The sequence below is a fragment of the Aristolochia californica genome, unplaced genomic scaffold (genome assembly GCF_029961685.1).
Source record: "Aristolochia californica isolate CCGP_79_NKW_82.1479 unplaced genomic scaffold, dmAriCali1.0.hap1 SCAF_1, whole genome shotgun sequence".
NCBI lineage: Eukaryota > Viridiplantae > Streptophyta > Magnoliopsida > Piperales > Aristolochiaceae > Aristolochia > Aristolochia californica.
The window spans coordinates 59,155,349-59,382,044 of NW_027181770.1; the positions used below are offsets into that span (position 1 = coordinate 59,155,349).

The 226,696-nt window shown below is 38.2% G+C and overlaps 29 protein-coding genes, 1 long non-coding RNA gene, 1 other non-coding gene and 3 pseudogenes across 47 annotated transcripts in view; 10 read left to right on the forward strand and 24 right to left on the reverse strand.

Annotated features, from left to right (window-relative positions):
- Window positions 1-525, reverse strand: part of LOC137963794 (GSH-induced LITAF domain protein-like) — a 2,297-nt gene extending 1,772 nt beyond the window's left edge. The window contains exon 1 of the mRNA XM_068811000.1: window positions 78-525. Coding sequence (XP_068667101.1) covers window positions 78-310 — 233 coding nt within the window. The 5' untranslated portion in view covers window positions 311-525. The remainder of the gene's footprint in view (window positions 1-77) is intronic.
- Window positions 526-1,512: 987 nt separating this feature from the next.
- On the reverse strand, window positions 1,513-3,026 carry LOC137963804 (GEM-like protein 5). The gene is made up of 3 exons (XM_068811010.1): window positions 2,445-3,026; window positions 2,077-2,351; window positions 1,513-1,953 (listed from the first exon to the last, which is right to left on the reverse strand). The coding sequence occupies exons 1-3, from the start codon at window positions 2,740-2,742 to the stop codon at window positions 1,759-1,761; spliced, it is 768 nt and encodes a 255-aa protein (XP_068667111.1). The 5' UTR covers window positions 2,743-3,026; the 3' UTR covers window positions 1,513-1,758.
- A 6,646-nt stretch (window positions 3,027-9,672) lies between these two features.
- LOC137963814 (uncharacterized protein At2g33490-like) lies at window positions 9,673-26,591 on the reverse strand. 2 transcript variants are annotated; one of them, XM_068811023.1, is made up of 11 exons: window positions 26,293-26,591; window positions 25,886-25,958; window positions 17,087-17,161; window positions 14,504-14,565; window positions 14,331-14,399; window positions 12,658-12,686; window positions 12,343-12,547; window positions 11,998-12,231; window positions 11,159-11,206; window positions 10,055-11,019; window positions 9,673-9,871 (listed from the first exon to the last, which is right to left on the reverse strand). In XM_068811023.1, exons 1-11 carry the CDS (start codon window positions 26,404-26,406, stop codon window positions 9,817-9,819), a joined length of 1,929 nt encoding a protein of 642 aa, XP_068667124.1. In that variant the 5' UTR covers window positions 26,407-26,591; the 3' UTR covers window positions 9,673-9,816. The 2 variants fall into 2 exon arrangements, with proteins under 2 accessions (XP_068667124.1, XP_068667131.1); XM_068811030.1 differs by lacking the exon at window positions 11,998-12,231.
- Window positions 26,592-27,602: 1,011 nt separating this feature from the next.
- LOC137963831 (cytochrome b-c1 complex subunit 8-like) lies at window positions 27,603-30,099 on the forward strand. Its single transcript, XM_068811042.1, has 3 exons — window positions 27,603-27,685; window positions 29,026-29,220; window positions 29,676-30,099. Exons 2-3 carry the CDS (start codon window positions 29,051-29,053, stop codon window positions 29,722-29,724), a joined length of 219 nt encoding a protein of 72 aa, XP_068667143.1. The 5' UTR covers window positions 27,603-27,685; window positions 29,026-29,050; the 3' UTR covers window positions 29,725-30,099.
- A 794-nt stretch (window positions 30,100-30,893) lies between these two features.
- Window positions 30,894-37,249, reverse strand: LOC137963837 (pyruvate dehydrogenase E1 component subunit beta-1, mitochondrial-like). Of its 2 annotated transcripts, none has more exons than XM_068811054.1 (15): window positions 36,993-37,249; window positions 36,539-36,598; window positions 36,353-36,430; window positions 36,023-36,103; window positions 35,919-35,945; window positions 35,763-35,825; window positions 35,485-35,571; window positions 34,065-34,190; window positions 33,765-33,898; window positions 33,424-33,496; window positions 33,249-33,314; window positions 31,838-31,876; window positions 31,615-31,739; window positions 31,183-31,297; window positions 30,894-31,090 (listed from the first exon to the last, which is right to left on the reverse strand). In XM_068811054.1, the coding sequence occupies exons 2-15, from the start codon at window positions 36,587-36,589 to the stop codon at window positions 31,019-31,021; spliced, it is 1,137 nt and encodes a 378-aa protein (XP_068667155.1). In that variant the 5' UTR covers window positions 36,590-36,598; window positions 36,993-37,249; the 3' UTR covers window positions 30,894-31,018. The 2 variants fall into 2 exon arrangements, with proteins under 2 accessions (XP_068667155.1, XP_068667163.1); XM_068811062.1 differs by having other exon boundaries at window positions 36,545-36,598; window positions 36,993-37,245.
- A 1,886-nt stretch (window positions 37,250-39,135) lies between these two features.
- Window positions 39,136-43,514, reverse strand: LOC137953289 (dihydrolipoyllysine-residue succinyltransferase component of 2-oxoglutarate dehydrogenase complex 1, mitochondrial-like). The gene is made up of 13 exons (XM_068800617.1): window positions 43,308-43,514; window positions 42,446-42,506; window positions 42,333-42,360; window positions 41,918-41,988; window positions 41,758-41,832; window positions 41,583-41,638; window positions 41,448-41,492; window positions 41,063-41,332; window positions 40,844-40,938; window positions 40,364-40,454; window positions 40,173-40,283; window positions 39,698-39,892; window positions 39,136-39,609 (listed from the first exon to the last, which is right to left on the reverse strand). Exons 1-13 carry the CDS (start codon window positions 43,347-43,349, stop codon window positions 39,418-39,420), a joined length of 1,332 nt encoding a protein of 443 aa, XP_068656718.1. The 5' UTR covers window positions 43,350-43,514; the 3' UTR covers window positions 39,136-39,417.
- A 1,364-nt stretch (window positions 43,515-44,878) lies between these two features.
- LOC137963862 (uncharacterized) lies at window positions 44,879-46,383 on the reverse strand. Its single transcript, XM_068811083.1, has 3 exons — window positions 45,649-46,383; window positions 45,439-45,470; window positions 44,879-45,335 (listed from the first exon to the last, which is right to left on the reverse strand). Exons 1-3 carry the CDS (start codon window positions 46,082-46,084, stop codon window positions 45,153-45,155), a joined length of 651 nt encoding a protein of 216 aa, XP_068667184.1. The 5' UTR covers window positions 46,085-46,383; the 3' UTR covers window positions 44,879-45,152.
- A 921-nt stretch (window positions 46,384-47,304) lies between these two features.
- On the reverse strand, window positions 47,305-53,133 carry LOC137953297 (putative pentatricopeptide repeat-containing protein At1g12700, mitochondrial). 3 transcript variants are annotated; one of them, XM_068800643.1, is made up of 5 exons: window positions 53,053-53,133; window positions 48,387-51,511; window positions 48,143-48,225; window positions 47,856-47,899; window positions 47,305-47,621 (listed from the first exon to the last, which is right to left on the reverse strand). In XM_068800643.1, the coding sequence occupies exon 2, from the start codon at window positions 51,493-51,495 to the stop codon at window positions 48,466-48,468; it is 3,030 nt and encodes a 1,009-aa protein (XP_068656744.1). In that variant the 5' UTR covers window positions 51,496-51,511; window positions 53,053-53,133; the 3' UTR covers window positions 47,305-47,621; window positions 47,856-47,899; window positions 48,143-48,225; window positions 48,387-48,465. The 3 variants fall into 3 exon arrangements, with proteins under 3 accessions (XP_068656744.1, XP_068656737.1, XP_068656728.1); XM_068800636.1 differs by lacking the exon at window positions 47,856-47,899; XM_068800627.1 differs by having other exon boundaries at window positions 47,856-48,225.
- Window positions 53,134-54,105: 972 nt separating this feature from the next.
- On the reverse strand, window positions 54,106-56,889 carry LOC137953312 (pentatricopeptide repeat-containing protein At5g64320, mitochondrial). The gene has a single exon (XM_068800656.1). It carries the CDS (start codon window positions 56,420-56,422, stop codon window positions 54,269-54,271), a length of 2,154 nt encoding a protein of 717 aa, XP_068656757.1. The 5' UTR covers window positions 56,423-56,889; the 3' UTR covers window positions 54,106-54,268.
- A 286-nt stretch (window positions 56,890-57,175) lies between these two features.
- LOC137963873 (protein LOW PHOTOSYNTHETIC EFFICIENCY 1, chloroplastic-like) lies at window positions 57,176-60,223 on the forward strand. The gene is made up of 2 exons (XM_068811093.1): window positions 57,176-57,246; window positions 57,680-60,223. The coding sequence occupies exon 2, from the start codon at window positions 57,957-57,959 to the stop codon at window positions 59,871-59,873; it is 1,917 nt and encodes a 638-aa protein (XP_068667194.1). The 5' UTR covers window positions 57,176-57,246; window positions 57,680-57,956; the 3' UTR covers window positions 59,874-60,223.
- Window positions 60,224-61,266: 1,043 nt separating this feature from the next.
- On the forward strand, window positions 61,267-65,821 carry LOC137953328 (uncharacterized membrane protein At3g27390-like). Of its 4 annotated transcripts, none has more exons than XM_068800687.1 (11): window positions 61,267-61,585; window positions 62,001-62,237; window positions 63,061-63,169; window positions 63,260-63,452; window positions 63,628-63,764; window positions 63,963-64,251; window positions 64,333-64,439; window positions 64,522-64,669; window positions 64,771-64,969; window positions 65,049-65,289; window positions 65,367-65,821. In XM_068800687.1, the coding sequence occupies exons 2-11, from the start codon at window positions 62,144-62,146 to the stop codon at window positions 65,593-65,595; spliced, it is 1,746 nt and encodes a 581-aa protein (XP_068656788.1). In that variant the 5' UTR covers window positions 61,267-61,585; window positions 62,001-62,143; the 3' UTR covers window positions 65,596-65,821. The 4 variants fall into 4 exon arrangements, with proteins under 4 accessions (XP_068656788.1, XP_068656797.1, XP_068656806.1 ...); XM_068800696.1 differs by lacking the exon at window positions 61,267-61,585 and adding an exon at window positions 61,649-61,780; XM_068800705.1 differs by lacking the exon at window positions 61,267-61,585 and having other exon boundaries at window positions 61,816-62,237; window positions 65,374-65,437.
- On the reverse strand, window positions 65,796-73,893 carry LOC137953322 (uncharacterized). The gene is made up of 5 exons (XM_068800667.1): window positions 73,741-73,893; window positions 72,377-72,444; window positions 68,821-72,133; window positions 67,913-67,970; window positions 65,796-66,642 (listed from the first exon to the last, which is right to left on the reverse strand). Exons 1-5 carry the CDS (start codon window positions 73,856-73,858, stop codon window positions 66,468-66,470), a joined length of 3,732 nt encoding a protein of 1,243 aa, XP_068656768.1. The 5' UTR covers window positions 73,859-73,893; the 3' UTR covers window positions 65,796-66,467.
- Window positions 73,894-74,435: 542 nt separating this feature from the next.
- Window positions 74,436-81,145, forward strand: LOC137953358 (26S proteasome non-ATPase regulatory subunit 7 homolog A-like). Its single transcript, XM_068800727.1, has 10 exons — window positions 74,436-74,680; window positions 75,424-75,516; window positions 75,634-75,715; window positions 76,461-76,557; window positions 77,654-77,729; window positions 77,861-77,919; window positions 78,007-78,129; window positions 80,396-80,453; window positions 80,529-80,614; window positions 80,809-81,145. The coding sequence occupies exons 1-10, from the start codon at window positions 74,494-74,496 to the stop codon at window positions 80,878-80,880; spliced, it is 933 nt and encodes a 310-aa protein (XP_068656828.1). The 5' UTR covers window positions 74,436-74,493; the 3' UTR covers window positions 80,881-81,145.
- A 673-nt stretch (window positions 81,146-81,818) lies between these two features.
- On the reverse strand, window positions 81,819-85,168 carry LOC137953347 (very-long-chain 3-oxoacyl-CoA reductase 1-like). The gene is made up of 3 exons (XM_068800715.1): window positions 84,193-85,168; window positions 83,402-83,471; window positions 81,819-82,292 (listed from the first exon to the last, which is right to left on the reverse strand). The coding sequence occupies exons 1-3, from the start codon at window positions 84,828-84,830 to the stop codon at window positions 82,038-82,040; spliced, it is 963 nt and encodes a 320-aa protein (XP_068656816.1). The 5' UTR covers window positions 84,831-85,168; the 3' UTR covers window positions 81,819-82,037.
- Window positions 85,169-85,819: 651 nt separating this feature from the next.
- On the reverse strand, window positions 85,820-86,810 carry LOC137949549 (very-long-chain 3-oxoacyl-CoA reductase 1-like; annotated as a pseudogene).
- LOC137963880 (CBBY-like protein) lies at window positions 86,781-91,740 on the reverse strand. Its single transcript, XM_068811108.1, has 8 exons — window positions 91,351-91,740; window positions 90,732-90,802; window positions 90,421-90,579; window positions 89,695-89,761; window positions 88,954-89,049; window positions 87,624-87,670; window positions 87,371-87,451; window positions 86,781-87,268 (listed from the first exon to the last, which is right to left on the reverse strand). Exons 1-8 carry the CDS (start codon window positions 91,669-91,671, stop codon window positions 87,145-87,147), a joined length of 966 nt encoding a protein of 321 aa, XP_068667209.1. The 5' UTR covers window positions 91,672-91,740; the 3' UTR covers window positions 86,781-87,144.
- Window positions 91,741-92,843: 1,103 nt separating this feature from the next.
- On the reverse strand, window positions 92,844-99,223 carry LOC137963889 (regulator of G-protein signaling 1). 4 transcript variants are annotated; one of them, XM_068811128.1, is made up of 12 exons: window positions 99,146-99,182; window positions 98,962-99,050; window positions 98,161-98,281; window positions 98,005-98,068; window positions 97,839-97,923; window positions 97,558-97,631; window positions 96,466-96,660; window positions 95,681-95,769; window positions 94,179-94,417; window positions 93,771-93,895; window positions 93,353-93,474; window positions 92,844-93,260 (listed from the first exon to the last, which is right to left on the reverse strand). In XM_068811128.1, the coding sequence occupies exons 2-12, from the start codon at window positions 99,036-99,038 to the stop codon at window positions 93,078-93,080; spliced, it is 1,374 nt and encodes a 457-aa protein (XP_068667229.1). In that variant the 5' UTR covers window positions 99,039-99,050; window positions 99,146-99,182; the 3' UTR covers window positions 92,844-93,077. The 4 variants fall into 4 exon arrangements, with proteins under 4 accessions (XP_068667229.1, XP_068667242.1, XP_068667235.1 ...); XM_068811141.1 differs by having other exon boundaries at window positions 98,227-98,281; window positions 98,962-99,223; XM_068811134.1 differs by having other exon boundaries at window positions 95,681-95,754; window positions 98,962-99,223.
- A 1,772-nt stretch (window positions 99,224-100,995) lies between these two features.
- Window positions 100,996-115,348, forward strand: LOC137953366 (lysine-specific demethylase REF6-like). Its single transcript, XM_068800738.1, has 7 exons — window positions 100,996-102,055; window positions 103,555-103,633; window positions 103,776-103,843; window positions 104,657-104,807; window positions 111,206-111,912; window positions 112,350-113,060; window positions 113,647-115,348. Exons 1-7 carry the CDS (start codon window positions 101,221-101,223, stop codon window positions 114,903-114,905), a joined length of 3,810 nt encoding a protein of 1,269 aa, XP_068656839.1. The 5' UTR covers window positions 100,996-101,220; the 3' UTR covers window positions 114,906-115,348.
- A 795-nt stretch (window positions 115,349-116,143) lies between these two features.
- LOC137963914 (zinc finger CCCH domain-containing protein 43-like) lies at window positions 116,144-119,560 on the forward strand. Its single transcript, XM_068811150.1, has 6 exons — window positions 116,144-116,569; window positions 116,964-117,044; window positions 117,598-117,708; window positions 118,338-118,616; window positions 118,871-119,158; window positions 119,264-119,560. The coding sequence occupies exons 1-6, from the start codon at window positions 116,267-116,269 to the stop codon at window positions 119,438-119,440; spliced, it is 1,239 nt and encodes a 412-aa protein (XP_068667251.1). The 5' UTR covers window positions 116,144-116,266; the 3' UTR covers window positions 119,441-119,560.
- A 965-nt stretch (window positions 119,561-120,525) lies between these two features.
- LOC137949556 (uncharacterized) lies at window positions 120,526-127,224 on the reverse strand. Its single transcript, XM_068795633.1, has 9 exons — window positions 127,134-127,224; window positions 126,355-126,410; window positions 125,975-126,265; window positions 125,704-125,764; window positions 125,313-125,437; window positions 124,784-124,846; window positions 124,502-124,626; window positions 123,265-123,917; window positions 120,526-120,616 (listed from the first exon to the last, which is right to left on the reverse strand). Exons 1-8 carry the CDS (start codon window positions 127,222-127,224, stop codon window positions 123,773-123,775), a joined length of 957 nt encoding a protein of 318 aa, XP_068651734.1. The 3' UTR covers window positions 120,526-120,616; window positions 123,265-123,772.
- A 70-nt stretch (window positions 127,225-127,294) lies between these two features.
- TRNAT-UGU (transfer RNA threonine (anticodon UGU)) lies at window positions 127,295-127,366 on the reverse strand. Its single transcript has one exon. It is a non-coding gene; the product is annotated as a tRNA-Thr (tRNA).
- Window positions 127,367-127,952: 586 nt separating this feature from the next.
- LOC137953378 (trans-Golgi network-localized SYP41-interacting protein 1-like) lies at window positions 127,953-139,359 on the reverse strand. Of its 2 annotated transcripts, none has more exons than XM_068800758.1 (8): window positions 138,530-139,359; window positions 137,986-138,390; window positions 134,618-137,902; window positions 132,106-132,925; window positions 131,284-131,933; window positions 128,668-128,818; window positions 128,507-128,588; window positions 127,953-128,273 (listed from the first exon to the last, which is right to left on the reverse strand). In XM_068800758.1, exons 1-8 carry the CDS (start codon window positions 138,911-138,913, stop codon window positions 128,171-128,173), a joined length of 5,880 nt encoding a protein of 1,959 aa, XP_068656859.1. In that variant the 5' UTR covers window positions 138,914-139,359; the 3' UTR covers window positions 127,953-128,170. The 2 variants fall into 2 exon arrangements, with proteins under 2 accessions (XP_068656859.1, XP_068656850.1); XM_068800749.1 differs by having other exon boundaries at window positions 137,986-138,399.
- Window positions 139,360-140,665: 1,306 nt separating this feature from the next.
- Window positions 140,666-144,422, forward strand: LOC137953391 (phosphopantothenoylcysteine decarboxylase-like). Of its 2 annotated transcripts, none has more exons than XM_068800770.1 (3): window positions 140,666-140,901; window positions 142,873-143,241; window positions 143,791-144,422. In XM_068800770.1, exons 2-3 carry the CDS (start codon window positions 142,936-142,938, stop codon window positions 144,076-144,078), a joined length of 594 nt encoding a protein of 197 aa, XP_068656871.1. In that variant the 5' UTR covers window positions 140,666-140,901; window positions 142,873-142,935; the 3' UTR covers window positions 144,079-144,422. The 2 variants fall into 2 exon arrangements, with proteins under 2 accessions (XP_068656871.1, XP_068656881.1); XM_068800780.1 differs by having other exon boundaries at window positions 140,666-140,897.
- A 227-nt stretch (window positions 144,423-144,649) lies between these two features.
- Window positions 144,650-145,782, reverse strand: LOC137949564 (GDP-L-fucose synthase 1-like; annotated as a pseudogene).
- Window positions 145,783-146,563: 781 nt separating this feature from the next.
- Window positions 146,564-147,008, reverse strand: LOC137963924 (uncharacterized). Its single transcript, XR_011115259.1, has 3 exons — window positions 146,958-147,008; window positions 146,821-146,874; window positions 146,564-146,699 (listed from the first exon to the last, which is right to left on the reverse strand). It is a non-coding gene; the product is annotated as an uncharacterized lncRNA (long non-coding RNA).
- A 3,149-nt stretch (window positions 147,009-150,157) lies between these two features.
- On the reverse strand, window positions 150,158-152,567 carry LOC137963943 (E3 ubiquitin-protein ligase AIRP2-like). Its single transcript, XM_068811176.1, has 5 exons — window positions 152,371-152,567; window positions 151,560-151,722; window positions 151,389-151,455; window positions 151,003-151,237; window positions 150,158-150,646 (listed from the first exon to the last, which is right to left on the reverse strand). The coding sequence occupies exons 1-5, from the start codon at window positions 152,454-152,456 to the stop codon at window positions 150,436-150,438; spliced, it is 762 nt and encodes a 253-aa protein (XP_068667277.1). The 5' UTR covers window positions 152,457-152,567; the 3' UTR covers window positions 150,158-150,435.
- A 2,293-nt stretch (window positions 152,568-154,860) lies between these two features.
- On the reverse strand, window positions 154,861-165,798 carry LOC137963953 (cation-chloride cotransporter 1-like). Its single transcript, XM_068811187.1, has 14 exons — window positions 165,395-165,798; window positions 164,846-164,976; window positions 163,001-163,155; window positions 162,679-162,760; window positions 161,436-161,527; window positions 161,206-161,320; window positions 161,019-161,119; window positions 158,237-158,298; window positions 157,904-158,143; window positions 157,582-157,696; window positions 157,287-157,481; window positions 156,790-157,190; window positions 156,526-156,687; window positions 154,861-156,243 (listed from the first exon to the last, which is right to left on the reverse strand). The coding sequence occupies exons 3-14, from the start codon at window positions 163,144-163,146 to the stop codon at window positions 155,153-155,155; spliced, it is 2,802 nt and encodes a 933-aa protein (XP_068667288.1). The 5' UTR covers window positions 163,147-163,155; window positions 164,846-164,976; window positions 165,395-165,798; the 3' UTR covers window positions 154,861-155,152.
- Window positions 165,799-173,995: 8,197 nt separating this feature from the next.
- Window positions 173,996-174,559, forward strand: LOC137949573 (uncharacterized). The gene has a single exon (XM_068795654.1). It carries the CDS (start codon window positions 173,996-173,998, stop codon window positions 174,557-174,559), a length of 564 nt encoding a protein of 187 aa, XP_068651755.1.
- Window positions 174,560-175,132: 573 nt separating this feature from the next.
- Window positions 175,133-185,716, reverse strand: LOC137953402 (probable LRR receptor-like serine/threonine-protein kinase At1g67720). 2 transcript variants are annotated; one of them, XM_068800792.1, is made up of 16 exons: window positions 185,638-185,695; window positions 184,932-185,162; window positions 184,045-184,582; window positions 183,430-183,953; window positions 182,921-183,053; window positions 182,632-182,703; window positions 182,475-182,543; window positions 182,277-182,348; window positions 181,599-181,667; window positions 177,232-177,395; window positions 176,886-177,145; window positions 176,574-176,700; window positions 176,391-176,456; window positions 176,109-176,295; window positions 175,893-176,025; window positions 175,133-175,573 (listed from the first exon to the last, which is right to left on the reverse strand). In XM_068800792.1, the coding sequence occupies exons 2-16, from the start codon at window positions 184,999-185,001 to the stop codon at window positions 175,256-175,258; spliced, it is 2,802 nt and encodes a 933-aa protein (XP_068656893.1). In that variant the 5' UTR covers window positions 185,002-185,162; window positions 185,638-185,695; the 3' UTR covers window positions 175,133-175,255. The 2 variants fall into 2 exon arrangements, with proteins under 2 accessions (XP_068656893.1, XP_068656902.1); XM_068800801.1 differs by lacking the exons at window positions 175,133-175,573; window positions 175,893-176,025 and having other exon boundaries at window positions 176,208-176,295; window positions 176,391-176,442; window positions 184,932-185,716.
- A 2,248-nt stretch (window positions 185,717-187,964) lies between these two features.
- Window positions 187,965-194,630, forward strand: LOC137953415 (pentatricopeptide repeat-containing protein At2g16880). Of its 4 annotated transcripts, none has more exons than XM_068800840.1 (6): window positions 187,965-188,101; window positions 189,329-191,774; window positions 192,594-192,642; window positions 192,793-192,882; window positions 193,368-193,484; window positions 193,602-194,630. In XM_068800840.1, the coding sequence occupies exon 2, from the start codon at window positions 189,361-189,363 to the stop codon at window positions 191,710-191,712; it is 2,352 nt and encodes a 783-aa protein (XP_068656941.1). In that variant the 5' UTR covers window positions 187,965-188,101; window positions 189,329-189,360; the 3' UTR covers window positions 191,713-191,774; window positions 192,594-192,642; window positions 192,793-192,882; window positions 193,368-193,484; window positions 193,602-194,630. The 4 variants fall into 4 exon arrangements, with proteins under 4 accessions (XP_068656941.1, XP_068656924.1, XP_068656932.1 ...); XM_068800823.1 differs by lacking the exon at window positions 192,793-192,882 and having other exon boundaries at window positions 193,602-193,804; window positions 193,922-194,630; XM_068800831.1 differs by lacking the exon at window positions 192,793-192,882 and having other exon boundaries at window positions 193,368-193,504.
- A 604-nt stretch (window positions 194,631-195,234) lies between these two features.
- Window positions 195,235-195,906, reverse strand: LOC137949580 (probable CCR4-associated factor 1 homolog 11). Its single transcript, XM_068795666.1, has one exon. The coding sequence runs from the start codon at window positions 195,904-195,906 to the stop codon at window positions 195,235-195,237; it is 672 nt and encodes a 223-aa protein (XP_068651767.1).
- Window positions 195,907-196,965: 1,059 nt separating this feature from the next.
- LOC137949586 (heat shock protein 21, chloroplastic-like) lies at window positions 196,966-210,196 on the reverse strand (annotated as a pseudogene).
- A 3,928-nt stretch (window positions 210,197-214,124) lies between these two features.
- Window positions 214,125-214,817, reverse strand: LOC137949595 (probable CCR4-associated factor 1 homolog 11). Its single transcript, XM_068795686.1, has one exon. It carries the CDS (start codon window positions 214,755-214,757, stop codon window positions 214,125-214,127), a length of 633 nt encoding a protein of 210 aa, XP_068651787.1. The 5' UTR covers window positions 214,758-214,817.
- A 7,367-nt stretch (window positions 214,818-222,184) lies between these two features.
- On the forward strand, window positions 222,185-226,303 carry LOC137963964 (two-component response regulator ORR26-like). Its single transcript, XM_068811195.1, has 5 exons — window positions 222,185-222,311; window positions 222,424-222,576; window positions 222,699-223,088; window positions 223,751-223,827; window positions 225,176-226,303. Exons 1-5 carry the CDS (start codon window positions 222,185-222,187, stop codon window positions 226,133-226,135), a joined length of 1,707 nt encoding a protein of 568 aa, XP_068667296.1. The 3' UTR covers window positions 226,136-226,303.
- The last annotated feature ends 393 nt before the right edge of the window (window positions 226,304-226,696 follow it).

Below are 226,696 nucleotides of genomic sequence, written 5' to 3' on the forward strand. Positions count from 1 at the left end.
AGAACCAAAAGAAAGACTAAACCAATCAAATGAATTAAAAAAAAAAAAAAGGGAAATGCTATTGAGAAAGAGCATACTTGACGGTCGTAACACCGGAATTCCCACAGTAGATGCACTGAAACGGAGCAGGGGTATCCTTGTACATCGTCTGCCGCAGTGGAATCCCTCTGGGATCACCAAAAACAACGTTGGGAGGAATCATTCCGGCCTGGTAAGGGTTCTGATCTATGTAAAATTGCTGCGGCGCTGACGGCTGGTAATTTGCCGGGTAGGGGTATGGAACACCAATAGCAGGGTCTTCATGCGCCATTTAGTTTGCTTCCCCTTTCCTTCAATGCCCTGGCTGGCCTGACAAACGAACGAAACAGTTGTGGAAGCCGTAGAGGCTCAATTCTTGTTGTCTATCCTTTATATTTTTCAGTTCAGACATGGGACGCGGTTTCAGTTTTGGACTGATGAGGGATTCAAAGCTAGCCTTTTCTTGAACTTGTGTGTCCTCCTTTTCTTGAACAGGAAGTTCTCGACCGAAACTATGTTCATTTCTAAAATAAAAACAAATGTCGGCTCAGTTTTTAGGTAATCAATCCTGAAGTACGGGAAAACGCCTTCAAACATTCAGTTTCTACGACTGTTTCTGCCATCGTAAGAAAATAAAATAACAGATCAATTTTCATTACTTTTCTCACTAAAATTAAATCTTTAACTATGTCCCTTTTATCTTCTTTCAACAAACTCTTGGTCTCTTTCTTTATGGTAAAAGATTTCTAGAAGTACAAAATAGTCTAATTTGATCGAATCAAGTATGTTCGAATGGAAGATCGAAAGGTTTACTGAAACCAGGAGACGCTTGAAAACTAGCTGCTTTGGAAAATTCAACTATATTAAACCACCAATTGAACTCTAAGAAACAAAAATCAGTTGGCCTTACCTTCCGTCTGAACTCTGAAGCCCTCAAAGTCAATTTCTCTGTGTCTACTTTTCTTAGGAAGAGACGTTTCTAGACATTTCTATTGGTTTCTTCCACGAATTTGGCCTGTGTTGAATGGAGAAACGAGATTGAATAATTCAATTCCTTATCTTCAATAAGATTCATCTGACCCAAGACCAACCATTTTCAAGATTTCCCCTCCCTTCTGCAATAAATGAGAGGCGACGAAGGACTGCGGAACCGGGGAGCAGAAGCGAACTGTTGTGGTCTGTAATTGATGATTTAGACAAAGATTATGTATTTGATCTTTTGTGTGTCTGTAAGTTATTGATCTTCTCTAGTTTTCTTTTTCTTTTCTTTTGCTTAATTAGAAAATTAGTAATTTTCCAATGTTTCAGATGTATGCCAATTTCGATGAACCCTGCACATTTTTCAGCTCTAAAAGAAACATGCATCTTCTTCCCACAATTACTGCGACTCTGTGCTTGAAGTCGTTCCCAAAGAACAGTTTTTATGGGAAAAATTTACGTTTTAGTTCATCCATTTTCGGTTCGGAAATGAGACGGAAGCTGTGTCTATAACGATTGAAATTTCCCTCGGCAAGTCAGACAAATCATTACAGAACCGCAGAAATTTCTCCAACAATTTTCCACTACTCACCGTACCTGTACAAAGCGACATTCATAACGCAGTCAAAAGCAAGTATGTACAAAAGGAACTCTGAGCGAAAGAAATAACAAAAAGACAACACTCTATCAACAAAAGCAACAGATATGTCAAGAACAAGATCAGACTCGTCTGAGAAAGTCCACGATTTTTCCGCTACCCTATCATCCAGTAATGCGCGATGCAATGAATTCCGATAGAGATGCGGAAAGGTTAGCAGAGGCCTTGTCGTAATTAACGAAACCCATAAACCAGAAATCGTGCCCGTCGATCGTGAGGATTTGAATATATTTCTCGTCCGGGTTCTCTCTCATGATCACCGGATTAATGGTGCTTATCTTCGCCAGCGGTATCAGAACCTGTTTGATTACATCGAAAATGACGTTCAGTTAATCAAAAGCAGATGAAATAAATTACCCAATCGGGTGTCATCACTCACTGATCCAATCGAAGCAATTCCAAGAACCAAGGTGCATATATACCTTGTAGTAACTCCAAGTCTGCTGGCCTGAAGGAGCATTAAAACGGAGGGGAAGATCGCTGCAGAAAGCAACATTAACGTTGGACAAATACAGTGTACCCGCGACGGGGCCAGTCGAGGTGGACAGATAGCAAGCGAAAGTCTTCTTCAGCTTTTCCCATGGATGCGTCTGAAAGGACTGCTTGTAAAGCGATTCGAACCCACCTTCCGTCAGCGCCTTCGCCGTCAAGCTGAGCTTCCCCCACGCCGTCCCCGACACCGAAGGCCCCGTCTTCACTGTAAGGACATCAATCACAAAACCTGATTAGAACCACAAATCACCAAAATTCACGGGCATGGTCTACTTCTCAAAGGGGAAAAGAATCCTACGGTGCTGCCAGATGTTGGAAGCGACGGTCTCCGTCTTCCTTCCCCAGGAATTAAAGGTGTCGAGTATAGACTCCATGGGGCTCCCTCCGTGAGGCTTCTCAACGGGGGTGCAGTAGAGGTAAGGGTGGTGTTCATAAAGCTGCTCCGGCGCTCTCAACTGGGCGGCTTGCTGGTTATGAGGGTGGGCAGACGGCGGAGCGGGCGCCCCCATTTGCTGAGTACCCCACTTCTCCATCGGCACAGATGATGACGGTGAAGAGGAATCATGGGGCTGCTTATCTTCTCCGGCGTTGCTCATGGCGTAATTTGATGAGACCAGACGGAATCGCGGAACGAGAATCAGAAAAGCAGTTGGCGACGACGATGAAAAGGAAACGAACGAATTGCAGAATATTAATAAGCCGAAGTTTCTTGAAGATTACAGTGACGAGAGTACCCTCGTTTGATTGTGTATTAACGAATCTTCAGAACGAAGTTTAAAGATGCGTTTGGTCGGAGAGGCGACGCCACGTAGGAAGAAACTTCGGCGCGGCGACAACGCGTCTTCTCCCTCCTTAAGGAGAAGAATCCAGAGCGCATTTGCGGATTTGCCCAGATCGCTTATAAATGGATAGAACTGAGAAGTAAAAAAATTCTTCTCTGTTAAGAAAAAAGATAAACTAGTAATGTAATAGTCTGCGGTATTCTGAGTTAGTTCTGTTAACCCAACTCAGAATTCCTGCATACTTCATAATATGCCCTCATTCAATCCACATTACTCACTAATTTGAGGTGTCTTACCCGTTACTTAGGTCTAATTATATCTGTATTTATAACCTATGTCAACTTCTATTCTTCGTTCCTAGTTAACATTTTTCTCATGTACTTGTATCTTTTACTGTCTTGTTGATTGTTCAACAAGATTTTTACCCCTCATGAGACACAACATTTCCTACTTACACACATATCCTTGTCGATTTCCCTTCCCAACAAGGTCTTTACTCCTCAATATAGGTGAAGCACAACAATTTGAGAGTTTATATAATAGTTATTCTACTCACACACTTACCCCCATTAATTTTCCAACAAAGTCTTTATGGTTGTCTTAAACATATACATACCCTTGTTAGTCATCCAACTAGGTCCTTACTAATGCCTTACACACACACATACCCCAACAAGGGACTAACAAAGTCCTTATTTCTCATTGAAGATTAGACACAATATTTCCCAAGATAAATTTATTAAGTCCATAATTATAATATTGGACAATCGATTATAACCTTCAATCAACGTCCCAAGTGAAATCTACATCATCTAATCAGTATTCTGACAAGGTTTATATAGTCCTCCTCCAAACAACCAAGTGAAGCCCAAACTCTTCTATACATATAGAGCACAATATTTTTCCTCTTGGTTATCTAGCTGAGGCCAAGTTCCCCATTACAGTTGGGGCACACATTCACTTGTAAACATATGCTTAACCCATATGCTAAGGGTCCAAATCTTAAGGTTTTATTTATTTATTTATTATTATTATTATAAAAGGAATCCACAATCCCCATTCTAATAACTAAAGCTAATTATGACAATTCACTCAAATCTATTATAAGACTCTTAGTCCATGTCCCAAATACTTTATTCACTAATATTGCATATACTAAATGAGTGCATTATATTTATACACATAATTTTCAAGATTGCATATAGTAATTTTGAGACATATATTCAAAGACCTACAATTTACTACTAATCCATAACTCTCAATTCTTGTTATAAAACGTTAGTCAAAGGTCACATCCAATACAAAGAATAACAACCTAGTCATTCCATATTTCCAATTTCCTTTATACACTATCATTAGCACATATGGGTATACTTGCATATTCTCCTAACATGGAGATTATAAACTTGTAAAACCAAGGCACGATTATCTTTCTTAATAAAGGTATAGTATATAAAGAAACTCATAAGTGCAATAGATAACAACTGATTCAACAACAGCCAATTGGAAGAGTATCAACCTTTGTCTAATTACTCATTCTCATCCTAATTTAAAATCCAACCATTCTTAACCAAACCTACTAAAGAAGGAACTCATAATAATAATTATAACACATGCCAATGACCTCAATGATGGCAACTCATCAATTTAGCCATGTAGTAGCCCATACATTTAACATTGAAGGCACTAACTTATTTGTCTAATGATCATAAATGCAAAAATCTCAACATAAGACTAAAAGTTTTACTATGTCACATTTAACCCCTCTGAAGAAGTAGCCTACCACAAGGCATGTAACATGATTTTAGCAGCGTAAAATAAATCATTTTATCAATTTCCAAAATAATATCTAACTCAATAAAATAAATTACAGTAGCATCATTCACTATAGTTCTATTTCAAAATCTTATCCATTTTCATTGCATGAACATGAAACTAAGGACAATACTGAAAACACCTATATCACATGATTCACAAACAACCAGTGTACGACTTAAATTTCCATCTCCATTGTGAGGCCTCTCCTAATAGTGTATGGCATAGGCTATTTCCGAAATTTATCCATCCACCAAAATTTCTCGCTCTATCTTTTGTCGACTCACATTAACAGTAACCTAATACAAACATCTAGGAGGCTGATATGCAAGATTTTCAATAGCCTATCAGAACAAGCTAATAAGTTTAATATAACCATGTTGCGATCCACATAACCATAAAACTCCCTATCGGATGAGCATTATTTCTACCAGGCAAGGTCTCATATACTAGAGAAGGCATAAAAGTTAATTCTCTAGGACTTCATATACATACATTCTTTCTTGAGGTTTTTGCCGAGATCTCTCAACAAAAGAAAACTCTGAGATTTCATCAACACCCTTGTATAGTGATACAAGACCTAGGAAGCAAGACTCATGTAGGATGTAAGCTTGCCTTTTAGACTTGCCCACGTTAATACAAGATAAATTAGCATAATAATGTATCTACATCGTACACTACTCACTATCCCTATTTCTCTCTTTTAAAGTAAATATGTAGTCATCAACGTGAATAACCAAATACTTAGATTTGCAAATTGTACACAAGTAATAATTTCCCACAATAGAACAACCAACTCCCAAACATGCTTATATATGAACGAGGAAGGTAGCCAACCGAAAAAGGTAAACCATAATGTTAAAATGAGAGAACAAGAAACTCATAATTGCTAGAGTCTTTCCATCAATCCCACAATCTTACACTTTGGTACTCATATGAAAAATATTCACCCTATGATTTTTCAGCATTCGTTTGGCCTTTTGTTTAGTCCATAGGATTAAGATGATCTGTTTTCTGGTTGTCAATAAGAAAGTCCACAATAGGCCTGGTTTGACTTTCATTATGGTTGAGACATCGATTTTAAGTGATAAACCTCCCCTCTCCCTCCCTCCTCCACCTCCCCATGGGAAAATCTAAAACTGGAATGGGACCCTTGCACTCTGACACACCACTGCCTATGTCAGCGAAATTTCTGGACCCATCCTAAAAAGGTTATTTCACAAGAAGGTAGCTTTGCTTTGCAACATACTGCCTTAGTATGATATCAAACCCTCGGAATGTTCCTAGTGGATTCTCCAACTCATTATCCTATAAAACATTTTCAAAACCCTGAACTACTACTACTACTCACCAAAAATTAAACACGGATTTACAAAGCTCAACTGTTCCTAATTTAAATCAGAACTATCAATTTCAGGAATCAAATTCAATATACTTCTAAACATGCTTGGAACAAAATGAAACATGAGTTTTAGAACTTATTAACCCTACTCTAAAATTAGACCATTGATTTTAGTTTCAAACTCAATATACACCCAATCATGCCTAAAATGAACAAGATGTGAGATTTTATAACCTAGGCAATCCCAAACCAATTTCAAACTCTAGATCTTCAGCAACCCAAACTTGGCATCCATCTAACCAAGCATAAATTAAATAGAACCTGAAATTTCACAACTTAACCAATCATAATTTATTGCAAGCCCTCCATGTCAATAGTCCTGCTCAATACCCAATAAATCCAGCATAAATTAAACAGAAACTGGAATTTCAGAAAGCCTAACCATGCATAAATTATTTCAGGCCCTCAATTTTAATAATCCTGTTGTATACCCAATAATTCCAGCATAAACTAAACAGAACCTGGAATTTCAGAAACTTAAACCACTCCAACCTAAATCAGAATCTTCAATTTCAATATCCCATGTTCACCCTCAACTAATCATACATAAATTGTGAGAAACCATGCAATTTCAGAACTTGAAATACTTCTAATTTAATTCAAATCTCAATTCACATCTGCATACCAAATAGCTGTAGGATTCTCATAAAGAGGGAGACATTCTCGTTGGTTCATGACAAATTAAAAGATGCACTTATCAAAAATCCCAAATAAGATTAAGCATTAACAAGAAATTCCCACAATTTCAAATTCACCCATAGACTAACAATGTCGGAAAAGTTAAGTCTAACCATGTGTACAGATAAATTTGCTTACAGAAGGTTATGAACATCAGCAAGTATATAAAAGTGGAACAATCAGAAATTTAACCTCTTTAAGAGTCTTTCCATCACTCATAGAGAAAATCCTATCACTCTTCTAGCCAATTTGGAATGATATAGAGCTCTAGTTTTAATAAATGAAGTTTCTAATTCTTAACATCTTAAAATCCAAATCACACACTCAATTTCAAAACCTAAATTCCAACATTCCTACAAGCATGCTTAATTGGGACAAGCTATGGAACTTCAGAGCCTTATTAGCCTAAATCCAGATTTAAGACATTAAAATTCGGGCCCTACTCTAATTGTATCTCTATCATGCTACCTAGAATAAATTACGAAAATTCCAAAAAGACAATTTAGCCTTAATTCAAATCAGAGATATCAGTTTCAGGAATCTAAACTCAATACACTTCCAGTCATACTTATAATAAAATAAGACATGAAATTTCAAGAGTCTATTAATCCAATTCCAAATTAGGACTTCAATTTCAGATCATAAACCAATTATACTTCTTGTCATGCTTGAACCAAAATATAAGACGAAAGTTCAGAACCCAATCAACCCTCAATCCAAATTAAAAAACATTAATTTCAGATTCCAGAATCAATATTCCTCTAATCAAAGTTAATCATGAAACCTCACAACCCAATTACCCCTAATCCACTTCAGGAACATCAATTTCAAAATTCTAAACCTAACATATCTCTCATCATACTTGAATAAAAACAGAGCACGATATTTTAGAACTAATTTAACCTTTGATCCAATTTAAAAACTTCTATTTCATAGTTCTAAACTCAATCTATTTCTAACCATGTTTAAACCCAACCTATTTCTAATCATGCTTCAATCAAACTAAACATGACATTTTGGAACCAATTTTAACCCTAAACAAATTCAGGAACTTCAATTTTGAGATTCTAAACTCAATCTATTTCTAATCAAGCTTAAATCGAGACAGCATGAAATTTCAGAACTCAATTATCCTGAATCTGAATTGAAAACAACAACTTCAAACGCTTAGGTCAATTTACCCTTCTATTCACGCTTAATCAAACCCAAAATAAGAAATCTGAGATCCCACTTAGTTTTAATCCAAATCAGAACCATCAATTCTAAATTTTGGAACTCAATACACCACTCAACAAACTCAAACCAAACAAAACACATCTTTTTAAACCCTAACGTTTTAAATTCGAACCAAGGACACTTAGGCTCAAGCTAAAACTCAAAACGATTATATAGCAAATTACAAGAAGAGAAAGTAGAATAGAAATTAGGAAAATCAGCGAGAGGAGTGAAGAAATGGGGAGAGGAACTCGGATACGAACTTGCTAGATACAAAAATTCAAACTCTTAAATCCAATGAAAGAACAAACGTCATTTAACCTAAGAAAAGCTAGGACTTTTCATTCCGAAAATCAAAAGATGAACACGAAATTAGAAAGGGTTGCAGAGGACGGAAAAAGGGAAAGATGTAGTTTTGAACGTACTCGTTTTCTCTTCTTCTTTCTCCCCTACAATCTCAGCTTCTCCTCTTCTCTTCTTCACTATCCCTTCCCTTCGCTGCTCCTTTTTCTCTCTCTTATTTCCCCTTTCTCTCTGTTGCTTCTCCCTTTTCACTACTTTGTCTCACTCTCTTTTCCTCAAGACTCCCAAAACTCCTCTTCCCTTCTTATCTCTTCGTTTTCTTGTTCATGCAATTATCAAAATGCCCTTACCTTTTCATCTTATTCCATTCATGTCCCTGCAAGATATGACAGGTAACGTCCAAACTAGTTTCCCTCTCAAAGGAAACTCTCAAAAACCACCATCTCTCCCTTGTGTATTATTCGCATATAAAATCAAAACAATTTTTTTCTAAAGAGTCCGAATATTGTCCTATACGAACAAAATTGATTTCTAACCAAAATCAGCTCTTAAGATAAGCAGAGAAATCAAAAGAAGAAAAAATTTTAAAAGCATGTTGGATCAGGTTTTATTATTTGACACACTTTCACAGGTTCGTATCAGTTGATTCGGTCTTTATTTTTATTTTTTACAGTTGTATTGACAGTTGTATTGACAGTTGTATTGTACTGTTAGTATTGGATGAATCTTGCAAAGTAGAAGAAATCATATTTCGGTCACAAATTGCTTCGGATATTTCAGATAACAAACTGAGTTTTTGAAAAAATTCTGTTCACATCCTCTAGTACCCATACTCACAAGAAGTCGTATACATTAGAAAGGTACAATAGCCTCACAATTACTCAAAACGGATTCAAAACTACTTGAAACAAGAAACAAATATATTAGTAGGTTGAACAATAATTTCCTTTCTCTACGGATTGCACACCAATGTAACAGGTTTAGGGGTACTGATGTAGTTTTATCGGGCACCGTTCTGTTGATTCAAGAAATGTTTTTTGTTTGGATGGTACTGTCAAAAACAACCCTCTTCATATTTCAGTCCAGAGTTATTTCATGGTATTTCAGACAGCAAGGAGAATATCTAAAGGACAAGCATTCATTTCTACTAGTTACATATTTTTATATTCTTTCGCCACCATAATATTTCTTTTACCGCAATATCTTCTTTGAATGTAAATTGTTCACTTCTCAACAATGACCTTTACTCAAATTGTGCATGTAGAACCAACCTTGAAAGAAAACTTACATATATGGGAAAATGACACTAATTAAGCTAATACAAAAAAATATTATTAAATGCAATGCTGTTTTCATTATAATCAACTGCTGACCAAAAAAGGAAGATACAAAGAAACCTAAGCATACAAAGATTTTTTACAAAAAGACTGTTCACACAGGGAGTCAGAGAGAGTGCTCACATGTGCTGGAAAGGCCTACGAAGAATTACATGTTGACGAGTACAACAGAAATGAGTCAGTCAATCTGGCCCTGGAATAAACAAAAAAGATCGTGTAAATTCTGATGGGGAAAACTGAAATAGAGAATTATACAGAATTAGACACATAAAACAACAAAACAAGAACAGCTAAAGCTTGCTTGATTCATTTGATGCTACCCTAACCCCATGCAATAAAGTGACATATTTTTTAATGAGTAGGATTTTTTACTCACCTCTGTTTTTCCTTACTGTGGAACTGATTCGGGTGCAACTGCTGACTGGTAAAAGAAATGGGTGTAAGAGGAGGAGATGCAACTTCATCTGTCACAACGTTCATAGCCATTGCTCTCTGCCCACTTGATGGTATAGAAAAACTGCGTGGCACAGGCCCAGGTGGTGTTGGTAATGGAGATGCTGCATGTGACACAATCATAGGCACTTTAACTGCTGCATAGAACTCTTGGCTACGAGATACCAAAGGAGCTGAATGGCCTATCAAACTGGTTGGTCTTGTCGGCCTCCCTGAACTGACTGGGGGTCTTGGAAGCTCATGAAGCTTACTTATTTTTGGAGAAGACATGAGAGAAGGTGAAGCAGTAGGAGATCCTTTTGGAGACGGAGATGCCTGAGACACGGGAACCCGCTGTAACATTGTTGCACTAAGTGGTGGATGATCTGTGGAGGATATGGGCCCACTAGAAGACATAACGGGCTTTGTCGACCATGCTTTACTTGTTAATGGACCTGAGAAAGCATTTCTTTTTATCTTTTTTGGATCAGAACGAACATGTGGGTCCAATTGTTGTGCTGAAAGCCCCTCAGCTAGAGGACGTGGAACTTTGAGAGAGACACTGTTAATGTTGCTCTCTTTGAGAACTGAAAGCAGCTGTTCTGACATGTTGCCATACTTGGAATCTTTATCAAGTTTCTTTGATTCCAGGGGAGATGAGTGCCACAGGTGTCCCCCAATGCACGTCTGCCCTATGACAGAGCTGAAATTGTTTGAGGCTCCAGAAATAGAAGAGTTCATTGCATCAATTGGAGTGGGGAGCACGTAAGTGTAAAATTTCCTGGTTGATGATGGATGCATGTCCACTGTATCCAACTTTTTATCAGGAAATATAGGAGCTGATTGGCTGCTAATGCCAGGTCTTTTGCCAAAAATAGGCATATCTCCCTCACTTTTTACAAGATTTTCCTGCAAATGCACAGAATATATGGACTCAATATTTAGATTTACACCTTGATGTATTCCTAAATCCACCATTAGCAGAGATAAGAAATGACTGATATACAAATAAAGACACAATCTCAAACATCATGGTAGTGTGAAGAACCTTTCCAATTTCTGTGGCGGGCACTGGAGCAAGGTCCAACTGATCTAGCTGCAGAATCAAGAGTTAACAAGAGTTACCCTTGAAAAAACTCTGTACTTCAGAATCATGTAGAAAAGTGTCCTTATGAGTTATTTTACCAAATAGTCACTGATCCTTCACATATTTCACACAAAAAATTACAGTATTTCTAAAAACTATTTAGGCCAAAAATAGAACATGGACGCAATCTTTTCTAAAATCACAAGACTTGTATTCCCTGAAACATTAAAATTTCTATAAATAGGCAAAAAAATATAAAATGGGATTTTTTTAATGGGCAAAGAAAAATGAGTACGTCATTGCCCTTTTGTTATTACCCACATAAATAAAACTAACACGAGATCACCCAAACGACAGATGACAAGCACATGTTCAAGAAGTTAAATATTGAAAGAAAATCATTTAAGAAGTTCTAATTTTCGTCGTGGAAGCAGTGTGTTTTGGAGATCCATACAGATGGGTTGAAATATGTCTGATTCAGCATGAGATCATCAGAAAGTATTCCTGAAATAAAGAGTTGCAAATAATGCTGACAAGTGTTTGCAATTACCATGTCTTCACTTATGATCAGGAAAATATTTCATAAATATTTTTTGCCATTCTTTTTTTTTTTTGCTACAGGAAATCTTTCGTCAGTGCACTTTAAAAAAATTATCACACAGAATTCTAATCTACATTTTAGTAGTAGAAAATTGTCTACTAAAGATGTTTTTTCAGTAAAGTTACCAAAAAAGAATCAAAACTGAATCAAATAGATTCTACTTTTGAATATCAAAGAAATTTTAGCCTAGAATCCTTACATCCATAGAATTTCTAGATGTTGAAACAACTTCTTGGCCACAGTCATTTTGTCCATAATCAAAACTCAACTCCCCATCATCATTAGCATCATCACCCTCCTCATAATCACCATCATCAGGCTCATCATCTTCAAGCCCACTAAATTGGTAATCTATATGTTGTTGCTCTGTGACCAGTTTCACATGGGGCTCGACTGCCTCTAGTGATTTTAGCCCTTTTCTAAAGAAATTCAACTGTTCTCAAGCAAGCAAGAGAGAGAGAGAAAGAAAGAAAAAAACAATACATAAGTTTTTAAGTTTCAATAAAGAAAACAAATCACCTTAACATTTGAGTCAGGGGAAAACCTGAGCCACATGATGCCGAGCTGCCTGTGTTAAAAGACTTCGAGACTGTCCTTGCTTTAATGACTTTAATCTAAAAACAAATAAAGTGGCTTCCTCATCATATTCCTCATGAGCTGTTTGCAGCTGTTGAAAAGAAATATGTTTTTTGGCATGTTTTGACCTTCCTTTTTCTCTCAGTGCAGCCATCATATCTTCATAAATGTTTCTACAAATGCAGCCACCCATAATTGAAGAGATAATAGACTTATTTTGCAAATAACTACTTATGAAAGAAAAGGATGCATAAAGATGACAAGACCATGTAGTGGTTCTCACCTCTTCTCATCACATTGCTGTTTCATCTCCTACAATAAATAAATGATTCAATGAAAAGATATGTTGTAATAATTGTCAGTGACACATGCACCACACATACGTCACTGCATCTATATAGAACTAATCTTGATATAAAACCACCAAAATACAAATAAAAAAGAAGTTGAAGGCGTCTGGGAACAATTTTTAACTTTTCATAAAGGTTTAATGCTTTGCCAGGATCTTGAAAGTAGCTGGTGTTTCTAGAAGAATAAATAAAAGTAAAGAGTATTATGTCAGTATAACATGGAAATTACAAGTATTCTAAACAAAATTGTGCAAGAAGTTGAATTTAACTTCTGGATAAAGTCAAAATGTTTCAATTGTTGTTGATGCAGCTCTTGTAACTTTGTAAATCAGCATAATTAGCTGGCGATATCAGCCAGAGCAGGAAATAAATGACATAGGTAGAACCATGCCAGATGAATTAGAGAACACGGAAAGATAATGAGATCTTTAAATCAACATTTAATCTCTGGGTCATTAAAGAAACTAATATCATCCCATTTTCTTTTGTATTAATCTCACTACATGCCTACAGCGGTGCAGTCTACACCACAAGAAACCCACGCCAGCAAGTCAGCTCTATTTTGAATCAAGAAGCAGAAAACGTTAATGAAAGATCAAATAGGCACCCAACGTTCAAAGGAGATCAAACATAGCATAGTATCCAAAGATAGTAGGCTCTAGTCAATTCCCATTGCAGTAAAAGGCTTCTCAAATAGTTTGACTTCATGTAACTGTTGGGAGAAACCAGAACAAAGTAGACACCAAATGCACCTTAATGAAAGACAAGTAGTATTCCACTAAATGGTGATAACGAAAATGGTGATGCACCTTTTTGGATCAAGGAAACATGATAAAACAGTGGCAACAGCTCTAAGAATAAGCCAACTCAAACATTACTGGACCTCACTAAATAGGTAACTTTTATGATTAATTACTTACAGTACCCCAGAATCATTGCATAAATACTTACAGGTTTCAAATTAATAGTTTTGCTTTTTTCTTTTTTTGTCAAGTTATGTAAAATGACCAAAATTGCCCACATGCCCCTGATGGATTGAAATTAATGTAAGATTGAAATTACTAATACTACACCTCATGACTATGAGCCTACGTATCACTCATTTTATATGAGCCCACACAAATGATGTGAGATCCATGTAGAAACAAACACTAAAATAGTTATTAATATTTTGAAACACATAATTTCTATGTAGGTTCCACATCATTTGTGTGGGAGTATGTTGAATGAACATATCTGTGTATCATAATAGAACTTTATATGAGGTGCTACAGTTTTTTATACAGTAATTAGAATTAACTGACAGAAGAACATGGCAGGGCAAGAAAGCAAACGAAATAAAGAAAATAGATGATGTGCAACATGTATAAAACAGCTGAGATCATAAATCAGCAAAAAAAATAAAAAGATAGCACCATGACCGCGAATTAAAATCTATGACAGGAAAAACTAATAAAGCATGTCTACAAACACAAAATAATAATCTTGAACATTTCAATATGTTTTCTTTTTAAAATGGAATCCTTTCAATTTTTCACTGACAGAAAATTACTAAAAATGAAGTTTTTCAGGTACAAGAGAAAACTGAATGCAAAATGTAGCCTACCTCGACCGTCCGGAGCTCATTAAGAAGAGACTCTGATGGGGTTGTAATTGTCTGAACAATATGAGTGCGCTGAAGTAACCAAAATTGTATGCCATTAGGGCAGCTCAGTTCAGCTCATGACAAAAGAATTTGCATTCGATAAACAAGTAGAGGAACTGTGATTCAGAACTTACATAGCAATCAACAAGTTTCTGAAGTTCAAATTGTAATTTCCCTATCATCAATAGAACCCTACCTACAAGGAACACAATTGCAATTTGCTTGTAAACTATGAATACTTTTCAAAGGGTTTGGATAAACCAACCCAGCCAAAAGAAACATATTATGTGAATCTTTTCAGAGAGACCCCTTAATAATGAATAAAGAAACAAAGGATTATCTGTTCAACTTCTACTACATTCTTTAAGAAGACCACAGAGGAGCACATCACAAAAGGAGGACAGTATCCATTATGCCAATTTCATATCATCATTGCAAACTACTGACAGGTGCAAATTATCCACCTAAAATAGGGTCATTGTGCCTCTTGGTTCACTAAGATATAGACATTTGCAGGGAGTCCATCGCCAAAAAAGTACTCTCTAGAATAAGATTACTTTAGCAATCTTATATGCATAAATAATGTCCCTATGTGGCAGGCAGTGAGACTCATTGCAAAGAAAAAGTAGGGATAGCCAAGGGAGAAACACAGAGAGAGAAAGAGTAAAAAAGAAAGAAAAATGTGAATGTTCAACTAAAATTCAACTGTACAAGACGAATAATATAAAGCTACTGCATTTGATAATCATTTTTCTTCTGGAAATAAAAACACCATTGCATGAAAAGCAAACAAACAACTAATAAAAAAATATTTACTAGTCATTGTGGTTCCGTCCACCACTGATGGGTTAGGTATTTGACTTTCCGCACTTAACAGACCGGTCTTTTGGGTTGTATTGGCTAGGCGTTTGACATGGTATCAGAACTGGGCACCACGTTCCGCGTTTGAATCCCGGGTGAAGTGGTAGGGAACGGGAACGGTGGGTGTCAAAGCTAGGTGGTTCCGTCCACCACTGATGGGTTAGGTACTTAACTTTCCGCACTTAACAGACCGATCTTTTGGGTTGTATTGGCTAGGCGTTTGACATCCTTGCCCATTGACTCAAAGCTGCTCTCCCATTTATCATTCATCCTAATCAAAGTGCCTCTTCAAAAGACCCAATCTGGACTCTCCAATGGGATGCATGAGATTACTGATCAGTTCAAGAGAGTGGTGATCAAATTAGGCATAGCGAAAGCGTTCAATAAAGTATGTCAGAGATGGATTGGTTGTTGGAGAAGATGGTTGGGGGAACAGTGAAGGTTTTGGATTTGGAGTTGCATCTTCTCAGCCCATTGAACAACTTTAATCATCGGTACAGTTTGCGGCTACTTGAAGAAAATATGGATTAAGACAGGAGGACCCTCTTTCACCATTCCTCTTCAATAATGTTGACAAGAGCCTCTCTTCCTTATGTCATTTGGCTGAAACCTCTCACTGGTCTCATCGTTATCCATTAGCCCCAAACCTTCACCCACCCCCCCCCCCCCCCCCCCCACCCACACACACACACACACACACACACACACACACTTTCTCTAATTCACTAACGACTCAATTACATCAGTGAGGTATCTGTAGACCAAATCCTTAATCTCGAAGCACTAAAGTCTCCATTTAAATTTGCCTCCAGTCAAAATCCATCATTAATTGGTTCAACTTGAACTCGTCGACAATTGACTCAATGTCCAGCACACTTGCTTGTACTTCCTCCAAACTTCACTCAGATTACCTTGTCTTACCATTATTTTCTTGCAGACCTGATAAAAACCCTTTTGGACCCCTGCCCTTGAAGAGCTTGAATGTCGTCTTTCTTCATGGAAAGGGAAGACTCACCCTTATATTACACCTTCCTCTCCTGTTGTTAAATATAATGTAAAATGGTAGTTTGGTCATTTTACATAGTCTGATTATATCAGGGAGAGTACTAGTAACTTCAGGAAGTCTGTAATTATCTATGGTCCAATTTTCAGAACTTTTGGACATGTACCTATGAGGATATAAGGTGTACTTGTATGAGGGCTAGAGAAATGACCCCTTCAAACCATCACGAGGGTGTGCACTTAACGATTTAATGGACATTTCAGGTGCCTAATTAGGAGCAATTGAAGGTTGGTGGGCTCCCTTACAAATCATAAACAGCATGAAATTGCTGAAAGGATCCCCTCCCCATGGTTTCGTCAAGCTCAAGTTTGATGTGGCAGCCCAGGCCCAGAGGATGGTGGTAGGGTTTTCCAATCTCATGATGGCCACACTATTACTTCGTATGGACTTGTTCGCAACTACTGCTGAGTTCCTTGCTCTCCTTCAAGGCCTCAAAATTTTCCATTCAAACACGGGCAGTTCCCTCATCATTGGAGGAGACGCAAAAATTGTCATTAGTTGGTGCAAGACAGCTTTGGATCGCCTTGGCATCAATGGCATGCTTTCTATAAGCATCAAGACCTAGCTCTAGATCATGTATCAAATTGGATTCGTGTACGTTGCACGGCAAATCTTACACCTAAGTCTTTAGCTAAGGAAGGGATGAGCGTCCAATCTCTCGTTGTAAGAACCCCCTCCCCTCCCTCTTTGTTTGGTTATATCTCTTGCCTCCAGGCTTAACAAAATCACCTCTTATATGTAATAAAAAGTATATAAAATGCATTCTTAGTCAGAAGATTGTTGATGTACTAACCACTGTCTTCATCATCATCTAATGCAGTCTTTTGTAGAAGACAAGCACCCATTTCTCCCAGTGACTCTGAGAACTCTGCAGGACCAATAGTTTGCATTCATAACAGAGATGAAGGAAAACACAAGATATAGGATTCTGATTTAACTCCAAAAAGCTCAAGAATTACATTGAAGCTGGAAAGAAAGATTACAAGTATCAAAAGGAATTACAGATGGAACCAGAGAAGTCCAAATGAAATATTACCATTTTAGCTTAACATGTCATTGGTATGAAATTTACAAAGCATTACATACGATGAATTTATGCCATCCCTCAGTTCATGTAGCACAGTACAAAAATTAATGTTTTTGGAACATAGTTCAACTGAGCAGATATGTAGATTAATTTGTTCGAATCTCCAATTTGACCAAAAACAAAGAAAAAGAAAGAAAGAAAGAAGAAGAAGAAGAAAGTTAAAGCCAATAAGCAGATTGAGCCTTTCTTTTCTTTTTTTTAATAATAGGACTCTTATTTAAGCATATATAAATTGCACATCAGCATAGACCCAAAGACTATATTTCAGTTCTATTTTTGCCAAATTAAAATTTGATTGGTTTTTAGGAATACTAAATTTGATAGGTTGTATCTCATTTTTTAACAATATATGCACATAAAGCTTAGAAAAGTCTTGCCCTTGTACAAGAGTCGTTCAGTGCCTCCAATGGATGCAGGTGATCACAGACCTCAATCCTTGCATTCAGATTAATGTGTGTGGAAGAAATTAAACTTTTTGAGAATACTCTTTAGGTCCCAGAGAGAATATTGGAGTGCGAACCGAGCTAGAGAGTACAATAAGCTGTTTTTCTCCCTTCATAAATATGTAAAAAGCTATCGAGGCAAGTGTTATAAAGCTGCTGATATTCACTTACACTGTGATGTCCTTTCTATTTCCCATAGTTCCAAAGAAATTCTTCACTTATACAGTAAAGGTCTTTGTAATTCCAATTTACCCTAATGGATTGACAAAATTCTATTTGGGATCCATTACTGAAGCCTAGGGTAGCCTGTTAAATGGATTTTCCCACCCCTTAAATGAGCACAAAACTCTGCCCACCATATATCTTAACTAGACTTTTCAAGCATCCAGCCACCGATGCCACAACATTCAAAGTCATTGTACTGTTCTTTACGGCAGAATGATTTTAGTTTTTTTTTTAAATGATGCTGAATTTTATTATGAGAGCTCAAACAAGCAGATTACAAGAGGGGAAGCCTTCCCAAACAATGAGAGATTGCTGGGAGTTCCGAATTTTGCCAATTTATCAGCCAAAAAATTGGTTGATCTAGGAACGAGGTTCCAATTACAATGAATAGATGACACAATGTCAGCAATACAATCAGTGATTGGCCAATGGCGCCAAGGAGGGGAGCTATCTTTTGAACACCAGCCGATGACAATCTTTGAGTCGCCTTTGATAATCAGCTTGCCATGAAGCCGCTCTTTAAAGATTTGGAGGCCGAATAGAAGAGCACTCACTTCAGCAGTATTTGAATTAGCAATACCCACCGGCCCTGCATAGGATAGAATAGGGTCTCCACTGCTGTCTCTGAAAACACCACTAGCTCCAGCCGACCCAGGACAACCAAAAGCACTACCATCAAAATTGAGTTCGATGCAATCGTAAGGGGGAGGATTCCAGGTGGCCATAACCGGATTCCTACAGGGGCCCGCCAAGTGAGTGATCAAACCCTAATTTTCTCAAAGGGAGACGCCCGATAGAGAAGCAAACTCCTTCCTAGAATGTAACCAACTCGAGATAAGGGCCACTGCCTGAGAAGCTATATTATCCGGGTTGCTAGCCTTGGAGTTGAATCTTCGGTTGTTTCGCTCAAGCCATATACACCATGGGACATGCACTAGGCATGCCAAGATAATTATTTTGCCCAGCTTAAGGAGGTATATCCCCATAACCATCTCAAAGGTGCCGAAAAGGTCGTGATGTAGCCCATTTGGAGACTAATCTTCTGAAATATCTTCATCTAGACTTGCTAATAAAAGTCGCAATGTCAGAGAACATGCTGGACTGTCTCATCGCACACACCACAAAGGGAACTAGTGCGATTGGGGGTAGTGTAACCTCTTTTATGGAGGTTGTCAAAGTTGAGGATCTGTTCCCTGATGGCCGTCCACACAAAGAATTTGATTTTACTAGGCGCCGAGAGCTTCTATGCTAGGTTTGCCTTGTGTTATGCATGTTGTAATCTTATTTTCTAATGTGAGAGTAGGCGGATGCAACTGTGAATCGGCCATTAATACTAGGTTTTCATGTTAGTTTATCAACTGCATGCTCACGAATAGTAATGCTACTGAGTCTGGAAAGGAGAGAGCAAAAAACCGTAGTTTCCTCATTTTTTTTTTTTGATAAAGATGTAATCCATTAAAAACAAAAAAATTACAAAGAGATAGGGAGCAGATCCATAACAACAAGATGTTGAAGAGATGCTCCCTGTTTGGCAAGCACATCTGCTGCCGAATTTGCAGATCTCGGAGTGTGAGACCAAATACAAGAAAATAGTGAGGTAATCTCTAAAATCTCCTGGAAAATTTCCCAATGCCTCCATGGCGGAAATGAAGTGCCACGGCCCCATCCAATGACTACCTTGGAATCCCCTTCAATGTGAATTGGGCCCCTACATTTATCTTTGAAAATCCGGAGCCCGTTGAGAAGACCATGAAGCTCTGCAGATGTTGAGTCGGAGATGCCTAATGGACCCGCATAAGAAAACCACTGATTGCCAAATGAGTGTGAAATCACACCTCCGAAACCTGCGATCCCCGGAATACCGAGAGAAGAGCCATCAAAATTCAATTTTAAGTATCCAACCTCTGGGGGTGCCCACTCTTTCATAACTTGAATCTTGGTCCCCAAATGCATCCTTGCTAGATTGCTCCAGTTTTCACGAATAGAAATGCCCTTGAAAGAACAAAAAGGTTTTTTTGTCAAGAGCCAGGTGGATATTTGGCCCATCACTTTGTCCGCTACATTTTTCTCAGATTCAAATTTAGCCTCGAACCGCCTCCTATTCCGTTCATTCCAAATCCCCCATGGCACAAAACTAACACATGCCGATAGCATCATTTTACCGAGCCCAAGAAGGGGATAACCATAGATTGACTTGCTAAAACTGAACAGATCTGCAGAGATACATATTTGCAAATCGAAATTGCAAAAGATAGAGGACCAAACCTTCCAAGAATACGGGCATAATAACAGGGTATGGCTGGCGGATTCATCTTCAATGTTACAAAGAGGACATCGCAAGTCTATTGAGGGGTGACCCCTTCTTCGAAGCACATCCGCTGTAAGGATCTTATTTTGGCAAGCACTCCACATGAAGAATTTTACCTTTGGAGGGCAACAAAGACGCCACACAAAGTAAATATCAAACTCACTATGCGTTGAGTCCCAACCATTAATGTGTCTGTATGCAGATGCAACTGAGAATTTGCCGCTTTTGTCAGGCCACCATATGAGCTTGTCTGCATTAGAAGGCCTCATCCTGACATGGTTCAAAGAATCCAGTAAACGGCTTGCTTCCATTGCTTCTACATCAGAAAGACCCCTTCTGGGATGGAGACTCAAAACACCTCCCTCGAAAGCATCTGCCACTGTTATCTCCCTTTGAGTGGAGATAAGAAATAGACTGCTAAAAGAGTTTCTCAATGGTTCCTGTCCTGTCCACCAATCGTCCCAAAATTTAAGAGACCTGTCGTTACCCACAAAGAATCTACAAGTTGAGGAGAAATCTGGAAGAAGTAAATGAAGAGATCTCCAAATTGATGATAGCCTTCTCCGATTTCCCCCTGACATCCACCATAAAGAATTCCAACCCAACTTGGTACGAACCATATCCTTCCAAAGGTTTGATGAATTTGTGTTAAACTTCCATATCCACTTAAGAAGCAAGGCTTTGTTCAGTTCTTTTGATTTTCGAATCCCAAGTCCACCTAATTTCTTAGGCAAACAAACTTCATCCCATCTAACCAGGTGATATTTAAAGGAATCACTCGAACCTCTCCAAAGGAATCTTCTTTTCAATTTATCCATGGTTTTGCATACCGATGACGGGCAGGGCATAAAGGATAGCGCATAATTTGGGATGCCAGCAATACATGACTTGAGGAGTATCAATCTACCTGCTTTGCTGAGGAGCCACCCCTTCCAAGTTGCTAACCGAGCTTCAATTTTTTCCACCACCAGGTTCCATAAGTTTTGAGAAATTCGCCCATGAAAGAGAGGGAGACCAAGATATTTTGCAGGTAGTGCAGTAGTAGAGCAACCAAATGAACTTGCCATCTCTGCAAGGTTCTCCTGGTCCACATTAAATCCTATGAGAGATGTTTTCCCCCAATTAACTTTCTGCCCAGTTGCTATTTCAAAAAGACCCAATACTGCCTTTATCCTCCTAACACTGTGCATATCTCCGACTCCAAAAATAATAGTATCGTCTACGTACTGAAGAATCGGAATATTAAAAGCCCGGTGCGGACTTGTTGGAGGTAGCCATCCAAGGTCGACTGCTGAATAGAACATAGCGGACAGGAATTCTGCTACTATGTTGAATAGGAGCGGGGAAAGAGGGTCCCCTTGTCGAATACCCCTAGTTCCTTTAAAGTATCCACATACCGAGCCATTGAGTAGAAGGGAATATGATGCTGAACCCACACAATTCCGAATCCAAAATCGCCATCTTTCACTAAATCCCATTTTTTCCATTATTTCATCAAGCAAGATCCAATTTACTCGATCAAAAGCTTTTTCAAGATCAAGCTTTAGGGCGATTCTTGGGTCCTGATTACGCCTGAAATGATCCATAAGCTCGTGTGCAGCCATTGTGGAATCCAGAATCTCTCTCCCCTTTAGGAAAGCGCCTTGACCTCTGTGAATGACGATGGGCAGCACTGCCTTTAAACGATGTGCTAATATTCTTGCAATGATTTTATATGCACTCGTAACCAGACTGATGGGGCGAAAATCCTCAGGTTTTTCAACACTTGCTTTTTTCGGCACCAATGTGATAAATAACGCGCCAATGCTGCGGTATGTAATGCCGTTTTTGAAGAAACCGTGGATCATAGCACTTATATCTTCCTTCAGACGAGCCCAAAACTTTTTCAGAAAGTCTCCATTAAAACCATCTGGGCCAGGTGCCCTGTCACTCTCCATGCCCAGGACTGCCGGCTCAATTTCAGCCGAAGAAAAAGGAGATTCAATTAGTGCTGCCGCTGCTAGGGAGATGCGAGAAAAGCGAAGGTGTGTAAGCTTCGGCCTACTGGTATACTCCTCCGAGTATAACTCTGTAAAAAACTTAACCAGTTCGTTAGTTATTGAGATCCGACACGACGTTACCTCATTATTAATGCATAATGAGGTAATTCGATTGGACCTCCTTTTTGCCAAAGCGACGGCATGAAAAAATTTGGTATTTGCATCTCCTTTTAGCCATTTGAATCTGGCTCTTTGCTTCCATCGAACTTTCTCTTGGTGCAGAATAGTGCTGAGCTTAAAATTGAGAGATACTTGAAGCGAAAATTCATCAGAAGTTAAGTACCTTTGTTCCTCCACCACGTCCAGAGCCGCAATCTGAGATATGAGGGAAGCCTTTTCAGCAATCAAAGAGGTATGACGACTAGTGGCCCACTCCTTAATTTTTCCTTTAATGAAGCGTAGTTTTAGGGGGAATGCCCACTCCCTTCTGCCAAGACTTGGACCCTCATCCCACCAACCATCAATAAGAGACTCAAAATTTTCCTCCATTAACCAAGAATTTTCAAACCGGAAAGGCGAAGGCCCCCATTTTTCAAACACTGATGACAAGATAGGCCAGTGATCTGAGCCTACCTTGTTCAGAACTCTTCCGGTAACATTTCCAAACATCTGCAGCCAGTTGTTACATGCCAAGAAACGATCCAATTTAGATAATACGGGTTGCTGTTGACTGTTTGTCCATGTGTAATTCTTCCCGGATAAGGGAATCTCATCCAAACCATTCCCCCCAATGAAGTCAGAGAAGCCTCGCATAGAGGCTGTAATGCGGGTAGCCGGGGGGCTCTTCTCATGACAGTATCTGATGGTATTGAAATCCCCTGCAAGGAGCCATGGGGCATTCCAATTCTCCAGAAGCGTACTAAGCTCCTCCCAGAGTAGGCTATGGTCCCTGTAACTAGTTGGACCGTAAACTCCACCCACACACCAAATTCTATTAGTGGAGAGATCTCTGAACTGTATACCCAAAGAGAAACGACCTTCCATGATATTAAGAGAGTCAAACTTAGTCGTGTCCCATGCAACAAAGATACCTCCGGAGTGGCCAATAGCATTCACCGATGCCCACTTGATTGAGGGGCACGCCCAAAGTTCCTTGGCAATATCATTTGTCATCTCTTGACACTTTGTTTCTTGGAATATGACAATAGAAGGCTTAAATTGAGATAGGTAACTTGATATCGTGCCGCGCTTCCGGGTAGAGCCAATCCCTCTGACATTCCAAGACAGCATAACGTGAGACTCCATGAGCGATCTCTCCAAGAATCAGCCACTGAGCAAGAGAGGTCCCTCACCACCCTCGAGAGGGGGCGGGGGCCACACCATTCATCCGACCAAAAGAGGAAGGTCCTTCTGTTGCCTGTGTGAAAGGAAGTTGCATATTTGAATATTGGGAGGAGCTTTTGAATTGATTTCCATATCGGGGATAGGAGGCGAGTAGCGCCATCCTCCCTCCACCAGGCACCCAAAAGTTGAAGATAGAACCTGACCATATCACCCCATAGGCTGTTATTCTTGATGTTGAAGTTCCAGGTCCATTTGAGCAAAAGGGCATTGTTCATCTCATTCGTAGGTCGAATGCCTAAACCATCCCGATTGCGGGGTATGCAAATATCCTTCCAACTCACCAAATGATATCTGAAGGTGTCCTCTGATCCTCTCCAGAGAAACCGTCGACGGATGGCGTCAATCCTGTTGCAAACGGAGGCCGGACAGTGCATGAATGATAATAAATAGTTTGGCAATCCTACCAAACAAGACTTGAGGAGAGTGAGTTGCCCAGCAGTAGATAAAAGTTTGCCCCTCTAAGTAGCTAGTCTCTTCTCAAATTTCTCAATGAGGGGGAACCAAAGCATCGCCAAAGGCCGAGAGTCAAAGAGTGGTAGTCCAAGATATGTAGTTGGCAAATTTCCCACTGAGCACCCCAAATAGTCAATCATACCCTAAAGCACCGGTGACAAGGCGTGGAAGTCAGTTGGCCATAACTTGAGCTCTATTGATGTTTGAGAGCACATACCATTGCATTTTTTAATTAGAGGAGAAGCCCCTTTGAAGAAACGCTATGACAGCAATTTATTGCAACCCTATTAAGAACTAGTTGTCACAATTTTTTTAGACGTATAGGCTCATGAGGTAATGCATCATACTTCCCATATGCTTAATTCTACTCCAAAACTCAGTTCACTTGTGTTAGGATCACATCCAAGAAGTGGATTTCCTCCTAGTAAGCTGACTTCCAAATTCATTTTTCCTACTAGCTGATAACCAGTACAAATAGTCATGACTTTAATTTCTGTTGTCACAATCACCCCAACTACATTGAAATCAGCTCCACAAGATTATTCTTCATCCTGCACTACTCCAAGGTAACACTATGACTAGGTTACCCTCCTTCAAGCTTTTCTCACTCTATAACTAGTCCATTCCTCTATTACTTGTTAGTCCTTCAACCTATAACAATAGACACTGTTAACAAGTATAGCATTAGTGCTACTATGAAAATGTACGACCATTTTCAACAGCCTTTCTTATTTTCTCAAATATTATTTCCCTCCCTAACCTTTAATATGTTCATTTCTGAGGTCCAAGACCTCATGAATGATCTGAGGTTATTTATTCAGAGATTTCCCAGCCCCCTGATTATTGAGGGGGATTCAGCAAACATAATCCATTTTCCTTCCAAAAGAGCACCTCCACCCTGGAAATTTGCCTCCCAATTTGATGAAATTGCAGATCTAGCCACTAGCAGGGAGATTATGTGGTCTCATGTGCTTTGTGAAGCCAACAATCTATCAGATAGATTAGCCACAGAAGGTGTCTCCCAACGGTAAATTGCCTTTGGGAGCTCACCCCATAGTAATCCGGGGGGGCTCCCTGATTGCACTATCCACTCCATATCATTTCTAGCATAATAAAAGCTTTCACAAATTTCAAAACAAAAATGATCTATTCTGATTTTGTCTATCCTAGTTCTATGATACACCTCTCGACATTCTATCTAATGCACAAGAAAATAGCAGATATCCCTTTAAGATGTTTTGTGCATGTTATATGTGGACCTAGCGGGAAGAAACATCAAATTTGGCTTCGGTCTGAAGCTTCTATAAGACCTTTATAAGCATTCTCTAGTAGAATCTTTGGTTTCCATGTGCTTATTCTTTATAAATAGATACTCTTTACAACATATATAGACTTATCAATAGAAAACAAATATTAAAAAACGTAGTAATTTTTAACAAGAAAGCTTGTCTCCAAACATTATAAATGCCATCTTCTTAGCACCACTAGTTTATGGTTTTTATTTTTTAAAATCTAACAAGAATAGACCTACAATTACACGTCAAAATTATGATCTACATTTATGACATGAATGATGGAATTTGGGCCATCAATTCTGTACTGAGTTCCCAAATAAATTAAATGTGAAACATGTCAACAAAAGAATGTGATGAAAATTAGAGTCGTAAATAACAACAGCGGCATTGGCAATTACCGTATGCACTATTTGCAGTCGCTGCAGCTGCAGAAAGTAAGCTATCGTAGCAATTTCTCATGTCCTCCATATCCTGGCAAAAGTTTAGGATAAAAAATAAATTGATCAAATCGTGTAAAAATAATGAGACACTATCTTCTTCTAAGATAATAACTCAGAAAACAACACATGATGAAGCCACAATGCTAACAATAACAGCAAAAAATAATTGATCTTTTATTGTCAGAAGTCTATCATTTAAGACAGAAAACAGAAATTCAGGTACACATTGTAAATCTCATAAAAAAAGCTACCTCAAAAAGTACATATATGATATTTAAATAGTAGGAAAATTATAAACCAGTAAAACTATTAGTTAAGTGAGGATAGAAGAAAACCCTAGAAGCTGGAAGCGGATAAAAAGAGACCTGAGACGCTTGAGCGAGCTCATCTAACTGTGCGGAGGACTGAAAGCCCCTCTTCTCCTTTCCATCGTGCTTGTGAAGAGCGAACCCCCGCAGCTTCCTCAACGACGACTTCATCGTCGCTCGGAGCAGAGGGAAGGAAAAATAAATAATAACACAGTAATTTCTCTATGATCAAGACAGAGAGGAAACAGCGCTACCACCAGAGGAAACAGTCGAGTGAACTCCAACCGATCTCCGCAACGACACCCGAGAAGCAAACTGAAGGTCAAAGGAAAAAAACAGAGAGAGCCAAGGACGTCATTGCGATGGGACTGAGGAAGAAGGAACAGTGAACAGGGAGGAAATTGGAAAAGTAGGGAAAAAAAATGGCTTAAGATCACTTCGCGCCTTCTTCTCGCTTTCCTTATTTTACTCATTCAATTAATTCTATTTTCCCAAGAGAGAAGGATCAGAATAGGAAAAGCGGTCCTCCTTACAACCGTACGATGAAGTCGAATGGGCCCCACTGGATAGTGGGGAGGGTTCAAGGGTCAACTTATCCTTTGGGTTTCTTAGATATGGAAGATGGCTTGTTCCGCACTAAAGATACTTGTCGTTGGGCCCACCCTTCATTTTGTCCTGTCCCGCTTCAATGGACGGTTAACATCGCAAGACTACTTAAACACCAGCTTTGACTTTTTAATGTGAGCACTGAAGAAGCGGACCATCCGGTTCGGTTCGATTTGATTCTTCTCAGGTTTATCTCAATTAAAACTAGGGTTTACATCTGTTTGACCAATGCAAAGTCTAATTCAAAGAAGCAACACCAGTCTTTTCTTCTAAGGCGTTTGCTCACCGAATCAGGTGCTACGTCGGACGAGCCACTCTCCTGACCAAAAACAGAAAAAACCAATCTGCAGATCTGACGTGGTGTTTGCTTTCCACGTAATTTTGCCACGTCGACAACGTACGCTGGCTTTTTTAAGAAAACGTCAAAGTCAGTTTCAGCTGACCGCCCTTTTCTTTGACCGGCGAAGTCCCGGACGACTGTTATCCTGTGCCAAATTACCAAAATGCTCTTGATCCGATAATAGCGGCTGGTTGACCATGATAGAGAGAGGTGTTGATGGGTCCCACAAAGACAATTAACCCACGGGCCACGGTCTCAATGTTCAAAAACACTCACTATGCTTGCTTGTGGAAAATGATTAGTCTGAGACTTCGGCCCAATATACGGCCTAGAGATACATTATCTATTGGAAACCGGGCCCATGAAGCCCACAAATAAATAAGTCATTCAGATTTCTAGCCGGAGCAAAAAATACTTTCTGGTTCTCGACGAAGGGTGCTGCGTCCTGGTTCCTGTCAAGCCTACGGCCGTCATCATCCGTCTTCCTCGCATCGCAAGCCGCAGGCCAGTTGCTCTTCCTCATTGTTTCTGTGTTCAATTTTTTTATTTTTCATTCTATGCTTCTTTTCCAGCCGAGTTACGAGGAGGTTGTGATCTATCAACCCAAGCCCTAATATAGAAGCTGGATCTCACGTGCTAATTTCTTTCAACTGGTTTTTGGAAAACCCGACGTTTGTTTTTCTGATCAGTCTCTTTGTTAAACTCGAGCTGTAAGATGAGGTTCTGGTATTGCACCTGGTTGACAAATTCTTGCGATTGGCTTTTATCTGTTTCATATACTGATCGTTAAGCGCACAAATGGGTGTTGTAGAAACCAAATCCTCTGATTAATAGTTAAGTCCAGGTGATGAAGGAAATTAACATTCTTTCTCGTGAACATACTTTCACTCATAATCCGGCCGAATCCTTCAAGTTCTCCTTTTGGAAATGCTCGACATTGTGCTTGGCGCCGTACTCATTTCAATGCTAGAATACCTGTGGATGGAAACCTTTTTTTTTTTTTTTTTTTTGCGAGTCTAATTTATGTATTTAGTTTCACTAGTTCTCTAGATGGTACTATTCTAATCTTCACTCCTTTTTGTTCAGCTTGTTCTCATTGTAATGCTTTTGTAAATAGTCACTTTGATGTCAAAATACTTGTATATGAAAACACTTCCTTTTTAAAAAAAAATGGTGGTTTACGTGATTTTTTTTTTTATTTTTTTAGCATGAAGACCTTCTGAGTTTTGTTTCCTTAATTCAAGCAAGCTGATTGAAAATTTCCTCTGCTGCATATGACAAAAGGGTTTGGAGTAGTTTATGACAATTCATTTCTTGTGGTGTGAAATTTTCAACAAACATAGGTGATAGATTAGTAAGTTATTCAGATGTTTTCCAATTATGCAGCTCCTGTAATTTCTTGATGCCATGGATTACTGTCCTATTCCTGAAATAGCTGCCAGTAGTTATTCTTTTGGTATTGTTCTTTTTCTGATATGCATGGAACAGAGTTGATAATGTTGTTGTTCCATGCATGCATGCCTTGTGGTACTGGCAAGGCCCATAGAAAAACATCAAGATAAAAAAAATTACGGGCTAGTCGAGGTCCACATATAGCACACTCCTGAAGCACTAGATTTTTCAAGACAAGTACTATCCTGCCTGGAAATGGTAAATTAGTTTAATCTCCTAAGAATGATTTGTTTGAGTCAAGTTTGTTTTTCCTGGTTGTGTTTCAAGTGTAGTGAACTTAGGTTTTGAGATTGATTCCTGTGGTTACAGACTCAGTCATCTAGTTCCTGTAAAATAATTAAGATATTATTTAAAATAAAAAAATTTTCTTTTTTGCTGTACTTATCTTCCAGAATTTAATTAAAGCATCCTGCTTCAATGGGTAAGAATCCGGTGCACATGAAGGCAGTAGTTTACTCGCTCTCCCCCTTCCAGCAAAAGGTGATGCCTGGACTTTGGAAGGGTTTACCTGACAAAATTAACAAGAAAGTCTCAGAAAATTGGATCAGTGCCAGCCTCCTCCTCACCCCACTTGTAGGCACTTATACGTAAGTGATTCTTTGATCTTCTTTTGTCTCTATTGTTATATCCTATTTCCCTTTCTCATCAATGTACTAAGTTGTGTGTTTCAGATTAGATCTGTCTTTTGTGTTTGTTTGTGTTATTTGACATTTCAGACTTTTTGGAATTTGAATATGTGAATATATTTATGTGGTTATATTTATCATTGGTCAGGTTGCAAAGCATCCTGTTCTTAGCTTGTTTAAAATCAATTCTTAGTTGTATACCTAGTATTGCCATGCTGAATCCAGCAATTCCTGTTTGATATGTATTTAGCATAAGGCATGCATCTTTCTCTTTTTCTTTTTTTTTCTTTTACTATGTGACACTTGTTTTAATGTTAATACCTAAACTTCTATTTGAAGACGTATATGTTTGTAGATTATATCACCAACCCATTAATAATAAGATTTAAATTATGAGCTGCCAATGTGTGGTACAGGTATGTTCAGTGGTATATAGAGAAGGAGAAGTTGGAACACAGGTACTGAGGGGCTGCATACCTCAAGCCTATCTAATCTTAAACTGCCAGTTGGTGGGTACTTGTTTTCATGATCAAAATTGGGACCAGTTCAAGGGGTCTCAAATTGCAGACTTTTTTTGTGTGGCTTTAATAAGGTGCAAGCTTTTTTTTCATTAAATCCATGAAGTTCTGGGATGGAATTACGGCCAGATAAATTTGATTCTGTGTATTCATTACAGGGCACATTTTGTTTTGTTTTCTATTGCAAGGACTATTAATATTTGAACTGTTGTCAACTCGAAGAGTTATGGTGTGTCTATTGTACTCTGGCCTCCTTTTTGGCTAGAAGAGAGAGAGAGAGTATAGTCTGGCCTACTATAACAACATTCGCAATTTCCCCTGGCCTGTTTGTTTTCTTAATTTGTTGGTTTTAGAGAGCTCGTTTGAGAAGAGTTTTCATTCTTTTTTCCACAAAAAAAAAAAAAAAAAAAAACATTTTCAACTACTTTTCATATGGATGCATGAACAATCACCCTAGTTAATTCATGCATCTCGCTGCAAACTGGACGATAAACATCTCATGTTTTCTTCTACTTGAGGCGCCATGAGGCAATCGATAGAGGATGTTGGTAAATATCAATTTTTTATTTTTAATTATACTAAAGTCTTCCAAAAGAATGTAGATTTAATCCAAAATCTTATCTGAATATCGATTACACATGTACACTACAAAAGACTAGAATCCCTAGATTGACTTCACACGCCAAATAAGGTAGAGCTGTGTTTATTTAATCTATATAACTTTTTTTTTTTTCTAAGCCAATTTATTGGTTTAAATTGCAGAAGCGGATATTTTATTTATTGTTAACAACCTATGGTTTTGCCCTAATTGCAAGCCTTTCAAACATGCTTCTATTTGCTGCTTTTAAGTTTTTTCTCGAAACGGCAAAACAGATTGCCACAACACTTCACATGAGCATATTCATTCAAAGAATTAAACATTCAGTCCAAGACTGTCACTCAATTTATTACAATTTTTTTTGTTTTTTGAGGAAAAGGTGTCACAATTTATTGCAATTGCTTAGCTTCCTCATCAACATTTACAAAACATAATGGCAATTTGATCCGCAAAATCTCAGACCTCAAAGTTTCTAGCCTTATCCAATGGACTCTCTGAAACATGCCTAAAAGCACCAGTAAGAGAAACCACCACACGGCAGTTTTACATGCCGTATTCAAATTTTCAAAATACAATACCCATGTTTGAAACACAGCTGGGAGCATCAAATGAGACAAAAAGAATGATCTCAAGGATTTGAAGGTTAATAAGCTGAGGCAGCTAATGAAACTGACCTATAGCATGCTCGTTTAGCTGCCCGGACAATATCCTCAACCTGATCAAAGTTTCATATTTCCACATACGTCAGAAAAACTACCAATACAATGATTTGGCCTGATAACAGTAATAGTTCTGAGCAGAACAAACCTGAGGAACAGCAATCCTCTCGAGATTAGCTGCGTAAGGCATCGGAACATCAGCACCAGCAATCCTTTCCACAGGTGCATCGAGATACTCAAAACTTTCTTCTACTACAGACGCACTGATAAGCAGAAAGCAAGGTTTAGTATAAATCTTTGAGCATCAAGTCAATACTATTCCACTAAAAAAATTAATAATACTTCAAAATTGAGAACCTGCTACCTGGATAATACTAAGACAAAAAACTGTGGTCCAAATTTTATTTCTTGAAAACTTTCACTTCAAAATATAATTAAATAAGAAAGGCCGAACACTAGCGGTCCTCACTCCTTAGTCTAGGCTTATCACTGACCAAATAAATCCTACAATCGTGACAAAACTAGGCTAAACGAATCCAAAACAAAACAACATTGTGGTGAGTATACGGGGTAAACTAACCAGATTTCCGCACCAACACCGTGCTGAGGGAGACCCTCTTCAACAGTAACTAGCCTGTTTGTCTTCCTGACCGAAGCATTAATGGTAGCTCTATCAAGTGGCCTGATCGATCGAAGGTTTATGACCTGCCGTGACAAGATTAGAGACAGTTTAGTAAAATGTAAATTCATAAATAAAAGGCAGAGCAGCTGGCAATTGAAATGCTGATTTCAGGTTAATTTACCTCAGCATTGATTCCATCTTTGGAGAGCTCTTCTGCTGCCTGCATGGCACCAAATCATAGTCACTTACAGATTTCAAAATGCAGGAGAAACAAGATGAGACAGGAACTGCAGATTACATAAGGAGAATATACATATGATGCTATTTACACTGCAAGAAGAGGACTTGCTAAAAACAAGGCAAGAACATGTCCCCACAAGTGCTAGTCATCATCCTGGCAATATTTTACATGCTAGCACCGTCCTAACGTGATTCACCTCGTACCTCGCTCTCTCATCCAGTTGCTAAGTTAACACAAGAATGTAGATAAGCCATTGCAAATATTTTTTATTATATGAAAAAAAAAATTGACAACTATTAACAGTTAAATGAAAGTTTCTGTTTTCTATCACCAAACAAAAGCGAAAAGAGCCCCTAGAGACAAAAATTTGTTACTCTTACCAATCCCTGAGGAACAATATGTAAACAACTTGAATACTTCAGGTATCCTAAAACCAAGCCAAGGGAAAATTTATACTCGTACTCATCAAAAGGTGTGAATATAGAAGAACCTCTGCAGAAGCCATCAATGTTTGTCCTTGAAAAATGACCAAATTGGTAGAGTAGAAAGATACTTAGAGCTCAAAAGCATGGGGCTTCCAAAAGAAGGAAAAAAGAAAAAGCTGAAAGGCTCACTGCCAATTATCATCCTATTTAGCTTCAGATGAAGTTCATTGCCAAAGAGATACAGAACCTCAAGATACACCAAAAGACCAGGTCAAATCCTGAAACACCTACCACAGTCCCAAGGCATGGTTACCAACCAAAACATATCAAGAAAAACCTGAATAACTACATTAGCTGATGTATAGTAAAAATTATATATTTATGCAACATACTGACATAAAAAATCATGAACTTCAAACTTCAATCTGCTTTCTGAATGATTGCATTGCTGTCATGAACTTTAAACAAAAGAAGGAAGAAACTTGCTTCTATTTTGAACACTATCATACAAAAATTGTCAAAAAGATGTCACAAGATGGTAGTAGTGGGTAAAAACCTAGAAGGCTCATTAAACAAGTCAACAAACACACTAGGACAAAAGTGCATGTAATTCATCAAAGACAATCTTTTCAATCATCAGGGCAAGTCAAAATATAGAGTTTGAATTATTGACATTAGGTGTTTTCCATCATAATCTTAATCATCAAACTCTGCAAGTAAAGAAAATACAATTCATGTTGAATTTTCAGAAATTTGAAAATAAGTCAAATGTAGGTATCAGTTCCAAGAACGACAAACTTCCCATGAACCTTCCAGAAATTATAGCACAACCGACTCTTATCCAAGTATGGACCTTGTCTCATCTGGCTAGCAGACAGTATAACCATATAACATGCACCAGAGACTAGAATGAGAATAGAACACACCTTAAGAGCATAACCAACCATCTTTGAGAAAGCCGTAATCGTCACATGTTTCCCTTCTCTTTCTATCTGTTGACAAATAGGTAATTTGAATGCAAGGGAAGACATCCTCGTGAACAAAAGAAAGAAAGAACTCCTGAAATTATCTTTTATTGGCTACAAAGAAATACATATATACCTTGGCTTTTCCTATTGGAAGACAGAAACTGGAGTCTAGAACTTCAGCCAGAACAGGGAATGATTCACCATATCTGTAGCATAATCCGGGTTAAAATGTGATAGAAGTTACCGAGGAAAAATTGCACAGAGAGCACACCTTAGAAACACAATTTGGACTAACTCAAACATACCGCCACATACATCACAAACACACACAAAGCAGACGCTCAGGGTAACGCACCAATGCATGCCAAGTGAGCCAGTACACAGCAGATTTTGAGTCATGCCGGCTACATCTCACATCAAGCATTAGACCGCACCAAGAATTCATTTTTGCAATTTTTAAGCGTAACCACTTACAGCAACTCGTTTTCAAGGAAAACTACAGGATCAGGGTCTCTGATAGCAGCTTTCAGCAACCCTCTAGCATCCTCTGACGAGTATGGAGCAAGAACTTTCAATCCAGGACATGAACTATACCATGCTGCAAAACACTGCAGACACAATCTCAAATAATGATTACCATGTCCATACCCTTCTTAAAACTTCCATTTAGATATATCACAGTAAAACCTAGAATTCGTCTTCAGTTCAGTTAATCGGCAAAGCTGTTCAGTTTTATAGAACAAGTTTTGATACTGGACCAATCGAAAGTAGCACCTGTGAATGCTGTGCTCCAACTCCAGCCGCTGCACCATTTGGCCCTCTGAAAACAATAGGAACATTGATCTGGCCAGCGGACATGTAGTTTGATTTTGCAGCAGAATTAATGATATGATCAATTGCCTGTAAAAAAAAAATATTTTGAATTATCAAATATCAATACAAACATGATCTGACATTCTCCTAAAAAAATGAAGCAAGAGTAACTAAGCAGCAGAGGAATTGTCCAAAATAGTGGTGCTCAGCATTAGTCTTTGCCCCTTAAGTAGATAAAACACAAGAGATGAAGAGATGTTCTCTTCCTTTAAGGGAGTGGATGAAGAAAAGATGAAATTTGATGGATGAGTCTAATACTGAAACTTAACAGAAAAGTTGCATTACTAGACAACAAGTAAGACCCCCATCAGAAACAGATACACACCTATGCATGCCTCAGTTAGACACCTGTATATTACTACTAAACAACTAGATTTTTTTATTTTTTTTGTTGAGAAAAATGAGATTTCATTAAGGCTGAAGGCGAGAACTACAAAGAAGAGGGTCCCTAATAATAAGGGATTAGAAGGAAAACCCTTTCCTTGGCAAGAAAATCCACCAAACAATTGGCAGCTCCATGAACATGACTCCAAGTACAAACAAGAAAGGAGGCATGCTTCATAATCTTGTGTAAAACAAGGCCAGCCAGCGACGCTAAGAAAGGTCTTTTTTGCCGGAGCACCAATTGATAACATTGCTTGAATCGCCTTCAACGTGGAGGGGACCCTGGAAATTTTCTCTGAAAATCATAAGGCCATGGCAAAGTGCTTGAAGCTTAGCCATGTTGGAATCAGAAACCCTTAGAGGGCCAGCAAAGGATGCCAACTAAGACATCTAGATGATACATTATTTACTCTTTTCTTCCGGAAGTCTCAGATGAATCACAAGTAGAACTCAGTATAAGTCTCCAATTCTTATCACATCATTATGAGTTTTCTTTAAGAAGTTATGAGTATTTTTTTTACACAATATATGTATTTTCTTTTTTGTTTAACAATTACAAGGATCATATGTAAGAAACATTAGTGTAAAGTTTGGAAGTAAATCTGCAGAGCTACCGTATTAAAAGTGGAAACTAGACAAGTTTTAGAAGCATCCTATACCATCTACTCTTTCACCAGAAAATGCTCAAGCTGAACTAATCAGGCTATTTTTTTATTTTATTTTTTTGAGAGGGATGTGGCGCGATTCGAACTCGCGACCTGACGCACCTAATGTAAACAGAATACCACCAGACCAAACGGACTTAGGTAACTAATCAGGCTATTATTGTGATATTTCTTTATAAGTTCTCTCACGGTCCACAGAAAAGATGAAAAGCATATGCATAACTCACAAAAACATAATAAAAGGAATATATTTTTGTCTGTCATTCTCAAACCTGCATAGAGAAGTTAAACGTCATAAACTCCACTACAGGCCTCAGACCATAGTAAGCTGCACCAACTCCAATCCCTGTAAAGCCCGCCTAAGGAGAAGTAACAACAATGAATTAACTGAATGGATGAAGAAGACAATAAAAAAAGATCACCAGAAATTTCAAGAACTGATGAATCATTCACAAATGATGTGATAGCCAATGCCAGAAAGCTGATAGCAGTGACAGTTCATCAATTCTTTGAGATAAGTATCTAAACAGAAGAAAAAGGCTGCAGCAACCTCAGTGATTGGCGTATCAAGAACCCTATCAGGACCATACTTTTCCAGAAGACCTCTGGATATCTACACAGAAAAAGAGAACAAATTAATGAAAACACTAATAAGAGCAACATCAACCCAAAACTATTATCTCAAATGCCATTGAATTTGTCTAACCTTGTACGCCCCCTGATATTCACCAACCTGCAGCAAAAACAAGCCATTAAATCAAAACTCTAGTAAACATTTTGTCAATAAATAGTTTTTGACCATCAGTGTACCTCTTCACCCATCAAGAATACTTTTGGGTCAGCAGACATTTCTTCATCAAGTGCAGAGTTTAAAGCATCACGCACAGTCATCTGTGACAATATGACCGACAATAAAGATTAGGTTCTTTGTACTGCATGCTACATACATTACTGTAGCACACACTCTGAACAACAGCATGGAGAGTTGTATAAATTGAAAGGTATTATCAGTAATGTCACTTCAATAAGCTAAAAATCACGCAAAAAATAATAAACGATGAATAATAACGTCAGGCTTCAAAACATCATACCGTAATAAGAACAATAATCTTCTTGCAAGCAATTAGTTATCACATTTACCTCCTTTGCTGCAGTAGAGAATGTTCTCTCCAGCACTGAAGCCGCAGGTTGTATCCTTTGCAAAGACTGTCTAAGAAACTGCAGCACCACACAGTTCAGCTGAGCAGGAAAAAAAAAAAATAGCATTGCGACTAAAATCACTTTAAAAGAAAAAAAAATATCAAAAGCTGGTTCTTATCATCCTACAGATACCGGAAATCCCCCACGTCCAACTTTTTGCCGCAGAGTCGTCCACATTTTTCCTCGCTGTCCAAATGAAACCAAAGTTACCAGAACATTACAAAAAAGCCATATTTACAAATCAAAAGTATAAAACACATGCCAATTGATTCAAAATCATCACGCGTATGATAAAAATACTTTGTAACAGAGAAGTGAGCAAACGAAAACATTACAAGTCAGTAAACCATCTGAACCCGCGAAAAACAATCTCAACAAAATGAACCGAGAAAATTTTATTAATCACTATTCCGGCCCCATTTGAACCAAACGAAGATATCCGCAACGACCTACAAAAGATCCATCTACAAGATCCAAAATATACAGGGATCTAGCCACAGGCACACACAAAAACAAGAGAAACAGAGTACCGAGAGGAAAAAACAGGAAGAAAAGAGAAGGCAAACAACCGAATACGAACCCTAGATATTTTCAGCGGTTTGAATCAAGGATCCAAGAGAGACTGTATAAAGAGAGATTGAGGATCTGACGAATCTCAGCGATGAGAGAAACGGAAAATGGGAATCCCGATCGAACTGAAGCAGAGGTGTGTGGCTATTGGCGATTGTCGTCGGAGGCACCAACAATTTATTGTTTTTCCTTCTTAATTTGATCTTACTAATTTTTTCTTCTTTTTCTATTTCTCTGTTCGGGTCTCTTCGTTGTCTCTCTCCCCTCGCCGTCCATGAAATTATCATTACACCCTCGGATTGACATTAATTGGCATAAATTGAACTGTGTGATTTTAGGGCTACAAAAGTTGTACATAAATAATCTCATTTTCTTGTTGTCGTGTTTTATTTAATAGAAGAACTAAGATTATGAAAATGGTTTAAAAAGAAAATCATAAAAGGACGAGCTGTCCTCTCTCCTTCCTTTTGTCCTACACAATTTTTTTCATAAAAAGTACAGGAGTATGTTTAGAACGAGGCACGTCAAATCATGTAACCTGTCTTCCAAGCTCAAACTTGGCGGCCATTGGAACCCCCACGAGCCGCTGTGTTTTTTAAATTTTTTTATGGATACAACGCTCTCATTATCCCAACAAAAATAGTTTGTGAGAAATCTGGATGCCTAAGCTTGAATTTTCCATTAAAGCAGCTAAAAGGGAATTAAAAGAAGGGCTCTCGTTAGGGTTCAAAGTCAAACCCTAATATCTCTTATAACTCAAAGTGAAAAATTATGATTTTACCCACATCAACTCACTAATAGTACGAATCATAACTCTATACTCAATTTCATCAGTAGTAGTCTGGGCTACAATCAAATTTCCTCCCAAGAACGTGCAATAATTGTAAACTTTCTATCTAGTTTAGATTTAACATAATCTACATATTATATGACTCCTATCTTTAAGTGACAATGAGGTTTAAAAACAACCACTTTCAGGAGAACCTTTCAAATATGTCAATATTCTCTATGCAACTTTAAGATATACTTTGCATGAATGATCTATGAATTGACTGACCACACTAACATTGAAGGATATATCAGGGCGGATGCCCCAATTACCTACTACTTTATGATATACTATCTTGTCTTTGAGTTTATTATTCGTCATGACCAACTTCTATAGGAGTCTCCACTGGTATTTAGCCCCAACAAGTCATATGCTTGTAATATATATATATGTGACATATATTTTTTTTTTTTGTCAATACAAATCCTGCCTTGCTTTTAGCCACCACAATTCCAAGAAAATACTTTACTTAAACCCAAATCTTTATTCTTGAAATGTTTCAAAGATGTATCTTTAGATTCTCAATCCCCATATATCACTCCCAAATAAAATGATAATATCTACAAATACTTGCAGGACATCATACCAGATGACCTATTCATGATAAACAAGGAGTGATCATAGTAGCTTATAGAGAACCATTTCTGAAGCCGTATTCCTGATGGAATTGGATTCAAGATTGTCAATTGAACAGAATTTCTGCACAAGAAAGGATTATTTCGTATTATACTTACTCGTTTCTGCTGCTTCTCATGAAATAAGGATAGAAAAGAAGTTTCAGATTATTAAAGAACTTTGAGATGTGGAAATTTATGAGTGTGCAGAGCCTAATTCTGTGAGTTGCGTACTGCCCATGTCTTCAGAAGAGAGTACTACACCAAAGGCAGGTAGAGTGATTCGATGGAAAAGGAAAATGTCAAGTTGTTTATTCAGGTAGAATTGGTGGTGTATTTAAACAAAGAAGATCATATTTTAGCTTGCTATTGACATTTGCATCTCAATTAGTCAAGCTTTTTCCTTCTCGTGTCATCGTTTCTGAACTTTTTCAATCCATGTTGCATTTCGTAAGGCTATTGTTCGTTTAATTTTCATTGCATAACACCCATAGAGGGGCCATGGATGCTTCGAAGTTCAGATACCCATTGCAGTCAAGCGATCTTCCGGAGGTAAATGTAATTTCCTTCAATCTCAGTTTTAACTTCCAGTTGAAAGAATAATAATTTCGGCGGGCAGGCATTTGAGCTGGTAAAACTAAAGATTTTTTTAAAAAAAAAAAAATTATAATTATTGTTATTTAAAGAGTGATGGAACTGAAGAAGAATCATGAAGAAATTTTTTTACAATTTATATTACTCAAAAAAGCTGCATACCTGCCAAGACAGTTCCCCTCATGAAAATCAATCATAGGGGGGGTAATCCAGGAAGAAATAAAGCATATAAGGTAGCTCAAATTTTCTTGGCCAGTTGTCCTAGCCTGTAGATGTTGAAATCCCTCGTGAACAAACAGGAAAACCTTACCAAAGTTCAAGTGCAGATTTATTCGGATGTAATGGGACTTGAGAAGTTTGCCATGAACCCCAGAGATTCAATCTCCAGAAATTAGGCTTTATAGATCAAGAAGAAGCCTGCGAGGGTCTTCCACCACATCCTTAATGCGGCGCAAGAAGAAAACTGCCTCTCTTCCGTCTATCAGCCGGTGATCGTATGTAAGGGCGATGTACATCATGGGTCTTGGAAGGATCTCCTTCCCAACGACCATTGGACGCTGCACAATAGAGTGCATTCCCAGGATGGCAGACTGACAAACACACGCTTGGTCATGAATAGATCAGCGAATGTAAATGATAAAAGCAGATTGGAATAAAGTGACAGTGACGACAACCTACCTGCGGAGGGTTAATGATTGGTGTGCTCAACAGACTTCCGTAAACGCCACCGTTGGATATTGTGAATGTGCCCCCTGCCATCTCATCGATTGAGATAGTGCCTTCAGTGGCTTTCTTTGCAAGAGTGTTGATTCCCTTCTCTATGTGGGCAAAGTTCATCTTTTCTGCATTTCGGATAACTGGCACGACAAGGCCCTGCGAAAGAGTCACAAACATTAAATTGTGCCCAACTTTGGAGGGCTAGGGGGCATCAAAGTTCAGCATGAGGAATGCAATTGTCTCTACAGGGCAAAGTGACCAATAAAGAAAAAATCAGGCACCTCCTAATCGGGCGAAAAACCATGCATTGGATAATAACTCAGCAGTTTGCAAAACAAAGTTCACGTTTCAATATGGAACATATGAAAGTATTTCACTACAAGAGCATTCCAATTTAAAAAAAATATATATATCTTTGAAAAGGGGAATGACATACCTTAGGGGTACCAACAGCAATACTGATGTCTACATATTCTCTATATATGATATCATCCCCATCAATGACTGCATTTATGATCGGTTGATCCTGGAGACCACTCACAGCAGCCTGGAACAAAATGAAAAGAGATAAGAGGGCAGATCATCCATAAAAATCCGGGAAGGAAAAACCCAAAATGTGATATTTGCCTTGACAAAGCCAGACATAAGCCCAAGCTTCACCCCATGCTTCTCCAAAAAGGCATCCTTATACTCGGAACGGAGCTTCATCAGATTAGTCCTGCATGAGATAACACATCAACCATGACAACACGTCAAAAAAACTATATTTGATTCTGGAAGGTATCCCATAAACAAGGTTAAGAATAGTTTCAATAGAGGCCATTTTAGATGAGTGTTAGGAGAAAATCCTCAAAGATAGTGGTGTTATGCACTTCAACAAAGAAAATCAAAAGATTAGAGAATATTAAAAACCAAACTCCCTTGAAATTATTTCAGGCAATTTAATAAAAACATAGTTCAAACATTATATAATATGCATTAAAATCTTAGATAATGCAACTCTAACCTCTTGAAAATTACAGAAATAGATTCTCAAGATTTTTGCTGCAGCTGTAATAGATCAACTCCACTTTTCAAAAGAACAAATAATTGAATCTGATTACTCACATGTCAACCTCATTGAATGTGGTCAGCATTGCAAAAGTGTTCTGAGAGTCCTTCAAGCGCGTAGCAATCCTTCTCCTTAGTCTTGTCATAGGAACCTGCAATTAAAAGGTGTTAACACATGCATTACAACCACAATAATATAAGGAACTAATTGCCAGGCTTCCTTTCTCTTTATTTTTGGGTCGGGGGTGGGGAGTGGTTGTGAAAGAAGATACTTACTCGTTTTTCCCTATCTTTGGGTGGAAGTACAGGTTCTGTAACTGTGGCTTTTGGAGTTGGAGTAGGCGTTTTAAGCTTCTCCTTGAGGGGGGCCGCTTCTGCTTTAGGTTGCACTTTCTCCACTTTTTCCTTTTCAGCTGGAGGAGATGATGGCTTGGGAGTCTCCTTAGGTTTCTCTTCAGTAGCAACCTCAGATGCTCCTGCAGCAGACTTTGAAATGATAGCAACCTTGGTTCCTGGCACTACAGTGTCACCTTCTTTTGCTACAATCTACAAAAATCAAACATTTTTAATATCAGTGTGGTGGACGTGCATTTCTTAAATGTGGATAATCGAGTAAACAACAAGAGTGGCAGCAGAAGGAAATCAGGAAACCATGTTTTACCTTTTCGATAATTCCAGCTTCAGGGCTAGTGACATCAATAGTCACCTGATGCAAAAAAGAGAAGGTACAAGTTAAGCCATAAACAGCCTCCTCAATTAAACATGTCTAACATAATTCTGAAGTTTCAGAAGCAACCTTATCAGTTTCAATTTGAGCAATTGGCTCATCAGCTTTGACACGGTCACCAGGTTCTACACAACAAAATTACAGCATTTTCCAAAAATTAGGACATTGAATGGTCGCTTGTTTATCAATGAAACTATCGGAGAAAAAAAATTGGACAAGTAAAAAATAGGATTAGAGAACATACTCTTAAAGAATGTTGCTAGGGTACCATCAGTAATAGATTCACCCATAAATGGGACAACTGCATCAACTACGTCACCTTCATTTCACAGTAAAAGATCTGTTAGAGTTCTTTTGACCAGGGAAAGAAATTTTTAAAAAAGAAAGCAGATTACAAGTCACACCATTGTCTGAAGCAAAGGATCGACTGAACACTCGGTAAGGTGAATCACTTTGAAGAAACTGAACTCTATCCCTGCATTTCCCAAGAGAAAATACTGACAAGCTAAAAAATTCCATACTTTATTTTGAACACGTGAGAGAAAATTTTCATGTTATGCTGGCTAAACCAAAAAGTTTAAACTGGCTGGTAAACCTACAAACTTAATTTGTTTTGTATCAGTAATTTTCAATCAACAATAGGTAACCGCATACACTATATGCAAAACACCAGAGTGTTTCAGCAAGTGTAAGTATTGGGAAGTTTCAACCAACAATAAGCAACAGCATACACTAATCATAAAAACTCCAGAGTGTCTCAGTAAGTGTGATGAACCGAAAAGCAAAATGAGATGCTATTTTTATCTTTTCATAACTAACCCGCTAGGCTTCACTCTAGTTGGAAAACCTGCACAAGACATTTATTTAGCCATTAACAATATAAACACAAAGTAAATAACAAAAGACAAACCAAATGTCAAAAAGACTAGCACCTGGTATGATATGTTGACTAAAGGTTCGAACATGCCTGTAACCTCTTACCATAAATAACGTCTGCATAGACAACAAACATCAGCTCAGGGAGGGAAGCACAACCTAATCATATGCTCGCAATAGTTAGGAAAGAAAACATAGCAGTATGCAATAGGAGCGCTGACCGATTCTGGATAGGAAAACCATTATTCTCGTGCTATTATGCATCTTTGAAAAAAAAAAAAAAATGCCTATCGTCATGTTATCACATTCCATAGTTGTAGATATAACCTACATGACCGAATGCGAAACCAAAAGATACGGTATTCTCGTTCCTTTTCATGGCAGGATAGTCGTCTAAACCTAAGGAAAAAAAAATGCTGAGTCGTATGCTGCATATTCTGAATTTCAACGGATGCCAAATAAAAAACGTGGCACAGTCCAAAGCAGCTCAAAATGGAAAGAAGTAGAAATTCGTTCAGGAAATTAAAAACAGAACAAGCTGAAATAAATCAACTGTGACTGTAAAATGATCGACTGGAAATAAGAATCGGTACAATAAGCCAGAGGCACGGAAATAACATCATAAGAAGGTAAAGAAGAATGAAAACCAGAAAAAGACCTGATATCGGACATGACAAATGAATAACGGCCAGGATATCCCCAGATTGGGACATTTCAACTAAAAAACCAAACTTCAAAACTCCACCAACATATGCATCTCTAATAAACACGTAGTTACCCAGAAAGAGATCACCGGCTGCAAACCCAGCAACCAAAAATTCCAAAAGCACAACAATAATCATCGCTCCAACTTCGTTAAAACGAAAATAAAGCATAAATAAAACCCTCCACTGAGTCACAAAAACAGCAAAAACTCACCGCTACAGGACGACGAACCAAGCGAGCAATACTGGACGCCATTCCAACGGATCTACCTCGATCCTGGAGCTTCTATGAAACCCTAGATAAATTACAAAGGGATCTCAGTCAAGAAATATAAAAGAGAATACTTGAAAAGAAATCCCCTTCCCCTTCGTCTTCCGGAACGTAACAGAGACCGAGAACCCGCAAGAAGAAAAAGTGCTCGGGTATTTTCAGGATTTAATCTCTTATTTCTCCAAATTATTAAAAGAAATCTACATTTTAATTTTAGAAACCAAATGCCAGCCCTGACTTGAAAATTAAAATCTTAATTTTACATTTTAACCAACTAAGAGATCAGGACCGTTGACTATGTGGGCCCGAACAATGGTAACAAGTCTTAAGCATCCAGCACGTGTAAATATATTAAATCACTTGTGAATTTGTGACATTTAGTTGGTCAACAGAGGTGGCTGATAGAGAACACCAATAGAACAATAGAACAATATATTTGGGGAAGTTTGTGACTCTTCCATTTAAAGTTCTCAATTGGATGGTGATGGGGAAGGAGCCATAATAATTGAAGCAATTTGTCATCTTTCATCTTTCATTGGGGTGAGGGTCTCTTTCAAATTCCAAATAAAATAAAATAAAAAAATATTTTAATTATTATTATTTCTAAAAATAGTTAATAAAAATAAAATTAACTATTATCTTATTTTTATTAATTATTTTTTTAAATAATAATGATTAATTTTTTATTTTCTTTTATAGGAGTTCCCGACAGCCCCTTTCCTACCTCTACTCTTATGTCGCAACTAAAAAAGGATGTAGGTTGGGTGTCATCCCTCCCTTTGTATAATATAATCACTTGTTGTCTATTAGAACTAATTTGAACACTTGTTGTATAAATATTAAATTATAATTATAATTTTTTTTATGGTTTATATTTATAATAAAATAATTTAACTAATACTTTATTACTTTTAACCATCATTTTTAATTATAAAAATACACTATATGCACTTTATATCCATATTATTTACATGTTTATCACAACTAATAAATTAATTTTTTTATTAGCTTACATTTTTCAATAAGTCATGCCACCATTTTTATTAAAATATTAAAATATTTTAATATTCTTAATGATTTTCTATTTGATTATATACATTTTTATTATTATTTAATTATATTTTATTTTATACTCTCTGTAAATTAATATAATTTTCAATTTATTTTTAAACTATCATTTTCTACATTGTTTTACAATCACAATTTACTAAAAATTATAATTATAATATTTATTATATTCATATTCACCGTTTTTGGATTCTCTTGATTCTTGTTTGGTTTGATTGAGAGAAGGGGAGGTAGCAAATCCCCCCTTCCCACTCCAACACGTCTTCGGTTTAGGGTTTTGGGTTTAGGGTTTAGGCTCGGAGGCAATGGAGAGAATTTTTGTTTTCAAATTATAGGAATTTGATCAACAACTATTTTTTTAAACGGACCGGAGTTGCTAACCAGGTTGCCAAATCCGGTTTAATTATTTGTCTAAAAGTTACATAATCTTTTTTCACGTGAAGGCAAACAGGACTCATCAGCCCATTCCGTTATAATTGAGACCAAAATAAGCACAAAATCAAATTCTTGATCACAAAAACGAAAAAGAATCAGCAGTAGAGAATTAAAATCACTTCCGTAACAATTACAGTAAATGATAATAATCTGATTAACATAAAAAAATAATTAAGATACTACAAATCCTCCTAGAGCGAGCGATCCCATGGACGCAACGCAAAAGAAAGAAGAAACGAGGAAATGGAATCGATGGAGAAGATCAGAGGAAACGATACCAACAATCTACGCTGTTTTTTCACATGCTTTCTCTTTTCTATGAAAATCTTCGTCTTCTGTTTTAGGGCTGTCTTGCGGAATACTGTAGCAGGACTGGACATGCAGAAGGCCGCAAACGGCAGAGGGTCTTCTCGCAAATATTTTCCTTCCCTTCTTCTTCTTCTTCTCCTCTTTCGTCGACAGAGCTTCCTGTGACAACATAAATGCTTTTGATGTCAGTAAAAGTAAATCATCGCGATTTATAAAGTCATTCTATGATTGATTTTTTGGTCGTAGATGATGTTTTAATTACCTCGCTTGTCTTCTCGTGATGATCGTCGTTGCCTGCAAAAAGACAACAATAAATTTTCAGGACTGTATTACAAGAAACGAAGAAGACAAGGAGTTCTTAATTCCTGAATCTACAGAAAATGGAAGACTGAGAGATGAGAGAAAGAAAATCAGCAGGTGTTTTCCATCAAGAAATGAAACTAAAGGCACGGGCCAGCTTCGTTGTCTTTACCACTCTCGTCGGAGTCCGCCGGGGTGTCGATTTTTGCGAAGTGTCTGAAACTGGGCGACTTCGGCATATCGGCGTAACCCAGCTCGGTTTCCTCCCCATCGACCTTTTTGACTCTAACCCGCAGCGTCATATCGTCCGAGTCCCGCTGCTGGTTCTCCTCACCGTCCGACTCCGTCTCGGTCAGGCTATCCGACTCTGGTACGGACAGCAAGACGGGCCCGTCTATGGACTCGGTGGCCGCGGAGGCGTCTTTCTCGGGAGCGAGGGCGACCTCGGCGGACTCCTCTGCTTTCAGCAGCTCGGTGGTTGAGAGGATGCTGTCCCGGTGCCGCATCTTCCTTCTGTGACGTATCTCATCGATTCTTCGGCGGACGGTAAGAAGCCCGGCCTGGACGACGCCGTCGGACGACTCGGGCTTCGATCCCCCATTACCCATTACCGGAACAATCTTTGGGGGCTCTCCTTTTCTTCCCTTTTTTCAGTAGCATGACCGAGAGGTCGAATTAACGGTGAGTTTAGGGTTTGAATGAGAGGTGGGACGATTGTTTCGGTAATCTGAAAATGGAAGCTCGAAGCAGGTAGAGTTCCAGAGTTACGTCCAAATTTATCCAGAAATGCCTTCAATTTTCTAACAAAAGCACCGAGTAGTTATTTTTTTCTTTTTCCTTTTTGTAAATATGGGTTAAATAAGGGGTAGTGGTTGGGAGCACAGGTTCCCAACGGTTAGGGTTTGGACTGTCTTTCCTAACAAAGTTTCTAATGTATTAAGTATTTTTTTTAAATAAAAGATAAAATCAAACCCTTAGAGTCGGAGATTCCAAACTCTAAAGGTCTGTTTGGAACTCATGGAAAAAAATAAAAATAAAAATTTGACCATTATTATTCCCAAAAATAGTTAATAAAAAAAAGAATTTGATCATTATCTTATTTTTACTAATTATTTTTTAAAATAATAATAATTAAATTCTTATTTTCTTTTCTTTTATAGGGGTTCCAAACGTACACTAAGAGATTTGGGTTGTGACAAATAATTATGAGAAACCTTATACACAGGTATTTTACTCATATTAGGGGTGAGCACAAGTTGGCTTCAAAGTAGTCTCCTCGTCACCATTCCCCTATCTTTACCATAGCCTATACCTCTTTCTATCATTTACATAACTTGATAAAAAAAATAATAAAAAATTTAAAATATATAAGAAATAAAATAACAAAATGATAAAATTAAACATAAATCAAACAATTGTATGAGAAAAATCCAAGTATATCAATTAAGTGAATTTGTAAAAAAATAATAAATTAAAAGTCATCTCATGTTTTGTTAACAACATCTAAGAGTTATATGAGAAACAACTATGCAATTAGACCTCCACAAGTCTAACTCTTATGGAATTCTACTCCAAAATCCATAACACTTTGAGAGTGGATTAGCAATGCGAGTTTAGGTTATGAACTACTATAGATAAAAAATTCACAGGACACACACAACCCAAGAAAAAGAAATAAAATGTGGCATTGAAGTACACTTAAAAACTCCCTCCCCTAAGGGTTTTGCCTCATGAGACCTACTAGAAATTTCTAAGGATTACAAAAATCCACCCAAATAGAAAATGTAGTTAAAAAGGATTACGAAACTTTCCACAAAATTCTGTTAAACATCGACAAAAGAATAATTTTTTTAAATTTGCCCCCTTAGATGCCATATTTCTTTTGTCACCTGTTAGATTCTGTAGTTCTGCAATATTATACCAGCAGAATGCCACATTAACATGAGGAAGAACACGTCTGATGTTCAGTAACTCTTTGCAAAGGGATCATTTAAAGGTACAAAGAAGAAAAGAGAATAAATGTACAGGAACATAGAGCAAGTGAGAAAGCAGATAGATGTAAGGCACAAAAAACTAGAGAAGCCGACAAAAGGCTGCATGCATCCATGTTGCTTCAGAACTTAACAAAGTTAGTCTAGATTAGACCTGCAAAACAATATTCCACAAAAAAGAGGGTTGTTCCCCCCACAAAAGTAAGAGAAGAGAATAAAGCTATGAGAAAGGGGACTAAGAAAAATATGTGAGAAATAAAAAACCAAAATGGAAGAATCTGAAGCAGTTAGACAAACTTCTCTCATTTTCAGAACCAAAAAGTTAAAGACTGCAACATTATTCTGAAGCAAAGTGGCAAAATAAACATAAATCCTGTAAGGTCTATACCTCAGTCGAAATTGCATGGCTGCATTGAATTTCTTTTAGCAAATCTAAAATCCATAAATAAAGAAACATACATCATTTCTTGCCTTGTTACAGTAATCAGATTTAAGTTAACACTGCTAGGAGAGCAAAATGTAAACAGTATGAAAGATGTAAAGATTTGAACTGGTATTCGATATTTCCCCCACCAAAGAAATAGTTGTACAACTCCAGGTTTAAAAGAGGGTAAACTCTACATATAGTTCAAATCCAAAGAAATAAGTTGCTTGTAACGGAAATAACTCACTTACGGGGGGAAAATCCTTCGTAAGAGCAGGTCATTTTTCATCACTGACCAAATCTTATAGAAGCTGAACCTCCATTATATAAATTCCTGCAGATTTAGATAAATATTATCAAAACAGCAGATTCTGTTTAAAGTTTGGAATCCTCAGAGGAAGCAGACCGTAGTCAAGTAGTGGATTATGGCATCAAATGTTGTGCATATAATGTTATAAAAGAACAAAAGATACATAAAAATTGTAAACAACTAACCTTCCAATATCTATCATATCAGAAGAGTATGATTAGCATTGACAGTTCAATCTGAGGAAAAGATGAAGAACATGAATAATTAATGAAATGTAAGCACATCAACTTCCTTTGCTCTCTCAGGTTTAAATGCTGGAAAAGACTCCAGCTTGTCCCAATAATTTTCTTCCTTTGAAAGCAATTTCACTATAATGGAAATGGTGCTTGCATTGGGTATAAGACCCTTGTCAGCCATCACATTCAGAAATTCCATTGCTTTGTCTATCTCATCATTTACACAAAAGCCACGGATAACTGCTCCAAATGTGGTTGAATTTGGGGAGCAGTCATTTTCTTCCATCTGTTTGAATAAATCAAGAGCCTCCTGCATCAGACTTCCTTGAATAAGGCCACGGATCATTATGTTATATGTTACAACATCTGGCATGAAGCCTAAGCTTGAGATTCCATTAAATAGATCCTTTGCATCTTTAAGATTTCCTGATCTGCATAAGCCATCGATTAGAATGTTGAGGACCTTGATATCAGGATGCAGGCCATAGTTGGCCATAGCATGAATTAGCTTCACTGCCTTGCTTATTTGTTGATTCCTGGAAAGACCACTAATTAGTGTGATGTATGTAGTCATTGTAGGCTTGTTGCCACGAAGCAGCATCCCATCAAAGAGCTTTTGAGCATCCTCTACTCTACCAATGTCACACAATCCACCCAGCAGTGTGGTGTAGGTAACAGCATCAGGGATAAATCCTTTCTGACACATTTCCTGGAAGAGTCTCAGGGCCTCATCAATCTGTTGGCTGACACAATATCCATTGATCAGTACATTATATGTATAATCATCAGGTTCAAGACCACTAGACACCATAGACTCAATAAGTTTGACAGCCACATCCACCTTCCTTAACATACAATATCCATCCACCAACGTGTTGTATGTAACAATGTTAGGTTCCAGACCTCTTTGAATGATAGCTTCTAACAATTTATGTGCTTCTTTGACCATCCCTTCCTTGCAAAGAGCATTCATCTGTGTGTTGAAGGTTACCACATCAGGTGAAATATCTCTATCTGCCATTTCATGGAACAACCATTTAGACTCTTCCCATCGTCCAGAACTGCATAGTCCATCCATCAAGCAGTTACAGGTAATAATGTCTGGTGAAATGCCATTGTGAATCATGTCAGAGTAGAGGTCTATTGCTCTATTAACCCAGCCATCTTTGCACAAAGCATCAATGATCATGTTATAGACCACTATATTAGGCCTACATCTTTCTCTTTCCATCTTCTTTATCAGTCCAATTGCAACTCTGACATTACCAACTTCACAGAGCCCATTTATGAGGGTACCATATGTATGTTGATCTGGTAGACATCCTTCACCTTCCATTTTCACAAAGAACTTGGCTGCCATGGTAATCTGGCCCAGCAGACAGAGCCCCTTAATTATAGTATTGAAGATTACAGTGTCTGCTTGGTATCCGCATTTCAGGAGCTGTCCAAATGCAGAATAGGCAAGTTGTATGTGATTCAAATGGAAGAAACAATTGATCAAAATACTGAAAGTGTTAATATCTCGTGGAACTGCACTCAAGCTCATCTTCTTATACAGAGATACCACAGGAAAGAAACATCTCTCTCTTGCAAGAGCACTCAAAAGAAGAGTAAGAAATGAAATTGATGGCAAAGGCTGCTTAAGCATCAGATTCTCAAAGAGCCTTATAGCATCATCCATGCGATGATTTGTGCAATATCCATTAATCAATACACTATATACATAATCATTGGGTTCAAGGCCCCCAGATATCATAGACTCAAAAACTTCTTCCGCTGCATCCACTTTACCCAACAAAGAATAACCATGCATCAACGTAGTATATGTAATGACATCAGGCTGCAGACCTTTTCTGATAATAACTTTTAACAATCTCTCAGCCTCTTGGATCATCCCACTTTTGCAGAGACCTTTCATTAGTGTGTTGAACGTTACTAGATTTGGTGAGATATTCCTGTACTCCATTTCACTAATCAACCTCTTGGCTTCTTTCAACTTCCCCAAAGAGCACAAACCATCAATCAAGGAGCTATAAGTGACAACATCTGGTGAAATGCCATTGTTAACCATCTCCGAGTACAGATCAATGGCTTCATCAACCAAACCATCTTTGCATAATGCATCAAGAATTGGATTATATATCAATGTATCAAGAGTACACCCACCCTTTCCCATTCTTTGCAACAAACCAAGGGCATCGGAAACTTTTCCCATTTTGCAAAGCCCATTAATAATGGTTCCATAGGTAATTTTATTGGGTAGGCAGCCATCTCCTTCCATCTTAATGAAGAGTCTAGTAGCATCTTCCATTCTTCTGGAAACAGACAACCATTTGATCATAGTATTGAAGATTACAGTGTTTGGTTGAAAACCATATTTCAGTAGCTCCCCAAACACGGAAAAGGCAAATTGTGCTTGATTCATGTGGAAAAAACAATTAATCAAGACACTGAATATGTAGATATCTCGTGGAATGACACTCAATTTCATCTTCTTATACATAGAAATCACAGTGGAGAAATGATTATTCTTTGCCAAGGCACCAAAAAGATAACTGAACAAAGAAATTGAGGGCAAAGGCTGTGCAACAATGAGTTGATGAAAAAGATTCAATGCATCCTCCACCCTTATATTCCCTGACTTACACAAATCAATAACTACATTCTCTAACTGGCTTTGACAGGAAACACCCAAAGCAGTATTTGAATCAGAAATAGAAATAGAACAACTATTGAACTTATTTGGATCTTCATCAGACTCTCCAGAATCAGCTCGCATCAGAACATCAGGTTTAAGTAATCGCACAACTGTTTTGCACATAGTGCCATTATTTATTCCAAAAGGGTCTGAGCAGATAGGAGAAAGAGAGCCAATGCATGAAACAATTAAGTTTCGAACAACAATCCTTGAGGATAATGCTGAAACTCTGATCACCATAATTGATAATGAGGTTATTTCTCCAATTGCCCAAATCAAGCTGTCAAAGAGGCCACAAGCTGACAGGACCAATTTCCAAAGCTTTTGATTTGGCTTTTGCCCCCAGTTCAAAGCAATCATTCAGGACGGCCTCATTCTGCAACAAATGATCCATTTGCTAATCATGAAAAGGCACCTTTCCTTTTTATCAGTAACAAGTAAACAAAACTGATAAGGGAAAGACAGAACAATCTTAGGCTTTAGCACATTGTTGAAAACAATCACACGATTGAATACTTTGTGAATGAAGACATGTATGCTAGACTTAACCAGCATCCAGCAAAGACGAGAGTGCAAATTTCATTCAACACAAAGTTCAAGATCAACTTTGCATGAATAAACCAGAACATCCACCGACAGAGCCCAATGGAGAAACTTACAAAGAAGATACATTCACAACCAAGTTCACACCTAAATACCTAATTAGATCTCTCAACAAGTACATGAATTGGTTCAAGAGGGCAAGAACAGATGTCTTCACCTACGAAACAGAATGCACCAGAAATAGAAATTCCTTGAACATGTCAATATAAGCCATGTAACAAAATGGATCCAAATAAGCTCACTGAAAGCTGCATCTTTGGATTGCTATATTTTGGGTCATCGGATGAAATATTCAAAATTACAAATTCATGTTATTGTTGAGAAAAAGTACTAGATGTCTGTTCAACCAGGGAGTTGCAAGAACTTATACTCCTTGTGACCAGTTACTTTCAATATATATGTATAATGCTTTATATCAAAGAGCTAGGAGCTTGCTCAGGTACATATCTGGCAATTACGCACATATACTCTAAAAACCACAAGGATTTTTTTCCTTAAAAATATGTATTTTTTTTACTTTGAAAAAGTTCAATCATTTCCTTGTGCTCTGTTTCTACCAAAGAAAACAAGAACATTTTTGGTAAGTTACCACTGCTTTCACAATAAGGCTAAGAACCCTTAGATTAGATATCTAGATAACATATCCTAAGGCAACACCTGTTTAGAAGTATAAGAGAATAAATAGCTCTCCCTCTTCACCTAATAGAAGATTTATATTTTAAGAGCTTCAACATTTTATCAGATAACAAAAACACGTCAAAGAAAAGTTCTCGTGATTAATTTTTCTTCTCATGCAATCTCATTCTTCAAGTTCTAAAAAAATTTCAAGTAAAATTCTGCAACTGAAAACTAAGCAAATTGATTATAGATGATAATTCCATATTCACAGACTGGCATTGCAACACGGATTCAGTATGTAGATTTGTGTAAAACAACCACAGAAATCGTCCACAAGAGAACCTGTTAACAGGTAACATAGAATCTGATAGTTGAGAGGTCCGAAAAAGTAAGGAGCAATGGCAACAGTCCCAGCCACAACTTTAAAAAAATAATGTCAGTATTGCACAATTATACACCTTTACACGTCTCTTTTCGTAAGAGAAGAAAAAAGAGCTTTCTCAGGCATCCAAACAAGTTGGACCAACTAATTTTCTCAATGAAATACTACTCGAGCATTTATAACTAACATAAGTACCGAAGAAAAACATAAAAGTAAAAGATAGATTTGGAAGAAAAAAAAAACAGCAGAAGTTTCAAAGTTTAGAGAGAAAACACATGAAAGCGGAGTATAAAGATCAAGCATAATTCACAAACCTGAAGGACTCTAAGAACTCTCTTCTTAAGAATGGCCTTTCTGGTGGATGTCAATTTTCTTTTCTTCAAAACTAAACCTCCAGAATCATACTTGTTCATTATCTGCGGAAAGCAATACGCTCCAAACACGCCCATAAGAGTTCCTTTCTCCTTGACTCTCCCTGCAAAATAAGAAACAGGCAACAAAGGGCTTCTCACACATGAGATTAAAAATCTGGCAAGTAAAAACAGAGACGCTAAGAACAGCCGGAAAATTGACAGACTGATATAGTTGTCCATCGCCCTATCACATTCCAGTAGGAAGTAAAGGAGTCTGGACCTAAATTCTCTAAGCGTAGGTGTATCCAAGTTTTAATTTAATAATTACATTTAACTTGAATAATTAATGTTATAAAATTTGACTCGGTCAGTAACTCAGAAAAGTGACCAAGTCTAACTCAACCGAGTTAACCAAATTAAACCATTTTTTAATCCCATCAATATTTGTATTAGTTTTATTAAATTAGATTAGGATGGAGCCAACGTAATTGACATGAGGCTTAGGCCTAGGTCTAATAAGTGTCATCATCTGTGGGGTGAAATAAAAAACCCGAACCTAGGTTTTTGGGTCGGGTTTCCCGTAAAACCCAAGCTAATGCCCATCCCTATAGGTATAACATAGTAGCAAAACCAGGTTCAAAAGACTTTTGGGATCTACCATTTTGTTTTACAAGTTGTGTGCTGCTATTATGTGAAACATTAGAACTTCGTCCCCTGCTTGAGCATGGCAACACTTTTATAGTCATCAAAGTTTACAGAAGACTTGAGATGATGCATAATTTATCCGCCTGAATCCACCATACAACAGTAAGAACAATAGAAATTGGAAGATGCTATTGATTTTTCTATCGCCTTTTTGAGCCAGACAGAGAAAGAGCAATTTCGAAGATCATGACGAATGTCATGAAGGTGCTTTTCAGCGGTTCTCAGCTTCTCCAAGTGTAGGTTTGGAGTAGGAAGAAGACACAGGACATCAATGATAGGAGTCAGTACAAGGAATTCATGATCTTCATGGAAAGAGTAAAGTTTCTGGGTTTTCGTATTCACCTTTTAGTTTTTTATTTTTACAATTCTCCAAACAATACAACAAGTCATCACTGCTCCCTACTCAATAGTGAAACAAAAATATCTGCATATCCCTGTATAACTCAATCCGCCTCCCAAAACTAGACCAGAACTATATAATTTCATGATTATCTTCATACAAGGCTACCGGATCCTTGACAAAATTATTCACCATTATATTCCATGTGATAGAATTGGGTGTCATTCCACTACTAATCCCTTTGTTGAGAAGTAGGAGAGCATCATCAAACTTACCTGCCTTACAGTGCCAACTGATGAGAGTGTTATAAGTGATCGTGTTTGGTTCAACTCCTTCAGATTGTAGCGTATCTAATAAACTCAAAGCCTCCCAAATCCTGCCCATTTTGCAAAGGCCATTTATAATGCTATTGTAGGTGACTATGTCTGGTGTTAATCCTCGATACAGCATTTCCTTCAAAAGTTCAAGTGCAGCCTGCACTTTGCCAATTCTGCAGAGTCCATTAACCAAAATATTGTAGGAGATGTTATTAGGAGTAATCCCCTTTCTTACCATCTCTTCCAACAAACCTAGCCCCTTCTCTACACTTCCTTCTCTGCAAAAAGCTTTTATAAGCCCATTATAAGTAATAATATCAAGAAAGCAACCCCGGAATGCCATTTCTTTCACAAGCTGCATGGCTTCTTCCAATGCTCCTTTCCTCAGGAAGGCATGAACCAATGTGTTGAAAGTTACATTATTGGCAATAACACCATCCAATAACAAGTCTTGATAAACCTTGAAAGCATCATCCAACCTGTCATGCATGCATAGGCCATGGATTAGAGAATTAAATGTAACTATATCAGGTCTGCACCCATCACCAGACATCTTATAAAACATATTCATGGCTTCGTTGAGCTTATGGTCCTTGCATAGAGCACTTATAATGCAGTTGTAACCCACAACATTTAGCTTGAAGCCCTTCTCAGACATTTTTGTCAAAATATCACCACCTTCTTGTAACCGGTTTTCCTTGCAAAACCCATCAAGTAACAGAGTGTAAGTAAAAACATTGGGAGTGCAACCCTTCTCTACCATCTCATCAAGTAATTCTCTAGCAGATCCTAGACTAACCCCTCGGCATAGACTACGAATTATGATGTTGTATGTGAAAACATCAGGATCACATCCACTTGGTATCATTTTCTCATAAAGTATTGACCTAGCATCATTGAACCTTCCTTGCACTAAATACCCATTTATAAGTGTATTAAACAATACCACATTTGGATTCTGTACTTTATCTAGTAGCTGTCTGGCTTCTTCTACTTGACCTTTTCTACAAAGTCCCTTCATCAGAACTCCATAAGTAACCATATTGGGGGTGCAACCATGAAGAAGCATCCTATCTAATAGCCTTGTTGCTTCTTGCATCTGACCATGATCACAGTGACCTTGAATAACATCATTAAAAGTCTCTGTGTCAGGTAAACAACCCATCAACAGCATCTCTTCCAAGAGTTTTAGTCCCTCCTTTGTTTGGCCATTCTTACAAAGTGCATGTATCAGAGTCTGGTAAACAACTGAATTTGGTACACACCCATGCTTGGTCATTTCCCTAAGAAGTAAAACTGCAGTACTAACCTCTTTCACTGCACATAAGGCTTTCATTACAATAGAGAATGTATAAACAGTTGGAGGAATACCTTTATGGATCATTTCAGCAAGAACCTTTGGAGTAATTTTGTAGCATTTTTCTGAAACTAATACATCAAGAACAACATTATATGATCTGAATGTTGGTTGGCAGTTATAGAGATCCTTCATTTCCCTCAGAATCTGAGTAACCTGCCCAGGCAATCTAGCCCTTCCATACCATTTCATGATCAAAATAAATATAGACTCTTTGAATGGGATCTCTTCCTCTTTCATTTGACCCAGCAGTTCATGTATTGCCTTGAACTCCCCAGCCCCACCAAGCTTATCGATGACAGCATAATACACATTAAATGTATGTGAGTAACCCCTTTGTGAACCCGCCCAATTGAAAATTTGCATTGAGATGGACACATCCAGTGGAAGCTCAAGTAATTTACACAACCTTTGAGGGGTGATCCAGTTAAGTGACTTTCTAAGCTTCCCCAGGTCAAAGGGTTTAAGCAATTGTTCCCATTCATTCTCTGTGTTGACTCCATGATTATGCCCAGTACTATACTGACATGGACATAAACAAAAACTAGAGCTTCCATAGTTGGATGGCACTCTTTTTAAGAAAAAAATTGCATTATTGAATCTTTTTATCATAACTCCATATAAGAATCATCAGAATTTCAGTGGAAGAAGCATTGAGATATCTGAAAAGGCAAAACACCATCAACCACCCGGAGAAACCCTCTGTTTTCCAAGATATAAAAAAAATCAACAGGTAAGGAAAAGGATTGAGTGAATAATAAAAATAAAAATGACCATTTTCATAAAATGAACAAAATAGAAGCTTAAACCAAGACATCAAAGGTATAAGTGAAATTAAAAGGTGCAATACTTCTAAAAAATACTCTCACATTCCGTTGTAGAGAAACAGTATGCAGAAAGCCATGAATGCAATCCTGTAATTGGACCACTTCAAAGGCTCAACTATCACTTATACAGTGCACTATCAGGTGGTGGAGATGACGCTGGTCGCTACAAGCGTAAGAGAGACTGAAAGCAAATTCGGCTTGAACAGAAAAGCAGAGCGCGATGATTTTTCCCATCCTTCACGGAGCCGTGTTAGTGCAATGAAATTAGGGGAATGCATTTTCTATACAAGGGTTGCAGTTCAACCCGAATCCGAAATTTATTAACCATTAAAGTGATAAAATAACCAACATACCCCTATATGGTAAAATAACCAAAACACCCTTTTGATATATTTTCTAACATCCATAATGTGTACTAAAGGTTGGCCCAATCTCTCTTGAGGTTCAGATACTGCTGGAGACATTCTATCCATTAGGCTGCCTCAACATCCGATGCAAAGGAAAGTACTTCGATTGATCGAGCATCACGAATTCGTCGGACCTACAATTGCGTCTTCTGGATAGTCACTTATTTCTTACTTCAGAAAGATCAGTCGAAGCTCGTTATAGGTACAGATTCACTTTCCTTGTTCTTTCTCTGTACACGATATGATATCAGAGACGAGTGTTCTCCGACTCTTCTCCACTGCTGAACATGGGGAACTATTGATTTGGAGAGAAAAAATTTCTGGGTTTATCTGGGTCTTGTAAGGGGAGATTGGAGTTCTAACCTTTTGCCTTTTTAATGCATTTTTCTTTTTGTGGTTTCCCTGTTCTACAACGATTGTACCTCAATGCTCTTTCCGAGTATTTGGTCGGGTCAGATGGATTTTTTTTGTGACAATCTAAGCAGATTTAGTTCTGCTTCTCTTTTTAATGGATGTGGGTCATTTTAGTTCGTTCTTGACATCTATTTCAGTATGCAAGCTCTAGGTTCCTTGAAAGGAAATATGTTGGTAGGACCCCCTTTAAATTCTCATTTTGCATCTTCCTCTTCCTACAGAACCAAAAAGAGGAGATTTGGGGAGAGAAGGTGGGAATTTGATGATTCCTTGAGTAAAGCTTCGTATGTTTCATTGGTTTCGAGCAACCCAAGTTTCAGTTTCCTGTCTTGTTGTTGCAAGAGTAAATATTCTGTTTCAGAAAACAGAATTTTCAACTATTGCTCAAAAGTACACCTTTTCCGCTTGTTCAATGGAAGGGCGGACACATGTGAGATATCAGTTGTTTCAGCTTTTGCTGTCGAGAAGGAATCTGTGGACGGTGAAGTTGTGGAACAAATGGTAGATGAAAGAAATGATTTCTGTGAGGAAACACAGAATGCAGAAATTGGCTGTTTTAATCTGATAGAAGCGAACAGTAATGATACAGGTGCTTCGGGTCAAGAAGAGAAAGATGATTCAGATAATAGAGACGATAGAACTGAATTAAGTGAAGAAAGTAGTTCCAGAGTTGATGTACGTGCTTTGGCGATGAATCTACAGTTTGTAAAAACAGTAGAGGATGTGGAAGAGGTACTTAAAGACTTTGAAGAGCTTCCCCTTCCTGTTTTTTCGTCAATTATTAGAGGTTTTGGCATAGACAAGAAACTGGATTCTGCCCTTGCTCTCGTTGAATGGCTCAAAGTGAAGAGAGAGAATGGTGATCATTCAGAGGGACCTAACCTGTTCATTTATAACAGTCTTCTGGGCGTAATTAAACAATCTGGACAGTTTGAACTAGCAGATAAAGTCATGGAAGATATGGCAACTCAGGGAATCATCCCTAATGTTGTTACCTACAACACTTTGATGGCCATTTACATAGAACAAGGGCTGGCTAAAGAGGCTTTGCATGTACTTTCTGAAATTCAAGCAAAAGGTCTAGTGCCATCTCCCGTCACCTATTCAACTGCCCTGTTGGCCTATCGAAGATTGGAAGATGGAGAAAGGGCTCTTAGGTTGTTTGTTGAAAGAAGAGAAAAATACCCAAATGAGGAGATAACTGGAGAAGATTGGGCAAGTGAATTAGTTAAGCTTGAGAATTTCACTGTACGAATCTGTTACCAGATAATGCGACGATGGCTTGTGAAAGGAGATCACCTAACCACCAAAGTTTTGAAGCTTCTCACTGAAATGGATAATGCTGGGCTACATGCCAGTCGGGCTGACTATGAGAAACTCATTTGGGCTTGTACTCTGGAAGGGCATTATACGGTGTTGAAAGAATTATACAAAAGGATAAGAGAAAGGCACGGTGAAATTAGCTTATCAGTTTGTAATCATGTTATATGGCTGATGGGTAAGGCTAAGAAATGGTGGGCAGCGTTGGAGGTGTACGAGGACTTGTTAGACAAAGGACCAAAACCAAATAATCTATCACATGAGCTTATTGTTTCTCACTTCAACGTTCTACTCGCAGCAGCTAGGAAGAGAGGAATTTGGAGATGGGGTGTCAGACTCCTCAACAAAATGCAGGAGAAAGGCCTAAAACCAGGAAGCAGGGAGTGGAATGCTGTTCTTGTTGCATGTTCGAAAGCATCTGAAACTTCTGCTGCAGTCCAAATTTTCAGGAGGATGGTGGAAGAAGGAGAAAAACCCACTATTGTCTCTTACGGTGCATTGCTTAGTGCTCTTGAGAAAGGAAAGATGTATGATGAAGCCTTGCAAGTCTGGGAGCACTTGTGCAAAGTAGGTGTCAAGCCTAATCTCTATGCTTACACAATTCTTGTCTCAGTTTATATCGGTCAAGGACAACAGGAGAAAGTTGATATGGTAATCCAAGAGATGGTCTCATGTGGTGTTGAGCCAACTGTTGTAACTTTCAATGCGATTATCAGTGGCTGTGCAAAAAAGGGTATGGGAAGTGCAGCATTTGAGTGGTTCCACCGTATGAAGGTCCAAAACATAACTCCAAATGAGATTACCTATGAAATGCTTATTGAAGCTCTGGTAAACGATGCAAAGCCTAAGCTTGCATATGAGATGTATCTTCGTGCAAACGATGAGGGTCTCCGACTTTCTTCGAAGGCTTATGATTCAGTGATACAATCAGCAAGGTATTATGAAGCAACTATTGATACAAGTGTACTGGGACCCCGTCCTCCGGACCTGAAAAAGAAGACACAGACTAGAAAGATTTTATCTAAGTTTTGTGAGTTAGCTGATGTTCCTCGACGAGATCAACCATTTGATACTAAAGAACTTTATCCTACATAGACTCTGTTGGACAGATATTACAAAAATGTGGAGATAAAGGCAGAAGCACTTGTATGACATTGAAGCTGGCAGCTTTGTACTTTGAACAATAGGTATGAAAAGCACTTGTAACCCTGCTAGAAGAGTTTTTGCCATGCAAAAGTGTATGAACTCTATTTTCACTTTAAACCACCATGAACCGGTACTTCTGTACATTAGGACACATTTTTATTGATGACTAGTCATTTCCATGGTTCGCTCAACTGTCTCATGTATCTGTCTTGACTTAAGACTACTGATTCAGAGGAAAAAAAAAATTCTGGACTAATTTATCTGCACTAATTGTTGTTAGAGGTTTTTGAAAGGGTTCAATTTCCAATTCATTTCTCTAGCCTCCTCCAGAAGAAAATTGAATCATGATGAAGATGTCACCTAGTTTTCAAAGTCTAGCAATGTCCTGCCTCTCATAGATAAGGCAGAGTAGCAACACAGGAACCACTATTATATTCCGGAAAAATGCAACTCCATATTTTGCACTACATCCAGAAAAGTCAACATATACAAAAGACTGATCACTAGTTTTCTATTTAGGATTGCAAATATTCATGGTCATAGCCCGGAGCTGAATTCAAGTCCAGCATCAATTGCAGCAGAAAAGTTGCATTTGGTTTTAGTCATGATGGTTGCTGTAAATTCATCAAATATTCATTTGAATCATAGTAATATACTTGAATGTAATTGATGTGTATTAATCCAAAAGGGGCATTTTATGTCAAAATAAAGATTTTTTTAGATCAAACTAAAGATACCTTCCCATTGTCTAACATAGACTTCTTGTGATCTGCTTAAAAGGATTTTTAATGCCTGTTGCTGGATTAATAAAAGCCAAAAGGAAGGTTGTGGCTCGAGGGAGATACTAGTAATAGCAAACATAAGAACTGGCCTAGTATATGATGATCAAAATGGAGAAAAAATGATTCATGCAGCCGAATCAATACATCTGAGTGGAAGCTATGAAAATGAAGAAGAAGACAAAGGGCATTTCTGCTTTTCTGTTTAGTAGAATAAAACCCAACAAAAATATGTGTATCCCAGAGAATTCTCCGAATAAACATGATGCGGAATTTTGATTTTCCATTATTAAATCTACCGGTATTTTCTGGTTTCCTATATAAAATCCGTGAATCCAACCACTGACCTAATTGGATTTAACTCGAATCCAATAAAAAAGTTGCATGAGTACGGTTTTTTTTTTAACCAATCAATCCAGGCCCTGATCTAGAGGAAGCTGTTGCTTCCGACTCGAAGTTCCACTACATTGGCATGAATGGCGGCTTCATGGCGAATATGGTGCGACTAGTGTGGCTTCAAATTCCGAGCCCCTCATGTGGACCATGTCAGTTTCTCAGTTGTTTTCTTGGAGAATCAGAACACGACGGCATAAGGGAATCATCTTTCGTAATTCCGGACGAGGAATCCTAATTCTCGTTGAAAAATTTCATCCATTTCTGACCGCTATGTGGAGCTCATATTTAAATCAGTAAAATTCTTATCGAGTCCACACATTCCGACAACCAGTTTGGTAAATTTCGATTAGTACGTCATGATTGCAGACAGAGCTCAAGGAAAGTATCTCGTCTTCTTCCCGACTAAAAAAGACTCGTCTTGCCATGCATTTTCGGACTTGCTCCCATAGATTTTGCACAAAGCCGGTTTCTTTCAAGGATTCACTGGTACTGTATTTATTCCTTAGAATCTGCTACTTGTTGCAACTTGCCAAGAGGCATATCATCAAAGAGGACACAACCGCAGAAAACCCATCAAAGAGAGGCCATGAGAATACTGTTTTCAGGCACCAAGCTCTTCAACTGTTCCCATTTGTTTTTTAACCTGGCCTTGTTGTCGGCACCTTTATACTTGGCATTGAGGTTTTTCTTCTTTTTCTTTTTTTGAGTATCGTTGCTTCCGATAAAAGCTACACTCACTTTACCAAAAGAAATACATATTTTGCTGTCTAGCTCTTCCCCCTCCATCTGTAGCCCATCATTTTTTTTTTTTCTCTTCGATCTTCTTAGACGGTTATTTAACTGCCGCAACTATAAGAAACTATCTTGCTTTTCATTTTGTGTTCGGCTCACTTGGTTGCAGGATGAATTTTTCCTTCTCTTTTCAAGGGTACTTGTCACCCTGATCGGGGCTTTTGGTGAAGTGGCCATAGAGAAGATTTCTGTGAAGGGTGGAGCGTAAATTTTCAAATGGGTGAAGAATAATTTAAGATCTGGGTAAGAAAAATGGAACCTGCGAGCGGGATTTGGACATCTTGTTGGAGCTTTGTATACTTTCTTCCGTTCTTCCTCGGGTTGCTTCTGCTGGGTACCATTAAAGGTTGGTTTACTGTAATCTCATTTTGTTCGTCTATCAGGCTATGCAGAATGTGAAGGTTTTTCAAGGATTTTTGAGCGGGTGGTTCGTTTTCTTTGTCTAATGAAAGTAAATACACAGGATTAAAATATTATTTGCTTTGTCGATATGCATGTTAGGTGATTCGTTTTGTACATGGGCACTTCATCCTACTCGAAAGTTCAAATTGTATTTGTATCCTTTAAAAATAAATTGTTGGACTCCATATTTTCTTGCATAACAAATTCTATACGCTTGGGCAGATAACAGATATTAATTGGTCAATTGTATATTAGAAACTTCTTGTTAAATTCTGATCATAAATGAGATTCACTTGTGCAAATTGAAAATCATTGTGAGTATCAGTCACTTTTGAATTCCTGACTTCAAAAAAAATTATTTTCTTTCTCTCTCCTTCAATCCCAATCCATCTTATTTAAGAAAAAAAACAAAAAAACAAAGTGTATCCCACCATTTGCTAAATGGATTTGCCTGGTAAGTCTCACTTATAGTTGAGCATTTTGATCTGTATTGGCTAGACTCAATTTGATGGACTTTTTTCTATGACTGAATGGAGCCAGATTCTGAGTATCATCTATTATAATCCTTATGACATCGTTATTAAACCAGTTAACAATAAATGCCAGCCACTCTTGCACCATTTTTTTTTTTTGCTTTATATATTTTGCATGTAGTATGTTCATATAAATGTGGTTGTACATAAAAACTGAACTATTAAATGTTTTTTCTCTGTTGAGTAGGCGACCAGAAAGAGTTTTAATAGGTTATGTTCTTTTTAATGCATCAGGTGCAATTATCTGCCCTCTGGTATGTCTTATTATGACTGTTGGGAATTCTGCTCTCATTTTGGGTCTTTGGCCAGCACATGTTATCTGGACATACTATTGCTTGTTAAGGTACTGTTCTTGACTTCCTTCCTTGCTCATTGTACTGGTTGTTTGCTTTTACTGTCGGTTTTCTCATTGAGTTGGATTTTTTGTCGGCAGAGCTAAACTGCTGGGCCCTCTTCTGAAGTTAGTGATGTGTATTATAGTTTCTCTTCTCTTGGTTATATGGCCTTTATTTGGCATTACTGCAAGTGTACTGGGAGGTGCAGCCTATGGTTTCCTTGCACCTCTTGTTGCAACATTTGATGCTGTTGGAGAAGGGAAGCCAAATGAATTTGTTTACTGTGTTAAGGTGTGTCTTAAATTGCTTATATGGAAATCTTGTTCTGTGTACTTCATGGCTCCTCCTTTTCATGAAGAGGTTTCTTTTGTTATCCAAGATGGTAACTGTGGCTAAATTAAATATTTGAAACACTTATTCTGTTTGATTTTCTGATTCCCTTAGCAAAGGTTATTTTCCCGTCCAGGATGGTATTTGGGATACAGTCAAAGGCAGTTGCACAGTGGTCCGGGACTTCAAAGATGTCTGTTTCAATACTTACTTTTCACTAATGGATGATCTTCGTCTTCAAGAACCTTCAAATGGAAAACCATATGAGATCAGGTCTGCTCATGCTTTTAGTTTTAAAAAATCTAAATCATTCTCAGCTCAATGTTGATTGAAATTTTGCTGTATTAAACCAAAGAAACAGATAAATATTTTAATTAAGTTTGAAAAGCATGCTATGCATTGCCATTGATAATTTTTATGTTTTAAGGAATACATTTCTACTAATCAGAACCATTTTGTTAATTTCTGTAGATTGTTTCAGCTCCTGGGTGCTCTTTTTCTTGGTCTATTGGGCATCATGATTGACACACCAGTAATCACATTTATTGCAATTTACAAAAGCCCGTTCATGCTTTCCAAGGGATGGCAGAGGCTTATACATGATCTTGTAGGCCGTGAAGGACCTTTTCTAGAGACTGCATGTGTACCACTAGCAGGTTTAGCTATTCTTCTGTGGCCCCTACTAGTCCTTGGAGCAGTCTTGGCGTCAGTGGTATCAGGCTTCTTTCTGGGTGCATACGCAGCTGTTATTGTATATCAAGTAAATTTTATTTATTTTAATTCACTTTCAATTATTAATGAGTAAAATACTTCTGCAAACGTTGATCATTTCATCTTTCAGGAGTCTTCAATTCATATGGGACTGAAGTACATTGTCTCTTCCCTATCCATGTTTGACGAGTATAGCAACGACCTTCTTGACATGAGAGAAGGATCTTGCTTCCCTAGGTCTTGGCTTCTTTAACCTTACCAGTTTTTTGTTCTTTTCACTATGTGTTACATAACTAAGTCTCTATTTGGTCATCACCAGGTATCAATATCAAAAGAAGAACCCACCTTCGCCTGCAAGCTCCTTCTCTAGGCCCACCTCTTTCCAGAAAGGCAGACCAGATGAAAAAGCCCCTCCTTCACGTTCAGCCTCTTTTACCAATGCTATTGTTGAATTTAAGCTGTTTGATGTACAATTCTTTGCCTTATTTTACTTTTATTGTGCTTTTATAAAGACATGATATATCATAATATTCCCCAAGTGACTGATATTGTCTCACATTCTACTCAGTTACTGGACAAGCTACTTGCAGAGTTCAAACAACAGGGTGAGGCTCTGGTGCAAGAAGGGTTGATAACCTACAAAGATGTAGAAGGGTATAAATCTAGTAAAGGTGGGAACCGTCTCCTAAGCATTGGATTACCAGCGTATTGCATCCTTCAAGCACTAGTTCGTTCAGCCAATGCCAACTCAGATGGATTATTGTTAAGTGAGTTCAAGGCATCACCTCTTTAATTCCTGAAAGCTTAATTTCTTTGTTTAGTCATGTCTATTAATACCCTCTACAGGTGACAATACAGAGATAACTACCAGGAACAGACCCAAGGATGCCATCTTTGATTGGTTTTTTAACCCATTAATGATAATTAAGGAACAGATCAAATCTGCAAATCTCTCAGAACAAGAAGAGAATTATCTTCGGAAATTGGTTCTGTTCAATAACTACCCTGAGAGATTGAAGAGTTGGAATACTGGCATTCCTCCAGAAACTGAGAGACGAAGAGCTGAAGTTGATGCATTAGCCCGAAGGTAATGACAGATTTTTACTTGTTCTGTCTATAAATTTACAGGCCTTTAATTCCAGAATAATTGTGATCTATGTAAAGGTTGCAGGGGATAATAAAATCACTCTCTAGATATCCGACAATTAGGCGTCACTTGGAGACACTTGTTGATCATCTCTCCGATGAGATTGCAAAGAAGACGGGTACTCGAACTACTTCGAGGTCAAGGAGTGGATTGGCACGGATGTTCAGCTTAGGAAGTCAAACAAGTTATCGAGGTCCTGATAAAGAGACTGAATTGGTAATTCAAAATGGTCTGGAAATTTTGTAAATGAAAATCCTCGACTGTATTCCTGTATTCCTCATATGTTATTTTGTTCTTTTTCGGTTTTTCCTTCTTTCTTTTTTTTTTTTCATCGCATGAAATGTAAAAATGAAAGCCTCATCTGCAAAAGCACTGCTCTAAACCTTCCCAATTGAAAAGCAAATGAACCACGATGTTGTCCATGTTCAGGCCTCTGGACTAGGAAAGAAATAAAATTTTAATTTCTGTTGCTTTCCTTTCGTTCAAGGCCTAGAGATAAAACTTTCTGGGCAGAGAACCCTCTTCAATGGCAAGATCTTAAACAGATTGCTCACCTGAGCCCCTCCAGCAAAGTTGATGAAGTCTTTTGCGAGTTCTCAACAACAATTCTCCATATATAGTATTGTGTAAATGCTTCTCGGCCGGTTCTCATCTTTCAGAAACTAGTGTAATAGGTGCATTCATCAACAACGAATCGCCTTAACATGATCGAATCAAATCAGACATCTTCGCCTTGCCACCTCCAAGGCAGGAGAGACGGGTGAAGACAGCTACTAATTCTGCATCGCCATTGCCATCTTTTCGTATCCAAAACAGATCTGTTTAACATTATTGTTGCAAATCTTGGAGGTAACAGATTGAGCAGATGGATAGAAACAAAAATCTTCACACCTGGGTCCTGCCCTTTCGACAATCTTCGTCATTATCCGGAATATACCACCCTAATAAATTTGTAGTCAGAATTGATACGACAAGCTTATCTGATATACTCTCACATCCAACACAAATCTTTTAAGTTTAGCCTCAGAACGCATCCTTTAGATCACCCAGAAGTGTGAATCTACCAACCACTATTGGGCAGGACAAAATTGCTGAAACGGTGAAAAGACATCTCCTCCTTACGGCTTTGACAGGGCAACTGGTGAACCATGATCGAGCAGGCTATCTGGAACAAGTTCAAGTTGTTGGCTTTCCTCATCTTCACGTAGGATCTGAGATGCTGTCACCTTGGCCTTTTTATAGCGTCTTGAACTTCTCAAGATTGTGTCAAGTGATTTCTTAGTAGCTGCAGATCTGCTCACATGAAATCAACTATTAATACAAAATTACTGCAGAGAAAAATAAAGAAAAAAATCACATGACAATTGCCAGCCGACAGAGAGCCTCGAAAACTGGTAGCATTCAAGGCAAATAGTCATACATTGGTTCCCAAAAGTTACATTGTGACACACACGAATCACTGGAGGAAACGCAATTCTTTATAAAAGCAATACAGACAAGAACAAGGACATGTTGATTTGAGGAACACAATATGATGATTCAGGGATTTCTCCCAAAGTTCATGTAACTTTCAAGAGCTAATGCAATGCTGTATAGAATACATACACACGCCAACACCTAGACAAGAGAAATGCTTAATATTTAGTTAAAGTTCTTTTTCTGTTCCGAAACCAAATGCCCCTTTGAACTATTCAACAGTAAAAGTATCATTCTAAAAAGGTAGGCTTCAAGTGACAGCATGATCCATTTCAACAATAATAGTGAGAAAAAGGGTAAGACAATCCTGTAATACTATTAAATCTATTTCTGATGCCTAAAAAACTCAGGAAGACCACAATTCTAAAAGGATATCAAGAACAACCTCTGAGTTGAAAACTAACATCGCTTCTCTACAATGAAGTTTTTCTCTGTATTCATTCATATCTTTTTTGGCCAAGAAATGCTGAAAAAATATGCAGAATTATGATTCTGTTGGTTCTTGATAGAAAATGACAAAGCACTTAGAGACTACAAGTATAAAGAAAATGAAGAAGATATCCTCAGCTGCAATTTCATCTGATGTTGCCAAAAAACAGTTGAGTAAATGACTACTACCAGGCTTTACAGAGAGATTCACATCAGACAAATGTCACTGTTCTGTTCGTACTTCATAGAAGATGATCCATCAATTAGAGCCAATATCGTTAAAGTTGGGTTTGAGTCCATCACAAAATGATTAACTGAAGTTCACAAAAGTTCTTTTCTGACAAATATTCACAGGATTTTGTCTGACTGTAATCTATATGGAATCATTCCCTCTAACATTCCTCAAGTCCAAGCCTAGACAAACAGATTGGTCTGAGATGTAGACAACATAAACATGGTACCAACTTAAACAGGGAACAGTTAAGCCCTTAAAAAACAATGCCCAGCTCAAATAAAATTTAGGTCTTTCAAATTAATAATCATAGTTTTTTTTCTAACATAAATAAGTACAAAAAAACTCCAACCATAAATTGATAGAAGACAATATTCTAAACCATCTCAGACACAATTCCCCAATCTAAAAGAAAATTGTGCTTACTGTGAAAGAACGATCTCATCACCACTGGTCTCCTTATTTCTGATGTCTTTTGAAAGCCCTGCAGCAAAGGAAACAGACCCATTAGTAAACATCTTGGCCCCAACTTGACAGTTTCATTCTTTAAAACCGACAAGGAAGAAAGACTTTGTTAAACAGACGAGTGTACCAACAAATTACTAGAAAATGGGTCAAAGAGTAACATTTCATTAATTTAATAAATAAAAGAATCACAATCTTATTTCCTCTTAGTGAGTGAGGTACATAGACATTTCGTATTAAAAAATACGAGTTGTTAAATTAACATAACGTACTGTTTGTTTACATAATCATAGAGTGACATTAGATTTTCATTTCGTGCTTAAAAATCACAGTAAAAGTAAAGTGCTCTAAAAAAAAGGATTATAAATAAAAAAATTTCTAAATATAATAAGAGGGATAAAATTAACCTCCTATGCAACCTTTCTCTCAGAAGTTTCCTGCTTCCTTTTTTCTTTTTAAATATCATCCCTAAAAACTTCATAGCTAATCATGTCACCACATGCATTCTGCATTACTACTACTAGTAATAAAAATATGCCCTTTGCCATAGGAAAGGTAGATCACCTCATAAATCACTTTTAAATGATAAAACTCGCAGTCTGCAGCACCAACTATTGTCTAAGATAATGCAATTAGATACAATTAGAATAATAGCAAAGCAGGACCATAACAACTCTTTTTCAAAAAAAGTTTACATTGTCCAAGAGAAATTAAAAATCTTTCCACAGGAATAGCCAATTATGCAACTACTTTTCTGGTTTAGATGTTCATTTCCACATATTAGGAGGACAGCACCCAAGGATCCCAAAATGACCCTTCAAAGCAAATGCAGTTATTTAAGACTTACGTTAACAGAGGGATAGAATTACCATTTTTAGGTGACTTTGTATTTTCTCCATTTGCTGGTCTTGGAGTCTCATCTCCTCCACCAGAAAAATCAGATGTATCTGAATCATCAGAAACATTTTGAGTTGTAGCATCTGAGTAGTTTATTTCACCTCCATCTTCAGAACTTTCACTGCCATTTTGTTGGAAAATTGATTCTTCATTGGCCACTGAATTCTTCTTTTGGTTATAATCATTCAAAACTTCCTCTAATTTTTTATTGAGGGGTTTTCTAACTGCCACACGGTAACGGTCAGACCTTGACAAAGCCCTTCTACCCTTCCCATTGGTATAAATTGTTCCATTTACGCTTTCAGTGTTATTATCACTTGATTCAGTTGGGTCAACATTAGTTTTTTCCAGCAAAGTGTTATTTTCTGTTAACGCTGTCTGTTCAGCTTCTGAAGCTGCCCCAAAATTTTCATGAGTAATTACAGAAGTTCTCTTCTCATCTAAGTCATTTGATTTATTTGCACTCTCCAAAGCAGGCATGGTGCATTCAGAATAGTCACTCAATTTTTTTACTTGTTCATCTGATTTACCCTGATGCTCTTTTTCCACATGAGCTCCCTTTGCTTGAATGTCTTCTCTGGGTTCAAGAGATTCATGCATTTGCTCCTCAGCTGAGAAGGTCCCTATGAAGTCAATGAAATCATTTCCAGGTTTTGAAGCATCAGCTTTAATCCCCATATCCTTTTCCAAATCAGGATCCAAAGAAATGGTTTTCAGTTTTGCCTTTTCTGATCTTGATTTTTTCCTTTTCTTTGGCTCCTCCATATTCTTTCCCGCACTACCATGCATCTCAAGTAATTTGTCCTTATCCAATGTCGTTTCTGATACATGAGTGTGTAGAGTTGCTTTTCTTGACTTGGATTTCTTTGCATTAGTAGCTGATGGACTTTCTTCCCTGTCACCATCAGTCAGATGGATACCAAGATCCTTTTCTGACAATTGAGAGAGAGCCTTATCATCGGAAGCCCGACTTCTCTTGGACTTTCTTCTTCCTTTTTCATCTTTAGATTGAAGATTATCCTCGATTATAGAGGTCAAGTTCGTGGTTTTTACTTCACTCTCACTCACCTTGTGTGCGTCCCTATTTTTCAACTCATCATATTGTGAGGCTTTAGGATTTTCGGTCAAGGCCAATCCATTGTCGATTTCTTTATCAATATCACCATGAGGATCAGTATCAAAAACTCTATCCTCAGACTTTTCATTAGCCTCAATTTCACCTGAAACATCTTGCTTTCCCACTCCAGCATACCTAGTTTTCTTGGCCTTAACCTTTGTTCTTCTTTTATCTCTCGAATCTCCAGCTTGTATAACTACATGTGCTTTAGGACTCCTTCCCATATCATTCTCATCTTGATTGTTCATTTCAGCTTCATTAAAATTCAGTACCTTCGCTTTTGAAGCATTGGCCTCTTTCACAGTATCATCCCCTTCATGACTGCTGATATTCACACTACTCATTGTGAATTTCAATCCAACATTCTCTTTGTTAACTTCCTCAGCCAACTGTGGAGCGCCATGTTTCTCAGGTATAGTTCGACGCTTCTTGGATTTTTTAGATTTTTTCTCTTTAGTTTCCATAAGATTCTCCGCCTTTTTTTCTGATTCAATACCAAGGTCTGCATCTTCACTTTGGCCAGCTGACAAGTCTGCAAGAACTTTAGCAATAGTTTCTATTGATACATTTGCATCATTAACGTCATTCCCATGTTGACCATTCATGTGGGCTTCATTCAAATCCAATCGCTTATCCTTTGAAATCAAGTTTTCCTTTCCTGCATCATTTGCTTCATGAGTGCCTAGTATCTCTTTATCATTCCTATAGCTCATCTCCTCTTTATTTGTTTCTTCAATCAATTGCAAAGCTATTTTTTTATCTGTGGCAGAACGATGCTTCTTTCGTTTTTTGGACTTTATGTCTGTAGTCTCCAGAGCATCACAGCCTTTGTTCTCCACTTCGCCTCCAATGACTGCTTCTTTATTTTTATCCAATAACACGTCCTGAACAACTTCAGCACTGTTTGCAACAGATGAACTCACATCATTATAAAGGTGGGGGCCACCTTGTAATTCCAAGCCAGAGACTGCATTCTGTTTGTCTGGAGCAGAATGTACTTCCTCTGCAGGAGCCTCATTTTGGTGATTGATTGCTTCTAACATACTAACTTCATTTTGGAGTTTCACATGTTTTTTCTTCTTTTTCTTTTTACCATCAATTAGGTCAGGCTCTACAGCCCAATCATTGCTTAAATGCCTACTAACTAACTCCTCTGAAGCAACAACTTCTCTCTCATGGGGGCCAACTTGTAATTCCAAGCCAGAGACTGCATTCTGCTTGTCTGGAGCAGAATGCATTTCCTCTGCACGAGCCTCATTTGGGGGATTGATTGCTTCTAACAAACTAACTTCATTTTGAACTTTCACATGTTTTTTCTTCTTTTTCTTTTTACCATCAATTAGGTCAGGCTCTACAGGCTGATCATCACTTAAATGCCTACTGACTAACTCCTCTGAAGCAACAACTTCTCTCTCATGTTCACCGTCTGTCAAAGTCTTCAAGAGCTCACCATTTGAATGAAACTCTGCATCCCTAGCATCATGCTCATCTACAGAATCTTTTGGAAGATCTGAATAAGCAACTTCTATTTCCATTTCTTTCTGCTTTTTCTTTGAAGACAATAGTAGCAAATTTTCAGCAGAACCACCTCCAGCTTGCGCATTCTGATTTCTTTTGGATTTCTCTTTCTTCAGAGTAACAGATAATTCACCTCTGGTTTCATGACCATCCAGTCCCAAATCCTTATTGTTGACATCATTTACTGAAGGAGCAGTAGGTTCTTGCATTCCCGTATCATCAGATTTACATGATCCTGCACCTAGACTTTTTGATTTATGGTCCAAAACTTTCAATGGTTCTTCAAATTTGCCAGAATCAAACTGATTACTGGATTGAAGTTGCTGAATGTTATGGACTGACTGCTTCAGAGGAGGAAGATCAGGGAAACTTGAATTTCCAAGATTGATTGTGCTAGAATCAACTGGTTGAAGAAGATCACCAGCTGCAGCAGGATCCAAGGAGCTGCCTACATTTCTAGGCTCCAGCTCAGCCGATTGAGGCCTATCCAGTGATTGATTTAGATGGTCTTCCCAGGATGCCTCTAGGTTCCTTGTCAAAGATGTAGAGGTGGCATCCATGTAAAGGAACCAAGTTCCATTAAAACCACTAAATGCACTTCTCACCAACATGGAGTTTGCTAGATGATAAAACATTGACTTGCGTTTCACCTGCAAGAATCAAACTGTAAGACAAAGAATGTGAAGTAACACTCAACGTTGAAGTTAAAAAAATTTACTTGAAGAAATGAAAAAATAGTAAATTCCTTGTAGGGGCTGAGGCTGTTTCTTATATCCCACTATATAGAATTTTGTGCAGCCCTCAACTTAAGAAACAAATACCCATACTAAAAGGGCAAAAAAAAAAAAAAAAAAGAGAAACCAAAAAACAAAAATATTAATCAGCAGCACTACCTTCATTGCATGAATTTCAATATCCCCCTTATCTGGAAAACAACGGGAGTGTTCGATAGCTACTTTCCCTGCAAAACAGAAGAGCATTTAGTGAAAAAGTAACAGTGTTTTACCCATATGATTCAGCAGCAAATAATCCTTTTTTTTTAATAATTAATCTTTTTAAAAAAAAAATGAAAAAGTGAAAAACTAATTATTTGAAGAACCCCTGAAGTAGATATTTGGATGACCAGTAGAATAGAATTTGGGATTTCAAAATATAAATCAAACTTATGAGAGAAAGAGAGAGAGAGAAAAAGAGAGATTAGTCAGACTGAAATGGTTACCGACTTGGAGAAAAGCTTATTATGAAAATTCTTTTTGAACTGGATAAAATAAGAATAGCATTAACAATTATAATTTCAATGGAAATCATAATGCCATCTGTGACAGGAAAATCTTCAACGCTTAATCAGAATTCAATTTTTTTTTTTTTCATCTTGATCACACAAACAGAGCACCCTAAGCCCGTGGAACTTCAATGCCAGACCCCAAACTAAAAACTGCGCCATGTGGCCATTGAGCCAAAGGTCCCGTGAGGCCGATCTGATTAAGCTTTAGAGTTAAAGACTAGAATTGAAATAATTAATGAGATATGTACCATTTTATTTAATGCACACTACAGAACATAAATTTACTCCATTATTAACATTTTAAAACAAAAGTAATTAACAGTTAGTAATTTATGTACCACGGCGACAAGAAGATTCGTTAAGAGAGACCATGTACAAGAGACGCCCCAGAAGGAAACAACAAATGAAAATTAAAGTACCAATTTGAATTTATTTAGAATAAAAAGAAGTAGCTTTCATCAAAGACAGAGAGAGAGAGAGAGAGAGAGAGAGAGAGAGAGAGAGAGAGAGTAATCATGCAGCTTAAAGCAGAGATTTCAAACCCATCCAATAGAAGATACTTTATAGCCTCACCAGGCTCAGAGACAAACTTATACTATTACAAGTTTTTTACAGGATTAGCTGTCAGCAATCTGCAACAAAGTGGTAAAAATATAACAATAGATGCACGGAGAATACTCAAAAGATTTTATACTCAAAAGCATAAAATAATCAATGGGCGAACTAAGTGCCATTATACGAGAAAAAAAATTAAAAAATGAAAAACCATGAAATACCCTACTGTATAGTTCTATCAACGAGCTCAACTCTAAAGCACTATTAGGGATAAACCCAATAGATAAAAACACAAATGAGATTTTGAGCAAGACTTCATTTTCCTTCCACTAATGCAAAACAACATGACATCCAGAAGAAAAGGCACAATCAGAGGAAAAAAGAAAAAAAAGCGTAACCGAGGGAATGCAAACCAACTTTTGAAATCACCAACGGTGTCGACGTCCGAGACGCTCATGACCATATGAGTCTTCATGCTCGAGTTTATAAAAATCGTCCGCAGCTCGGATTCAGCAGAAACCCCTATTTCCGACATTGCGAACGATTGAGAGTGAGGAGTCTTGCTTGGGGATGAACCCGTTTGCATGAGCAAGAGAAAGCTCGAAGGGCTTTTTAGCACGCTTGATGTGAATCACTGTAGACTTCTGCGGGCCCAACTGAAGAGCTTATTTTGGCCGTTCAACCGTCGGATGATAGCCAACACTCTCAGATTTTCACTTCGGCGTTCGGGCCATGTGACCACGCGTAACAGAGACAGATCAACTTTTACTTTTTTGCTGGATTAGACGGTTCAACTGATGAACCGGGTTTTTAATTGTGATAAACCGGCATAAAAAATTTCCTGTGGGATGAAGAAAACGGTGAGAGAGCAAATATGTATAATAAAAAAAGGCAGAAATGGGTTGGGTCAACGTCCGGTTTTTGCCATAATGCTTGAGGGGAAAACCCATCCCCTAAAAACTCGGGTCTAGTTCCCGCCTCAGGAGTTCGAACCCAAGTTTATTTCACCGGGGCTCCACTCAGCCGGTCTGCCGTTTAATGGCGCTCCACAGTGGAGTAAAAAATATAAAAGCATCCCTAAAGTGGTGAACTCAGAATCAGAAGAAGAGAAGCTGAAGGAGCAAGGAATCGGTTTATGCGAGTTGCTGACCTGAACTGAACGTCGTGAAGATGGACGTAATCAAGACTCAGCAAATTTCGTCGAGACCAATTGAGAAGGTGATTGTCCACCCCCTTGTTCTTCTCAGCATCGTCGACAATTACAACAGAGTTGCCAGAGATACTCGTAAACGTGTCATCGGGGTTCTTCTCGGCAGTTCCTTCAAAGGCACTGTTGATGTTACCAATAGTTATGCAGGTGAGAATTTCTGCATCCCTTCTTTGTTTATCATTCGACAGCTTCCTCCTTCGGGGTGGTTTTGATAGTAAAATCATTGAATGTATTATATTATCTAGGGTTTTATGTTCCTAGCTACAAGAAGAATGTTCTAGACATTGAGAAAGTGTTCCATATCCGCGACGGAAGAGCTTCCGCTAGGTTAACGGGAAAGATTATGACGATATCACCATCATTTTAAAGTAGTCAGATCTGGAAATTCAAAGTTTGTATTGTTCGAAGTACAGGAAATGAATGCCCATGGCTGGATTTCTATTTGTTAAGTTATATGACGGCCAAGCATTTTAGTTTGTCACAGCATCTCCATACCACACTCTCCCGACCCTCCCTCCGGCCCGCAGTTTATTACTGAACTATGAAGAACTAAAAAAAAGATGAAATTAGGTATTCCAGTAATCTTGTGAGTCATGTTATAGTGGCAACCCTATCCTGGGAATTGGTGAAAGTCCAAAAAGGTGGTATGGGCCTTTCTGATGTAGTTCCTAGATTTCCCAGTTCAGGGTCAAGTCCTCCAAGTTAGGGTCGTAACATGCTAGGTCTAATCCTTGGTATTTAAATGTTTCTCCATATGATGCTTATGTAGTTGCAGCAGATTAGAGCAGAGTACGTCACTGATTTTGCACTATCTGTTTTTCTTCTTGAAGAAACAAGGGCATAAATAAGAGATATAATTACTGACAGCTGAGTTCATTATCAATTGACAGTGCCTTTCGAAGAAGATGAAAAAGATCCAAGTATCTGGTTTCTTGATCACAACTATCATGAATCAATGTTTGCTATGTTCAAGAGAATTAATGGTATGGCCTCGTCTATTAGTTTCTACACTATATTTAATTGCTATTTTTGATACTTCTGTATGATCATATGTTCTACATTGACTATTATAATTTAATTCTATTGTTCTTGTGTTTCAGCCAAGGAGCATGTCGTAGGTTGGTACAGTACAGGTCCGAAATTGCGGGAGAATGATCTGGATATTCATGGGTTGTTTCATGAGTAGGTTTCAACGATCATTCTTTTTTTTCTAGCTTTAAGTTATTGAAACAATCTCAAACATATGCCGAGTATCTTGTTCACTAGGTTTTTATTTTGCACTGAAGTCTTTGTTCCCTTTTCAGTCTTTTCCTTTGCAATTTTTTTGTTTATTATTGGTCAGTTATCTTATTCAGAATCTGTCCTGTCACCATAACATGTACTTATTCTTCTGGATCTCTTTATCTGGTAATTAAAAAATTTCACCGAGTAGTGATAGCTCGGAGAGAGGATGCTGTCATTGTTCCACTTGCTGGACTTTTTTTCTGGGATATCAAGCGTATTCCCCAGCAGATTGTAAACCTAGAGCTTTGATCTTCTGTCTGAAGCTATGTTGCTTGTTGCTTTTTTCTAACATTGGAGTTTCTAAGATGGAGTCAGTTGTGCCTCAATCTTTGCCGGTCCTTGCAGTAGATAATGTGTGTGGCTTTGCATTTTTCAGTTCTCTTTAATATACGGGATATTCATTTCCAGTATCAGTTTGCCTGCCCTTGGATTCATATGATACATTTTATTATAAAATTTTCCAAATGACTTTTATTAACAGTCATTTATAAGAAATTTATAGTTATATATTTGTGTAAATTTATAGTTATATATTTGTGTAAGTACTGAAATATATGCTCATTATATTTTCCACTAGTAAGTATTAGCTGAAATGTAGCTTCTGAACTTTTAAATGATCTTATTTTTAATTTTTATCTTGCAGTTATGTGCCAAATCCTGTCTTGGTTATTATTGATGTCCAACCTAAAGAGCTTGGCATTCCTTCTAAAGCATACTATGCCGTTGAAGAAGTTAAAGAGGTGAGAAAATCTTGTGCCCAACGTGCAGCTTTAGCTGACTGAGATTTTTATGCTACCACTTGAATGGTGTCAGCCTACCTCTTCATGTTAAATAACGGTTGAAGATTTAGATTAAAAAAAAAAAGAAGAGATTTCAGATAGCCTAGATAAAAATGACTTTTGAGTCCAATTTCAAAAGAAAAACATTGACTTTTAGGGTGCATGAGAACATTAATGCTGCCCATTGTAAACTGCTATCGGCATTTTGAAACTGTGTTTATTTCTGATTTGAGCATTGCCCTAACTGTTGGCTTGGCTTAATGAGTGCTTTTTGTTTTGCCTTATCACATGTTAGTTCCATTGCAAGGTTGGTTTCATTTTCTAAATTTGACATTCCTAGTTCTGCAGACCCACCTCAACATTCTTATGTTTGACACTGTCAGTCCTCCATAAATGGTGTCTTGACTGTTCAAGTGTTAATACTCTGATCTAGAAAAGATAGTTGCTCTTAATAACTATTTCTAGATGTCTCTTCAACCTTCTCACTTGCAACTACGCATTGTCAACATCATCAATTCTATCTATTTTGACATCTAGGATCTTTTTAATTCATTCTTCTTAAATTCCTAGTGCTTCAGACCAACTTCAACATTCTTATGTTGGACACTGTCAATCCACCATAAGTGGCGTCTTGACTGTTCAAGTGCAAGCACTCTGATCTAGAAAGGATAGTTGCTCTTTTTAACTATTTCTAGAAGTCTCTTCACCCTTTTCACATGCAACTATGCATTGCAAACATCATCAATTCTATGTACTTTGATATCTAGGATCTTTTTAATTCATTCTTCCTAAATTCGTTATTGGTCAGGACTGAGTTCTTTTTTAACCGAGCTATCCTTTGAAATTAACTTGCATGTTGTTAAAAGCGAGAACGTTAGATTGTATGTCAAAATTATTTCCAGTCAATGAGCAGTTGACTGTTTCTGTAATCCATTTTAGAAGGGTGATAATTTGAAATTGGTAATAATTCTTATCATGTTTTCTTCTTCCCCTCATATTTCCTTGTCTAAGATTTTGTTCTTGCTTCTTACACACTTATACTTGATTTTGGTACCAGAATGCTACTCAGAAAAGCCAGAGGGTGTTTGTACATGTACCTTCAGAAATTGCTGCCCATGAAGTTGAAGAAATTGGTATGTTTACCCTCTGTGACTATAAACATGCCTGTCACTTGTCTTGGATGCTTTATAATCTCAAGAAAACTGTGAATTTCTTGTCCACTAACTGTGCTTCTTCTGTTTATTGTTCTTCTTATTTTTGGCAGGAGTGGAGCACTTGCTTAGGGATGTGAAAGATACGACAATTAGTACTCTTGCAACAGAGGTACTGTATCTGATGAAGCCATTTTTTTTCCTTGTAGAGTTAAACATAAAAAATGTTAAAAAATTGCTCTTCTTGTGATGCATACAGGTCACTGGCAAGCTTGCAGCCTTGAAAGGGCTGGATGCACGATTACGAGAAATACGTGGATATCTGGACCTTGTGGTTGAGGGAAAGCTCCCTCTGAATCATGAGATTCTGTACCATTTACAGGTATAATCTCCACTGCGACTGCATAATATATTGTTGCACTGTCAGTTATTTAGAATTTTTTTAGAAGTTGATTGTATTAAGTGCCCTGCTTTAGCTTCCCATCTTTCTTCCTTCTATGAAAGGGACAGATGGTGGTTGGCCCACTTTATATGTAAAGACAGAGTGGGTCCTTCATTGACTGATTGAATGGTCAACCATTAATGTGCAAAACCCATTTGGTTGTTGTTTTATTTTTATTATTATTACAGTGAGAAAAAAGTGACCCATTTGGTTGTTGATTTGGCAGTTGTGACTAAGCTGTGCAAGTTTGACTCCTTGGTTGGAGCAACTTCAAATGGATTGGGGTTTTGGCTCAAAGGCTCACATGGGAGAGTTTCTAGTTTGAGGTCTTGGATTTTTTGCCTCACAGGATAATGGGGTTCAGCATAAAAAAAAAAAAAAAAGAAGAAGAAAAACAATAAACAAAACCAACAAGACCCTTTTATACACATGTACAGACAAAGAACAAAAATGTTAATAAATTTTAGAGCTGACTTTGTGTTGCCCAGGTTCCTTTTTGTGGGCTAGCCAAGAGTGAATATGCATTAGGAAGTGTGCTGGTAGAACCAATAAGACTTATGGGTTACTGTTAATTGGCTCGTGTAGTTCTAGTTACCCATTTTCCTGTTTTTGTTGTCTTTTTCATTTTGAGTAATTGATTTTATAATTTGAATTTTTTTGGATAAAGACTTGAATCTGAAATTATTGGTTATTCTTTTAAATTTCTGTTGTATTTTAATCTCTTCAACTAGTTTCTTCTGAGATGTTAAGAGTTCCACATTCTCCATAAGGGCAGTTCTTCCAAATTTCATTTTTTTGTGCGTATGACTCGTAAACAAACTTGCATTTATTTTGTTTTTGACTTCCATCTGATGCATTTTCGTTTGTGCTATTTCACAAAAACAATAAGTGAACCCTGTTTGAGCTTATGGACCGGTTTGGTTCACCCAATTCCAACAGTCCAACTCCCAAAACTAACTTAATCATCCCAGCACTTCAAATCTAACTTTTTTTTATTAAAAAAAAAAAAAGAACCACTTGCTTAGATCTCCAAGTTCATGGTTGAAGCTATATTTAAAATTTTGGTGTAGCTGAATGTAACTGACCTGGTTCTGGATCATAGACATGGTCGAACAACTTTGACTGCCTGGGCCATACCATGTGTTACAACACTGCTCAAGAGTGAGTTATCTTAATGGATTTGAGGAAGCGGTGTTGGGACAGCAGTTGATGAAATCTAGTTAAGATTGGTGACAGTGGGGAATTGTGATAATTAAGCTATTGAAGATCTCCAATGTGTCAATGTTGGTTGAAGGACTAGTAAGAAATATGAAAAATGCAATTGACATGGATGAAAACAGTGAGAGAAGGCATAAAGAAGGCCCTTCTAGTGGTAGAATTAGCAAATAAAGAACTTGTGGTGGGTATGGATATAGTTCAGATATAGTTAAATGTTTTTGATGATGATAACTTATGTTTTTCGAAGAATTATAAAAATTTGTTCCAATTCACAAGGGATGGTTGTAGCATATCCCAAATTTGATGAATGTCACTATGCAGGTGGTTCATCCGTGTATGCTGAGCTTGTTCTATTCCTCTGGTTTTAGTAGCTACTTTTTGTCTGAATACTGTAGTTCAAGCATCCTTTATTCTATAGATCAGACTCTTGGCTCAATGGCTGCATTGGTTGGGAGGGAGGGTTGAGGTCTTGTATTCAAGTCTAAGCACAGGAAGGCAACTTTAAAAAAAAAAAAAAAATGTAGTTCCGGCTGCCAGATGAATGTTGCTTCTGACCTTCTGTGCATGGGACTGTCATGGTGTGATTTGTGTGCAATTGACCGTGTTGCTCTTCCTTAGGTCATTTAGTCAATGGCTTGATAAGGTTTAGGGATTCATCGACCTTTTATGTTGAGGGCTACGAAATATGAACTTTGGAAATGTATATTTTTCCCATGATGAAGTGATAAGGAATCTTTGATTGCATTTTGAAATGCCTACTTGTTGGATGTCAAAGCATGTGTGAAAAATTTAACTGGACTGAAATATGAGGTTGGTTTAGTTTATAGACCTTATTGCCCCTTGTTTTTGCATTGCTATCATAACTGATTCTAACTCTGATTTTGTTATGAAAGTATGGCTCCCGATAATTTTATTTTATTTTATTGTCTGTTTCCACTGTGTTCGTATCCAGTTTGTCTGCATTCTCAGAGCTTAATTCCTTGTGCAGGATGTTTTCAACTTACTTCCTAATCTCAATGTGACAGAACTAATCAAGGGATTTGCAGGTACTATGACTGAAATTACTTGCGCTTCAGTGATGTTATTTTACATACTAATACATATTATTTTGTACTTTTCAGTGAAAACAAATGACATGATGCTCGTCATTTACCTTTCTTCACTTATTCGGAGTGTGATTGCTCTTCACAACCTGATCAATAATAAGGTGCTGTTTTTTTTTTTTTTTTTTACTTTGAAATGTACAGGGAAAATTTTTAATTGAATATAAAATCCTGTAATCAGCATTGGCTGGCTGAGGTGGCCTCAGAACTGATTGATTAGTTGCAGACTCTCTCTCTCTCTCTGTGCTAGTTCCAGGCTCTACCTAAACAAGGTTTCTGACATGCAATTTGATTGCAGATTCTGAACAAGGAGTACGAGAAAGCGGAAGATGCCAAGCCAACTGGTATTCCAGCAGCAGCTAGAAGTTAAGAATTTTCTCCTTCCGATAATTTTAGTCACTTACGATAGTGTTGTCAATACAGCTAATGTTTTTTGGCCTGCATCTTTCTTGCTCTTTGTAAGAGCTTAGAACCATTGGAATTGTACCGTTAAAAGCGTTCTATAAATGGCCTGTCATTTTTTTCGGCTGTTTCAATGGAACAGGGTAAACGAATATCAACCATGTGAGATTACTTGTCAGGCTACATACAAACTCTTTAAACTTTCCCATAGATATATCAATCACAAACTATAAGCTTTCTTCCGTCCAAATTATCGGCAGTGACTATTATGTGGTTGCCGCCATCTTGTTGCTTACGTCCAAACGATTAAGGTTGTTGAAGCCCAAATTTTTACTTCCAGTCAGGCGCTTAGGACGGATTCATGGTGTTTTATGTACTACGTTATGGCGTCAGATTTTGAGCACTCCAATACACTGTGGCAACTTTTTTTTTTTCAGTAAGAATGCAATCCCTCCATTGATTGAAAATGTTTTTGGGTGAACAATAGAAAGTAGTGTAGAAAGAATTTTATTTAATTTTTTGTTAATAAATAATTTTAAATTTTAAATTTTAAATTAATTAATTAATTAATTAAGAATAAAATAATTAAAATTAATCTTATAAGATAGTTGTACTTAAAAAATTTTTATTAATAAACTAAGATAGATTTTAATTTGTGATAAAATAATAAAAAATACTCTAGCAATGACAAACCAGATAGAATTGGAATACTCCGTTATCTTAAAAATACTAAAAATATTAGTCAGTACCACACTTATCGGGGCAGTTCTGGCAGTTAGGGGGGATTTACAGGTGCTAGCACCCGGGAATCTGAATTGGACCTCACAAGCCACACTTGCATCACATAGGCAACCAACGAAATACAGAATCAAATGATTTGAACACGAAAACCCGAGGACTCCTCCATTAAAGCATGTAAAACTACCCACCTACATTGATTCTCAAGAAATCCAACTTAAAAAAATACAAGCAAATGAAAGAGGGTCATCTGAACTTTGCATTTTGTTATTAATCTAAGGTAAATAAGCATCATAAAAAGGGAAACAAGCTGATTCATTTGATGGCATCAGAGCAGTTATGAGCTTGATTTAGGTTCAGAATGTCTAAACAGGAAAGAAAAAGTTCCTATTCCTTCTTCCTTGAGTCTTTGAGCTGCCCCCTCTTACGAATTTTGAGGCAGAATCCCAGACGCCACCAGTCTACAGCAGCTTCTGGCAAAGAGTAAGCCAGATACCAAATGACAGAGTGAGGCCAGTAAGGTGTACACCTTGGCTCGTAGCCAATCCAGCGCAACGCTGCACGAGCATAGCCATCCGATGATGGCACAAAGAAGCTAGATCTCTTAATAGAAGCCAATTTGGTCGCCACATACAATGGAACCTAAATTTGCAAGACATCGAGTCATTGATATATAACACATAAATATTTTAAAATATAGCCTATATATGTATGCGATTCAATACGAAAAAACCATTTGGTGCGAAAAATGCGAAGAAGCTATCTTTTTTCGTATTGGATCAGCCCTTTGTGTGTGTGTGTATATATATATATATATATATATATATATATAGAGAGAGAGAGAGAGAGAGAGAGAGAGAGAGAGAGAGAGAGAGAGAGAGAGAGCAATTACTCGGTAATTCAACCTGTCAACAAGAAAGCAGAGCAACAGTACTATAACGTAGCTTTGAACTTCCAATGCAACATCATACCATCTATGAACATGAAATAGACTAATGAAAAGGAAACAGGCATAATATGCTTGGGCCAGAAGTTAATAAAACGAATGCAAGAACAACTACTCAAGAGAAACTAGCTTCAGGTTTCGTGGTGGGTCCAAATGAATTTACAGGTTGGTTTCTTATTGAGTTCATGGATTCCTTCCTTAAATATGTGTATCAGACCAACAAGTGTGTGTCCATACATTTGTCTTCCATACGGTTTTGTTTAAAATTGCAAATACAACAGTTAAAATTCAGCTTTAAGCTTTACGGACCTATGAGAATTTTTCTTGATCCTTAATGCTTCCAATTTAATCCTATTTGAAGATCAAGTCAACGCAAGTTTTAACCTAGTTAACTTATATTACGGTTAGTTCACATAACTGACAACTTTTAGTTAACTTATTTTATGGTTCAGATAACTGAAAACCTAAAAACCAAGGATAGCAAGGGTTATGAAAATTTTGATTCTTGTATGAAAAGGAAAAACTCAGACCAATTGGCAATTCGATATGCAAAATAGAGTTTTTCCTGGCAGTGCTTCTAAGCTATTTGTGTCATCACATGTTTGGGTAGAACCTCAAATGCACATTATGGATGAGAGAAAAATACTAGTTCTTTATGTTCGTTATTCGTTTGTAAAACTGCATATTCTTCACCCTGATAAGAGTTTCTAATAATACAAAATAGAGAGATTCAGTGGGTAAATGCAACACCGATGAATAGAAAAAGAAAATGAGAATAGATTTGGCCTAAAATGTTGAAGTGTACCTGGCATTGCACGTCAATCCCCTTGTTCTTATACTCAACATAAAGACATCTTGAAAACTGATCAATGTAACTGAAATCCAAACAAGAAAATCAAACAGTTAATACTCAGAAGGATTCCAACTTTTAATTTTAACAAGCAACAGACAAACAAACATAGACAAGCAAATGACACCATGATTATCTGGAAGGTCATGTGTTGAGTCCTCACTTGAAGAAGAAAAGGAAATCTTAATTACATATCCACCTTCCTCTTTAAGTTCCATAAGAAAATCAACAATACACAGATTAACAATTTTGACAATTCAACCAGAACAGCCTTTACATGTTCTAACATTCTTCTTTTTGGTTAATCATATGTAAACCCCGCAAACAACCACAATTTCCTGAAGTAAAAAGAAGCCACAAAGTGACTACTATCATGTTCTCCAGTAAAATGTAGGGAACTCTGTACGAAGCAGTCTTAGAACTGACTACTTCCCTGAATCTGGTAGGACTGAACACAGGCACTAGAAGCAGTTCCACTTTGATGGTTTGAGACTGATAGGATGATTTTTGTTTTCTCTAACGTGATGCAGATAAAAGCTATGGTCATGCAGAGGGAGAGATCACTCCTCATGCAGTTATTAAGCTTTTGAAACTTTTCCATTTTGGAAAACAGAAAAATGTTCAATAAATTGATGGAGCAGGAATTACTCATCATACATACCAAATTCACAATTGAAACTGGACAAAAAATGAATATTTGAGGGAGAACATAAGAGTTAAAAAGAATCAGAATGAAAGACACTTACGCTTTAGTGGCGGCATAAACAGCATAGAGAGGATCCGAGGGAATAACAATAGCAGCGCCAGATCCAATGTTGACAATAGCACCTTTCTTCCTTTCAAGCATTCCCGGCAGAATCGCCTGTGTAACCTTCGTGGTCCCTTCAACGTTAATCTTAATCAAATTTCTGAGCAAGTCCTCATCCACCTCATGGAAGTACCTCGCATAAGGATAAGAAATCCCGACGTTATTAATCAGAACCCCAACATCCAGCCCTTTAACAGCTTCCTTAATTTTCTGAATCCCCTCGAAGAGATCACCGGAGAAGTCAACCACCACAGTCTTAATTTGGGTCTTCCCATACTTGGCCTGGATTTGATCAGCGATCTCTCTAAGCTTGTCAGGGTTCCGGCCGACCAAGACAAGATTGAGGCCCTTCCGTGCAAGCTGGAAAGCAAAGCCCTTCCCTATGCCATCAGTAGGTCCAGTAACGAGAGCCCAGGAGCCATACTTCTTGAGATTCTTTCCTGGTCTGAGGAAGTTGACATAGACCCAGTTGAGGAATTTGAAGGAAGTCTTAACCAGCACGATGAATCCCAGAGAGACAAGCAGAAGAACCCAGCTGGGCTGCGATTTCAGCTGTTCAGTGAATAAGAGCTCCATTGCTCTGCTGCAGTAAGACAATACCGAAGTGAACGAGGAGATGGTATCTAAGGATGATTAAATAAGAGAGGAGAAGAAGAGTTTATTAACAGAGGTCGCAGCAGACCAGAAGGAAAACAAGCTTTTTGCGTGAAAGGTGTTAAGATTACGAGGGATCCAAAATGGGAATTGATTTGATTTATTGGAAAACAGACAGGAAGAGAAGGCGAAGGAATTTATGGAGTTAGGAGAAACGGGTGAATGTCTAATTCATTTTGGATACGGGTGGTTGGTAGTAGATGACCAAAACCATTAAAACTCCTTGGCATTACAGTGGATGGGAATTGGGTACGTGATTTAAATGAGCGAATGCAGTGACCAGATCATCTTCTGCGTCCCTGAGCTTCATATCTGTCACACAAAGATCTTCTTCCAATCTTTCTATCTTCACCATAAAGCTTTAAAATCCAACTCAAGTCCATGCGTTTGAAATTTGAATTACTTGACAAAGAGACGATTAATGGGTTTCGCTTGCTCGAATTATTCTTTTTTCCTTCGAATTAAAATCAATATAAACCACTAATTTGTCGTGTTCAAATATACAACATGTAATGAGATGTATTTACGAAACACTATCGATAAACATAATTATCATTTTAATAAAATATTTATTGTTTTTAAATTCTTATTAATATTCTTATATACATATAGGCATTCATGGCTTCCTCCGGCCAGAGAACAGGGCAGAGTTTCATGAAGGCTACCAGTGGTGTCAGACCAACAACAATTGCTTCAATGGAATGGTAATTGAAGATTCATCTAACCCAGTAATTCTAATCTATTACTGGAACAAGGACATGTCTGACTTCTATCTGGATCCAGTTCTTACGATATAAATGTTTTCTTGCAAAATTTAAATATTTAAAATGAAACTGTGAAGCATCAAAGTTCCAGCACCCTTATAAAATTTTAGAGAAAAGCTTACCTGAACTGCGCGTCGATTCCCTCTCACGATACTCCACATAAAAGGCTCCTTGAAAGCTGATCAATATAACTGCATGCAAAACAACCCAGAATCGGTTCTTGATATAGCGAAGCTGGAAATCTCCACTTTTCTCTTTATCGATCCCCGTCATAAGAATCGGTTCAAATGAAACCAAACCCAGATCCATTTCCTCTCTCTTTAAACTTCTGAATCCATCACTGCAGAACAGCACATAGAAAACTGCAGAACTGAACGTCGGCTTTCGAAGCAGCATAAACAGCATAAAGAGGGATTGAGGGAACAACAGCGGCGGCCCTGAGCCGATATTAACAACGGCACCCTTCTTCTTCTTCAGCATATCCTGCGAAACAGCGAGCTTGACCTTCGTGGCACCTTCTACGTTGACTTTTATCACGTTCCTCCGCACTGCTTCCTCCACATCGTGGAAGAATGTTGCACTCGGGTAACTCGCTCACACATTGTTAATCAGAATGCCCACGTCCAGTCCGGTAATGGCTGCCTTAATCCGCCGAACTCCATCGTAAAGATCTGAGGAGAAATCCAGGGTGGGTTCCCCTGAAATCTCTGTGTATTACAGCTGAAACATCTTGGAGCTAGTGGGCATTTTGTCCGATCAAGAAGGGATGGAAACCTTTTTTAGCAAACTGAAAGGCAAAGGCTTTCCCTATGCCATCGGTGGCTCCAGTTACGAGAGCCCAGGAGCCGTAGCTTCTGAGATTTTTTGCTGATTTGAGGAAGGAGAGGAAAATCCCTCTACAAAGATTCTCTCGAAATAAAATCCATCATCGTCTAACAGGTCCAGGCCGTCAACATGGAATAGGCAGCTAAAGAGCTAAATGAGGATCTTTCGACTGGTGTCGAGACCGTTGTACCAATGCAACGTATGCTTATGGGAATCTATATATTAACAATCGGGAATCGCCGAGAAATAACATGGTATAATCCATGGAATCACGGACACTATCAAAGTAAAATAGTTGGTCATAATCACCCATCATGTTCAAGTTTTTAACTGAATTCATGAGACTGGATAATCACCTCCATTTCAGGACCAGAAATAACATGGTACAAACCATTGTTCCTGAAAAACCTACCTCAAGAGTACAAATGGAGGAAGACAAGTGGAATTACCCCTGGTTCTCTGCGATGAGATGAATTATGAAGCACACCAGTTCTAATCTGTCTTGATAACAAGATTGAAGCATAAATAGCTATATGAGTACATAAAGTGTAATAAATAAAATGCTAATAAATTCAATCATATGTAGCTCTCCTGATGCCCAAGGAGAAAGCCAAAAATTACTGGGAGCATGCTGGCAGACTTGTTTGTTAGCTCACATATTGCTTCTCCAGAAGGCTTCCACAGAACGTCAAGTCAAAGCGCTCTTCTGGGGGATCTCCAATGCAGTCAAAAACTGCATCTGCAGTGACAAAGTCCTCTTCTGCTGTATAACTGTGACCGGTGACAATGAAGAAAAAAACTGATGATTCTCACAAGTCACCAAGAGGAAACATCAAGAACTTCTTTAGAACACAGAGACAATTGACAACTTACCCGCTTTTTGTCACAATACACTTCATTCCAGCAGCCTTTGCTGCTGCAAGGCCAATAGTACTGTCTTCTACCACTATACATCTGAATAAAGTAAAAAAAAAAAAAGTTAATTAAAATTTCTAATTTACTCATAGAACTAGAACTTAAACATGGCCTAATGCTCAATACTCCTGCCTGGCTTGAACAATGAAAGACAGGAGCAACTTCCTGAAGTGGGGAAGAGTCGCTCTTGATGATTGGGAAATGACATTACCTAGCAGGATCAACACCAAGAGTGCTGGAAGCTAATAAGTAAATGGCCTGCCAAGAAAAGAGAGTATTAAATTTTTTAACATAAAGAAAAAATTAATTATCAAATTCTAGTGGGCCAACAGTGTATATTTTCTGTTTCACTAGTTAGGTGACAGCCTAGATTTTTTTCCTAAACACAATAAGATGAGGTTTCATTGAGGATGAACAGACTAGATTACAAAGGGCTCCAAATGGAACAAAAACCACAGAATACATAATTGAAAAGGAAAAAGAGAACAGATAACAAATTGAGCCTGAGTTGTCTTTTCTATGAGTAGGAATAAAAAATATGAGTCATTAGCTTCTCGAATTTTTAACCTAAAAAAGTTGCCTGATCCCACCTTTCATTCCCTAGTTATGCAATAAGCCAAATGAGTTGCACCGCTATGTAGATCACAGTTTCAAGTATGATTATCATCCTCAAAATATCTGAAATGACTTCCACGGGCATCAGAGCAACAAAAAAACTAGTATGATGGTGAAAGACTCTATAAATATTCGATCAGATACTGAATATTGTATTTATTTTGTGGCCAAGAATCGACTTCAATGTAATAGTCTACATGTTATTTGTTTTGGTCAAATTTTGGTTCTTCCTTATGCAGCATCCTCCCTATACTTACACCGAAGTTTCTTGCTAAGTATAAATGTCAGACTAAGTCAAGAAAGTTGTTTGTAGGGGTATTACGCTATAGAAAAATTATGGGAGGACATGAACTACTAATCAAACATCAGTATATGAATAAATGATCAAAACTTACAAGTGAGATACTGACAATTCTGAAAGCATTTGACTGGATTCACATTGCTCACAACAAGATTGACAGGGATAGAGGACAATTTAGCAACAAAACTAGCAATGGATCATAACAGAGGAGGATCAAGAATATTTGCTAATAAGTTAATCAGGAGCCTTAACAAGTAGACAATTCAAACATACATAACAGCAATTCTTCAAAAAGTTTTGTAGTTTAAAAATATTTATGGTGGCAGAGGCTAGAGTTATCTAACAGACAAATGAAATTAAAGCATAGGGAAATCTGGTCAATGATTTCAGGTTGGTTTCTAGCATTAAGGATCCATAGTCTTTAGCCTGAGTGAGTTCACGGATAATCTTTTCTAAATTGTGCTGTGCATAATAAGTCAAAACCAATTCAATAATTAGAGAGGAACTCCAGAATTAGTGGCTACCAATAATGTATTCTTTTTGCTATGACATTCAAAAATGTAAAAGAAGAAGATTCTAACATAGATGTTGACAGATAATAAAAAAAAAATTGAAAAGATTTTACTGGATCAGGTTTCTTCCGTGGAACGACATCTCCTGCAAATATTTGAATCTTTCCTGCTCGTTCAGGGCCCAACAAGTAAGTTACTATAGCTGAGACCTACAATCAGCAGCAGAAGTAAATTTTAGCATGCAACACCACTGCAGGGAAACTAATTAAAGTGTGTACTCTTAATAAAAGTACTTGACTATGTCAAAATCCCAATCTAAGTCTCAATAAAAGTACTTTGACAATGTCAAAATCCCAATCCAAGACATTTCACTTCTAACTCAACATAAAAATGTAGAGGCAAGTGCTAGTTGATTTAAAAGATATGGAAGGTTTGGAGCATGATTTCAGGATGTCAATTTCTGCTGTGATTCAAAGGCCGTAGATGCTTAAATCTGTAGACCTAATAGGCATGCAGTAGCCAAATTGCGAAAAACATTTTTTTCTGCTAGGAGGAATTCATTTCAATGTTAAGAAGATGAGTTGTCAAACTAGTCATTTCTTGTTCTCTTATTTGAGTACTCCTCATCAATTTTGGTCACATTTTCAGAGAATTTCAACAGAAGTACCACAACCCACATTTGGCATCTGTAAATGTAACCATGACTTTTAATTCAGTTCGGTTAACAAGTCTGATATGAGGCATTTTCGGTGTATTAAGCATCACATTTTCAGTGAGCTGCCACAGCTTCTTTTATTTCATCAACAATAGAAAAGGTAATAGAATATAAAATTGTAGAACCCAATTATGCATACCGCCTTCTCATTTGAAGTACTGCATACTGCAACTTTGACTCCTTTTCCCAGTGCCTCATCAATTAACCTATGTCAGGTTATGGAAGTCACATTATGTGTTGGGAGTTCAGTAACTGCAGAAGGCCTCTAGGAATGATTACTTAAGGTAATAAGAAGCAAATTCGATCTGAAACTAAAACAAACATGTCATGGATGTCATCTGTAACTAGGAAATAAAATTTACATGTACTTTAAGTAATCAAAGCCTAGTAAATTCATGTAATGATAGGGAAGTAATATTTAAAACAAACAGCACCTTCCTATTCTACATAACATGACAATTTAGACGATCACCCTTTATCTCAGATGGTCCAGTATGATCCCTGTTTTCTGATTTGAAGAACAAGTTTTCAATTGATTTAGGTCAAATCAGGTAAGTTTCTTGCTGCTGGAACTGCAACGCCCATGATAATGTTGTGTTACTCCACAGTGCTCAACCTTCTAGCTTTTTAAAATTAGTTTCTCTGCTTTAGATCAAAACTTCACAAAGCTAACACCAAAAAAGAGTCCATGATTACTACAGATAAGTACTTCAAGTATCTCATGAACTGGAACAGTGGAAGAAGCAGTATTCAAGAACTAGTTATGTCTTCTAATCTGATTGCAGCTTCAACTCGTGCATTGACAAGTGGTCATTCAAATTTTAATGAAGCTTCTTCTTTATTGTATGAAGAAATTGTAACTAACCTTGCAACACCAGGTCGAAGAGGAAGCAACTTCTTCTCAATAAGGGCCATAAACAGTTCTGTCTTTCTTTTGTGAAGAGAAGCAATGAATTCCTTTCTTTCTTCATCAGTCTTTGGAGCTTTTTCAGGCCAACCCGTCTTATTAAAATATGCTGTCATCCTAAATGAACATATAACCAGTGTCATTAGCAAATTAATGAATACATTTCTATGGGAATAGAGCACCCTTGTGGCTTGTAAACTAAAAATAATGACAGGTTATCAATGGAATTAATACTGAAGTGTCTTGATACTTCAACAAGGAATATTTACCTCTCTTTCCCACCTCCAATTTTGAGCAATTCGCCATACAAATCCACGTCCCAGGTAACACCTAGTTCCCTCTGTGTGATCGTTAGCATAAAAGATCACGATTTCATATACAAAATACTTCCGACAAACAACACTATCATATCAATAGAAACATGGCAACTGAAAACAAAACATCTACAGAGAATTACATGGCCAGAGGCAGTCGTTTCTAAGTCAACCTGAAGGAACAAAATCGAGCAAGCCAATCGGACATTGGTTTCAAAAACAGAATCTCAGGAAGCCTCCAGGAGATCGGCTTGATTCTACGAACAATACAAGAAGACAGAAGAAACGTACGAGCTTTACAGCAGAGAACAAAAACGGATGCAGTTACTGATTATTAAAAAAAATCAAACAAAGTTGACATAACTAATAATAAAAACAGCCATTTTTGTTCTCTTCACCGTACTCTTGATAAAGAGCGACAAATTCTCGCCCATTTAGAACTCGTTCATCAAGGAGGGGCAAATAAAAATCGAAGTGGACGCACTACCCAATTTACACAGTACATCATCTTAGTAAAAGAAAACGATCAGACGATTAAAACAGAAAGTGAAAAAGTAGGAACAAGGTAAGCAACCTCTGCGAAAGTGTCATTGAAGGAAATGCGATGGCCATCCTTCTCGGTGTCGACTAGCACGCCATCACAGTCAAACAGAAGAGCTACAGGCAGAGAAGAAGCAGAAACAACCAAGCCCTTTCCGGCATTAGAACGAATTCCACGTCTTTCGTTTCTCCTAATCAGAAAAGAAGAACAGAAGCTGGTTTGACAGGATTTGAGGCAAGAGATAGAGATCTTTTTATGGGAGAGAAGAGCGGTAGCTCTTAGACAAGTTGCGGAAGAGGAAGTTTTTGCCGCAGAAACAAAGGCGGGAGGAGAAACGACGGCGGAAGCAGCCATCCGGGGAAGAAGAATTGAGAGTCTGAAGCCTGCCTGATGTCTGCGAGTAACGAAAGCAAGTAGCGGCTTTTTCTCTTTTCTGTTTTTTTATCATCCAACTTATCCTTCGTGCCCGCCACAAATGCCAGAGGTGCGCACAGCACACCAGGCGCAGAGAAGCACCCGAGGTTGCTTGCTTAGCCTCCATGACAATGATGTGCCGATGGTTCCTCAGTCATTTCTTACTTCACTTATTAATTTTGTACCTAAGTTTGAAACTTGTATAATATAGCATTTATAAAAGTGAAATATAAAATCAATCCCAGTAATTAGGCCTGGATCCGGCTTGTGTACCCGAATACACCTTCAAATTCTCAAAATAAAAAAAATAAAAATATATATATATATATATATATATATATTAAAAAGAGATTAGACCTCAAATTCGAAGGAAAATCAACAAAAAAAAACTTACAGCTCTCTTCAAATGCTTCAGTCATCAACAAAATATATTGACTAGGCTACCAGAGGGTGGAGATATGGTCCGAAATGGTGGTAGAGAAAAAATCACTTGGTCAATATCGGATAAATTATACCATTACAATATTACACTATGTATTAGGTGTTACATCCTGAGGGTAATATGTATATGGCCTTTATACTCATTTTTGTACACATTACATATAGGGGGTGTTATGAGGGACCTGGTTCTAGTTCAATCAGGTTCATGATTCCAATACCTGGTATTGGGAACTGAATAGGTATTTTGGTCAGGTTCACTAAAAACCCAAGGATTGAACACCCAAATTGAGTTGAATAGAACGAAATTACTTTTGAGTAAAACTTTTGGGGTTTTTTTGGAACCGCTAGAAAAGAAAAGAAAATGAGAATTTGACCATTAATATTCCAAAAAATAGTTAGAGAAAATGAGATAATGATCAAATTTTCCTTTTCACTAACTATTTTTGGGAATAATAATAGTCAAACTCTCATTTTTTTTCTTCTTTTCCAAACAGACCCTCATAACCTAATCTTAAATTACTACAAGTCATGTTTGAGGCCAAACCTCTTCTCCTAGACTGTACCGAACTCTTCAAAATTTGAATCAAGCCGGGTTGGCAAGTTAACTTGGCAAGTCATAAAAGTATGACCAGGTTAAACCTGGTTATACCTATGGATGAACTGGTAAACGACATGACTAATGGTTCTCACAAAAACTTTTGAAGATGTATGAACTTTTCCTATTACAACACAAATTGTAATGGGGTTTGATGGTAAAAAAATTATATTTTCCTTTGAAACTAAATGCTCATTCAATTTTCTCTATCACTGATCACTTCTGCAGTGACATAAGAAAAACTGAAAGGGCAGTGAGGCTATTAGTAATGGACTGTACATTCGCTTACATATCTAGTTGCCATTCCATGCTATTTAGTCCTTTGTGGATGCTCTTGCTGAAAAGGGTCATCTGTACTGACAACTGAACTGAGTCTTGGAGAGTAGTCCCACCCCACCAGCTGCTCCATGAGCTCATTGGAGTTAGATTGCTTATGAGTTTCTTCTTTGAATTTCATGAAGAACATGGATGACCAGTAATCTCTTACCAAATTCTGCAAACGTATTGAAATAAGTTGTTAGCAGTAGAATGAAAGCATTAGAGTACTCAAGGAGCTCACCCAATGACAAGGACTGGAGGCTCTACCATTTTCATCAGCTGCATGAGTTCAGTTATTGTAGAATTGAAGAGATCAGGATCGGCAAGATCTTGAGTGCCTAGAATTTCCTGCCGGACTCGATGCGAGATATTGACCTCCATCTCAGAGCCTACACATTTATCAGAGACTAAGAGGCAGAAGCCTTGATAAAAGATATTCATGGTACAACTTCAGTTCTAGGAGACAGACCAGCAGTAGACAGACCCACTTAAGAATGATATCTTTGGCTTAATTTTAATAAATTTCACATATACGAAGGAACTAAAACAACTGAGATGCCATAAACCAGCTATATGAAGGCTACTTTCTGCAATTAGTGGTAGTTCGCACCATGGATGATCCTGTCTAGAACTCTCAAGAAGAATAGGAAGAATAAGAAAGAAGATCCTTATTGCTTGAACTCACCAGAAACGATGTACTTATCAATAATGTGACGTGACATATAGACCCTTCTAACAGGATCATCTATTGGAATCTTTCCAAGCTCATGTACTTCATCATAGAAATGCACACACTCCCCAGCAAGACAACTGCAAATACATTAAAAGTATTATGTATTTCAAAATTAAGGAAAAAGAGTTAGAAAAATCATATAAATCCTCAAAAAGCTTCTTGGTATAGAACACTTCACTAATGCAGTGACAAACACTGCAAGAGTAGCAATGATTATAGAGCATGACAGATCCTAAACAGTGAATGTCATTTCATCTTACGAGGCGAGTAATATATCTAAAAATTAACATCAACTTGTCTACACATCAAATAGTGAGCCATGGCTTGGCATTATCAAAAGATCTGAGGACAGGAGCAAACCTGTCTGCAAATGCCATGAAAGATTGACGAAATCTCTTATTCAAAAGAAGTTTCTCAAGAGGTTCACTCGGATCAATGTCCAAAGTGTTTGATGCTGGAATGAGTAATCCACTATCAGGAATCCCCAAAGCATGGCCCATGGTATCAAAATCCTCGGACTCCCTCCTTCTCAAGCTCATTTGGTAAAGCAGAGGATGAGTTGTTGATATTGAAAAGAACGCAAGCACAAGGATACTGGCCTGTGTGGGAGATCAAATCCTCAGACAGTAATATGCCGGAAACTCAAAACTCAGCATTGAGTGAAGTAACAACAATATGAAGAACTCGAAAGTTCCACTTTCATGCAACGGAGTTGTTCAAACTATATTTAAATTACGACTGACAAGTCCTATTGAAGTACTCTGATGTCTTTACCGTGAAGAAAATCTTACATCTTCATTTACTGTCTGTCATCATCACATCAAATTTTAGACATAGGAGACAACCTTCCAAATGTACAGTTTATAATAATTTTCACCCAGCTTCAAGTTTTAAATTTATAACAAGACATGAGATTATTTAAAAAAAAAAAAAAAAAAACATGAGATTGGAGAAGATAGCAGCTAAGTTTTATGTTGATAGATTCCTTGGCAAGAAACAGCAACTATCTTGTTGTTCAGCCTCCATAGGCTTCTCTACTTTCTGTTTCTTTCACTCACTCCCTTCCAGAAGCTTGTATTCTTTTCCCCAAACGGAATTTTGCATTTTTCCATGAAAAATTAACATCTCAAATCAGGATGTAGCACTATTGGAGATCAATATTCAGCGCAAAGCAAATAACAAAATAAAGTGAAAACATTGAACCATGTGCAGTTTAGGGCAGACAAGACCAAAGGCAGTGGACACTCAATGGAGCTTCATAAGTGATACAGTGGGTATGCACTGTGTATCATAGACAGTGTGGTGCGTGGCAACATGATCATTTTATTTTATCAAAATAATGAAGAAAATAAACAGTTTTCCTCCAAAAATCAAATTATCTGGAATCATTTCAATTTGCATTTTCATAACAAAGACCACCTATCATAAGGACTCCATTCAGGGAGCACTCTGTGTTGAAGGCAATTCCAGAATTGCTATTGACTGGTGCAAGAATGAGAAGGGCCTCTCTTGGTGTCATTGGCAAGCATTTCAAGATATTACTGACATTTCTTATGATTTTTTTGTAATTGAATTTTCATTCTTAGATCAGCTAATTGTGTGGTTGATAATTTAACTCAAGAGGGTGTTTCCCTCCAACCCTTCGTAGTAACATGTCCCCCCCCTACTTGCCCGATGCTTAGCTTTTCAATTTCCTTGTCTGGAATCATATATTGCATCTTTTCCGGGGAGGAAAAAAATGGTAGTTAAATATATGATCACACAAGCTTAGCCAACCAACAAGGCTGCTTTATTTTCTTCCTTTTTGTAAATAATTTAAAAAAAAATCAATCCCATTATCAAAGACATATAAAAATGCATACCGTTACTAACAATAAAAATCTTGACACTACTTGAAGCCACTGAATATCTTCATGAACTTCAATGGTAATATAAGCTGCAACCCAATTTCCTGCCAGTGCAGAAAGGAAAAACAAGGTTAAATTTGCTGAACTATTAAACTGAATGACGAATATTTTTTTGAATGTTGATTGCACTTGCACACTACACTCTTTCCCCTGGTGAGACTTGAACCTAAGACCGCACACTAGAAACTCCCCCATGAAGCACAGGGCCCAGGCCCAGTCTACTCTGAAAGCCTGATATAGAAGTGCAAATAATAAGGAAAAAATTGTGAACTTGCACTAAAACACCAAACAATGAGATATGTGTTATCCACAATTTATTTTAACCACAACTACACTCTAAAATCGAATATAATTAAAACAGACCAGTTTCCTGTTTTCTGCCAGTGACCTATTGCTCTATTTAGATAAAAATCCAAATCAAGCTGGAGATCAAGATGGGAAGGAGCATCTCCAATCGGGTCCACATGATTCAAGTTTGTACTGAATAGTTAGCCATAACCAAGTTGGCCAAAGAAAGTGAGAGACTAGAACAACTTCTTTGCATTACTGATTGTCAATGAAGAATTAAGACTAGAACAACTTGATGGGGGCTCTGCTTAAAAACATTTCCCAAAGAAAGTTATTGGCAGGTCACCCAGAGGAAACACACCTCAAATTAAAAGAGAGGTAAGAGACTTGAGGAAAAAATCTAAAAATAAAAATATTCATAAACTAAAAGATAGGACAACTAAAAGATGCACCTATAGAAAAGGTTGAGATAAGCACCCCCATAAGGAGATCATTGAATTCCTGAAACCTGAACTCAATGTGCCGAATAGCCCTTGTAATCCCAATCAACGCCAAGATATATAATGCATGGAGGCATGCAACAGGTATTGACCAGTGACTACTCTTAAAGTGGCATAGGGGAGACATAGGTCTTTTTATATGAATATCTGCATATAAAAAGACATAGTGAAGTCCATATTCGAATAAAAGACACAACGATTTAAAGCATAACTGGAGCCCAATGAAAGTATGATGTACAGATAAGAACATAAATGAATATAAAATAGGGAAAAAATGTATGGACTTCAACAGAGAGAACATATACAAGCTTTAACCAAGTCAAAAGCAAATAAAATATACTAATTTGAAGGGAAGTTGTTTCGTAAATAAACCAATGCATGCAAAAGCAAATGAAAAGAGTTAAAGAGCCAGGGCTGAGTATTATTTTAAGTTCATTTTTCTTCTATCACATCAATGGCTTTAAATCATACACATTACACCTGTGTTGGCAACCTAGACCTGGAATGATCCTGTAGTTGGATGAACACTTGCCCCAAAATCTCAGAAATCATTCTCTTCCAGATATACAATTTTTCCATTTCAATTTGAAGTTAAGGAATTTCAAGAACCAAGGCTGTCAATTACGTAGTTTCACAGTTGAACACAGTGGTTTGGTCGTAGCCAGGCTGCTGTATGGTAGATTGCTAAGTGCACTTTCCATAGAAGAGTACCACCACACAAAAAGATAGATAGTTCCTGCTATAGTTCCACCTTCCTGTACTACAATATACTAATTGACCCAGAATAAGTGCTATAATTGTTTCATAACACAGACATATAATGCTTATACTAAAGCAGAATGTTATCACCATAAATGAATTATTGGACAAAACAAGTAAATTAGAATGTGCATACATTTAAGAACATTATGCCATATAAACTTTTACGTTAAATATCCAAGTCTGCCTTGTATATGGCTAGACAAGCTAACTGCGATGGAGAGGAAAAGGAGAGGGCATTTTATAGGCAACTGAACCAAAAAAAAAGTATGTCAATAAACTCACAGGCAGCTGCACCTATCCACGGCAAGAGGATCAATGGAAGCAGGATGTATGATTTAACTGGAGGTAAACACCGCCTAAAATAGCACTTAGTGAGGGCAAGAGAAATCTTGCAGTAAAATATTGAAGAGAAAATAATGCTACAAAGAACAGATTTTTAGAAAAACAACCAAAAACTGAATATCAAACACACACACACCACACACACAAAATAGAAATAAAAACAAAACTAAATAGGTTCGGTCAGTAATCAATGACTAAACTTTCGAGAAAAAAATGTTAACCTCACAAACAAAAAATAGAGCTGGAATGCTTGTACAATGCGACAGCACATCAATAAACCAAACCCAAGTGGACCCTCGAGCCACACTGCAAAATTCGACATGCATTAGAAAAAGACTTGATTATATAATGATGAACCAATGAGAAGAACAACATCTTAGCAATAACCTGCCCAAAAGTAGCATGACTGCCACGGCTGTCTATGTCCAAACTTCAGATAATTAAATGACATCTACATGAATTCAGTAGAACATGTTATTCAGAATCAGAAAGTGGTGAAAATAAAGAAGAGAAACATTTATATGGCACTCGATTATACTATACCACTAACGACAGAAGAAGGTTGATACTGGCAATGACTTGAACTATCAGAAGCCAGAAGCCACTCACATTTGCCCTGGGAACCTTATAAACCAGAAATGGGAATATTGCACGAGCAAGCAACCTGAAAAATTTAATAGACAAATGACTGACAAAAAGACACTGAAAATGACTCAAGTAGGTCAATCATGACTATATAAAAGCAAAAGATACCACAAACTAAATCACCAGTTCCAATTTGTAATATCCACCAAAACGTATGTCTTTCAATGAGGATTTTTATAATAATTTTATTACCTTTTTGAATAGCTTAAGATAATAGATTTTTGAATAATTTGAAATACCAGAGCCACATGTTTTGAAATAAGAAGTGAGAAAAATGTAGTGTTCCCAAGGTCTTTTCCCTTCACTTTTGTGCTGCACTTGAAGTGTCATCGGCCAACAAGGAACCCACCCCACTAGCTCAACTGCTCAACCCCATTAGAAAAAGAGACAAAAGAAAAACTAGACCATTTCCTTCAAAATATATGACCAGGTACAATTCCCTACTTGCCCGACTCTCCCAGACCGGTGCTAGTGCTGACGCAGCTATGACAGTGGATTCTCGGTTCACTGCCTTCAATTGTTGCCATTTATACCCAGCTCACCCCCGTATCACCAGATATTTCCTCAAAACTAATCTACCCTCGACGCGGCAGAGCTAGCTCAACATTATTCGATCTGAACACGTAATCATTGATCAATTCCAACTGACTAAAAGCCCCTTTGAACATAGAGAAGCCAACCAAAGAGGTATGAACTTACACGAAGACGGATAAAATTGCAACAGCTACAGCTAAATAGTCGCTGGGGCACCCTCCCTCCGGAGCGCATCTCCCCATTCCGGTCTTTGCCTGCTCTACCGTGGCATTTCGTTATGAAGGAGGGTCTGATAAATCATATGAACGGTAAAACTATTGGCCTACGCTGGAAGAAGTACTCAGTAGACCTTTCAATGAAGGGAAACACCCATATAAGCTTGTTGGCTGACAGTGGCGCCCCTGATCCAAGAATTCCAGTATTGGGATTTGGGAAAGCTGACGACTTTTTGTCCATTTCAAAAAATTCAGAGTATAATCAAATGACCTTTTGACTTCACTATGACCGATGGTTTCAGGATCCACGTTCAAATGGAATGATTGTGAAACAAGATATATTGAATGAAATTATCTGATTGTTTTTCTAAATTATCTAAATATTTATTTATGCTGACGATAATCTAAATTCTAAACTGGCAGTTGAAAATAATGGTTTAATTTTACTTTTTAATTTAAGTAAAATAAAAATTAAAATATTTAAACATATTTTACTTTTATAATATCTAAATGCTTAGTCAAATTGTTACTTTTTAATATCTAAATTCTTACTCTTAAAAATATTAATTAAATATAATATTAAAAATCGTAAATTCTTGTAAATAATTCTACTCAAGTTTTTCATTGTTAATTGGTGATTCTACACCTTGCATATAATGTCAAATATCTCGTTTGATTGATTATCTGCTCTTGCTTTGTGAATAGAACCTTATAAATGGACATGTTCAATTTCCAAGAAAATAAATAAAATTAACAATCAATCTCATACATTATCCTATTTATCCGATAATTTTTTAATAAAATAAAATATCAAATATAAAATTGTCAAGAAAAATCACCTCGTGTTGAAATTATTATAATATCAATTGTTAAATACTTATTAAAAATAAATTCATATGGTTTTACGACTCATTTTGGTTTGAAAATCTTACCTAGAAAATTATATAATTTTCTTGTTAAAATTTTTCAATTAGAAAAGTATTTATAGGAAACATGAGACACTAATGATCACTGTATTTTACTAGAAATGTCTTTCGAGCATTTATTGAAAAAAGCACTAATAGTGTTTATATGTTTTAATAAATTCTTATATTATTAGAATATTTATGTTATTTATATTATCTATACTTACCCATCCCCTTATCCATATTAGATAAAACAAGGAATTGATTGGGTCCGATGGAACTCCATCCCCTACTCTTTCTTTCCGCGGATTCCTTTTTCCTCCATTGGCCCTTCCATGACAAACACGAGAAAGAATTGACTCAGAAATCAAACTCATTTCAACTCTCTTTCCCCCCACTCTCCTTGTCTATGGTCATACTACTAAAATTACGACTTTACCCCTGGAAACCAATAGAAGCTACAATCATGCCACAGGGAGAGAGAACCCCTTTTTGAAGATTTGACAATACTTATAAAAAGGGCACCAAGAATCATTCAAAGTTGGCCAAGTAAGAAGAATAGAATTATTCAATGCTTCATTGCTTATGAGTGGAGGAGATTGTTAAGGTAGCTGATACTGTATATAGAGCTATATATATGCCTGATACAATACCCTATACAAATGATAACATGGGTTTTTTTTTAATTTAAAAGGGTGATTAGTTTAAGGAAAAGGAGATATCTTTACCCATTTAATTAATAGTTAGCTGTTGGCTATAGGCAGATTTGTGTGACTCTGGGTATCCCTCTTCTCACCCATTTCTTAATTGTTTTATATAACTTTTCTGCAACTATTGCATTCATGGAGGAAGAGTGTAGTTATGAGAATGCTCAATCCTTTGCCCATTTTTTTCTTTAGTGCCATTGGTTTATTGGCACTTGAGACGAGGACGATGTGATGAGAGAAACCCAATTGAATGCTGTGGTAGGGATGTAGTTTGATGCAAAATTGGTGGCATTTATTGCTGAGTCTCAAAAACCAGAATAAAACCTCACTGCGTCTCTACTCTCGCCCCCACTTGCTGCCGTTCCTGTCTTCCCACTGTTTTCTCGTTTGTTTTTTTCAGGCCAGACGGGGAAGAACAAGTACCGGCATTTTCTTTATTCAGCCAAGAAGAAGAAGAGAAGATAAAGAGAAAAAGGAAAGGGAAGATTTTTTAGTTCTTCTCTTCTTCTTCTTCTTCTTCTTCTTCTTCCTCCTGTTCGTTGAGTTCATGTCAGACGAAATGCAGTGAAGGGTGTGAAATGATATACTGGTTAAAAAATGGCAGATTCTTCTCCGGAAATTCTACCATGGCTAAAAACCCTGCCTTTGGCTCCGGAATACCACCCTACCCTGGCCGAATTCCAGGACCCTATTGCTTACATTCTCAAGATCGAGAAGGAGGCATCCAAGTTCGGCATCTGCAAAATCGTTCCACCGGTCCCGCCGCCTGCGAAGAAGACGGTGATATTCAACTTCAACCGTTCGCTTGCCTCGAGAAACCCTAGCTCCAAGAAAAGCCCTACATTCACTACCCGGCAGCAGCAAATCGGGTTTTGCCCGCGGAAACCCCGGCCGGTCAAGAAACCCGTCTGGCAGAGTGGGGAGACCTACACTCTTCAGCAATTCGAGGCAAAAGCGAAGCATTTTGAGAAGACCCAGTTGAAGAAAACTGGGAAGAAGTCGCTCTCGTCTCTTGAAATCGAGACTCTCTTTTGGAAGGCCTGCGCTGACAAGCCCTTTTCGGTAGAGTATGCGAATGACATGCCTGGGTCGGCTTTTGCTGAGGTGAACTCGAAGACGGTGAAGGAGAGTGGCGGCGGCAACGGGGAGAAAGTGGCGGAGACCGCTTGGAATATGAGGCGAGTGTCCAGGGCAACAGGGTCATTGTTGCGGTTTATGAAGGAGGAGATTCCTGGTGTCACCTCGCCCATGGTTTATGTGGCCATGATGTTTAGTTGGTTTGCATGGCATGTCGAAGACCATGATTTGCACAGTTTGAATTATCTGCATTTGGGGGCGGGAAAAACCTGGTATGGAGTGCCTAAAGACGCGGCAGTGGCATTCGAGGAAGTGGTTAGGGTGCAGGGATACGGTGGGGAGGTGAATCCTTTAGGTGAGTGACCGTAGGTAAATAACTACAAATGCTTTTTTTTTTTTAGAAAAACGTATCTACAAAAACTGATTTGCTCTTGGTCTTTTAATCAATTTTTTCTGGACTTGCCTCTTTCTTTGCTCTTATAACTGCAATCATCCTCTTTCTAATGTTGATTTAACGTGTCTTGTTTCCATGTCCCAATTTGTTATTAGAAAGATACGGTTTTTTCATTGTAAAATAAAAAAAAAGATTTTTTTTTTGAATTCTTTGGGGCTTGTTGTTGCCTTTTGTGCTGTTTTCGAGCAGTCTGTACACTTCATGAGCCGGCAATGCACCTTGCTGTATTTGGAGTTGTCAAGCATTCGCATCTCTTTTGTGGCTTAACATTTTGTCTGTTAATTTATTTTAGTTTGTCAATCATCTCAGTGGCATCAAGATTGTATCAGTTTTTAAGGCTCCTCTCACACATTTTCCTAGTTGAGCAGGCTTTAATTTGTCTCTCATTTTTTAGGCTTCTCTCATACATATTTCTAGTTGTGCAGTTTTTAATTTGTCTCTTGTTTTAGTGTATCTCTTAAGGGCATGAGTCTAATGTTTCTTCTTCTATAAATAATTTAATCTGCTTCTCTGTGAGTGAAGGAAAGAGCAATCGATTAAGACGTAGTCCTCGCTAGTCATTGATGTGAATAGAAACTGTTGAGAAATGGTGCTTTACCCTGATAGCGGCCATTGCATGAATAAGAAGCCAAAAAGACCATCTTAATGTACTGCATATCAATCTAGTTTTGTGAATCTCCTGCTTTCACTGTATGGAATACCGTGTTTTTGAGAATCAATAATTTGGGTCACCATCTCCTGGTCTTCAATCCAGATGAATTTTTGGAACTACAAAATCTACACCCATTCATATTACCTTGAGTGCCCATTGCATTCATGAACATATTTATATGCCGATAACTTTTTACACCATTTATACTGAGACTTTTTTTTTTAAAATTTTAATTTATTGTTTGAAATTTGCATTTTTTTGGGTTAATGTTGGTGCCTCTGAGCATGATAAATGAGGTTAAGAAAACAGAAAAAAATAATGGGCAATGGCAAACACATCAAATGCATCATTACTTTGTGAGGAGTGACTTGAGCCTCTGGCTCATGGTCACATGGTGTGTTTCTTGTGTGAGGTCTTCGTTTCAAGTCTTACTAGGGCAAAAGGTTTCAACGTTCAAAAAAGTATTGATTGTGGGAGTTCAGCTGAAACATGTAAAAGAAAAAACGAAAATAAACAAAAAGATGAAACATGACAGCTGATAAGAAATTAAACAAAGAATCCGGTATTTTTTCTACTAGTCCTTTTCTTGTTTTTGTTGATTTTAATGGAAAGAACTATTTTTAACTACGTAGAGAAGAGAATGTGTTGTGTAATTATACACTTTTCATTTGCAACATTGGGCTTTCAACGACTTACTTAGTAGTGAAACGAATCATTTAGAATTACTTAACCTGTTGATGTGTGGCAGTCACATTTGCTATGCTTGGTGAGAAGACTACTGTTATGTCTCCTGAAGTTCTTGTTGGTGCTGGAGTTCCTTGCTGCAGGTATTTGTTCCATTTTCTCTTTTTCTGATATTGGTACATAAAGTAAGAAGTCTTAACTGTCATTAAAATTCTTTCTTTTTGCATTTGAAACATGAAAAGAATCTCCTCTTTTGACTAATAGAGTTGTTCTTCTTCCAACCAGACTGGTACAAAATGCTGGAGAGTTTGTTGTCACTTTTCCTAGAGCTTATCATTCTGGATTCAGTCATGGTGGGGTTCTCATCTGATTTCTCTGCTGTTGTATTCTAGGTTCTCTGAATTTTTAAAATTTGACACATTGTGTTTGGCTTGTATTCTTGGAGCATGCATTATGTCCAAGTTCTGCTGCATTTGTTGTTTGGATATATTACTTGTATTATTTATTCATTTATTTGTATATAAAGAGGAAAGGCTTCCTTGTCCTTTTCTTCTTCCTTCCTTTATTTTCTGATTGCAAATGGATTATTTTCCAATTTATTCTATTGCTAAGGAAACATAACTGACAATGTGTTCTACCATTACTGAGTGCTATTTTGTTGTTGTTTAATAATCTATGTAATAATTATAACATGTAAATTCAAACTGCATTCATTATCTTTTTAGTGGTGGCTAGTGCCACCATGTAGTGAATGTTGTACTATGCAGACAAATGCACTAATGTACCTTTTTTTTGTATTCCAAATGGGTAGACTCCATTTTCTAGTTCAATAACAAACTGATTATTTTTAAAAATATTTTAGAATTTGTCGAGGGATCACTCTGTTTTCTACCATTCAGGAGTATTTTCCTCTTTAAATATTTAAAAACAAATTTCACCAATTTCCTCTCTCTCTCTCTCTCTCTCTCTCTCTCTCTCTCTCGTCATTCTTCTTGCCTTTGGACCTTAATAAAAAAATGTCATTTTAAAAATAAAGGACAGTTTATGGCTGTGCTACTGAAAAGCCAAATTTAGTTTTCAGGCATGTGGTTTTCCAATAGAGCTTTCATTTAACAGTGACTGCTAGGTTTGTCATTGATATATTGACCTTTTGTTCTCTTTGATAGGCTTCAACTGTGGAGAGGCAGCTAATATTGCTACCCCTGAATGGCTGAAAGTGGCCAAAGAAGCTGCCATCCGTAGGGCTTCTATAAATTATCCTCCCATGGTGTCTCATTTCCAGCTGCTTTATGCCCTTGCTCCAACATTGTGCTCAAGGTTTCTTCCTTCTCTCTGTTTTGTTTGTTGGAGTTGTAATTCATACAACCATATTTGTGAAATCTTGCTTATAATTATCTGCTTGATTGTGGCTTGAGCCTTTGGCTCAATGATCACATGGGGGTTTCTAAAGTGAGGTCTTGTGTTCAAACCTCACCAAGGTAAAAGGTGGTTTGAGATCTCTGTGTAGAATTACATTGGTGCTGTCATTTATGGTAGAATCCTTCTTCTCTTGCCCCTCGTATTGGGTAACATGGGATCACCACCACTATTTTTAAAACCAAAAGTACCACACGATCCTTTTTTTTGAAAATTGGGTGCATTCATTAACCAGCCCAAAGTGAAACAGCTACATGGAAGGGGAGAGAGGGTCCCTTACAATATGATCTTTAATGATTCAATTTTAAGGATTATGTCTTTTTGAGTTAAAAATTGAGGGTTCTTTTATTGTCAAGTTATACATAAATTGAAGGTAGTTGCCCCATCTTTTTTTCTATTCGAGGCTTCCTGAGTTCTTCTGACCAATTTGTCTTCAACCTATTTCACCCTATGTAATCGTAGGGAACTATGACTTTCATGTAACATCTGCATGTGCTTCTCTTTGTTTCTTCTTCTTATTCCTTTTTTAAAATGTAGTTTATTTTATTTTTGATGTTTGAACTTTGACTATGGATGAACTTAACCATTTGGTGGTTGATTAGGTTGCACCTATTGGATTGTTGAGTACCTTTTAGAGTGCATTATTTTGTGCTTGCTAGATAGGTGTTAAATTGTGGACTCTTTTTACTAGATTATGGAGAAATGGGAAAAAAATGAGAGGCATTTGAGAGATGCTCAAGGAAAAGAAAACAACTTTTTAGGAAGTATTCTACTCACAGAACGGGGTGCTGGATTCTCCTTTTGGAAGTCTATGTTGTGATCAGTTATTCTGTATCAGAATAATAATTGCCAAATAAGTTACTGAAAAACTTTACTGCTTAGGATACTGAATGTGCATACATTGATAAAAAATTTCTATTTGCGCAAAAATAGATAGTGTGGGATTTTTGTTTGATTTTGGTAATATGTTACTATTAAGTCACTTAATCATGGAGAATCATCAATTTATTCTAGTAAGTTGAGTTGCATTCTCCTTTTCAAAAAAATGTTGAGTTGCATTCAGCCATCTTAACAGTAAAGAGGAAAATTACCATAAATGATCTTTAATTTGAGTCAATGTGTGCTTTTTAACATTTATTATATTACTTTAGAAAATTGCTAAATTGTTATAAGCAAGCCAAAAAATCTCACTGAATACTTTATGCGTCTGAAAATCTTCACCAGAGCCACTTCTTTTCTTCATTATCTCATTCATCCACAATGCTTACTTGAGGGCGACAATTACACCAAGATGCAGGGAATAAATATACTCTTATTTTGGAGCTTATGCCATTTGGGAACCTCTTAATATTGCTCTTTTCCTTAGAAATGAACAAAGATACTTATATCGAAATGAAAAGCTGCCATACTGAGATATTGGATAAGTCATGAGTGAGAGAACAAAGAAGAGAAAAGGACAGTGGAGAAGAGGAAATGGAATGCTTGAACAAACACAGGATAGAAAGAGTAAAGGAGTTTGATGATCCATTCACTGTTGGCAATAGCAATCATGGGCCTCTTGCTGGTGGAAGCTTCTTTTGATGGGAGCCGGTTGGTGAGTTTGTGTCCAGCAGGTTGGTGGGTAGTTGAAAATTAAGAGTAAATTTCTTCCTTATGCTGGCCCTCTTTGTATGATTGATCCCATGGAAGCGGAACAAAGAGTCATACTTGGCTGAAGCTTTGCAAACAATGCTTTTCTTTCCCCTCATTGTTGAAGTAAATTCTCAGAATTTGATTTCATGGCTGTTTTCTGATCATGTATTTCATGTAGGCTCCTCTGGTACTTAAAAAGAGTTCAAAGACATCATCTGGATAGTCTGAATTTTGTGGGTTCACATTCCTGGATCAGGCAACTTCAAAGCCTATCCATTGGCCTGAGATAGTAGTTGTGGACAATGTTTTATTGAGGGTGATACCAGTTCATTGAATTTCTTTTTTCTTTTTCTTGAGGCTTTGTCTTTGTTGTTTCCCTTCCCTCATTTGTAAATTTCTCACTACTAAATAAAAAGAAGCGTTGATTTTTTAAGGGACTTAAACGATTTTAAAAATGGGGGGCTTAAAATCTTTAATTCTTCTTAACAATGTTCCTTCATCCTGGCCCGCAACATACAATATTTTTTGGATTGCTTGATAAGAAGAGGTCTGTTAGATTTTGTATGAATAAGATGGTGAATGGTACAGGTTTAGTGGGTCTGAAGCATATGCAACTTCCTCATCTGGTTGCATATTGTCTGATGAATATCAGCCAAGGCTTTGCTGATATTCTGTTACAGTCTATTTTTTAAAAGGACCATTACAGTTTTGGTTAGAATGAAACCCTTCAAGTATTTACTATGTAACCTTCTGGTCTCTGTATTCCTCATTGCATGTTCACTTAATTTAACATCACTTGTATTAAATAAGTGTTGACTTTAATGTTTTATCGATAATGGTGGAAGAGAAGAAAACAAAATGATTTACCTGCAAGATGTTACTTAGCCTCTCTCTCTCTCTCTCTCTCTCTCTCTCTCTCTCTCTCTCTTTCTCTCTCTCTCTACATATATATATATATATATATATAAAAGATGGCATGTGAAGTTGCAACTGTGACCCTTGCATGCCTCTTACCATTTAGTAACGAGTCTAACCTTACTGTGTCAGTTTACTGTTTCTGGTGTTTTTTATGAGAACAAGGACATGTAGATTATTGACTGTATTATGGTTGCATACGCCAGGGAGCATGAATAGTGTGGCAGACATGGTTCCGAGGGAGGGGATATCTGAACAGCACCTTGCTATTGGCACTTCCCAACCTCTGTGATTTTGTTTCAGGGCACTGTCTTGTTTTTTATGCCTGTATTTTCCTTGCACTTATTACTCTTGTACCTTTGCTCTTCTTTGAACCCACGTAATGAATTTCTATTCTTCCTTGTTTAATAAAAACAGAAGCTATAATGTTTTTTCTCTTTTTCTCTGGAAGACAGGTGGGAAAATGTGCATATAATAGCTATGGCTCTTTCTCACTTTAAAAAAAAGGGTATTCAAGAGAGGTCGAGTAGTGACCAATGTTAACTTCAAGTTTTGCAATGACATGTTAGGAACTTTTTCGAAAAAGGTTTTTTTTTTTTCTTTTGAATATGGTGATGCTTTTATTGATTGAAAAATTCACATAAGATATTGAACAATAAAAGAAAAAAAACTTGAAATAAGTTGGTGTTCATCTGTAAGATAGAACACCGGATACAATTTCCTTTGAGACTAGACAGGGGGGCATGAACTTAGTAGCAAGCTGGTCTGGGAGCAAGTTAGCTGATCTAGGGTTTACTTCCCTTGAATCTACCATGTTCTCGTTAGTTCAGTAATTTCATCAAATAGCTTTCTCAACTGCCAAGATAATCTTTCTTTTTTGCCATCCAACTGATAATGTTGGCTGAACATGAAGCTGTTGCTACCTGGAAACTTTCAGCGCCACACAAATTCAGGTTCTTTGTTTGGACTGCAATTAGGAACAAGATCCTTACTGCTGACAACCTTCATAAACATGGTAACCTTAGCCCAGACAACCTTTGTCTCCTCTGCAATACTAGCGATGAATCAGTCAGCCACCTTCTTGTTCAATGCTCTTACTCTTGGAGGGTCTAGATGGCTACGTTCCAGCGTATTGACATTCAGATTGGCCTCCATTGTGACCTTATCGGGATCATCTGGCTTGTCCTGGGGACTTCTCTCCCCTAAATTGGAATGCTTCTCCTCTCAAAATGCCTTGCCCATGTTCCTTGGTGCCTTTGGCTTGAAAGAAATTGCCGCTTGTTTAACCGCAAGTTCGGAAGCATTGACGACACCATCACTGGCCTTATCTCCTCATGGCTCCACACCAGATAGGAGTTTTCTACTCTTGCCGATGCTCCCTTTCTGATTAATTGGCGCATTCTTGAGTAGATGTTAGCCCCCCTAGGCCCCCAGCCATGATCAAGTGGTTACCCCCCTTGGTGTTTATCAAGCTTAACTTTGATGGTAGCGCGCTCGGGTGCCCTAATACGGCTGGTTTTGGTTGTGTTTTCCATGATTCTACCGATTCGACTATCATCTCTTGCTCCGGCCCTATGGGAATTGCAGACTGAACCTGAGCTGAAGTCTTTGCTCAACGCTTCATCATTTTCAGAGACCACCTCTCTGGCCACTTGCTCATTGAAGGTGACTTCAAAGTGGTCATTGGCTGGTGCTTTGGCTCGGCTTTCCCCCTTTGGAGACATTGGTCCATTTTGTACTCTATTTCTGACATTACCTCTGTAATTTCTTGTTCTTGGAGAACCATGTCTCCCATTCAACAAACTCTTTTACTGACAAGCTTGCTAGGGCCTCCCTTCTATCTCTTATTGCCTTTGGAGACATTGGTCCATTTTGTACTCTATTTCTGACATTACCTCTGTAATTTCTTGTTCTTGGAGAACCATGTCTCCCATTCAACAAACTCTTTTACTGACAAGCTTGCTAGGGCCTCCCTTCTATCTCTTATTGTTAAGGGAGGGCCCCCTTAATGCAATGTTCATCTCTTCTGTTTCTCTTTAATAAAATCCAGCACCATTTAAAAAAAAAATTGTTGGCTGAATCTGCCTCTTCTATCAATAAGCAGAGCTGCCCGAATATTCTGATTCCTGCTGGCAAAGCCTTAGATTCTGCTTCAGTGGTGTCGCATGCACAAACAGGGCCTGAGAACATGAGAAGATCTGATTTGTCGCTCTCCTGAATTGCTCCCCCAATCTGAGCAGGTCCTGTGTTACCAAATGATGCACCATCAAAGTTTTGCTTCAACCACCCCATTGATGGGGGACCTATGGGACTGTAGCAGTGGGCTTTGAGCTGCTGAATTGTATTACCTGCTATCAGAATTTCCTTATCACTTTTCTGGGAAAGAAGACATTTGCTATAATGTGCTGGAAACTAAAACCCATACTTTTCATTCACTTGTCATTTGCTAGGTCTGTTTGGAGTACATTCTTGCTTAACTAGACTTGCAGGTTTGTCTTCCTGTGTCTTATAGCCTCAAACTTTCAGAAGTCCTTCATTTCAAAAATGATTTTTTTTTGAAAAGGCCTTTATTGAAGCAAGGTTGTTAGGGTAAACTAGGCCATGTTGAGGGAGGGGGAGTCATCTGATATCATTTAGGTTCAGTCGTCAAGGTGTCTGCTCTCTAGGTGTCATTTAGATTCACATTATGATGAGCTTAAGGAGATATGTCAACACTTTTAGTTAATGGGTTCACAGACCTCATGGTGCAAATTCTATGGCAGATTCTCTAGCACATCAGAGTGTTTCTCTGTAAGATTATAAGAGATTCCTTTCCCTTTGATGTGCATTCATGGCGCTCTCTTTTTTTTTTTATTTTGATGGTTTAGGTTCCTACTCTGGGCTTCTTTTGTAAATTTTTTCTCTCCGATAAATTTTCTTCATTCTCAAGCAAATTACTCTGAGTCTTACATTAGTGAAATGTATAAGTGTAAAACTGTAATTTCATGAACAAGACAATCAGAGGGCTATGATTATCTTGTTCCTGGTTTATTGATATAACCTTTTCAGGAGTCCGAGAAGTTTGGCAGGAGTCCGAGAAGTTTGGCTTCTTGTCAAACTGTTTGTGCCATTTTTTAATGTGATCCTAGTGCTTTCAGATTTGAAGGAATTCAACCTGGCAATGAAGTTAGCAAATAATATATTCGAATGGAGGAAAATGGTTCATGGTATGGACCCCCAACATAATTGAAATAAGGATTTGTTACCGAAGGTGATCATCCTATGTCCTGGTTTGGTTCTAATATAAATGTCTAAATTGCCTACTATACCAAAAAGCAAAATTTTGCTTTTTATTTTAAAGGTTGATCCTTTAATTTATTTTTTTAAATGTTGGATTTTTTTTTTTAAATTTTTTTGCAACATAAAATGTTTGCTTTGTATTACCTGATGCTTTTAAGTAATTTCAAGCTAATTTTTGTTACTCCCTTTCGTGAATCTCAGAAGCAATAATGATTCTGGTAAGAAAATTCAATTATGTTTAGAACTCTTGTATGGATATCCCAAGTTTATCTGTATTTTGTTTGAATCCATTCTATATGCTTTGTTTGTTGTTTCTTGGGACCATCAAATGAACCTTGAGGTTGATTTTTCTCCCTTGAATGACAACCATGAGGTTGAGTTACCAAAAAAAAAACAAAGTAATAACTGCAAGTGGCACATTGTTGCATTATGGGTTTTTTTTTGTGTTATCTTGATTTTTTTTTTTTTTCCAGAGCATCCAGTAGCAACAACTCAGAACTGAGGAGCTCAAGACTAAAAGATAAAAAGAGAGGTGAAGGTGAAACGATGGTGAAAGAGCTGTTTGTGCAAAATGTTATGGAAAATAATGACTTGCTTCATACTCTTCTTCAAAAGGGGTCTTCTTGTGTTCTACTTCCAGAAGATTCCTTGGGCATTTCTTTAAGCTCAAATTCACGTGTTGGCCTTGGATATCAAATAAAGGTAAAGCCCAGGTTGTCCCTTGGTTTGTGCACTCCTGAGGAAGCCATGGAGGCCTCAAAAATTTTACTCTCGGATGATATCATGCCAGACAGGAATTCACAGCTTCGGAAACCAAGTGGTTTCTGTTCAGCTACAGGAAAATCAGTTTCCTTACTGTGCGAAGGGAAGCTAGTGCCTTCTGTGAAATACAGCCATTATGGAAGTGCTGATCTGTATACTTCCCGTTCACAGTCAAAGAACACAGAAGTTGGAGAAGGTGGTCCAATGGTTCGAGAAGGTGGATTATTGGATCAAGGGCTATTATCTTGTGTAACTTGTGGAATTTTGTCCTTTGCATGTGTAGCTGTGGTTCAACCCACAGAGGCAGCTGCTAGATACCTCATGTCTGCTGATTGCAGTTTTCTTAATGATCGCATTGTGGGTTCCAGTTCAGATTGCAACCGAAATGTTAGCTTTGCAGATCCGGATTTCCGTTCAGGTAGGTCTTAGAACTGATATTGTTAAAATGAGAGTAGGTGTGAAAGTCTGAAGGCTTGTTTTTGTTATGGCTTCTTAACTTTCGAATATGTTTTTAGTCTGGTTTTTGTTTGTTTTCCTCAACAACGATTTATCTGAATGAATATCGATTTTTAAGGTTTATGGTCCAATACTGTTTTGCCTTTGCAGTCTGCTATTTAATTTAGCCTTTCTGTCATAATTAAAATGGTTATCAAGGAGGTTGTGTACTGTCCTTTCTAATGATATATGTGGAATCTCCATCCACCATTTGAGTGCTCTGGGGTGGATGTCATGGTTTAGTCTGGTTAAAAATCCTAACAATTAATGATGTTACTATCTTCAAATCTGAGTGTGTTCTTTCATCTGTGGGCTTAGATTTTTGTTTTAGCTACTACTTATTTTTGGGGTTCTGTGCAGGTGAAATAGAGAAGGATGATAGTGATGGTTTGGTCGATGTCCTTGTTGAGTCTGGTGACTATCATCTTCAGATTGCAAATAGAGGGAGTGATCCACCTACTGTTGCTGTAAAAGACAAAGGAGCTTCAGCTCTTACTCTATTAGCTTCTGCATATGCCGATTCATCTGATTCGGAGGATGAGCCAGCTGGACCTGATACATCTGCTAATGTGGATAGAAATGATTCTCCATGTAGGAGCTCATCTGAATTTTGCAATTCAAGCAGACGTTCTGGTAGTGGTGCAGAGCTGCACTCATGTGGATTGTCTTACTGGAACAGTTTGCGTAGGTCACCTAGTGCTGATAACGTGAAAGTTAACCAACATAACTTAGAAGGAACAAGTAGAAGTTTGACTGCAATTCCTGTAGGATTTTCACACTTGAGGGAGGTGGTTTGTAAAGACCATCCTCTCGGTAGGTACTTCTCTTCCATTGAAAATCCAAAGACACATCAATTTGACATTGAGATGGTTGATCCAGAATTAGATTCTATGAAGCTTTGTAGTGGAGATGATCTGGACACATCAGAAAAGAAAGAAAATATCTCATTTATCCAGAGATCTGACAAAGATTCTTCCCGGATGCATATATTTTGCCTAGAGCATGCCGTGGAGGTGGAAAGGCAACTTCATCCCATAGGTGGAGTTCAGATACTGCTTCTCTGCCATCCAGGTGAGTCATGGTATATAGTGTGCAATATTCTAGACTTTAGAGATACTTTTGCAGGGTCTATTTGAGCTGATTTTTTTTTGCTGTTGTCATTGTCTATCTACTAGATTGGTTTAAACTCTTTGTTGTGTGTGTGCGTCTCTATCAATTCTTTTCACAAGCATATTGGATCAAATTCTCATTGTAGAGCTCATGACGCTGTTCGTTAAACTTAATGAGGTTTGGTGGATGAATCAATCCATATGATTGGAGACATATGCTTCTATCTATATATTTGTAGACCTTAATAATGAAAAAATGTATTGTAGCAGCTTGTTGTTGATGTGCTGTGTGCCTTGCTTTGCAGAGTTTTGTAGCTGTTTTGATATATTTCTTTTAGATAAATACTCTTCATTGTTTGAAAAGAAAAAAAGGCAAAGAACATGTTTTAAAAACAATGTTTTCTCTTTGAAAATTGCATTCACTTATGTTTTTATATCTGAAATGAAAGAGTTGGTTATTTGTGTTTTACTCGTGCTATTTTTATTTATCTCCGTGAAAGGTCAAATTTCATTTGTCTTGTGAAAGATAAAATTCAACAATTTTGCAGACTATCCAAAACTGGAATCACAAGCAAAGTCATTGTCAGGAGAGATGGATACTAGTTACCGCTGGAAGGACATTTCTTTCAGAGAGGCCACAGCCGATGACAAGGAGAAAATTAGAACAGCTGTTGATGATGAAGAAGCTGAACCTGGCAATGGGGACTGGGCAGTAAAATTGGGCATCAATCTTTATTACAGTTCGAACCTTAGCAAGTCTCCTCTTTATAATACGCAAATGCCTTATAATTCAGTCATATATAAAGCATTTGGCCGAGATTCTCCAAATAACTCTCCTACAAAACTAAAAGTTTATACTAAACGAAATTGGAAGCAGAAGAAAATAGTTGTGGCAGGGAAGTGGTGTGGGAAAGTTTGGATGTCGAACCAGGTACACCCTTATTTAGCATGTAGAGATGTTGAAGAATCGGAACCCATAAAAGCATTCAACTCTGTCAATAAAGATCCAGAAGTTCAGACAGAATCGGACATGAGGAGCTCAGTGTCAACGGTAACCCTCGTTACAAAAAGCCGAAGGAAGCGAAAGTCGGCATTTGAACTGGGGGGGTCAAAGAAGCTGAAACATCAGCAGTCTCAAGATTGTGTTGATGTTGATGACAACTTAGCAGGGAAGTCTTTAGGTCATCTTGAAAGGGTTCTGCGAAGTGGTAATGCCAGACATGAGACACCTGAGAAGAAAACTGACCAAAAAAGTTCAAGCTTGAAAGATGAGGCAGAGGGTGGTCCAAGCACACGACTTAGAATTAGGCCACAAAAGGTTACAGAAGCCAGAGGGAAATCTAAATCAGAAAAGGAAGAGTCTCAAATCAGAAAGAAGAAATTGAAAAGAGCCTTTACTAGTAATAGGAACCTCAAAACCAATGATCCCATGCTAAAAGATGAGGAAGCAGAATACCAATGCGATATCGAAGGCTGCTCCATGGGTTTTGACACAAAGCATGATTTGGTATTACACAAACGAAATATATGTTCAGTAAAGGGATGTGGTAAGAAATTTTTCTCACACAAGTATTTGGTGCAACACCGGCGGGTTCATATGGATGACCGTCCTCTGAAGTGCCCATGGAAGGGCTGCAAGATGTCTTTCAAGTGGGCATGGGCTCGAACTGAGCACATAAGGGTACACACCGGGGCCAGACCTTATGTGTGCCGGGAGGCAGGTTGTGGTCAGACATTCCGTTTTGTCTCTGATTTCAGTCGTCACAAGCGGAAGACAGGTCATTCTGTGAAGAAGGGAAGAGGATGAAAATTTTACCAGCTGCAAATAGTTTTTTAACTTGTGTTGTTTAATTTATTCGGAGGGTGTAAATTACATGGCTGGTGCAATTGTTATTGACGGGAGGTAGGCTAGGTAGATTGGAAACCCTTTTATTCTCTTTTTCTTTTTTCCCTAGAACATTACATGTCTGTGCCTGGGTCTTCATTGGGCCCACTAATTCACATCATTCACTACATTAGCTGGGAACAGTCCAGCTTCAAATTCTGACAGAAGATGTTCTCACCTATTTGTAAAGTGTTTTAAGCTCCATTTTGCTCTTCTTCATTGTTGGTCAAGTAATTTGCAGTACACTAATTTACTGTGCTGCGGTGACCAGGTTTGCTTGAAATCCCAGAGAAGTTTCACTTTTGTTGTAAAACTGTGATCTGGACTTCATATCAATCATTACCTGAGTACTACTAGCATCCAAATATTTGTATACATAAGTCTCAGAAAACTTCTTTATCTGTGATAATGATCTAGGCACTGTTTTGTTTTGATACTCAATGCAGTCTGAATTTGGGTGATGGTGTTGGAATGTTGGCCCAGAATTCTGCTTTGTTGTGTCCTTCCTGACTCGAGCTCTTTTTCAACAAATGGGTAGATTTTAACTATAAATTGAGTGATTGAGTGAGAAATTTCCTACAGAAATCAGATGTGAACCACAGAAATGTTAAAAAAGTGAAAAAAGTGCACGGCGTTGTTATTGATAGAGAACTAGAGTAATGTAAAAGAATGGATCACAAAAGTCCTGGCCTGACGTATGGGCGGAGATATGCTCAAAATTTTTGATGCACAATTATCTCTGCCTCCTAGTCTGCTGTGTCATTGAGAAACGAGTACTCTTTCTCATGAAAATTTTGTAACCTGTAAACGTTGTTACCGAAACTCCACTTGCCCTTGATGTATGAAGTTTTTTGGCTTTTAATTCAATGCGAAACTCCACTTGCCATTGCTTCACCACCATGGTGGCGCACATGACTGGATATTAATTTTTTCATTTTTCTCCGTTTCCTTTTACCGCTTCGTTTCCATAATGGAGAGTTAAAAAGGTACTTGTTAAACGTCAGAGATAAAGGTAATACGGGTGGTTTCTGCGGCTTTAGGATGCTCAGGAGTAATGGCAAGTGCAATACGTTAGAAAATCTGGATACTTATTTGACTGTTCAAATACGTACATGTACATGTCTTTCAACGTATATGTATACTGAAAGAGGGAGAAACGAAAACATGTTCCGGGTTTTTGCACTAGCGCTTTGTCATCGTCTTCGACCTTTCAGTTTGAGAAAAAAAGGGTTTTGAGAAAAAAGGGGGTTGTTGGAAAAGAAGACCTGAAATGTTAGGGGAGAATGGCTGTCTGTGAAGAAGGTGTTTCTCCGCAGTTTGAGGCTATAAAGGTTGGGTTACCGGGTCGTTCTTCTTCCTCTTCAGGGGCCGAAACCCTTGAGAGAGAACTCCAAAATCTGGGCTTGGAAGAAAATGGAGCTGAACAACTCGAGTCAAATACAGCAGCTGATAAGGACGAGAAGATCCGAAACCTCCATTTCCCTCTGAGACCAGGGGAGCCTGATTGTGCTTTTTATCTTCGTACTGGGGCGTGTAAGTATGGTCCGTCTTGCAAATTCAATCATCCTCCAGGGAAGCAAAATCAGGTATTTTATTGGTCCATGGTAGCTTATCATTGAAGTGACTGATGTTTGTCATGTTGTCATTGTTATTACCACAATTGATCCTTTGTTTGGATTGGGTGGGCAGTCCTTGTCGACGTAGCCTGTAGTTTTTGGGTCAGTATAAACGTTTTGAAGATATCCATGTCCCCATCCAATGGATTCATAGTTACATATATGATTATTAGGAAATATTTTCTTCTCTATTGTGGTCGATCCATGACAGGGCTCACGTGTTTGAGTCAATGATACTAAGCTAAAAATTAAATCTAACTCATGAAGAAATTATAGATACTTACTGCTTGGCTATGCTGATGGTTTAATGAGGGGTGTTTATTCATCTTCATTTTTTTCTCTCTGTCTTCCTTCAAATGTGAAGGAAAAGGGAAAGGAGAAGGAGAAAGCAGAAGAAAAGGACAAAGATATATGGGAAGTTCCAGCACAACAAGCAGAATGCAAGGTTTGCATAATTCTCAATCCTGGTTGTGAATTTAATGCTAAGATTTTATTGTTTTCTGTTTTACATTAATATAAGACCATTTTAAATGGCAATAACGATTGAATTTTGTGTTTTTTTTACTGTTCTAATTTATTGTGATTATCTTGTGGCTAAACTTTATACTGATTTTCACCATAAAAAGGAGAGAAACTTTTGGTGTAGTCAACCTTGAATGTTATGTGGGGAAAGTATCTGGCATTTGTTGGTTGTCTCTTCTGATTTTCTCTTATTTTTTCAGTTTCCTTTTTAGGAAAAAAAAGAGAGTTGACAAGGCACTGTTGGAAATAGGACATGCTACTGCAATTCCAGTGAAGTAACCAGTTAAAGTGGAAAACAACTGAGCATGTAGATAATAAACTCATGAGGAGAGTAAATGAGTGCATATAGTGAGCAGAATATCAAAGAGCATATGTTTTATAGATTCAAATTTTCTTGGTTCTTTCATCAAATATCAAATTTCTCTGGGATCACATTTTTTATGCTTCATGATGGAATCTAATATTCGGTGCTGCAGTACTATTTAACTGCCGGAGGATGCAAATATGGGAAGAATTGTAGATATAGTCACGTGGCTGGGGCTGAAGAGTCTGTTGAGTATAATTTCTTGGGTCTTCCTATACGACTGGTAACAATCTAATGGAACCACTTGGTTATTTTTATATATACTGACCAATGCTTGATGTCTTGTTTTATAGCTAATTGGAAACACTACCTTATTGCTTTTCTAGGTATTTTTAGTGTGTCTGAAGGTTTTGCTAGTGCAATTCAAATGATTAATCTGTCAATGGCTTTCACCCTTTTTCAAAATTTTAATTTGTGTAGGATATTGTGGCTTGGGCCTTTGGCTCAATGGTTACATTGGGAGTGTGAGGTCACGAGTTGAAGTGTCACCATGGGGGGGGGGGGGGGGCGTAAGTGTAATCAACATTTAAAAAATGAAAATATTTTTCTCAAAAAGGGTAAAGCAGTGAAAAATATTCATACGACACTCTGAAATATACATTTGAAAATTTTCTGATATAGGAAAAGCAGTGACTAAGTTTGTGTAGCATTTTAAAATTTGATAACAGTTTATTGTAAAGCTAATGCTTACCTGATCAACAAGTATAGCAGCACTATTTGTGTCTCATTTGTAATAATTAGCTAATGGAGTCTAACATCAACTGGAAAAGAGGACAGCATTTCATTTTATTTTATTTTGGTCCTTTTTCATATGATTTTTTCTGACTCTGACAAATTGTCTTGTGATGACAGGGGGAGAAAGAATGTCCCTTCTACATGCGGAATGGATCTTGCAAATTTGGCATAAACTGCAGGTTTCATCATCCTGACCCGACTGCTGTTGATTCCACTTCTGGTTCTCAAAATGGCGGTTCCCTTCCCTTGCAAACATCTGCAATGCTGTGGTCTATGCAGAGTACTTCGAGTGATGTGCTCACTCATTACTTGGATGCGCCACCTCAGCCTTATGTGTCTGCCATGCGCTCTCCTCCTCACGGGATGCCTTCAAATCAAGAATGGATCAATTACCAGGTGATGTTGTACTCTGTCATGCATTTTGCCTGAAAGTGAATACTTTTTTTGTGTCTAAGTTATCCAAAAGCTGCTATCTAATTCACTTACATGTATGGATAACCGAGTGATACCATGTGGGTGCATACTATGTCTTAATGTGTTTATTGATCCTTGTTTATGTCACTTGTAGATTGTACTTTTATCTCACTAAAGTTTGTAATATGTGATTCTCACACTCTTAAGAGTTATAATTTTTTTGTGGACTTGTTTAGGCTCCAGTGAATACCTTGCTTCAACATGAATGGAATGTAGAGCTTCCACCTCCATCAATGGGTGCTTCAAGTAGAAAAGAGGCTACTGAGATGGTCGATAGTACTTATCAACAAGAACGAAAGACAGTTGACGAATTTCCTGAGAGGCCCAGTGAACCTGAATGCCAGTATTACATGAAAACAGGGAACTGTAAATACAGATCTGCTTGTAGATTTCATCACCCGAAAACCCGGCCCTCTAAATTACTTGCATATGCTCTGAGCCCCCTGGGTCTACCTCTCAGACCTGTGAGTCTTTTCATCCCACTGGATCTCAAACACTTCAAATTCCATTTTCTGCATGAAATACTGAATTATACTTTTATAACACACTTTTTGGTTGGCTTTCTCCAGGGTCAAGTTATCTGTACCTATTACAGTCGGTTTGGTATATGCAAGTATGGACCATCCTGTAGGTTCGATCACCCCATCCATGGCTTTTCATCCTCTTTAGCTGCATCTACTTCAGAAAATTCTACAACCTGTCCTCCTAATGAGGCTACACAGAATGTAATTCAGTCAGCCGTGTGAAAAATCACTGCCTCTTCTTCCCCAAAACACTAGAACTAGAAGATAAATTGCTGCTGCTTAATTGTTTTTCCCCCTTTCTCTATACATTTTGCCGTATAAAGTCGTTTCGGTTTGATTAAAGTTTAGTTGCATCATATGAAACAGATGTTGTTTTTTTAATAATAATGTATGGGGCTTCTGACTGGAAGTTTCTGAAGGGGTCAACTTTGCAGAGGTAAATTTTCACTTTAGATAGAAGTCGGATTATTTTTTACTTTTATTTAATAATTCCCATGTCTTGTTTTTCAGAAGTATAGTGAGTCAGCGAGCTAAGTTTCTGTTTTCCGACTTCCCTTACTGTAAGGCGAACTGTGTTCGCCATTCAAGCCATGAATGCTGGTTGAAGGGTCAGTCTGTCAAACTGCATTTCTTAAAAACACAACCTCACAGGGAGCTGTCAATCTGCACAAGAGAGAATACTTTTCATGCCCATTCTTCCTTTTCATTAGTGTCCCAAAAAGTGGAAACAGATCCATTATGATATGCATAAAAAATCGCTGAAAAGAAGTGCAGCTGCCAGGGAGCTGGGAACGCTATGTTGCTGAAGTGAAACAACACTATCCACAACAATCAGGCTTAAAAGGATTCAGCAACCAAATAACAAAAAAAGTTTGTTTATGTTTTCATGGCCATCACTTTGTTCTCTTCCTTCTTAGATTACATATATAGAAGTATGGGTAACAAAAGAACAGTAACAGTTACCAGACTTTCCCCCATTCCACTAGTCTGGTGGCAAGACACTCAGAAGTGGCCTCTCTACGGGGCCTAACAAGCAACATACCGCTGTAGATGAAGAAATGTGCTGTCCATAACTGAGCTCTCCAGTAGTTTAACCACAGCAAAACCACTTTCTCTGCATCAAAATAAAAAAAACTGAGAGTAAAGGAACTTTGTTAATATAGTTTAGATAATAAATTAACAGCCTTAGAGGCTTTAAAGCCATACTTTTGTTGGAAAGTCATAGTCATGATCTGGTTTATATCCAGTGGTTTTTTGTGGTGGTATGTTAGCCCCACCATGTCCGTTAGTTTTCTTTTCATCTCTTGCCTTGTTAAATATGACTGTAAACCCTTCAGCTGAAGCAGGATTGCTTACGTCCCACTCACCAAATTTGGGTAAAGGTCGACCCTTATCCTGCTGTAATAAAGATTCACATCAAATGGCAAATTATTAGTGCAGTGAGTTTAAATTAAGAACATTATGGATTAATGCTGATTGATTGGATTGAATTCTCAAGCATGTTGCTTCACTGGATAGATCCCTTGACAGATTCTATGATGATTGATGAATAGCGTCCTCCTAGTTTATGGTTTACCCTCATCTTCCACTTGAAGAATCGGAATACCTTGACGTGTAAATACTAAGTAAAAAAGATAGTGACAAAAAATCAGTTTTGCAGGGCTTCTTCTCCACAAACTTAACGCTCAACACTGACATAAAGATGAAGGGATCTCTTTGTAAGAGAGCTCATAGTCACCCAAGATGCTGACAAGAATAAGAACTATAAACTTTAGAAGAAACAATAAAATAAATAATAACACATAAAACATCTAATGGAAACCAAAATATATACACATTAATGAGAAGAGACACGTCTCACAAGCACTGACAGAAATTTAATTGTATGACTCTTAATCACATACCCCAAAATTAGACAAAGCCCACCTATATGCAACAAGGCTTGCAACTTAGATGAGGCATATCTCAGGGTTTAAATCTAACTCACCAACAGAGTACAATAACACTCATACTGCACGGTAAAATGTTGTATTCTGTGACAAAGTTAAGCACATAACATGCAATAACTCCGAAGAATAGCACATACATTATATAACAAACATCAACTGTATTCCATAAAAATGGGTGAATTAAAAATTGGGAATGAATTCTTTGTTAACTACTTTGCCTGGGACCTCAACCTAGAAGCATAATATAGATTTTTCAGTCCTAACTGGCATGAACTGTGAAGAATAGCTACCCAAAAAATCACCAAGAAGTAAGACCAAATCGGCTATTTTAAATTGTTAAAATTTAATAATTTTTATTGGTGGACATTTAATAATTAATCTATTTAGGTGTTTGGTGGACTTTTAATAATTAATCTACTTACTATGCATAAAGTCTGAATATCAGTACTTTGTAATAAAAACTCGAGTTGGTCTTATGTTAGCATCATTGATGAATCCCAAACCTTCAACTACAAGCCTACAACATGCTCAATTTATATGAATTCCAAGTTATCTTCTTCTGTAGTGATGAGATATACTCAAAATTTTATGGCAGCAAGCTTTCCCACTTGTTTCTGGTTGTTCATGAGAGTTCTCCCCTCAGAGAAAGTAGGAGGCCATGACAAGTTCAAACATCCAGCAACCTTTGGCTTAATCATGTATATTTAATCCGTGTCAAACTCCAGAGAATGCCTCTAAACAAACAAGTCAAAAATTAATTCTGTCACATCTTTTAATTATCTACAGTGTATGCCAACGCATGTGAGAATAATGTGTTACATTTTTTGTATTTCAATATCTACGTAAAAATAGCACAAGAAAAAAGAGTTCCATAAAGTCATGACTAGTTTCTGTCAGACAAATGATTGCAACATAGAATCAAGGATAGATCATTCAACACATTAGTACAACAAAATTTTCATATATGAAGGAGAGAAGTCATATGCAATTACATGGATGAAAGAATTTACTTGTCCTTGTTCCTTACACATAAACAGTCATTAGTTCTTGCCATGTTGGAAATGTGAAAGCTTATAACAGTAAAAAGTCCCAGGAAAATCTTACAGGAACTTGATGAACACCATTACGAGAGAAACTACTTTCGGGAATCACTTGTGGTAACAAGATGAAGAGCAGTAGGATCACTTTTTTTATCCAACTTATTTGTTACAAGGCTTTCAAAAATTATCAATTTCAAATGATTGAAAGAGGAAGGGTAAGGGTTTATGGTGTCAGCTCCAAAGTAACAGGTCAAACAGCATATTAAAATACATTTTTCATCCGTCTTCTCCTTGACAGGTTTCTTTAGATCTTTCACAGACTTATTTCTTATGAGAAGAAAACCTCTCATTTTTTTAAAATAAAATGTTGAACCCTATACCAGTGAAACTTCAACCAAAGACCGCACACTGGAAAGCCCACATGAGGCCATTGAGCTAAAGGCGCAATCCACAGAAATCCTCTCAATTTTCACTCAAGTCAGCTGGTATATGTACTTTCCTAATTATACGAGGAATATAGAAAGCGGTTTGTTGTTCATAAAGCATACGAGAAAGGAGAGAAATCATAACTAATACAAATATCGAAAAGAAAGTAAACAAAGTGTACGAATCTTTGCATAGAAACAGTCGACAAAAAAAAGAAATTTCAGAAAACATATGTACAAGGATAAAAACGACTCGATAGAAATAGAAGAAAGAAAACAGGTAACCTTAGCCAGTAGGAGTAGTTGACGTTCTCATCTACCTATCTATTATAGAAGCAATCAGGCTTCAATTAGTCAGTTCGATATAAAAGTCTAAGCACCCTTCCTTCTGATCTTCCTTACTCGTGAAATCTTAAACCTTGTTCAGCCCAATAACATCATCCAAGAGTTCCCTCTCCCATTTCGTTTTTCATTATTCACAAAAAACGACAATAAACCTTAACAGATTCATCAGAAAATCGCATTGAAAGCAATACAATTCTTCCCATTTTGTAAGGAAGAAATTCAAATGCAAATGCAGAAAAAATCAGTCAATAGAAGAAGACAAAAGAGACAAAGAAGAGAGCATCTACGTCGTACCGACGCCATGAATGTGAGATCGCAGAAGGTTCGGGTTCCAGATTCCGGAGGAAGGGAGGGAAAGAGAGAGAAGGGAAAGGAGAGGGAGAGAGAATAAATAGGGAGAGAAGAATGGGTCCGAAGGTGTGGAAAAGAAAAGGAAAAGAGTGGCGAAAATAATGACGGAGAGCGCTTTGGCCAACGGACGCGTTTCTGAGTGCCCAAACTAACCGTTTTTAACAAATTCCACTCTGTCGCCGCGCACTCTTTCTCTCTCCTCTTCGTTGCTTTGCCCTTCGCATGAGGTGAGAGGTGAACCGGACCAGGGTTTACCGGACCAGGGTTTCCAACCCAGAATCATCCGGGTCGGGTGACCTACCTAGAATACAATTTATTAGGAACCTGTTAAAACTCATAAAAGCAACAATCTGTGACATGACTAAATTCTGTCACTTCTATCAATCTGTGATTAAATAAAGGAATTGTAACTATACATCAATGTGACATGACTAAAGCGAAGGGTCAGCTCTGTTGCTTCTCTGAGGTAGATGAGTATTTCCACAAAATCCCACCAACAAGATTGTTCAGTGAATGAGAAGCCATTGGCACAATAAGGCTTGTGGATAAGATTGTCGCCATCCCATAAGCAAATCCAACAAATGCTGCCCTGAAAGCCACCACTGATTTAGAGTTTCACAGCACAAGCAAATTCTTTAGCAGATTACTTCTCTGCTTGCAGTCAACAAAAACTAATATGAAAAGCCCAACTGATAACGCATTTCAAAATAAATTTAATCACGGTATAACACATTTTGTTGTTTTTGGGTTGCACCCATAAACATGTTGTACAGGTATGAATCAACACAACAAATACTGATTGAGCCACAGATGTAGAAGCAGACAGTTCTCTTAAAAAAGGATGCCATACTCCGATGTCCAGCCGTATTTCATGATTTATGACACCATTTATTTCATCTTTATAAGATAGGTGAGACACCTTTAAGTCTGGTATTTTCTTCATTTCCATTTATAATTTTTGTATATAGTGGCTTAAATCAATCTTTTCTATTCTACTTTTCATTCATTTTCTACGTATAATGATACTATTGTTGATGTTGATCATAGTGTTTAGTTTATTTATGTTTATTTTCTCACTGTTTTCAGTAGTAATTCTTATCTTTGTAAAAAGTAAAAGTTTGGGTGCAGCAAAGAGCACCGAACTTGAGTCTGAATAATACTGAAAAAGAATACCAGATTGCAAACGAATATCTTCTTCCACTTCCCAAATGAAGAGCTCCGAAGATCACACCAACTGCAAGGGCACTCTCCCATTTAGTCCCAAATAATGGCAACAAGGCCCCTCGGAAAAGGATCTCCTGACATTCAGAAAAGATACTGATTTTACACTTTGAGAAAAGAAAAAAAGATATTGGTTTACATGATTGCTTAGATACTTTATAATCTATATCCAGCTAAGAGAATGTTCTGAAACACATTTAATCTGCTTCCAGATTATGGACAACAGTGATTTACCTCACTGATCCCTGGCAAGAATGCTACCACTACATAATCCAAGGGTTGCAGAGAGCCAAGAACCTGAAACAAGACTTTGGGTTTAATATTGTATGCACAAGATGACACAGAGAAAACAAATGACATGGAAGTGGTCATTCACGCATCCTAACCTGATCATTTTCTGAACTTAGTAACTTCATATAGTTAGTAAGGTTCAGAAGCATTCATGATAGAGGGGTGTAGCATGAAAACCTTAGTTTTGGATAATGCTCCTCAAACCCAACTGAAAAGAAAAGTTTTCTTCAACATAACTTACATGTTCTAACTCCTTACAGTCTCCATATACCCCTTTCTACAGACACCATCACATTTCACATAACACAAACAAAAACCATTTTGCTGAAAAATATGAAAAACACAGTTACCTTGAAACAATGCCACTCTTCATGATTGTTCTAGCTAACATGAACCTTGAACACAACACAATTATACCTAATATGCACATATACATTGTCAATAACACAAAAATACAAGATTAGCTTCTAACCTGTTGATTAGATGCTTCTGTTGACTCGGCAAAATTTGGCCAAGTCTTTAGTAGTACATAACGACATGAAGATACCAATAGCACAAGTCCAATCATCAACTCAAGATGCCACACCTGAAAATCAACTGTTTAAAAAAATTATTCAATTGAACGGATGCTGGCGTACCTAATGATATAAATGAATCATTCTTGACAATCTTGAAAAATTTTCAATTGGATCAGCAAATGAAAGATCTAAGCAAGTCAAATCGCAAACATGATCTGTAAACTTGGATCATGCTTAGATTTGAGAATTCTGTGCTTTTTTTGTAAAATTGTGCTATGACATTAATAACAAAAGCAAGGTAAAAAATGCTTGAAGATCAGATAATATTGCAAACGAAGAATTTACATGGTACTTGAGTTGAAGGATCAACAACAGGCCATCCTCCTAAAAATGCAACATGAGCAACCTGCAAGTGAGACCAGTCAAACTATTAACTGCCAGCACATAAGGTCAAGTAATATTCATGACAAGAACAGCCAAAAGATTAAAGTAGACTGCAAGTTAAAGCAAAATACTAGTTCTCCATATTTAATGCACTAGTTACTGGATGATGAGATCACAAAAAGAACTTTCCTACAAGGATTAGGGAAATAAATATTAGGAACAACAAACTCACCTGTCGGATAACCAGACCCAAGGCTAGTATCAAGCCACATGTGACAATGCAAGCCTGAAGCACCTTATTTCTGGAGGCACTCGGAAGTGAAACCGCCCCCTGCTCATTGTTGAAAGGCTGCGAACCACTTGTAAAAAGCAAATCATCCACTTCAAGAGAGATTTCTGTCGAGTCCTCATATTTATCTGAAGGTATGAATTGAGAAGTTTTAGTTTCTGATGCTTTCCCATCCTTTCTGACCTTCTTCAGAGAAGGCCTACGTGCAAAAGCTATTATTCTAGCTCCAAAGCCCTGTAGTTTATCCAAATAGGCACACATTTCAATCATTTTCGATTGCATTGATTAATGAGTATTAATAGAAATATCAAACAACAACTCACAGTGCGTAGTTTAACAGGCAGATTTCTAGAGGGAAAGAGAAGATCCTGCTTTCTACCTGACAAAAATTAGACAGGCATTCTCCATGAGTAAAGCAGGTTAGAAATTTATGAATTTCTGGCACAACAATGTAAAATGATCAAAAGAACTCCTACAAAATCAAGAAACAAATTCAAAAGCAGAAGTAGGAGGTGTCAGACAAACCCAAAGAACATTAATAGAAGTAATAATACAAGTAAGAGTAACAAACTCTTATTTTCTTCAGAGAAGATATCCTTAACATTTACCAAGAATGTATTGAACTTAGTTATGAGCGCGAGAATTTTTGAATTTTTTAAAATTTATATCACTATTTGCATAAGAGTTTTGGGCTTGCTGAATCAACAAACAAACTGACAAGGCTAAAAGATGCCCGATGCAAACAACAGCGCAACGCCCACAACTGGAAAACCCCAACCCAGATGGGCTTCTTCATAGATTCTCTCTACTCATATCCTTACGATATAACAGTATATCCCTGTGATGAATCTTTCTCCAACGAGACTCACTTCTTTATAGTAGCTACAGCCACTAAATTACGTGCTAGTTCCCATAAAAATTTCCACAAGACAAAGTAGAAAACTTCGCATCGAAAGGGGCATCTCTATGAACTCATTTACAAGGATCCACTCCGATTTAATGCTAGTTTGAGAATGAAAAAAAAAAAACGTGATACTCCCCATCCGTTTAAGCACCAAATACGATTCACTGATGAACGGAGGACAAGGAACAAATCCAAAACCTGCAAATGGTGCACTCGTCAAATCACAGTGGTAAACAACTGATCTGATTCTTCTGCTCGAAAAGCCGCAGATTACAGGTATGGTCAGCATTCTTTTGTCTAAAAAAACCCGTGGAGGAGGAAGCGTTAAGAACTTAAAGAAAAGAAGCAAAACATAAAATTGCCCTCACGCAGGATCGAACTACGGACCTTCAGTTTACAAGACTGACGCTCTACCACTGAGCTATAAGGGCTTCGCATGTGAACTTATAAAACCTTATTGTAATAACAAATTAAAATAATATATAAATTTTTATTTGAGATAATATATGATTGAAAGAAAACATCATTTATGTGCCTTTTTTTCTGAATATTTTTGCATATATGATTATATTTTTTTATATTTATTATGGCTTTATAAATTTTGAAAAGTTATTCCATTTATTTATCTGATTACCAATTCTGCCTTTGATAAATAGGTAAATAAGCAATATACGAAATAAATGGATGTATTAGTGAGACAAACAGTTTAGGTCTCCTTTGACAAAGCCCCATTATAGCAATTGGCACCGTACAAGTTCTATTGGATGAAGAGACGACACCCATGTCATTAGATTGACAGAAGAGTGGCCGGGAAGGGATTACTCCCATCCTAGTAATAACCAGTTTCATCAAAGCTGGACTGGATTGATCGGCTGAACTTAGTTTCTTATTCGAGTATGTAAGAGAGATATTCAGGTGCCAGAAGAAGCCCGACTGATCCAACTCCATTGCAGGTAGGAAATCACCTAGGATTGCACTACCACCCGATATCAAAGAAGGAGAAATTGTGATGATAGATTATGTGAAAGACAACTCCTTTGCATTTAGCCGACAAAGAATAAATGAAATTTTGACCTGCGTGAGACCTGGATTCTCCAAGCCTGTAACAAATGAGCGAATAAAGGCAACTGTAATAGAACCCATGACATATTTGAGAGAGAAAAAAAATGATAAAAAAGAACAAAAAACTGTTTACAATTATGTTACAAGTATTATGGGATGATTGCAGTGCTTGATTACAAGATGGACCCCAACACCCAAATATGCAGGAGCAACCAGTAAGCTATGAGGCCCATCCTTGCTCCAGGCCGGCTCACCAGAAGACGACCTCCAGCCACCCTGTAGAATGTGTATGAATAAACTTCACCAGTCTAGATCTTTCATTTCATATAAAACATAACACTTGTAGTAGTATCAGTAGTTATATCATTTTCTTTGAACTCGACTAAGAAAACAACAATAATAATATAAATAAATAAAAATAACAATAAAATGAGAAAAAGGCCCGAATGATCTGTTTTATGTTGCTTTCCTAGAAACATTAGAAATAGGCACCAGTCTTAGGAGCATACCATATTCCATCTACCCTATCCGCAATTGACTTTCCTTGCTTTGGGATGAAGCCAGAAGAATTGAGAGATTTGAACACATGACCTGCAAGAATTCTCAAATTTGTACACCGACCTTCTAACATGAAAATTAATAAAGAAAGAACTGGAGAACGAGGAACTACCTTTATCTTCATCAACTTCATGGTGATTTAGTAATCTATCTGACTCGGAATTAATATCGATGGCAAGGTGGTCACTTGATGCCTTCCTCATCGTTCTCACATGAGCAGAAGGTAAAACTGGAGGGATCTTATTGGCTATTCCAACTTGAGCCTGTGATCCACAGAGAACATGTCCATAAGAACTAGATCATTAACTCTAAAATTTATGACCATATTATGCATAGAATATAAAACATTGATTTGTGAGCATGCAAAAAGAAATTTAAAAGTAGGACCACAGATGGAAAAGCTAAAAATTTGATATCATTATGCTTCAAGAACTCAATAACAATATGAATGGACAAGAAGAGAAAGTTCTCCAAATAATCAAATTAGCTGATGTTTATAAATCCATAAACAAAGATAACCAATTAGCTAAGTAATCAGATTTTAAAACATGAAATCCCATTACGTATCTCATAATCTTTTTGTATAAGCTCCATTCAACATCTCCTAAGCACTCCGCTTGGGATGTATCACTACTAATGGGTGAGATCAAGAGGAACTCAATATGTTGCACCATTTAAAAAGGATGAGGCCAAGATAATATTCTAGCATATAAGTGAAAGGTTGAATGAAGTAGATTATCTGATAAGTTTTCTCAACTTTTCCATGTGAAACAGAGTCAATTTCTCAGGCTAGAAAGAAAAAGTGTTTGCCATTCAAAGGTGGATGGAGTTAATTTATCAAGTCTAAGATCGAGAAGGCTAATGTACTCCACGGGTATTTTGGTCTCTGACGGTATAACTCCACTTGCCCTTCACTAGTTTAATGTTTTAGAGAATAGTAATTTTTAAGTGTGTCATGGGTACATGATTAGCTCCCAAATAGTGGTGCTCTTCCTTTGCTGGAGAAAAACAAAGTGATTGGCTATAAAATATAAAGGAAAATTTCATCAGCGTAACTTATATCTTGAAGTGAATAAGATATAAAAGGGAGAGTATCTCATTGACCTTTAACTTTTTTCCCTCTCCCCTCTTTTTGCATAAAAAACTCAGTGTCTCTTTCTCTCTTATTGCTTCAGGTCTCTTGTCTATATGGTATTAGCGCCACTCAAACCCTAGTTTGTGTATTGTGTGGACGTTGCACTTGGTCTTTATGGACTGTGTTTGCAATCTTCTCCCTCGTCAGTTTACACCTGGATGTGAGGGAGAGTGTTTGGTGGGTAAAAAAAGTTCACCAGTCAATAGTTGTAAAATGTTCCACATCTCAAATTAGGTGTCTGAGAGTGCGAGTTATTGTTTGTAGGCAAATAGTCCACATGGGTATGGGCTTGAACAGATCCAATAGTTATTAGTTGGGAAGACGCTTAAACTAATCAATTTGGAAGGAACCAGCCCAACTTTAACAATTCCATACACCTAAAGTAGGGAGATGCTAAGAACTATAAAATGTCATCTGAGTATTCAAGTTTCCTCACTAGGTTGTCTTTCCCCATAAATTAACTATAGTTTCTTGTTCTACTGACGGAAAATAGACCCAAATATCTATTTGTTAACTTGACATAATCAGAAGACAACAATTTTTTTTACAAATACAGCACCATTTTTTATTGTTTATACATGGATGCAATTGCTGTGCTCACTCAGTTATGGCATACTGGACAAATTAAAGTTTCTAAAATCATATTGTGGCATTTGAGACCAGAAAGCAACATAACCTTAATTTCAACAGAAATCAAGAATTATGAGCAGGTAGTCTAACAAAGTTTGCTGCTAACTTACAGCTCAATTGTATGATTCTTAAAGGTGCCCATGAATTCAGAAAGCACCAACATGCAAAGGAAACCTCAGATATAGCAGGGAGTAATGAAACCCCATGGAATGGGCCTTTGGCTCAGTGGCCACATGAGGGGTCTCTACTGTGAATCTTGGATTTCAAGTCTCACCAGGGTATGTGGGGTCCGACACGCCAAAACAAAAAAAAGAAAAGAATAAACAAGACAGCATAGAAATTATATCAGTATGGAGATAAGCAACTGGGGATGTGGAGCAATTTGAGACCAGAAAGCAACATAACTTCAATTTCAACAGAAATCAATATGAGCAGGTAGTCTAACAAAGTTTGCTGCTAACTTACAGCTCAATTGTATCATTCTTAAAGGTGCCCATGAATTCAGAGAGCACCAACATGCAAAGGAAACCTCAGATATAGCAGGGAGTAATAAAAGCCCATGGAACGGGCCTTTGGCTCAGTGGCCACATGAGGGGGTCTCCACTGTGAATCTTGGATTTCAAGTCTCACCAGGGTATGTGGGGTCCAATAAGCAAAAACAAAAAAAAGAAAAGAAAAACCAAGACAGCATAGAAATTATATCAGCATGGAGATGAGCAACTGGGACAGCGGAGCAAATTCAGATTCTAAACTTGACCTGAAAATTCAAAACAAAGGAGCTACATGTCAAGGATAGAGTGTATCCTTTTATAGAGGCCAATCATGGGGGTATTTAAACCACCTATAAGGAATTAAACTAAAATGTATTGCATTTCAAAATGGTGGGATGTATATAATAACTAAACATTGCCTCCTCTCAGATATGCTCCTAGTGCAATGAAACCTAGATGTACCAAATTTTACCTCATCTTCAACTTCAGATATCTCTGACCCCAAAATTGAAGGTGTCTCATAGATGCTTCTTTCCTGAATGGTATCTGAAGCCACCTGTCTCTCCCGTACAGCCTCCTCGAGCAATTTAACCTTTGCAGACAATTCATCGACTAGATTTTGACTGCCTTGTAACTTTGTTCCCATTTCCTGTGTCTTTGCTTTGGAACTTTCTGCTTCCAGGATCAGGCCCATAGCTAGCTCTTCTAGTACTGGTATTTGTCCTTTGACTCCAGAAATTTTCTTATCCTCAAAATTATCACTGCCTCCCAATGTCCCAATTATCCTCTCCAAACCCAGAGCCAGCTCTGCCAACTCATTATTTTTCATTTCCACATCCTGTTTAATAAAAGTAAAACTCTCAATTTCACTCTTCAGGTGTTCAATTTCAACATATTGAGCAGCAAGACTTGACTGCAGCTTCTCTTTGTCACTAGCCAATGAGTTCACCCCATTCTGTAAGAGAGCAAAGTTGTTAATGATGTAGAATATCTTATCTACTACACCTGGACTTCGCATTTCAGGACTCCAAACTTCAGATTGTCCCATTTGCACTTCCATCTTATTAACTTTGCTGCAGAGCATCTCCAATTCACTTTTAGAAAGAAGATGCTCCTCCACCTCTGAAAACCAACCAGAGCAAACATAGCATTTAAGTATGAATGTCATCTTTTCTCAAAGATAAAGATAAAATGCAGAGTATTAGAAACATAATAATGACAATGCTATTATTCAAATAATAAAAAAAAAAAAAACTCCATATGTAGCAGCTGAGAATGAGCTATGAAAAATTACCCTGATCTGTAGCCAATGAAGTTTGATATTGCAATGGAAGTTCTTGCTCCTTTTCCCGTAGTTTGTCCTCTTTCACCTGATAGTCCTCTAGTTTAAGTTTCATCTCTCTGCAGGATATTTGCAATGCATCAAGATCCTCCTCCAAATTATGCACTCTCTCATAACTTAGTTCCTTCTCTTTTCTGGCATTTTCTGCTGCCAACTTGGTATGTCTTAATTCATCTTGCAACTCCTCAGAGAGTGTTAACCAAACAGTTTTAGCACTCATGAATTCTTCTGTTTTAGCTTGCATGTGTTTCACAACCACTGACAACTTCTCTGCAGCCTTGATGCATTCTAATTGCTCTTCCGGTGCATTATCACCACCTCTTATCTCCAAGTCCAATGAATCCAGACCTGCACTAGAGTTCGAGTCCAATACTTTACAGACAGTCTGCAGCTCTTGAATAGCATTACTGCATGCAGCGTATAGAACTTCTACATTGTTGTGTAACATTGTTATCTTATTCTCTTGGCCTTGGTTACTTGCTTCAAAGTTTTTCATGTTAAGCTTCAGCGACTCCATGACTCCAAGCAAATGAACAACTTCATTTCGTGTTGCCTGTAATGCCTGTGACAATACTCCAACATGCTCATCCATATAAGAAGAGAAACATTCAAACTTGCCAGTGAGAAGTTTATTTTGCACTAGGAAACCTTCCAAAACTTTTGGGATGTAAGATGAGATACTTTCAGAAATATCTCCAGCACTCCTGTCACTGTTCTCCACTGAATGATTTAAATTGTCCCCAAATTCTGGTTTGGCCGTGTGAAGATAACTCTGAAAATTCAAGACATATTGAGTCAATTAGATAATAGTATTATCACCGTTACATGAATATAGTAGGTTTGATGCAGAAGATAGGCAACATGACTAAAACTAACAGTCGATGTATCCAAATAAGAAATCCAATCAACAAGTGATAAGAAAGACAAAATTACTGTGTATGTGTCTGTGTAAATGCATGTAGGAAATGAGTGTCAAGTCAAAAGCACTATACTGTTTGAAGCAAGTACTCACTTTCACACTTTTAATTCTGCGGTTCCCACAATTTTAGAATAACAATAAAAACAACTTCTTCAATTTTTTTAGTAGCAAATATATGCTTTTGACAATTATTTATAGTCATTTTCAAAAGATCTCCGATAAGAAATTCGAGTTCAGATGGATGCAGCAATGCTTAATCGAATAGAATGTTAAGCACCGAAGAAACATCGCTTAACAGAAGACTATGGACAGTAAAGTTGAAAAGTTTAGAAGGTAAAATTTGTTGTAAATTTTAGAGAAAAACTGGAAACAAGCATATTCAAGAACACTTGGAAGTGACACCAGTAGATAAGAATACAAGAGAGTCATGCTTATGGTCTGGCATGACCGGTCGAGACTAATAACACCCCACTGAAATGTCACCGCCAATTAATTGATCGACAAGAAATAGAGGAAAATAGAAAATGAAATGCTGAAATGATGAAGAAAGACTTAAAGGTTGGCCTAACATTAGAAGTTAGAAAATTATAGAACTAAATGGAGGAGAAGAGAACAAAATCGAGTAGTAAGGAAAAGGCTAAGAAAAGGAAAAAAATATGTATGCTTACAGGATGTGTACATAGTGCAAAAAATATTTTAATACCATTGAATCTGTTTCATACTAAAGCAATGTTCTTGACATTAGACTCAACTCATGTTGGCGAGCTCATATGGTGCTTTTTGTTAGTTGCACAAAGCTGGTTCTTGAACCTGACAAAGTTCTTTGTTCTTGAACTCCTTGTCTCAGGCCCATTCTTAAATTGCTTGGTTAACTCCAGAATTGGTAATTAAGTAGCCCATAGTGAACCCAGTAATTCAAGTAGACCAGACCCTTATGGCTCAATAAATCAGTATGACTGATGCCAATTTGCTGCAAATATAGGTGCATTACAGAACTCAAACAAAAATTTGTAAAATTCATGCCTGACATGAATGTTACAGTAATAATTCAAATCAAAATATGGACAGTACACTTGTATTTAGCTCATCTTTTTACCCACTTTTGACGATACTAAGTAGTCTCTCACCAACAAAGAATCTTAAAGTACATAAGTACTAGAACATTAAAATATAATAAAAATAAACTTGCTTTTAATTGTTATATATACTTATATTTAACTTCCCTCCACTCCTGAAAACAACCTGACTCTTACATTGATTACTATAGCTGATTGAGTTCAATCTGACAGTTTAAGTGTCTTGGCCCCATTGCATTATATAGCAGTCTGATGCCACATACAGCTTGCCAAAATAATACTTAGCATAACAAGACAACCAGGGCCAACTTTCAGTATAGATCTCAAGTTTTAAGCATTATTAAGCACCCCTGCTATCTCAATATGCATTCCGCATTAAGGGTCCAAAATTGGAACTGAATCTGAATTGGAGATTTTTAACCTGGCAAAAAGACATCAATTATCATATGCTCAATAACAAGATTAGTACCTCAATGTCAGGAAGATTTTGAAGCTGACTTCTCTCCCCAAATTGTTCTTGTATATCTTGAAGCAGAAGGCTCAAATTTCTCAGACCCTCGTGCTTTCTCTGAAACTCCTTGTCCAGTGCGGACAAAAGATCATTATTTGTCACAAGCATATGGAGATGCCTAAGTTGATCAATGAGCTCAGAAGACTGGTTCTCTATTCTGCCATGTGTTCCTTCTAGCTCTTCCATACAGGCAGCCAACTTGGCCTTCAGTGACATGATCTCCTGCTTACTCTGAAGTTCTGCTTCATTCTTCACATTCTTCAACAGTGAAACATTATTCTCTGCCTGTAATAATGAGTCTTCAAGAGATTTTATAGTTTCATGGGCATCTGTCAGTTTTCCAGCCAGAAGAACACTATCTGCTTTTCCTCTCTCTAACTCTTCCTCTGCACTGATTCTAGCTGCTTCAATTTTTTTTTTTTCTTCATCAAGTGAAGAAACAGTCCTTTGTGCCTGTGACAAAGCATCTTCCAATGATCTTATAGTCACATTCGATTCTTCTAATTTTTCAGCTAGCAAATAAGCTTCTTCTTTTGCATTCTGTACCTCATTTTCTATCAGTGCCAATGTATCTTGCAGAGTGTTTATGGATTTATTGGCATCCATTAGTCTGCCATCCAGCAATTCTTTGTCTGTCTTTTCCTTCCCTAACTCCTGTTCCAAACTAATCTTCACAGCTTCTAAATCTTGCATTTCATCACCAAAGACAAGGATGCTCCTTTCTGCCTGTAACAAAGCATCTTGCTGTGATCTAATAGTTACATGTGATTCCTCTAACTTGACAGCCAGCAATTCAGCTTCTTCTTTTGCTTTCTGTAGCTCTTGCTCCACAAAGGCCCTTCCAAGTTGTGATTCCTGTATGAACTCTTGGAGCCATTTCACCTTTTCTACAGGATCCTCAAAAACAACATCATTTGAAGTTTTTTTTGGAAGAATAAGGCCCTCTATAGACTCAGTTAATCTTTGTAATGCATTAGTTCTCTCACTGAGAAACCGCTCTGCATTTACAATATCTGACTCAAGCTTTGGGATCAACTCTAAGTCACTCCTTAAGCTCTTAATCTGATCCTTGCATTCATTTAAAGCCGATTCCTGCTGCTGGATCTCTTCCTTTAGCCTCTCTATTTCTTTGTTCTTTTCATCCATAGAAAGCTTCAAACCATCTCGGTCTTGCATTAGCCCCTTGCCTTTCTTCACTGCCAAGGACAGTTTTTCTCGAAGAATGGAAACCTTCTCATCAGCACGTTCAAGATCTTTGTGCAGGGAATCTCTCTCTATTTTTAAGGTCACTATTTCTTCTGACACTCTACTTAACTCGGTGGACAGCCTTTCAATCTCTGATCTATCAAAGCAATCTTCTTCAGCAATCAACTCAAAGAGCTTGAGGTCATGCATGCTCAAATATAACAAACATTGTAGTCTTTGGAACTGTTCTTTCTCAACAATAGATGACTCAGAAGCACTGATTCTATCCTTTATTTTTCTGATGAATTTCTCAATCAAAACATCTACTTCAGCAGAATAATCATCAGGGCATTGATCATCACTGCGGAATCCAGAAACATCTATTAACTTCTGTAGTAGCACATCTTTCACAGAAGAAGATTGATTAGATTTGTCAACAAGTTCTTCATACTTTCTTGTTACATCTTCCAGCATTCTGTTCCTTTCTGTAATCCTCCCAAAGCATGCCTCTATGAGCATATCTGTGTCTGTGGGAGGCCCATCGCACCCACGATCAGCCATTGTGCTTCCAGACACCTCTAACAGCATTTTCATCAGCCTATCATTCTCAGATGATATTTGAGTTGATTTCTCAGCAAGGACTTCATATTTTTCTTTTAGATCTTCCAAATTTTTGCTTCTTTCTTCTAACATTGTAATGCATTTGTCTACAATAAGATCTGTATCTGCTGCAGAATCATCAAGAGTACCAACGTCATTGACATGGCTTCCCACTACTTCCAGTAACTTCTTCCCTACTACATCCTTCTCTGATGATACACGAGATAATTGTTCAGTGAGAACATCATACTTCCTAGTTAGGTCTTCCAGCCTAGTCTGAAGTAGATCTTTTTCCTCTTTTTCTGACAGAAGAGTAGCTGTTAAATTGTCAATGTCCTTGTGTGCCTTGGATAATTGTGACTCCCGTGATGCAATAGCTTCCTGACTCTCTACCACTTTATCCAGCAACCGGTTTAAATCATCTTTCGCCTGAACCAATGATTTCCCAAGCCACTCAATTTGAGATTCTAAGTCAGAAGATGAAACTTTTTCTGGAAGACAGATAGCAGATAATGCATCCCTAATTTTGTGGTTTTCCAATACAATGCCCTCACCAATACTTTTCTGGTCCACAAGCCATCTGATTTTGCCTAAAACATCCAATGACTCAATCTCTTCTGATGTATTGACCTGGGATATTGTCTCTTCTATTTCCTTTAAAATACTATCTCTTTCTGAGAGCGATTTCTGAAGGGAAACTACTAAATCTTGTGTTCTTAGAAGCTCCTCATATCTAACTTCTGCAGATTCCAGGGCCTCAGATTGCTGCTGCAGCTCAAGTAAACATTTCTCGAGCTCACTTGTTTTTTCATTTAGTGAAAGCCTCAATGAGTCTCTCTGCTGGACCAGAGCTTTACCTTTTGTTACAGCCATAGTGAGCTTCTCTCTAGAGTTAGCCAACTTACTCTCTGTCTGCTCAAGTTCCAACTTGGTTTTGCTTGCCTCAACAGTTGCCACATTTGCTTTTTCATTTGCCTTGTCCAAATCTTCTAGCAACTTCTGGTTTCTTTCCTCAAGTTTGTTAAGTTTTGCTACAAAATCTAACTCCTTTATTTTCTGTTGAAATAATTCTCTCTGGGTTGATGCATACTCCTTCTGAACTGAAGCAATGTAAGAACTAAAAACATCTTGTGATACTGAGAGGTCAGTGACTTTTGTATGTAGTTCTTCAATCTCCTGTTCCTTCACAAAAACTATGCCATGAAGTTCTCTTGTTGTGCTCTCAGTTTGTAATTGCTCATCTATTGTGGTTTTCAAGTGAGAAACAAACATAGAGCAATCACTAAACATCCCATGCAGAGGTATCTCACTTCCCGTACTCCCTTCTAACTCTTCAGCATGACGAAGACGATTAACAAATCCATCACCATTCTCGCCAAGTAATGCCTGTTGACTACTCAATGCAAGAAGCTGGGAGTGAAGAGTACTGAGTTCTTTAACAAACTTCTCTCTTTCTTCCTGCTTGACAAGGAATCAGTGTAATAAGAAACTAATAGTAAAGCAAACATAAACAGAGCTAATTACCAGGACACAATTCCAACCTCATGCACTTTATTCTCTTTTGCCATTAGTTCTTTCTCTCTGAGGGTACGATCCAGTTCAGAGCGGACTAGTCCTAGTTCATCAATCAACTGGTGAACCTTCAACTTGTCCTCCATTACAGTAGAAGAGTGTGGATAAGATTGTATATGATCATATTCCTTGTCTTCTGTTTCTGGAGCTTCTATGACTATCATCGACTCCTCCAGATCCGGAGTCCTGCCAACAGTCAACTGATCTGGTGCATCAACAAACATTTCTTCTTTGCCAGCATCCTCGGAGTCGGACATATTTCCGTTGTTCTGGTTTTCTTCCATAGTGTCTTCTCTAGTTAGGAAAACAACATTACCATGGTCCACATCGTCCACCTCCGAGTTTGCAGAATCCACCTCTGAATTTGCAGACTCCTGTGTTCCCTTCAGCACATAAAAAACAAAAAATATTCTCAAGATGATAAGCACCTAAAATAATATTAAATGCAAAAAAAGAAAAGAAAAAGAGAAACAAGTTACATACGACAGAGGTCTATGCCTAAAAATGTCCCACCTGGTCGGTTGAAGTAGTTGATTCCTCTAACTTAATTTGGTTAAGTTCAATTCCTCCCCTATCATCAACATTTTTCCCTTCATTTGCTTCAGAAACTGTCTGAACGTTGGTTGAAGAATTAAAATCCACGGACCCATTTGATTCCCCTTCAATAGAAACAGGTATTTGGGTTAAAGCAGCTTGCTCACTGTCTGACGGTTCCACCAAATAATTACCGTCAACGTCCGTAGCCCCTTCACCGGGAGAATAGAACCTGACCTCTGGAGCAGCAGAAGATTCAGTGACTTGCTCAGTACTTACAACCTCAGGTTCCCTTTCAGCGACAGCTCCATTTTCGCCATTCACACTTCCGGCGCTAAGATCAGAAGATTTACCGTCCCACATATCAGACAAGCCCCAAACCTAATAACTCTACCATCAACCAATTCAACGAGAACCTAATCCAATTCCCCCTTTCCCTCCCCCAATAAACCCTAGATCTCACCAGTCAGGAGCAGCGACAAACGCCAGTTCCCTTACAGAAACAGACGAACCCCGAAACGAATTCCAAACGTGAGATTCCCAATAAAGCTAAACCAATCCAAAGAAAATTCAGAAGGAATCAATCAGACAAAAAAAAAAAAATGCTCACAATAAAGGATCAAGATCTAACTGACAGTGAGAAATCTGTGATTAACAGAAATGCGAGCTTCAGATACAAAAAACAGGCACGGAATTGAACGATGCAGCTGAATTTAGTTGTTTTTATTCATGAAATCGGATCGCATGTCGTTGAGACTTCGAGAGTTTTTCGTGCGACTGCAACGGCAGCGATGGCGATTGGACGGGAGACAACGAGTGTGTAACGTCCGATTGCGTGTGAGCTGCGTCTCGGACTCGTGTGAAGCCGAGCAGGTAACAGTTGTAACGAATAACGCTCAGCCCGGTGCGCATCGGGTTTCACGGGGAACCCGAGTCGAAAACCCTGGGCTCGCGTTTCATTTTGGATTTTATGTGGCATGTTACATTTTGGCTAGTGGGAAGAGACCAACTTCATTTTCCCCTCTCATGGGTGTGAAACGGAGGGAGATGAGGGTAGGGGGCTCCCTCCTAGCTCTAGCCTTTTGCAAGAGTGGAAAGCCAAATGCATGCTAGGAGGCCTGGTGTTGGAGGGGATGAGAGAACCTTAATGGTTAAATTCTTATTTTCTTTTCTAGGGTCCCAAACATACCCTAAGAGAGGATTAGGTTCATCCACAAGGGGGCCTATGTCAATGGGGAAGAAGGAGATAGGCATATAATTTATGTAATAGTTGAAGCAAGGAGGCCTATGCCACCCCTAACTAGTGGCCCTTACTAGTGGAGCAAGAGGATCACAAAAGGGAGTCTACCCTTCTTCATTGATACATAAGTCAAGTAAAGTACCTCTAATCTACCAAGTTACTTGTGTAGTGAGTGTAATTAGCATGACTCTCCTTATATACACACCAGGTTAAAAACTATTTTGATTAAGTTTGAAGTAATTAATTACATTCAATCTTATCAATTTGATCCCGATTAGCAAAATAAATCAAGTTTTAATAGAATCATATGTACTAATGAAATTGACTTATTTTTATATTATGTTCAACTCATAATTTTATTATAATTATTTATTATATACTTTAAATAATAATTAATTTATTAACTTGATTATAACTGAGTACAATGAGTCTCTATTTATAATAGAAGAAATAAGTAAAATCATGTTACAATTAAACTATCGTCCCGGTCACACCAAAGTTAAAATTTTAAAAATAAGTCCTAAAATAACTAAATAATTGAACAAGAATAGAAGACTAATATAACTAAAACACCTTGTAATTGAGATTTTTTTTGTAAAATTTTATTCTCATAAAACTCCTCTTAGACTTAACCGTATTAATTCTGGCTCCGTAAGACTTCTTATTGTGAGAACAATATGTAGGACTCTTTTATGCCTCATTCACTTTCACTTTTGAGTGTTCTACCCCTCACCCCCTGATGACAAGGAGAAGAGGGAAGAGAAAAACAAGAGAAAAATGATTTTTTTAGGTTGCTTTGGTGTAGGCTCCGTGTCTGCTTCCACATCACAGGCTTCAAATGTTACTTACGACGGTGCTTGAGCACTCAGCAGAGCTCACGGCGAACCCTATGGTCCGACTGGTCTAGCCCTCAAAAATTTAAATTGGTCAAAACCCAACGAACGCTGCACGGTCGGGAGTCTGGACTGCAGACTCTATGAGTAAAAAATCCTCCAGAGACGATCACGATCAGGCTCTCCATCGACATTTGCTGCTTCAGACTTCAGTGTTTACCACGACACTTCACCGTGACTACCCGGAGAATTCAGCGTCTTCTTTGTCACCGGCGTAGGTACCCACTTTATCATCTCTTCCTTCCCTGTGCACATATATTTTCGACTCTGTCATTATTATCTCTATCCTAGGATCTATATCCGTTTCTTTCTGTTTCCTATCTAGATCCCTAATTTCCCCCTTTTTCTCATTTTCTCCATGTTCCTGGCTGATTCTTGCTCCTCATTGTTCCTGTTATTCTAATATTTCTGTTACTTGTTTTGTGCTTTCGAGTTTTCCTCGACTTTTCTGTTAGTTCAAGTAAGAACGGTTCTTAGAATTTCTGAATGTAGTTGTTTTGGTGCTGCTTGAATTTGGAGATTCTGTTGCTTGTTGTTGTTTTAGTTCTTTTTTTTTTTTCAATTTCTCTGAAGTTATTGTTCTGTTTATTTTGAACGTGGGTACCCTTTGCTTGGTCTGTGTAAACCGGTGCCATGGCTGTTGAAGTGGATGTTAATTTACACGTGTCACGGCATCGAACACCATTGGCTCCCAACAAATGCCCACAATGCAGAAGTGACGGAACACTTATGTATTATCCTCTGTGGTGGTTGGGGAACTGAATAGAAGTTCATAATGGAAGAAAAATTAACGAAAACTATGTTGTCTCACTACCAAGCGAGGAACCCACAACAAACGCAAAGATGAAACTTATCGTGTTTATTTTTCTCACTCATGGCAGAGAGCAGACTAAGTTCTGTGGCAGCCATTTGGGGAGAAGGTAATGCTTGTATTTTAGGCCAAGGCAACGGATGGAATGAATCATTACTTGACAAAGAACATCCTCATTAGACTTTAGTTAATATGATTCTGGACTTGTACACCCGTTGATTCCTTGGCTAGAAATGGAGTTCCCTTCATAAAAACTTATGATAGGAAATCCCTATCCACTTGATTAGTTGCATTCCATTCTATTTTGCTGCTCATGTATATTTGTGTTGCTTTTGATTAGTTTTATCCCAAAAAACTTACATGTTCCTCTTGCTATGCTATTGTACTGATTCTGTTTGGGTGAATTTGTGATATGCTGTTAGATCCTGTTTGTAAATCTTCTTCGCCATCTTAACAGATCTTAATTACTTGTCTACTGAAAGCTTCTAAAGCACAAGAGAGGAGATTTTTAACGATTTTTCTATTTTGAAACACGTTAAGGAGATATCACATTGAAATTTTCATGCACTTATTTTGTTATGTCATTTTATACTTTGATTCATCTCTTTTGATGTCTCAATCAATCTCTCATGATGTCATTCGTTGGTGATTTTAGATGTGCAGTACCCAGAATCATGGTTAACATGTTCCTAATTATTGTATTTCTTGCATCTTGTAGCTGCTCTCAATTTTGATGGGTAGTTTATCACATTATATTTCAGGATTTTTAGTTAAATGAAATGAGGTGTAATGCTTGTGGTAATCACATCTTGCATTTTCCTTTGTCAAGTGTCACAAGGGGAAGGTCTAGCAGAATTACATGTGTAATTATTTTTTGTCTTAGAACTATGTTCATGAAAATCAAGTAAATTAGTTCTATTTGCTTGAGAACTATTTTGGACAGTTACACGGTTTTTCTTGGTTTCATGTTAAATTCAACGCATTGGCTCTTTTCAACTGGTATGCATCAAATTTTTGCTTGAGCTAGGCAATTGATATTATATTGTTTCAGAATACGTGAAAATGTTCTAGATGGGTATTACGGTGACCAGAATGAATGTGGCCTATTTTGGATTGCTGAGGATTTGTGAGACAAGATTGGGCCCATTTAGTAGATAAACTTTTCCCTTTGCCTGTGTCCTTTTAAACTGTGCTCTCTCTATTACTTGATTAGTTAAGCTTTCGGTTGTGGATGGTATACTGTGTATGGTGGATTGTGGTCGCTAGTTGATGAACTTGATCAATTTATGCAACATGTGCTGTAAAGACCTTCATATCTTTAAGCCTATGTGAGGAGTACCGACCACTAAATATCTTTGCTTTGTATTTGTGTGTGCAGGAATTTACTGGTATTTTCTATTTTGAAATTGCCTATGTAGAATCTACTTTCCAAGGGGAACATATGGAGGAAAATACAAGTTCAAGGAGGCCACGGATTCTTTTGGCTGCCAGTGGAAGTGTTGCTGCTATTAAATTTGGAGTTCTTTGCCATAGTTTTTCTGAATGGGGAGAAGTGAAAGCGGTTGCCACTAAGTCTTCTTTACATTTCATTGATAAATCTTCACTCCCTAGGGAAGTAACACTATATACAGATGAAGATGAGTGGTCTAGCTGGAAGAGAATAGGAGATGAGGTACTTCACATTGAACTTCGCAAGTGGGCAGACATAATGGTTATTGCCCCATTGTCAGCAAATACACTTGCAAAGGTATGATTATGTTCTAGGGACTTTGGATGCTTTTCTTAGTTACTTCTCGGATTTATCAATTGATAGTTTTGCTGTGTATCGAGAATGATTCTTCCATATCAGTATAGTATTTCAAAAAGGTTGCTTAATTCAGGTAGAACATTCCATACTTGTGGCTTTGTGTTGTTACAGGAGGCTGGAAATCACCATTTGAAGGATTCGTTGTTAAAGTCATTGTTGTTGAAAAACATATTCCACCAGGGGTTGCTTTTAAAAGTATATAATCTGACTATGAATAGTGTTGGATTAGAATAAAGACCACTGGTTAGATAATATTTCATGTTATTCGGGAAATAGGTAAAATTTAGACTTTCCATTGGAGACATATTGGGATTGTAATGGATATGTTTGGGACACCTGAATTAGTAACTGCTTATCTTCGATACTTTCATGATGAGGGTGTCCTATTGCTCTGTTTCACATAATTTTTCCAGAAGATTAAAGAACTTCCTTCTTCCCATGTTTCTGCTTTTGAATCATGCTCATAGGTTTTCTGCTGGTCTTGTTTAGATAGCGGGAGGATTATGTGACAACCTGTTATCCTGCATCGTGAGGGCATGGGACTATAGTAAGCCACTCTTTTTGGCTCCTGCCATGAACACCTTTATGTGGAAGAACCCTTTCACAGAACGCCATCTTCTGTCTATCAGCGAACTTGGTATATCCATTATTCCACCCATAACAAAGAGATTGGCTTGTGGTGATTCTGGAAATGGAGCCATGGCTGAACCATACCAGATATTTGCTACAGTGAGGCTCTCTTTCCCCTCTCAGCCGCCAAATGCTATGAATGGTTAGCTTAGAATTGCTATCAGATTGATGTAACATTCTCAAGTCTATGTATCTTTAAAAGTTGATTGCAAAATGTGTTCACTTGACTGTTTTCCTAAATACCTCTGTATCCATTGGGTGTTCTGTGTAAACTTTTTTAGTTTGTATCAGTGGTGTTCAACTATGGGTGATCGGGTGGATTTGGATTAACTGGATGGATGGGTTCGTCTGCAGAGTGGTTCATGAGATTGGTTGTGGTTACTCTGTTAATGGTTTACATACAGGAACTTTGTTCTTCACTAACTAGTATTGTTATTATCGAGGCATGTTCACTCCACTTCTACAATAAGTGTACTTCTCTTACTTAACGATTGTATAGAGCCTGCACACTGTCGTTTTCATTTGTACTTAATCCGTCATTTTTTACCTTTGATATTGGCATCTTATCTTATCTGTTGCAGTTTTACCTAATCAAAAAAAAAAAAAATTGATTGCTGTTCATTTTTTACATGACTAATGCTTAAAAAAGCATCTGCATAACAGTCTCAAATCATCCAAATATCTATAAGAAAGTCATTTATTGAATTTGATACTCATCCCAAAGTATGCTACAAATGCCTCGTACACCAAAAGCAGACAGACCGAATCAATAACACAGGAACGAAAGAATGAATGCATGAATGAGAACCTCATGATACATGAATCAAACACCAACAGACCTTATCATAAATGCTCCAAGTACCACTTATAAGTCTCCACAAGTCCATCTCTTAGTGAAATTTTAGGTGTCCATCCTAGACCAGCCAACTTTGAACTATCCATGAGCTTCCTTGGAGTTCCATCTGGCTTCGTTTTGTCCCAGGCATGCTCTCCCTCAAAACCCACTTCCTTCCCACTTCCCACATTTAGGTGGCTCAACCCACTGTACTTGTCCATCATAAAAACCACAGCGTCTGCTAAATCATCAAGGCAGGCAGAACATGGGAATTCTCCGGATGAAAATTATCATTAGGGCCGTAAAGGTTGGTGGGCATTGCAGATATTGCATCCCAGTTGTACTGTAACCTGTACGCTTGGCACATTTTGATGCCAGCAATCTTAGCAACAGCATACCACTCGTTTGTTGGCTCCAATGGGGCAGTGAGAAGGGCGTCTTCAGTGATGGGTTGAGGCGCAAATTTGGGGTAAATGCAGGAGGAGCCAAGGAAAAGGAGTTTCTGGACTGAGCCACATCGGTATGCAGCATCAATAACATTCGTCTGGATCTGGAGGTTGATGGAGATGAAGTCTGCTGGATAGGTATTATTTGCATGAATCCCTCCAACCTTAGCTGCAGAAATGATCACGTATTTTGGGCGTTCCTGATTGAAGAATCTCTCGACTTCAGATTGACGAGTGAGATCCAATTCCTTCTGAGATCGAAGAACAAGGTTCTCAAAGCCAAGAGATTGCAGCTTGCGAACGACGGCAGACCCGACAAGCCCACGGTGACCCGCGACGAAGATCATAGCAGTTTTATCCGAGAGGAAGGACCCGGGAGCGTTTCTAAAACCGGAAACAATTTAGGGATTTGATTCATGATAAATCTGAGCTAAAGTATAACAAAAAACTTATTTTTTGTTCAATTACAGCACTAGCAAAAAATGGGCACAAACAAAAAGGATTACAGAACACAAAAAAGAAGGGTATAATGTACAGATCAAGATAGTGTGGAGAAGGAAAACGTACCATTTTCGGTCGTTTTGAGTGAAGAAGAGTGGCGAACAATGAGGTCCCAGAAGCTCTCGACCCTGTGAATTTGTCACTGACCGCCGACACGAAGTCCTCTCTCAATCAAACTATAAAAAAAAAGGACAAATACTAACTCCTCTTGTACGAAGCGTATGAAAATCTTCACCAGGAAAACAGAACAGTCTGAGGTTACTCTCTGTCTGATAATAGGATAAAACCGTTCTATCAAATATCAATACTCATAGAGTCGATTTTATGAAATTTATGGAAATATATCTATTTATTGATAAATACGAATATTAAATATAATTATTGTTTCCTAAGTTAGTAGGATTGACATTAGCCGCTAGGGATGGGCATGAGACGAATTAGACGAAGAAGGGATCCAATCCAAATTTGGCCAGGATGAGTTTCATGGTTCTACAATGAAAAGAAGAGAAAAAACGAATTCAAATCTGAAACTGAACTGGTCATTCAAAGCATCTTCAGTATTTTCCAGAATGGGAGCAAACTGTAGGAGCTCTCAAACTGATTCACCCCATTCAAACGGTAAACAAACACCAGAATCACTTCCTCTTAATGAGGGAGGTCATGGGGGTCTTCCCCTGTTTCTACAGCTAGCTACAGATTGAAGTAAATGGCAAACTTTTTGACTTCATTGCTTGTGTATAGAGAATAGAATTCTTCCCTTTCTTGGCATAACCATCTTCTTCATTCAACAAAGATAAGAAAGAAAAGAAGAAACAAAGATAACAAGAAATATATTATCTTGCTACTCTTTTTCAGCAAAATATCATTCTAAGCACTCATTTCCTAATAAAGAATACCTTATTATCAAAGAAAATATTATCTTGCTCTGCTATGCATCTCTCAATCACTTCACGGCTACAGTGCTTTTTCAGTGCCTCAATCTCACCCTGCAAATATTTAAAAATTTCCTGACATGTCTACAAGGGATCCCAATGAAATCAAACTTTCCAAAAGGAAAGAAAACGGAGAATAACTACTTCAATTTCATCTTTAAAAGTTGAAATTCACCTTCAAATAACCATTTCCTGCACCTCAGCAACAAACTCCGGTAAAGAAAAAGACCTGCATCAAAGACCCATTGAATTAGAAAAGTAATCCACTTGGACCCAGGATCATAATTCGCCCACTAAGCATGTTAAGTTAACCAGAATCTCTCCTGCAACTCGGCCTCCAGGCCATCCACCGTTCTATCTTTCCTCTTGCAGCTGCCAAACCATTCTCTCCGGTTCCAAACTTCTCATCAGCGACACCCATCAGAAATACGGCGGAAGAACTTCCAAATCCATAATGAAATGCCAGAGCTGTTTTTCTTTCAGAGCGAATAAATTTAAGGAGAAATCATAATCGTGTAACTCTTTCCCAACAGCAGAACAAAAGAAAGCAGTAAGACATCAAGAATTAAAAAAAAAAAAAACCATAAAGGAAAGATGTAAAAACAAAACTAGTTAAAGACAAATTCTAAGATAAAGCGTAGGCACGAGTTTCTTCTGCATCGGATGAGTCCTCTTCTTCCTTCTTGAGGAGCTCTCTTCTGCGGGAAGGGGCCCCGAGGCCCAGCCATGAGAATTTTACGACGGCGATGAACAGTTCCATCAAGGATCAGAGCCTTTGGAGAAAACCCAGAACGGACGTCGATGCTGGCTGCATGGAGAGAACAAGAAAAAGGAAAGAACAAGAAATAGAGGGCTTCAAAGCATTTCGTTGTGCCAAGATAAAAAGAAGGCAGAATTAAAGAAAAAAGAAAAGGAAGAAAAACAGGGAGAGACAAAAAGAATGAAAACAGAGCATAGCGGCTCTGAATGACTCAACAAGAAAGAACAAAAAAAGAAAACATAAAACGCAAAAACGAAAGACCAGAGAAAAGAGATCGGAAGAAAGGTGAAGTACTGACAACAACGCAGCATCGAGGACGCCAATTAAAACTCTACACCAATGAGGGAAAAAGAAAACAGCACGCCGAATCTCTGGATGGTGCCGCGAAAATTTGAAAAAGAAAAAAATCCGGTATGCAAGGTGATGATCAAGAAATACAGAAATGAGAAAACGAAAAAGAAAGAAGGGAAGAAAGGATAGGATCTTCTCTCGCGATGAAAAGCCTCTTGGAAAAATTCAATATCTCAATCCTCCTTGCTTCCTCCCTCATCAGGCCTGATTTTCCCCCTCATGATTATGGGCAGAGAGGCATCTGATGAGAGAGGAGGAAGAAGGATAAAGGTATTGAATTCGATTTGATGGAGGCCCCTTCGTCCTGCTTGCCGTTCTCGCACAGAGGAAGGAGAGGCTTCGCGCTTCGATTCTTTTTAAACTTTGAAACAAACCCAATTTTCATATCAAACCGTTGAATAATTTAGATTCATCGGACCCGTTGGATAAGTGTGATCGGCAGAAAGCATCTCGACCATGCGTAGGGTTCAGTCCTGCCTCTGCTGATGTCGGATCTGACCATTATTCGGACCCTAAACGCCTCCGAATATTAAGCTCGATTGTAAGGATGACAGGATGACAAGACGACGAGGTGAGTACTAGGTTTGCAGGGCTGTAATGGTAATTAAAATATTATTAAAGTTAGGATTTAATCAATTATGTTTATTTAATTATTAAAATATTTCTTATGTTATTAATAAATAAATAAATAAAAATTTATTTATTTATTATATTAGATTATTTTATTTTTTATTTTTTATAATTATTTAAGTACACAATTAATTATCACACATAATTATTGTATTAATATATAACAAATTTTTAATTAATATAATATCATATATAATGAACCATGTAGCAGCCTGGGCCCACAACGCCCGCCTCTTGTCTGCCATCCAAACACTCCGCCAAATCCACCCGGGCGCCACCATCTCCTTAGCGGATTTCTGGAAGACCCATCGGACCGTCGTGACCACCCCTGACGAGGTACGTACTCCGGGAGCCGCTCAAAACTTGTGGCGGGACCGGCGGTGGGCCGTACAACTTCAAGGTTTTCGCCACGTGTGGGGTGGCGGAGGCGTCGAAAGCCTGCACGGCGCCGTCCACCTCACAGAGGGCATGCAGTGTTTCTGCGGGGCGGATACAGGACCCTCCATTTTCCCGAGTAGTTCGCCATGGGCGAGTTGGGGTATAATGAAAGCTTAATGGCCTTTATATATATATATCGTATCAGGAACAGCAAGAACAAGAACAAAGAAACCCTAATTGAAGACTTCCTTGGAGCGAAGGACACAGGGTTGGTCAGGGTTAGTTGGAAAAATCAATACAGCTAAAGACTTCAAAGAGCTTGCTTTAATATCCCCACATGGGATTCAAATCTTCGAATCGGTGAATCCAACTGAAGACCATTTCAAAAAATAAAACAAGCATTAAAACCTCTGGGGTTGCATTTAATTCATTCAAATTTTAAATTTGAATAACAGTCAAATGTAGAATCCATAATAGTCAAATGTAGAATCCATGATCAACTGGGTCAAAACCAAAACTTAACAAGCCACAGCATAAAAATATAGCAAAAAAAATCCCCCAGAAGCATCTAGCACAGGAAACTTGTTCACCAATAAATCAATTATGCAAAAAGAAAGAGCCAGGGAACTAACTCATTGTCACTGCTTAAGACAAAAAAAAAGACATAATTGAAGTTGGTATAATACTGCTACATGCTGCTCATAAAAGTAACGCATTTTCTCTACATTCTGTTTTTGTGGCTATAGAAGTGTTCTCCAAAAACTAAATTTGGTTCTGCTTGCTGCCTGGGGATATTTGATTGCAAACATGAATAGACATTGAATGAACTGCAAAGAAATCTCTTTTTCCCTGTAACTGCTGTTCCTTTTTAACTGGAAAGGGCTCATGTATCAAGCCAGAAAGGGTAGTCACAAGGACCATTTCCACCAGTCATATAGGAAGAAAAAATAAAAACTGATAAAATTGGTATTCATACAGTTTATTAAGAAGTCAAAAAATAAGCATACATAACAATAGAGAAAGAATCAAATATAGACAATGAGAAATAACATAGTGGAGGAGACAGATATATTCAAATGTGAATGTCTTAACTGCACAGAAAATAAAGAAGTTATTTTAATAGACAATACAGGAAGAATCAAATATAGACAATGGGAAATAGTAGGGTAGTGGAGGAGACAGATATATTCAAATGTAAATGTCTTAACTGCACAGAAAATAAAGAAGTTATTTTAATAGACCTGTGGTTCAGTAAGCAAGCCATAATTGTTTATTTTGGAGTGTCCATTGTGGTTTGGACAGAAAATTCGAATCCAGGCAGTATCATAAACTTATGTAAACCTTGTTAACAACCAGCTTCTTTAAAGATAAGAAAAAAAAATAACAAAAAGAGGACAAGGAATGCATAATTAATATATAGCTGGCTTCAGAATGAGCTGTATTCCTTTTTTATTTCAAATGTTTCACCTTGATATTACAACAAGAACAACATCAAATTATCAATATACAATTATTATAAACAAGTGAAAAAAAAAAACTGTGAACTACTTTTCAATTTGCTGAGCAGCTAAAATGGTAGCGTTACCCATGAGACCCTTCCTTGCCCGACTCTATCTACATAGTATGGTCGGCTTTGGCTTGTTCTGTACACCATTTTCCTCGACTCTAACATCAGATTACATAATCATAGTATACTAAGAAAAGGGTGTCAGAGGTTATGTGAGGAAGCCTATCAACATACACATAAAAGCGCGTCAAATTCTCCTTAGCCAAAGTAACTGTGTCAAGCACATCGCCATTCCCAGTGAGAACCCACAGGTCTCTTGAGCTAACCCGTTTTAGACTACCCCTGCAAAAAGGACACGATTGCGACCGCAAGTTCCTGCAATAAAAAATTGGAAAAGCATATGTATTTCAGTGATCAGAGAAAGTGGAAACTAAAGGGTGCCGATGCCATCTTCTACAGAGAGCTTGCATCCTCTTAACATTAAATGTGTGAAGTAAATCAAGCACAACGAGGATTGTGAACTGTTGAAAGTTCACACTCATCAAAAGATCTAACAATTCTACAAATGTTATCTCAGCATTGACACTCAAAATCAGTTTTAATGGCAATGCTGTCCATTTTCTGAAATTCTTACAAGAAGAAGAAGCATGTTCTGACCATTCATATGGTGGGGACTAAAATGCTTTCACCCACGGCTTGTTCAATTCAGCAGTGCAGGCATTACTACTCACCAGTCACGGTAACATCCTATGCACATAGCATGGTTGCAATTAGGTAACACAATCTTGCTGCAGGCTTCCATACAAATTCCACACTCATCTTCTCTCTCTGTGTCCTTGTCAGAGAGCTTTCTTCTCTCTTCGACCCTCTTTCTGCTAATAATCTCCATCGATCGAGCTTTCTGCTTCGAGTCTTCTAGTTCTGCTAATTCAGCCTCAAGTTGCTGAAGTGAAGGATATATCACAGCTGCAAATTTTGAATGGAGAATATCAGGCTTATATGGAAATGTAATAAAGAAAGCATGAGAATAAAATAGAAAAAAAAAAAAAAAAAACAGTGAAGAAACAACAACTACACAAATGTGGACAGTATGAGACAAAACAGGAGAACCGTGTACCATAAAATTCTTTAAGGCTGGCTTTCCTCTCATAGGAAGACAATGTCGTGTTTCCATCTAGATGAACCTGAGTAGAAGTGCAAGGCATCAGGCCAATGACAACAAGTCTTACATTTTAATGAAAATATTATCAAATTAAAATCCAAGGAAAATGAAGAAAAAATAAAATACCTTGTAAATGAGTACATGAAGCAATCCTAAATAACTTGGAACAGAATATGTGCAACTGCAGTCCATCCATTGCATTAGAAAGAAAAAAAGTGGCGCCAACGGGCTGTAAAATAGCTTCATCTGAAGATACACCCCATCATAAGCTCTTGGAATGGCAGCAGCTCTGTGAACCAAACACCCGAATACTCAATTTAAAGCATATATTAGGCCGAATGAGAAATCCATCTAATTATCAGCACTAGGAGTAAGCATTTAAAAATAAAAATGCTTGAACAAAAAGGAAAGCAATTCAGGAAAAAGGCAATAAAAAAACAAAAGCATCTAAACATGCGCTCAACATTCAAATATCCCCTCATCCATTTCAAAGAGAAGTTGCTTGAAAGCTGATGGAAATTGACAGAATTTGAATAATAAAAATTCAAAGTCTTAGATGAGCACTTCAACTATAAGAAACGAAAGGAATTCAAAGGACTTGTAACAGGAACAGAGAGAAAAAAAAAATTATTCGGCCTTCTTATTTCAAAACGGAAAACTAGACCTTCATATTTTCTAACATAAATTTCTGCAGGCTCACAGACCAAAAAAAAGTACAGAAACACAGTGAATAAACAGAACCCAAGCATCCTTATTGGGATTTTTGGAGAAAAACTAACTACCGGTACAAACTTTCCTTCGCGGTTTTAGAAACCAAAAAGTCTTACAAGCAAAATAGAACCCCTAAAACCGCAAGGAAGAAACCCAAGACAGCAAAGACAACAAGAGCAGACCCATGAAAGAAATCAAAGAAGAAACCCATTAAAACAGAACTCACAAGGTATTTGCATGCTGAATATCAGCTTCAAGGGCTTTCAGAGTCTCCCTATACGAAGACGACCGCAAAAGCTGATACTGCAACATCTCCCTCACAATCCCTTTTGCTCCCAGGAAGAATATTAATACCCAGAGGGAGTAGAAACAAGAAAAGGAACAGAATAAACAGAAGATGATGAGCAGTTACGGCGTACAGTGTCTAGGCGATGTTTGCTAAATAGATAGATATTAATAAAAACCAGTTTTGAAGAGACTTTGATGACGCCTTCCTGCCTTCTTGATGGTCCCACCCGCTTTTGATATTGGAGACCTAATCCACCAAAAGATAGGTACAGGACAGAGAAGCTCGTCATTCATCCTCCTGCTTTAGTTAATTGTTAGTTGGGCTGCTGGGAGGGGCCAGATGACTCTTTCCACCATGGGGAGATGCTCACCCTCATTAAATACCCCTTTCATGTTACAGAAAAACAAAAAAACACTCAATAGCTTTCAAGTTTTCTACTTTCCCACCGAAATCACGCTTTTTATTTCCCCTTTCTTCCTTTCCTTTTGATAAACACGCCTTGGTTGTTGGAAGATTTGTTTATTGCAAATTTGTTTAATCTTTCAGACTATGTTGATGTGTTTTGTAAGATCATGATATGGGAAACTTGTTTTTAAATTTGAGGTCAAAGATTAACAGCCACAGACAAGACTTAAAGAACACAGTTTACTTTCCCAAGTAGGACAGAGATGATTTCTTTGTAGGAATAAGATGAGTGTATTAATCAGAAAAACGCATTATTCTAATCCCTGAGCTTGTTTTTTTTAAACTTGAAGAAACATTTAGATTATTTTTTTTTTTTGGCAAAAATTAAGGGGGTGTATGGAATTCGTAATTGATGACATTAAATAATTGCAATTCCTTTTACCAATAATTAGTTGAAACAGACCACATGGACCACCAAACTTTACATTAGCCACTAATTATGTAAATCTAATCATGCTATGGAAGGTGTAAAACCTAACATGATTGAGATTTTTAATGGTTTTCTCTTTTAAAAGATTTCAACTTTCAACAAGTAAAAAAAGGGGAATTGATATCCTTCAATATCTCCTAATAAACAAACAGAATTTATCCTCACTCTTGATCACTGTGCTAACCAAATCATTCATTCAATAAAAAAAATCTTTTAAACCTAAAACTTTCAATTAGAAAGGACCCCTTTCAATCAATTTCCAAGACAAATCTAATAAAAAATATCATCTCTAAGGATCTAAATTTTCATTATCTGATAAACACTTCTTAATTGGGTGATTCCTGTTACTTCCAGCTTGCTTTCATGGCCAAAAAATTGGAAACGTGTGCCTGGGGAAAGCTAGTCTGAATTGTTTATTTTCAAGGGGTTTATCTGGATTGGATAGACCAAAACTGAGATCAGCTGAGTCAGATCTGAAGAATCTTCAAGGGATAGGAGATGCTCTGCTCTGGCATTTGCTGGGGATAAATTATTTCTATTGGATTATTGAACAGATTGTCAATAGTTGTCGCCTTGTGTTTTTTTTCTTTCCTTTCCTGGTTTATCAAATTATGGAAGCTTGAGAAGAAAAGAATATGCAGACTGGTTGGTCAAATCCAGTTACTTAACTAATCTCAGGATTCTCTTTTTTTTTCTTTTCTTTTTAAGGGTTCCAAACAGACCTCAAGAATAAGGAAATTGATGGATTTCTAAATGCACCCAATAGACATTGCATTTAAATATTATTAATTTAATATTTAAATATTTCATAATAAGATCTGATAAGAAAATTATGTATAATCTCCAATGACTAAACAATATGCCCACCACCTCCAAAAGGTGGACAATGTCCACTCAATAGGACATTCCTGAATTGATGAATGGTCTCGATTAATGATGGGGTTCCCATTCACTCTCAGACGAGGGACCACAAGTGCTCTGCAATCTTGCCAGAAGAAAGCCCTACATGGGTGTCCTTTAAGAGGAAATAGCATCAATAAATTGACATATCAGAATCAAATCTAATGACAAGAACAAAGGTTCCTCTCTTTTTCTTTTTGATTTTTTTTTTTTCTCAGAAACAGCATAGACTTCTCTATCACCAAGAGAAGTCCCAGCAGCAGGAACATTAATTTGTGTCATGTTCTATCAGTATGCCTGGCGAAGCCTTACATAAATGGATCTGTTTCCATCGACGTCCCAGTGAAAAAGATCTACCAAAAACTTCAAAAGGAGCAGTTAAGAATAAAATTAAATATAAAAGAGCCTATCAGTAATTGAATGCGTTCAAAAGTTTAAGCTGGATTCTTGATCTCGTCTGTCATCCAACCAAGTTGTTGATTCTCCTGCTAATTCAGCATGTACTGCTATTCAACATTTTATGGTTTGGACAACAATACCGATATCACTGTTGAATAGAAGAACTTTCTGAGAGGAAAATGAACATAATTTACTGAAATTACAAAGTTCATGAGTCAAGTATAATAAGCCTGAGCAGCATCTCTAGTAGGGACTGCAAAGAGTTTACATGCATGACCAAAAATTTAAGGAGCAAAAGACCAGTTTAAAATAAAAAGGCACAAACTTGACTCTTTTTCTAATCTAACATTAAACAGTACATAGAAAATAGAAAAAAGAATGAAATTAAAAGCTCAAGTTTCAAAAGATCACAATAACACCAAAAAAAAAAAAAAAAAGGTATAAAGAATACTATGTTTTGTCAGCCAAAAAAAAATATGAAAAGAAAAATACATGGATGATGTGACACGTGTAAAACTCTCACAGTTACGTAAAGAGCGTATATACATCTCTTTGATAACCCCTAACCATCAACATCCTAGGAATATTCTCGACCAAGAGATCCATGTATTCCATATAGAAATATGCTGGGTGATTAATTGGAGGTGCTGGCAGGCTCACTAGCACCACCGCCGCCATTCTCGAATACCTAAGTATGGTCGAATTCAGCTTAAGAGTCGTGTAAAGGAATTTGTCTACCTGTTGCTCATTCACCACCACTTGCCTCCCATCAGCCATCAAGGGTTTGCCTTCCTTCGCAGCCTTCTCTTTCATCTCAACCAAATAAGATGCTATCCGCCTCTGTGCCCCAGTAAATGCCTCCAATGAATTGTCCTGATGGACCCCACCTTCAACATGAGCCTCCCATGACTTGATAGTCACAACTATGACCTCTGCTTGCATCCGTAGATCATACAGGAATTTTTTCACAGAGGCCTTGAGCTCCTCAGCCTCAGCATCCTCTTCAGCTATGCAAAATACCTGGATCTTGCAGCTCTCAAAGCTCTCCTTAGTCAGCAACAGTTGGGAAAGGAGGAGCATTAGCCCACCATCCCTCACAATCCAGTAAAGGTCAATGGTCCCAAACTGCCTTTGGTATTCATTGGGCCATTCATCAAGACCTTTGACAATCACAACAGCCTTGTTGGCCACAATGCAATCATTAATTATGCTAACAAAGGTGGAAGGGATTTCAGTCAGGTTTTCACGGCGCCAAATTTCAGGGTAGCGCATGACAACAATGTTGGGTTTGAGATTGCCAAGGCCCATAGTCTGGACAATGCCACGGAATCCCTCAGACATAGAGGGGGCCACAACAATCTCCGCAACACCCTCACAGCGCTTGTACTCAATATAAGTGCTAAGTTGCCGGCAGACAGCTTTGGCATCTTCAGCACACTCATAGTAGTCACCATCAAGCATAGAGACAAAGATGGACATTCCACGGCCCTTCTTCTTCATGCAGTTGGCAAAGTCAGCAAGTTTGGGGTGGCAGGGGACATTTTCAGGGAGCTTCCCCCATGGCCGGCAGAGTATTAGGGGAATCGGATACCAATTTTTGGGGTGGACCTGATCAGCTGCAAAAGAGAGAAGTGGCATAAATAGCAATACATGCAAGTCAACACTTCCATTTCTATAACTGGAGACACAGAGAAGAATTATTTCTGTATATTTTCTTGTTTTAAGTGTTACACATTTTTAGGCCCAGACACAGATGACAATTCTAATGGCAGAAATAAACCTATGATACTCAGACGCCACATATGGCCATCCTCCCATAAGATTAAAATGTAATAAAACAAAATGCAGTAACCAAGAACATCTTGACTAAAAAATAAATGTGAGAAAATGATTAATACCTCCAAGTGACCTTAAACTCCGAAGAGCCAATTGGAAATATGCACTCTTAAAACCATCACCCCAATCACCCGCCTTGCCTTTTAAGCATACATAATAATAGATAAGGCTAACTAGGGCCAAAAACACCACGGTGAAGGTCCATGAGATCAGAAACATGATCACTGTGGCAAAGAGGACCGGCAGATCGAGTAAGAGGCACATAATACTGGCAATGAACACAAACTCAAGCAGAAACAACCATGGAGTGAAATGGATTACCATACCAATACATAGAGATGCCCCAAGAAGTGAAAGGCTCCAGTGATGAAACTTCCACCTTGGACGCCAGCTAGGAGCGTCAAGAAGATCCAGAAGGAAACAAGACAAGTTAACTCCAGCATAACACAAAAGGAAGAACATTGTTATGCTTGGTGTGATCAAATCAAGATTTCCAATCACAACACACACAATACAGATGAAGGCAGTAAACAAAGTCGCAAGGTGTGGCTCTCCACCATCTGCAGCCTTGAAATATTTAAGAATGGGAAGAATATCGTCATTTGCAATTGCAGCTAGCAGGCGTGGTGCACCTGTTAGAGTCTGAAGTGCTGCACCCAGAGTGGAGAGAATGATTCCAATATAAATAATGGCTGGAACAGGCCAAGCTACAGCAGCAGTAAGGAGCCTGCATTACACATGGTTTTCACCAACAGAAGTATTATCTCAAATAAATGGATTATGGCAAATCAACAAACTTTCCACAATGAATTGCAGTTAGTACCTGTCCGTCAAAAGCTCCTCACGAGTGGCAAGAGCCCCAAATAATAATACAGAAACTAGATACATAGCAGTGGTTGTGAGGGTTGCAGCCAATGTTCCAATTGGTATGGATTGCTGTGTATCTTTCAGCGATGCCGAACGATTAGAACCCGCCATAATTCCCGTGACAGCCGGAAAGAAAAGACCAACTAATGCACTAAGAGAAGTGAAAAATCTAACAGTTAGAAAACCATTACAAGGACTAGTATTAGAGAAGTAGAGCATGGAATATGAAGCAGAAGCAGAAAGCAGCTTACTGAAAATTCCAGTAAATGGATCCTTCAGGATCTGGCACCCCAGCATTGTTGGTAGTTTGGTAATCAGAGCTCCAGTTATCTCTGAATGTTTTCAAGCTCAACCCAGTGATTCCAGCTGTACAGAAAAATCCCAAATACGTCTCATTTAGGAGCATAATAAGTTAAACATGTAAATAACAAACACTTGCATTAACAAATCCTCTCCTGGTAGACCGCATATCCTAGAAAACTTTCATTTATTCTACCAAAACTTCTCAAACCACAAGTGGAAGCCAGTGCAAATTTGAATAAATAAATAATATAAAAGGAAAAAAAAACTTACGTGGAGCTTTATGCCTTGGTGCCACAAAAATCCCTATAAATATGCAGAACAGTGAAAACAGGACAGGTATAAGAAAAGCAGGGGCAACTCGGTTTATAATTTTCACACCCCCAAACACAATAAAACATAAAAGGATGGTGATAACGACCCCATAAATTTGTAGGTCATGTAAATTTGGTGTGTGTATTGTTTCTTTAACTCCTCCAGGTACTAAAGTGGAATTAACACTTGTAGCCGTTGCTGCATTGAAAATAACAGCAAATTTAAGCAACAAAAAAAAAAGAACACAGGCTGAAAATATAAGGCTATATTAAAAAGTGGAATCAGGCTTACCTTTAAAAATACCAGCAGCAGGTACAGCATCTAGAAAGGTCTCCACAGCTCCCAATACATACCTGAATCAATAAGCAGCAGCAAATGCATGTAAAGAAAATTGAGCCACATATTCCTTACTAATCAATTGCAATGACAACTGCAAATCAGCAAGCAAGAACTGAATCCCTTGAACTCTTTAAGTGCCAGCTCAGCTGAGTCCATATCATTTTTGCAGGAAACATGTTTCCTCATAAAAAGTTTTCTCATATAGACATAAATTTGGCTGGATACAATTAAAGAAACTTCTGACATGTTTCTGAAAATTTGGAGAAGGATGTCTCCAGGAAATGCCTAGAACTAAGAAAACTCTTAGAAAACAAGATTTCAGAAAATGGCACGAGCAAGGCATTTTGGAGAAGCATTCCTGAGTGAAAGCTGATCTTCTTCACATATCATAATAAAAGCAGTGAAAGCGTTGTGTTCATTTAAGTTCCTACTTCATTTGATATTTAATTTGGGCTCCTAGCCCAGTATTAATGGCAGATTCACAGTTGTTGCCGCCTACTCTCATATCAGAAAGCAAAACCACAGTATGCATGAGCACAAGGCAAACCTAGCTTGGAAACTCTCAGGGCCTAGTAAAATCAAAATTTTCGTATGAACGGCCATTAGGGAACAGATCCTCACCTCTGACAACCTCCATAAAAGAGGCTACACAACCCCTGATTGTACCTGTCCCCTTTGTGGTGTCTGCAATGAGACAGTTCAGCATGTTTTCCTACATTGTGGGTTTTCTTGGCAAGTCTGGATGAAGATCTTTCAGAAGATTGGACTCCAAGTGGGGCTGCACCAAGACTCTTCAGCACCTATTAAATGGTTATGGGGATCCGCCTACCTAGGTTGGGCAAGTTAATTCTCTTGGCATGCCTTGCGCATGTCCCATAGAGCCTATGGCTCGAGCAAAATAACCGAAGATTCAACTCCAAGACTAGCACCCCGGACAATACGGTTTTTCATGTAGTGGGCCTTATCTCGAGTTGGTTACATACCAAGAAGGAGTTTGCCTCTCTATCGGGTGTCTCCCTTCGAGAAAACTAGAGTTTGATTGCTCATATGGCGGGGCCTTGCAGGACTCCGATTATGGCCACCTAGAATTCTCCTCTTTGTGACTGCATCAAACTCAATTTTGATGGCAGTGTTTTAGGTTGTCCTGGACCGGCTGGAGCAGGTGGTGTTTTCAAAATAGTAGTGGAGACCCTATTCTATCTTATGTTGGGCAGGTGGGTATTGCTGATTCAAATACTACTGAAGTGAGTGCTCTTCTATTCAGCCTCTGAATCTTCAAGGAACATCTCCATGGCAAGCTGCTTATTGAAGGAGACTCAAAGACTATCATCAACTGGTGTTCAAAAGATAGCTCCCCTCTTGGCACCATTGGCCTATCACTGATTGTATTGCTAACATTGTGTCATCTATTCATTGTAATTGGAATCTCATTCCTAGATCAGCCAATTCTTTGGCTAATAAATTGGCAAACTTCGGAACCTCTCAGCAATCTCTCATTGTTTGGGAAGGCTTCCCCCCTTTGTAATCTGCTCGTTTGAGCTTACGTCTTAATAAAATTCAGTATCATTTCAAAAAAAAAAAAAAATTGGGCTCTTAAGAGTATCTTATTCTTTGATATTAATTCTTCAGAATTTTCCTATTTGGATGGAAACATTATATAAGATTTCCTCTAAACGTTTCATAAAGGTTCCCAAAACTTTATTTTGTTTCGTAATTTTACATTTCATTTTACAAATTTTCAGATGCAATACTCCTTGCATTCTCATTTCTTATCCTATTCCATGATAGCCATAGAAACGAAAATGCAGGGGTACCAATCATAGCAAAATTAGTCTATGACAAAGAAATAGGAGACGTGATTTTATTGCCTTTTTTAACTAATTTTTACAGCCAGTATTTTTTTTGAATAATTCAGGAATTCCACAATTTTTATTAAATTAATTAAATAATGCCATATTGGGTAAAGATGCCAAATTGCTCAAAATTTTACAAACTAGATTGTGCCAAAATAACAGATTCACAGATTCTCTTGGTTCTTGTTCAGGTCTGGCTGTACTACTGCCTGGTTAGATGTGATTATCTTGAGTCCATTAGTTGGGAAGAGGCATCACAAGTTTGGCTGGTCATTTTGGGAGGAACTGGCACACCTCCAACATGGTATTATTGGAGCTTATCTAAACCCACCCATTTTTGTCAAATAACATGTGTGTGCTGCCTAGAGATCTAAGCATATACTCTCCATGCGTTAGGCAAAATTGTCAATTTAGACTTGGATGTGCGGTTGATGGGTACAAAACAATTTCAAAATTTTGTAGTTGTACATTTGCTCTACGTTAGGCTGGTTGTCCAAGAGTGAGAATAGTCTCATATTTGTTTGAGCTTGAAAAAATCCTAAGCTAAGAAAAGGTTTCCTAACTACAGCCGATCAGTTTGGGAGAAGTAGCCCAACTTCAGCAATACCGATGACATATTATAGGTGGTAGCATAATTGCTAGTCAATGGCTTAGGTAAGCACCCAGTTTTCCTATGACCTGTTGTTCAATCCTCACAGTTTTGGCCATTCCATAGTAAAGCAGATTATGTAAATGGGTTAAAACACTTTTTCTCCCTTGAGACAGAATCATTTTAATGCAAAGATTCTGCTCAAACTCATTTCCCACTCAAAAACACTAAAACCAAGTAGAACTAAAGCTCAGTCATTTTGAGAACTCATAGAGAAGTGATACAAACTTACATAGAACCAGCCACAGCATTTCCAAGGAAGAAACACAGCCCAATGCTTACACCAACTTCCGGACCCAAGGCTCGACCAATTAGATAATATGGTCCACCACCCTGAGGGCACGAGCAAAGCATAAAACAGGATCACTCAAGGGCCTATCTTCACACAAAGCCAAAGACAAGTGACAAAGCTAGTGTACCTTCATGGCACCATTAGTGGCAATTGCACTCAATGATATTCCAGTTAAAAAGGTGCATGCTCCACAGAAGGCGACCAACAAAAGTGACTCACCGATGCCTCCCATGCCAACAATCCTAAAAAAGGAATTATTAATAAGGGACATCACAAACTAAGAGCAATTCATATAAAAGCACTGCAAAACAAGAAAGATTGAATGAATGATGGTTTCAGGCTGAAAGACATTATTACCAAGAAAATCGGATATAATAGATAATTCCCAAAATATTCTGTAAGCAAGGCACGAACACACCCATCATTGTCCCAAGCTTAAGATCATTTGGCTGCAGAAACAACTCAAATTCATTAGAGAGAAAGGAAAAATAAACAAATCTGCAAGGTCATGACTACAAGCAGACTATTTTCATCTGTCTTCTAAACTACAAACTTACACTGTATTCAAAAAACCTTCCTGGCCCCAAATCAGCACAAATAATTACTTCTGCCACTTTTGTTGAGTGGGAAAAAGTCTCATATTCATAAGCGTTAAAAAGTATGATTGAGTTATAAGGTTGAGTAATAGACCTCCTAAATACCTAGTCAGTTGGGATGGAACCAAGTTCAATCCAACTATAGTATCAGAGCAAGATGTCTATATGGGCTGAAGCCCAATGGTGAGTTTGTTGTGAGTTTGTGCTCCGATCCACGTCTCAACCCCATTATGTGTGGAAGCCTGGACCTGAGAGAGTAATTGAGTGGGAAAAAGTCTCACATTGATAAGTGTTAAGAAGTGTGGTTGGGTTATAAGGTCAAGTAATAGGCCTCCTAAGTGGGGCTAGTCATTTTGGGATGGAACCAAGCTTGATCCAACAACTTTGCTATTTCTCAATTACTTAGTAATAGCCCTAATATGCCTTAACCCCTCTCACGTAGGCCACCATAGTCTACTCTTCCAAACTTGAGCAGATGCACCACTCCTAAAGTTTCCAAAAAATCTCATAAAAGAAACCACCTACATAATTACATACAAGTATATACAGTTAAAAACCTATCTATATTGTCCAACACCCATCTTTGAAGAAGATCAAATACAGGTTTCTATTTCATATTTTTGCAATTTTCATGGCCAAAGTAAGACCACATGTTCCAAGAAACAACAAATCCAGTACACTAACTTTCAATAGTTGGGTAACAGCCGAATAGAGACAAGACATTGTTCTGCTAAAGTACACTACTATCAAGGCTTTATGTAATGTGGGTACTATCTGACTGCGGTAAGTCATCCGGTTACATAAACTCATTGTAGAGGTTGCCTCACCCATATGTATAACTTTCGATAGTAGGAATGCTTTGACATGTAAATTATATCTTTACTGATAGAAAAACTGTGCTGTGAAATGTAGTCCTAATTTTGTTGGTAGAAAACTTCAATGTTACAACCAGCACAATACTGCAACCTTGAAATTAAATAAAAGCAATTTAGCTACTAAAGCACCTTAGGTTGTCCAAGAGTGATTGAAACATCTTCTTCACCATCCCTAGTACCTGAATGAGTAGGGACCTGCTCTCCAATCATACTGCAGTTACAGAAATGGTTCAAATGCTTGTTATTAGTTAAAGGCAATTATAATAGATCTTATCCAAGAGGAGCAAAATACAATTGTTCAGAAAGGACAGGAGAAAATTTACAGATTCAAGGGGAAAGAAAAAAAAGAAAAAATGAATAGTAAGCCTTATAAATATTGAAAACAACAATAAAAACTAAACAAATACAAGCTATATATAGCAGAGTTGCATAAAATGGTTCAACTGCATACTTCTTTAAACCCAATTTATTGACAAGAGAATCAAAACCAAATAACTCCAGTTTTGATTCCCTCTGTGCTCCACTAAATTCCGCATGGTTCTCCTCAACATGATTCTCCTCACTAGCATCAGACTCCATATTGGGTAATGAACTCATACTGATTTCCTGCATAACATAAGAAAAAAACGGTGTTATCTTCATAAATACTGTAGAAGAACTATATTCCATGTTCACAAGTGTTGTTAACAGATTTTCAACGTGAAATGACACTGGAACCTTCGAATTATAACTGCCAGCTAGCAAAACCCAATTGGACCACTATTGATTAAAATAAACAAGAAAGTCCTTTAATGAAGATCTTATTAATCCAACAATAGTCACCCCAAATCCAGCGAAGGCACAGAAGAACATAAAAAAACACAAGATAATAAATTTACTTTCTTCTTTTCTTATTTTGAGAATAGTGAAAATTTCATTAAGAGAAAAGAAGAATTAGAAAAAGATACAAAACAAGACTAAAAAAATAAATCAAACTTCGAACTAAAAGATAGAAACATGGGCCACCGCAGAGTCATTGATTGCAAATTGGGATGGTATTGCTCTCACAACATGTTGTAGAGAAACATTCCTTATACCCAATGCATCAGTCATCACATTGAACTTCTAATAGTATGAACCACTCTAACGGGAGATTAACACAAATAGCCATAACCTCATCATTTTTCTTTTTTGACGAAGCATAACCTCATTATATACTGACCAAAATCCTGAGGCCATTTTGTCGAAAACGAGCCAAGTATACACTCTCACAACATGTAGTGGAGAAACATTCCTTCTACCCAATGTATCAGTTATCCCATTGCCACTTCTAATAGTATGAAACCACTCTAACAGGAGGTTCATAAAGACAGCCATAACCTCATCATTTTTTATTTTTTTTATGATGCTTAATCTCATCGTACACTCATCAAAATCTCCAAGGAAAGCCCATTTTGTTGAAAAACCACCCAAGGACCACCCAAGATTGTATGATAGGAGAAGCATAATTATGCCAAAAGGTCCTCATACCACAAAGATGAACACGAAATTCTGCTTCTACTATAATTACAACACCCAAAGAGGACAAAGTAGACCAGAATAACACGCCCTGAACACAATCAGGGAGAACACCCACTCTTGCTGGGCCTAGATTTCCTCTAAAAACTGCCATCATTCAGTCACCTCTCACAAGAAGGGCTTCCATTGTTGAATTGTACTAGACCTAGAATCCATAAAGCAGCCACATTCATCCATGGATCTCCTAAAACGGCACTAGTTAAATGATAGAAGGAACCCAAAATTGAGTATAATATATATGCACTATCACCCCTCCTATAGTGTATTTGAAATCCTCGCATGTTCTACGATTACTTTCCTCCCATCCCGAGTCTCACACCTTAAAAGTTCCCAAACTCTACAAGGTTCATCATTTAAAGAATTTTACATTAAGTTTCTGTAGAGGATGATAAGTTTGAAGTTACATTTGGGCTAGCAATCGAGTATCCTGAATTGTTTTAAGTGTCCAGGGAAGAGTTATAACATGGTGATAATAAATTAAACACATGGGAAACCAGCTCTAAAGACAGAAAATTGTAATTTTGTGAGGTGAAAGCAAGAAATGAATAATAAACTTCATCATTCGCTTCCCGTTGGAGCATGTCTGACAGATAAACTGCCCTAATATATTCAACATGTTTTGGGCATGGCAGTTCTCCGATTTTCTGTTTATAATCAACAGAAAGATATGCAAATCAAATGCTGGTGAGATATCTCCATCCACAGAAGTAACCCATGAAAATGAGTTTCGAGTTCATACCTTATGTAATGTTTGCAAGGCTCGAGTCTGGGAAGAACCACAAACAGAGAGCAGGTGCAAACCTACTAGTTATGCAATCAGCATAAACCTGTCCCTTTGCCTTCTTCTAAGATTCAAAAGCAACAGAAGTCCTATGGCAACCAGTCAAAAAAATTTGTTTCACTCGAAAGAAAATAATAATAATCATATTGATACCGTGTGCAATCCAACATACACAAAAAAAAAAACACAACCTTTCGCTCCGTAAGATGTAATATACATAAATAAAGAGCCTAAAACGTAATCTCACATGAAGCTAAACACGAAAAAATGCCACTAAATGACCGACTACTAATCAAACATATGACTAGCGACTTTGAAGTTTGAACCAACTCACACTTGAAACTGACAGAAAGAAACCCAATCAAACACAGCAATGAAATCGCAATAAACATCTACATTACTCAAGAACTCGTATATAAAGTCGCAACAAACACCTACAAATCTGCAACTCTCGTTTAAGCATTGAGCAAGAAAAAACACAGAAAACCAAGCAAACAGAATGCCAACCTGATAGATATTCGGTATCGTTCTCACAGCTGACGACATGGCCCCACTTGAAAAATCCCAGCAAGGCCAGTCAGATCCGTGATCAGAAGCAACGCTCACTAAACCCGGAGAGTATTAAACCCCCAAACGATTCAATTCCGAATGTGAAACAAAGAATAAGAATCCCCGCCTTCAAATCGAACGGACGAGCCCCACTTGATGATTCAATCCTTCAAACGCTGTTGTGTTCGAGTAGGAGGAGAGATCTGGCTGGGGGTTATGGTCCAGTTCCTGCTGTAAACAGCGGGGCAGAAGAAACGGAGAGAGTAAGGTTTCGGACTTTTAACAGAAAAAAAAACAGATAATAAGTTGACGCCGTCACGAAGGCGGAGACGCGGCGCGGCGGCCGTTTGATCACTTCTAGGAATTTGGGAGAGAAAAGAAAATTTGAAAAATAGTTTTTTGATTTTTCCGCCAGCCCGTGGAAAGGACAGAGCAAAGAAAGGGGGAGAAGTAGGAAAAGGGGCAAAATTTTCAAGCAACCTAGGGTTTCTTGATTTGACCAGATTGAAAAAAAAAAAATTAGGATCTGATCAAATAAGATGACAAAAATCCTTTAACCTATATAATATTCGTAAATTAAGTTATTGATGAGTTAAACGATAATGTTGGTTTTATTATCCTAATTCTCTTCTAAAAATTAAAAAATTGTTTAAAAATAAGTTTGCTAATACCTTGGGAATTAGGGTTGGATCAATCAACAAATAAAATACTAGATTATATTACTAGTTCCATAACCAAATGAAATTTATAAAATTTAGTTAAATATAATTACATATGTTACATATGCCTATTGACATGATATCAGAGCCAAATCCAACACATCCCACCTTCGAATCCCGCGGGGAGCGATTAGGGGCGGGGTGGGTGTCGAGGTGGTTCCGATCCACCTCTTTTGAGTAGGTTGGTTTTTCGCACTTAAACAACTAGTCTTTTAGGTTGCATTGGCCAGCCTTTTGACACTCCTAACTTAGTACATGTAGGTTTTTACATAAATTTATTTTTTATCACTAGCTTGAGAAAATAATATTCTCATATTTAGGAATCGATAATAGAAGATTTAAAGAAAGATGTAATTTTTTTTGAATTCTAAGTGGTTTGAAGGAGGTTTAAATATTTGTTTAATTTTGTATATTTTATTTTTTTATATTATTTATTTAATAATTATCTTCGTGTATGTTTTTGTATTTTAGTTGTTTATAATTTAAACTATTATACTTATTTAAATTATTTTAATATATATATATTTATTAGTTTTTTTAAAATAATTATTGTAATTTAAAATATTATTTTAATTAATTTATAAATTAAATTAAATTTATAAGATTTTGTTAATTTAATTTTTTTTATAATGTATATTTTATATAATAATTTTAGAAACTTTAAATAATTATTTAGTACTATAATTTTTATAATTTAAATTAAAAATTGAAATTTATTGGATTCCATGTCCTTATTTGGATGTCCTATTATATAACAATCCTAAATTATCGGATATCCATAAGATCCAATACCTGTTTAAATATTTTCCTCCGTGCAGTCGCTAGTGGAAGAAGGTTCGGTCAGACCGGGGGGTTTTGAGCATTGGACCCGGATCAAGTGAAGTGATTAAAAGTCGTGTTCACTTGTACGTGTTGCCTCACAGAACCGAGGTACGTCCCCCCGTGTCTTCTGCAGAGTTTTTGCCGCTTCCGCCATTAATGAGACCGTATCGGTACTGTTTCCAAAATCGTTTTTAAAGTTTAACCTCGATCTTGAGAAAGAAAAAGCAAAGCAGAAAGCGGCTGCCTGTCTCGTAGAGGTGTTGGCGGGTAGCTAGTCGTTCTGGGTGAGGCAAGAGCGAGGAAGAATAACAAATATACAACTTCGTGCCACTATATTCTTCTTTTCTTGGCAGAAAAATTGCAGGTTGATGAGAAACGTAAAGAGAGATACGACGAGCTGCGAGGTCCAAGCTTGCGAGGAGTGCGCTGAAAGATGCTCAGTGCTTCACGGGAAAAAGACCCAGTTCGGTGCTCCTCGTTCGTTCTTCAAGATCATGCTTCACAGCATGTTGAAGGGACCTATGGTAAAGGGCTCGTTGCTTTTTCTTCGTTCACTGGTTGTTATATGCGTATTCTGAGTCTCTTCTTTGAATGCTATCTTCTTCTTTTCGTTCAGTATCTTCTTTGTGGTTTTTTTCTCTTGCGGGAAAAGACATGCTGGGCGCTCCTCGCTCTTTGTTTAAGATCGGGATTGACAGCGGTCGCTTTTCTTTGTTCACTGGTTATTATATGTGTATTCTGATCCTCTTCTTTGAATTTTGTTATTTTCTTCTTCTTCTTCTGTCTTCTTTCTGGGTTTTCTCTCTTGCATGAATGTATGTAATGGTGTAAAATACAATAAATGTTTGAAGAGAGAAAAGGTTGAACCCTCGCTGGTTGAACCTTTGGATGAAACTTGTGTCGTGGAAATAAATTATTCTAGGAGGAATGAATTCAGTAAATCCAATGCATTTATTTGGATTTCTACGTTATCTTTTGAGATCTGGTTAACCATTCGTTCACCACTTCTAGATGTGGATGACTAATGTGGGGGCGTGGAGCAGGTGAACTGGAAGTTCATTATTTCTTGAAGATTTGTTGAAAAGGGCATGAATGATGTTGAAATAATGGATTGGTAATGTAGAAACACAAATTAATTTTGAATCCGTTGTGTCTGTGAAAAAGCCACAGTCCAACAAAAAAATGTTTTTGCATCAAGAAGGCAATTAAAGAACTTTCACATAATTCCTATTTGCTCAATGCTTGATCAAGTTATAAATACTGTACTAGATTTGTTTGTAACCAAAAAAATCTGTGTTTGTGGCTGAATGGCGGCCGGCATGGGCTGGTTTTCTGGCTGCACTTAACCTGAAATTTAGAAGGTACAAAATTTTAATTGAGCAGTTTTATATATGTCTCAATTTGTTTTTCTGCATTCTTGTTGTAAATTGTGTTCTGCAGGGGTATATGAGTTTAAATCATTTTGTAGTGATATCAGATGTAAAAGATGGTTTTGAAAAAAACAATTTTGTTAATGTGAAGATACCCAGCTTATCACTTGTATTCGTCTAGCACTTTTTGTGATTACACTGTTTGGAAGATTGACTAACTTTTATCACATGTCTTTATTATTATAATAATATTGTTATTATTATTTTATTTCCTATTCTCTTTATATTATTCCTTTATGATGAGAGTTATTCCTTCCCAGTTTTCTTGAATTTATTTGGTTAAGTCATTTTTCTGTTTCTCACGCCATAGACACGTTTTACAGTCCCTACCTCCTCGATTTGCCTCTCATGCCAGAAATTTGGTTGATCAATTCATTTTCCTTGAAGATATAAGTGGAAGAAGATGGACTGTTAAATTGTCCAATGTGGAGGGTTCCTTGGCTTTTGAGTATGGTTGGAGAAAATTTGTACTGGATCATTCTCTGGAATTTGGAGACCTGCTGGTATTCAGATATAACGATTCCCACTTTTTGGTTGAAGTTTTTGATAGAAGTGCTTGTGAGAAGTTAAATTTTTTGGAAGCAGGGACTGGAAGTTCCCAAAAAGGAAAACAAGCTAGAAACAGAGAGAATGTTGGACCATTGCATCCAAAAAATACTATATCAAGTTTTGGTGTTTCAAAGGAAAATGGTGAGAATTCTCAGAAAAGACAAAGAGTTTCAAGATCAGATAGCAGAGAATCTCCCCCTGAATGTTCTAATTCTTTGGAAGGCACTAGACGCTTTGATCATCATAGTTCTTCCAGAAATTTGAAATCTTCTGTTACCAAGAGAGGATGGCAGGTCAAGAGGAACACTCGCAATAGGATAATACCTTCAGTTCAACTTCCCTCATCACAGAAAGATTCAGGACATGCTAATGCCAGAAAAGTTGTCTCCAGCACTATTCACAAAGTCCCCATGAAGAAATCTTGTTACAAGAGCAAGTCTCCTGCATCAGAAGAGTTGCATAAAGAGGAGAATCTCTGTAGAGTTGATGTTATTGTACTTGATTCTGATTCTGAAGGCATGGAGACAGAACCTGCTTCATCAAGGACATCTTCAAAACATGATAATGGGTCAAAAAGGAGTTCTGATGAACCGGAAGTGCCAGTAGGTGTTTCTCATGATCATTCACCTAATGAGCGAAGAGATTTAAGAGGGAAAATTAGTATTCCTTGCCAGTCTGAGAGGGCGTCTGATGACTTGGATGAACTGCATGATGTTCATGGTGAAGATTCATCTATTTATGTTCAAGATGTGAAAAGCAGTTCTGCATCAAGTAAATTGCCAAAAAGTGAAATTGTTCTTAATAATTCCGTTGAAAAAAATATGGCCAAAGCATGTTCTTCTACAGGAAAAGGTTTTAGTCATAGTAGTGATGGTATCTCTGAAAGGATCTTCAATGCGTTTGGAGGGCCATTTCATGTCACTGGAAACTCATCAGATGCAGAAAAAAATGCCAGAATTCAAGGTACTGTAAACTTGTCAAATAGTGAGATGGTTGAAGGCAAGGGTAATACTGTGATCAGAGGATCTACATCGGCTGAAAACAGTTTTTTTCGTCAGAGTAGCTTGAGAGAGACTTATGATGCATCAGAGACGCTACACAAGATTATTTTCAATGATATGAATAATGAAGAAGATGCTGGAAAAAGCAGGATTTTTACTTCTAAACTGCCTGTGTTTGCAACCGAGGATAATGGTAATACTCGAGATTTGGACAGATCTCTGCGAGTGGCAAAAAATTCTCTTGACTGCTATAGTGCTACTAAAAGGACATGTGATGCATTGGAGAAGTTAGCGACGAATATCCTCTCAGCGAGTGAAATTGAAGAACTAAAAACCAGAAGTTGTACCACCCAGGATAATAATGTGGAAATGAAAGTTGACAACCCACAAGGCTGCATGATTCCCAAAGATACAGTGGTTGCACATGAAGATGTGGGCATAGGAAACATGTCCTTATCTAACACTGCCATTGGATACATGGGCAATAAATGCCATAATGGTTTGTTCCAATTAAATGCAGCAAATGAAAAACTGTCCTATCACAGAAGCAGCTCTAAGAGGTCACTTGATGTATCACAAGAACCTTCTTATCTGATTGCTGGTGATTTATTGAACAAAGGTATGATCAAGTTAGGAACTGGAAATGAACAAGCTGCTGGTGACAGTCCTGTGACTTGTGAACCACCCAAAGATCCTTCTGTCATTATTGTCGAAGATTCAATAAGTAGAGCCATTGATGGATCACAAAAACCTTCTTATTGGGTTGGTGATGATTTATTGAACAGAGATATAATCATGTTAGGAACTGGAAGTGAAGAAACTGCTGACGAAGTTCCTGAGCCTTGTGAACCACCTGAGGGTCCATCTCTGAATATTGTTAAAGATTCAATGAGTAGAACCACAAGAAGTGGGATTATTCCTGATGCTGTCGGGGCGACGGGTGGAAGGAAGTGTAACACTGAAGAAGTAAAGGGAGTATCTAAAACGGTAGAACACACTTCCCATCCTGAAGCTATGCACTTGGCTGAACAGCATATTGGCCACCATCATTTGGGGAATAGAGATGTCACTAACTCAAGAGCTGGAATTGAACAATCAGCTATTGAAAATTCCACGACATGGAAGGCACTTGAACCTCTATCATTTATAAGTGATAAAGAGTCGCTGCAAGCCATAATAAGTGAGAAGGGTCCTGACATGAGTGTGTTGGAGGCAGGAGAGAGGAAGCATCAAACGGAAGAAATAGACAGAGAATTGATCACTGCAGGGTCAGATGTCCATTGCAATAGTAGCTTGGCTGCACATCCCTTAGAGGCAGAATATGCTGAAGCCATGCCCTTGGCTGTTCAGTCTATCAGAGAACACTCTTCAGGGAATGGGGTTACCATTAAATCAAGTGCTGGAAGTGAATGCTCTGCTTATGATACTTCAAAGATTTGTGAGATACTTGAAGAACCTGAGCAAGCCACACAAAATGGGAACATATCTGACATGAGTATGCTGGAGCCTAGGGAAAGAAGCTTTCAAACTAAAGAAGTAAAAAGAGATCCTAAATGTGCAGAGCTAGCTTTAAATATTGAAGATAGCATGGTAGGAGCTATCTTGGGGGTGGACACAATCAGTGCTGAAGCGGTGGATGTCACTAAATCAAGAACTGGAATTGAATGTGCTGCTTATGAAAGTTCCAATACTTGCAAGGCACCTGAACTCCCTTCATATGTAATTGATAGCTTGACAGTGCAAGCTGCAGAAATTAGATGTACTTCTTACTTGGAGACAAGGAAGAGAAAGTGTCAAATGGAAGGGGTTAAAAGAGAACCTAACTCTGAGAATCTAGATTTTAATTTTGAAGATGGTTCAAATGGATCCGTCCTGGGGTCAGAGGCACACTGTGTGGAAACTGTGAATGATCAGCATATTGGGAAGCATCCTTCAGGTTGGTGCAACAGATTTCTTCAGTGTCTTCCCATACTTCTTCAAGTAGATTTAATATATCACATTTTTTTAATTTCACCAAGTTCCTTGTATGTTTTATTTTAACAATGTTTTAGCAGGGATTGGTTCTATGATAACGGGTGATGAAGTTGGACTTGTTTCTTGGCATTATGAACCAAAAAGAAGTCTTAAGTGGGAAAAAGTCCCACATTGAGAAGTGATATTAGAGTAGGTTGTATGTGTGGGCCGAGGCCTAATGTACTCCCTAGGTTATTTGTGTTGTGTGGGCTCCATGAGGTGAGAGTCAGGTAGTTTGTGTATTGTTAACACGTCACAAGCCCGTTATGTACAACTGTGGACATGAAGAGGAGTGTTGAGCCAGAAAAGTCAGACATTGAGAAGTGTTAAGAAAAATAATTGGGTTATAAAGTTGAATGATAGGCTTCCTAATTGTCTAGTCATTTTGAGATGGAACCTGAATCAACCCAACAAGAAGCTTTGTTCATCTGGTGTGTATTTCTTAGTTGAAACTGCCTGGTGTTTCAGAGTGTTCAACACATTTTTTCTTTCCGTTTCTCTTCCTAGGGGGGGCCTGACATATGACTTCTGCATTTACAGGAAATGAGCATAAGTTAGTTCCCGAAGAACCCTTGATAAAGGGATCAAAACATTGTAAAAGTGGCCCATCCCCAGTCAGATATGTGTCTGGTTTGTGTAGAAACTGTCTTGGCTGGTAAATTGTGTAGTACATCTATTATTTTTAAGCATATCAAATCTAACGTTTTATGAGAACATGCAAATTTTGAGGCTCAAAATTTGGAGTGCCGAGGAACATGGGCTTTTAAATATAGGAAGGTTACTATTATTTTGTTGTAGGAGAAATGCAAAGTATTTTGGTCAGGATGCTATTTGTTGTCGAAGGGAATGTTTCTGCTTGCAAATGAAGGGTGCAAATCCTGAACAACGGGCTTGGTTCTGTAACTTACTGTGTTTCCACTGCTTAAGTGTTAGCTGATGTTGCATTGGTTCATAAACTGTTTATGATGTTTGCATTTATTATTCCATTCTCACATTTCCAAAAAAAAAAAATCCATTTTCAGCTTGCTATCAGTAGAGAAAATGTACTCATTTCAGAGTAAATCTTTAGGGAATTGTTCGCAAATATAATTGGTGATTTTTGAATTCAGTTTGAAAAATTAAAGGCATGGCATGTTCGGTAGGTACTATAAAAGTTGCTCATTTATTAAATTTTCTGCTACTTACCAGTTCATTATGATCATATTGCAGGACCTTCCATCAGCTTTCCTCATGCCATTGCCCAAGAGGAGAAAACGTTTCGATAAGTCTGTGATTGTTCTTTGTGATTCTAACATGACTCTATGACCAATCTTATATTACGAGACAAGAAATTTCCAAAAACCATTTTGCTCTGGATGGAAATATTTTGCTGCAGCTAATGACATTCGAGAAGGAGAAATTTGCTTAATTGAAGTAACAGATGAACTACTGGACTTGTTCGAGGCAAAACTTCAAAAACAGCCGGATATGTGTAAGGTCAAGTGAATTGTTTGTCTTATTGCTCTTCTTGTATGCATACAGTATTTTGTTTATATGGGTGATAAATAGGTAGAAAAAGTTGGCGGTGACCCTTTACCCGTGTTTTTTCCAGTAGTAATTTTAAGTGTAAGATGTTAGATTTCATTCTCAGGAACAATCGAAGTCCTCTGTTTCGGAACTATTTAAGGGGTTCTCACTCTGTAATTCAGTCTATATCTACCGATTGCGGCAGTCTGTACTTTGAAAACGGTGAGTACTCGGGTAACTTTCCAGACCCAACTTCTTGTTTATTTGACGCTTGTGGGTTGAGATAAATATGGTAGCTAGGTGATTACTTGCTCCACACGGTGATGCAAGAACTTAGAAAAATTCAAAGGGAACTTAGTGCCCAAGTTTCGACGCATTTATCACAGGGAAAACTTTATCTTTTCTGGGGTTGATGGGTGTATATAATACAGGGTCCTTTGATCTATCCATCTATCACCTGTCAGTTTATATCCTCCGTAGAAGGACAGAGAAATGAGAAGAGAAGGACGTCAACATGGGATGGTAAGGAGCTGTATGATCCTCCCCCCAAGTCTGAATTCAAGGCCCAAATCCAGAGTTGTCAATCAGATAGATTCCTCTACGGCGGCCGGAATCTTTATCAAGGTGCCGTCAAAGCCCACAAACCACTCCAAATTCACAGGCAAATGTGGCAGAGCTCGCTGCACGACTTGCCATACCCATCCCGCCTGCAAATCGAGGGACAAAGCGAAGGGCACCCATAAAGTGAAATCGCTTGTGGATAGAGGTCTGGGGCTAAAATTCGGTGGGTCATCAGCCGCCGGAATTCTGGGTCTCTTGTCTGACCGTGACTGGGATGATGAAGTGGACGAGCAGGAGGATTATCATGTTGCAGACGAAGAAGAGGCTATGACCTATACTGTAGCAGGGGAAGCAAGCCTCGAAAAGGATCGTGCCCAAGATCTCTCCATAGAGCAAGAAGATCAACATCTTCACTCAAGTCCAATTCAGGAAACGGAAACTGATATGGGTTTCCATGATTTGGGATTTGTGTTGGATTTGATGGAGGATGTTGAAGAGTGGTGCTTGATCGGAGACATCTGAGCCTGATTGTGTAAGATTTGTTAATAATTAACCTTCTTTCTCTTTCTTTTTCTGGGATTGAAGTGTAAAGATTATTTGTGAAGTTCCGATTGGTGAAGTAATGAATCAGTGTTTGTTGGATGCCAGAAATGAATTCTGGAAACTGTAAAAGCTCTGCCACGAATGGCTGATTCAGGTTAATCATCTGATATTGTTTGAATATAATCATCTGTCGGCACATCTGGTATTATCTTGCATTAAATATTGAAAGGCTGGCCTCTGAAATTGTTTGGTATAAACATTTGTGGGCAATCGGCATAATCCCGAATTTCTTTGGATTAAAAAAATGGACTCGGAGTTCTTTTGGCGTGGGAACTTGCGAATCGTGAGATCAGTGGGTGACTTTCCCAGATTTTAGGGTGGCTGAGTTGAAAAACCCATGATAAGAACGGCAAGAAAGCCCTGATCCGAATCGACTTGATCCTTAATTCGACAATTGAACCACAGCCGTCTCTTTTCCCACTCTCTCTCCTGTTTGTCCTTTTGATGGATCAGTTTTTCAAGCTCCGGTTTGTCTGGATACTGTAACCTCTTTCTATGCTCATGTATAAACATCCATAACTCTTTTGAAAGATGTATTTACATATATCCATGAAAACCAAAAAAAAAAAAAGTGCAAATCAAATAAGATTAGAGTATCAAAATGGTGGTTCATATTCATCTGGCGGTTGGCTGAACTAATTTGCTTGAGATGTCAGAACATCCAACATCAACTGGGTCTCTCTGTTGACGGAAAGATCTTCCCGTCGAGAATTCTGAAGATGTTTCACCTTCAACTATATTTCCTTTTTCAATTCTAATTGCCTCTTGAATTGTCAGCACTATCTCTTGCATCTTTGGCCTGGAAGTTCCATGTGGTTCAACACTATGGATTGCAATTTCAGCGATCCGCCAAACGGAGTCGAGTTTGATCTTTCCATGTAGTGAGGAGTCTATGATACTCATCAAGTCACCTCTTCGGATAAAAGACCGTGCCTGCAAAATATGTTTTCTTAGTAAATCCACATATCCAGGCAGTAAAACTAAGAATTCAATGAGAAAATGGGAAAACGGGAAAACTAGACCATCTAATTTAAATTGGCCAAAATGAAAGATTTCAAGATTGCCTGTTATGAAGAATCTGAATTATAAAAAAAAACTATTAGCAATCAACTACTTCCGTGCATTTCCAAAGATGGTTGTTGAATTGTTTTCACTTTGGCTAATATTATAAAAGAACTCAAGTGTAAATGGAGAAGTTTTTTATTAGTTCATGAATCAACAAAGCAGAAAACCCATAAGGATTTACTCGTACCCAGTGAACGATGTTCCATTCTGTACCATAATCTTCTGCTGAGACAGGCTTTCTTCCAGAGATTAACTCTAACAGAACAACCCCATAACTGTAAACATCACTCTTTTCCGTCAACTGTTGGCAGGCATAGTACCTGAAAGATTTCTAATAGCATTAATACTCTTAATTACAAACATAACAAAGAACATGTTAACTAACTCGGTAATCATAACCTACTCGGGATCTAGATAACCCACTGTCCCTCGGGCAACACTTGATACATGAGTCAGATTCTCATCCGCTTGTCTTGACAGCCCAAAATCTGATACTTTTGCCCTCATGTTGATATCTAAGAGAATATTGCTTGACTTCACATCTCGATGGATGATACTCGGGATGCATCCACTGTGCAAGTATTCAAGACCTACGGCAAGCAGCACAGACCTCTGATGAGAAAGCTGAATATTGCATAGGCCCAAAAGCAAGAATGTCAGAAGAAAGTTTCAGGCACCACCACACCTTTTGCAGCATCTTCTGCAATATAGAGACGGCATAACCAGTCCAAATGCTTCTGCTTAACAGAATCTGGTCAGCAGATTATGTCAAAGTTTTTGTGATTATGTTGTAGTTGTACATGAGAAATACTTTGAATTGTAATGGAGCAATACATATTGATAGATGTAAGTTTAAAAGACAGTATACCATGCAATTGGTCCCTCAGTGATCCATTGTGCATATACTCATAAACTAGGATTCTTTGAGATCCTTCTTCACAGTATCCAATCAAAGGAACAAGATTCCTATGATGGATTCTTGACAAAAGAGAAACCTGAAGTCGGCACCATTAACAAGTTCATGTTACGAGAGATTGAGGCTAAGCCCACCATATATTTGCTTATGCTGAGGTGTAAATAGGTTGTTGAAAAATGAACAGTTTTTAACATCGTAAAATTTTTGGACACGAGGCAAGTTATATTTGTAATCACCATATCTGAGGGCTTGGAATGAAGCTACCTCATTAACAAATTGTCGAGTTCCATGAAGAGATGAATCAGCCATGATCTTCGCAGCCACTTCCTTTCCGTCTTTCATTTTTCCATAAAAGACAGGTCCAAAGCTTCCTTTTCCTATTTTCTTGTTAAAATTTTGAGTAGCACCTTGAAGCTCAGAAAGTGTGATATACGCAATCTCTTGACCTTCATCTATTAATGTTGACCCACCACGAACAAGAGAAAAGGCACTTGAGCGTTTGGACATCATGCGTGAAGAATTATCTGAGTGAAACAACACAGTGTGAAAACAACGCAAAAAAGAGCAGGCCAGTAGTTGTTTTGTGCACAAAATCTAAAAGAGCTTTTACATTTTCCTTCTGCATTTGGTTCCGATGGCTTTCTGTGAAGATGTTGTAAGAGAAAGAAGCTTCCAAAAAGTAGAACAACTAAAAAGGCAAATGCCCCAACAGAAGCACCAATGATCAACTTCCAGTTCTTCTTTTGCTCATGTAATTCAGGATTTCCATCATATCTGGAGATCGAAAAAATTTGAATAAATTACGTATGAATACTAATAACTTTCTTTTATATGCAAGAAAACAGTAGTACAGAAAGACATTTCTATAATGTTTGATGATGGAAGAGGATACTAATTTCATACTTGCTAGGATTTTTTTTTTTTTTTTGAAGAAGGATGTATAAACTATTATAAAAGAGGGAGAAAATATACAAACCTAACTAAGCATAATATGCTAGGATTTGAAAGAATAGAAAGCAGAAGCAATGAGTTCTTTTAAAGTTTAGGGGTATTTTGATAATTTATTATGGTGTATTGTGTCTTAAAGTTTTAGTTAGGAAGATATCAGTTAGATATGTCCAATAATGGAAATTTTGCCTGGTTTTATTACTCTTTATGGCTGTAACTGATATAAGTGTAATAGGGGTAATATAGACATTTCCGTGTAAGTCACCTAAGTGAGTACATAAAGAGATTAGGGGTCGCATGAAAACCCTAACTAGGTTGTTCTCTCTTGAGGCCTCTTATCATATTTCTCTTGTTCTCCTCCACCTTCTTCCTTCATAATTCTTCTTGTACCTTATTTTACATGGTATCAGAGCAATCAGTCTGATTGTTGTGGGTATTTAACTGGAATCTTCTTCTCCTCAAGTTTACAACCTTTCTAGGAAGAGGGATTCTTCAGAACTGGTGCTGATAGACATTAAAGGTTAGACCTTTTTTCTTTCCTTGTGCCATAACCCTAGGATTGATTGCTAGTGCTGTCAATTGAAAAAATTTATGAAGATTATGTGCCCCTAGAGGGTTGTTTTGGTTTTTCTATCCCAACTCTGTGCATGCACAAGTCCTCCAAGCTTGCATTTTGCCTCTGTCATCATCATCATTCAGGTTCATGTCAGCCTCAATTGTCTTCTCCTGCACCTGCTTTTCTTGGATTACTGAATTGTAATGGGGAAATTTTATCAATTGGAGTTTGGGTATCCTAATTTACTTTGTTGTGTGGGCCTCACATAATCTGCACAAGCATATAAGGCTCTGGTTTGTGAAAAATTTTGTGATGGTTGTTTTGATATTACATTCCAACATGTGTTGTTGAGAATTTGTTGAGGCTGGAGCAATGGCAAGCACCGATGAAGTTGTAACACCTTCCAAGATCTCGGGTAGTTCAGATTCCAAGGAACCTCAGACCATTCAAAAAAATCTATTAAGCAGAATGAACTAAATTATATTAATTGGTTCAGATCTGGGTAGATGTTACTAAAGAACTAAAGGAAACTGAAATTTCTCAGTAAAGTTCTTCTTATCCTCCCATTGATGACCGGAAGTTGAAGACAGTCAAGTTATGACTTGGCTAGTAACCAATATGGAGGAAAGCCTCAGTGAGTAGGTTATGAGCTGTTATACATCTAAGGAGATTTGGGACACTCTGCAATCTATTTTCTCTCGAAAAACTAATCTATCTAGAATTATGGGTTATATACAAAGTTCTTCAGTTTGTCAAGGCGTGATAAAACATGACCCAATATTTTACCGAGATGATAGGTGTTACGCAAGAGATTAGTACCTTTTATTACGAATGCTACTGAGCTTCGGAGGGAGAAAAATCAAATTCAAGTTACGCATTTTCTAAAAGGGTTGGGACCGGAGTATGATGTTGCCTAAGCTCAAATTCTAGCTGATGATGGTGATCATACATTGGAAAAGGTTTATAATTGAGTTCTTCGTGCTGAAGGAGCAGTGGATCATACATTGGAAAAGGTTTATAATTGAGTTCTTTGTGCTGAAGGAGCAGTGGAAAACGTTAACACTGCTACAAGTTCTGATACTACTGTTACTATTTCCTCTTCTACTTCTCGATTTGAATCATCTAGAGGTAGATGAGGAGAACTTGGAGGTAAGGGACGAGGTAGCAATAGTGATGGAAGAGGTAAAAGTCGTGTATGCATTATGGCAAGTCGAATAATTTCTTGGATAAATTTGGGAAACCTACTTGGCCTACTTCTAGTGGATCTATAGAAGGTTGAGAAGTGGTTAATGGTGACATTGGCTCTTCTAGTAGCAACCAAGAGGCACTTCAGGAGATACTTCAACAGTTGGATCCACTAGCATTGACCACTACTCCAGCTTCTTAGACATCGTCTACCTCTTCTATAGCTAATACCACATTGGCAAACTCAGAAATATCTGCATTTCATGTTTCCTCTCCTTCTTGGAAAACTGATTCTGGAGCCTCCAGCCATATGTCAAGTATGTCCTCTGTTTTCTCCAACATGTTGCCATCCTCAGCACATAACTTAGTTACATTAGCTCTCTTCCGTTTGTGGTGAAGGATTGTTTACCCTTCATCTTGCCTTCCACTAACTTCTATGTTGTATGTTCAAAAGTTTCCCGCCAACTTGTTGTCTGTTAGCAAATTTACTCATTCACTTAATTGCTCAATCATATTTTTTTGCTTCTAATTGTGTGTTTCAAGATTTGCAGACGAGGAGGAAGATTAGTTTGGGGCATGAAAGTAATGGGTTGTACTACCTTGACGCTGTTCTTGAGAACGAGACAATTGCACTGAAAGTTGTCTTTTCCTTACTCGTGGCATCTGCTTTTGGGACATCCATCAATAGTCAAGCTACATCAATTTTTTCCCACTCTACCTTTAGAGACTTCCTTTCAAACAATGATTGCAAGCATGGTTTGAAAATTTCAGGAATTATTATGTCGATGATATCATCCTCATTGGGGATGATAGTGAAGGTATTGACAATGTGAAGAGATATCTCAAGCCATATTTTCAAACAAAGGACCTTTGTACATTAAATACTTTTTGGATATAGAGGTGGCCAAAAGTAAAAAAGGTATGATTTTATCTTAAAAGAAAGTATGTAATTTACATGTTGAGTGAACATGGATTATTAGGTGCAAACCTGCAGACAAGCCTATGGAAATAAACTCTAGTTACATGATGACAATAGCCCACCACTCAGAGAAAAAACTATGTATGGCAGACTGGTGGCTAATGAATTTATGCTACTGTTACTAGACCAGACATATCATTTACAGCTGGGGTTGTGAGTCAGTTTATGAACACTCCCAGAAAAGTGCATCTTGAGGTAACACAAGGAATTTTGAGATGCTTAAAAGGAGCTCCTGGAAGAGGGCTATGTTATGAACCAAAAGGACACTTAAAAATTGCCAGTTATTTAGATGTTGAGTGTGCAAGGTCGAAGTTAGACAGGAAATCCAACTACATGGCATTTTTTTTTTTTAAATGACTACAAGGCATTGCGAATTTATAGAAGGCAACCTTATCACCTAGAAGAGTAAAAAACAGAATGTAATTGCACAATTTAGTATTGAGGCTAAGTATAGAGCGATGACACACACTACAAGTGAGCTTATGTGGGTAAAATATGTGTTCCAAGAATATGGTTTAGGAGAGCAGTCTAATGGAACTTAAATATGACAACCCAACAGCAATATTCTTTCCTAGCAATATAGTATTCCATGAGCGAACCAAACATGTAGAAGTGGATGCCATTTTATTCGTGATGCAATATTAAGTGGTAAAGTGACTACTCCATATGTAAGGACCACTAATCAGATTGAATTGTTCACTCAGGTCCGTAAAAAGGGTCCCTTTGTTGATTTTTTTTCCCCAAGCTGGAATTGGTGGATATATAAGCCCCAGCTTGAGGGGGAGTATCAAAGTTCAGGGGTATTTTGGTAATTTTAATTTGATGTATTGTACCTTAAAGTTCTAATTAGGAAGATATCAGTTAGACATGTCCAATGATATAATTTTTGCCCAGTTTTGTTACTGTTTTATGGCTGTAATTGATGTAAGTGTAATAGGGGTAGTACAGATACTTTCCTTGTAAGTCACTTAAGTGAGTTTGAAAAGAGATTAGGGATCATACAGAAACCCTAACGAGGCTGTTCTCTTTCCTCTTCTCCTTCTCCGCTTCTTGCTCCACAATTCTTCTTCATCTATTTTACTAGATCTTTGGCAATCTGATGTTATGGAGGCATCTCTGTATTTGTCATATTTTTAATATTAATCAATGTTTTATTTGTGAACTGACATGATGAAGAGAAATGCTGAATGCATTATTTTATGCAATGTTAGAAGTCTGATAACTTTATAGCCTCAATAGTGAGTAACAAATAAGATATATAGACTCTAATCAGGAGACATTTTACAATGGTATAGACATTAATACTCACTTGAATAAAAATTTTCCAGTTAAAAGCGACGGTGGTATTTCACCACTGAAGGAGTTGTTATGGACATACCTGTGACACAAAGAGTTAAGTTTAGCTTGTTGCAAAAGGAGTCATATGATGTGAAGGAAATACTGAAAGGAAAATCAGAAATAAATAGAAGTTTCATAAAATCTGTCACACAAAATTTAGTTGATTGAAATATAGTCATAGTAAACCGCCGAGGAAAATACTTCAGGATGAACCTGACATGGTCAAAATGTTCGTAAAAACTATCAGGCAAGAAATTCATATAGCCTGTCATAAAAAAACAAAAAATTCATACAGTCAACTTAAATTTTTTTTTTTCAAGGATTAGTTACGTTAAATTTTGGTCAATTATATTAAATAAGCTTCATTTTCTATCAAAGAACATGGAGATCTTCTCTACCAAGACAACAAACAATACTTGAAACCTGACATGCTCCAACATGAACAGACATGCAATATATTTCCAAATTCTCAGTTTTATGCTGATTATGATTTAACTACTCCAGGTCATCCATGATCAAATTAATTTTTTTCTTTTTTGAATGATCAATTTAAAAAAGAAGACTGGAAAAAACACAATCAACAAAGCATGAATCTTAATACAATTCCAGCCAATAAAATGATTGAGGATAACTTTGAATTATTACATACAATTCTCGTAAGCTTGGCAAATCACCAAGGTAAGAAGGTAACTGACCGGTCAGTCTATTATTTTCTAGATGCCTGCATCATTTATGAAGAAGAAAATAAAAAATGAGTGCCATTCGAAAATAAAATAAAATAAAATATTAAAAAATTATAATTCTAATTAGTTGTTGGCATATATATCAATCATGAGAGGCCACCTACACAATAGTCAGACTGCTGAGCTCGCTCATATCTGGAATGGGCCCAGACAAAAAGTTCCCATCCAACCAGCTACAGAATGAAAACAAACATATCAGCCATAAAACCACAATTTTGGACAAAAATGAAACATAATCGTGAGCATAAAAGCACAACTTACAGCTCTGACAAGCTCCTCATCTGATTTATTTTAGGTGGAATTGTTCCATTCAGGTTTTTCCCAGATAAGACACTGTTTTAAAAGAATTAGTATAACAGCATGATAATAATAGGCTTCTTTGTTTTCATAAATAACTTGTTCTAACTTCTCAAAAATTTCATATTAACTTGATCTGTGCATCAATGAATTAAATCGTCATCAATGAAAACAGTATAGGCTGTGCATGAAGCTGGGTGCTGTCTCCTTTTGTAAAGAAAAAACTTGTAGTGCAGTGCGTGAGAAAACCTACATTTTTGTGATGCTTGGTGGTGCACTGGAGCTACATTTAACCCAGTGCCAGGGAATGGGGTTACACGGATCACCATTTTCTGTGGCCCAGTCACTTTCAGCAGCCATGGCTTGTAGTTCATTCAGAACAATAGCTTCAAAATGAGAAAGGCTGCAGACCATCAGTTCATGAAAGAGAAACTGGATAGGTTATCAAATAGCTCTTATGCAATATATACTATAATGAACAGACCATATATTACGCCTAATTCAGTTTTCTATATGAAACATTATAAAAGTAATCTCAAGTATAACCAATATCAGTCACGCCATGGTTCTTGGTGCAATAGAGAAGACTTCCTATATGGTTTACAGGTGGGAAACCAGTTTGACAGCAACAATACGTAAGAAGAGCAAACATACAATTAGGCATACTTGAAGTCATGTCTTATCAGGTTTGTCCCCACAACCAAATTGGATAAAGAACCAAACAATTAGAAAAATAGTGTGGCAAAAAAACTGTTGACTTACAGTCTTGAGTATCTGTTCTTGGAACAATGTGCACATATCTGCTGATCTCAATTGCATTCAAGAGGGGCCCACGAGTAGAATCTGGAGTCTTTGTAAATGCAAATGATAAGACAAAGGGCAGGGATATATTCATGTAGCTAGGTTCATACAATTTGTAATTTTCATCAGCATTCTCTGCAATGTTAACCACAATATCTCTATATCCTGGAACAGAAGGCTGACTCAATGTAAATTTTCGAGTCTCATTCAATTCTAGCTCCTCAATTTCAGCCAAATATGCAAGTGCTCTAGCATTAGTTCGTCCATAAGCAGGGAAACCTTCTAGGTTTATCCGGTAGGTGAGGCTCCCTCTAGTTCCAACAACAGCAGTTTGCATCACTTTTACAGGTGGAAATTCTTTATTGTCTGTTTTTATGTTCTTGGAAGTATTTATTCTTTCCGTTCCAGGGGCTATTCCTACGAGAAAGTTTGGTCTTCGCTCTAAATCAGATTCCCATATTCGATCAAATGGGTCATCAGGATACCTGTTATGAAGCATCAAGTAATCAGCCATTTGCACGAGCCTTCACCAATAGCAAACAATTGGAGGATCACAAAAAATTTTAAGAACAATACCTTATGGCAACCGCACTCAAGGCACCAAAGTTCACCCTTGTTGCAACCGCAAGATAAAACTCATTCTCATAATCTGTAGCATACATTGAAAGATTTAAGGGCCTCAATTCAAGAGTGGAAATGAAAGGAGAGCCTGTCGATACACAACAGAGACAGACATCAACAGAAGTTGAGGGAGCCCTGATGATCATCTCTTTAATATATGTCCTTGAAGAATCAGTAATTGACACTGTATCCCACTTAGTGCTATCCAAGTACAAGTCAAATCTTGGGAATGTCTCCTCCGATTCAGAATTTCCATAATAGAATGTGGCTCTGACAAGGTATCTTCTTCTCTGAACAGTACCAAGAGTATAACAATATTTCTTATTGTCTGCAGGGAAATCCCTCCGGTACTTGTATTGCTGTCTGGTTTCATTTGAAGCCTTTACTTCCGTCGCCTTACCCTGCAGAATAAAAGTAGCATCGGAGACCCAATTGAATCCAGTATTTGTGTCTGTATAGTTTCCACCGCCTCCACAGTCTAAGCTCACAAATTCTGGACATAAAAACAATAAATGAATCAAAGTAAACCAGATAATTACATAAAAAATGTAGATCTTATGAGTTCTTGAAGCAATGAAAAATAAAATCATTCAGAAATTAATATTCCCCTAAATTCTTGTGACCTCTTTATTTCCCTTAAGGTTAGTACAACCATACTACTTCTAAATCTTTCCTCTGACGAATTGAAGAATTTGAATAGCATAGTTGAATCAAATCAAGATATCACAGGAGTCACCATCAAATCTTTTATCACGTAACACAGTTTCTTATTCATATTGTTCTTTTCGCCATCAATTTTGATCAAAATGAAGTAAACAGATCAAAAGAGCAAAACGACATACCTTTACTTTGGGAAGCAACAAAAGGAATCAGCTGAAGAAGCAAAACCAGAGCAGAGAGAACGATCTCCATGAGTACAAAAAGAAAAACCCCTCTTCTATCACCAACTTGTTATATTCAGCATTTTAGCCTGAATAAAATTCACTTTTCATACTGTTGAACTTCTTATGTTCCTTTTCCGAGGGATGAGCTGTGAGCAATGTGCGTGCTCAGGTCTCTTTTCATCTTGGAATCTGCTTTTGCAAGGTATAAAGGGCCAAGCATCACTGTCAAACCCCTCCACTTTAAAATTAAAAAAATCCTGCTGATTTAGAAAAACAAACAGAGATATTTCCTTTTCTTGTTCTTTTCAGGGCTGCGCAAACCGTAACTCTCATCATTCGTAGTTGTTTTATAAGCCAAACCTCATCAAAATCATCTACAAAAACACCGTCACCTTAAACCTATAAAAAATATCTCAGACAAAAAGCCAGCAAACACGTGCCTGCTGATTCGGAGGTCACTTGAAATGAAAAACGGATTTTCCCGTACTCGGAGGAGAAAGTTCTTTGAATCTCCTTCCAACCGTTTTTGACTCTTTGAAAATTCAAAATGGTCCTCGTTGAAATTGAAAAATGGGAGTTCAGAATAGGTCTCTAAGGCCGAAAAACTGAAGAAAGGCGGTTTGACACTTAACCGGGAGCATTCGTGATTCAACTAAGGACTCACCAAATCATCAAAATCAATACCAGACGCGTCTCCCCTGACTGTGGGCAGTGGGCAGTGGGCATCACACGCACGAAATTGAAAAATAAGCATCCATTTTTCTTTAAAATGCGGCACACTAGAGAAAAAGGAAGAAAAAGATGTGTAAAAGGCGGAAAGAGATACCCCGCATCTTTTCAGAGCTTCAACTTTGCCTTTGTTTTTACCCTGCTGTCTTTTTCTACTGCTTACGCATTTCTGTCTTATATTTTTTAATGCCCAATCACAGTAGAAAACGCTTTTTTCAGATTTCTTGGCAAGTAAAGGATAGCGGCTCTGTAGATGATGCCGACCGCCTTCCTCGAACAATCTAGCTCATAACAAGCTACCGGCAATTTTAAAACTTTAGCCCGATTTCACATGTGGGTGACTGTAATCTCAGTAAAACGCTATTCAGGATCTTCACTATTTTCTTATACCTTGGAATTCTTTTGGAAATACCAACGCAGAAGCAGCGAAAAAAAAACGGAAAGAAGACAAAAGCCCGTGACCAAAATCAGAGTTCCGTGGATTCTCTAGCTGAAAGACAAATGATGTTTGCGTAAATCCACAAAAGAGCGACTGGGTCAAATTGATGGTGCGCAATTGATTTGACGAATCCAGTGGCTAATACATGCCTTAGATTTTGTCAACTGTCCGGAGGTTGACCTGCCTAAACGAAATGCAACAGCCGCCAGTAGCAAATTGAGCACGAGAGTTGACATGACTTCATAGGTTGCCTTCCAGTAGACTTTGAATCTTTGAAACCGAGTTAGCGAGGCTTCAAAGGGAGGGTTGCCTTCCCGTAGACTTTGAATTGTCTTTGAAACCGAATCAGCCTCCGGAAGCTGAATGCTCCTGCTGTGCTCTTAATCCTGTGAAAAGACTACCTTCTTGAAGTAGTTGTAGTTGGAATCACCTCTAATGGAGTGAGAGGAAAGTATGTGACACTCGTGTCCCTAAACCATTATGAAACCAGGGTAAGAAACACAATGCACCACATCAGCCCATCGCATCCTTCATCAAACCGCAAGAGGTGATATCCGATCAAGGGGGGGTTATTGTACTTATACGGTAAAAGTGAATTATTTTTTTGTGTTAGTATGTTCGGTGCAGTAAAAAATATTTTTTTTGTTAGTTTTTATAATATAACTATACAAATATGATTACTTTTATAATATAGAGATACTTAATCGAATTTTGACTTTTATAATATCTTTATTACTACTCTTAAAATAGTAATTTAATATAATATTAAAATATATTAATACATTAAATAGTTGAATAAGGTATTTTATTAATAAATTAATATAGATTTTAGTTTACTATAAATTAATATAATAATTACTGTTTAAATTAAATTATTGACCTAATTAATTATATAATATAGGATACTTAAACAAAATGTTTACTTTTATAATGTTTTACTTTAACGGTATCTTAATTATCATTTTTAGATTAGTAATTTAATATAATATTAAAAATAATAAAAAAAAAATATAATCTTTTATTAATAACATAAGATAGATTTTAGTGTACTATAAAATAATAAAATAATTATAAAGTAAAATAAAATTATTAACTTAATTAATTATAACAAACAAAAAATCAAATACCTAAACAATATTATGGTTATTTTATAACTTATAAATAAATATCTACATTATCTAAATTTTGATTTTACAATGCGAAAGATAAGGGGTGGTGAGAGACAGACAAGTCGAGAAAATGCGAAAGAGGGAAATCGAAGAGAGAGAGGAGCCGAAAGAAGGTGGTTATGGAAAACAGAGAACGCGAGAAGAAAATTGAAACCAAAAAGGAGAAATTGAAGAAGAGGAAGAGAGGGCAAGGCAGGGCGAGAGGGAAGTATCACAAACGAGACGGTGAGAGGAATCAAGCAGCTGTCAGTGAGAAGAGTGTCGAGAGAGACGAGGGTTGAGAGAAAACACATGGCGCGTAATGTCGAGAGAAACACGAGTTGGGAAGTAGAGAGCATAATGTTGAGAGAGAGGAATGCAAAGAGTGTAGAGAGAGGAGGGATGAAGAGAGTGTCTGAGTGAGCGAGTGAAAGTGACTTCAGAGTTGCCATTACTAACGCTTGCGAAGGTGAGGAGGGTTGGGGAATCAGAATTCCAAGTGTACTTTAAAGATATTATTACATCTTGTTAAAGAATCTTAAATAGAAGGGCAGTAATAAATAAATAATTAAATTTAAGGACTAAATAGAAAATAGAAAATAGAAAATATTAGGGGTTTTTTGTATTATAAGAGGAATACGGGGGTGGTTTGGTGATTAAAAAGAAAGGGGGAGATGAGTATGGAAGCCTTTGAGATACCCTAGTGACCAAAGGAAAAGAGACGAAGGGAGAGAGCTCAGCTAAAGAGGAAGAGAAGAAGAAGAAGAAGAATTGACAGCGGAGAAGTATCGAGAAGGAAGAGGAGTAGGGAGGTAAGTTCGTTCATGAGTCTCCCCTAACATTCTCTTCATTTATTCTCTTTTTGTGTTCTCCTCTTTCGGTTCTCTACCTTCCTCTTTTCTGATTTAGGTGGGATTATTGACTGAGATGTTATTGCTCAATACAGTAGAAAGATACGATTTTGAGTTGTTAAATTTTAATGGTGCAGGTTATGTTCTTCTTTTACCAAAAAAAAAAAAAAAAAAAAAAAAACCTTTCGGCTAAGTCTTTATTAATAAGGGATTCTAAATTTACGGGGTAGTCAGAGGTTAGGGAAGTCGAAATTTGAAATCTTTCAGTTAGTATAATGAAAATAATCTCCCTATGATGAGATTGAGGATATCCTAATCAAACAAATGACATCTTCAATCTTATGATGAGATTGTGGATATCTTCATCTTATGATGAGTTGTGGACTGTACATGTCCCAAGGAGTGCCAGTTGTGTGAGTGATATGGCTGGTGGAGTTCCAGCAACAGCTTGGTGTGGCAGATGCCCTCCACTACTGATATATTTTGTATTGTGCTTTGTGGACCTTGTGATCCATTTTTACTCTTTTCCCTTTTTTTGATAAATTGTCATTGTATAGAAAAAAAAACTTTTTTGTTCTCTCTTTATCAAGTTTTCTTGATGCAACTCAGTGATAACATCATTCTATAGAAAAAATCTTGTCCAAATTATCAGTCGGGTATGATAATTATAACAAAACTCTTATCTTGGAATTATTAGTGAGTATGAAGATACAGATAGCCCATTCTGATCTACCATGTTTAATTGTATTTGTTTTCTTTGAGCTTTCTAATGAACTTCATTGCCGTACTAATTGTAAATTATTTCTTGGATAAGAGAGGACATGATTGCAGCATATGAAAGCTTGAAGAATTAAAGTTGACACATAAAACTTTTTTATCTCATATTTTCTCTAATTTGGGCCTGAACTATCCTTCAGTTTATGACTGAGGCGAACAGTGTGATTGTAGTTAAGGTACATAATGTTTGATGCAACTATTTATGTTGATGTAAGATCTAGTGTTGCGAGAATTATTGGCACTGAGAGTATTAGGACTAGTTTTTGAAATTATCTCTATGTTATCATTTTTTATATTATGTGGTTTTCATATTTTGTGATCAAGTCTGATTTCCAATAGGAAGTATACACTTTCATTCCACTTTTATATTTCTTCTCAAGTGATTAATTCGTAAATTATGCTTTGGTACAGGTGATATCTGCCTTTTTTTTTTTCTCTTTGGAATGGAATTGCCACCAACTTCATCTCCAAAAGTTGATCAGACCCAGCTTATCCAAAAAATTACTTCAATACTGATTTCCTCTCAAGCTCAAAAGCCTAAGACTCTCAACTCCCTTCTCACTCCTTTTATTCCTTATATTTCCCTATCTCTCATTCCTTCAATCCTTTCTTCCCTCAAATTGACCAAAACTGAGGCCCATCTAATTCCATTTTTCAACTTTTGCAGGGAACATTTTCCCACCTTCTCCCAGTCTCCCTTCAATATCATGCCCTTCATTGCAGTTGACCGAACACATTCCCTTGTTCACTATCTTTCTCATCCTCCTTCCAATTTCCCACCCGCTTCCAAGTCCCTCCTCAACAACTCCATTGTTGCCTATGTTAGGGCCCACCGGCCCCACCTTGCCGTCCAAATCTTCAAATCCATGAAACGCCGCCGCCTACGCCCCTCAGTTCTCACTATGAATTTCCTCATTAGTTCCCTTGTGCGATCTCCTTCCCCATCTTCTATACCTCTTTCCGAGGAACTCTTTCGTGACATGGGAAAACTTGGCATTGCCCCAAACACCAGCACATTCAACACCCTTATTTATGGGTTTTGCTCTAAATCAAAATTCTCTGATGCCATGAATCTCTTCCGTTCAATGCAACAAGAGCCGTTCAAATGCCACCCTGATATGATCACCTACAATACCCTTCTTGATGGATTCTGCAGAAAAGGGCTACTAGCTGATGCACGAGAACTGCTTCTTGATATGAAAAATCAGGGGCTGTTGCCCAATAGGAACACTTTCAACACTTTGGTATCTGGATATTGCAGATTGGGTTGGTTAAAGCAGGCTGCAAAGACAATCGAGTTAATGACACTCAGAAAAATATTGCCTGACATTTGGACATATAATATGTTGATCAGTGGCTTATGTAAGGAAGGTCGGCTGGATGAGGCTTTGCGGTTGATGGATGAGATGGAAAGGCTGAAGGTCGAACCTGATGTTGTAACGTATAATACCTTGATTAATGGATATTTTGAACATAACAATGGTTCCGAGGCATTTAGAGTTTTGAACGAAATGACGGATAAGGGTGTCAGACCAAATGCTGTTACACATAATACAATGGTTAAAGGGTTGTGTAAAGAAGGGAAGCTGCCGGAGGCCAATGGGTATTTGAAAAAAATGGAGGCTGATGGGGTGCTACCTGATTGTGTTACTTACAATACTTTGATAAATGGGTATTGTAAAGCAGGGGATATGGCTCAGGCATATAAATTAATGGATGAGATGCTTCAAAGAGGAGTAAAGATGGATACTTTCACACTTAATGTGTTTCTGCACAGTCTTTGCAAGGAGAAAAGGCTTGAAGATGCACATGAGTTATTAAAAAGAGCCACAAAGAAAGGCTACACACCAGATGAAGTAAGTTATGGAACACTAATAACAGGCTATTTCAAGGAAGAAAATGTGGATGCTGCTATGAAGCTTTGGGATGAAATGAAGAAGAACCAGATTGTTCCAAGTGTTGTCACATACAATTCAGTAATAAGTGGGCTTTGTGGTGCATACATGACTGAAGCAGCAGTAGAGAAGTTAAATGAACTTTTGGGAAGTGGAATGGTTCCAGATGAGATAACCTACAATGTTCTTATTCATGGCTATTGTAGGGAGGGGGATATGGAGAAAGCATTCCAGTTCCATAATAAGATGGTTGAGAATTCATTCAAACCAGATGTTGTAACTTGTAATATTTTGATTCGAGGGCTTTGTAATGTAAAGATGGTTGATAAGGCTCTTAGGCTGTTTCATATGTGGGTTTCAAAGGGGAAAATTGTTGATGCAATTACCTTCAATACTTTGATAACAGGTTTATGCAAAGAAGGGAAGATTGATGCTGCATTAGAGCTCGTTGCTGAAATGGAAAACAAGAATCTTGGACCAGATCACTTCACCTATAATACTATATTGTGTGCTCTGACTGAGACAGCTAGAACAGAGGAAGCTGAGAAATTCTATTCAAAGATGCTTGAAAGTGGAAAATTCCCGGACAAGTTTAATTTTGCTACACCTGAAAGAGTCGTGAAGGGACAAATAGAAAACCATGAATTGGTTTCTAGTGAAGCTTTACAAGGGGTCCAGTTGGAATACAATGAAGTGAGCGATAGAGAAAATTTGGAATCCATTTCAGATGATTACACTAAGCAAGTTGATGAGCTATGTAGTGCTGGGAAGTTCAAAGAAGCAAGGTATGTTTTGGATGAAATGGTGCAAAATGGTAATGTCATAAAGAATTCTACATATGTCACCTTAATGGAAGGGCTCATTAAGAGGCGAAAAGGCATTTCAAAAACTGTTATGTAGAATTTGTGTGTGAGTAGTTGTATGATGGAAGCGCCAAGGTATCAAGGAGGCCACAATTTCTGGTAAGTAATTGTCAACTTTCTAAAAAAAAGTTTCTCTTTCTTCAAGTTGAGTATGTTGTGTTTTTTTGGCACTTGTCAAGAAAAAAAATGTATTATATCGTTTTAGAGCAATTCTTAATCATGTGATTTTTCCTTGAACTATCCTGTGTTGCATTCTGTGTGGTAGATGCACTCACCACTTGCAATTGGGTGGTATGTGTGGAATTTCACTGGAAGGGGATAGTTGTTTCTGTAATTTGTGATTCATGTGTTATATTGTTTACCAATAGGATTTTTATTTTATTTTTTTAATATACAATCAAATTTCAGGAAGGTCTTGGATGACAATTTTAGGCATTGACAAAATAAACAAGAAAACCTCTTTCTTTTTGCCTGGATTTCTATTTTAGTGATGTTAGTACATGTAAAAAGAAAAGTTGATGTGTCTTCTATTTTCTTTTTGTTATACTTGACTAAGTTAGTTTGAGAATGTGAGAATTCTAAACTGTCAAAAAGTAAGATATATCTTGAGTCTGACAGGGAGGATTATTCTTTGTACTCCTCAACTACTGTCGTGTCAGTAAGCATAATCATGATAAAACCTAGTTTTGATTAATTGTAGGTAAAAGCAGCAAACTGTGGATAACTTAGTGACCTGAATCTTGGTTTGTGTTTTGGTGTGAAATGAAAAATAATCATTGTTGGTTTTTCATTTAGTCTTTTTTAAATGGTATATTTAGTTTTGTTAGTATAATTTTTCTTGTTCCCTTGAGAGGAGATGAGATGGTTCATTTATGCTAATTGAATAGACCAACTTAACAACATTATCCTTTTGTGCAGATTATTTCGGTGAACTCTAGAGGAATTGGAGATCCATCTTTTCACACAGGTTTGCATTTGTGGAAGTTTATTACCATTTTTTAGCAGTAGTTTATCATTTTTTTTACTATGTTAGAGTTTTTTAATTGCTTAATTTATTGACCATCATAGTGTATTTCATCTTCTTTTATACTTTGTTCTGCTGCTTGCATTACCAAAGGTGATTGATACACAAGTAAGGCCAGGTAACATTCTGGTGTGAGGCCACGTGACATTCTGGGTGTAAGATTGCATACAACCATTTCAGAAAGTAATATTCCTCCTATTTTTTTGATTTACATGGTAGGCATGTATTATGGACTTCTTATTTTACTGAAATTGACTGCAATGTAACCAAATAACTCAAGTTAACATTCCTCATCAAAATAACTGCTTATATGGGTAAAAAGAGTTGTTCACCTATTGAAGATAGGTGTCTGCTTGAAATTGCAATTCGGTGCCAACAGGGGATTCCTCTCCAAGGGCCACAGATGTGTTCCTGAAGTACCCTATAAGATCAATCCAATGTCGGCAACTTAAATAAAAATCTGAAGTAGGTTAATGCTGAAAATTCAAAAAATTTAAAGAAGCTCAGTGTGGTTTGTAATAAGGATTTTTGAGAATACAAATTCATCTTTAATGCTTTTAATTTATGCCATATGATATATGGACGTTGTAGTTAATGCTACATTGTTTTAATCTCATTTAACCTTGTAGTATCCCAAATTTTTAATGATTTAAATATATGCCTGACAGGGATGATTCACGCTTTCACTCCAGCTCAATTGAAAGTCTATGGATATGAAGCCTTTCCAACAAAGTTTTCAATTGTGTCGTGGTCAAACTTTTGGTTGAAGCATCAATCCTCTTATGGTAGCAATGAAGACACTTTGGTCTTCTCTACTCTTCTCTCTCACGAAAGTGGATTTTGATATGCTTTGGATTTATAAATAGTTGTGGTTACATATGTGGTTTCTTGTTATAATTCAGGTATACAGCTCCCAGTCTGTTTCTGCAATGCACAGGAAAGTCTAGAGAAGAAATGCAAACCGGATGGAATGGATCCTCCTGTCTTTGGTTATACCTACCAAATCTGCATAAAAAATCCCTGAAAAGAAAAATTATTTGATGCCCCAGGAGAATGAAAGCTTTATGTATTAGCTTTGAATCCGTCTTCACCATGAGTGTTTGAGGTAGTTAAGTTTTGCTTGATGGTAATTTGTTTATTAGAAAGATGAGTTTGGGCATTGTTTGAGTATGAGGTCCTGCAAATTTCTGACCAATCTGCTTTCCACTTGTGAACTGTGAAGTTGGTCCATTTTAGTGGTTGATGAGTGGGAGCACTCTGAAGAGCAGCATACCTAGCGCCATGAAGCTGAATTTTGATTGCAGCAACAAGTTATGCCTTGTTCCATTGGGGTTTGGAGGTATATTCAAAATTTTTGATAGGAATTGTTAAGTAGATGAGGCTCTTGATAACTTGGATGCTTTAACAGCATAAGCCTGTGCCTTGCTTCATGCAATGTGCATAGCGATTGGCCTCTCAGTACTCCCCCATATTTGGAGGGAGATTCAAAGTTAGTTCAAAATATGTCTCGGAAGTTACTACCTAGATGGAAGGAGTTCTAGATATTGCTCAACGCCTCTATATACCTATGGTCGCACCCTTAGATGCACTCACAGAGAGGTAGATATCTGCTTGCTAATGATAGCGTCTCCATGAGAGAAGTGGAGTTACTTGGATGGCTGAGGAGCAAACATGAGATTTATTATCTGGGTGGCATACTGATGTATGGTTTTCTGGGTTTGATTGTTCTGTTGGGTAGCTTTGTATTTTTTTGGCATGTTAGCTTACGCCCTCCATAGTTTGAAGGAGCTGCCTTGTATAACTTCTTCCTTTCTTGAATTTGATCTTGCCATTAAATAAAAAATGGGAGTTGGACTAATAACTGACAAAGGATTTCACAAGGTCGGAAGAGGGATTTTAATTTCACTTATTTCTCTTATGAACGGGTGAAAGTGGAGTATTTAAATAATTTATTTTTATCCGCCCATGAAAATGTATACTGATGCGTTTTGTTTAGTGGAAGTGAATTCACTTTTGCTTTTAGAGTGCAATAACAGGCCCAATGTGAGCCTCATTGTTGATAGATCTGCTTTGTTGATCAAAGTTTATCACAAAACCATGTAACATCTTAATACAAGAATAACCATACTAACTTAAAAAATAAGTACAATATACAATGTATGCTGTTAATAATCAGTGATGCCTATTCTTAGTTAACATTTTAAGATTCCATTTTTTTCCCTACTCATTAGCAATTTGGATAATGTCAAAGCCTCAAAGTGTGTTATAAAAACCTACTAACTTATCACTATTTGGTAAAACAAAGCAGACAGTGCAAAAGGGGGTTAGTTGCCAGACTTAGAAAACCCAACACGACGGTAAGATAAGAAAAATGTATTGGTCACCAATGCCATTTGTTCTTTTTTGTTTCATATTTCAACAAAGACATTAAAGAGGCCAGAGGCAGTATACGAGATTACATACTGAAATTGAATACAAACACCAAACACAAAAACCTTTACAAAGCCATAAATCAACTGAAAAACCTTGTTTCATTCATATATTTGCTCGCTGCATTTCACTAAAATCTCTTCTCATTTCTCTACTCCCTCTGATGTACTTCTCGTCGAACTCGGACGTTCCAAAGAGAGCAGTCACCAATCCCACGAAGTTGCTCAAGTCGTCGGGTAATCTGGCGTGAGTCAAAATCTTGACGAGAAATCCAAAGTCGTAGGAGCTGTGGAAATTGACCCAATGCATGCGTCTGTTACCGACAAGGCCTGAGGAGAACATCAACTGACCGAACAAGAGGGAAGAAATCCCCTCCCTCTTGTTCCGCTCGAAATCGATTCCCTTCTCTTTCAGCATTGAGATGGCGCTGGGGTCATGGAGATTGCTGGAGACGTCAAAGTCGGAGAAGTTGAACTCCCAGACGTAACGGCAGTTGGTGCCCAGATGAGGTAGGTTTCCGTCGGCATCACAGAGGATGAGTCCGAGCTGAATGAGCTTCAAAGCGTCTACATTCAACTTGAGGACCTTGTACCGGGCTAGTGGCTGGTTTCTTTCACGAACAGAGGGTGACTGAAAAACCAACCCAGGGAACTCGGTGTCCATGGTCACGTATTCGAAGCGAGGAAGCAAAGACTTGATCAGCTCAAATTCGAAGACAACATTTTGAGCCCACACCCACCGGATCAAGATCACTGGCTTCTTGCGGGGGAACGCCATTGCGGGAGATGAGTAAGCAGAGAAGGGAAAGGCCGTGGAGCGAAGAGAGTTGAAAAGAAAAACTGGAGTGTCTCTGCGACTGTGCTCTCTTCAAGTAAGAGACGGGACTTAAATAGCGGCGTTTAACTTAGAATCAGATTGAATCTAGGAAGTTCAGTTACTTCGTTTTAGGAAACTTTAGTCTAATTTGAATTCGTGTCTAAGGTGGTTGACGCGTTTTCACTTTTAACAGACTCTGATTCTGATTTGGATTTCTAGGTCGATCGGCGTCCCTTCTTTCTATCCTTGGGGCATGCCCGCTTCTGACTTCATTCTTCGTCATGGCTACCCTTTCCTACCCTTATGAAGGCGACATCGGCAACGATCAGATCGGCGACTTGAATTGCATCTTTGATCTCTACAGCCAACTGTCTTCCTCCTCCTTAGACTGTGAAACGATAACGGCGCCAGCTATCTCGAAACCTCGTTCGCTAATTATGCAAATACTGTCGAACGCTGATAATAGACAAGGCGATCATCCTTCAATTGTCCTTCCAATCCATAAAGTTTTTCCGTCGAAGGGATTTTTTGCAGATAGAAGCAATTTCAACAGGAAAGAAAAGAGTGAATCGTACGCCGAAAAGAGATGTCCACAAGGGAGAGGATCTTCTGAAAATTAATGGGGACGGTAACAGACTCCAATGCCACAAAACCTCTTTGTTTCCCTAAACAGATCGACATTGGCAGGGTTAAGAATCCACACGATGAAGTTAAGCATGGAGGCTGGAAATGGGTGAATTTTTCTGATTTCGGCAGCTATGCGTAAAAACAGTTTTCGTTCAATTTAGTGGAGGGTAGAATAATTCTCAGTATTTCAACTGTTACGCACAGAGTGATTGATATCTTAACAGTAATTAACATCTTCATAGGTGTTCAATGAGAAAATGGCTTGCAAGAGAAGAAAGGAACAGTTTTTTTATACTCACTAGACTCGGTTCTTAATGCAAATCCAAAAACATTTCCAAACATATGTCCGGAAGAGGAGACCAATCCACTCCTAAGACGGTTAAAATTACAACCTCACTGCACATCAATATCCAACACTCTGTGTGAACTCTTGGCCTTGGGAATTATTATGTACAAAACACCATCTTTTACTTCAGCTTTGATTTTTTCCGTCTCCACATTATCAGGCAAAGCAATCTTACTACTGTATCTGCCATAGCTCCTGGCGGACCATTCTTCTTCAGCCTCTTCTCCTTGAGAGTTGTTGGGCTATGTTAGGCTTTCTTGCCATGGATCGAGTCACCCCAGCGATCTCCTCTAGCTTCCAGATTGGCTGACGAAGAAGGGAAGGATTTGGGGGTTTTTGAACGCCCTATGATGAAGGAACGTGAACCTTTGAAGGAGCTCCAACTTAGGCCTCTTTAGAGAGAGTAACTGATCTCATCTAGATTAATTGATCAATGTTTGTCTTTCCTTCAATCACTTGATGCCCTAAATAGATCAGGGAAAATGTCAAAGGTTCTATAATTACAATTAGACCCTTATTGAACTTCAAATTACAATTAAACCCCTAAGGTACTGAAATACAAGTTTACTCCATCTATTATCTTCTCCGATTCGCCACTCTTGATGCTATGGAATCCATAACATCACCCCCCTCCTGAAGAAAGAGCTTGTCCTCAAGCTCGAAAGTGGGGAATAGAGTCTAGAAGGACTCGAGTGTCTCCCAAGAGGCTTCCACCAATTCCTCGTCAGTCCACTGAACGAGCACCTCCCATGCGTTGTTAACTCGCCTTGCTTGAAGGATCTGTGCGGGAGTGGGCATAGACCTGCCATCTTTGAGCGGAGGCAGAGGGGTATGTAACAATGGAGAGTTTTCCTTGAACGGCTTGAGAATGGAGACGTGGAAGACGTCATGTAGCTTGGCATCTGGTGGGAGTTTCAAACGATACGCCACAGTGCCAATACAGTGCAGAACCTAGAATGACCCATAAATTTTGGAGAGAGCTTATGGCGTTTGATGGCTGCAAGAGAGAGTTGGCGGTATGGTTGAAGTTTGAGCCAAACAAATTCTCTGGGTGCAAAGGAAAGGGGACAATGTCCTTTGTCATAAGTATGCTTCATTGTGGGATGTGACTGTTGTAACTGAAGGCGGACCTGAGCAAGCATTGCATCTCTGGCGGCTACTGCTTGGTCCAATGCTGCTACCCGAGAAGATCCCGGTTCATAAGAAAGTAGGCGCGGAGGTTCACGTCCATAAACGATTCGAAAAAGGGTAGTACCCAGTGCGGTGTGGTATGAGGTATTATAACAATACTCTGCCCATGCTAACCAACGAACCCACTGTCGAGGAGTGTCCCCCACAAAGCACAACAAATACATCTCCAATGTGCGGTTAACCACCTCTATTTGGCCGTCTGTCTGAGGGTGGTATGATGAAGAAAAGGCTAACTTGGAGCCGTGGAGCTTAAATAGTTCCCCCCAGAATTTACTGGTGAATATAGCATCACAGTCGCTAGTGATGGTCTCTGGAAGTCCATGGAGGCGGATAATATTATCCATGAAGAGCTGAGCGACTTGTGACGCTGTATATGGATGGCAGAGGGCCATAAAGTGGGCATATTTTGAGAACCGGTCTACCCCAACAAGAATAACAGATTTCCCTGCAGAAGGAGGAAGACCATCGATAAAATCCATTGAGAGATCTGCCCATACTTGTGAAGGAAGTTGAGGTGACTGGAGCAAGCCGGCGGGTTGTAAGGATTCAGACTTATTCCTCTGACAGACCTGGCACGCTGCAACATAATCAGCAATGACCTGCTTCATACCCCTCCAATAAAACTCCCGACTGAGGTGGAAGTATGTCTTCTACTAGCCTTCATGTGTACTATCATGAAAAGAGGCAATAATGGCAGGAAGGAGTGCCGACGAAGGATGAAGATATATGCTTCCTTTATATAGAATGAGACCTTCCTGTAGTGTCCAGTTATTGTCCTTGGAATGGTTCTCGATTTGAGTTTGTAAGGCAAGGAGATCCGGATGATGGCTAGTATCCTGATGGATTGTGTCCAGCAAAAGGGACCTGGGGTGACTCAATGCGTGCAGGTGTGAATCCCCCAGTTCTCTACGTGACAAGGCGTCTGCTCCACGGTTGAGATAACCGGGTTTGTATTCCACCTGAAAATCGAATCCCATTAATTTGCTGAGCCAATGTTGTTGTGGGCATGTAGTAAGGCGCTGCTCTAATAAGTATTTGATGCTACAGTGGTCTGACCAGATCACAAAAGGTCTGCCCCACAGATACGGCCTCCAATGCTACACGATTTTGGCCAAACCGATGAGTTCCCTTTCGTAAGTGGCTAACTTGTAATGGTGAGGAGCGAGATGGCGGCTGAAGTAAGCTATGGGGTGTCCCTGTTGCTGCAAGATGACACCTATACCTCCCCCGGATGCATCGCATTCTATAATGAAAATTTTGGCAAAGTTTGACAATTAGAGAACTGGAGCTGACGCTAATGCCTGTTTCAATTTGTTAAACAAGGAGTCCGCCAACTGAAATACGTTGAGATGGAATGAGGGAATGATGGAGATTGAATTTCGGAAAAGAATTGGGGAAAAACGGGAGAGAGCTTGAAGGAGCTCTTGACCTGTTTATCTAATTTACTCTAGCTAAAGTAGACTCAATTCATATCTCTCATTACCCTAGCCGTCCCCTTAAGTAGGGTTGAGGATGTCCAAAACATTAAAGACCCCTTGGGTCAAGGGTTCAAGCCAATAAATACTAAACCAACCCAAACCAAAGATAAAACCAAACCAAAAACAATTACATGGAAATTGAAAAACACATTGATTAATTCCTACGCCTGTTGGTAACTCGTGATGCTATAGAGTCCATAACATCACCCCCCTCCTGGAGAAAGAGCTTGTCCTCAAGCTCGAAGGTAGGATATAAGAGTCGAAATGCTGATAACGGCTCCCATGTGGTGTCGCTGGGGTCAGCATCTGCCCATTGGACGAGAATGTCCCAATCACCTTGAATGTGGCATGCATTTACCACCTGAACTGGAATAGATAGGACTCTGCCCTCATGTAGTGGCGGCAGTGGATTGTGCAGTAGGGGTGAGTCACCCTGGAAGGGCTTCAATTGGGAGACGTGAAATACATTATGGATCTTTGAATCTTGTGGTAGCTGCAAGCGGTATGCCACGGGCCCAATTTTGTCCAACACCTGAAATAGACCATAATATTTTGGAGATAGCTTATGGCGCTTGGATGCAGTCATAGACAGCTGGCGGTAGTGCTGAAGCTTTAACCACACATAGTTTCCAGGGAAATAAGATACCTCTCGGTGCTTCTTATTGTAATAGCGTTTCATAGAGTGTTGGGCCTCCTATAGATGAGTACGTACCTCAATGAGCATAACGTCTCTTTCAGCTAACGCTTGGTCCAAAGTGACGACTTTGGATGCCTCTGGTTCATATGGTAACAAACGAGGTGGATCTCTGCTATAAATGACCTTGAAAGGTGTATTTCCCTGTGCTGTGTGGTAAGAGATGTGATAGCAAAATTTTGCCCAAGAAAGCCATTTCACCCACCGTCTAGGTGCATCCTCGACAAAACAACGAAGATACATTTCAATCGTGCGATTGACAACCTCTGTTTGTCTGTCCGTTTGTGGGTGATATACAGACGAAAATGCCAATTGGGTGCCCTGTAATTTGAATTATTCCTTCTAAAACATACTAGTGAAAATGACATCTCTGTCACTGATAATAGATGAGGGAATTCTGTGTAATCGGACAATGTTGTCCATAAATAATTGAGCGACCTGAGCAGCAGTATATGGATGCGCCAAAGCAATGAAGTGACCATATTTTGAAAACCGATCAACGACGATGAATATCACAGATTTACCTGATGAAATGGGAAGGCCAACAATGAAGTCCATGGAAATGTCGGACCAAATTTGAGATGGTAGTTGTAGAGGTTGCAGTAGGCCTGCCGGACTTAAAGATTCGGCTTTGTTTTGTTGACAAATCTGACAAGCAGCTACATAATCAGCAATTGTTGTTTTCATGCCCTTCCAGTAAAAGTCCCGACTGATTCGGAAATATGTTTTCTGTCGACCCTCATGTGTGCTATCATGGATAGAGGACAGGATGGTGTGAAGAAGTGGGGACGTATGATGCATAAAGATCCTGTTTTTGTAGAGTATGAGACGATCCTGAATCGTCCAATGAGGAGCTGCTGTCCCCTGTTGAATATCTTGATATAATGACATGAGATCCGGATATTGATGTACTTCCTCACAAATAGAATCTAATACCAGTGAACGTGGGTGACTGATAGCATAAACTTGTGTGGCTGAAGCATCAGCCCCCAAATTCGAACTACCTGGCTTATAGTGAACTGTAAAATCGAAGCCCATGAGTTTAGTTAACCAATGCTGCTGTGGGGATGTGGTGAGGCGCTGTTCAAGAAGATACTTGAGGCTGCAATGATCTGTACGAATGAGAAATGGTCGTCCCCAGAGATAAGGTCGCCAATGTTGGACAGCCTTGGCTAACCCAATCAATTCCCTCTCATATGAAACTAACTTATGGTGGTGTTGTCCCAACTAACGGCTGAAAGAAGCAATGGGGTGTCCCAATTGTTGTAACACTGCCCCTATACTTCCCCCGGATGCATCACATTCCACCACAAAGTCTTCCTCAAAATCTGGTAATTGTAGGACTGGCACTGAGGTTAAGGCCTCCTTTAACAGGTGAAAGGCCTGTTCCGCTGACGAAGACCAATGGAAGGCATGTTTTTTGAGAAGATTGTTGAGTGGTGCTGCTATCTAGCCATATGATTGGATAAGTTTTCTGTAATATCCTGCTATGCCCAAAAATCCCCTTAATGCTGTGATGGAGGTGGGAATCGGCCAATCTGTTACTGCTTGTATCTTGCTCTGGTCAACTTTCACGCCCATAGTTGATATGACGTAGCCCAAATATGCCACCTCAAATGTACCCATAGAGCATTTTGATTTATTCAAAACCAAATGATGAGAGCGTAGAATGGTAAATACCTGATGGAGGTGGTGGAGATGTTCTTCCCAATTTTTGCTGTAGACCAGAATGTCATAAAAAAAGACTAACAAATAGTTGCGCAGAAGTGATGAAAATACCTCATTCATGAAGGCCTGAAAGGTGGAGGGTGCATTGGAGAGACCGAAGGGCATGACGAGGAACTCGAAATGACTGTGATGTGTACGGAATGCAGTCTTCTCCACATCTACCGGGTGAACTCTTATTTGATGATAGCCCGATTTCAAATCTAATTTGGTAAAAATTGTGGCACCATGTAACTCATCCAGCAACTCGTCCACGACTGGAATGGGGAACTTGTCTTTAATTGTCTGCAAGTTGAGTTGCCTATAGTCGACACAAAACCTCCATGATTTATCCTTTTTACGTACTAGTAACACTGGTGAGGAAAAAGGAGATCGACTGGGCTGGATCACGCCTTGAGCACTATCTTTCTATTTCATCTTTCTGTATATGTGGATAACGATATGGCCGCACCACTACTGGATCAGTTCCCAACTTTAAACGAATGCGGTGATCGCAGTGACGCACTGGTGGTAGACCCGTAGGGTCATTAAATAAATCCACAAATGATGTAAGTAAAGGAGCTAACTGACCATCACTATTGTGCTGAAGCTGTAAAGTGTGAAGTGCGTTAGGGACCTGTGCCACAATACCTTGTAATGTAATCTGACCCTGTGGTGCTGTAAAGGTCATAGTCCCAGCCTGAAAGTCCCATAATATAGGTCCTAATAATTGAAACTATTTGACCCCGAGCACCAAATCAAATCCAACCAAGGGAATGACTAGTAAATATGCTTGAAATGAATGTCCCTCAATGGTGAAAGGTGTGTTTGCACATAAACCCACACTTGCTATTCTAGCCCCATTGGCCACTGAAACTGAGAGTCCCCTTTGCTGTTGCATTTCCAATCCCAATTGTTGCACGACTGGTTCACTTATAAAATTATGTGTGCTGCCCGAATCAACTAAAGCAAGTAGCATGAGATGATGTAACTTGGCATTTACCTGCATGGTATTAGAACTACGCAGGCCATGCATGGCATGGAGGGAGAGCTCTGGTTCTTGTTGTACCTCTTCAACAAATTCATGTTCAGGAAGCTCTTCTGAATCTTCTTCCAATAGTTCAATACTGAATAGGCGTTTACAGGTATGACCTGGAAGGAATTGTTCATCACAATTAAAACATAGGCCTTTGGCCTTTCTAGCTTCCATTTCCTGTTTAGTCAAAAATTTGCGTGGCATAGTGTGTGGAGGCACACTGGTAGACTGATCTGCTTGGTTAGGGGCAGATGACCCAAAACGTGGACCAAATGTAGTACCTTGTGTTATGTTGTTCCAAAATGGTTTTTGGTGTAAAGACTCTTTTAGGACTCTATGTTTGTGTTCCACAGCTCTGACATAATTCATTGCTGAGTCCAAATATGTCGGACCAAGTAATTCCACTTCCAATCTAACCGCCTTTGTCAATCCAGCATTAAAAATTTGAACATGTAGGTGAGGAGGAACAAATTCACTAGCTCGGGCCAGCCTTTCCTGGAACGTTTTTTGGTAAGCTTCTAAGGTGCCTGTTTGTTTATAGTTGATCAATTCCCCCACTGGGTTGATGCTAGCTGGAGGTCCAAACCTCAACTGGCAAACATGTTTAAAGTGCAGCCAATCTTGAGTGGAATGGACATTTCGGTAGTGATGGAACCACATGAGCACTTCATCGAGTAGGTGGTAGGCGGCCTAAGTAACCTTGTCCATTTCCACCGTTTGTTGATGATAGAAGAATTATTCACATTTCGTGAACCACAATAAGGGATCTTTAGCGCCATCATAAGTAGGAAAGTTAAGTTTAAAGTACCTTGGAACTGTGGATGGTCCTTGTGCATGAGTAGCCATGGGAACCAGTGGTTGGCGCAGGGGTGGATTTGGTGGTGGCGTGAATTGTTGTTGATGTACTGGTTGTTGTTGAAAATTGGTGGTTGGTGGTGGCGTTGGTGCTTGAAGTGCAGCAAGTTGCCAGATGACTGTTTGGAGAGATGGTTCCAGCGTATGCAATATATTATTGATGTGAGAAATTTCAGTACCTTGAAGAGTGGATCGTTGTTGAAGTTTTGAATGTACTTGACGTATGTCCTCTGGAGAAGAGGAATCACCGAGGGTGGACCTGTCTGATACTACGTTGTTAGAATCCTCACGAGCCATGGATCTTGTCACCCTCCTCTCTTCTCTTCCTTCCATTACCTTGCCTGACGTTGAGATGGAATGAGGGAATGATGGAGATTGAATTTCGGAAAGGAGAATTTTGGAAAAGAATTGGGGAAAAATGGGAGAGAGCTTGAAGGAGCTCTTGACCTGTTTATCTAATTTATTCTAGCTAAAGTAGACTCAATTCATATCTCTCATTACCCTAGCTGTCCCCTTAAATAGGGTTGAGGACGTCCAAAACATTAAAGACCCCTTGGGTCAAGGGTTCAAACCAATAAATGCTAAATCAAACCAAAAACAATTACATGGAAATTGAAAAACACATTCATTAATTCCTACGCCTGTTGGTAACTCGTGATGCTATGGACTCCATAATAAAGACGTCATGTAGCTTGGTTTCTGGTGGGAGTTTCAAACGATACGCCATAGTGCCAATACGGTGCAGAACCTGGAATGTCCCATAAAATTTTGGAGAGAGCTTATGGCGTTTGATGGCTGCAAGAGAGAGTTGGCGGTATGGTTGAAGTTTGAGCCAAACAAATTCTTCGGGTGCAAAGGAAAGGGGACGATGTCCTTTGTCATAAGTATGCTTCATTGTGGCTTGTGAACGCTGTAACTGAAGGCGGACCTAAGCAAGCATTGCATCTCTGGCGGCTAATGCTTGGTCCAATGCTGCTACCCGAGAAGACCTCGGTTCATAAGAAAGTAGGCACGGAGGTTCGCGTCCATAAACGACTCGAAAAAGGGTAGTACCCAGTGCGGTGTGGTATTGTTGTGGACTCAATAGCACACCGAGTCACACAACGAAGAAGACAACAACAACTCACTCAATAGGATTTAATTCTTATATTTCTTTGAGTAGGATTTATTTCTTATATTGTTTTAAGTAGGATTTATTTCTTATATTATTTTAAGTAGGAGTTATTTCTAATTACTTTATATGTAAGGGCATTATGGGGAATTATTGTAACCCTAACCCTAAAACTCCCTATTTAAGGGATAGGTATGAATGAAATAGGTAAGCTTTGAGATTTTAGAATAACCTAGTCTAAATAGGTTGAGATCACCTCTTGATCTCGAGTTTAGGGTGTACTCCAAAAATCCAACCTATCCTTCACCCTCCATTGCCATCCATCTTCACCCAAATTCATCCACCATCATCCCTACTAAGAAAAGGAGCTTCCTGCCCCTTTTCCAAGCCCAAAGAGGAGGTCTATCCTCCCTCTTGGCAGCAGCAGCAAGAGAGGCCGAATTCCTCCCTTACCAAGCAGCAAAGTGAGGATTTTTATCCTCAAATCTTGAGCAAATCCTGGTGCAACGTGAGAGCTGATCATAGCATCAAAGAAGAGGTATTAATCTATCCCAAACTCGTGTTTCAAGTTATTTAAGAAATAAGGATTGCATTCTTAGCTAGAGCAGCAACAAAGAGGGCCAAACCCTCTTTGCCGTGACCAAAAAAAGAGAGCACCTTGCTCTAGCAAGGTCAGCATTGTTGTGGGGTCTTCTACCTAGCACAACAAATCGGTAGGACCCTCAAAAGAGGATCTTTCCTCCTGGCCAAGCACTGGTTAAGGAGAAATACTCATACACAGACCCTTGATGTGAAGTGAGTAAATTATGAGTGCTGGATTCACAAATCCCACGCCGTGTTACTCGATCCATGACCCGGGACCGTAACAGGTATGAGGTATTATAACAATACTCTGCCCATGCTAACCAACGAACCCACTTTCGGGGAGTGTCCCCCACAAAGCACCGCAAAGACATCTCCAATGTGCGGTTAACCACCTCTGTCTAGCCGCATGTTTGAGGGTGGTATGATGAAGAAAAAGCTAACTTGGAGCCGTGGAGCTTAAATAGTTTCCCCTAGAATTTACTAGTGGATATAGCATCACGGTTGCTAGTGATAGTCTCCGGAAGTCCATGGAGGTGGATAGTATTATCCATGAAGAGCTGAGCGACTTGTGTTGTTGTATACGGATGGCTGAGGGCCATGGAGTGGGCATATTTCGAGAACCGGTCTACCACAACAAGAATAACATATTTCCTTGCAGAAAGATGAAGACCATCGATAAAATCCATTGAGAGATCTGCCCATACCTGTGAAGGAAGTTGAAGTGGCTGGAGCAAGCCGGCAGGTTGTAAGGATTCAGACTTATTCCTCTGACAGACCTGACACGCTGCAACATAATCAGCAATGACCCGCTTCACACCCCTCCAATAAAACTCCCAACTGAGGCGGAAGTATGTCTTCTACGAGCCCTCATGTGTACTATCATGAAATGAATCAATAATGGCAGGAAGGAGTGTCAACTAAGGATGAAGATATATGCGTCCTTTATATAGAATGAGACCTTCCTGTAGTGTCCAGTTATTGTCCTTGGAATGGTTCTCGATTTGAGCTTGTAAGGCAAGGAGATCTAGATGATGGCTAGTATCCTGACGGATTGTGTCTAGCAAAAGGGACCTGGGGTGGCTCAATGTGTGTAGGTGTGAATCCCCCAGTTCTCTGCGTGACAAAGCGTCTGCTCCACGGTTGAGATAACCTGGTTTGTATTCCACCAGAAAATCGAATCCAATTAATTTGCTGAGCCAATGTTGTTGTGGGGATGTAGTAAGGCACTGCTGCAATAAGTATTTGAGGCTATAGTGGTCTGTCTAGATCACAAAAGGTTTGTCCCATAGATATGGCCTCCAATGCTGCACGGCTTTGGCCAAACCGATGAGTTCCCTTTCGTAAGTGGCTAACTTGTGATGGTGAGGAGCGAGATGGCGGTTGAAGTAAGCAATGGGGTGTCCCTGTTGCTGCAAGAGGGCACCTATACCTCCCTCGGATGCATCGCATTCTATGATGAAAATTTTGGCAAAGTTTGGCAATTGGAGAATTGGAGCTGACGCTAATGCCTGTTTCAATTTGTTAAACGAGGAGTACGCCAACTGAGACCACTGAAAGGCATGCTTCTTCAGTAAATTGTACAATGGTGCTGCCAGGTGACCATATTCTTTGATAAATTTTCTATAATACCCTGCGAGAGCAAGGAACCCTTTCAAAACTGTAATAGAATGAGGTGTGAGCCACATAACAGTCTGTATCTTGCTAAAGTCTGGTTTCACCCGAGAGGCAGAGATCACATGCCCCAAATAAGCTACTTCGGAAGTGGTAAAGTCACATTTGGCTCGATTGAGAAATAATTGTGAAAACCTGTCTCAATTGGTGCAAATGTGCTTCCCAAGTTTTGTTATAGACCAGTATATCATAAAAAAAAACTAAGACATGCTTCCATAAGAAAGAGCGAAATACCTGGTGCATAAGCGCTTGAAAGGTGGACGAGGCATTGGATAGCCCAAATGGCATCACCAGGAACTCGTAGTGACCATGGTGGGTGCGGAAGGCAGTTTTTTCGACATCCTCCGAATAAACCCGAATTTGATGGTAGCCAGATTTCAAGTCCAACTTGGTAATTAATTGTGATCCGTGTAGCTCATCCAATAATTCATCTACCACCGGAATTGGAAATTTATCTTTGATGGTGCGAGCATTGAGTTCATAGTAATCCACACAAACGCGCCAAGATTTATCTGATTTTTTTATTAGCAATACCGGGGACGAGAAGGGGGAATGGCTAGGCTGAATAATACCCTGTTAGAGCATTTGTTGACATTGTCTTTCTATCTCATCTTTTTGCACATGTGGATAGCGGTAGGGACGCACTACCACTGGTTCTGTGCCCATCTTCAAACAAATTCTGTGATCACAAGCTTGTATAGGCGGAAGGTCTGCAGGTTCCTAAAATAAATCCGCATATTCAGTCAAAAATGAAGCTAAGTTATCCCCCTTTGAAGGACCCATGGAAAGTGTTTGGAGGTTGCATGGGTGCTGGGCGCTAGTGCCTTGGAGGGTGATCAGATGGCTGTCTTGTGTAAAACTCATGGTAAGGGATTGGAAATCCCATAAGATTGGACCCAATCGCTGTAGCCATTTAATGCCCAATACCAGGTCAAAACCAGCCAGTGGTATGACCAAAAAATTCGCTACAAAGGAGTGACCCTTAATAGTAAAGGGCACTGCTTAACTAAAATCGATAGTGGTGACCTTGTCACCGTTAGCCACTAAGACTGATATTCCTGATTTCTGCTGTAGTGATAACCCCAACTGTTGTGCTGCCTGGTTGCTTATAAAATTATGTGTGTTGCCTGAGTCCACCAGTGCTAGCAGAATATGATGGTTCATGGTGGCATGGGCCTGCATGGTATTTGTGTTGTGCAGGCCTGTCATTGCGTGGAGGGAGATTTCTGGTTCCTTCTCCTCGGAAAGTAATCCTCTGAGGGGTCCACATCCTCCTGAAAGTAATCCTCTGAGGGGTCTTTTATTTCTACCCAAAAGAGTCTTTTGCATTGATGGCCCTTGACGAATTTTTCATCACAATTGAAACATAGTCCCTGAGACCTTCTCTAATCAATTTCTGCTTTGTAAGACGTTTGATAAATCCAAGTGGTGGTGTTGGAGAGGGGGTGTGGGGTTGAGGCCTTGGGTTAGTGGAAAAATGGTCATGGGGTTGTGGGCGAGGTTGCCATGGGGGACGTTTGGTTAATGACTCTCGGAAGAGACGTTGTTTGGTGTCCAACACTCTTGCCAAATTCATGGCGTGGGCTAGGGAGGTGGGGGCTTCCAATTCCACTTCTAGGCGAAGTGGTTCTACCACGCCAGCTGAGAACAAATTGACATAAAGTTCAGTCCGCACCAAATGACTTGCACAAGCAAGTTTTTCTTGGAACAATTTCTGATATTGTTCGATAGTTCCAAGCTGTTTTAGATTAACCAAATACTCAACTGGGTTGCTGCGAAGCGGAGGACCAAACCGTAACATGCAATTTTCTTTGAAAAATTCTCAATCATATACCACAAACTCGTTTTTGAATTGATGAAACCACATAAGCGCTTCATCGAGCATGTGGAAGGCAGATAATCGAACCTTGCCATTGGGCAGAGTTCCTTGATTGGAAAAGAAATGATCACACCAGTGTAACCACATTAAAGGGTCGGAAGACCCATCATATGTTGGAAAATCAAGCTTTGTGTACCTTGGCACGGTAGGGGGTGCTGGATTCATGCCCCCACGAGGTGGAGGTGTTTGGCGCAGGGGAGGAGGTGGTGGCGGTGGATGAGGGTTGAGATGATCTGATGTGCATGAGGAAGATGACATTTGGGCAGAAAGCTGGGTAAAGCCCTCCTCCATTCGGGACATCAACATCTGGAATTATCCCTCCAGTCCATTGATTTGAGATTGTAGATCAGCATGGTTCTCTTCCACAAAATTTTGAATTTCTGCAGGGGAAGAGGAATCGCCAAGTGTGGTCCTATCTGATACCACGATATTAGGCTCTCTCGCCATGGATTAAGTCACATGGCGATCTCCTCTAGCTTCCAGATTGGCTGACGAAGAAGTGAAGGATTTGGGGGTCTTTGAACGCCCAATGATGAAGGAACGTGAGCCTTTGAAGGAGCTCCAACCTTAGGCCTCTTTAGAGAGAGTACCCGATCTCATCTAGACTAATTGATCAATACTTGTCTTTCCTTCAATCACTTGACGCCCTAAATAGATCAGGGAAAACGTCAAAGGTTCTATAATTACAATTAAACCCTTATTGAACTTCAAATTACAATTAAACCCCTAAGGTACTGAAATACAAGTTTACTCCATCTATTCTCTTCTTCGGTTTGCCACTCTTGATGCTATGGAGTCCATAGCAGGCTGCTTCTCGGCTTCGACAACAGGCATTTTTTCCTCAACCCAGATCTTCACATCATTCTTGGTCATGCTGGGCATGTCAAACCTCATTTTATATTCGGTCTCTCCCTCTTTAATTTCCCAAGGAGTCCTCCCTCTTTTGTAAGTCCCTCCAGCTTCACCGTTCAAAGAAAAGTAAGCAAGAGGGTCTTCCAAGATTCTTTCCATAATGTCGATCATTTACTGAATCGTTCTTGCAGTGGGAAATTGGTCCCATATACTTGAATCCATTTCAAGCCATTGAAAAAACATCAAATGGGTAACGGTCTACATACCTACAGGAGCAACCGGGACCGTTCATTTCTCTATCATCCACGGCAGTTGCCCATAGATTAGTTTCAGACAATTCCAGTCAGCTCATACTCCAGACTCCAGACACCAGAGACACTGTCTGGCTTTGAAGAAAAAACTCTAGAAGAAAGAAGAATAACTTAATCCCCAGTGGGTCCCATACCTCCAAATAATACCTTATCTTCAATTTTTCCAAGGGGTATTGCTGTCACATGTGATGGATTAAAGCACCAAACCCACTTAGGGCAGCACAGAGTGGTGACACAACTAAAGTTGCAAAGATGGCCCACAGGTGTACAAACTTTTTTCTTACTTGCCTTGATTCCTTTTAATGGAAATTTAGCTACGGAAAGGAGAAACAAAAGATGGAGTATTATTCCAGAGACCTTATCATGAACCAGACGTTTCTTTTTGTACTTTTGTTGCTCATACACACAGGAGAAATCCTTATTTTATAAAAATGTATTGGTCACTTGTGAGGAACCACTGTCATTTGTTCTTTTTTGCTTCACGTTTCAACAAAGACATTAAAGAGGCCAGAGACAGTTTACGAGATTACATACTGAAACTGAATACAAACAACAAACACAAAAACCTTTACAAAGCCATAAATCAATTGAACAACCTTGTTTCATTCCTAAATCTGCTCGCTGCACTTCACTAATATCTCTTCTCATTTCTCTACTCCCCGGATGTACTTTATGTCGAACTTGGACGTTCCTGTTCACGACCGGCCTTGGACGGTCTGGGCCACAACGTTTCTGTTCACGACCGGCGTTGGATAAAAACCCAGGAAGGCGGTTTCGCACATGCTTCGGGCCAGAGATACTTGCGAATGGGTCGGTTCATCGACGTGGATGAGTTCTTCAACTTCCCTCCAACCAAACGGTCCACGACATGCTGACGAACCACTCCGACCCCTGGGTGGGCGAGCTCTGAACTTCTTGCCTGACCTTCGGGCCGTCAGGCCTGAAACGGAAGGCGTCACGGTGGGGGTACACTTGAAGAATGGAGGCGCTGAATTCCACTCTGATCAATGTCGTCCACCATTTTGGTCTTCTCTATGGTAGCAATGAAGATACTTTGGTCTTCTCTACTCTCCCCTCTCACGAAAGTGGAGTTTGATATGCTTCGGATTTATAATTAGTTGTGGTTACATATGTGGCTTCTTGTTATAATTCAGGTATACAGCTCCCAGTCTGTTTCTGCAATGCACAAAAGTTTAGAGAAGAAATGCAAACCGGATGGAATGGATCCTCCTATCTTTGTTTATATATACCAAATCTGCATAAAAAATGCCCGAAAAAAAATTTTATTTGATGCCACAGGTGAATGAAAGTTTTATGTAGGAGCACTGAATCCGTCTTCACCATGAGCGTTTGAGGTAGTTAAGTTTTGCTTGATGATATTTTGTTAGTGTTAAGCCAAGTGTTCCCAACAGACCAGTCTAAAAAAATAACCCGGCTCGGGAGGAACCCAAACAGCTAGCGCACGCAAAGCGGAAACTATCGTCGTATGTTGACGTTCCTAATCCCCCGTTGGGACGGGGATTCGAACGTTGAACCAGGCGCCCAACTCTAATACCAATTTGTTAGTGCCTAGCCTTTTCCCAATAGATCAGTCTAAAAAAATAAACCGACCGGGGAGGAACCTGAACAGCTAGTGCACGCACAACGAAAACTATCGTCGTATGTTCACGTTTCTAATCCCCCGCTGGGACGGGGATTCGAACACCGAACCCGGCACCCAGCTCTGATACCAATTTGTTAGTGCCTAGCCAAATGTTCAACGGAACATTTGGCTAGGCACCAACAGTTTGAGTATGAAGTCCTGCAATTTTTTACCAATTTGCTTTCCATTTGTGAACTGTGAAGTTGGTCCATTTGAGTGGCTGATGAGTGGGACCACTCTGAAGAGCTCCAAGCATAATAGGATGGTGGTCACCTGGTTCCCCCTACTCCCAAGCGCTATGAAACTGAATTTTGATAACAACAACAAGGGATGCTCTGTTCCATTGCATTCTAGAGGTATATTCAGAAATTCTGATTGTAATTGTTAAGTATGTGGGGCCTTTTGATAAATTGGATGCTTTAGCAGCAGAAGCCCCTACCCTGCTTCATGGAATGTGCATAGCGATTGGCTTCTTAAAGATCCCCCATATTTGGAGGGAGATTCAAAGTTAGTTCAAAATATATTATGCCTCAGAAACTACCTAGATGAAAGGAGTTCTAGATATTGCTCAACACCTCTATATTCCCTATGGTCGCACTCTTAGATACACTCACAGAGAAGCAGATAATCTACTTGCTAATGATGGCGTTTCCATGAGAGAAGTGGAGTTACTTGGATGGCTGAGGAGCAAACATGAGATTTATTATCTGGGTGGCATACTGATGTATGGTTTTCTGGCTTTGATTGTTCTGTTGGTTAGCTTTGTATTTTTTTGTCCATGTTAGCTTACGCCCTCCATGGTTTGAAGGAGCTGCTTTGTATAACTTCTTCCTCTCTTGAATTTGATCTTGCCATTAAATAAAAAATGGGAGTTGATCTGTTGGGAACACTTGGTTAGGCACTAACAATTTGGTATCAAAGCTGGGGGCCAGGTTTGGCGTTCGAATCCCCGTAGATTAGGAACGTGAACATATGGCGATAGTTTCCGTTGGGCGTGTACTAGCTGTTCAGGTTTGGCGTTCGAATCCCCGTCCTAACGGAAACTGTCGCCGTATGTTCACAATCTTAATCCCCGCTGGGACGGGGATTCAAATGCCGAACCCGCTCTGATACCAATTTATTAGTGCCTAGCCAAGTGTTCCCAATAGACCGATCTAAAAAAATAAACCGGCTTGGAGATTCGAACGCTGAATCCCGCGCCTAGCTCTGATACCAATTTGTTAGTATCTGTTGGGAACACTTGGCTAGGTACTAATAGAACGGGTGAAAGTGGAATACTTAAATAATTCATTTTCATCCGCCCGTGAAAATGCATACTGATGCGTTTTGCCTAGTAGAAGTGAATTAACTTTTACTTTCAGAGTGCACTAATAGGCCCAATGTGAACCTCATTGCTGGTAGATCTGCTTTGTTGATCAAAATTTATCACTATTTCATACAAAACCATGTAACATCCTAATACATGAATGACCATACTAACTTAAAAAATGAGTGCAATGTACAATGTATGTTGTTAATAATCAGTGATGCCTATTCTCACTTAACATTTTCAGTTTTTGTCCCTAGTGGGTCCCATACCTCCAAATAATATCTTATCTTCAATTTTTCCAGGGGGTGTTGTGGTCACATGTAATGGATTAAAAGCACCAAACCCACTTAGGACAGCACAGAATGGTGACACAACTAAAGTTGCAGAGATGGCCCACAGGTGTACAAATTTTTTTCTTATTTGCCTTGATTCCTTTTAATAGAAATTTTAGCTACGGAAAGGAGAAACAAAAGATGGAGTATTATTCCAAAGACCTTATCATGAACCAGACGTTTCTTTTTGTACTTTTGTTGCTCATACAGACCGGAGAAATCCTTATTTTAATGGAAATCTTTTTGTACTTTGTTAAGGTGGAGAACATCATCTTTAATAGTTTAAGAACTCGAAGTAAAAGAGAACCATGTAGACAAAAAGGGGTTAATTGCCTGTATACTTCTTTATAAAAATGTATTGGTCACCATTGCCATTTGTTCTTTTTTGCTTCACATTTCAACAAAGACATTAAAGAGGCCAGAGGCAGTCTACGAGGTTACATACTGAAATTGAATACAAACACCAAACACAAAAACCCTTTACAAAGCCATAAATCAACTGGAAAACCTTGTTTCATTCATAAATCTGCTCGCTGCATTTCACTAAAATCTATTCTTATTTATCTTCTCCACGGATGTACTTCACATCGAACTCGGACGTTCCAAAGAGAGCAGTCACCAATCCCACGAAGTCGCTCAAGTCGTCGGGTAATCTGGCGTGAGTCAAAATCTTGACGAGAAAGCCGAAGTCGTAGGAGCTGTGGAAATTGACCCAATGCATGCGTCTGTTACCGACAAGGCCTGAGGAGAACATCAATTGACCGAACAAGAGGGAAGAAATCCCCTCCCTCTTGTTCCGTTCGAAATCGATTCCCTTCTCTTTCAGCATTGAGATGGCGCTGGGGTCATGGAGATTGCTGGAGACGTCAAAGTCGGAGAAGTTGAACTCCCAGACGTAACGGCAGTTGGTGCCCAGATGAGGTAGGTTTCCGTCGGCATCACAGAGGATGAGTCCGAGCTGAATGAGCTTCAAAGCGTCTACATTCAACTTGAGGACCTTGTACCGGGCTAGTGGCTGGTTTCTTTCACGAACAGAGGGTGACTGAAAAACCAACCCAGGGAACTCGGTGTCCATGGTCACGTATTCGAAGCGAGGAAGCAAAGACTTGATCAGCTCAAATTCGAAGACAACATTTTGAGCCCACACCCGCCGGATCAAGATCACTGGCTTCTTGCGGGGGAACGCCATTGCGGGAGATGAGTAAGCAGAGTAGGGAAAGGCTGTGGAGCGAAGAGAGTTGAAAAGAAAAACTGGAGTGTCTCTGCGACTGTGCTCTCTTCAAGTAAGAGACGGGACTTAAATAGCGGCGTCTAACTTAGAATCAGATTGAATCTAGGAAGTTCAGTTACTTCGTTTTAGGAAACTTAATTCTAATTTGAATTCCTGTTTAAGGTGGTTGACGCGTTTCTCCTGACGCGTTTTCACTTTTAATAGACTCTGATTCTGATTTGGATTTCTAGGTCGATCGGCGTCCCTTCTTTCTATCCTTGGGGCACGCCTGCTTCTTACTTCAGTCTTCGTCATTGCTACCCTTTCCTACTCTTTGTGCAGCAAATCCACAGAGTTGCGGTGGGTACCAGGTTGAATTTTGGGGGGAATTCGACTTGACCCGACTCAAAAACCTGCCCCATTAGTCGGGGATAGAGGGACAAAAACCCACCAGCAGCCATGCAACATCAACATCCTTCTGTTATAGTCATTTTAGCTATTAAATTTATGCTTTGGGAAGTAGAAGCAGATGCCTAGTAGCTCTTTCCCGTGATGATGTACAGAACCAATATTTCACAAACAGTTCTCCGTTTTAGCAACTATGATTACCTCAGTTTCTTCTCTACTGCTTCATAATGCATTTCTCTGAACTTGCAGCTTGATTAAACCATAATGCCGAAGATGCATCAAAGTTTATGCCATTTCCATGCCGCCTTTTGCTGTAGGAGATTGATCACTAGCGGCGACGAATATGTTAATGAGATTAATCTAAAGGAAGATGCTCGAAAAATACCAAATGAAGGAATGATTTTGCGTACCTGCTACATTCGTGCTCGTATCGTCTAACTATTCAGAAGGATAACGGGTTTCTGCTACGTATCGGCAACAAAGCCGACCGAGTCACGATTGAGTTGACCCGGAGAAAAAAGATGGAAAGTGTGGACTCAACTCAACTTGATTGGTCTCCAAGTATGCCTTCCCTATGATTTTCTCCGTTCCTTGGATGGGCAAGGCTCTCTTCTTGGCCTGCCTTGCAAATACCCCTCAGGGGCTCTAGAACAAAGAAAACAATCTCCAATTCAATTGCAAATTCTTCTGTGTTGATGATGTTTTCAGCCATATCATTGGTCAGATCTCCACTTGGACCTACTCGCGAAAGGAAGCCTCAATTGTCTCCTTCTTCCCAATAGCTGGCAGGTACTTGTCCCCTCCCCACCTTTCAAGAATGTTGAAACTTAATTTTGATTGCATTGGGCAACCCTGATCCAACTGGATTTGGTGGTTTCATCCAAACATCCGATGGCGCTACTTAGATCTCCTACTCTGGCCCTATGGGTATATCTAACTCCACCTCTGTTGAGTTCATACCCCTCCTCCAAGGCCTTATCATCTTTTGTGATCATTACCTGGCTCCTTTATCATTGTATTTGGACTCATATTCCGAGATCGACCAACTCTGTACCTGACTTTCTTGATAAAAATAGAGGTTCCTTGTAATCTCTTATGGTCCAGGAAAATTCCCTTAAAAATTGTTTTGTGCTTCTTTGCAAAATAAAGCCCATCATTTTTTTGAAAGATATAAAGAACAATTGGCATGTATAACAATAGGTGGTGGAACATACCATCTTTGGTAGTCCATCCGGTAACAATAAAGCTTATTCAAGAACAAACTCATCCATATATCTCTTACATTTATAGGAAATGGATTCGGTGTGAGAGAAACAACTTATAAAGGATGGGTTCATGATGACAATTTGTACATATTTAAAGATGATAATGAGATCAAAGAGGGCGGATTTAATGCGAAAAACCATTTGGTGCAAAACATGTGAAACGTTATCTCAGCCATTAGATCATGGTTGAATGACTGAGATAACTGTTTCACATGGCTACATTAGCATACTAGCTACAATTCCCAGAATAGCATTTAAAACACCCCAACTCAAAAAGTTGAATTATTCAAAGAGAGAGAAAGAAGAAGAAAACGTTTGAAAATATGTGAAACAATATTTAGATTCCCATATTCCTCAAGTTACACTATCACTATATACATAATACAACATCCAAGTCTGCCAAATATCAATTAACCAAATCCTAGCTGAGTTTTTTTCTCTTTTTTTCTCTTGATTTGATTAGGCATGTAAGTGATGGATAAAAAGTACACACAACTATAAAAACATAAAAGGTAACACTAAAGAAAACATGTACTTTGAAGCATACTACTAAACATGACCTTCTCACGTGAAGTAAGCGTAATCGTATTGAACCACCAATCGAAATAGCAGCTGAATAAGGCTAGAAGGTTAAAATGGATATCATATACCAAATGGTTTATTCAGACATAGTACAATTGTATAGCAAAAAAATAAAGGTATTTTTTTAAAGATTTCTATGGTATGCAATTTTTTAGTATTATTTTCCGCTTTTCACTTGATTACTTGTTCAAATGTTTGGTATGCTTTTAAGTTTAGGCCGTTCTCTTTTACACTTCTTATGTCATTTTATTTTATTTTTTGCTTTGTAATCTTCTAGCTATAACATACCCATTGCTTCAACAACTGGAAGGTGATATAACTGAGTTATAAGTTAGCAAGCAGAAAGTTCAAAGTGCAGACATGTTTAGCCAGAAGAGAACATATGAGAGGGGAAAGCGAATTGACAATGATTTAGAGAGAGAGGGGATGAATGTGGTATTTGTATGAAAACCTGTAGCAAAATCGGCTAGAATATGTATATAAATTGCTACCATGACGGGTGATTTCTATTAATTCCATTTTCGGATAATCTTGACAATTTCCCATGTTTCTGTTATGGGATTTAAATCACTATTTCATATTGAGATTTGTTTCATTTTAATTCATAGGAATACATGATTAGAGTCTTCCCCTTTTTGCCGAAGTAGCTTGAAGAACGTTAATTCTCAAAATTTGTGGTGTCAAACGCCTAGCCAATATAACCCAAAAGACTAGTCTGTTAGGTGTGGAAAGCAGAGTACTTAACCCAGGGCCACAAACTCTAACACCCACCATTCCCGATCGACATCCACGACGGCCCATGCTAGCGACCCACACTAGTCTGGAAACTAGGTCACCCCCTCTAAGTCACCCCTTTCAGGATTTGAACGGGGAACGTGGTGCCTGACTCTGATACCATGTCAAATGTCTAGCCAATACAACCCAAAAGATCGGTCTGTTAGGTACGGAAAGCAAGCAGAGTACTTAACCCAGGACCATAAACTCTAACATGTGGGTCCTCACCTGGTAATGAAGATTGATGGATTGTCAACCTTTCCTACATAATGAAGTAGAGAAAAGAGACAAGTTTGGATAGTTTGATGCAAATGACAACCTCTACTTCAAAGTCCTGTTCCCAATTATGTTGGAATGGTGATGTATCAAATTCACTGATTAATCAATATGTCCAGATTCTTTGATGTTATACTTGAATTTGTGTGCCTTGCTATTTTAAGAGGCATTACTCACAACTCTATTATAGAGCAGGCTACAGCTTAGTGTCCTCCGGGGGTGCACATTCTCACTTAACAAAGAGTAATTTGCAATTTCTTCATCTGTGGATTCAAGAGCCTCGTCGTGTTTATTCACCAAATGAGAATATCTACCATGGATACTCTAGAAAACATCTGTGGGTTCATACGCGAGAGGAGCTGAAGCTGTCCAGTAATATTCTTTGCTCAGAATGTGATCTTGAGGGAGTTGGAGAGGTGTAACTGTTGATACAGACCACTAGAGCACTTTTAATTGCCTTATATGTATGGGTTCTTATATTCATGTTTGTGATTCCAGCTTGTTCTATTTGCTGCATTTTTAATTTTTTTTCCAATTGATGATGCGGTCAAGAACGAGAAAAACAATGAATGTGAATAGTTCTAGTAACCAAAAGGCAATGAGAGTAGAGTCATCTTTTCATGAGCAGAGTAGAACTTTTTTGAGTGCCAAAACTCCTTGCACGTTGGCAATATTCCTTTCTGGACCATTCAGTAGCAATTCTACCAGAAGCTTATAACAGTGATCATGCTTTACCACTGACTGAAAATTATATTAACCTCCAATAATTCAAACTTATACTTATATAATACTGAACTGCATTCTCACATAGAGTATCAACACGTCGTAAAGGAGAACACATTCCAACTTTAGTTCAAAGCACCTTTTCTCGGTGGGTAAGAACTGAAACTCTGGTCCTATTTGTTTCTTTTGTTGCAGTAGTTTTCAACTCTCTTTAGATGATTATATTAATCAAAGCAGATGATAGTGGGAACTCACTTTAGAGCCTTACTTGGCTTTTGAAGCTTGTGCCTCCACACCCTTGAAAGAACCTCTTATTCTTTTGCCACTTAAAAAAGATTTTAACTAATCAAGATCAATACCCAGGGATTATGAATTTGCAGGTATACACACCTCTTGACTTTATTTTTCATGAGCACTCTGCTTTTAATCTCGTCTAAGATTCATGACTTCAAACCCCACATGAGACACACTACGTGATGATTATTTGTCTTCCTCAGTGGGTGATGAACATGAAAATTTCAAGCATTTTACTTAACCGAGGCAAGTATTCTTGCCTATGATTACAGAAGCAGAAGAACTGTGGATTGTAGCATTAGGAGATCAGGTTGGGGCGGAAGAAATATCTTCAAAGACCTGAAGAAATGTTGTCAACAGAGCTAGTTTAACAAGCTTTTGACAAGTCTCCGGTTCAAAGATCTCGTTTATCTATTGGTCTCTGGAGCATTCTTTTTTCCAAAAATTTATGGTGACTTGGTCATATGAGCTATATTATACCAGGAGTGCATAACTTGTGGTTGAGATTTGTGATAAAAGTGAGGTAGATAAAGAAGAATCTTCCATTCAACCCACAATTGGTTAAAAAGCCATGCTTGGAGTTTTTGGTCTGTTTGCAAGTTTCAGTAAAATATTTCCCACTTAAAGACATGTTTACATGCCAACAATATGAAGAAACTTGGCAAAGTACATTGAAGCACTCTAAATTATTTGGGCATCCAAAAACACATCTCGCTTTTCTTTTTTCAGTGGCAAATTAAGAAATTGAACATTCCACCCCCACTCTTAATATTTTAAGGTATCTCATAAAAACATTCCTCACTGGACATGCAACTCTGAAACTTTCCACATTCCACATAGCATTTCCTTATCCTACAGTTTGTTACTGAAAATCCTACTTGCTTTTGACCAATCATGGAAGTTTTCTTAAGCATTTTGTTTGTTATGAATTGAATGATTTCTTAAATGGGTATATACTATGAATGGTCTAAGTTGGCAGATAAGTTCCACACTCATTGTGCTAAATTCATTTTATGTGTTAGCAGTACTCCAATATATCACCTAGGTTTTGTTTTTTTCTATCTTTCAAAGCCTGTCCAATAGATCATCAACTCATGTATAAATCTTATGAAATAAGCAAAAACAGAATTGATCAATGGGGATAACCTCAGTGCACACAGAAGAGTAATGATAAATAAATATTTCAAATTCTAACATCTTGTGTTATGTCTTGCTTTGCTTTTTCAAATAAGCCTTTCAAGTAAGATTCATACAAATTTTGATTGTAGAATTTTTTCATATGTATAGCAGTGCTAAAAGAGGAGAACTCTTTATTTTGTTCTGTTACAATCTAATCCTTCAATAGAAAACAAAAAACAAAGTAGCTTTTTCCCTTTTTTTTGGGTAAGGAACTTTTTCAGATGCACTTAAACACCTTTGGTTAAAGTGATTTTTTTCTTTTTTTAGTTGCTGAGGATCAAGAAAATGTTAGATATGAACTTGTAAAATTGAAGTGGAGGTTGATTTGTCAAATTCTTTTCAGGCATAGTTCCTCTCTCATTGATAACAAGCAAAAGGGGTTAGTTGCCAGTTAGGGGAGTTTCTCATTTTATAAAATCAAGTTATTTTATGATAGAAGTCTTGATTATTGGTCAGGCTTTCTTTGATAAGGTGGAGAACATCATCTTTAATAGTTTAAGAACTTAAGTAAAAGAGAACCATGTAGACAGAAAGTTGCCTATATACTTCTTAGATATCCCTCATGATCACATACCTTATGGTATTATAAAAAAAAGCCTAAGTACACTTGCAGCCAACTTATGAGGGAACTAGTAGTTCCACATATGTGATTTATTGCCATCAACCATTTCATTTGTCTATTATGAGTGCTTGCTACCTGTTTCCCAGTGGGTGAGGTCCCCCCCTCAAGCTTGCATAGAGGGTGGATGCCCCTTTACTTTGCTACTGTTCACTTAGTCGACAATTAGATAAATTAAGGAGAGTAAATTATTTTTTTGTATAAGTAGTGTAGAAAATAAGGCATTAGAATAAACCTTGCTCAATTCATCAGGGGGTTTACAAGTTCTTCCTATTTTAAAGTTTATTAGCATCTTTTTTTAGAAAAAAAAAAAAAACTTACTGTAGAGTATCAAAAAGGAATGGAAAGAGAAGCTTCTCATCAATTTTGTCATGAATATGTTCTTTGTAAAGCTTTTTTTGTTCAACAGACTCACATTCCCAATTCTCCACAGCAGCTGCATGGCATGAAATGATTGGGGTCAATTCTCAAATCCCTCTATTTTTCTTTGTCTCTCCTCTTTATCCCATGAATCGTACTAATTCCATGATTGTGTTAAGAAAAAGAAGAAAAGCACATTAAAAAAGCTATACTCTGCCATGCTCATCTTGAATAGCATTCCACCCAAAATATTTTATAGACAACAAGTAGCTGTGAGTAATTCCTGCTGTCCCTTGCATCTTTGGTTATTCTACTATTTTCTCCCAAACAAGAGGAATCAATTCTTCTGTGTTTTGTGCAATTGAGTCACATTGAGCATATTTTTTCACTATATATGAATCAATTTTGTAAAAAGGAACTGGTTCAACTATCAAAAAATATTTTTAATATTCAATAAATTTTTATCTTATTCACAAGACCAGCATAGTTTAATCTTATCCTTACAATATTATCTTGAATTACTGCAAAGTTCAGTTGATCCACTAGTTCACAAATGGCTAGAAGTGGGTCCTCAACCCTAAAAAAATTGTTAGTGAGTAGAGAGTGCCAAGGGCTAAACCATAGGAAGTGAGACACATACTCACCTTCCTTTACATAGACAAATATATCAAACAAGAAGAAAGCAAATTCCCCTTCCACTCCCAAAGGTTAAAGCTACCAGAACTTTTTCTTTTAATGCTTTGTTTCTTTTTGTTTGTTATGCCTTTTACAAAAAACTCATTTCTAAGCTCCCAAGTAATGTCTGTAGCAGCCGCCACAATGCCCAGCATGAACCGTTAAATAAACCCCGCCAATATTTCTCTTCCACTTCCTTGGGCTTTGCATTTGAAAATTCTCTCACCCAGTTCGTAGATTTCAATCTCGCAATGGAAAACGGGTCGCCTTCCCCTCGCGCCGACGCTTTTCCGGCTGGCCTCCGTGTCCTCGTAGTCGATGATGATCCTACTTGGCTCAAAATTCTCGAAAAGATGCTCAAGAAATGCTCTTACGAAGGTGTGTCTCATCGATTACTGGCAGTTTTAGTTTCTTTCGTCATCTGAGTGCTGAGTTTGAATGGCTTCGATTCTTTTGCTTTTATCAAGTATCTTTTTTCCTGATATTGCAGTGACCACATGCTGTTTGGCGAGAGCTGCTCTGGACATGCTCCGTGAAAGAAAGGATAGATTTGATATTGTAGTTAGTGATGTTAACATGCCTGACATGGATGGTTTTAAGCTCCTGGAACAAGTTGGGCTTGAGATGGATCTACCTGTAATCAGTTAGTTCTCTAACCTTTTCCAAAAACTTTTTTCCTTAATTTTCTGCTAATTATTTCTGGTCCATCTTTTTCAATTATTTACTTTATCATACTGATAAGAGATTTTGTTGTTTCTTGCATAGTGATGTCTGTGGATGGGGAAACAAGTAGAGTGATGAGAGGAGTTCAACATGGAGCATGTGATTATCTCCTTAAACCTGTTAGGATGAAAGAACTTCGGAATATCTGGCAGCATGTTTTTAGGAGGAAAAGACATGAAGTAAAAGACTTGGAAAGTCATGAAAGCAATGAAGACGCTCATGCAGTGAGAAATGGAATAGAGGAAACTGATGATGGACTTTTACTGGTAGGAAGTGATACAAACAGCACAAGAAAACGGAAAGTTACAGAAAATGATGAACATGATGACCAAGACCTTAATGACCATGCTTCAGTTAAGAAGACTCGAGTAGTTTGGTCTGTTGATCTTCATCAAAAGTTTGTTAATGTTGTTAATCAGATTGGGTTTGATAGTAAGTGTCTCCCCTCTCTTATCCTTATCTCTAATATCCATATCAATAAGTATAAGAAAAATGAAATGAAAGACGACTGATATGGCTGGTGGGTGCGTCAAGTGTATCCAGGACATGGCATGCTGTTGCCTACTCTATGCATGGCATATTGGTCAGAAGCACAGCCCATCGACTCTCAACAGTGGCATTTTGGATAGGCCATGATCCAGTCTCTCTTCTAATATTTTTTATCATCTAATTAATTGAAGTAAAGTTCAAATAGGAACTGTGAAATGATCTGATGTTCGTTACTGTCCAATTGATGAGCCTCTGTTACTTTAGAGCATCACAGTTCAGTCCTTAATAGGTGGTTGCCTGTAATGCATCCACATGGGACAAGCATTAGATACTACTTTAATATGTCTCAACCAGGGTTTTCAGTATTGCTACAAGACAGCAGGAAATCGGATACATGTCCACTCATAGGGCTTGTCTGGAACACTATATTGGTCTGTATCAACCGATAGACACTATCAGCTTCCTTAAATCGCAGTATCTATCGCCAATGAAGAGCATATACTGGAAATTATCCAATCACACCCCATTTGAAATGCATTCTACACTTTCATATTTTTCAGTACTAAATCAGTATATGGTTCACACTGGGTAATTTCTTTTGGCAGAAGTGGGTCCTAAGAAAGTACTTGATTTGATGAATGTTCCTGGGCTAAGAAGAGAAAATGTTGCAAGCCACCTTCAGGTTAGTGAACTTGCGTATTTGGAACATAAAAACAAACACCATGAAATCCTTGTACTAGCAGACTTGGGGAAATGGTGTTGTTAAGACATGCATTCATGCATACATATTGACTTTTGTACCATAGAATGAAATATTCCTTGGGGAAGCCAACCATTATGCTGATTCTTATGCAGGAAATGGGGTTCTCCAAGACACTATTGTGGGAGACTAGGGCAAATTGCTCCTTTTTATATTTTATTTTCTTTACATTTGATTTTTCTCTTTCTATATATTTTGCTTTTTTATTTTGTTCCAACTTACCTCTTATCAACCTGGTGGCTTAACTTCCTTTCTTTCTTAACAAAATTTTAGCCATTTATAAAAAAAGTACTGTGCAAGTATGACACAGAACTCAAGATGTGGTCCAAATTTTTGGGTGAGGCCTCTGGCTCAATTAGTAAGAGACCTTGGGTTCAAGTCTCACTGGGGGAAAGGGTATAGTTTGCGTGTGTAATCAACATTTGGAAAAGAAAGAAAAATAAAAATATGAAGCTGTTGACCCATGGACTTTAAAGGAATGAAATCAATAAAAAAATTGGGTTTCTAGACCACAAAATTTTGCAAATTTGTTCTTAAATCTAGAAGCAGAGAAATTTATTTCGCTTTTAAATTAAAAATGTCAATTATACACTTTTGGAAGAAAGTATGACTCCCCATATTATAGTCATAAGCAAACCTATACTACCTGATAGTTTAGTTAGTTAGAGTTAAAACAATATGGGAACTATTCTAAAACAAAGCCAACTAAATTTCTCTTCCATGTCTATGTTTTTCTCAGACCTTCTTTATGGTTTACTGTGAGCCAACCAAATTAAACTGCCAGTTTCTGTACCTGGCTTGGGACTAGGCTATATTGCATCCCTTCTTGACTTGTTGTCCCTTCTAATGGTCTCGATTAAGGTTCAGATTAAAAAAATTAACTTGATTCTTCTTTTAACTAACTCACCAATCGTGCTGCTGTTTGTCTTAGTCTTTTTTTTCGTTTCCTTTTAATCTTAACTGGCCTGGAGCTGTAGTTTCAATCCTTTTATAGGTCTTGATGCTTCTCAGTATTTCTGGGAAGAGGTTTTTCTACTAGAATTAAATGCTTTCATATGTGGTCAGTGGTTGAGAGAAATGATTGAGATGTATAACAGAAAGAAGGAGAAAGCAAGGTTGTTTGAAGTTGACCTTAATTTTATGTTTCCAACCAATTAGTCTCTGTATTCTTATGTTTCCCACGTTATCCATTACTGAACCATTTTCTAACTAAAACTTGCTGGATACATACACTGACAAAATGAACCTCTTTCTATCTTGATTGGTGCAGAAATATCGCCTCTATTTGAGTAGGCTACAAAAGCAAAATGAACCGAATTCTTCTTTCTGTGGGATTAAGCATTCAGATTTCAATTCTAAGGATACCCCATCAAAGTTTGCCCTCCAGAGCTCAATCACTACACATCAAAATAACCCAATTAACAGCTTTGGATATTCTGAAAAGAAGACTTATGTTCAAGCTGTGGGAGTAGAAATTCCTGAAAATGACTTCAAGAGCATTGCATGTTTTTTGCCAGGAACAGAGGTAAAAAAATCTCTTCCTGGGGAAGCTGTGGATATTTCAGAGGTCAAAGACATTCCTCAAGTAAGAAAAGTTATGGAGCAAAATTCTGAATTTATGTCATTTTCTCAGACTTGGAGTGGTGAGGTTTCTGCCAGGCAAGATAATGATTATACACTTTTAGAAGAAGGCTACTCAAATATGCAAATGCCCAGTCAACCTTATAAAATTCAGGTTGATCACCAACAGAAGGGGGCACCATCAATTGATGCAAGAAATACTGGCAGAAGTAAGATGGATCTATCCACCAAACCCACATATACTGAGTGTGGAAGTGGACAAGTTAGAAATATATCCTTAAAAGCAGCCAATCTTGATTCTCTCTCCTTTCAAATTGAACCTGTTTCCATTAGCGGTGGGTTACAAGGTATCAAAGACGATGTGAATTGTCGACATGGCATTGGTGGTTGGGACTCGTATCAAGACTTCACACTTAGAAATGGACTTTTATTGGCTGCTCCTCATGAGGATTTGCAACTCTATTCACTTCATGGAAATGGTTACTTCGGGAGTTTTGGGGTCAACAACATGGAATTTCTTGACTACTGTGATTCGACTTCATTTACTGAACTTCCTAGTCAAATCTATGATGAACTGAGGTTGAATTTTGATTATCCTTGTGAAGTAGTGGAATACCCATTAGTAGATGAAAGTCTGTTTATTCTTTAGCCTATAACCATTCAACAATGTCCATGGTCAATGAAACAATGATGACGAAGGATCCAGCTGTTGCTATTCTTGTTTCCTAGGTTGGTCGACAGGAGGTGATCCATCTTCCCATAGTTGGTGAATCTACTGGAAGGGCTTTGCGTTGTGATATCTTTTTACTTATTTCAGACATACATATCCACAATGTAAAATAAAAAATATTGCTTTCTGAGTATAGCATATGATGTTACTATTTAGATACCCTTATGATATGCCCATGTAAAGCGTAAGTATACACTATAGGCATATGCACAAACACACTCGTAGTCCTACACAATATTGCATGACAAATATAGTTCGACCACATAATATCATGATGATTATATTTGGATCATGATTTTTTATCATCTTCTTATTGTACCTCTCCCTCTATTCTCAGTTCCTAGTGATTCCGTTTGCTGCATGAAGTGACTGTATTTACTTCTTCACCATGCTTTCTAGTTCAGAATTGGAGTGGAAATACAGTCACTATGAATTGACTTCAGTATGAAGCTACCTAAGGCAGAGGTTTGAGTTACATGT

What these genes read in the sequence shown, in the direction of transcription:
- LOC137963804 (XM_068811010.1), bottom strand. Translation starts at nt 2,742, where the DNA reads ATGAGCAACGCCGGAGAAGATAAGCAGCCCCATGATTCCTCTTCACCG. An exon ending in TTCCAACATCTGGCAGCACC is followed by an intron (nt 2,352 to 2,444) that starts GTAGGATTCTTT and finishes ATGTCCTTACAG; the next exon opens with TGAAGACGGGGCCTTCGGTG. An exon ending in AGACTTGGAGTTACTACAAG is followed by an intron (nt 1,954 to 2,076) that starts GTATATATGCAC and finishes GTAATCAAACAG; the next exon opens with GTTCTGATACCGCTGGCGAA.
- LOC137963814 (XM_068811023.1), bottom strand. Translation starts at nt 26,406, where the DNA reads ATGAAGTCGTCGTTGAGGAAGCTGCGGGGGTTCGCTCTTCACAAGCAC. An exon ending in CCGCCACAGAAATTGGAAAG is followed by an intron (nt 11,020 to 11,158) that starts GTTCTTCACACT and finishes GTGCATTTGCAG; the next exon opens with GAAAATCTTGTAAAAAGTGA. An exon ending in CACAGTAAGGAAAAACAGAG is followed by an intron (nt 9,872 to 10,054) that starts GTGAGTAAAAAA and finishes TGTTTATTCCAG; the next exon opens with GGCCAGATTGACTGACTCAT.
- LOC137963831 (XM_068811042.1), top strand. Translation starts at nt 29,051, where the DNA reads ATGGGTAAGAATCCGGTGCACATGAAGGCAGTAGTTTACTCGCTCTCC. An exon ending in CCACTTGTAGGCACTTATAC is followed by an intron (nt 29,221 to 29,675) that starts GTAAGTGATTCT and finishes TGTGTGGTACAG; the next exon opens with GTATGTTCAGTGGTATATAG.
- LOC137963837 (XM_068811054.1), bottom strand. Translation starts at nt 36,589, where the DNA reads ATGTGGACGACTCTGCGGCAAAAAGTTGGACGTGGGGGATTTCCGGTA. An exon ending in GTGGGGGATTTCCGGTATCT is followed by an intron (nt 36,431 to 36,538) that starts GTAGGATGATAA and finishes GTGGTGCTGCAG; the next exon opens with TTTCTTAGACAGTCTTTGCA. An exon ending in TTCCTTGAAAACGAGTTGCT is followed by an intron (nt 33,497 to 33,764) that starts GTAAGTGGTTAC and finishes ATTATGCTACAG; the next exon opens with ATATGGTGAATCATTCCCTG.
- LOC137953289 (XM_068800617.1), bottom strand. Translation starts at nt 43,349, where the DNA reads ATGGCGTCCAGTATTGCTCGCTTGGTTCGTCGTCCTGTAGCG. An exon ending in TGGTTCGTCGTCCTGTAGCG is followed by an intron (nt 42,507 to 43,307) that starts GTGAGTTTTTGC and finishes TTGTCTATGCAG; the next exon opens with ACGTTATTTATGGTAAGAGG. An exon ending in ACTAGAGTGAAGCCTAGCGG is followed by an intron (nt 41,989 to 42,332) that starts GTTAGTTATGAA and finishes TGGGAAATGCAG; the next exon opens with GGATAGAGTTCAGTTTCTTC.
- LOC137963862 (XM_068811083.1), bottom strand. Translation starts at nt 46,084, where the DNA reads ATGGGTAATGGGGGATCGAAGCCCGAGTCGTCCGACGGCGTCGTCCAG. An exon ending in GGCGGACTCCGACGAGAGTG is followed by an intron (nt 45,471 to 45,648) that starts GTAAAGACAACG and finishes GTCTTTTTGCAG; the next exon opens with GCAACGACGATCATCACGAG. An exon ending in ATCACGAGAAGACAAGCGAG is followed by an intron (nt 45,336 to 45,438) that starts GTAATTAAAACA and finishes ATGTTGTCACAG; the next exon opens with GAAGCTCTGTCGACGAAAGA.
- LOC137953297 (XM_068800636.1), bottom strand. Translation starts at nt 51,495, where the DNA reads ATGATTGCTTTGAACTGGGGGCAAAAGCCAAATCAAAAGCTTTGGAAA.
- LOC137953312 (XM_068800656.1), bottom strand. Translation starts at nt 56,422, where the DNA reads ATGATAAAAAGATTCAATAATGCAATTTTTTTCTTAAAAAGAGTGCCA.
- LOC137963873 (XM_068811093.1), top strand. Translation starts at nt 57,957, where the DNA reads ATGGTAGATGAAAGAAATGATTTCTGTGAGGAAACACAGAATGCAGAA.
- LOC137953328 (XM_068800687.1), top strand. Translation starts at nt 62,144, where the DNA reads ATGGAACCTGCGAGCGGGATTTGGACATCTTGTTGGAGCTTTGTATAC. An exon ending in ACATACTATTGCTTGTTAAG is followed by an intron (nt 63,170 to 63,259) that starts GTACTGTTCTTG and finishes TTTTGTCGGCAG; the next exon opens with AGCTAAACTGCTGGGCCCTC. An exon ending in GTTGATGCATTAGCCCGAAG is followed by an intron (nt 65,290 to 65,366) that starts GTAATGACAGAT and finishes ATCTATGTAAAG; the next exon opens with GTTGCAGGGGATAATAAAAT.
- LOC137953322 (XM_068800667.1), bottom strand. Translation starts at nt 73,858, where the DNA reads ATGTCGGAAATAGGGGTTTCTGCTGAATCCGAGCTGCGGACGATTTTT. An exon ending in TTGAAATTCATGCAATGAAG is followed by an intron (nt 72,134 to 72,376) that starts GTAGTGCTGCTG and finishes TGATTCTTGCAG; the next exon opens with GTGAAACGCAAGTCAATGTT. An exon ending in GATGAGATCGTTCTTTCACA is followed by an intron (nt 66,643 to 67,912) that starts GTAAGCACAATT and finishes TCATGTGAGCAG; the next exon opens with ATCTGCAGCTACTAAGAAAT.
- LOC137953358 (XM_068800727.1), top strand. Translation starts at nt 74,494, where the DNA reads ATGGACGTAATCAAGACTCAGCAAATTTCGTCGAGACCAATTGAGAAG. An exon ending in TTAGTACTCTTGCAACAGAG is followed by an intron (nt 77,920 to 78,006) that starts GTACTGTATCTG and finishes TGATGCATACAG; the next exon opens with GTCACTGGCAAGCTTGCAGC. An exon ending in ACTAATCAAGGGATTTGCAG is followed by an intron (nt 80,454 to 80,528) that starts GTACTATGACTG and finishes TGTACTTTTCAG; the next exon opens with TGAAAACAAATGACATGATG.
- LOC137953347 (XM_068800715.1), bottom strand. Translation starts at nt 84,830, where the DNA reads ATGGAGCTCTTATTCACTGAACAGCTGAAATCGCAGCCCAGCTGGGTT. An exon ending in GTTTATGCCGCCACTAAAGC is followed by an intron (nt 83,472 to 84,192) that starts GTAAGTGTCTTT and finishes TTTGGATTTCAG; the next exon opens with TTACATTGATCAGTTTTCAA. An exon ending in GGATTGACGTGCAATGCCAG is followed by an intron (nt 82,293 to 83,401) that starts GTACACTTCAAC and finishes TTGCAAATTTAG; the next exon opens with GTTCCATTGTATGTGGCGAC.
- LOC137963880 (XM_068811108.1), bottom strand. Translation starts at nt 91,671, where the DNA reads ATGGCTGCTTCCGCCGTCGTTTCTCCTCCCGCCTTTGTTTCTGCGGCA. An exon ending in CACGGAAGAAACCTGATCCA is followed by an intron (nt 87,671 to 88,953) that starts GTAAAATCTTTT and finishes TTTTCTTGGCAG; the next exon opens with GCCATTTACTTATTAGCTTC. An exon ending in CTTGGTGTTGATCCTGCTAG is followed by an intron (nt 87,452 to 87,623) that starts GTAATGTCATTT and finishes TACTTTATTCAG; the next exon opens with ATGTATAGTGGTAGAAGACA.
- LOC137963889 (XM_068811120.1), bottom strand. Translation starts at nt 99,038, where the DNA reads ATGGGGAGATGCGCTCCGGAGGGAGGGTGCCCCAGCGACTATTTAGCT. An exon ending in GATTTTTATTGTTAGTAACG is followed by an intron (nt 94,418 to 95,680) that starts GTATGCATTTTT and finishes TCTCCCACACAG; the next exon opens with GCCAGTATCCTTGTGCTTGC. An exon ending in TTCATGGCATTTGCAGACAG is followed by an intron (nt 93,896 to 94,178) that starts GTTTGCTCCTGT and finishes ATGTATTTGCAG; the next exon opens with TTGTCTTGCTGGGGAGTGTG.
- LOC137953366 (XM_068800738.1), top strand. Translation starts at nt 101,221, where the DNA reads ATGGCAGATTCTTCTCCGGAAATTCTACCATGGCTAAAAACCCTGCCT. An exon ending in GCTGGAGTTCCTTGCTGCAG is followed by an intron (nt 103,634 to 103,775) that starts GTATTTGTTCCA and finishes TCTTCCAACCAG; the next exon opens with ACTGGTACAAAATGCTGGAG. An exon ending in TCATTCTGGATTCAGTCATG is followed by an intron (nt 103,844 to 104,656) that starts GTGGGGTTCTCA and finishes TCTCTTTGATAG; the next exon opens with GCTTCAACTGTGGAGAGGCA.
- LOC137963914 (XM_068811150.1), top strand. Translation starts at nt 116,267, where the DNA reads ATGGCTGTCTGTGAAGAAGGTGTTTCTCCGCAGTTTGAGGCTATAAAG. An exon ending in CTCCAGGGAAGCAAAATCAG is followed by an intron (nt 116,570 to 116,963) that starts GTATTTTATTGG and finishes TCAAATGTGAAG; the next exon opens with GAAAAGGGAAAGGAGAAGGA. An exon ending in CACAACAAGCAGAATGCAAG is followed by an intron (nt 117,045 to 117,597) that starts GTTTGCATAATT and finishes TCGGTGCTGCAG; the next exon opens with TACTATTTAACTGCCGGAGG.
- LOC137949556 (XM_068795633.1), bottom strand. Translation starts at nt 127,224, where the DNA reads ATGCTGACCATACCTGTAATCTGCGGCTTTTCGAGCAGAAGAATCAGA. An exon ending in CAGAAGCATCTAATCAACAG is followed by an intron (nt 124,847 to 125,312) that starts GTTAGAAGCTAA and finishes GTCTTGTTTCAG; the next exon opens with GTTCTTGGCTCTCTGCAACC. An exon ending in TCTTGCCAGGGATCAGTGAG is followed by an intron (nt 124,627 to 124,783) that starts GTAAATCACTGT and finishes TCTGAATGTCAG; the next exon opens with GAGATCCTTTTCCGAGGGGC.
- LOC137953378 (XM_068800749.1), bottom strand. Translation starts at nt 138,913, where the DNA reads ATGTGGGACGGTAAATCTTCTGATCTTAGCGCCGGAAGTGTGAATGGC. An exon ending in TTCATTGGCTACAGATCAGG is followed by an intron (nt 131,934 to 132,105) that starts GTAATTTTTCAT and finishes GTTGGTTTTCAG; the next exon opens with AGGTGGAGGAGCATCTTCTT. An exon ending in GATAGGGTAGATGGAATATG is followed by an intron (nt 128,274 to 128,506) that starts GTATGCTCCTAA and finishes CACATTCTACAG; the next exon opens with GGTGGCTGGAGGTCGTCTTC.
- LOC137953391 (XM_068800770.1), top strand. Translation starts at nt 142,936, where the DNA reads ATGGAGGAAAATACAAGTTCAAGGAGGCCACGGATTCTTTTGGCTGCC. An exon ending in CAGCAAATACACTTGCAAAG is followed by an intron (nt 143,242 to 143,790) that starts GTATGATTATGT and finishes GGTCTTGTTTAG; the next exon opens with ATAGCGGGAGGATTATGTGA.
- LOC137963943 (XM_068811176.1), bottom strand. Translation starts at nt 152,456, where the DNA reads ATGTTGCAGTATCAGCTTTTGCGGTCGTCTTCGTATAGGGAGACTCTG. An exon ending in ATTCAGCATGCAAATACCTT is followed by an intron (nt 151,723 to 152,370) that starts GTGAGTTCTGTT and finishes TTTGGTTCACAG; the next exon opens with AGCTGCTGCCATTCCAAGAG. An exon ending in CAGCCTTAAAGAATTTTATG is followed by an intron (nt 151,238 to 151,388) that starts GTACACGGTTCT and finishes CAAAATTTGCAG; the next exon opens with CTGTGATATATCCTTCACTT.
- LOC137963953 (XM_068811187.1), bottom strand. Translation starts at nt 163,146, where the DNA reads ATGAGTTCATTACCCAATATGGAGTCTGATGCTAGTGAGGAGAATCAT. An exon ending in TATTATATCCGATTTTCTTG is followed by an intron (nt 161,321 to 161,435) that starts GTAATAATGTCT and finishes TTCCTTTTTTAG; the next exon opens with GATTGTTGGCATGGGAGGCA. An exon ending in ACCAAGGCATAAAGCTCCAC is followed by an intron (nt 157,697 to 157,903) that starts GTAAGTTTTTTT and finishes TTTTCTGTACAG; the next exon opens with CTGGAATCACTGGGTTGAGC.
- LOC137949573 (XM_068795654.1), top strand. Translation starts at nt 173,996, where the DNA reads ATGGTAAGGAGCTGTATGATCCTCCCCCCAAGTCTGAATTCAAGGCCC.
- LOC137953402 (XM_068800792.1), bottom strand. Translation starts at nt 185,001, where the DNA reads ATGGAGATCGTTCTCTCTGCTCTGGTTTTGCTTCTTCAGCTGATTCCT. An exon ending in AAGAACAGATACTCAAGACT is followed by an intron (nt 183,054 to 183,429) that starts GTAAGTCAACAG and finishes CTCATTTTGAAG; the next exon opens with CTATTGTTCTGAATGAACTA. An exon ending in ATGAGGAGCTTGTCAGAGCT is followed by an intron (nt 182,544 to 182,631) that starts GTAAGTTGTGCT and finishes TTCATTCTGTAG; the next exon opens with CTGGTTGGATGGGAACTTTT.
- LOC137953415 (XM_068800840.1), top strand. Translation starts at nt 189,361, where the DNA reads ATGGAATTGCCACCAACTTCATCTCCAAAAGTTGATCAGACCCAGCTT.
- LOC137949580 (XM_068795666.1), bottom strand. Translation starts at nt 195,906, where the DNA reads ATGGCGTTCCCCCGCAAGAAGCCAGTGATCTTGATCCGGTGGGTGTGG.
- LOC137949595 (XM_068795686.1), bottom strand. Translation starts at nt 214,757, where the DNA reads ATGGCGTTCCCCCGCAAGAAGCCAGTGATCTTGATCCGGCGGGTGTGG.
- LOC137963964 (XM_068811195.1), top strand. Translation starts at nt 222,185, where the DNA reads ATGGAAAACGGGTCGCCTTCCCCTCGCGCCGACGCTTTTCCGGCTGGC. An exon ending in GATGGATCTACCTGTAATCA is followed by an intron (nt 222,577 to 222,698) that starts GTTAGTTCTCTA and finishes TTTCTTGCATAG; the next exon opens with TGATGTCTGTGGATGGGGAA. An exon ending in ATGTTGCAAGCCACCTTCAG is followed by an intron (nt 223,828 to 225,175) that starts GTTAGTGAACTT and finishes TGATTGGTGCAG; the next exon opens with AAATATCGCCTCTATTTGAG.